We start from the raw sequence: 288,358 nt of genomic DNA on the forward strand, positions 1-288,358 counted from the left end.
ACCATAACCTATAACTCACTGTGTTCAATCATATCTGAAGCATAGTAAACAGTGTTCACTTTACTTTGTGAATGAACAGGAGCCTCTGAACCTTCTGTTCATTCACTATCCAGTGCAGCTGAGGCTATAGAGAAAGGGGCTAATGCAGGCAATACATGGGTTGAATACCAAACAATTTGTTTTGTAATCCAATGGTGCCACCATTGATTTTGAAGTTTGACCAACAAAGCCTTCAATTTCATCTCATGTTGTTATGGAAAAGAAAATGAATGACCAGGAATCTTCTTTTCTTTCCAGGTTACAGGTCATGCGCATTTCTTTTTCGATTATTCTTGCGATTCTCCCATTATTGAATAAATATTTGTTTTTCAAAAAATTTCCAACATGCCCAATCACTGAAATTTGATGGTTGTATGAACATCAGCCATTGCTGTGGTTCCACTAATAGTACCCTGTTTCCCCGAAAATAAGACAGTGTCTTATATTAATTTTTGCTCCCAAAAGATGCGCTAGGTCTTATTTTCAGGGGATGTCTTATTTTTCCATGAAGAAGAATACGGCACACATTTATTACCTGTATATGGTACGGTAGTAGTTGCCATCACAAACCAGCAAATTACATCCTTCTGTGTCATTTTGATCCCCCCCTCCCCCTTCTGATCCTCCTGTGTCATTTTAAGTGATCCCACTGCCCCCACCCCTGTGCCAGTGGACACCTTCACCAGACATCCACCCCACCCCTTTATCATACATTTGCCCCCTACCTCAGTCACCCCTGTGTGTCCACACAATGTGCCCGACTCCTGCCCCGCGCAACTTACTGTCTAATTGTGAGTCAGCCAGACTCTGTCAGGGCAGAGCGAGCAGCAGGCGGCAGCCTGTCCTGGTGGCGGCGCTGGCTCTCTGATTAAAAGAGACCTCGAACTTCCTGTCTGCTCCGGCTGCGCTCCAGCCAACAGTAAGCTGTGTGGCGGCGCCCACCGATACAGTCCAGAGTTACGGTAGCTTCTGGGGGCCTTATTATTGGGGCGACCCTATGTTCGGGGGAGGCCTTATTATTGGGGAGGTCTTATTTTCGGGGGGATGCCTTATATTTCAGCGAGAGGCAAAACTGTAAGTAGGTCTTATTTTTGGGGAATGTCTTACTTTCGGGGAAACGGTAGAAAACGATTATTCAAAGGTGCGCATTTTGAACAAAAAATAGTTTGGGATTCGACACATATAGGACCGGCATTATGAATATACGTTGTAAAAGTGAGATATCAGAGATCTGTTTAGACCCCTGATATTTCACCAAAGCCCCCATCCTCAACAGCATTGTGAAAAAAGTAATAAAAGAATTGTAAAAAAATATTTACAAATGAAGGGCTTTTTCACACAGGTTCTCTGGCCCATACAGTGTGATTGAGCATTCTATGTGGCTGGAGCCACCTGTTACTCTAAGGGCACTAGAAATTCTGGATGGACCCTCCGCACACTGTGATACACCCTTTCCAGAAAACTGCGAATAAAAAGCTCTGTTTGAAAAAAAATGATAAAAATTTCAATTGGGTACAGTGTTGCATGATTGTGCAATTTACTTTCAAAATGCAACAGCGCTGAAAGCTGAGAATTGGCATGGGCAGGAAGGGGGTTTAAGTGCCCAGTAGGCAAGTGGTTAATTACACAGGTTCTGAGGCTAATATAATGCACATAAGGCACTAAGGGTCCTTTTACACGGGGCGGACCGTTCTTTGATCCGCTCCGGCACTTTATTTTTTTTACGGACACGGATGACACTTGTGTCATCCGGTCCGTATGTCCGTTTATCATCCCATCTGTTTGCGGATGATAAACGGAGATAATGCATGTCAATGGGATTGCGGATGTCAGCGGATGACACCGCTGACATCCGTTTTTGCGTCCGTTCTGTTTTTTTAAACGGAAGAAAAACGGAATTTTTGTAAAATCTTACCTGTAAAATTCCTTTCTCTGAGTCCTCCGACAGTCGCCGCCTCTTCATATTCGTCACATATGGGGTATTAGACTTTGCTCCGAAGGAGTAGCTAGGCAACAGAATATGTTAACAATAAAGCTTTAACATATCCCACCCTCAAGGGGTGGTCCCCTCAGTCAATACCCTCCTACTTCCTGCAACCATATCTCAGTTTTAGTGGAATAGCAGTAGAGTATACATTCAAACCCCAAAAGAGGGGCGGGGGCGGCGACTGTCGGAGGACTCAGAGAAAGGAATTTTACAGGTAAGATTTTACAAAAATTCAGTTTTCTCTTACGTCCTCCGACAGTCGCCGCCTCTTCATATTCGTCACATATGGGGACGTCCCAAAGCAGTGCAAACATGAGGGGTGGGAAACGCATCCGCGCCGAAAGGCAACGCAGTCTCCACATCAAAGAAAGGAACCTTACCAAAGGAAGGAAACCAGCTGGGCAACAGCAAAAATAAGTGCTCAACAGGAGCAACAACCCAGGAAAAGACAAAAAAACCAGGGGATACAAAAAACTATCCCAACAGCCAGGAGTCCCCAACAAGGGACCCTAGGGAACAGCCGCACTAAGAACCTTGCGGCCAAAGGAAGCATCCGCCGATGCCTGAACATCTACTTTGTAGAATTTCGTGAAAGTGTGCACGGTCGACCAAGTCGCCGCCTTACACACCTGGGCTACAGAAGCCCCATGACGGCAGGCCCAAGACGTACTCAGAGATCTAGTAGAGTGCGCCTTCACAGGCACAGGGGGAACCTTCCCCTGCAAGGCATAGGCCTGTTCAATGGTCTGCCTGATCCATTTGGCGATGGTAGAGGCCGAAGCCGCCATGCCCTTCCGAGGACCCTCTGGAAGAACAAACAAGGAGTCCGTCTTACGAAAAGACTCAGTCGATTTAAGGTAAACCCTTATCGCCCGAACAACATCCAGAGAGTGCAATCTCATATCCTTTGGATGTTTAGGCTTCGTGCACAACGAAGGCAAAACAATATCCTCGTTAAGATGGAATTCCGAAACACGTTTCGGCAGAAAAGAAGGATTAGGTCGCAAGACCACCTTATCCAAATGAACAACCAGGTACGGAGACTTGCAGGACAAAGCCGCCAGTTCCGACACTCTGCGAGCCGAAGTGATCGCCACCAAAAAGGCGACCTTTTTGGACAACATAGACAACGAGATCTCCCTGATCTGTTCAAAAGGAGCACGTTGTAACACAGATAGAACGAGATTCAAGTCCCAAGGGGGCAAAGGATCCCTCCTAGGAGGAACCAGATGCCGCACACCCTGAATAAAGGTGCCAACCAAGGAGTTGGAAGCCACGGGAAGTTGAAACAGAACGGCCAGCGCAGACACCTGACCCTTTATCGTAGCCAGCGCCAAACGCTGATCGACACCCGAAAGACAGCACACGGGAAACCGAGTACGTGCGGGGTGAAAACCCCCTGGACTCACACCAGGCAAAATAGGCCTTCCAAGTACGGTAATAAACCTTCCCCGAGGAAGACTTCCTCGCGTTGATCAAAGTATGAACGACCTCTGGAGAGAGACCCTTCTCCTTCAGGACCTCGGTCTCAACAGCCAGGCCGTCAAAGCCAGCGACTGTAAAGCAGGATGGTAAATCGGTCCTTGAGACAGTAGATCGTCTCGAAGAGGCAGACGCCAAGGGGCGTCGACCGCCAGATTCACGAGGTCTGCGTACCAGGACCGGCGAGGCCAGTCCGGTGCCACAAGAATCACCGTGCTGCGTTCCGAGTGTAACCTGCGAAGGAACCTGGACAGCAACTGAATCGGTGGAAACGCGTACATCAGCCTGTACTGATGCCACGGGGCCACTAACGCGTCCGACGCGTCTGCCCGAGGGTCGCGCGTCCTTGCCACGAACCTCTTCACCTTGTAGTTGAGGCGAGACGCGAACAGGTCCACATCTGGAAGACCCCACTTCGCGCACAACATCTGGAAGACAGCCGGGTGGAGAGACCATTCCCCCTGATCCAGGGTCTGGCGACTCAGATAGTCCGCCTGCCAGTTCTCCACTCCCGGAATGTGAACCGCCGTTATCGCCTCGGCCCAAGACAGAATGTCGGCCACTTCTCGAGCCGCTCGGGCACTCCTGGTGCCCCCTTGGTGGTTGATGTAGGCCACCGCCGTGGCATTGTCCGTCTGCACCCGAACCGGGCAGCCCTGCAGCCGGTCCGTCCAGCGATGAAGACAGAGCCTTATCGCACGCAATTCCAGAATGTTGATCGGGAGGGAAGACTCCCCCTCCGACCAGGTCCCCTGGGCGGACAGAACGCCCAGAACACCACCCCAGCCCGACAGGCTGGCAATCGTGGTGATTACCGTCCACGAGATCGGACGAAACGACTTGCCCCCGGACACCAACGGGGACTGGAGCCACCACAGAAGGTTTTCCCTGGTGCGATGACTCAACGAGATCTGAAGATCCAGAGATTGAGGTCGCCCGTCCCACCTGGACAGGATCTCCGCTTGGAGACCCCGCGTGTGAAACTGCGCGAAAGGAATCGCCTCGAAGGCCGAGACCATCAATCCCAGACATCTCATAAACGTCCGCAGAGACGAGTGCGGAACGTCCCTGAGGGACCTGACTTCCTCCTGAAGAGTCCTGAGTTTGTCTTCCGGCAGGAAGACCTTCGCCTGCACCGAGTCCAGTATCATTCCCAGATAGGGGAGACGAACCGACGGACTCAGTGTCGACTTTGGAACATTTATCGTCCAACCAAACTCCTGCAGAGTTTGCATTGTGACAGACAGGTCCTCCTCCAGACCCTGTCTGGTCGCAGACCGAACCAGAATGTCGTCCAGATACCCCAGGACCGAAATGCCCTGGGCCCTCAACAATGCCAGAACCGGTGCAAGCACCTTGGTGAAGACCCGCGGAGCCGAGGCGAGACCAAAGGGCAACGCCACGAACTGGTAGTGATCCTCCGCAATGGCAAATCGAAGGTATCTCTGATGACCCTCGAATATGGGGATGTGAAGGTACGCATCCTTCAAATCGATGGAGGCCATGAATTCCCCCGGAACCAGGGCAGCCACCACCGAACGCAGGGATTCCATGCGGAACTTGCGAACCCGCACAGAGCGGTTCAGAGCCTTCAAGTCCAGAATCGGACGAACCTTGCCCTCCTTCCTGGGCACGGTGAACAGATTGGAATAAAACCCCCGAAATCTGTCCCGATGAGGCCGGAACCACCACTCCCTGAGCCCTCAGGTCCCGCACCGCCAGGTGCAGATCCCGCAGGCGCTCTGGAGACAGTTGAAGATTTGAGGGAAAAAATCTGCTCTCCGGCCGAGAGAGAAACTCGATCTTGTAACCAGATCGAACGATTTCCAGAACCCATCTGTCCCGCACACGGGCCAACCAGGGCTGAAGAAAACCGAGCAAGCGTCCCCCCACCCCAAAACTGGGTGAGGGCGCCCCTTCAGGCCGAACTGTTATGGGCTGCAGGTCCGGATTGGCCGGACTTCTGTTTCCCAGACCAGGGCTTCTTCTGAGAGCCTTGGCCTTTGAACGGTTTGCCCTTGTAGTGCGGCCGAAAGGCCCGAAAGGACCCCTGAGGGGGCCGAAAATTAGCATGCTTCTTCCCAGAAGCCCCCTTAGCCTTGGGGAAATGGGGCAAGAGAGTGCTCTTACCCCCGGTGATCCCCTTAATCAACACATCCAGGGACTCCCCAAAAAGGCGAGACCCATCATAAGGCAGATTGGCTAAGGTCTTACGTGAAGATTGGTCCACCGACCAACATTTCAACCAAACCAGGCGGCGAGACAACACCGCCACGCTGTGCACACGTGCAGCCAACGGAATCAGGTCCAGGTCCGCATCACACAGATACATGACGCCCTGGTGGATCTGATCCACCATATCCAGGGTCGCCGCCGAGGCCGAATCGGCCACTAGGACGCGCCTAAGCATCTGCGTCCAACTTGCGATCGCCTGGGCCGCCATGAGAGAAGCAAACAGAGCCTTAAGCATAGAACCCGTAACAGAATAAGTATGACGGGCAAGAGACTCCAGTCTCCCATCCGTGGCATCACGGAAAACAGGGGAACCCTCTGCAGGAATCGCAGTGGCTTTGTTCAAAACCGCAATCGCATGATCCACTGGCGGAGGCACACACCACCGTTCATCAGTGGCAGGCGAGAAAGGATAACGCAGCTTGAATTTACTTGGCACCGCAAAAGGCTTGCGCAGATCGCGCCATTGATCCTTAACAGCGCGCTGAAAATCAGCATTGCAGGGAAAAACCTGCGGCGTCCTGCGTTTCCTCTGCGTCCCATAAGCCGCCAAGGCAGCGGGGGGACACACTTCGTCCTGCAAACGTAGCGTCTGCTTAATGGAAGCAATCAACTCATCCATGATTGCAAGCTCTTCAGGCGAGCCAGGAGGAGAATTATCAACCCCCTCAACTTCAGCCTCTACCTCAGACCCCACTAGATCAAGAGAGGAGCGGGACCCCGATAAGGAGGTCCCTGCCAGAACAGCCCCATCACCTTCACCCTCAGAATCAGAGGACAGAGCAACTCTGGGCCGTTTTGTAGATTGAGCAGCCACCAGCATTTGCACCTGGGCAGCAAGGCCAGCCACAATAGTGGCTAAATCCCCCCCTGGGGGGGAAACAGCGGTCCCCTGGCTTTCCACCAATACTGTAGGAAACTTGCCCTCCTGAGAATCCATTGCCCCTGTAATGCCAGACAACCAAGGGTTAACTGCCCCCTTTTAGCAAGCGCGGCAAGCGCAGCCCACCGCACCACACTCAGGCACAATGAGACCCCCACAGGGAATATACAAACTGAATACAGGCAATGGATAGCAAGAATCAGAAGGATAAAACCTGAGGAGACCCCGCTGCTGCTGCTGCCTCGATCGGTGTTCCTGGAAAGAGGAAGTGATGCTGCCAGGGCGCTCTATGTAAGCCTATGGAGGCTACAAGAAAATGGCCGCCGTGCATGTAAACCATGCGGCCGGAGCGGGCGCCGGCAAAATGGCGTCGTTTGGCGCCGAAAACGCCGCTCCACAGTGCATAAAAACACACACATTACATCCCAATATAAGGATACATGTTAGATCGCCGCAGCGATCGCTGTATATGCCCAAACATGCCAAGAAAAAACATGCCCCACAGCACACAGCTTCTCACACTGTCCAGCCTGACACACACAGTGTCATACAGCTCCCCCCCCCCTTGCAGCCCACAGCATGCAGCCGAGAGATAGGGAGACAAGCAGTGTGATTAAAGGCAGGTTACACAGTCCCAGACTGAGACCCCCCCAGACAGACAGGTCCCCACATAAATACACTTACCTCACATGGCGTGGGGAACCCGCACAGGCGAACAAGCCGCTGCACATGAGGCAGGGAGAGTCGCAATTCAAGACGCACACAATGGAGGTTAAGAAACCGCACCGCGTCCGGTGAGGTAGCCACCTCACCAATCATCCCTGCACCGAACAGGGATGGGTCGTTCACTGTGCCAGGAGCGTTACCTGGCTGAACGCTCGATGGCAGACTGGGAAGCCACTGACCCACGACCTGCGACCAGGGGGATCAGCCCGAGACCCAGTCCGCACGATCCTCTTCGTCCGAAGAACTAACTAATGCTGACAAAAATAACAGCTAAGTAAAGGTAGAGAGAAAACAAAATATTAAAAAGAAGAAAGAGTCTGGGACAGAAAGTCCCAGCACAGAGAGAGCCAGCCACTCCTGACAAGCTAGACATTAAAACTGAGATATGGTTGCAGGAAGTAGGAGGGTATTGACTGAGGGGACCACCCCTTGAGGGTGGGATATGTTAAAGCTTTATTGTTAACATATTCTGTTGCCTAGCTACTCCTTCGGAGCAAAGTCTAATACCCCATATGTGACGAATATGAAGAGGCGGCGACTGTCGGAGGACGTAAGAGAAAATAGGGTTCTCTTCCGTTCCAAAAAACGGAACTGATCGGAAAAGACGCAAATCGGATGTCAGCGGATGACCATCCGCTGACATCCACAATCCCATTGACATGCATTATGTCCATTTTTCATCCGCAAAAAAATGGGATGAAAAACGGACATACGGACCGCCCATGTGAAAGGACCCTAAGTGAGTTTATTTACCACCTTAATCAGCCACAGAACCTGTGAAATTAACCACTTCTATACAGGCCACTTTCACCCCCTTCCTGCCCAGGCCAATTTTCAGCTTTCAGCTCTGTCACACTTTGAATGACAATTGCGCAGTCATGCTACACTGTACCCAAATGAAATTTTTATACATTTTTTCACACAAATAGAACTTTCTTTTGGTGGTATTTAATCACAATTACAAAAAAAATAAATACAATTTTGAAGGAAAAAAAAAGTTTTTCCTAATTTCTGTCAGTAGATTTTGTAAAAAATTATTTTTCTCCTTCACTGATGGGCACTGATAGGCTGCACTGATGGGCACTGAAGGGGAGGCACTAATATGCCGCACTGATGGGAGGCACTGATGGACACTGACGGGTGGCACTGATGGGCAGCACAGATGAGCAGTCACTGATGGGCACTGACTGGCAGCACCATGTGAACTGATTGAGGTCACTGTGGGCACTGATTGGCTTCACTGATGGGAATTGGTTGGTGTGTCTGATGGGTGACTTATGGGCACTGTATCTACATTACTGTAATCAGGGCACTGATGATCAATGCCTGATTACCTGTCCTAGACTCCCCTTTGAGGAGGATCTGCTGATCGGCTCTCCTCGCCACACACTCAGTGTGAGGAGAGGAGTGCCGATAAATGTCACTTCCTCATTTACATATGACTAGCTGTGATTGGACACAGCCGATCACATGGGTAAAGAGCCATGTCATTGTCTCTTTACCAAGATCGGGGTTGCGCTGTGTCCTAGGAACACGGCGTGGCAAATCTGGGGGGCCGTCATATGACAGTGGGCGGGTGGCAAGTGGTTAAGCTGACCAACTGCGCCAAAGTAATCCCTCATATGGCTAGTCCTACACTGCTTTGCCACTTAAAATGCTATGGTGGACATCATGCCAACCTGTGGCATAGAGAAACAAGGTGGGGGGAACTACTAGGTTCAGGTCTGGTCACTGACCTGCGTTACAACAGAGAAAAGATATACTTGTGCCCAGGGCCGTCTTTAATATTGTTTGGACCCTGGGCAAGCATTTTCTTGGGCCCCCCTCCCCATGCAATTTCGCTGTTTACCCCAAAAAACAACCACATACTCTGTACCCACCTGTCCACAGCCCCCTCTGTACTCCCCTGTCCACAGCCACCTCTGTACTCCCCTGTCCACAGCCACCTCTGTACTCCCCTGTCCACAGCCAGCTCTGTACTCCCCTGTCCACAGCCACCTCTGTATCCCTCCCCTGTCCACGGACACCTCTGTACCCCCCTTGTTCACAGCCACCTCTGTACCCTCCTTGTTCACAGCCACCACTGTATCCCCCCCCCATCCACAGCCACCTCTGTACCCCCCCATCCACAACCACCTCTGTACCCCCCCATTCACAGCCACCCCTCCTGTTCACAACCACCACTGCCACCCCCCTTTCCACAGCCACCACTGCCACCCCCTCTTTCCACAGCCACCACTGCCTCTATCCTGTCCACAGCCACCTCTGTACCCCCCTTGTTCACAGCCACCTCTGTATCCCCCCCATCCACAGCCACCTCTGTACTCCCCCCATCCACAGCCACCTCTGTACCCCCCCATCCACAGCCACCTCTGTACCCCCTCATCCACTGCCACCCCCCTTTCCACAGCCACCACCTCTGTACCCCACTGTCCACAGCCACCTCTGTTCACCCCCTCCCCTTTCCACAGCCTCCACTGTACCCCCCCTGTCTACAGCCACCTCTGTTCACCCACCTGTCCACAGCCACCTCTGTATCCCTCCCCTGTCCACAGCCACCTCTGTATCCCTCCCCTGTCCACCTCTGTATCCCTCCCCTGTCCACGGACACCTCTGTACCCCCCTTGTTCACATCCACCTCTGTACCCTCCTTGTTCACAGCCACCACTGTATCCCCCCCCATCCACAGCCACCTCTGTACCCCCCCATCCACAACCACCTCTGTACCCCCCCATTCACAGCCACCCCTCCTGTTCACAACCACCACTGCCACCCCCCTTTCCACAGCCACCACTGCCACCCCCTCTTTCCACAGCCACCACTGCCTCTATCCTGTCCACAGCCACCTCTGTACCCCCCTTGTTCACAGCCACCTCTGTATCCCCCCATCCACAGCCACCTCTGTACTCCCCCCATCCACAGCCACCTCTGTACTCCCCCCATCCACAGCCACCTCTGTACCTCCCCATCCACAGCCACCTCTGCACCCCCTCATCCACAGCCACCCCTCCTGTCCACTGCCACCCCCCTTTCCACAGCCACCACCTCTGTACCCCACTGTCCACAGCCACCTCTGTTCACCCCCTCACCTTTCCACAGCCTCCACTGTACCCCCCCTGTCTACAGCCACCTCTGTTCACCCACCTGTCCACAGCCACCTCTGTATCCCTCCCCTGTCCACAGCCACCTCTGTATCCCTCCCCTGTCCACCTCTGTATCCCTCCCCTGTCCACGGACACCTCTGTACTCCCCCCTTGTTCACAGCCACCTCTGTACCCCCCTTGTTCACAGCGAGTGACTGTTTTTTTTTTTTTAAATTGATACACACATTACTGTGCATGTGCATCTGTCACACAGCAGATCTGGATCTTTCACCCAGGCCATCAGTGACCGTTCACACAGGCCATCAGTACCGCCATCAGTAACCTGTCACACAGGCCATCAGTGACCTCTCACACAAGCCATCAGTACCGCCATCAGTGACCTGTCACACAAGCCATCAGTACCGCTATCAGTGACCTGTCACTCAGGCCATCAGTACCGCCATCAGTGATTTGTCGCACAGGCCATCAATACCAACCGCCATATCTAAAATATTTTTTACATCTGAGGAGGCTTTTACAATCCTTACTATGTTGGATCATGAGAGCAGCGGGTAGCTCTCATTATCTGATTCAGGTTCGGAATTCAAGTCAGTAGAGAGAAGTGGATGGGGGACCAAATCAGAGGAGGAAACAGTCCCTCCTAAAAGAGTAAGAACAAGATCAGAAGACCTGCCTACCACCAGCCGTGCCATACCCCCCAATGGCACCAACACGAACGGAGCTAGACCCCAGGAAGAGGAGCCAAGTACCAGCACTGGAATAACACACCAAACCAGAAGAGTCCGGACCCAAACCTACCTTCCCAATTCCCTAGCAAACTCCTTATGGTTGCAGCTCAGGGTCAACTATAATTTCCCTTTCACCACAAAGCCAGGTGTGCAGCCCAACACTACAAATTTTTCACAATTAGATTATTTTTATTTGTTTTTCCCACAAGATTTGCTTCAGTATATGGTGGACCAAACAAAACTCTTTGCAAAGCAATTTATTGCCTCCAACCCCAATTCGTCCTATGTTTCATTGGCGACCTCTTACACTAGACAAATTCATATTGTTTTTGGACCTTACATTTAATATGGGACTTACAAAGAAAAACGAAGTGCATGCCTACTGGTCCACCCACCCCATCCACCACATTCTGTTTTATTCTGCTGTCATGTCTAGGACTTCCTACATTTTAATGACAACGCACAGTGCCCTCCCCGAGATCATCCCAACCTCGATAAATTGTATAAAATATGGCCCCTAATAAATTATCTTTCCAAATGATTTTCTGAAGTGTATGTCCCAGACCAAAATATTTGTGTGTATGAATCCCTAATCCACTTTACTGGCCGGCTGCACTTCAAACAGTATTTCTCTTGCATCCTCTGACAGATGCAGCTCTCCATAGTTTCTTCACCAATGGGTAATGTGCCATCTACAGAAGTCTAACGCCTGAGGGGAGGTGTAAAGATGTTACCTTGTCCTGGGGCGGGGTCCCCTGAGGTGGATTCCCGCGGTGGCCTCATTCCCTGGGCTCCTGAATGCTTGGTACCATTTTCGGCAACCATTTTGGGTGTGAGCATCAGGCTGCATGAGTTTGAGGGCAGCAGCCATTTTCCTTGCCTTGCTGAGTATTTGGCGCAGTTTTCGGGCACCATCTAAGTGTGGGCAGGCCGTGCTGTATGGGTGGCGGCCATTTTCCCTGTGCTTTCCTATACTTTTCTATGGCACCATGTTATTGTAGTTATGGGGGTTTAGCCTCTAGTGATGTGCAGTCACTTCCTCCCAGAGTTTCACTTGCTGAAGAAAGCTTGCAGAGCGGTGGCTGCTCCAGATTCTGGCACAGTAAGGGGGTTTTTAGTCCTTGGGCATTCCTCAGACACACTTAGCTCCTATCAGGATACCTGTTAGCTTAAGGGGGACTTCAGCTGTAGCAGGGTGTAGCGGTGCAGACCGCAATCGCATTTAAAGGGCCAGTGTACTCTTTTTTTTTCTGCATTGCTAAAAATGGAGTCCCAAGGTGAAAATTCCCCCTCTGATCTTATTTGTGCATCTGGACCGTCCGGATCAGCTTCTTTAGTGTCTCTGTCTGCAGCCATAGAAACTCTGGCGTCCAAAGTAGATCTTGTAATAAAACAGGTTGCTATCCAAAAACTGCCGATGCCCTCTCTGTCCTCTGATTCAGACAAGAAATAGAACAAGTGGCGCAAGCTGTTAGCACTACATAAAAACGATAGTCCATATAATAGCACATCAAGGCTATGATAAAGTCTTAAGGTGAGATGAGGAAATAGTCTGGATGCTCAGGGCCAGCCTGTTGGGGAGCAGAAGCGATCTCCAAACATGCAACAAACAAAAGAGAAAACAGGCACCTCTGAGTTAAGACTGCGATTTAATATGGCAAACAAGTAATAAAAACTTACATCAAGGTAAGTATAAGCAAACAAGATGGGTCCTTCCGGTGTCCATGTGGAGGCTGGGGCTTGGAGTCATCACTGTGGGTCTGTAATCATCTCCTCTCTTCCTGTCCAGCAGGAAGTGGGGGGTGTCACGGCAGTGAGACGGAGGCTTGCACAGCAGGGTGAAACCGTAGTGAGATGGAGGCTTGGGCCGCATGGTGTTGCCGTGATGCTCGTCCGCGGGATCTTCCGGCGTAATGACTGACGCGTTTCCGAGCATGCGCACTGTGGTGGGAAACCAGTGCACGCTCCTTTTTCAAAGTCGGATGTAAAAGAGAAGGACCAATTTGTGTGTTCCGGGACAATGCCCTCTGGTGGTGAAGTTATAAAATTACTATCAAAGTAAACATGACTCTACGTTATGGCTGTATGAGGAACAATGCCCTCTGGTGGTGAAGTTATTAAATTACTATCAAAGTAAACATGACTCTACGTTATGACTGTATGAGGAACAATGCCCTCTGGTGGTGAAGTTATAAAATTACTATCAAAGTAAACATGACTCTACGTTATGGCTGTATGAGGAACAAGGGTCTCTCTAGAGGTCAAAGCAGTATAAAATAAAAATAAAACATAATATAAATGTGATACGATGCATGAAGAGAATAATGCCATAGACAATGAGAGGAAAATTAGAAAAAAAAAACCCATGGGATGAAATGAGAAAGAAATGATAAATGTGGAAATAAAATTAAATACGAATTAAAATAAAAATAAAAAATAAATTAAATTAGAAATAAAAAATGGGAAATAAAAAATTAAAAAAAAAAAAAAAAATTCAGAGTCTGCTGTGGTTGCCATGGACAATGCCCTCCCTGAGAGATCCCTGTCCTCTCAGTCAGATGACGAAGAGGATGTGTCCTCCTCAGCTGCAGCGCGGGAACGCGCTTTGGTGGAAGCACTGGTTCACTCAGTCAGGGAGACTTTGCATATTGATGATGTGCCCACAAAGTCAGGTTGTCTTCGGGCCCCGCAAAGCACAGAAGTCGGATCAGGTTTTTCTTTGCCCGGAGGATTTTCACGATATGGTGAATGAGCAATGGTGGCGCATTAAGCACACGCTGGTGGTACCCAAGCGCTTTAAACACCGTTACCTGTTGCAGACTCCGTTTCCAATCGCTGGACAGTGTCAACTAAGGTGGACCACGCTGTGTTACGGTTGAATAAGTCAATGGTGGTACCCGTGGATGACTCCCTGGTGTTTAAGGACCCGGTGGACAGGTGCATGGAAGCACTTTTCCTCCACCTGCACTTGGTGGCAGGCTCGCTCCTCAAACCTGTGATTGCCTCCTTCCTGGTTTCTCAGACGGTTAGAGAATGGATCAAGGTGCTTCGGAGTGACTTGCAAGCTGGATCAGTTCCTCCAACTCTAATTGAACTCACGGGTCAAATGGCACAGGCCATTGTGTACCTGTGCGATGCGGCCTTGGACGAGGCTCCTCTGGCTGCCATAGTGTCTGCTGTTGGGATCGCCTTACGCCGCATGGTGTGGCTGAACAGCTGGTCGGCGGACCAGGCTTCTAAGAAGGCCGTGACTGATCTCCCCTTTTTAGGGGACTGTCTGTTTGGTGACTCCTTGGATGAGTTTATCAAGGGTCTAATGGGGGGTAAGAGTACTCTTCTCCCCCAATCCGCAAAGGGTAAGGCACCTCGCAGCAAGCAGGGGCCTTCCTTCAAGGCTCGTAGGGGGCTTTTTCATGCCTCAGGGGCACTGGGAAAAGGTGAACTGTTCAGAGCCTCCGAAGGGAATGAGGTGGCTTGGTCGGGTAAGTCCAAGACTACCCAGTCCGGTTCGGCTGACAAATCCTCTGCATTGCTTTCCAGGACCCTGACCATCTCGGCGAATGTGTTCACAACCTGATTCGTACAGGGTACAAGACAATTTCGATCTCGCCCAGCAGACAGATTCCTTCCACCCTGTCTCTGTCTATCTCCAAATCAATTGAAGGATCCCAGGGAGGCGGTGCAGGATCTCCTTGCACAGGGAGTGATTGTGCAAGACAGAAACCCAGGGTCTTCACCAAGGTTTTGGCCCCATTGCTGGCTTTGCTACGCAAAAAGGGTATTGCGATCCTCGGATATCTGGACGATCTCCTGTTAAGAGCGAGCTCTCATGTCGCCCCTTTCCAGCGACCTGGCATTCACGGTCCAGGCGATTCAGGAGTTTGGTTGGACCATCGACTTCCAGAAGTCTACGCTGACTCCGTCAGTGCGTCTGCACTACCTGGGCTTGATCCTGGACTCCTCTCAGGCGCAGGTCTTGCTCCCAGAGGAAGTTCCTCTGATCTTGTGTCCTCTGCTGTCTCGAGGACCGATCTTTCATCCGGCTTTACGGTCGCTGGCTTTATTGGCGTGGCTGTTGAAGGCCAGGTGTTGAGAGTCAGGGGTCTCTCTGATTCTGTGCTTCCTACCTTGTTGAGGGCTAGGAAAGCAACTTACAGGAAGGCTATCATCGTACTTGGATGATGTATATTGCCTGGTGTGAGTTGCATGGATTGCATCCTCGCTCCTTCTCGGTGGCAAGGGTCCTAGCCTTCTTGCAGATGGAGTGGAGCAACGTTTGGCTCTAGGCACGATTTACAGGTCAGGTTTCTGCCTTGGCCATTTCCAACATTCCTTGGTGACTAATGCCTTGATTCGCACCTTTATTCAAGGGGTGCGTCTTTTGGCTCTGCCCAGAAGATCCCCTTTGCCACTGTGGGATCTGAATTTGGTTTTGTACATTCCTCAAAGACCTCCCTTTGAAATTGTTAGGGCATTTTCTCTGCCTTTGATTGTCTCAGAAGGTTGCCTTTTTGGTGGCCATCGCCTCTGCTCGCAGGGTGTCTGAGTTGGCGGCTCTGTCTTGCTGTTCACCTTATCTGGTCGTTCATAGGGATAAGGTTGTTATGCGACCTAACCAATCTGGTGTCGGCTTTCCACCTCAATGAAGACATTGTTTTGCCTTTGCTCTGTGTGAAGCCCAAGCATCCCAGAGAATTTGCCTTGCATTCGCTGGATATGGTTCGGGCTATCAGCGTTCACCTGTTGGCCACGGAATCCTTTTGGACATCTGATTCCCTGTTTGTGTTTCCTGAGGGATCTTGTAAGGGTTTGGTTGCGTCTGCTGCAACCATATCAAAGTGAATCAGACAGACTATTGTTCAGGCCTATTCATTGAAGGGTCAGGTTCCTCCTTTCCCTGTGAGGACGCATTCTACTAGAGGCTGGGCTTTTTGCCATCAGGCTTCGGTGGCTCAGGTGTGTAAGGCGGTGACCTGGTTGTCCATGCACACTTTTACAAAACTCTACAAGATTGATTTGATGGCATCCTCTGGCCGCAAGGTTTTGCAGGCTGCTGTTTGCTGAAGAGATTTACTGATCTCTTTCAGGGGTGAATTTTTGTTTTGGGGTAAGCAACTGTTTGGGTTGAGCTTCTGTTACCCTGTTGTTGTTTTCTCTAGCCTTGCTGGAATGTTAATACTTGTTGGTTGCGTTCTTCCCACCCCTCATGCCTACACTGCTATGGGACGTCCCATTGGTGAAGAAACTATGTAGAGCTGCATCTGTCAGAGGACGTAAGAGAAAATAGAATTTTTGTAAGAACCTCTGACAGACGCAGCTCTCGCCCCTCTCTTTTGGTGTTGGTTGTGTTTCCTTCATTGCTTGCTACGAAACTGATTAGTGAGGATGGTGTGTCTGAGGTAATGTCATGAGGGACAGCCCTTATAGGCGTGTCAGGTGAAAAGTTTCTAAAAAGTTTCACTGCCTAGTCAACTCCTGTAGATGGCGCATTACCCATTGGTGAAGAAACTATGGTGAGCTGCGTCTGTCAGAGGACTCAGAGAAAATAATTTTACGGTAAGTTCTTACAAAAATTATATTATTCCCAGTAAGAGAGCCAGGTTAAAACCAAACAAACTTTGCGATAGAGCCACCGGATATGTGCACGCCTTCCGCATCTGGAGTATGCTGTCCAGTTCTGGGCACCGGTCCTCAGGAAGGATGTGCTGGAACTGGAGAGGAAAGACTACAAGCACTGAACTTATTCTCTCTGGAGAAGAGACGATTGAGGGGGGATATGATATCAATGTACAAAAACTGTACTGGCGACCCTAGCATAAGGAACAAACTTTTCAGGGAAAGGGAATACAATAAGACATGTGGTCACTCACTAAAACTTGAGGAAAAATGGTTTAACCTTAAAATACGTAAGGGGTTCTTCACTGTCAAAGCAGTAAGGATGTGGAATTCTCTTCCACAAGCAGTCGTATCAGCAGGGAGCATCGATAGTTTCAAAAAACACCTTAAAGACCACAACATACAGGGGTATACAATGTACAGTTAACAGCAAACACACACACACATCATAGGTTGAACTGGATGGACTGGTGTCTTTTTTCGACCTCACAAACTACAGTGCCTTGGGAAAGTATTCGGACCCCTTGAACTTTTCGACCTTTTGCCACATTTCAGGCTTCAAACATAAAGATATAAAACTTTATTTTTTGTGAAGACTCAACAAGTGGGACACAATCATGAAGTGGAACGAAATTTATTGGATATTTCAAACTTTTTTAACAAATAAAAAAACTGAAAAATTGGGCGTGCAAAATTATTCAGCCCCTTTACTTTCAGTGCAGCAAACTCTCCAGAAGTTCAGTGAGGATCTCTGAATGATCCAATGTTGACCTAAATGACTAAAGCGTAGAGAGCATCATGAAGAACAAGTAACACACCAGGCAGGTCCGAGATACTGTTGTGGAGAAGTTTAAAGCCGGATTTGGATACAAAAATATTTCTCAAGCTTTAAACATCCCACGGAGCACTGTGCAAGCGATAATATTGAAATGGAAGGAGTATCAGACCACTTCAAATCTATGAAGACCTGGCGGTCCCTCTAAACTTTCAGCTCATAAAAGGAGAAGACTGATCAGAGATGCAGCCAAGAGGCCCATGATCACTCTGGATGAACTGCAGAGATCTACAGCTGAGGTGGGAGACTCTGTCCATAGGACAACAATCAGTCGTATACTGCACAAATCTGGCCTTTATGGAAGAGTGGCAAGAAGAAAGCCATTTCTTAAAAATATCCATAAAAAGTGTTGTTTAAAGTTTGCCACAAGCCACCTGGGAGACACACCAAACATGCGGAAGAAGGTGCTCTGGTCAGATGAAACCAAAATCAAACTTTTTGGCAACAATGCAAAACGTTATGTTTGGCGTAAAAGCAACACAGCTCATCACCCTGAACATACCATCCTCACTGTCAAACATGGTGGTGGCAGCATCATGGTTTGGGCCTGCTTTTCTTCAGCAGGGACAGGGAAGATGGTTAAAATTGATGGGAAGATGGATGGAGCCAAATACAGGACCATTCTGGAAGAAAACCTGATGGAGTCTGCAAAAGACCTGAGACTGGGATGGAGATTTGTCTTCCAACAAGACAATGATCCAAAACATAAAGCAAAATCTACAATGGAATGGTTCACAAATAAACATATCCAGGTGTTAGAATGGCCAAGTCAAAGTCCAGACCTGAATCCAATTGAGAATCTGTGGAAAGAACTGAAAACTGCTGTTCACAAACTTTCTCCATCCAACCTCACTGAGCTGTTTTGCAAGGAGGAATGGGCAAAAATATCTGTCTCTCGATGTGCAAAACTAATAGAGACAAACCCCAAGCGACTTACAGCTGTAATCGCAGCAAAAGGTGGCGCTACAAAGTATTAACTTAAGGGGCCTGAATAATTTTGCACGCCCAATTTTTCAGTTTTTTATTTGTTAAAAAAAGTTTGAAATATCCAATAAATTTCGTTCCACTTCATGATTGTGTCCCACTTGTTGTTGATTCTTCACAAAAAATTACAGTTTTATATGTTTATGTTTGAAGCCTGAAATCTGGCAAAAGGTCGCAAAGTTCAAGGGGCCGAATACTTTTGCAAGGCACTGTATGTAACTATATCCAGTGGAGAAGCAAAAGACTCCCAGCTCCAGCCCCCTGAGTGCCCAACATATATCGGAACCAGTGGCAAAATTGTCTGGGACCTGACCTGGCATTCCCCCTGTTCAAAAAAATATATCATATTTATGTGGACAACTATTACACCAGCTTGCCCCTTTTTCGTCACCTGAACCGTGAAAAAATCCTGGCCTGTGGTACCTCCAGAAAAAACAGAAAGGCAGGGTTCATGAAAGTCCTGGAAAAGTCATGGGATTTTGACATGACACTTTCCAGGTCTGGGAAAGTTTTGGAAAATGACTGAACCCCACAAAGTTTTGGAAAAGTCATGGAATTGAGAAAGGCGCCACTGTGGAGCAGATGCTTAATTATTAATCGTAAAAAAATTGCGATCTCGATTCAACCCTCCTTATCTTAACATGACATTTGCTTGATTCTTTACATAGCTGTGAGGGAGCAGAGAACAGCTGTCAAAGAAAAAAAAAAGAGCCTCCTGCAAATGCCTATCAACATTAGTCTCCCAGTTAAGTATAAACACAATGAATACAATGTATCTTTTCCGTCTGCCGGAGGAGGGAAATTTAACCTCTAAGGCTCCATGTACACGGGACGTTGTAAATGGCCGTTTAGAAGCAATTGGGCGTTTTTTTCAGAAGCCCCTGAACCCATCTACATTTTATCTTATCTGTCCATGTACACAGGGTCGTTTACAGTCATTTGCAGGCAGTTGAGTTCAGGGACGTTTTTTGGAACGCAATTATTTGCGTTCAAACGCGTGTTTCCCGGCGTTTCAAACTAAACTAAACGTGACCGAACGTGATGAACCTACGTTCAGCCACGTTATAAGTTTTTTTTTCTTCCATTCAAAATCAATGGTTCTCTATGGGAGCCTATTGATTTTAATGGAAGTCGCACCGACTTGCGGCGAGACTTACACTGTGAGAATCTTGAGGGGGAACTCCACGCCAAAAATGGAAAAAAAACTGCGTGGGTGTCCCCCCCAGGTTCCAAACCAGGCCCTTCGGGTCTGGTATGGAATTTGAGGGTAGCCCCACGCTGAAAAAACGGCTTGGGGTCCCCTCCAAAATCCATACCAGACCCTTATCCGAGCATGCAGCCCGGTAGGGCAGGAAGGGGGAGGGGACGAGCGAGCGGCCCCACCCCCCCTGGACCATACCAGGCCACATGCCCTCAACATGGGGGGTGTTGGTGCTTTGGGGCAGGGGGAGCTCTGCACCCCCCCCACCTCAAAGCACCTTGCCCCCATGTTGGTGGGGACAAGGGCCTCATCCCCACAACCCTGGCCGGTGGTTGTGAGGGTCTGCGGGCAGGGGGCTCATTGGAATCTGGAAGCCCCCTTTAACAAGGGGGCAAGGTGCTTTGAGGTGGGGGGGTGCAGAGCTCCCCCTGCCCCAAAGCACCAACAACCCCCATGTTGAGGGCATGTGGCCTGGTATGGTCCGGGGGGGGCACTCTCGTCCCCTTTCCTGCCCTACCGGGCTGCATGCTCGGATAACGGTCTGGTATGGATTTTGGGGGAGACCCCACGCCGTTTTTTCGGCATGGGGCTACCCTCAAATTCCATACCAGACCCGAAGGGCCTGGTTTAGAACCTGGGGGGGACCCCCACGCAGTTTTTTTCCCATTTTTGGCGTGGAGTTCCCCCTCAAGATTCTCACAGTGCAAGTCACGCCGCAAGTCGGATCATCCTGATCCGACTTGCGGTGCGACTTCCATTCAAATCAATAGGCTCCCATAGGGAACCATTGATTTTGAATGGAGGCAGAAAAAACGCTTGCTAAAAGCAACGTGGCCAAACGTGCAATAACGCAAATGGACAAAGCTACTGAAAGCACGTTTCACAGCTGCTTTTTCCCGGCGTCAGAACTAGCTTTGCAGGACGTTTTTTTCTAACGTCCCGTGTACATGGAGCCTTAGAGACTAAACCATTTTCTGACACTTGTTGCTTGCAAGTTAAAATCATTTTTTTTGCTAGAAAAGTACTTAGAACCCCCAAACATTTATATATATTTTTTTTTTTAGCAGAGACCCTACAGAATAAAATGGCGATTGTTGTAATATTTTATGTCACACTGTATTTGCGCAGCAGTCTTTCAAATGCAATTAATGCACTTTGATGAATAAAAAAACAAAACAGTAAAGTTATCCCAATTTTTTTTTTTATAATTTAAAAGACGATGTCACGCAGAGAATCGTGATCTTTATTCCAAGCAAAAAAATTGTGATTCTCTACAGTGACATGACATTTTACATGGTATAAGCGTCTATCTGCAAAGGAGCAGGGCCCCCGCTACCTATAGGTAGGCGTATATCAGTCAGGGGCGGTGCCAGGGCTGCTGAACTGCCCCTTCAGTGCCGTGCCCAGTCCCTATCAGCCCAGCGGGGAGGCGGGCAGAATAAGGTTTTGCCTAGGGTGTCAAATATCCTTGCACCAGCCCTGCATAGGAGGTAGGCGTCCTTCCGGGTCCGCTCCGCGGTTTTTCCCTGAGACTGGCCAGCAGCAGCCGAGAGATGACACTAGAGAACCAATCAGGGGGCTCACTTCTGATCGAGGCAGCAGTGAAGCGCACAGTCACTGGAGGGCCGCATGAACGTGATGATGCAGGGGGGCGGTAACCGGTTTCAGAGCATGCGTGCGTTATTTAACATGTATACATAGACATTTCATGAAACATTAGGTCATAAATATTTACGTGAAGTCATGGAATTTTATTGGTAAAAATGTGTATGAACCCTGAGAAAGGGCTTCCCACAAAATTGAGTCACAAAGAAGCTGCAAAGGGGGAATCAGCATTTCTGAGAAATGAGAAAGTGTTAGCTGTGAAGTGGAGGGACAAGAAAGAGGTTTATGTCATATCAACTAACCTCAATGACACCTTGGTGGAGATTCACAGAAGACGCATTGTAAAGCCTCAATGTGTCCACGATTATAATCAGTTCATGAGGGATGGATTTAAATGACCAGATGCTACAACCATATTTATCAACCTGAAAGTCCCGTTACTGGTATAAAAAAGTTGCATTTCATCTCTTTCATATGGCCATGTATAATTCTTATGTCTGCTATCAGAATTCAACAGAAAGCCAACCCATCACCAGTGTTAATTTTGTCAATGAAAACGTTTTCGTCACCATTTTCGCCAACGGCATTTTTGCTGTGACAAAAAAAAACCTCAAAGTATAGCACATTTTCGTCAACTGACGGAAACTATGATGAAAATCAAATCCGTTTTCGTTAACAAACGAAAACAAAACAAGAATGTGAGGCAGGGACGTTTACCCTACTTCCGGTTTTCACGGAGCTCCGCCTGCTTCCGCTCCCAGCAAGTGACTGTCTGGCGTGGCGTACCCCGTGATGACAGCAAGAAGAGAGTCGAGACCAGAGCACTGCAGCACTACAGCCAGGCCTCCGGAGTCCCAACTCACACAAGACGACCACCCAGGCACCCACAGCACCCACTGGCACTGAGTGAGTGTGTGTTACAACAGCAGGCCAGCCATTACTGCCTCCTCTCAGACCACTGGCATCCACCATCCAGGGCACTGTGCATAATACAGGCCTCTGAGGCTGGCCCATCCTTCAGACCACCATTCAGCACTGTGTGCAGCAGCATCACAACAGGCCTCCTCTGACCACTGCAGGCATCCAGGGCACTTCATAGATGCTGGAGAGAAGGAAAGCCGCTCAGGTGTGATAGTCAAACCCGGTGCTGGTCAGATCCGCCATCCGGAAACATGCAAATAGGAAATGTAGGACCGCACTCAGGGTAGATGAAAGCAATAATGTTCTTTATTCCTCAAAATAGGTGAACAGACAGACAGTGTAAAAGAACAGACGTGTCCAAGGGGTTAACGTGTTTCACGGCGCGAACGGCCGCTTACTCATAACCACGCGGCCGTTCGTGCCGTGAAACGCGTTAACCCCTTGGACAAGTCTGTTCTTTTACACTGTCTGTCTGTTCACCTATTTTGAGGAATAAAGAACATTATTGCTTTCATCTACCCTGAGTGCGGTCCTACATTTCCTATTTGCATCCAGGGCACTTGGCATTAGGCTGTCCCTTAGACCTGAGACCACCATCCAGCACTGTGCTGTGTGCAGGCAGCAGCATTACAGGTCTCCTCTCTGACCTGACCACTGCAGGCATCCAGGGCACTGTGCAATGCATACAGGCCATCCCTTAGACCTGAGACCACCATCCATCCAGCACTGTCCAGCAGCATTACAGGCCTCCTCTGACCACCGCAGGCATCCAGGGCACTCTACATTACAGGCCATCCCTTAGACCTGAGACCACCATCCAGCACTGTGCATTGCAGGCCATCCCTTAGACCTGAGACCACCATCCAGCACTGGGCATTACAGGCCATCCCTTAGACCTGAGACCACCATCCAGCACTGTGCAGCAGCATTACAACAGGCCTCCTCTGACCACCGCAGGCATCCAGGGCACTCTACATTACAGGCCATCCCTTAGACCTGAGACCACCATCCAGCACTGTGCAGCAGCATTACAGGCCTCCTCTGACCACCGCAGGCATCCAGGGAACTGTGCATTATTTACAGGCCATCCCTGAGACCACCATCCAGCACTGTCCAGCAGCATTAGGCCTCCTCTGACCACCGCAGACATCCAGGGCACTGTGTATTTTACAGGCCATCCCTTAGACCTGAGACCACCATCCAGCACTGTCCAGCAGCCTTAGGCCTCCTCTGACCACCGCAGGCATCCAGGGAACTGTGCATTATTTACAGGCCATCCCTGAGACCACCATCCAGCACTGTCCAGCAGCATTAGGCCTCCTCTGACCACCGCAGGCATCCAGGACACTGTGCATTATTTACAGGCCATCCCTTAGACCTGAGACCACCATCCAGCACTGTGCAGCAGCATTACAGGCCTCCTCTGAGTCTGACCTGACCACCGCAGGCATCCAGGGCATTACAGGCCATCCCTTAGACCTTAGACCACCATCCAGCACTGTGCAGCAGCATTACAAGCCTCCTCTGACCACTGGCATCCATCCAGAGTACTGTGCATTACAGGCCATCCAAGTAAGACCTGAGACCACCACCGAGCATTGTCCAGCAGCATTACAGGCCTCCTTTGACCACTGTCATCTAGAGCACTGTCATCCAGAGAAATGTCCGCGTCTGTGACTAGTAGAAAGAGAACAGAAGATCTATGGGTGTATTTTACATTTGATGCAAAAGACAAAACACTCTGCAAACCATGTGGAGTGACACTAACTGGTAAAAATACAACAAACTTGAAGCGTCATTTGCGGACAACTCATCCCGAAATTCATACAAAGGTAAGCAATGCACAGCACTTTACTCCACTTTTGTATATTATAAAGAGACAACTTGGAGCTGAGTGAGAGAGAATTAAAATCAGAATAACTTGAATTTTTTCCCCCTAATTTAACCCTACAGATACAGAAAACCTCAAATGATGGACCAAGTCAAGCCAGTGCACCACAGCAACCTATTTACACTGCTCTTTTAGGTGCTTCAAAATACAAAATTGACTCTAAGGAACAACAGGCCAGGGAGGAGGCCATAGCAAGATGGATTGGGCGCTCCGGATTACCAGTCAGAACGATTGAAGATGAGGACTTTGTTAGCATGATGGAGACAGTAGATAGAAAGCTGACTGTTCCAAAGAAAACTAAAATAAGCAATCTGATTAACAAACAATATGAAGATGAAAAGCAAAAAGAGCCTGACTGCTGCTCAGCTTCATTCCTTGCTATAAGTGCATGCTACTTTTGTGATGAACAACATAAACCTGAACACATATTGTTGGCCCTTGAACAAGTAGCCCACCCCCACACTGCACAGTCAATTAAAACATGTGTGGACAAATGTTTGCAAGAGTGGGATATACCAAAGAGGAAGATCCGCACAGTGATAACAGACAACGGGAGCAATATGGTGGCAGCATTTAAACAAACCGCAGCAGCAGCAGAAGAACCAACCAGCTCTAGTGAGGAACACTCCCCCATGATGGAAAGTGACTCTGAGGCGGAGTCTGAAATTGATGATCTGCGGTGAGCCAATTTTAACCACTTAAGCCCCGGAAGATTTTACCCCCTTCCTGACCAGACCCCTTTTTTCAACTTGGCACTTCGTGAATTTTTTTTTTTTTTAATTCAACCATTTTATTGATTTCAATACATTACATATTATACATTTATATACATCAATTACAATCACATCCCTCACAACCCCCCTCCTCATGATTGTGATCCTTAAACCATGCATCACTTCAAAAACCCAAAAAAAAAAAAAGAACACCAGGCACTTTGTGAATTTAACTGACAATTGCGCGGTCATGCAATGCTGTACCCAAACGAAATTTACGTCCTTTTTTTCCCACAAACAGAGCTTTCTTTTGGTGGTATTTGATCACCTCTGCACTTTCTATTTTTTGCTATATTAATAAAAAAAGAGTGAAAATTTTGCAAAAAAAATGACATTTTCAACTTTGTCTTTTAAAAAATATCCAATATACTCAATTTATGTCATTTTTTTTGGCCAAAATGTATTAAGCTACATGTCTTTGACAAAAAAAATTTCAATGAGCGTATTTTTATTGGTTTGCGCAAAAGTTATAGCGTCTACAAACTATGGTGTAAATAATGAAATGTACGCAGCTTTAATTTCTGACTGCCTATCTCATTTCATGAAGTGCTAAAATGGCAGGACGGTACAAAACCCCCCCAAACTACCACTTTTTGGAAAGTAGACACCCTAAGGAATGTCCTGAGAGGCATGTTGAGCTCATTGAATATTTCATTGGTGAGTCCATGGAATATTTAATATTTTGCCACAAGTTCCGGGAAATATATACAGTGGGTACAGAAAGTATTCAGACCCCCTTAAATTTTTCACTCTTTGTTATATTGCAGCCATTTGCTAAAATCATTTAGGTTCATTTTTCTTCCTCATGAATGTACACATGTATACATTCTGCTGCTTCTCCTGACTACAGGGATACTTTTTTGCAGTCTAGCCGAGTACAGGACCCCGAAAACGAATCCCCACTTTCAGGCTTTCCAAGGGCGTAAATTGTTGATTTCACTCCTGACTACCTATCACAGTTTTGAAGGCCTTGAAATGCCAAAACAGCACAACCCCCCCCCCCCCCCTAAGTGACCCCTTTTCAGAAAGTAGACACCCTAAGCTATGCCTGAGAGGCATGTTAAGGGTTTTGCAGATCTCACTTTTTTTCACAAAGTTTTGGAAATTGAAAAAAGAGGAAATAAAATGCATTTTCCTGTTTTTTATTCATTTTCCAAAAAAATTAGAGCTGCAAAATACCATGCCTCTCAGCAAATAGATTGGAGTGTCTACTTTGCAAAATGGGGTAATTTGGGGGGGGGTTTGTGCCATCTTGGCATTTCATGGACTTCAAAAGTGTGATAGGTAGTAAGGAGTGAGATCAACAATTTACGCCCTTAGAAAGCCAGAAGGTGCGGATTGGATTTCCGGGTCCTGTACGCGGCTAGACTGCCAAAAAGTCTCACACATGGGGTATCCCTGTACTCAGGAGAATCAGCAGAATGTATTTTGGGGTGTCATTTCACATATACCCATGGCATGTGTGAGCATTATATCATTTACTGACAACTTTGTGTAAAAAAACAACAAAAAAAAAATAATAATAATTTTCCCGAAACTTGTGGCAAAATATAAACTATTCCATGGACTCATCATGCTTCTCAGCTAATAGCTTGGAGTGTCTACTTTGCAAAATGGGGTCATTTGGGGGGGGGGGGGGTTTGTGCTATATTGAAATTTCAGGGCCTCGGAAACTGTGACAGGTAGTGCAGTGGTAAAATCAGCAATTTACGTCATTAGAAAACCTGAAGATGGGGATTGGTTTTCGGGGTCGCGTACACAGCTAGGCTCCCAAAAAGTCTCACACATGTGGTATCCCTGTACTCAGGAGAAGCAACAGAATGTATTTTGGGGTGTCATTTCACATATACCCATGGCATGTGTGAGCAATATATCGTTTAGTGACAACTTTGTGTATAAAAACAACAAAAAAAAAGAAATAATAATTTTCCCGAAAATTGTGGCAAAATATAAAATATTCTATGGACTCACCATGCCTCTCAGCAAATAGCTTAGAGTGTCTACTTTGCAAAATGGGTCATTTGGGGGGGGGGGGGGGGGTTTGTGCTATCTTGGAATTTCAGGGCCTCTGAAACTGTGACAGGTAGTGCAGAGGTAAAATAAGCATTTAATGCCATTAGAAAACTTGAAGATGGGGATTGGTTTTCGGGGTCCCGTACACAGCTAGGCTCCCAAAAAGTCTCACACATGTGGTATCCCTGTACTCAGAAGAAGCATCAGAATGTATTTTGGGGTGTCATTTCACATATTCCCATGGCATGCGTGAGCAATATATCATTTAGTGACAACTTTCTGTAAAAAAAAACAAAAATAAAACAAATTGTCACCTTCCCGAAACTTAGGGCAAAATATAAAATACTCCATGGACTCAATATGCCTCTCAGCAAATAGCTTTGGGTGTCTACTTTTCAAAAAGGGGTAATTTGGGGGATGTTTGAACTGTCCCGGCATTTTGTGCTCAATGTTAGCCACACATCACCCACTCTTCTAACCACTTGAAAACCAAGCCTTTTCTGTGACTTTTTGTTTACATGAAAAAAATATATTTTTTTTTACAAGAAAATTACTTTGAACCCCCAAACATTATATATTTCTTTAAAGCAGAGGCCCTATAGAACAAAATGGTGGATGTTGCAAATTTTTTTGTCACACGGTATTTGCGCACAGATTTTCCAAACGCAATTTCTGCGAAAAAAATACATTTTTTTAATATATTGCATAAATACACTATATAATTCCAATTTGTTTGGTAAAATTTAAAGATGATCTGATGCCGAGTACATAGATACCAAACGTGACATGCTTTAAAATTGCGCACGCCTGTGCAGCGGCAACAAACTACGTACATTTTTAAAAGTCTTTACAGGTTACCACTTTAGACTTACAGAGAAGGTCTACTGCAAGAATTACTGCATTCGACCCGGCGCTTGCAGCGATACCTCACATGCATGCTGCAATTGCGGTTTACATATGTCACTAGACTAACGCTTGCGTGCGCCATTGCGCGCAAGCACGGGGGGACAGGGGGGGCTTGATTTTTTTTTTCTTTTTTATGTTATTTTGACACCTTTCCTTTCATTTTTTTTTTTTTTTTAATCATTTTTATTGTTATCACAGTGAATTTAAATATCCCCTATGATAGCAATCTGTAGTGACAGGTACTCTTTTTTTAAAAAATTGGGGTCTTTTAGACTCTAGATCTCTAGACCTTTGACCTTAACGCATCTTACCACACCAAAATTGGTGTGATAAAATACTTTCCCAATTTCCCAATAACCCTGTTTATTTCTGGCGAAACAGAAGTCATGAAATGCTCGTAGCTTCTGGTATCTTAGGCCATAGAGATGATTGGAGCCATTCTCATCTCCAATTAGCTCTATGGTTAGATAATTGAACCACCGGCTGCACTCTCGGGTTAAACGGTGGGACAGGAGAGCCCGAGAAAAACCACGAAAGGCGGCGGTGGGGAGGGAGTCCCCTCCCACTGTGCATGTAAAAGCAGTCTAGCGGCCAATTATCCGCTAGGATTGCTTTTACATGTAAGTTGACCGCTGGCTGTAAAAAACGATACCAAGATGATGCCTAAATCTGCAGGCATCATCCTGGTATAACCACTCAAAGTCCAGCAATGTACCAGTACATTGCTGGTCCTTGTTTGGCATATAGTGTAGGTTTTTTTTTTTTTTCATGCAGCCTGTGGGCTGAACGAAAAAAAGAGAACCTATCAGAAATCAGCACAGGAATATTGTGTAGTATTACTCATCATTAACCGCCCAAACAACCACCCACTGAATTTAATGACAGGTATACATGACAATATTCCACGCATACCTAAATAGTATTTTAACTGCAGTGTTGAAATCAGAAAATCACCGCAGCTGCTGCCAGCAAAGGTATCCATATATGCTGTTCGCAAACACTGTTTGTGTCAGAATATATAAAATCAATGTGGCAGCCGACGAGTACCTGCAAGGGAAACAGGTTCACAAAAGAATGAAAAACAAACAAAGTACAGTAAAAGTACAGTAGGAAGAGTAGAAGATCATAAAAAATGATTGACATGACAACTGTTTTTGGATTTTTTTTTGGAACACTTTTTTTTCTGTGTACTGCGATTTTCCAGCTTGGGTCTCTCAAAATGTCGATAGCCATCGAACATCTTTCGAGACCCTGTGTTTGTGTGCCCTACACTGTGTCGTGCTGTACCTTACACTAATACTCTACTAGTGTATGGTAGCGCTCGAAACATTCCCTGATGCAGAGACCAGGTTGGTCAGGACATCTGGGACAATAATAGCGGGTGTCACGCCTAAATCCGTGCCTGCTACAGACACGACATCTTCTTTGGGGGTAAGTTTGGGTAGGGGTACGCGGGAGGACATGTGGAAAATGTCTCTCATGCAGCCGGCTCACTGCATCTGGAAGGGGAAGTTGGGCAGGCATGCCTCCTGGGTACAGGTAGGCAGGAATGATCTCTTCCTGGAATTCTCGGGAAGGATCCGGTGCATCCTGACGCCCTGTATAGGACAAAGGCGTTCAGCATAGCCAATTGGAATAAATAAACAGACACTTTTTTGTACCAGCGTCTGGCTTTACGGGCAACTAAATACGGCTGGTTGTTAAGGTCCACCCCTCCCATATTAAGGTTATATTCGTGGACACAGAGGGGTTTCTCCATAACGCCAGTTGGCGTAGGAATTTGGATCATCGTGTCTGCGTGAAGGGAGGACAGAACATAAACGCCCCCCGACTAAGACGGGAATCTACAAGCCGTTGGGGGAAGCCCTGGCGATTAGGTCGCACGGTGCCACATGCGCCAATTTGTAATTCAAGCAGGTGACTAAATAGTGGCACGCTTGTGTAAAAGTTGTCCACGTACAAATGGTACCCCTTTCCGGATAAGGGTGACACCAAGTCCCAAACTATCTTGCCGCTGCTCCCTATGTAGTCTGGGCAGTTGGGGGGCTCCACACAGCTATCTTTTCCCTCATAGACCCAGAAACTAACTGTATAACCTGTGACCCTGTCACATAGTTTATAGAGCTTGACCCTGTACTTGGCACGCTTGCTGGGGAGGTACTGTTTCATAGCAAGGCGGCCAGTAAATTTAATCAGGGACTCGTCAACGCAGACAACTTGTTCGGGGGTGAACAAGGCTGAAAACCGCTGATTGAAGTGGTCTATTATGAGGGGCCGAATTTTGTGGAGCTGATCATATGCAGGGTCTCCCCGAGGACGACAGATTTCATTGTCGCTGAATTGCAAAAATCGCAGAATTTGCTCGTATCTCGCCCTGGACATGGAGGCAGAGTACATGCGCATATGGTGAAGTGGGCTAGTGGACCAATATAGCCGCAATTCACTCTGTTTGGTTATTCCCATGTTGAGGGAAAGGCCCAGAAAGATTTTAAAATCGGAAACCGTTATTGATTTCCAGCCGAATGGTCTGGCAAGGGGCGAATTTGGGTTGGCGGCGATGAATTGTTGTGCGTATAAATTTGATTGATCCATAATAGATCTGAAAAGATCTTCTGTGAAGAACAGCTCAAAAAAGTTCAGGGGCGTAAAACCAGCTGTCTTCACGTGGATTCCAGGTTTGGCAGTGAATGGGGGAAGTACTGGCGCTGTAGAATCAGTGGGTTGCCAATTGGGATATGCCAGCGCATCAGGGAGGGCACTATGGGCTCTATGGGCCTGTCTTCGAATACGCGGTGGCTGCGGTCCACTGCTCGTGCTAGCCACTGCACCAGCTTCAACTGCACTTATGGGACTCGCCACGTCACCAAGTGTTACTGCAGTGCTGGTTGTACTAGGTCCAGGGTGTCCTAGGCCGCTGGTTCTTGCCAGGTCACCAGGATGAGCGGCCGTAGTACCGACACTCTGCTCCATACGAGCACACTGCGATTCCTGCATCTCAACAACTCCAGAATGGGGTCGGGTACGCCTGGGTCCCATCTGTCGTCGGAGCTGTCGTCGTCGGGAACCGCTGCCGTCATCAGGTTCGTATACTGACCCTGATTCTGGCAGTGAGGCTTCCCCATCGCTCTCATCTGACATGGCCAGTATACTATAAGCCTCTTCACCATTGTACAAACGTTTGGTCATTTTGGTAATAAAGGCACCTGGTTGTCAAGGACTATTTCAAGCGCTACCAAAAAAAACTGCTAATGCTAGCAGGGATCAGGCCTGACTCTGCTAACACAGCGGTTTTGTGTGTTGTGTTTTTTTGTAAGTGACAGTAATCTATTGATTACTACACTTACCTGGGTGGGGTGGGCTGGGCAGAGGGGTTAAACGCAGGTGCTGGCCGGAATCAGTGCTGATCGTGCAAACACTGCGTTTTGGGAACCCTAAAATATGGGGACGCTAGTATAGTTCTGATCAGATCAGATATTGATCTGTTCAAACACTATACTGTATGTGTGTGTGTGTGTGTAGTAATCAAGGGGTTATTTCTAACTATGCGCCGGGGATCTGCGCTATTTTAGACTGACACTAACACTAGCTAATGTCACCTGTGTCACTAATAGTGATCAGAAAAAAAACTGTACACTATAAAAGTGACACTGTGACAGGGCACGAAAGGGGTTAACTGGGGGTGATCAGGGGGTTAAATCTTTATGGGGGGGAAGGCGGGGACCCTAAACCTCCTTTGAGATAGAAACTAACTCGCTAGCGCAAACTCAAGTCACAATCACACTAATACAAAATACAGTAAAACACTATATTACGTCTGTATTAGGGCCGAATTTATTAAACCTCCAGCTTAAGACTGCTTTGGCTTGTTTATTTCTCGCCGCATTCCAATCAATTAACTCCCTCAGTGGCGAATTGGACAGCGTGACAGCAACAATGAATTCCGCCTTCAGCGGTGTTGAGCTACGCTGAATGGCGATCGCGGCTTCTCAAATTCTCATACTTATGTCTATGTGCACAGAGTAGTCTCACATAGCACTGTGGTCTAGTGGGTTTGTGCACATATCCTCTGATTAATGTATCTCCCTCTGCTGTAGGTTTGAGGCTGATCATCTCCACCTAACTTCTTTTGTGTATAATTTTTGTTTGTTTAAAAACTCTAACGGATTGGATCATTTATATTGCTACAAAATGTACATACACATAACATACACTGTGAAGCGCTTGCAAACTTACATTATGTTCAGCGATTTCATAATCTCATCTGTGTGTCGATTCGAACTCATGCTTGCACGGTGCAGAGCAAAGTATTCTAACCACTACACCACTTCAGGTCCACTTTAAAAAACTCACACTTTTTCTATGGTCTTCTTCCTAGATTCCCTACAATGTTTAGTACTTTAGCTATATGTGCATTTTAGCCGTAACACACGCCTTTCTTTTCACCAAACAGCTCTATTCTGCAGAATAGCTAAGTGCTTTGCAACTTAACTACAGTTAACAACGTCATGCAACGTCATGGTTTCAAATCACTACACTTGGATCTCTTTTCACTATCATTTTTCTTTGCTTTTTGTTTGTATATATTTTTTTTGGGGGGGGGGGGGGTCTACATAAATATACAGAGCACTAATGGAACAAACACAATTTTAACTGTATGAGTGTGATCCTAGTTTTCTGAAGCTGCGATTGTTTACACATTTACCATGGTTGTTGAATTTCAGGAACAACAAACATATGTGTCTGGTATTGGACTCTCTCCATATTTGAACAACACAGACCCTCATAGTCCAACACTACACTTTGCCTCACACCTCAACACAATACTGTCCCATCCCTACCCTACATTCTAACCCCTCACATCACCAGTACAACCAGCATACAAAGTGCAAAGCTCTGGCATTGGCAGCTTAAGTCTGTAGCAACCCACAAAAAAATAAAGACATGTTCCGTTCAAAAGTATTTATTTTTCATGGAATTACAGCATAAGGAGGAATGCAGCAAGGTAATATTGTGTAATGTTCTGGTACCTTTGGGTACCCTAATTACTCTTTCATAAGTGTATGCGCCCCACCATTCTCTTTTGGTAAGGTGCGCATACACCTTTAAGACTGATGCTGTCATCACTGAGCGCCGGACTGGATGGCTATTTAGATCGCCGGCTCTCACTCACATGTGTTCGTTCAAACTGCTTTGTGCCTTGATGCTAACCTGTCTTGAAGCTCTCATGCTTGCAAGCATACCTCGCTGTCGGAACCACGCTGCGCTGATCCCTGTATCCCGCTACCGGATCATCCGCTCTTGCCAAACCTCTCCTCTGCTACATTGCTATTAGTGATAAGTACCCCACAGGGGAAACCTCTATAACCTTCATACTAAAGCTTACACTATCTAGCTCTGCATACTAAGGACTATTACTACATCTGCATTATCTAAGATTGCTAGCTCTTGAGCCTACTACCACCTGTTCTTGCACTGGGTTGATCTCTCTTGTATGTCCACCTGCTACTCTGTCATCTGCTACCATACATGATTGCTAAACCTATCTGCATCCCATCTGCTACTATCTTACTTTCAAGAACATTTCCTTTCAAGTGTCTGTCATCTACCATCTCTACCCAACCTGTCTCATCAGCCTATCATCACTGTGTTACTATATACATAAGTCACTCTAGGAAACATCTTATTGAGTGTGTGTATTTACTTGCTGAATTGAGATCATCCACACATGATGAGTCATTGGGAGTTGGGATTGGTGTCTCAGCGTTTCTCTACATGACTACTGAAGTGGAATATTTCTGCAGCTGAAAATCCACATCATACATAAAACGCAGGAGCGTTACAGATTGAACGAACCACAAATGGATTCAGCAGAAATAACCACTCAGATGACACAATTAAAACAGCAAGTAACTGCGTTAATACACGCACTTGCTGAATTAAAAGAAGACAATCAGGCTCTGTCGCAGCAGGTAATTAGACTGACACAACTTACCACTGCTCAGTCCCCTGAACCCAAAATAAATCCTCCTTTGGTATTTACAGGCGATCGCAAAAAATTTCGCGAATTTAAAAACCCATGTGAGTTACTTTTCTTGCTAAAACCCCGTACCTACCTTACTGATCACATTAAGGTTTGTACTATTATTTCTTACCTAACAGGCGATCCTCGGGCCTGGGCAGACTCTCTTTTTGAGAAAAGCGACCAGCTTCTCAACTCCTATGCCTTGTTCCTAGCAGAACTCACTAGCCTATATGATGATCCCAATAGGCAGAGTACTGCCGATCTTCAATTAAGATCCTTGAAACAAGGTAGGAGACCTGTAGAAGACTTTGTCGCAGAATTCAAGAGATGGACCCTTGATTCCGAATGGAATGATGCATCTCTGAAAACCCAATTTAGGCTTGGCCTATCAGAGGCCGTTAAAGACGAGCTCGCCCGAGCGGATCTGCCAAAAACCCTGGATGCATTGATACAACTCAGTATCACCATAGATAGAAGACTACGAGAAAGAAAGGCTGAGAAAATGGGAATGCCATTATCCAGTTCTTCTCGGATTTCGGCAGTTGACCCCGTTCCTATGGAGGTAGGAACCATACGCCCACCTCTATCAACTATGGAAAGAGCCAAAAGATGATCTGGTAATCTCTGCTTGTACTGTGCATCCCCGGATCACAAGATAAACGTCTGTCCCCTAGTCTACAAAAAGAAGGGTGAGTGTTCACATGTCCTCCTAGGGGGATTGACAACTTCAATCACTAACCCTTACCTTTCTGTTTGCTTAACATTACAGTGGGACCAGAACAGGATTACTACTAAGGCCATGATTGACACAGGATCTTGTGGAAATTATATTGACATACGTTTTGCTGCTTTAAATAAAGTTCCTATTATTTCTAAACTTAAACCTGTCTCAGTGAGTCTTATTAACGGTGTTCCTTTATCCTCTGGTCCGATCACTGATCAGACACAGGCACTCCTAGTCACTACTAACGGGTCTCATATGGAGACCACTACCTTCGATCTAATACCTTCACCCCACTTTCCCATTGTGTTGGGACTTCCCTGGTTGCACACACATCAACCAACCATAGATTGGAAGGAACGGACCCTGGCCTTCCTCTCTTGCTATTGCGAGGGTACGTGTAACCTCCCGTCTTTCGGGAAGATCCTGTCTGTGGTGACAGATGAGATTGCACCACTATGTTATCAGGATCTCTCTGAGGTTTTTCTTGAGAAAAATGCTCAAGCACTACCTCCCCATCGAGACTATGATTGTAGCATTGATCTACTCCCAAATAGCAAATTGCCGTTTGGTCATGTTTATCCTCTTTCACAGGATGAACTTTCCCATCTCAAAGACTATTTGGATGAGAATTTGAAGAAAGGTTTTATTAGACCTTCCACTTCTTCCACAGCAGCTGGACTCTTTTTTGTCCGCAATAAGGACTCAAGTCTCAGGCCTATCATCGACTATAGGCAATTGAATGCTATTACAATAAAAGATCGCTATCCTCTACCGCTTATCCCTGAGCTCATTGAGCAGGTGCGTGGAGCTACCTATTTTTCAAAATTGGACCTGAAAGGAGCATACAATCTCATTCGAATCCGTGATGGACCCGAGTGGAAGACTGCATTCAGAACCAGATACGGATTGTTCGAATATCTTGTAATGCCATTCGGGCTATGCAACGCCCCTGCAGTTTTTCAACGATTTATAAACAATATTTTCAGAGACTTACTAGATGTCTGTGTTGTGGTATATCTGGACGATATACTTATATATTCACGATCCCTGTCTGAACACATAAGACATGTAAGACTAGTATTATCGAGATTGCTTGCACACAACCTTTATGTGAAACTGAAAAAATGCTTGTTCCATAAAGAAGAGGTACTGTTTCTAGGCTACATCATATCCAAAACAGGAATCGAGATGGACATGAGTAAGATATCCTGCATTCAGGATTGGCCTACACCAACCACACGCAAGGCGCTACAGCGATTCCTTGGATTTTCGAATTTCTACAGGAAGTTCATCAGAAACTTCTCTGCCATTGTGAGACCCCTCACACAGCTCACTAGCATTAAAAAACCATTCAAATGGTCAGATGAAGCAAATAAAGCTTTTCACCTGTTAAAGACAAGGTTTACTTCTGCTCCCATACTACGCCATCCAGACCCATCCCTCCAATACATTCTGGAAGTAGATGCGTCAAACATGGCAGTAGGAGCAATACTCTCCCAACGACCAACTCACACTTCACCACTTCATCCAGTCGCCTTTTTTTCTAAATCCCTAAGCAGTCCAGAGATAAATTACCCCGTGGGTGAAAAGGAACTGCTTGCTATAAAATTGGCTCTGGAGAATTGGCGACATCTACTCGAAGGCACCCAATTACCAATACTTATATACACGGACCATAAAAATCTCCAATATCTTCAGACTAACAAAACTCTCTCTCACCGACAGGTACGATGGTCACTATTCTTTCTAAGGTTTAACTTCCTAGTGACCTACACACCTGCAGATAAGAACAAAAAGGCGGATGCACTATCACGACTAACTGAAGAAAACTACTTCGAAATCCCTTCCGTTCCTATAATACCTCACAAACGCATTATTGGAGTTGTCCGTTCCTTGAAGGAAGAGGTTTTGCATGGTATAAGTTTGGATTCACTCCCACCACAACTAAATACTGATGCAGAAGGCTTCCTCTACTACAACGACAAACTTTACATACCACCTACCATACGCACCAAGATCTTGGAATTATCGCATGATGTGCCTATGGCAGGACATATGGGTATGACAAAGACTCTTAATCTGATTACCAGGCAATTCTGGTGGCCTGACATGAAAATATCTATACAAAAATTTGTCTCTTCATGCAATATCTGTGCCAGGTCCAAAATTGACACTACGAGACCATCCGGTCTACTATGCAGTCTACCAATACCCCAAACTCCATGGGAAGTTGTGTCTTTGGACTTTATAGTGGAATTGCCTCCTTCCAAAGGATTTAATACCATCTTAGTGTCAGTGGACCATCTGACAAAAATGGCACATTTCATTGCTATTCGCAGACTACCTTCGTCCAAACAAACGGCAGAACTCCTGATGATACATGTCTTTAAGTTACATGGTATCCCAAAAACTCTTCTGTCTGACCGTGGATCACAATTTATTTCCAAGTTCTGGCAAGAACTATGTCACATACTACGGATCGAGCGGAAGCTCACTTCTCCTTACCATCCGCAGACCAACGGACAGACTGAAAGAGTCAACCAATGCATCGAGCAATATTTACGTTGTTACACTTCTTACCAACAGGATGATTGGGTGGATCTTCTCCCTCTGGCAGAATTTGCCTACAACAACGCAACCCACAGTACGACCAAGCAGAGTCCGTTCTACTTGAACAATGGGTTTCATCCCTCTATTCTTCCACCACGCATCCTTCCTTCAAATAACCCAGTAGCCTCAGACTATCTTACCCAAATAAAGGACTCTCTGGGTTTGCTTAATACTACCATTGCACATGCTCATAGTCAACAAAAGAAGTACTATGATCTTCGCAGAAGACCTTCTCCTCAGTACGCTATCGGGGACCTCGTTTGGCTCTCAACAAAAAATTTAAGACTGAAAATCCCTAGCAAAAAGCTTGGACCTCTGTTCTTGGGACCTTTCCCAATCAAGAAACTTATTGGAAAAGCTGCAGTACAGCTTACCTTGCCAATAGACCTCAAAATACATCCCATTTTCCATGTGTCGCTACTGAAGCCCCATGTTCCTGACCAAGGAATAAGGCCTACTATCCCACCTCCTCCTCCTGTACAAGTTGAAGGTGGAGAGGAATATGAGATAAAAGAGATTCTGGATTCTCGTATCCACAGAGGAAGACTTCAGTACTTGGTTCGATGGAAGAACTATGGGCCCCAAGACGACACCTGGCTAAACATGCCTCTAGATTAATCCGCAATTTTCATGCGAAGTACCCAGACAAACCAGCTCCATACATGCCTCTAGATTAATCCGCAATTTTCATGCGAAGTACCCAGACAAACCAGCTCCAGAGGCCTTCAGGAGCCGGCCTTAAGGGGGGGGGTACTGTAATGTTCTGGTACCTTTGGGTACCCTAATTACTCTTTCATAAGTGTATGCGCCCCACCATTCTCTTTTGGTAAGGTGCGCATACACCTTTAAGACTGATGCTGTCATCACTGAGCGCCGGACTGGATGGCTATTTAGATCGCCGGCTCTCACTCACATGTGTTCGTTCAAACTGCTTTGTGCCTTGATGCTAACCTGTCTTGAAGCTCTCATGCTTGCAAGCATACCTCGCTGTCGGAACCACGCTGCGCTGATCCCTGTATCCCGCTACCGGATCATCCGCTCTTGCCGAACCTCTCCTCTGCTACATTGCTATTAGTGATAAGTACCCCACAGGGGAAACCTCTATAACCTTCATACTAAAGCTTACACTATCTAGCTCTGCATACTAAGGACTATTACTACATCTGCATTATCTAAGATTGCTAGCTCTTGAGCCTACTACCACCTGTTCTTGCACTGGGTTGATCTCTCTTGTATGTCCACCTGCTACTCTGTCATCTGCTACCATACATGATTGCTAAACCTATCTGCATCCCATCTGCTACTATCTTACTTTCAAGAACATTTCCTTTCAAGTGTCTGTCATCTACCATCTCTACCCAACCTGTCTCTTCAGCCTATCATCACTGTGTTACTATATACATAAGTCACTCTAGGAAACATCTTATTGAGTGTGTGTATTTACTTGCTGAATTGAGATCATCCACACATGATGAGTCATTGGGAGTTGGGATTGGTGTCTCAGCGTTTCTCTACATGACTACTGAAGTGGAATATTTCTGCAGCTGAAAATCCACATCATACATAAAACGCAGGAGCGTTACATATTGACAGTCTCCAGTCCGTGGGCCTTTACAGCGCCAGCCCACGATCTTTGCTCCATGGCTACATTAGGCAAAGATACGGGATTCTGATATCTTGAGTAAGTTCATGCAGAGTCAAGAAGCAATTCTGCACCTCTATCAGCTCATAGAGGACAGGCATGGCCAGGTTGCTGTTCAGCTTCCAAGCCACTTCTGAAGTTCCAGGGTGCTCATGTTGGTGATCAAGGCCAGTTCTGGGCTTGTGCCTCACAAAATATCCACTGACCACAAATGAAGATGAGTGGAGTCCATGAAGGTGGGTTTCTACCAGCTACAACCGTAAGCAGTACCACTCCTGGAAAATTAAAGCAAAGGACAAGCCATTTCATCATGAAAATCACATCTTACTGCCGCTTGCTTCATTTTTAACTTCATTTATTTTCTACATCACGAGTGAAATTACACATTTTCACGCAACTTACACAAACCAGAAATCATTAATGCAAACATTTAAATACACACCTGTGACGCCAGACAGCCCATCACCACAGGCTTCTCAGGGTGCGTGCCATGATTCCAATCCAAGATGTCCAGATTCTGAAAAATTATGACACCATAAGATACCAAGCAGCCTTTCATTTTGTCAATAACTACACAGGTGACATAGACATAACTAAACACCTGCCAGCTCTTCTCATCCCTCTCCACTATTTACAATACCAACATGTTTCTGGTTTGAGGTGCGTGTTCTTGCTCAAGTAACACAGGTTAGGAATGTTGACTACACTTTATCTAGAATGGCAAGTGTCATTGGCAGATGATAATTACCATCTGTCTCCCTGTGAGTGTCAACTCTGCAAAGTAGCAAGTTAATACACATGGCGTATCTCGAGCGGTTACAGTACTTACTTGTAAAGTGGCTAGTGACCAGGTCATTCCGGGTGGCCATCCCTGCAGCAGTGCTCTGCCGTATGGGGGCCGCCGGCTGATGGATCTCTGCGCCCTCTCCTCCGTCAGCTCCCAGGATTTATCCGGGGCAACGCACATGTTGTGCAACACGCAGCACGCCAGGATGATCCTGGAAGCCTTTGGAAGAGAGTACAGGAGTTCCCCCCCAGGCCGGGCCAAGCACAGAAACAGGGATTTGAGAAGACCTATGGTCAACTCAATGATGCTCCGGCTTTTCCGCAAGGCCCTGTTGTAGTTATGGTGTGCTCGGCTCTGGGGGTACCTGATTGGAGCCATCAGCCATGTCAGCTGCGGGTAACCAGCATCCCCTGAAAAGAAACAAATATATACATTAGATCTTCATATAATGTGACTTTAGATGACTCATCAAAATGGGAGACAATGATGTATTTTTCGAAACAACCTGCTCATCTGTGTGCAAAAACTCATCTGAAATCTGTCTAATTGCCTAAATCCCTAATCTAACTGGAAAAAAGGAGACCAAAAGTGTTGTCTTTCTATTGAAAGTTCCACCTTTCGCCCTATTTTGTTTACAATTAGATTAGCATAGGCATTACATCTGGAAGATATCTTACACTATATTGAGGAAACCAATATTGACTCACTTATGCAAAGGACTTTCGGGATATGGCAATACCATTGGAATGACTTTTATGTTTTGCTTGTGTGGCGTTAGGACAGAATTTACACATTGGGTAACCACCTTCATTTGACTTGAAGACAACTTTGGAAATTTTTCTGTTGTGAGCTGGTAGGCTGATGATCTGGTTGTGTGCAAACAGCCTGCCAACTCATAACACATACATTTTATGTAGGCTTTGCTTTAATCAGGGTGTACACCGATGTAGCTTATTCATATGTCTATGTAACCTTACAATTTATGTTGTTGTCACAAAATAAGACTTTACCAATAAGCCACCCTTCTGGCATTTCGCCCCTTTCAAACTTCCGGTAGAGAGCACTCTCTTGTAACATTCTGGAATCATGGCACGACCCTGGGCAACCTGTGTTGGCACTCATTATGCGCTGTCTGGCGTCACACACCAATTGGATGTTCAGGGAGTAGTACTGCTTGCGGTTCCGATACTCCATTTCGTGGCTCCTTGGTGGCCTGATGGCTATGTGAGTGCCATCTATTGCCCCTAGGATTTGCGGCATCTGTGCCCGCTGGTAGAAACCCAACTTCACTTCATTCCACTCGTTTTAATTCTGTGGCCATTGGATAAATTGGGGCACAATCAACACAATGGCATCAATGACCAACATGAACACCCTGGAAACTGTGGCCTGGCTAATGCCCATTATACTTCCAGAAGTGGCTTGGAAGCTGCCATGCCCTAATATATACAAAGTCACCAGCAACCTGGCCATCCCGGGCACCGCATGGCCGCGCTGTGTGTCAGATGTAATTTTGTACTCTATCAGCTGGTAGAGGTGTAGAATAGCTTCTCGCTCGAGCCGGAACTTCCTCCTGATATCAGAATCCCGCAGCTTGTCCAAATATAGCCTTGGAGCAAAAATTTGTGGCTGGCGAGGTAAGGGCACACGGACTGGAGGTGCTGCTGCAGCTGCTTCTCCAACAGCTGCTTCCCCACCTTCTGCTGCCTCCTGTGCTATGGCCTCCTCAAACAGGGCACCAATAAATGCAAAGGTATATATACAAACGGCCGCTAATTGCCACACCCGTGAGCCTGCTATAAAAACAGCACATGGCCAATATGGCTGATGGATGTTACAGAGTGAAGTCTGCTATCAAGACCCCGTGAGCCACAACTTTGATTATCTTTAGGTAAGGCAATTGTATCTCTCTCTCTCTCTCATATATATATATATATCTGTCTGTCTGTGTAGGCTTGCTCACCGTTATTGCTTCCTGAAGTATGCACTTTTTACTTATCTTGGGGGTGCTTCAGTTGTCTATGGTGAATCCCCTCCAACCCACAATACCTCGGGAACCCCTCAAGTGTCTTTTAATCATTGTCAGTTGCCCCCATGTTTTCTCATGTTTGTTTAATGTTTGCAGTCTATATTTGGCCTGAAAACCTGCCCCCTTACCTTCCCAGCTTCCAAAGACCCCCTTTTTGCTTTCCTGCTAAGTGTAATTTCCTCTCATGTGCAGGCATTTAGCTAATGCGATTTCTCATGTTTGTTTAATGTTTGCAGTCTATATTTGGCCTGAAAACCTGCCCCCTTACCTTCCCAGCTTCCAAAGACCCCCTTTTTGCTTTCCTGCTAAGTGTAATTTCCTCTCATGTGCAGGCATTTAGCTCATGCGATTTCTCATGTTTGTATTTTCTTTGCAGTCTATATTTGGCTATACTTGCCACCAACACCACCAACACCAGCAAGCAAGCCAGTTTAGTGACCTTTGGTAAGTGTTTTTAGGGCCTCGTGCAGTGTTGTTGCATATGCGATTTCTCATGTTTGTATTTTCTTTGCAGTCTATATTTGGCTATACTTGCCACCAACACCACCAACACCAGCACCAGCAAGAAAGCCAGTTTAGTGACCTTTGGTAATTGTTTTTAGGGCCTCGTGCAGTGTTCTTGCATATGCGATTTCTCATGTTTGTATTTTCTTTGCAGTCTATATTTGGCTATACTTGCCACCAACACCACCAACACCAGCAAGCAAGCAAGCCAGTTTAGTGACCTTTGGTAAGTGTTTTTAGGGCCTCGTGCAGTGTTGTTGCATATGCGATTTCTCATGTTTGTATTTTCTTTGCAGTCTATATTTGGCTATACTTGCCACCAACACCACCAACACCAGCACCAGCAAGCAAGCCAGTTTAGTGACCTTTGGTAATTGTTTTTAGGGCCTCGTGCAGTGTTCTTGCATATGCGATTTCTCATGTTTGTATTTTCTTTGCAGTCTATATTTGGCTATACTTGCCACCAACACCAGCGCAAGCAAGCCAGTTTAGTGGCCTTTGGTAAGTGTTTTTAGGGCCTCGTGCAGTGTTGTTGCATATGCGATTTCTCATGTTTGTATTTTCTTTGCAGTCTATATTTGGCTATACTTGCCACCAAAACCAACGCGGCTTGGAAAGCAATCAGTGGCTAGCTTTGGTAAGTGTGTTCTGTAACTGTTCACTAATTATACTGTATATTTTTGCATTGTGAAACTCATGTTTTTTTCTCTTTCCTTTTTGCTCTTTTTTTTATTGCAGATTGTGGCTTTGAGGCTATTTGCTGCTGCTGGACAGCCAGATTACCTGCCCACCTCGTTCTCCCATGGCCCCACCCACTCGTACAGGGACTAGGAGGAGTAGTAGGGTAGTGGGTAGGGTGGCCAGGGGGGGCAGATCGTCTGTCCCTGGTGTGAGGCAGTGGCGTCACTAGGGTTGGTGTCACCCGGTGCGGTAACTCATGGTGTCACCCCAACCCCTTTTAATAATGTTTTTTTTATGGCACTGATCGCCACTCCAGACCTTTGCCGCTCATCTCGTTTGCCTGCTCCCAGGACCCTAGCAATGTACAGTACACAGGAGGAGCCGAGCCGAGGAGGTAGGGTCAGGTAACACACCCACCATCTGTTCGTGACAAACACTGCTGGAGGAGGCTGCTGGTCTGAATAGATTATAACACACTGCAATTTCGGCGGCCGCGAGACATAGAGGCAGCGGGTGGCGGGGCCACAGACTGGGAGCTTGGGCTCCCGCTTTAGGCACAGTGGTATCACCAGTGTTGCCAACCTACCAGACTGAAATTCACTGGCACGACACTCAAAATTTACTGGCACAGCCAAGTTTTTACTGGCATTTTCCAAAAGTTACAAAATGACAGGTTTATTGCAAATTTCAGTGCATACGCTACAAACAAGTACAATATGCAATTAGCAATGTGGTTTAAGATAGACATTAAAGTAAAATAACATATTTCTTATGTTATTTTTGATATAATAAGGACGGGCTATTATAACCCATCAGATTTTGTCACCTATGTCAAACTGGAGAGATTTCCCCTTAATTTCTGTTCCATAGCCATCACAGAAAGTGAGGGGAAATCCCTGGAAGCCACCAGGATCACCTAAATATTATGTCCCCAATTCTAAGGACCGCCTGTCTCCATCACTCCATCCCTCCATCATCTTCTGACTCCATAACCTCCTGTCTCCATCACTCCATCCCCCCATCACCTCCTGTTTCCATCACTCCATCCCTCCATCACACCATCCCTCCATCACCTCCTGTTTCCATCACAACATCACCTCCTGTCTCCATCCCTCCATCACCCCCCGTCTCCATCCCTCCATCTCCCCCTGTCTCCATCCCTCCATCTCCCCCTGTCTCCATCCCTCCATCTCCCCCTGTCTCCATCCCTCCATCTCCCCCTGTCTCCATCCCTCCATCTCCCCCTATCTCCATCCCTCCATCTCCCCTTGTCTCCATCCCTCCATCTCCCCCTGTCTCCATCCCTCCATCTCCCCTTGTCTCCATCCCTCCATCTCCCCCTGTCTCCATCCCTCCATCTCCCCCTGTCTCCATCCCTCCATCTCCCCCTGTCTCCATCCCTCCATCTCCCCCTGTCTCCATCATCTCCTGTCTCCATCCCTCCATCTCCCCCTGTCTCAATCCCTCCATCTCCCCCTGTCTCCATCCCTCCATCTCCCCCTGTCTCCATCATCCCCTGTCTCCATCCCTCCATCACCCCCTGTCTCCATCTCCCCCTGTTTCCATCCCTCCATCTCCCCCTGTCTCCATCCCTCCATCTCCCCCTGTCTCCATCCCTCCATCTCCCCATCTCCCCCTGTCTCCATCCCTCCATCCTCCCCTGTCTCCATCATCCCCTGTCTCCATCCCTTCATTAAACTGTGCATCCAATCATCCCTCCCACCACTTCACCCTCCATTATTTTCATTTTTCCATAACTCCATTGTTTTATCCGTCCTTTGCTTCATTTGTCTGCCCCTTGCTCCATCTCTCCATCATACTGTCCACCCAAAAATCCTTGTGCTCTATATCCCTCCCCCTTTTCTACCCACCATCACTTTTATCCTTCTATTATTCGGTCTGTCTCTCACTCTATCTTTCCACAACTCCATCCCTCCATCACCCCATCCCTATATCCTTTGCTCCATTGTTCCATTTCTCTGTGTCTCTCACCATCCCTCCATACCTTGCTCCATCCCTTCATCTATCTGTCTCTCTGTCACCCAATCTATACCTCCATCTCTTACTGCTCACTCTTTCCATCTCTCTGTCCATCTCCCTCCCCCATCACTCCACCACTCTGTATTTTAATTATACACTAATAACAATACTCCAGAGTACTTCCACTGCAAATGTGCTCTCTACTTACTCTGATAGGTATATGAATAGTAAACACCTTAAGACCACCAAGCACAATAAATAAATAATGATCATACAGTATACATACACACTATACTCGATGCACATTTCATCTGAAAATCAGCCTGATCTGTCATATTGCTGCTGCCTCCCCTCTCCTGGCATGCTTGGATTTGTAGTGCCACAGACACATGAGGTGGTAATGCAGGAGAAGAGTCTGGGCCTGAACTGGACTGATGAGCAGGTAAGGGATAGGGATTCCAGGGAGGTGTATTAGACATTGGGGGTAGAATTTAGAAAATATCCACCCTTCAGAAGCAGAGTAGTTCTCACAAAAAAACAGACAGCAGCCTGCTAGAGAGAGCACATTCTCTCCCCTTTCCCTCCTCCTCCTTCCCACTAAGACAAGCCACCGACATGGCATGTTGCCGAGTTTAGCCAGCTGCCAGCTTACCTTACTGCTAGGCTAAACAAGTCTGTCCTCCACTGCAGACTGCACTTCTCCCCCCTCCTGGCATCTCTTCTTGTATAGATCAAATAAGGCGCGCTGGAGAAGGGGGAGGGTGCAAGTAGCATCAAAAGTCTGACTCAGAAAGATCATTGGAGACTCATCTCGGCTGGCTCCGGAACTCGAAGCGTCACAGGCTGAGACAGGCTATTTATTTACTGGCAGGCTTTTTACCTTACACTGGGTGTCACCCTCCTTCGATGGACACCCTGGTATGGCCCGCCCCCCCCCGCACCCCCCTTGTGACGCCTCTGACAGCACCCATGTGAATAAATAAATAAATACAGTTCTATCTTTAACCACTTGCCGTCTGCTCACTAGAGCTCTACTGCGGCAAAGTGGTTCGTTATCGTCTGACGACGTAGACCTACGTCGCCAGACAATCCCCTTTCTCGGCTGCGTGCGGAGGCTCGCTCCCGCTGTGTTCAGTCACAGCGGGAGTCGGGCCCGATCGTCGGGGAATTGAGTGTGGAGATCCGCCCGCTTGTGTAAACACAAGCGGGAGGATCTCCTAAGTGACAGGCAGAGTCAGATTGCAGGGTTCAGCATAGCTGAACCTGCGATCTGTCCCTGTGTCACTCAGTCACCTCCCCCCACACACGTTAGTAAGCACCAGGCATACATTAACCCCTCCCTCTCCAATAAAATTAACCCCTTCCCTGCCAGTGTCATTTTTACAGTAACAGTGCATATATATAGCACTGTTTACTGTAGTAATGTCACTGGTACCCCCAAAAGTATCAAAAATGTCAGTCAAGGGTCCGATCTGTCCGCCGCAATGTCGCAGTCCCGCAAAAAAAATCGAAGATCGCCGCCATTACATAAAAAAAACCACCAAAAATGACAGAAATCTTTCCCTTAGTTAGTAAACGCAATAACTTTTGCGCAAACCAATCAAAATACGCTTATTGTGATTTTTTTTACCAAACATAGGAAGCAGAAAACAAATTGGCCAAAAATTAAAAAAAATTTAGATTTTTACATTTTTTTGGGGGGGAATTTCATATAAAAAAAATGTGAAAAATATTGTTATTTTTTTCAAAATTTACGCTCTTTTTTTGTTTATAGCACAAAAAGTAAAAATTGCACAGGTGATCAAATACCACCAAAAGAAAGCCCTGTTTGTGGGAAAAAAAGGACGTAAATTTCGTTTGGGTATGGCGTCGCACGACCGCGCAATTGTCAGTTAAAGTCGCACAGTGCCGAATCGCAAAAAGTGGCCCAGACGTAAGACAGCAAAATCCTCCGCTGGTAAAGTGGTTAAGATTCATCAGGAAGTTATATTGTGTTTGTATCCACTAATAATGATTTAAGTGTATTTTAGTAAGCATATCTTTTTGATATGGGGGGGCGCATTGCACTCTATCAGGTAGGCTAGGCTGTACGAGGCACAGTGATTTCTAATAGCAGCCATGGCTATGCTGCATGGATAGTAGGGTTGCCAACTCATCCCTTTAAACCAGGACACACATTAACCACTTGCCGCCCGCCATATAGCAAAATGACGGCGGCAAAGTGGTTGCACTAACCTGACTGGCCATCATGACGTCCAGCAGGATAGACCGCTGCGATCGGTGGTGCGGTGTGTCACTCTGACTCACCACATCTCCGATCCGGGTAAAGAGCCTAATGACGCAGGCTCTTTACCATGTGTGACCAGCTGTGTCCAATCACCAGGGATGCCAATCAGTGCTTAGGGAGCCTGCCAGTGCCCTCCTCATCAGTGCTGCCCATCATTGCCATCTATCAGTGCCACCCACCAGTGCCCATCATTGCCATCTATCAGTGCCGCCAACCTATGTCTATCAGTGCCTCCTATTAGTGCCTATCAGTGCCCATCAGTGCTGCCTATCAGTGCCCACCAATGCCGCATATCTGTGCTGCCTATCAGTGCCCATCAGTGCTGCATATTAGTGCCTCCTCATCAGTGCCTGTCAGTGCAGCCTCATCACTGCAGGGAAAAATGTATTTATTTACAAAATTTTATAACATAAACGAAAAATTTTTATTTTTTTTTCAAACTTTTCCGTCTTTTTTTATTTGTTTAGCAAAAAAAAAAAAGAAACCTTGCGGTGATCAAATACCACCAAAAGAAATCTCTATTTGTGGGGAAAAAAATACATAAATTTGGTTTAGGTACAGTGTTGCATGACTGCACAATTGTCATAAAAATTGCAACAGCGCTAAAAGCTGAAAATTGGCCTTGGCAGGAAGGGGGTGAAAGTGCCCTGTATTGAAGTGGTTAATTACACAGGTTCTGTGGCTAAAATAAAGGTGGTAAATAAACTCACTTGGTGCCTTATGTGCATTATTCTGGCCTCAGAACCTGTGTAATTAACCACTTGCCTACTGGGCACTTAAACCCCCTTCCTGCCCAGGCCAATTCTCAGCTTTCAGCGCTGTTGCACTTTGAATGTAAATTGCGCAATCATGCAACACTGTACCCAAATAAAATTTTTATAATTTTTTCCAAACAAATAGTGCTTTCTTTTGGTGGTATTTAATTACTACTGGGGTTTTTATTTGTTGCTGAACAAACAAAAAAAGACCGAAAATTTTGAAGAGAAAAAAAAAAAAGTTTTTATAGTTTGTTATAGAATTTTGCAAACAGGTAATTTTTCTCCTTCATTGATGTGCGCTAATGAGGCGGCACTGATGGACCCTGATAGGTTGCACTGATGGGCACTGATAAGGCGGCACCGATGGGCACTGATGGGCGGCACTGAAGGGCAATAATAGGCGGCACTCATGGGCACTGATGGGTGGCACTGATGGGCAATGATAGGCACTGGTAGGTGACACTTATGGGCAGCACTCATGATGGGGGCACTGGTGGGAACCGATAGGTGGCACTGGTATGTGGTGCTGGTGGGCTCAGGTAGATAGCGCTGGTGGGCACTGGTAGGTGGCACTGGTGGGCACAGATGCCCCTCTCTTCTTCGGGACCGATGTCCCTCTGACAGCAGCAGCGATCTGCATTTATTTTCTCCTCACTCTGACAGCGTGAGGAGAAAAAAACAGCTGATCTCCGGCTGCTGTTTACATCACATGATCATCTGTCATTGGCTGAAGCTGATAATGTGGTAGGGGGCCAGGACTGGCCCCTTACTCCGATCTGTGATCAGCCAAGTCTCATGGACTCGCTAATCACAGAGCAGGCCTCCTGGCAATTAAGCCGTCTTTTGGCTATAGCGCGAACAGGAAGAGGTTAATATGTGTCCTGGTTTAAAGGGATGAGGTGGCAACCCTAGGTGATAGGACAATTGTAGGAGATAAAAAGTAGGCTGGGATGGAAAGGGTGTCAGACAGACCAGTATGTGGACTGGCCAGAGCTGTGACAGGAGAGAGCAGGAGAAGGAGTAAAGTGATTGGGGGAGGGGTGAGAGGATTGTGTGAAATGAGCCAGACTAAATGAAAGGCATTTATCAGGAAGGAAGGAGGTAGAGTTGATGGGAGTGAAGATGGCTTGGTAAACAAGGAGAGGGATTCATATATTGCAGAGCTCTACATTGTGATTTGAACATGACACACATAAAATTATTGTTAGCAATGCACCTTGAGAAGGTGCCCCTTTCTTGTCCCAGCCCTGACTGTACACATCAATGAGGACTGTGGACAATCACACTTTTATCTATGTACACTCCTCCATCCATCCCTCCTCCTCCTGCATGTCCCCGCTTATCCCCCCTCTCCCTCCCCCATTCAGCCATGGAGCCCGGGAAGAGGATCAGTGTGGGCTCCAGAGGCCTGTGCCTGTGTCTGACCATTCTCTGCCTGCCATGCAGCGGCCTCCTCTACTCCATCCCCCTGCAGCGTCCAGAGGACTGTACGCCACAACACTACTACGACCCGGGGAAGTTGTCCTGTGTGCAGTGCCCAGACACCCAGCGGCCCAGCCAGAATGGTAGATATATAAATGGGGGGAATGGGGTGCACAGGGGTCCTGTAGCTTGCACATGTATTTGCAAATGTGTGCAAACTAAACCCCTGTTTTTAACGCATACTGATACACACAACTCCTCAATACAAGTCAAAGGGGGTGGGAGGAGCAGCCAATGCTGTGTGAGATCATTGGAGGAAGGGAGACTGTGAAGAGCATAGACTGATAGAAGTAATACAATGACTATGCAGTGCACTGTCTTTTGCCTCGTACACACGATCAGATTACAGTACTAGACAAATTTTCGTCCATTTTTTGTTGCATGCTAGTCTCATATCGAAAGTGAAGAGGTTACTTTCATCCAAAAATTATCATACGACAAAATTCAACTTCAGAAGGGATGTAATGTGTTGAATTGTTTTGTATGTATTCTTTTGTTTACGCCATGTGAAAACTGTACTGATTAAATGAAAATCGGACGTTGTAATCACCAATTTTATAGCCTGCCCATTCAGTTTTTGTCGTCCCAAAATTTGTAATTGGCTGTCAAAAGTGCCATACTAACGATCCGAAAATCGGCAGATCGTTCGTCAGAAGAAATTTTACTTCAGATTTTCTTATCTGGTGTACAGACCTTTATAGCAGGCACGCTGAGATTCGCTTTTTGGAATAACTACACTTTGCATACAGTATTGCAGTCTTGTTAACCACTTAAGCCCCGGAAGATTTTACCCCCTTCCTGACCAGGGCCTATTTTGCGACTCGGCACTGCGTGACTTTAACGGACAATTGCGCGGTCGTGTGATGCTGTACCTAAACGAATTTGACGTCCTTTTTTTCCCACAAACAGAGCTTTCTTTTGGTGGTATTTGATCACCTGTGCGATTTTTTTTGATCATGCGCTATAAACAAAAAGAGCGTCAATTTTGCAAAAATAACAATATTTTTCACATTTTTTATAAGAAATTCCCCCCAAAAAAATGTAAAAATCAAAATTTTTTAACATTTTCAGCCAATTTGTTTTATGCTACATATGTTTGGTAAAAAAAATGGCAAAAAGCGTATTTTGATTGGTTTGCGCAAAAGTTATCGCGTTTACTAACAAAGGGAAAGATTTTTGTCATTTTTGTTGTTTTTTTTTTTAACGCGTAATGGCGGCGATCTGCGATTTTTTTTTTTTTTTTTTGCGGTACTGCGACATTGCGACGGACAGATCGGAACCTTGACTAAAATTTCTACAGTAATCAGTGCTATACATATGCACTGTTACTGTAAAATTACACTGGCAGTGAAGGGGTTAACTTTTTTTGAGAGGGAGGGGTGTTGTGTGTCCCTAGGGGCGTGATTCTAACTGTGATTGGCTGTGGCTTGAGGTGTAGGAACAGTGATCAACGGTCATACATAGTAGAACCGTATGATCACTGTTTCTACACGGGAGAATGACAGGCGGCTTGTTTACATCAGTCGCCTGCCTTTCTCCCTCTGCACCGACGATCGCCGAGTGACCAGCGGACATCAGGTCCGCCGGGCACACGCGCGGGGGCGCGCTCGCTCCCCAGAGCCTCACAGGCTAGTGACGTATATATACGTCACTTTGCCTGTGAGGGGCTGACCGCCGCAGTATATGTACTTGCGGCGGTCGGCAAGTGGTTAAGGCTGAAATCTAGGAATTATTTGTACTGTATTGCATAGTTACATTGGTCCAGCTTGGCACAATATTATGTATCTCATACCTGTTAACTGCTGGGGAAGCTGACAATTGCTGTAGTAGTCTGTGCAACTACCATGACAGCCTCCATTTCCTGGGTTCTTCTCAGGAACCAGATAATGGCAGCTATCGCTGTAGTTGGTGGTACTACAGCAATAGCTGCCATGTTCTGCTGGGGTTCTGTATAGGAAGCTTCCTCTCAGCACATTGACCACAAGTCATTTATTGAAAACAATACAAAGCAGCTGTGTGGAGTGAGCGCCCCCTGTAGTCAGTGTGCAGTGGGGCAGCTGCTTACATAGAATCTGAATAGGACCCAGAAGATGGCGGGTTATAATGATAGTAACATTAACTACTAGACTCCTGCCTGTTAGATGGAAGCAGTCTGGCAGCTGTGCTGCCTCCCGATTGCTTCCACACACCCCCAGCCACGTGTCCCCCGTGCCATGTATTCCGGACTCCACTGCTCATCTGCGAGCCCAGGACTGGCAAAGCGGGTGCCACTGGGTAGGGGGGAGGGAGCTAAGAGAACACCCGTCCACTCTTCTCCCCTTCTTGTTGCTGACGCTGACCCGAAAGCAATGTGTTTTGACGTCACTTCCCGGTCCCCCTGTCATTGCCCCGGGGTATACTATGAATGAAAACATCAATTGAGATATACGTTACATATTGCCACGCATGCCTGAGTGAGAGCAATATTTCTAGGACCAGGCCTTTTCCCTAACACTAAACTGATGACCTATAGGGGTTTTTTTAAGCGGTTGTATCCTCACCGAAAAAAACAAACCCTGCAGGACAAAGGCATAAGCTAGTATACATCGCATACTAGCTAATTATGAAATGCCCTAAAACGAAGCCCAGACACGATCACCCGGACACCGCTGAGGGAGCTGTCATGGTTCAGCGGCTCCGGCGCTGTGAGTGGCCGAAGCCCCGATGACGTCACTCCCACGCATGCACGTGGGAGTCACTTTCCGGGAAGGAGCCGGACCTTCAGAGCTAATGCGCCGCTGGTTTCAGTGGCTGCATGCAGGGCGAATATCTCCTAAACCTTGGAGGCTTAGGAGATATTAATTTTAGCTACAGGTAAGCCTTATTATAGGCTTACCTGTAGTTAAAAGGTAAAAAAGCAATGATACTTCTGCTTTAAGTGTTGCCTATAATAAATATAGAGTACTTAAGTTTGTCGTCATTTCACGGGCAAATGTAAATTTAAAGTTTGACATGTTGAGTATCTATTTTGTAATAAAAAAAAAAGGTTTCTTTTTTAAAGGGTTTTTTATTGCCACATGCAAATAGTCATACAATAGGACATTTGGAAAAATTACATATTTCAAACTATAAGACAAATACACGTTGGATAGGAAAAAATACCAGACTTACAATGTACAACTGCACAGGTAATCATTTTACATCGTATATATATACTTCTCCAAATTTGACCTTCCTAAAAGGTTGCATTATCCACACTGCCACCCCGTAAGGAGTAGCCAATTCATCTCATTCACGTATAGCATTTTAGTATTATTATTTGTAAAAAAAGAGAAAAAAAAAAAACAGAACAAAAAGCAAACGAACCTCCACCCAACCCCAAAAAACATATCAGGGCAGGATAAACAACAAAAAACAACCTTACCAGAGTGAACCACTCCCCACCTTCTAATCCAGAGCAGTATATCACCCCTCATAGACTCAAAACCCTTTCCTTTGCCATATCAATACACGATAGTATCTGATGAGTCTCCAAATGGCAAGAGAATTCTCTGACTCCTTGGCATGCCTGTCTCCAAGCATCAACTAAAGCGTAGTTCCTACAGGAGGAGGTTCCGAAGGGTACCGGTGGCAATCCCACGCAGAACAAGAGACTGCATTGAAATCACCCAGGAGCAGTAAAGTCCCCTCTGCCAACGAGACCACCTCCAAAAACAGATCCTCCAATAGAGAAAAGGTGGAGGAATATACAAACTGACTATGGTTAGACAGGTGTTAAACATTTTAGACTATTATAAAATACCTCCCTCCCGGAGGAGTCTTAATCCGCAAAACATTTACATGTATGGATTTAGCAACGAAAATGGCAACTTCTCTAGAATAAGTGTAGTACTCTGCATGATAAATTTGAGCAATATTAGAGCGTTGTAAGGCAATGACTCTGGAGCCTTGTAAATGTATCTCTTGAAACAAGATAATATGAGGTTTATGCTTTTAAACGCAATCAAATACTAAAGAACGTTTAACCTTTGAATTTAAACCTCGGACATTCCAAGATAATAATTTCACCAATTGTGCCATAGTAACCAAATCGTATGTATCCTATAAGACAACAATCTCCAGAGGCATAGAGGCCCACCAACTCCATCAGTATATATCAATAGTAGCCCATAATATCCATAAAGTTTCAGTACAGCAGAGAATAGGTAAACAGCACGCCCCGGTAAAACATAAAACACTCCCAAACTCCCCCCCTTCCCGCACCCAATCCCAAGATATTGAGTGCTTTATTCCCATAACTCAAAGAAAGGTAAGCGACTTCAGGGGTCAGAGGTCTACACCAACACGTCCAATGTAAAGAGTCAGTCTTTTCTTTTTATAGAACAAAGAGAAAACAGTAAAACTGTTCAATCACCAGGCATCTGCCACAGGACAAAAACAAACAAAACAAAAAAAAAAAGTAGATTAGCAATACCTAAAACACGGAGAGCCCGTCGTGGATACGCTCCTACAATATATCTTTCTGGAACATGACGGATAGTACCACAGTCATACAGTACCCATGGCCAGAGAGTCACAGACTTCAAAGCCGCTCTGGCCATAACAGTAAACCAGGGGTATTTCAGACCCCCCCCTTTGAGTATCTATTTACTCAGTGCGAACCTTGACTTTTATAATTTACAAAAAATTGGGTAACTTATTGTTTGTATGCCCAAAAAATTACTTTAGTGTATTTTCTACAGAAATTTTGCATTTCCTAGACCTTTGTGGTAATCTCGTGTAAAATAGAAAAAATTGGAACTACCACTATTTTGTTCTCTGGTGTCTGGTTTTGAAAAATATGGAATGTTTTGGGGGTTTTATCTATTCTTCAGGCCTAGAATTATTTTATCATTTTAATACTAGGCACTTTCACCCCCTTCCTACCCATGCCAATTTTCAGCTTTCAGAGCTGTTGCATTTTAAATGACTATTGCGTGGCCATGTAACACTGTACCCATATGAAATTGTTATCTTTTTTGAGACCGATAAAGCTTTCTTTTGGTGGTATTTAATCACCACTGGGTTTTTATTTTTTGCTAAACAAATGAGAAAAGGCCAAACAAAGTTTGTGTATATGTGATTTATTAACACAACTGATCATATAGTAAAGGACTGCTGTGATAGTCCCTTTACCCCAATCTGTGATTAGCTGTGTCCAAAGGACACATCCTTTACAGAGCGCCGGATGCATGCCCCAGTGGGCGTGCGGGGGGCATGGTTCTGGCAGGACATGGATACCCTCCCAGAACTGGACGACAGCGATGTAGCCATCTTTCAGCTATAGGGTTGTCAAGAAGTAGTTAAAAATAGATGAAAAAAAAAGAAATAAAAAAAAACGGCTCTGGCAGTGAAACAGGGTTGGTGCAAGAATTTTTGTCTACACAGGTGCATTTTGGTGACCCGACCACCCAACTGTCCACCAGCCACCCCCAGTTCTTCTCCACAGTGCATTCCCCCAGTGTCTATTCCTTCGCATTGCGCCTGTAAAGTCGTCGGCTGACAATACAGTGTCTTTTCTGGACTGAAATAGCCTCAAATATCGTGCAGCATAAAGATTTCTAATTAATTGAAGCCCAAAATGTATGTTTTTCCCCACACAAACACTAAAAACTAGTAGTTTTTCATAATAAGTGAATGTAAAAGTTGTCACAGGGAATATTTGAGAGCTACATCCTAAATCAATCGATACACATGTAACTAAACATTTTCTGTTCATTAGGTCTATCCTGTGAATGCCTTCCTGGATACAAACTTGGTTCCAAGAATGATCCTGATATCACTTGCCACAAATGCCCCGACAGAATGGTAAAGATTTATTTATTTTTGCAAGCAAATTCTGACCCACACCATTCTATTAGGTATAAGTTATGTTGGCAGATTTTAGACTGTCATTGATTTAGTCCCCTTGCACATTGACTCTTGTTTGGAGACTTTGGCAGTAAGGAATAATAATTGCTAGGTATTGTAAAATGCAGACATTTATTCTCAGCACTGGACTGGTCTGGTTCACACGAACACAGGGCTGCAGTGAAAAACAGGCATTTGGGTTATGATAGTGATGTCTACGTCGGAGCCAATTCATAGTATTGCATTGACCTGCTTTTTAGCGCACCGCTAAAATTCATGTCAATACATCTACACATAGAAAACCATTTTTCTCTTACGTCCTCTGACAGTCACCGCCCACTCATACAATCTGCACGTCTGGGTATTGGCCTTCTCCATAGGAGTAAGCTAGACAGAAGATTTTGTTAGAATATTCACAAAAACTTAGTATAGACACACCTACAGGGGGCTGTCCCTCTGGTCCAATACCCCCAGCTAGCCTCATTCCCAATTCAGTTTGCTGCTGCCTAGCTTAGGAGCAGGCTGGCTTTTACCTGGCTGGGGCTGCGGTCTCAGCCTTTTTCTTCTTTTTAATTTTTCTCTCTTGAAAAGTGTTTTTTTCTTTTAAAAAGATAGCTTTTTATTTGTTACTGCGCTTAGTTAGTCGGACTTCAGATGACTACAGCGTTTGTGGAGCTGGGAATCGCATTGGTTATTCTAGAGCCTTATGGAATCCCAGCCTGCCATTGAGCGTTAGCAGGTTATGTGTATGCCCAGGCCTCGCAAAGGACTATGTCCCTGACCTCAGGGTCGAGCCTGCGGTCTGCTATCTTCGCTGGGATGTCTCAACTGCGGTACGACGCGTGTTGCTAGTGTCCCCTTCGGCTGACGGCACCAGAGTGGGAGGCTTCCTGTCACAGAGCGGTACCCACGTTTTCACTGGACCGGTGAGTACCATGCTACCCCTCTGTCTCTGACATTGTCTGTCGGGGTGTGTATGTAGGCCCTCTGTTTTATGGGGATGGCAGTTCGGTATGGGTTCTGTAATGTCTCCCTCATGTCTGTAGGTGCGGTCCCTGTGTGTCCCTTCCCGGTCCCTGCGGGGGCGCTGTAGCGGTTCCGCCGCTGTAGGGGGGGTGCGGGGGTCTACTATGTCCCTGAGGTGCTTGTGCACCTATTTGGGGTACAGTACATGGTGTGTGGGGGCCACAATCGGCGCGAAACAGCGCGGCCGCCATTTTAGGTGTGGGCAGGCTGTCTGGCTTCATTGTGAGGGTAGTTGCCATTTTCTGCAGTGCTGTTGGCGCCATTCGGGCGCCATCTTTAGTGTGGGCACATTGTCTTTATGTGGACAGCGGCCATTTTCCCATAGACTTGCATTGGCAACCATTTTTTTGTGGCTCAGGGCTGTGTCTGCCTCTAGAGGCGTGAGGTCACTTCCTCTTTCTTTCAGATCGATTCAGCAGCGTGGGGCAAGTATAGCTCGCTGTGGGGGGCTTTTATTGTGTTTCCTGGCCTGCATTCCTGCTAGCATTCATTTTTTTGCAGTTTACTGGACTTGCTCTTCATTGCGGTGGGGACCGCGGAAATCGCAGATTTTAAAGGGCCAGCTTCATTTAAAATTGATATTGCTATTATGGAGTCCCAGGATAGCAAATTCCCCCCAGATCTGGTGGAAGGTTCAGGTACTCCTGAATCCTCTGCTATAGTCTCATTTACTGCTGCACTTGCGACTTTAGCGTCAAAAGTGGATTTGTTGATGTCTGACCGGGCTTCTAAGAAAAGGCATATACCCTCTCAGTCTTCTGATTCAGAGCCATATTTGGTTGCCACGGACAGCGTACCCCCTGAAGGGTCTCAGTCCTCTTAGTCGGATGTGGAGGAGGAGGATTCCCCCTCCGGATCAGCACGGGAACGCGCTGCGGTGTCTGCGCTTATTAGCTCTGTTAAGGACACTTTAAATTTAGATGATGAGCCCCACCTGTCGGGTAAGCGGTCTTCCTTTTGGGACCCGCAAAGCCCAAAAATCGGGTCAGGTTTTTCCTTGTCCCGCAGAGTTTCACGATACCGTGAATGAACAATGGCATCATTTAAAACGTAATTGTGGTGCCCAAGAGGTTTCAGTATCATTATCCCTTTGCGGATCCGGTGGATTCTCACTGGACTGCGGCTCCTAAGGTGGACCACACTGTGTCCAGGTTAAATAAAGCCTCTTTAATGCCCGCGGAGGATTCTCCACTGTTTAAAGACCCGGTGGATAGGCAGGTGGAAACTGTTACTCTTACATCTACCTAGTAGCGGGTTCCTTGCTGAAACCAGTGTTCGCTTCGGTGATGGTCTCTCAGGCTGTTGTCGAGTGGGCCAAGGCGCTTAAGCACACTCTGATTGCTGACTCCGCCTCCCCTGCTGCGCTGGAGATGGTGGATCAAATAGGTCAGGCTGTTTTATACCTGTGTGACGTGGCCTTGGATGAGGCCCCTTTAGTCGAACGACTTTCTGCAGTCGCAGTTACGATTCGTCGCATCGTTTAATTGAAAAGCTAGTCGGCTGACTAGTCCTCCAAGAAGACGGTGTCTGACATCCCTTATGCGGGGAGTCGTCTTTTTGGGGACTCTCTGGATGAACTGGTCAAGGGGATCACTGGGGTCAAGAGCACTCTGTTGCCCCAGGTGTCCAGGGGAAAAGGATTTCCGAAGCATAGTGTCTCTAGACACTATGATTTATTTCACAATAGGGATCCTAGTGGCATGTTGTTCCTTGGGATCGACCGATTTACGGGCAGCTGGAGAGGGAGTAACATGACTAGAGGTGTGTCCAGGTTGGAGACAACCTGGATATATAAAATAAATTCGTATGCCCCGTTTGAACTCAACATCGAATGGGACATAAACGCCTTTATTAGCAACTCTTAAATGCCATGTTCCCTTCCAGCATGCGATTTACTTTTGGTACCAGAGGTAGAATTTTGCCCAGTATTTACATTTCTGGTTCAGAAAAGTTTCTTTTCTTTCCTCTGACCTGGGTACTGCGTTGCCTTTTTGACGGTTACGATTTCCCACCCCTCACATCTACACTGCTTTGGGACGTCCCAGACCTGCAGATTGAATGAGTGGGCGGCGACTGTCAGAGGACGTAAGAGAAAATGGAATTTTTGTAAGAACTTACTGTAAAATTCTTTTCTCTGAGTCCTCTGACAGTCGCCGCCCCCTGCCCCTCTTTTGGAGTTTGTGGATCTCTATACTGCTTGCTACCAAACTGAATTGGGAATGAGGCTAGCTGGGGGTATTGGACCAGAGGGACAGCCCCCTGTAGGTGTGTCTATACTATGTTTTTGTGAATATTCTAACAAAATCTTCCACCTAGCTTACTCCTATGGAGAAGGCCAATACCCAGATGTGCAGATTGTATGAGTGGGTGGCGACTGTCAGAGGACTCGGAGAAAATAATTTTACGGTAAGTTCTTACAAAAATAAAATTTTTTTTTTTTCTTTTAAATGTCTTGCTCACACTTTAACACTGCTTTGATGCATGTTAAAATGCAACATTTATGCTTTTTAACACAACGCTGGTGAAAAAAAAAAAGCCTTTTTCTCTTTTGTTCATTGAAGGACACAGCTTCATATCTTCATTAGACGGATGGGTTATGCTGCTCTTCCTAGGAGTAGGACACTAGGCGGAAAAGGGTTAACAAAGCTTAACTACGCCTATGGGGCAGTCCCAGGTGGTATAATCCCACTTCCTGCTCTAGGATCTCAGTTTTTTTCTGCCTAGTCAGGAGTAAGGACCTAGCTCCTTGCTGGGATCTCTGGTCCTGGCACTTTTTTCCTTTTTTAAACTGAACTTTTTTTCTTTTATTGTGTTTTTCCTCTACAATCAAGTTGTTCACATGTACAATCAACTGCCAGACTGGGTGATGTACTGGATATCCTAGATCCTTACAGTCGTCCCAGTCTGGCCAGCGAGCGTGCGCAGGCCTCAGCTCTGCTCTAAGGCCGCGTCATGGTCCCCTGAGATGGGGAGGTGATCTGTTTGGAGTGAACCCTGCCTGGCTCCTATGGTATGGTGAGCGACCAGATGCCTATTTGAGGTGTTGGGCAAGCTCTCCGGCTGGTAACTGCGTGCCACGCCACCATTTTCTTGTGGAGCACATGTGCGGCCGTTTGGCCGACATGTTTCTGGAGTCAGCAGCCATGTTTTCGGTGCCTTAATAGACAGGAGCTGTGGCCATTTTCTTGTAGCACGCGGCATGTGAGAGGCCGCCTCTAGTGTCGGCATGGCCATTTCCTGCTTCCTGGGATCGGGGTGCTGCAGATTGGTGCTCATTTCTCTTCTCTCCCTGTTCCCACGGGTGTCAGCACTGCGGGTGTTGTTGTTAATTCCACAGCCTACTGGTGTATAGTGTTTTTATATAGATAGATAGATAGATAGATATAGATAGATAATTTTTATTTTATATATATATATATATATGTGATTTTTTTCCCTGTATCAGTGCGAGAATCTCACTGTGGCACCAGGGTATCAGGGAGCCTGCGAAACACATCCCACCACCGGACCCACTCTTAGAGGGGGGGGGGAATCCTCGGGGTCCCACTCATCTATGGTGGCCATGAAGGCGGTCCTACAGTCTTTAGTGTCTAAAGTGGACCTGTTTTTTCAGAAAAAACTGTCAGAAAGCGCCCTCCGCCTTCACCTGTTTCATCTGTCTCCTCAGACTCTGAGGCTAAATTTGCCGCATCGGACGCAGGTCACCCCACGGGGTGTCCGTCCATGCACTTCGAGTGCTCTGATAGTGAGGATGAGCTGCTGGTTTTATAGCATGCTTGTCAGACAGAAGCCGGCCGGGCCAGCATATACACAGGCCGAATGTCGGCTGGCATTTAGCCCATGTGTACAGGGCTTTAGACTGTCACATTTGGCAGAGATCACATCTTCCAGATGTGCCTGTTAAACTCAATAGGACTGTAACTAAACAGCGGTTGCCACACAGCTCCATTGACTTTAGTGGATTTAGCTTGGTAATGCAATGTAAAATCTTCCTTGGGATTGAAAAAAGAGGCATTCTAGGGGTGCCAGTATCGCCCTCTGAATACCTGTATCCTAGGTCTAAACCACAATCTGAAAAGCTATCCACCTCCGATTGATTTTAAGGTCTGTGGGAAAGAAGCCTTAAGGCTTGTTCACATGTGTGGCTGGGGTTAGTAAACCTAGGCAGTTGAGATGCAGTTTTACTGCCCATCTGAACACTAAAACAGAGTCATGACAAAACATAGACAGCATGTCACTTCTGAAGGGCAGTGCTGCAGCCAAATGCAACAAATGCAGTTCTATGGGGCCACCATGCAACAACCCCGCAATCACGTGCAATGCATTTCACCCTATTTGGGGTCAAACACCTCTGAAAAGCGATCTGAGCATGGAAAGCTTTTTAGAGAAGCAGCAGTCTCAGGACAACATTTGTCAGTCTAATTGTTAGCCAGCCATTTTATCTTTAGAGCAGTAGATATTAGGAAGGCTTGATAAGCAAGGGTACCCAGCCTATTTAATAGTGTATAGCTATCCAGATTCTGACAGGCTATATTCTCTGATCTAACCTGACGAGAGCTTATGAGAGAGAGATTCCTTATAAGCAGATCTGAACAGCTCTTCTAGACTTCAGATTCAGACCAGGCAGGTAATATTTGCTGCTTCAAATGTCAGACAGCCATTTAGCTTTGTGATCAGTGGACATACAGATACTAGCTCCAGTGGATAGCTTTGCCATAAGAGAAGATATTTAGGCTAGATATGGGCCAGAGTGATAGAGCCTTTTAGATTGACTTGATAAGTAGGTGGAGCTAGCATAATTAGTAGTGTGCAGCTACCTAGATCCTTATTTATAGACCTTCTTGTCTAGACAGGCACAATTCAAAACTCCATAGGAGAGAGTAATTGTTTCACTTCTCTTTTTCTTATCATCCATCTTCTCTTTCCGCTTGATTATTCATTTGTGTGCACTCATTCATTAGTACACTATTGGCCCACCAATAAACCACCCTCCCTTTTTGTACATATATACAGTCCAGGCAACGCTTTATAGGAATAATTAAGGCCACGTTCACACTGGGGCGACGCTACTTGTCGGGGCGACCTCATAGGTCGCGGCGCGCTGCTCGCACCGCGACCTCGGAGCGGCCGGCACGTACTTCATAACATTGAAGTCTATGCAGGTCGCTCAGGGTCGCCCCAAAGAAGCTCCGGACCCTTTTTCTAAGTCGAAGCGACTTGTGTCGCTCCTATTAGAACGGGTCCGCAGCTTCTCTATGGAAGGCGACCTACGGCGACCTGTCAGGCAACCAGGTCGTCTGACAGGTCGCCCCAGTGTGAACGGGGACTAAAAGTTATTTCAAATACCTATGGTTTTTTGTGTGTAAGGGAACACACCCTTTGTTTAGTGTAGCTTCAGGTTGTTGCCAGTCTGGTATTTTTTGTTAAACTTCAGGTATTAGTCTGTGTTGATTAAGCAGCAGTCTCTGCTGCACTTGTGCATGACCCCTACATGTACAGTTCTAAAGCACCCTTCTGAAATGCTGGAATTTGAGGAAAAGAAGCAGGGCTAGGGCTCTTTCACACGGACGTTCCGTATGTCCTTATATCACCCCATCCATTTGCGGGTGATATACGGACATAATGCTTGTCAATGGGATTGCGGATGTCATCCGCTAACATCCGATTTGTGTCCTTTCAGTTCTGTTCCGTTTTTTGGAACGGAACAGAACCCTGTTTTTCCTCCGTTAAAAAAACGGAACTGATGCAAAATCGGATGTCAGTGGTGTCCTCCGCTGACATCCACAATCCCCATAGACTAACATTATGTAGTATATCGTATATCATCCACAAACGGAGGGGATGATATGCGGACATACGGACCAGATGACACAAGTGTCATCCGGGTCTGTAAAAAAAAAAAAAAAGTGCCGCGGCGGACAAAAAAAACGGAGCGGCCGTGTGAAAGAGCCCCAAGGAGCCAATCAGTCTCCTGGTCAGTGTGCTTCAGATCCTAAATGGGAATATCTCTATATCCTTGACTCTAAAGGGAGTGAAGGATATTCCACCATCCTTCACCAAAAAGTAAAAAAAAAAAAACAAAAAAAAAAAAAAAACGAATGCTTTATCAGAAAATGAGGTAATGAAGATGATGTTAATGTTAAGTATTTAAGATAACCCACATGTATAATAAATCTACATATTATTTTAGGGTGTAACCACTGATGGCTGGGATTGCATTAAATGCCCTGGTGCATTAACTGTAAGCGGCACGTGCCAGTGTTCTCCAGGAAGTATACTGGGTGAGCATAATCTGTAATATTTTATGAGCTAACGTAAACACTTGTAAACATTTGCCTAATTTTCATGCAACAGCATAGCCAACACAATGTTGTAGCAGTGCCGTATCCAAGGTTTTCATGCATATATTTTGGAACTTTTTTTTCACCTTTCCCGCTGAATTACAGAACAACAAATGAAGGAGTAGACCTGGGAAGGTTTACATTATGTAATGAATATATAATAGAAAACCTAGAACAATATAAATTGAGTAAACCTAAATTTTAGTGCAGTGCAATGTTTTGGAACAGCATTAGTGGCTATTTGCTTTATTTTGAATTTTGATTTTTAATCTTGTTCCATTTAGTTGAAAGGTATGTGAATGGCACACCACTTCATGAAGCTGAATGCATTGACTGTGATGGGTCTGAGGCGTCATTGACAGCTCCTGACAAGCTAGGACTACGGTATCTGAATTCTGCACATTTTCATTTTAATCTTTCAGGGTCGATGCAAATATATTTATTTAAGACTCTTCCTTATCATGTTTTAGATGTGAACGATGTCATCAAACAATTATTAGTCGGACCAACTCATGCAGCTGCTACCAGCCAAACACCATGGTAAGGACACAGAACATATCTCAAATTTACATGTTTATGCTTTTTCCTTAAGGCCTCTTTCACATGGGCACACTACAGGGTACATAAAAAGTGGTTTGTTAGGAGTATTAAATGGAATCTATGAACACGTCCCAAGGTAATGTGTATAGGTAGCCGATTAAACCGAGACTAGCATATAGAAAAGGTATTCTGCATAGACTGTAGAATAATAGTAGGTTGAACTGTCAGCTGTAAATAAATAGGGGCACGTGTAATAGTGTAATCATAGATGTTTATTGAAAAAATGCTGTGTGTATCAATATACAACTGTGCAATGATGTAATAGTATTAACCAGTGGAGACAACATGAAACATACATAACATGTGAACAAATAATTACAACAGAACCGGCCGATGCATAAATGGTAATAATATCAAGAGAAATGACATATATATTCCACTATATATGATGGAGTGGAGATTCTTAATAAACTCCTGGGGCGGTGTGGATCCGTTATTGATGGTATTGATGGTGAACACTACAGACATTTATGAACATCCTGAACACGAACGACAGAAACATACATCTTACCTATACGTTCGATAAGAACAAAATCTCCTTCCTTGACCTATGGATCAGAATGGAGAATAACCAGCTAACCACTAAGACTTACCGTAAAACCACAGCGGCCAACACCCTACTTGAGGCAGACAGCCACCACCCCCAATGGCTGAAGATAGGCATCCCAACGGGCCAATTTTTTACGGATTAAACGAAACTGCTCCAAGAAAGAAGATTTTCATCAAGAAAGCAGGGAATTATACGAAAGATTCCGTGAAAGAGGTTATTCGCACAAACAACTCCGGAAATCAAAACAAAAAGCTAGTACAAGAACAAGAGAAGAACTATTCTGCCGCAACCCCACCATCAAGAAAGACGCAATCGGAACCACAAGGATAATCACCCAATATGGGGCCCAATGGGAACCCGTGCGTCAAGTTCTTAAGAAACACTGGGATATCCTCAGCAACACACCTACCTTAAAAGACATAGTTGGCACAAACCCAATTATGGTAGCCAGACGCGCCAAAAATCTCAGCGATATATTAACAAGATCGGAATTTATAAAGAACCCTGACAGGACATGACTTTCTGAAACACCCAGAAGCAAGGGCATGTTCCCATGCGGACGATGCCAGATCTGTCCGTACGTGGACAGAACAGACAGGTTCCACAACGCCACAGGCGAAAGAGAATTTAAGATACGCAACCTCATAAACTGCTCATCCACAAAGATCATTTATATGATAACCTGTCCTTGCAACAAAAACTATATTGGGAAAACAAAACGCCAACTGAAAATCCGAATTGGGGAACACATGCGAGAAATAAGGGAAAAATACCCTGACAAACCCCTAGCCAGACACTTCACACAATATCATGGCGGAAACATAAAAGGCACAAAAATTAAAAGGCATTTATGAACTAAAACTTTCCCCCAGACGGGGCGATTTTTAACTGCATCCTACTACAGAAAGAAAAATGGTGGATCTTCAACCTCAACAGCCTCATCCCCACAGGCCTCAACACGGAGATGAACTTTCAGGTCTTTCTGGAACAGTAGCAAAAAAACAGTGTAGAAAATACTCTTCATAATAAGAAGCCATACCAACCTTCCAAACACCATAAGCTCCATTCCCAACACATAGTCTTCCACACTACACAAAATGCATCATAAAGACAGGTGAATGAAAACCACACTATCACACCTTACGAATATCTGTTACTCTTAGACAACATAAGTAACATCATACATATCTATATATATATATATATATATATATATATAGATATATCTATATATATATATAATAAACATTCAAACGTAAATTTAACCAGTACGTTTGTCTTTGTCACCTGTCGTCAACCCTCTAAGTGTCCTCATCGTAACAGATACCTGTACTCCTCTCGGGTGAGTCCCAAGTGGACATATATCCCTGATGCATATCTACCTATCTCACTTTAACCTGTGGTCACTTTGACATTACTGTATAAATAACGTATACATTGACAATATATAAATATAATCATATCTAAATATACATATGTCATTACCATATTCCATATGTTCAATTTGCCGGTAACAGCATAGCATACTATATGCCACTGTTATACCTATATTTATATTCACAATAGCCATGATCTCCATGTAAAATGATGACAATTAACCTCTGTTCACAACCATACAAGGCCAATCTCAATCGGCTGCAAAAAATATCTCTTTAAAGCTCTTCCTAAGTCCATCCCGGACCTGCCCCCATAACAGACTCATCGTTGATGTAATTTACTAATAGAAACTCCCTCCTTCACCAATCAACTCCAAGCCCGAACAGCTGAGAAGAACGATACATAAGGGATCAGCTAACGGGCTACCTACGTCCAGACGAAGCTACGCAATCCTAAGCGGCGCACTCTGCATACCTCCCTCCAAGCGGCGGATCCATCGGAGAAGCACTAGCCGACCACAGCGGCACTACAGGGAGTGCAGAATTATTAGGCAAATGAGTATTTTGACCACATCATCCTCTTTATGCATGTTGTCTTACTCCAAGCTGTATAGGCTCGAAAGCCTACTACCAATTAAGCATATTAGGTGATGTGCATCTCTGTAATGAGAAGGGGTGTGGTCTAATGACATCAACACTCTATATCAGGTGTGCATAATTATTAGGCAACTTCCTTTCCTTGGGCAAAATGGGTCAAAAGAAGGACTTGACAGGCTCAGAAAAGTCAAAAATAGTGAGATATCTTGCAGAGGGATGCAGCACTCTTAAAATTGCAAAGCTTCTGAAGCGTGATCATCGAACAATCAAGCATTTCATTCAAAATAGTCAACAGGGTCGCAAGAAGCGTGTGGAAAAACCAAGGCGCAAAATAACAGCCCATGAACTGAGAAAAGTCAAGCGTGCAGCTGCCAAGATGCCACTTGCCACCAGTTTGGCCATATTTCAGAGCTGCAACATCACTGGAGTGCCCAAAAGCACAAGGTGTGCAATACTCAGAGACATGGCCAAGGTAAGAAAGGCTGAAAGACGACCACCACTGAACAAGACACACAAGCTGAAACGTCAAGACTGGGCCAAGAAATATCTCAAGACTGATTTTTCAAAGGTTTTATGGACTGATGAAATGAGAGTGAGTCTTGATGGGCCAGATGGATGGGCCCGTGGCTGGATTGGTAAAGGGCAGAGAGCTCCAGTCCGACTCAGACGCCAGCAAGGTGGAGGTGGAGTACTGGTTTGGGCTGGTATCATCAAAGATGAGCTTGTGGGGCCTTTTCGGGTTGAGGATGGAGTCAAGCTCAACTCCCAGTCCTACTGCCAGTTTCTGGAAGACACCTTCTTCAAGCAGTGGTACAGGAAGAAGTCTGCATCCTTCAAGAAAAACATGATTTTCATGCAGGACAATGCTCCATCACACGCGTCCAAGTACTCCACAGCGTGGCTGGCAAGAAAGGGTATAAAAGAAGAAAAGCTAATGACATGGCCTCCTTGTTCACCTGATCTGAACCCCATTGAGAACCTGTGGTCCATCATCAAATGTGAGATTTACAAGAAGGGAAAACAGTACACCTGTCTGAACAGTGTCTGGGAGGCTGTGGTTGCTGCTGCACACAATGTTGACGGTGAACAGATCAAAACACTGACAGAATCCATGGATGGCAGGCTTTTTAGTGTCCTTGCAAAGAAAGGTGGCTATATTGGTCACTGATTTGTTTTGTTTTTGAATGTCAGAAATGTATATTTGTGAATGTTGAGATGTTATATTGGTTTCACTGGTAAAAATAAATAATTGAAATGGGTATACTGTATATTTGATTTTTGTTAAGTTGCCTAATAATTATGCACAGTAATAGTCACCTGCACACACAGATATCCCCCTAAAATAGCTAAAACTAAAAACAAACTAAAAACTACTTCCAAAAATAGTCAGCTTTGATATTAATGAGTTTTTTGGGTTCATTGAGAACATGGTTGTTGTTCAATAATAAAATTAATCCTCAAAAATACTAATTTGCCTAATAATTCTGCACTCCCTGTACGGATGATCGTAAGCAACAGCCACAAAGACGCCACACAGGAACACCGGATAAACCAGCGAGGTATCTACAATAAGGTACTAATACAAAAATATGTGCAGCGCTAGAAGAAAAAGATTCCCAACAAAATAAATTGTCCAATCGCAGGAAGCATTCCACAAGTAACATAAACAATGGATGGTGAGAAAAAGTCCAATATATAATGGTGCAAATCATATATAAGTGCAGCAAATCCCGTCACCAGTGAAGGTAGAAATATATTGCGCTCACCAGATGGATGGGACCCCAAAACACCTTATAGTGTAGGAGTCAAACAGGCTTAAGAATGATGGAGTGTCCCCACAGATTTTTCACCGATTCCAACGGCAACCATGCAAATCTCCGGTAGATGAAATAATTCAGAGATTCCCCTTCCACATGGTGGGTGGTAAAACCGAAAAAAATGGAGGGACATATAGCGTAATATTGCTAAAATCAATTTAATATCAATAAAGCTGATACACTTACAGACATCCGTGAAAGACAGGCATATAAGATGTAAAACAGCTGGGCTGACCAAGTCCTCTTTACATGTTTCGGCATAAATGCCTTTTTCAAAAGATAAAGTCAGCAGGTAGCCAGTGTTCATATATATATAGAGGTAGAATTAATTGGGTACACCTGTAGGAAGTAGGCAGTGGACTGCATGGAAACCGGAAGTAAAACCGGCGTGCGTTCCAAGCCTCACTATGGTATAGCGCCAAAAATGAAGCCTATTAAATCATAAGGGGAAAATAAGTATTTAACAGGAAGTGATGAAATGCCTGGAGGGGATGGCATTAGCCATCGTACACTCCAAGCCTCTTTCTGGATTGTAAGACAGGATATGCTGACATCACATCCGGGACTGGGCGGAAGTGATGTCAGCGTCAAAACATCGAGGGGGGACGGCATTTAACCATCATCAACCCCAAGCCTCCATCTGAAATGTAAAACCGGATATGCCGACATCACATCCGGGATTGGGCGGAAGTGATGTCAGCAAGGCAAGGCGGACCGCTTTACCGGAAGTTAGGGCATATCAATGCACCAGGTCAACAAACCAGAAATGGAGACAACTCAGATTGGCCGATTCAGCAAATAGTGAATAACGCCAATAAGAGAACAAAAAAAGAGGAAAATAAAAATAAAATGATGACGTTATAGTTAAACAGCGTCAACAAAAGAGTAGAAAAGGAGGGGAAAAAATCGGTTTAGTTATCTAAAACCATAGTATATCATCATAGTGGGCTCATTTAAAAAATGAGAAACCAATATTTGGAAAAAACAAAAATGTCAATTGTCCACAGTTGAAGGGACATAATAACAAATTTTGTCTATATACAGTCCATAGTCTATCTCCATATTAGGTGACCCTTAATACAGGATATCTGTAACAAAAAATAATATTTTTATTAAATAACTACATGATGTATACAGCCAAAAGACAAATGTAATAAAAATATTTTAAAAAAATATCGTGAATAAAAATGATAAAATCACATAAAAGAACGAATAAGGATAAAGGGAACGTAAAAGGCAAATGATAGCCAGAAAGGCAGGTGGGAGTGGGATATTTAATACGCTAAGCTGTGTTTATAAAGGCGTTTATATCCCACTCTATATTCAACCCAAAAGGATGGTAGGACTTCAAAGTATAGATCCAGTATGTCTCTCTCCTAGAGACACCACGAATTTTTGAGCCACCCCTCCAGGGAGGTGCATACTGGTCTATGACCTGAAATAAAGTGCCAGTGGGATCTTTATGGTGATAAAGAAGGTAATGTTTACCTACAGTATGCTTATCCTTGCCTGTGAGAATGCTCGTAATATGTTCATTAACACGCACATTAAAGGACCTTATAGTGCGTCCCACGTACTGCTTTTTACAGGGGCACGTTAACAAATAAACAATATGAGTAGTTATGCAAGTGGCGAAAAACTTGATATGGTAAAGACTCCCTGTGACAGAAGATTGAAAAGATGTGAATTTCCTTCTTTTATCACAATTATATTCGCACACTCTGCACTTCCGGCAGGGATAAAAACCAATAAGATCAGCAAAAAAATTTTTTGGTTTAATTGGTTCATCCGGTACATTGGGAGCTAATTGTCCTCTTAATGCAGGGGCACCTCTGAAAGTGACCGAGGGTCGTACAGGTAAGACGGTACCCAAAATGGGATCATTTCTAAGTACATCCCAATGTTTAGAGATAATTCTCTTGATGGAATTATGTTGAATAGAAAAATTGGTAAAAAAGGACCATTTAGCAAAGTCAGACTGGTTTTTTGTTTTATTTTTATTTTTAGACCCAGAAAGTAATTGTGTTCTATCAATCTGGGTTACTTCCATTATAGTGGACTCAAGAACATCAGAATTATAACCCTTAACTAAGAACCTATCCTTTAGCAGCTGGGCTTGTTGGAGGAATTCATGTTCATGAGTACAATTCCTCCTAAGTCTGATGAATTGACTCTTAGGTATTCCACCCAACCAAGCCTTGTGATGACAGCTGTCAACAGGCAGGTACGAGTTACGGTCTGTGTCCTTGAAAAAAGTACTGGTGACAAACTGATTGTCCACTATGGAAATATTGAGCCACAGGAGGAGGATGTCGTCTATATAACGCACCCAGAGAACCAGCTCGGGTGCGTCATAAGGAAAGACGACATCCTCCTCCCATTTGGCCATAAAGAGGTTGGCCAAACTAGGGGCGAACTTCGCCCCCATGGCCACACCCCTTTGTTGTAAAAAGTATTGGTGATTAAACCAAAAATAATTCCTCCCGGTAGCAAATATCAACAGATCTAGAATGAAATCTCGATGTGAAGGAGAGATAGATTTATCTGTCTTTAAGAAGTGGTCAACAGCGTTTAAACCCTGATCATGAGGGATACAAGTATAGAGCGAGGTGACATCTGCTGTCACCATCAGATGTTCACCTTCTAACTTGATATTTTTCAGCCTGTTGATAACATCACAGGTATCCTTAATGAAGGAAGGAGTTTCAATAACCAGCGGTTGTAGATAGAAATCAATGTATTTTCCAATACGTGATGTAATAGAATTAATGCCGCTAATAATAGGGCGACCAGGAGGATTTACCGGGTTTTTATGTACTTTCGGTAAATAGTACATGACTGGGATGCGAGGGGCTGTAGGAACCAAAAAAGATCTTTCTTTCTTGTTTATTAAGTTCCTTTCATAGCCTTTCTCCACCAGTCTCACCAATTCCTTCTTGAAAGAAGTAGTAGGGTTATTTTGTATTTTGATATAGGTGTCCTGATCGCCTAGGATTCTACCCATTTCATCATAGTAGTCCTGTTTATCAAGGACGACGATACCGCCGCCCTTGTCTGCAGGGCGCACTATGAGGTCTTTCTGTTCACACAGAGATTTTAGACCCTTTTTCAGTTGAGGCTGTATATAGGGTTTCTTAACAGCTAACTCAGCCAGATCTTTAAACACCAAATCTTTAAACACCGCCACTGATGGAGCAACCGGACCAGGGGGGTTAAATAAAGATGGATTTGATAATCCGGAATGTTTAATAGAAGAGGTATATTCACGTGGTACTTCAGTTCTGGGTTTTGACAGAATGTACCTTTGTACATTTATTTTGCGCACATATTTGTGGACATCGATAAATGTACTAAATTTGTTAATGGGTTTGGGTGGAGCGAACTTCAAACCTCTATCCAAGGTGTATAGCTCATCAGGACTGAGTTCCACCTTGCTAAGGTTGAAGATACCGGATTCAATCAAGTTTTTATTCTTTTTTCTTTGGATCCGCCACCCCCCTCTGGTACCTCGCTTGGATCCGCACCCCTTTTTCCCTTGTTGTGTTGCCGGGGAAAATCCCATTCATGACTGGGTCCTGGGCGTGGCTGGTTATAATTAAAGGGTGAACTATTTTGATGGTCATACTCCTCATCGTATGAACGAGACTGATCATCATGTCGAGGTTGTTGCCTCAAAGGAGAAAACCTATTATGTGTGTTCACGTTATATGGTTTAGCATATGTTTGTTGAGGGTAAGGTCTAAATGGAGGGGGAGAGAAATGTCTTTGATAATTCTCATTGTGAGACCACTGTCCCCTAGGGGAATCCACTGGATGAGGAGGGTACCAGTTATTCTTAACAGGGCCTCTTCCATGTGGTGTTTGTGGTGGATGGTTGCCCTTCCAATTCTGATTTTTTGGATTTTTTCCTTTTTTATGGGGGGGACCCTTGTTTTTTGACTTCTTTTGTGTTTTGGGTGGAAGAGAAGTTTGAACAAAGGTAGCCCCAGGAGCATTAGAAATCGCATGGTCCGTCTGATTGCCATCATTAGGATCACTATTCAGTAGATTCCTTTGCCATTGAAAGACAGTACGGTTATCATAATCGGACATGTCTCTCATAAACTTTTTTTGTTTCTTAGTTTTTTGTTCCCTTTCCTCTTTCTCTAAATACTTTTGAAGATTTTCAGAGAGAGTTTTGTACTCAGCTGTGGTGTTAAAAGGGGTAACCTTTTCTTTTAACTCTTTAATCTCCTTATCTAGGGAGGTTAATTTGGTACGTTTAATATCAACAAGATGCCGCAATAACTGTAAACCAGCATTATTGAAATAATCGGAATAAGCCTCTAAGGCTGTATCGTCTGATTGGGGGGATACCTCCCATCTCAGGCTTCTCGGAACCATTGATTTAGAGATATAATATTCTAAAAACGCAATGTCCCATTCAGAATGTAATTCTGACACCATAAGATTTTTAAGTCTTAAAAACAAACCGCCAACCTCAGTATCGGATTTGGTGGAGATAAAAACTCCATCAGTAATTACAGTTCTATTAGCTCTGTATTCAAAGACATCCATTGCTGGCATGTTCAAATCAAGAGCGATAAAAAACTATATGTAAGTGACACAAAGAAAAAACTATGTGTACATAAGTGAATTAACACATATGTGAAAGAAAGCAGCAATAACAGAGGTCAAAAATGTGTACAAACAGAATAAAATAGAGATTATTGCGCTAACTTAAAAAATGTAAGCAGCTGACATCAATCACTGAACTAAGGAGAGTGATAAATCAATACAAATACAAAAATATGTGCAGCGCTAGAAGAAAAAGATTCCCAACAAAATAAATTGTCCAATCGCAGGAAGCATTCCACAAGTAACATAAACAATGGATGGTGAGAAAAAGTCCAATATATAATGGTGCAAATCATATATAAGTGCAGCAAATCCCGTCACCAGTGAAGGTAGAAATATATTGCGCTCACCAGATGGATGGGACCCCAAAACACCTTATAGTGTAGGAGTCAAACAGGCTTAAGAATGATGGAGTGTCCCCACAGATTTTTCACCTATTCCAACGGCAACCATGCAAATCTCCGGTAGATGAAATAATTCAGAGATTCCCCTTCCACATGGTGGGTGGTAAAACCGAAAAAAATGGAGGGACATATAGCGTAATATTGCTAAAATCAATTTAATATCAATAAAGCTGATACACTTACAGACATCCGTGAAAGACAGGCATATAAGATGTAAAACAGCTGGGCTGACCAAGTCCTCTTTACATGTTTCGGCATAAATGCCTTTTTCAAAAGATAAAGTCAGCAGGTAGCCAGTGTTCATATATATATAGAGGTAGAATTAATTGGGTACACCTGTAGGAAGTAGGCAGTGGACTGCATGGAAACCGGAAGTAAAACCGGCGTGCGTTCCAAGCCTCACTATGGTATAGCGCCAAAAATGAAGCCTATTAAATCATAAGGGGAAAATAAGTATTTAACAGGAAGTGATGAAATGCCTGGAGGGGATGGCATTAGCCATCGTACACTCCAAGCCTCTTTCTGGATTGTAAGACAGGATATGCTGACATCACATCCGGGACTGGGCGGAAGTGATGTCAGCGTCAAAACATCGAGGGGGGACGGCATTTAACCATCATCAACCCCAAGCCTCCATCTGAAATGTAAAACCGGATATGCCGACATCACATCCGGATTGGGCGGAAGTGATGTCAGCAAGGCAAGGCGGACCGCTTTACCGGAAGTTAGGGCATATCAATGCACCAGGTCAACAAACCAGAAATGGAGACAACTCAGATTGGCCGATTCAGCAAATAGTGAATAACGCCAATAAGAGAACAAAAAAAGAGGAAAATAAAAATAAAATGATGACGTTATAGTTAAACAGCGTCAACAAAAGAGTAGAAAAGGAGGGGAAAAATCGGCGGATCCAAAGAAAAAAGAATAAAAACTTGATTGGATCCGGTATCTTCAACCTTAGCAAGGTGGAACTCAGTCCTGATGAGCTATACACCTTGGATAGAGGTTTGAAGTTCGCTCCACCCAAACCCATTAACAAATTTAGTACATTTATCGATGTCCACAAATATGTGCGCAAAATAAATGTACAAAGGTACATTCTGTCAAAACCCAGAACTGAAGTACCACGTGAATATACCTCTTCTATTAAACATTCCGGATTATCAAATCCATCTTTATTTAACCCCCCTGGTCCGGTTGCTCCATCAGTGGCGGTGTTTAAAGATTTGGTGTTTAAAGATCTGGCTGAGTTAGCTGTTAAGAAACCCTATATACAGCCTCAACTGAAAAAGGGTCTAAAATCTCTGTGTGAACAGAAAGACCTCATAGGGCGCCCTGCAGACAAGGGCGGCGGTATCGTCGTCCTTGATAAACAGGACTACTATGATGAAATGGGTAGAATCCTAGGCGATCAGGACACCTATATCAAAATACAAAATAACCCTACTACTTCTTTCAAGAAGGAATTGGTGAGACTGGTGGAGAAAGGCTATGAAAGGAACTTAATAAACAAGAAAGAAAGATCTTTTTTGGTTCCTACAGCCCCTCGCATCCCAGTCATGTACTATTTACCGAAAGTACATAAAAACCCGGTAAATCCTCCTGGTCGCCCTATTATTAGCGGCATTAATTCTATTACATCACGTATTGGAAAATACATTGATTTCTATTTACAACCGCTGGTTATTGAAACTCCTTCCTTCATTAAGGATACCTGTGATGTTATCAACAGGCTGAAAAATATCAAGTTAGAAGGTGAACATCTGATGGTGACAGCAGATGTCACCTCGCTCTATACTTGTATCCCTCATGATCAGGGTTTAAACGCTGTTGACCACTTCTTAAAGACAGATAAATCTATCTCTCCTTCACATCGAGATTTCATTCTAGATCTGTTGATATTTGCTACCGGGAGGAATTATTTTTGGTTTAATCACCAATACTTTTTACAACAAAGGGGTGTGGCCATGGGGGCGAAGTTCGCCCCTAGTTTGGCCAACCTCTTTATGGCCAAATGGGAGGAGGATGTCGTCTTTCCTTATGACGCACCCGAGCTGGTTCTCTGGGTGCGTTATATAGACGACATCCTCCTCCTGTGGAAGGGGGACACCTCATCTCTCGAGACATTCATGTCATTCTTGAATGATAATACGAGAGGTATCCATTTATCTTTTGAATATAGTTCCACTAATATTCATTTCTTAGACCTCAATATTTCCATAGTGGACAATCAGTTTGTCACCAGTACTTTTTTCAAGGACACAGACCGTAACTCGTACCTGCCTGTTGACAGCTGTCATCACAAGGCTTGGTTGGGTGGAATACCTAAGAGTCAATTCATCAGACTTAGGAGGAATTGTACTCATGAACATGAATTCCTCCAACAAGCCCAGCTGCTAAAGGATAGGTTCTTAGTTAAGGGTTATAATTCTGATGTTCTTGAGTCCACTATAATGGAAGTAACCCAGATTGATAGAACACAATTACTTTCTGGGTCTAAAAATAAAAATAAAACAAAAAACCAGTCTGACTTTGCTAAATGGTCCTTTTTTACCAATTTTTCTATTCAACATAATTCCATCAAGAGAATTATCTCTAAACATTGGGATGTACTTAGAAATGATCCCATTTTGGGTACCGTCTTACCTGTACGACCCTCGGTCACTTTCAGAGGTGCCCCTGCATTAAGAGGACAATTAGCTCCCAATGTACCGGATGAACCAATTAAACCAAAAAATTTTTTTGCTGATCTTATTGGTTTTTATCCCTGCCGGAAGTGCAGAGTGTGCGAATATAATTGTGATAAAAGAAGGAAATTCACATCTTTTCAATCTTCTGTCACAGGGAGTCTTTACCATATCAAGTTTTTCGCCACTTGCATAACTACTCATATTGTTTATTTGTTAACGTGCCCCTGTAAAAAGCAGTACGTGGGACGCACTATAAGGTCCTTTAATGTGCGTGTTAATGAACATATTACGAGCATTCTCACAGGCAAGGATAAGCATACTGTAGGTAAACATTACCTTCTTTATCACCATAAAGATCCCACTGGCACTTTATTTCAGGTCATAGACCAGTATGCACCTCCCTGGAGGGGTGGCTCAAAAATTCGTGGTGTCTCTAGGAGAGAGACATACTGGATCTATACTTTGAAGTCCTACCATCCTTTTGGGTTGAATATAGAGTGGGATATAAACGCCTTTATAAACACAGCTTAGCGTATTAAATATCCCACTCCCACCTGCCTTTCTGGCTATCATTTGCCTTTTACGTTCCCTTTATCCTTATTCGTTCTTTTATGTGATTTTATCATTTTTATTCACGATATTTTTTTAAAATATTTTTATTACATTTGTCTTTTGGCTGTATACATCATGTAGTTATTTAATAAAAATATTATTTTTTGTTATAGATATCCTGTATTAAGGGTCACCTAATATGGAGATAGACTATGGACTGTATATAGACAAAATTTGTTATTATGTCCCTTCAACTGTGGACAATTGACATTTTTGTTTTTTCCAAATATTGGTTTCTCATTTTTTAAATGAGCCCACTATGATGATATACTATGGTTTTAGATAACTAAACCGATTTTTTCCCCTCCTTTTCTACTCTTTTGTTGACGCTGTTTAACTATAACGTCATCATTTTATTTTTATTTTCCTCTTTTTTTGTTCTCTTATTGGCGTTATTCACTATTTGCTGAATCGGCCAATCTGAGTTGTCTCCATTTCTGGTTTGTTGACCTGGTGCATTGATATGCCCTAACTTCCGGTAAAGCGGTCCGCCTTGCCTTGCTGACATCACTTCCGCCCAATCCCGGATGTGATGTCGGCATATCCGGTTTTACATTTCAGATGGAGGCTTGGGGTTGATGATGGTTAAATGCCGTCCCCCCTCGATGTTTTGACGCTGACATCACTTCCGCCCAGTCCCGGATGTGATGTCAGCATATCCTGTCTTACAATCCAGAAAGAGGCTTGGAGTGTACGATGGCTAATGCCATCCCCTCCAGGCATTTCATCACTTCCTGTTAAATACTTATTTTCCCCTTATGATTTAATAGGCTTCATTTTTGGCGCTATACCATAGTGAGGCTTGGAACGCACGCCGGTTTTACTTCCGGTTTCCATGCAGTCCACTGCCTACTTCCTACAGGTGTACCCAATTAATTCTACCTCTATATATATATGAACACTGGCTACCTGCTGACTTTATCTTTTGAAAAAGGCATTTATGCCGAAACATGTAAAGAGGACTTGGTCAGCCCAGCTGTTTTACATCTTATATGCCTGTCTTTCACGGATGTCTGTAAGTGTATCAGCTTTATTGATATTAAATTGATTTTAGCAATATTACGCTATATGTCCCTCCATTTTTTTCGGTTTTACCACCCACCATGTGGAAGGGGAATCTCTGAATTATTTCATCTACCGGAGATTTGCATGGTTGCCGTTGGAATCGGTGAAAAATCTGTGGGGACACTCCATCATTCTTAAGCCTGTTTGACTCCTACACTATAAGGTGTTTTGGGGTCCCATCCATCTGGTGAGCGCAATATATTTCTACCTTCACTGGTGACGGGATTTGCTGCACTTATATATGATTTGCACCATTTTATATATTGGACTTTTTCTCACCATCCATTGTTTATGTTACTTGTGGAATGCTTCCTGCGATTGGACAATTTATTTTGTTGGGAATCTTTTTCTTCTAGCGCTGCACATATTTTTGTATTTGCATTGATTTATCACTCTCCTTAGTTCAGTGATTGATGTCAGCTGCTTACATTTTTTAAGTTAGCGCAATAATCTCTATTTTATTCTGTTTGTACAATAAGGTACTATCTTAACCTTAGGGGTGAAGAAATAGCCATGCAGCTATCAGAGCAGCTAAAAGACACACGCAACCGGCCCTACATCTACAATCACCCTATATGCAATCCAGGCCACAGTAGTTGCCATACCAGTCTTCCCAGGCTCTGCACAAGTCCCCAACCAAAAGAAAGATACCACAGAGTAGGCATCCACCCATCCATCCCGCGGCAACAGGAGAGACATTCCAGCATCCCATGGGGTGAAGACATGGTGTCCCCGCTGTCAGAGAAACAGGCATCCCTGTTACATCTCTGTCCTAAATCCCCAACACCCCATTGATGCACACTACACGATCGGTCTACAAGACCATTCAGCAGTCACATACTGCTAATAACTTCTACCCACTGCTACTTCTCTCTCCGCTGCAGCCATCATCCTTCTGTGGCCACCCTTTTTGCTTACCTCCTCCCTTCTCCCCCCCCCCTTATGCATGACTGAGAACAATATCCATTTTTTGGATCGACCCCACGGCACACTCGTGCACCTACTCAGACATCAATAACGGATCCACACCGCCCCAGGAGTTTATCAAGAATCTCCACTCCATCCTATATAGTGGAATATATATGTCATTTCTCTTGATATTATTAACATTTATGCACCGGCCGGTTCTGTTGTAATTATTTGTTCACATGTTATGTATGTCTTGTTTCATGTTGTCTCCACTAGTTAATACTATTACATCATTGCACGGTTGTATATTGATACACACAGCATTTTTTCAATAAACATCTATGATTACACTACAGGGTACACCCGCACAAGGGCCGTGCTTGCTGCCTGCAGGGTACACTTGCACGAGGAAGTGAATCTTCTATTGTGCACACCTCCACCCACTGAAAGATGGCTGCTCACCTCACGTTCTGACCCCTGTGTTACCAGTGGGTCAGAATAAGCAGTCCCCTGAAAGGGATATAATCCTATGGATGATGATCAGCAGGTTTTCAAATGATTAACGATCCTCCAATCCTATTTGAACTCAGATGTATCACATGCATATATGAGAAGAAAGGGACAAATCTAGTGCTCTATGTGTATCGATTTTATGAAACAATGTGTAAACAAGAACACTCACATCAGCCAGCACATCCAGCCTTGCAAGCCTTAACAGACAGCCCGCTCTCTAACGCTACACAAAGCGAAATGGCATCCGCCAAGCTAGGACTACGGTATCTGAATTCTGCACATTTTCATTTATCAGTTGTTAACTTGGACACCTTTGGCATGTATTAGAGCGGAGACTGCGAGCCAGGCCTTCTCGTCCACATCAGTGCCTGACCTCACAAATGCGCTTCTGGAAGTATGCTCAAACATTCCCATAGACACGTTCCTTAACCTTGTGGACGGCCATCCCAGAAGAGTTGAAGCTGTTATAGCTGCAAAGGGTGGGCCAACTCAACCTTGAACCCTATGGGCTAAGACTTGGATGCCAATAAATTTTATGTGCGTGTAAAGGCAGTTGTCCCAATACTTTTGGTAATATAGTGTCTGTGGCATAAGATATGAGGTTGGTCCTAAAGTCATTCTTACAAAATGCACACTACAAAATTATACCCTTAGTTCTTTTTTCTCTTCTGCCACATTGACGAGATCTGTGGTGGATCGCTTTTCAGAGGATGGTAAAGTAGCAACTTTCAGGTGTTCAGGAGGCGATTCTGCCACCTTCTGAATGTCTTTTCTATTGCCTGCTGAAGGGGAGTTTTGCATTTAAAATACCTCTCTGCAACTACAAGTCAAGTATTTGCACTACAACCACAAGCTAGTTTTACTGACTTTAATGAGCAAGTCTGACACGCTAAGTTACATTTGCCATCGAACCCTCCAGCTACCATGGTTTAGGTTTTTGGTGGGTCGTTGGAGGCAATAAAAATGTGATTTAACCTCCTGTTTTTACCACCTCTTTAAGGAGGCCTTATAGGACATGGAATGCATTAGCCAAAGCACCAAAAAAATTACAACTGGAAACTAACCTTTGCTAGCAATATTGTGATACGATTTTATAATTGAAATTGTGATGAAAGTTAGAATCTTTTCAACATTCAACGAATTGATTTTGCATGCTAAAAAAATGTAAGGGGCGTATTTATAGAGCAGTGAATGTGACATTCAATTCAAATTGCAATCTTTCTGGTGAATGTGTTTTTTAACATACAGTAAGTGATTAATTACCAGTGAATGTTGGGTGATGTAATATTCACAGATTTAGAAAGAGACCCTTAAATAAAAAAATAAAAAATCTATCTATACCACACATGCTATAAACCAGTAATAGTTTCTCTTGTTGTTCATTGTTATACAAAATATGACATGACTGATGGGGTATATGTCCCTACAGGAGGTTGAAAACTCTGTTCTGTTAAGATATGTAAAAGCGACAGTACTTAAAGTAAAACTTTACACAAAAGGAGAAATTGACCGGTGGGACTTTAAATGAGGAGGACTCAATAAGTCATTATAATACAATGCGTCTGGTTTATTAATAAAACCGTCTTGTAAAAATTGAAGCAGTATAAATAGATTCATATCTGAGCAGTATACAAGTACATAAATGTAATTATGCAAATATCAAATAAAACATGACATGGCAGTAACAGTATGCACATAAATACATCTTAAGTGTTGAACTCGACGCGTTTCATGGGTCGCATTGCCCACTCATCAGGAGTATGTGTATAAAAGCATATTTGAAAATAGAATAAAGGTTGTTAGTCGACATGCAGAATGGATGACTGGTGGGGTATGGATACTCTGTGAACGTAAAACCCAAGTGGGGAGACACCATACTCTCATATAAAACCACGTCCTCTTGTTTATTTTTCCTGCCCTGTCTACATTCCCTCACCTTTTTTTATTGTTTTCATTTTATGATCTATATCCATGTCTCTAAATGCTGACAATATATTAAGGATGATACAACCGCATACTTACTTATATTTATACACATAGAAATGTGTGTGTATATATAATATATTTCAGAGACTGGTTATTTTGAAATATTTAGACATTCTCTACACACCAAGGTACATCCTCATCCTTTGACTGGTGTAGCAATATTTCGGGTCCTTGCTCCTACAGCTCCCTTTTTGGACACATTGCCTGCCGCCATGTGGTAGCGCTGTTTTCAAACAAGATGACGTGGTTTTCAAACAAGAGTCTAGTGCAAGGGTCTTCAAACTATGGCCCTCCAGCTGTTCAGGAACTACAATTCCCATCATGCCTAGTCATGTCTGTGAATGTCAGAGTTTTACAATGCCTCATGGGATGTGTAGTTCCACAACAGCTGGAGGTCCGTAGTTTGAGGATCCCTGGTCTAGTGGATATCCCGGGTATGATAAAGTTTGACACACGGAATCCTAAATTATATAATAATTAAATAAATTAATAAATTAATTTTATTCAGTCATGTAATCAAGCCAAAAACACTGAAATTTGTCCAAACAAGGGTGCAATATTACTTATCACTGTAATACTAGACACTGCATATTGGTTTAGTATACATCCCGGGTATGAAAAATTTTTAACATGGGACTGCACAAAGTCTGACGTCACAATCAGGACAATAGAACCTGGTTTCCTTTCGCATTATCCTTCCACTGTCATCTCTCATTCTGGGTTAACAGAACGACGTCCAGCTCTATTCACAGCCATTGATGGTGTTTGGTGGTTCACAAAGATACATTCGGCAACTTTCCAGTTGAAGTCAGAATGAATCTCAGGCTTGTCCCTTTTTTTTTTTTTTTTTTTTTTGAGCATAGAAATCATTTGGCTGCAAAATTTGGCTGGTCTGCTTGTTACTGATTTCCGTATCTCTTAAGACACTAAGCCCGTAGCGTCTATCATTGCAGTGACAACTGTGGGCAGTGCTTCTGGAGCTCGTAGAGCTCAGAGTGTCTATCATCATCGTTTACAATTGTGGGCAGTGCTTCCTCTAGCACCCAACCTCTTATATTGGGTTGCTTCCTTCTCCCTCACATCCGCTGACAAAGTCCCGCCTTTGGGGACGTAACACGTATGGGGGGAAGTGGAGTCTGACGACACCCACAGCCATCCATCTCAGAGGTTCTACACATTTTATATATGTTTTGATACCACACACTGGTGTATAGTGCCGTTACCGGTAATTTTTTATCTGTTTTCAATAAATTGCTCCTTTTAGTATGTTACACATTATGTGCTGCATTTTATTTTCATACATCCTACACTGATGAATCGGGTTGTATGACTGAGGAATCCAGGTCTCTTTATGAGAATGTCCGAACATCCCTGCATCCCGTTCCCAGGATAAGCTTGTTTGACCCCTCTGTTAACCCAGGGGTCATATCTGGAGGTGAGGAGCTAGTGTGGTGGTGGAGGATTCGCACTGTGGAGCACATATTGTTTATTTCGATGTCCGCATGAACACCCTTATAACCTTGGGACTCTTACTTCTGCTTGCAATTTTATTTTATTTATTCATTCATCTGTTTTGTTAGAATGTTTTAAGCACTGCACTGTGATTTTATTATTCCACAAGCATTGCTCAAGAAGATGAATGAAGATCTTCTTGGAGTACTTCTTTTGCTGTTTCCTCATTGCTGGGTAGAATGACATTGCCTGGTCGGCTCTGTCGATCCCTTCCATTGTAGTCTATCACTACTTGTGGCTTCACAATTTCTTTCCCATCTTCCGTGCGTATCATAACAGTGGAGGTTTTATCAACTGTACTCATTAGGTACACCTCTTGTCACGCCATCGCAGTGCCATTTTTTTTGCCTTTCTGCCAGGCAACCATTTCTCCAGTCTTCAGCTTCGTATTGTCAAACGTTGGCGGCATGTCACGCCGATTAGCCCTAACAGGTCTATAGGCATCTGTTTTGTTTTGCAGAAGAAACCCATAAAGTTCAGGAGACGTATAAAAGTTGTCGGTTGTTACACAATAGCCCTAATTTAGCAATGGCACAATGAGTGAATAAACAGAATATGTTGCCATTCCTTAGTTGCTGTATTTCAGATTGAATTTTGTTCCTTTTCCAGTATATATGACTGAATTCCAAATGTAGCCAGTTGACGATTCGCATAGCATGTAGGATTTTACGCCAAATTGTGCCCTCTTTGATGCAATGTATTTTACCCAGTTGAGCCTTCCTTTGTAGTCCATTAGACTTTCTTCTATGCTCATATCTCTTTCTGGCACATGGCTCCATTGGAAATTCTTTAGAATCATTTGAGATACTTGCCAAATTTTCTTTAGTTTTGGTGCAGGATGAGTAAAAATTCTTCCTTGTTTTCAAAGTGTAAATATTTAATGATCAGGCAAAATCTGTACTCTGACATGACTGTGCCAAAGAAGGGAGTGGCAAGTAATGTATTAGTTGTCCAATACCACTTCTGCAGGGGTTTCCCCACCACTCCCTGAAGTATTATTAGGCCCAGAAATTTCCAAATGTCATCTTTGGTCACTGGTTCCCATTTCCTGCTTCTTGAAAACTTCCGATGCAGAGTAGCTAATTGTTGCTCTTTTGTACCGGTTTGTCTCAGTAACTATTTTTTTCAATAACCTCATCGGTCAGAAATAATTGTAAGTATGCCAAGGGGTTGTCATGTTCAACGTCTACTTTAATACCAGGTGCTCCAGTAAAAGGTAATCTTGGGGGCGCTGCTTGATCCGTACCGCAGCTCAGTCGCAGAATCATCGCTGTCCCTTTCAGTGATGATGAATTTCCCCACGAATCACTATTGCTCAAATCTTTAAGTAATTCCAATTCACTATGGCTGTTTTCAAGCTGGTCTAAAACCGCTTTTGACCTAAAGGAACGCTTTTTGGACGCCATGGACGTTCTCAAGTTTCGAGGCAGAAAGAAAACTAAAAGTGCAGGCAGGGCACTGGACAAATCATTAGGGAAAAAACTGAGGTGAAATGGTTTCACACAGTAATGTAATCATGACAGATTACAAAGTATTACAATGTGTAATGTATGTGGTTGTTTTGTTTTATTTTTTTGAAATTCCCGCCAGGTTCCGCCCCCCTGCGTCACGGTGTTTGCAGGGAAGGGAACATGGAAGATAAATGCCGGCATCGGCCGGAGGACAGAGAGGGAGGACATTGAGGAATCGCAGGGACAAGGTAAGTAATCGCTACAGGGTAATCCCGAGTATGGTTCGGGGTTACTGCTTTTGTTACTAAAAAATTCCCCGAGCCACACTCAGGATTACCGCCAGGGACGTTAAAACAGAAACCCTCCTATCCTTTACAGCCAAAGACACTGCTTCTGTTTAAACTGCAATTGCCATGGTGCTGCACATGTGATCAGTTATGACACCAGCCATTTGATGCTTTGACAGTTTGGTTGAGGACACAAGCAAATGGGGCAGCTGCATTCCTGGAATGCCGGGATTGCTAACTGTTTTTTGAAACTGTTAAATCAATGAGTTTAGTTCCACTTTATGATTTATTGCTATTTGGGGGCTCTGGGCTTCAGCAAAATGGCAGCCTCCAGCAAGAAGCAAGTTACTATGGGTAAAGTTCTGCTTTTTCCAAAAAGCCTTGCTAGCGATTAGTTTGGGAATTCCCACTGTCCTCTTGGTTTCTAAGTGAGGAGTTATGGCAAGCTAAAGTGTAACGATAGGCAAATCGATACACAGTTGAAATACTGTATGTGTTTACTGTTTTACATGTTTTGTAATTTTAGCCATTCAATCTAATGATACCCTCACCTCTACTAGTCAGTTAAGCCGGCTATACACCCATAGATAGAACAAAAGATATCCTAAAGATTTCTCCATCCACGCTAAACAGCGAAGCGAACAACTGCTGTGGCTATTGTATTCTGACAGCCAGTGCCGTCAGCTGTTAGAATACCCAAACAGTGCCTGTATCTGATTGGATGCAGCAATTGTTCAGTTGACAGCCTGGGGATCGGTGAGAATGCTGATTTACAGAGGAGGAGCAAGAAAGATAACAAAGGAAGCTAGACTGCTGAACCAGGAAGCTGAATTGTTTGGTTAGGAACTACGGGTATCGCCTGTCTATCTGTACAGTAATGTTTGTAAATAACATGATTGGCTGCACAGAATTACAAAATACTTAGCTTGTAGAACAACAAAACATGCAACATATGTATTTACGTACCTTTTTAAAAAAAGGTGATTCATGGTGTATAATGTAGGTAGTATTTAACCTCCTCCCACCCGGCCACTGCACATATATATGTATATATATATATATATATATATATATATATATACGGCTGGGTGGGCGCTTCCTCTGAGTGGACATTCCTGAACGTCCTTCAGAAGGAGGGAGATCGCTCGGCTGTGTGCCTGTGCAGCTGCGCCAACCCCGTGTGCCTGTGTCCCCCAGACACAGCGCAACACCGCTCGGCAGGAGGGGGTCTGTGATTGGCCCTCCTGATCACATGATGGCTGTGTCCAATCAGCTGTCATTCAGTGTAAACACAGCCTTTGTAACGGCAATCGGCTCTGCTACTCACACAGAGCCTGTCATTGAGGAGGAGAGCAATCTGTGCGGCCAGCCAGGGATCAGTGAGTTTACAGCACTTTTACTGTTTTTTACTGACTGATCACCCAGCTAGTGTCCTCAAAACAGTGTCCACAACACCTGTCACACATCTGTCCCAGTAAAATAATTTGTCCCAGCAAACATCTGTCACATCTGTCCGTGATCATCTGGCACACATCATCTGCCACCTCTGCCTGCGATCATCTGCCACATCTGCCACATCTGCCTGCGATCATCTGGCACACATCATCTGCTACATCTGTCTGTAATTTGCCACATCTGTCCCAGTGAACATCTGCCACATCCCAGTGATTAACATCTGTCACAGGAATCATCTGAGCACATCTGTCTACATGGCTAAAAAATTATCCAGGTCCTTCAAAAATGTAATAGGTACTCCAGGAAACAAAATGTGTAATATATGCTCCTAGAATGCCTGACGGTGATACTTGGATGTTGGGCCTTTGTATGTGGCCAGGCTGTGGAAAAGTCTCAGACGTGGTATCGCCATACTCGGGAGGAGTAGCAGAACATATTTTGAGTGCAATTGCAAGTTTATCTATGCCATGTGTAAGAAATAACTCGTTAGAATGACAATTTTGTGGGGAAAAAAAAAATCTTCATTACCCAAACTGTTGTGGGCAAAAAATTGCAACTTCAAAAAACTCACTATGCCTTTTACTAAAAACCTTGTACTGTCCTCTTTAAAAAAAGGGGTCATTTGGAGGATATTTGTACTGTCCTGACATTTTAGGGCCTCAAGAAATTGGATAGGTTGTCAGGATTGATAAATTTTCAATGATACGTAGCCTAGCTTGTACATAGTTACATAGTAGGTGAGGTTGAATAAAGACAATAGTCCATCCAGTTCAACCTGTGTAGGTGTGTGTGGCTGTAATCCTCTCACATACCCTTGAATGTTCTGATCCTTGAGATGCACGTCTAATAGTCTTTTGAAAGCCACCATACTACCCGCAGAAACCACCTCTTGTGGTAGAGAATTCCACAATCTTGTAGCCCTAACAGTAAAGAACCCCCCACGCTGCCTGAGATTAAAACGCTTCTCCTCTAATCGCATTGTATGCCCCCGAGTCCTCATGCAATCCCTTCGACTGAACAGCTTTTTTTTCTAAGCTGAGATGCCCATTGAGATATTTAAAAATTGCTATCAATTTTGTAGGCTCTATAACTTTCACACAAACCTATTATCATACACTTATCAGGTTTTTTTTTTTTTTTTTTTTCACCAGACATGTAGCAGAATACATTCTGGCCTAAATTTATTACAAAATTTGATTTTTTTTTTTTTAATAGATTTTATTTTATTGGATTTCTTTTAAAACTGAAAGTAGACAATATTGTTTTTTTTAAATTTTCACTCTTTTTCCGCTTATATCGCAAATAATAAAAACCTAGTGGTGAATAAATACCACCAAAAGAAAGCTCTATTTGTGTGAACAAAATGATTGGAATTTCATTTGAATGCAGTGTAGCATGACTGAGTATTTGTCATTCAAAGTGTGAAAGCACTGAAAGCTGAAAATTGGTCTGGGAAGGAAGGGGGTGAAAGTGACCAGTATTAAGGTGGTTAAAATACATTTAAAGTGATGTTTATTGAATGAAGTCATGTGTGATATAATGTTTTTTTTTTATAGTCAGTTGGTGACCGAATTTAAAGAACTCACTTGTAATTTTCTTCTGTGTTTCTAGGCCGGAGGTATTTGTTTCAATACAGCAGGAGGCCATATCCTGTCCAGAGTTATTTCGACTATCCGCTATGCACAACTGGTAAGCCTGTTATTCTCCGCAGAACAGATAATAAAACAAAGCAAAAAAAGGATTTCTCATTGTTTCCTATGTATTTTTGTTCCAGGGAGCTTTGCTAAGATCAGAATGGCTTTCCATTCACTTGCAAGCAGCAGCTGCAGCTTGTTTGGTATGTTAATCTACTGCTTTTATATTAATTAGATGATATTGTATGTTTAAAAAAACATTTATGGCTAATGTTAGAGAAAAAATAGGGGTCAAATAAAAAAAAAACCAAATCACTTAAAATTAATTGTTTAGCAATGGGTAGATGGCATTACCACGATGTGCCGGATCAGTACATAACTTTACTGTCTGCTCATCATTTTAGCTCCTATTAAACAGCTGTCAGTATGACAAGAGCACTATTTGGGCTCATGCACATGGGCACAAAATATGCCATATCAGATCTGTAATGCATACATTTTTTATTCAAATCTGAATTAAGCTGTATAGTATGCTTTGACCTCATGCACACAGCTTCCCAAAGCTCTGTAATTTGGAGCTGCCTAAAACTAAAGAAAAATCTGCACTCCCTGTCTTGCATATGAACTGAATTTAACCACTTAAGCCCCGGAAGATTTTACCCCCTTCCTGACCAGACCCCTTTTTTTCAACTTGGCACTTTGTGACTTTAACTGACAATTGCGCGGTCATGCAATGCTGTACCCAAACTAAATTTACGTCCTTTTTTTCCCACAAACAGAGCTTTCTTTTTATCTTTGTATTTGATCACCTCTGCACATTTTATTTTTTGCGAAATTAATACAAAAAGAACGAAGATTTTGCGAAAAAAATTACATTTTCAACTTTTGTCTTTTAAAAAATATCCAATATACTCAATTTATGTCATTTTTTTTTTTTTTGGCCAAAATATATTTAGCTACATGTCTTTGACAAACAAAATTTCAATGAGCGTATTTTTATTGGTTTGCGCAAAAGTTATAGCGTCTACAAACTATGGTGTAAATACTGAAATTTACGCAGCTTTAATTTCTGACTGCCTATCTCATTTCATGAAGTGCTAAAATGGCAGGGCAGTACAAAACCCCCCAAAACTACCACTTTTTGGAAAGTAGACATCCTAAGGAATGTTCTGAGAGGCATATTGAGCTCATTGAATATTTCATTTTTTTGTCACAGGTGTTTGAAAAATGAAAAATTTACACAAAGTTGTCATTGAAATGATATATTGCTCACACATGCCATGGGTATATGTGTAATTACACCCCAAAATATATTCTGCTGCTTCTCCTGAGTACAGGGATACCACATATATGAGACTTTTTGGGAGCCTAGCAGTGTACGGGAGCCCGAAAACAAATCACCACCATCAACATTTCAAAGGGCGTACATTTTTCATTGCATTTTCTCACTACCTATAACGGTTTAGGAGGCCCTGAAATGTCAAGATACCACAAAACCCCCCCCAAATTACCCCATTTTGGAAAGTAGACACCCCAAGCTGTTTTCTGAGAGGCATGGTGAGTCCATGGAATATTTTATATTTTGCCACAAGTTTTGGGAAAATTAAAAACATTTTTTTTTTTTTTTTTTTTCTCTTACGTCCTCCGACAGTCGCCGCCACTTCATAATCTTCACTAATGGGGTATTGACCTTTGCTCCGTAGGAGTAGCTAGGCAACAAGATTTGTTAATATAAAAGCTTTTTGCATATCACACCCCTAGGGGGCGGTCCCCTCAGTCAATACCTCCCTGCTTCCTGCATTCTCAACTCAGTTTCTAATGCCTAGCTTAGGAGTAGCTAGCTGATACTGTGCTGGGGCTCTTATTCTCAGCTTTCTATCCTCTTTTTTGATTTTATTTGAGTATTTTTTCTCTTTATTTTACTAGCTGTTATTTTTCTCAGCATTAGTTTAATTTCTTCGGAAGAAGATGATCTTGCGGAGCTGGGTCTCGGACTGGCCACCCTGGTTCCCAGGGCTCAGGGCCAGGGGTTCCCCAGCCTGCCATCGAGCGTTCAGTCAGGTTTCCCTGGCATATTGAACGACCCATCCCTGTTCGCTGCAGGGATGCTGCCTGTGAGGTGGCTACCTCACTGGACGCCATTTGCGGTTTCGCACCGCAGTTCCACTGCGTCCTGGCTGCGACACTCCCTGTCCTCAGTACAGCGGTTTGGTCGCTGGAGAAGGCTCCCCACGCCATCCGGACTGGTAAGTACATTTCTATGTGGGGACCTGTCTGTTTGGGTGTCAGTCTGTGACTGTGTGACCCTGCATGTCTGTATATGTGCTGAGCTCCCTGTCAGATTCCTGTGTGGAATAGCTGCCTTTTCTGTGGGCTGCGGGGGGGGGGGGGAGGGCTCTCCCGCTCTATGTGTGCTGTGTGGGCAGACTGGGGTTAGACATGCTGTGAGGCGACCGCTATTGCGGTCCGCCATTTTTTTGAGGCAAACTTGTGGTGTCCGGCCCTAAGTGAGTAGGGCGCGGTGTTTTGGCGCCAAACGCCGCCATTTTGATGGCGATCGACGTACAACCACATGTCGGCGCCATTTTGTCATTGCCCATAAAATGCCTCAGCCGAGCGGCCATGTTTGTGTAGCCTACATAGGCTTTATAGGGCGGTCAGTCATTACATCACTTCCTTTTGCTCTGGGACAGCGATCGGTTGCAGCAGCCTGTGTGGCCTCTCCAGGTTTTTACTTCTCCTTATCCTGTATTTCCCTGCTCAGTGTTCTTATCCCTGTGGGGGTCGATCCTTGCAGTAGTGTGCGGTGGGCTACGCTCGCCGCGGTCTTAAAGGGACAGTACTCCTTTTTCCAATTATTGCTGGGGCATGGATTCTCAGGATTGCAAGTTTCCTCCCACCTTGGTGGGGGGCCAAGGGGCTGCTGCATCCCCCGAGGGGGCTGATCTGGCTGCTATTGTGGCGAACCTGGCTTCTCAGGTGCAAATGCTAATGGCTGATCGATCCGCAAAACGGCACAGATTGTCTATTTCCTCTGATTCAGAGGGCGATAGGGCTGCTATGGCTGGAGTGCCCTTCTCAGGGTCTCGATCATCTCTGGACCTTGGGGGGTCTGAGGGGGAGGCTGAGGTAGAAGGGGTTGATAATTCTCCCCCTGGCTCGCCTGAAGAGCTTGCACTCATGGATGAGTTGGTTGCTTCTATCAAAGAAACACTGCATTTGCAGGATGAACCCTGTCCTCCTGCTTTGCTGTCCTCTTATGGGACACAAAGGGAGCGCAAAACAGCGCAGGTTTTTCCCTGCCCTGCGGAATTTATCGTTATCCATTTACGCCCACCACTGATGATCGTTGGTGTGTGCCGCCTCAGGTGGATCATGCGGTGGCGATTTTGAATAAATCTACTGCGATTCCTGCTGAGGATACCCCGGTGTTCCGGGACCCTACGGACAGGAGATTGGAGTCTCTTGCCCGTCATGCTTATACGGTTGCAGGTTCTATGCTGAAGCCTATTTTTGCTTCTATTTTGGCAGCCCAAGCTATTGCAGATGCAGGTGCTCAGGCGCACCCTGGTGGCTGACTCTGCTCCGCCGACAACATTGGCTATGGTGGATCAGATTCATCAGGGTGTCATGTATTTGTGTGATGCGGACTTGGATTTAGTCCCTTTGGCTGCACGCCTCTCTAGTGTGGCGGTATTGCACCGTCGCCTAATCTGGCTGAAATGCTGGTCGGTTGACCAATCATCTCGCAAGACTTTAGCTAATTTGCCCTATGAGGGATCTCGCCTTTTTGGCGAGTCTTTGGATACGCTGATAAAGGGGATCTCCGGGGGTAAGAGCTCTCTCTTACCCCAATCTCACAAGAATAAGTTTGTTCGCGGTAAGAAGAATACCTCGTTTAGGCCCTCTCAGGGGTCCTTTCGTGCCTTTCGGTCGCAATACAAGGGCAAGCCCTTCAAGGGCCAAGGCTCCCAGAAGAAGCCGTGGGCAGGTAAGCAGAAGTCCGGCCAGTCCGGGTCCGCTGCCCATGCCAATTCGGCCTGAAGGGGCGCCCTCACCCGGCTCTGGGGTGGGGGGACGTTTGCTCGGTTTTCTTCAACCCTGGCTGACCCGCGTTCGGGACAGGTGGGTTCAGGAAATCGTTCGATCTGGATACAAGATCGAGTTTCTCTCTCGGCCGACGAGCAGATTTTTTCCCTCAAATCTTCAGCTGTCTCCGGAGCGTTTGCAGGATCTGCACCTGGCGGTGCGGGACCTGCGGGCCCAGGGAGTGGTGGTTCCGGTGCCTCATCGGGACAGATTTCGGGGGTTCTACTCCAATCTGTTCACTGTGCCCAGAAAGGAGGGCAAGGTACGTCCGATTCTGGACTTGAAAGCTCTGAACCGCTTTGTGCGGGTTCGCAAGTTCCGCATGGAATCCCTGCGCTCGGTGGTGGCTGCCCTGGTTCCGGGGGAATTCATGGCCTCCATCGACTTGAAGGATGCGTACCTTCACATCCCCATTTTCGAGGGTCACCAGAGGTACCTTCGATTCGCCATTGCGGAGGATCACTACCAATTCGTGGCGTTACCCTTCAGTCTCGCTTCGGCTCCGCGGGTTTTCACCAAGGTGCTTGCGCCGGTCCTGGCTTTGTTGAGAGCCCAAGGCATCTCTGTCTTGAGGTATCTGGACGATATCTTGATTCGGTCTGCGACCAGTCAGGGCCTGGTGAACGACCTGTCCGTCACGATGCAGACGATGCAGGTTGGACGGTAAATTTTCCAAAGTCGACGTTGTGTCCATCGGTTCGTCTTCCCTACCTGGGGATGATCCTGGACTCTGTTCAAGCGAAGGTCTTCCTACCGGAAGACAAGCTCCGGACACTTCAGGACGAAGTCAGGTCCCTCAGGGACACTCAGTGCTCGTCCCTTCGGACATGTATGAGGTGTCTGGGATTGATGGTCTCGGCTTTCGAGACGATTCCCTTCGCCCAGTTTCACACACGGGATCTTCAGGCGGAGATCCTGGCCAAGTGGGACGGGCATCCGCAATCTCTGGATCTGCAGATTTCATTGAGCCGCCTCACCCGAAGGGGTCTTTTGTGGTGGCTCCAGTCCCCGGCGGTGTCGGGGGGGCAAGTATTTTCGTCCTTTGTCATGGACGGTGATCACCACGGATGCCAGCCTGTCGGGCTGGGGTGGTGTTCTGGGCGTTCTGTCCGCCCAGGGAACTTGGTCGGAGGAGGAATCCTCCCTTCCGATGAACATTCTGGAATTGCGAGCAATAAATCTCTGCCTTTTGCGTTGGACGGACAGGCTTCCGGGCCGTACGGTTCGGGTGCAGACGGACAATGCCACAGCGGTGGCCTACATCAACCACCAAGGGGGCACCAGGAGTGCCCGAGCGGCTCGGGAAGTAGCCGACATTCTGTCTTGGGCCGAGACGCACGTCCCTGCGATATCTGCAGTTCACATTCCGGGGGTGGAGAACTGGCAGGCGGACTATCTGAGTCGCCAGACCCTGGACCAGGGAGAATGGTCCCTTCACCCGGATGTCTTTCAGATGCTGTGCGTGAAGTGGGGTTCCCCAGATGTGGACCTGTTCGCGTCTCGTCTAAACAACAAGGTGGAAAGGTTTGTAGCAAGGACGCGCGATCCTCGGGCAGACGCCTCAGACGCGTTAGTGGCGCCCTGGCATCAGTATCGTCTGATGTATGCCTTTCCACCTATTCAGCTGCTGTCCAGGCTCCTTCGCAGGTTGGCCTCGGAACCGCACACGGTGATTCTAGTGGCGCCAGACTGGCCTCGCCGGTCTTGGTACGCAGACCTCGTGAATCTGGCGGTCGACGCTCCGGGGCGTCTACCTCTTCGAGAAGATCTCCTATCTCAAGGACCGATATTCCATCCTGCTTTACAGTCGCTGGCTTTAACGGCCTGGCTGTTGAAAGCCAGGTCCTGAAGGATAGGGGTCTCTCCCCTGAGGTCATTCCCACTTTGATCAAGGCTAGGAAGGCCTCTTCGGGGAAGATTTACTACCGTACTTGGAAGGCGTATTTTGCCTGGTGTGAGTCCAGGGGGTATTCCCCTCGCTCATACTCGGTATCGAGAGTGTTGGCTTTCCTTCAAACGGGCGTGGACCAGCGTTTGGCGTTGGCCACGATTAAGGGTCAGATTTCTGCGCTGGCCGTTCTCTTTCAACGCCCTGTGGCGTATAATTCTTTGGTTAGCACCTTTGTTCAAGGGGTGCGACACTTGGCCCCTCCTCGGAGGGATCCTTTACCTCCATGGGACTTGAACCTTGTTCTGTCCGTGTTACAGCATGCTCCCTTTGAGAAGATCAGGGAGATCTCGTTGTCTCTGTTGTCCAAGAAGGTTGCCTTTTTGGTAGCGATCACTTTGGCTCGCAGGGTGTCGGAGCTGGCGGCCTTGTCCTGCAGCTCTCCCTACTTGGTGATTCACTTGGATAAGGTGGTCTTACGACCTAACCCTTCTTTTCTTCTGAAGAGGATCTCGGAATTTCATCTCAATTAGGACATTGTCTTGCCTTCGCTTTGCGCGAAGCCTAAGCATCCAAAGGAGGTGGCTTTGCATTCTTTGGATGTTGTTCGGGCGATCAGGGTTTACCTGTCATCGACGAAATCCTTTCGCAAGACGGATTCTCTATTTGTCCTTCCAGAGGGTCCTCGGAAGGTCATGGCAGCGTCGGCTGCGACCATCGCCAAATGGATCAGACAGACCATTGTGCAAGCCTATGCTTTGAAGGGGAAGGTTCCTCCTTTCCCTGTGAAGGCGCACTCTACCAGGTCTCTGAGTACGTCTTGGGCCTATCGTCATCAGCCCTCTGTGGCCCAGGTGTGTAAGGCGGCGACTTGGTCGTCCGTTCACACCTTCTCCAAATTTTACAAGGTGGATGTTCAGGCATCGGCGGATGCTTCCTTTGGCCGTAAAGTTCTTAGTGCGGCAGTGCCTTAGGGTCCCTTGTTTTGGGTCCTTGGCTGTTGGGGTATTTCTACCCCTAGGTTACTTGTTCTTTCCTGGGTTGTTGCTCCTGTTGAGCACGTTTTCCTGTTGCCCAGTTGGTTCTCTTACTTTGGTAAGGTTCCTTTCTCTGATGTGGGTACTGCGTTGCTTTAGGCGCGGCTGCGTTTTTCCCACCCCTCATGTCTACACTGCTCTGGGACGTCCCCATTAGTGAAGATTATGAAGTGGCGGCGACTGTCGGAGGATGTAAGAGAAAACTGAATTTTTGTAAAATCTTACCGTAAAATTCCTTTCTCTGAGTCCTCCGACAGTCGCCGCCCCCGCCCCTCTTTTGGGGTTTGTATATGTACTCTACTGCTATGCTACTGAAACTGAGTTGAGAATGCAGGAAGCAGGGAGGTATTGACTGAGGGGACCGCCCCCTAGGGGTGTGATATGCAAAAAGCTTTTATATTAACAAATCTTGTTGCCTAGCTACTCCTACGGAGCAAAGGTCAATACCCCATTAGTGAAGATTATGAAGTGGCGGCGACTGTCGGAGGACTCAGAGAAAGGAATTTTACGGTAAGATTTTACAAAAATTCCGTTTTTTTTACACAACGTTGTCACTAAAATATAAATTTCTCACACATGACATGGGTATATGTGGAATGACACCCCAAAATACATTCTGCCACTTCTCCTGAGTTTGGGGATGCCCCATGTGTGAGACTTTTTGGGAGCCTAGCTGTGTACGGGACCCCGAAATTCAATCACCATCTTCAGGTTTTCTAATGGCGTAAATTTTTGATTTTACTCCTCACTACTCATCACAGTTTCGGAGGCCCTGAAATTTCAAGATAGCATAAAACCCCCCAAATGACCCCATTTTGGAAAGTAGACACCCCAAGCTATTTTCTGAGAGGCATGGTAAGTCCATGGAATATTTTATATTTTGCCACAAGTTCCGGGGAAAAAAAAAAAAAAATATATATATATATATATATATATATATATAATTTTGTTTTTTTTTTTTACACAAAGTTGTCAGTAAATGATATATATTGCTCACACATGCCATAGGTATATGTGAAATGACACCCCAAAATACATTCTGCTGCTTCTGAGTACAGGGATACCCCACGTGTGAGACTTTTTTGCAGTCTAGCCGAGTACAGGACCCCGAAAACCAATCCCCACTTTCAGGCTTTCCAAGGGCATAAATTGTTGATTTCACTCCTGACTACCTATCACAGTTTCGGAGGCCATGAAATGCCAAGACAGCACAACCCCCCCCCCCCAAAAATTACCCCTTTTCAGAAAGTAGACACCCTAAGCTATGCCTGAGAGGCATGTTAAGGGTTTTGCAGATCTCACTTTTTGTCACAAAGTTTTGGAAATTGAAAAAAGAGGAAATAAAATGCATTTTCCTGTTTTTTCTTCATTTTCCAAAAAAAATGAGAGCTGCAAAATACTCACCATGCCTCTCAGCAAATAGATTGGAGTGTCTACTTTGCAAAATGGGGTCATTTGGGGGGGTTTTGTGCCATTTTTGCATTTCATGGACTTCAAAAGTGTGATAGGTGGTAAGGAGTGAGATGAGATCAACAATGTACGCCCTTAGAAAGCCAGAAGGTGAGGATTGGTTTTCCGGGTCCTGTACGCGGCTAGACTGCCAAAAAGTCTCACACATGGAGTATCCCTGTACTCAGGAGAAGCAGCAGAATGTATTTTGGGGTGTCATTTCACATATACCCATGGCATGTGTGAGCATTATATCATTTACTGACAATTTTGTGTAAAAAAAACTAAAAAAAATAAAATAATAATTTTCCCGAAACTTGTGGCAAAATATAAACTATTTCATGGACTCACCATGCCTCTCAGCTAATCGCTTGGAGTGTCTACTTTGCAAAATGGGGTCATTTGGGGGGGTTTTGTGCTATCTTGAAATTTCAGGGCCCCTGAAACTGTGACAGGTAGCGCAGTGGTAAAATCAGCAATTTACGCCATTAGAAAACCTGAAGATGGGGATTGGTTTTCGGGGTCGCGTACACAGCTAGGCTCCCAAAAAGTCTCACACATGTGGTATCCCTGTACTCAAGAGAAGCAGCAGAATGTATTTTGGGGTGTCATTTCACATATACCCATAGCTTGCGTGAGCAATATATCATTTAGTGACAACTTTGTGTAAAAAAAAAAAAAAAAGAAATAATAATTTTCCCGACACTTGTGGCTAAATCTAAAATATTCCATGGACTCACCATGCCTCTCAGCAAATAGCTTGGAGTGTTTACTTTGCAAAATGGGGTCATTTGGGGGGGTTTTGTGCTATCTTGAAGTTTCAGGGCCTCTGAAACTGTGACAGGTAGTGCAGTGGTAAAATCAGCAATTTACGCCATTAGAAAACCTGAAGATGGGGATTGGTTTTCGGGGTCGCGTACACAGCTAGGGTCCCAAAAAGTCTCACACATGTGGTATGCCTGTACTCAGGAGAAGCAACAGAATGTATTTTGGGGTGTCATTTCACATATTCCCATGGCATGCGTGAGCAATATATCATTTAGTGACAACTTTCGAAAAAAACAAAAAAAAAAAAAACAAACAAATTGTCACCTTCCCGAAACTTAGGGCAAAACATAAAATATGCCTCTTAGCAAATAGCTTTGGGTGTCTACTTTTCAAAAAGGGGTCATTTGGGGGGTGTTTGAACTGTCCCGGCATTTTATGCTCAATCTTATCCACACATCACCAACTCTTCTAACCACTTGAAAACCAAGCCTTTTCTGTGACTTTTTGTTTACATGAAAAATATATTTTTTTTACTAGAAAATTACTTTGAACCCCCAAACATATATTTCTTTAAAGCAGAGGCCCTATAGAATAAAATGGTGAATGTTTTGTCACACGGTATTTGCGCACAGATTTTCCAAACGCAATTTCTGCAAAAAAATACATTTTTTTTTAATTGATTGCACAAATACACTATATAATTCCAATTTGTTTGGTAAAATTTAAAAGATGATCTTATGCCGAGTACATAGATACCAAACATGACATGCTTTAAAAATTGCGCACGCCTGTGCAGCGGCAACAAAGTACATACATTTTTAAAAGCCTTTAAAAGTCTTAACCGGTTACCACTTTAGACTTACAGAGGAGGTCTACTGCAAGAATTACTGCACTCGACCTGGCGTTCGCGGCGATACCTCACATGCATGCTGCAATTGCGGTTTACAGATGACACTAGACCAACGCTTGCGTGCGCCATTGCGCGCAAGCACGGGGGGACAGGGGGGGCTTGATTTTTTATTTTTTTTATTTTGCTTTTTTATGTTATTTTGACACCTTTCCTTTCATTTTTTTTTTTTAAATCATTTTTATTGTTATCACAGTGAATTTAAATATCCCCTATGATAGCAATCTGTAGTGACAGGTACTCTTTTTAAAAAAAATTGGGGTCTTTTAGACTCTAGATCTCTCCTCTGACCTTAACGCATCTGACCACACCAAAATTGGTGTGATAAAATACTTTCCCAATTTCCCAATGGCCCTGTTTATATCTGGCGAAACAGAAGTCATGAAATGCTCGTAGCTTCCGGTATCTTAGGCCATAGAGATGATTGGAGCCATTCTCATCTCCAATTAGCTCTATGGTTAGATAATTGAACCACCGGCTGCACTCTCGGGTTAACTGGTGGGACAGGAGAGCCCGAGAAAAACCACAGAAGGCGGTGGAAGGCGGCGGTGGGGGGGGGGGGGGAGTCCTCCCCCCCCCCACTGCATGTAAAAGCAGTCTAGCGGCCAATTATCTGCTAGGATTGCTTTTACATGTAAGCCGACCGCTGGCTGTAAAAAAACTATACCAAGATGATGCCTAAATCTGCAGGCATCATCCTGGTATAACCACTCAAAGTCCAGCAACGTACCAGTACATTGCTGGTCCTTGTTTGGCATATAGTGTAGGTTTTTTTTTTTTTTTTTTTTCATGCAGCCTGTGGGTTGAACGAAAAAAAAAGAGAACCTATCAGAAATCACAGGAATAATGTGTAGTATTACCCACCATTAACCGCCCAAACATCCACCCACTTAATTTAATGATGGGTATACACGACACTATTCCACGTATACCAAAATAGGATTTTAACTGCAGTGCTAAAATCAGAAAATCACCACAGCTGCTGCCAGCAAAGGTATCCATATATGCTGAGCGCAAACACTGTTTGTGTCAGAATATATAAAATCAATGTGGCAGCTGACGAGTACCTGCAAGAGAAACGGGTCACAAAAGAATGAAAAACAGTACAGTAAAAGTACAGTAGGAAGAGTAGAAGAACATAAAAAATGACTGACACAACAACTGTTTTTGGATTCTTTTATTTTTCTAACTGTTTTCTCGATTTGCGAATGCGATTTTCCAGCTTGGGTCTCTCAAAATGTTGATGGACATTCAACATCTTTCGAGACCCTGTGTTTGTGTGCCCTACACTGTGTCGTGCTGTACCCTACACTAATACTCCACTAGTGTATGGTAGCGCTCGAAACATTCCCCGATGCAGAGACCAGGTTGGTCAGGACATTTGGGACAATAAAAGCGGGTGTCACGCCTAAATCCGCGCCTGCTACAGACACGACATCTTCTTTGGGGGTGTCTTTGGGTAGGGGTACTCGGGAGGACATGTGAAAAATGCCTCTCATGCAGCCGGCAGGACTAAATAGTGGCACGCTTGTGTAAAAGTTGTCCACGTACAAATGGTACCCCTTTCCGGATAAGGGTGACACCAAGTCCCAAACTATCTTGCTGGTGCTCCCTATGTAGTCTGGGCAGTTTGGGGGCTCCACAGTGCTATCTTTTCCCTCATAGACCCGGAAACTAACTGTATAACCTGTGGCCCTGTCACACAGTTTATACAGCTTGACCCCGTACTTGGCACGCTTGCTGGGGAGGTACTGTTTCATAGCAAGGCGGCCAGTAAATTTTAATCAGGGACTCGTCAACGCAGACAACTTGTTCGGGGTAAACAAGGCTTCAAACCACTGATTGAAGTGGTCTATGAGGGGCCGAATTTTGTGGAGCCGATCATATTCAGGGTCTTCCCGAGGACGACAGATTTCATTGTCGATGAAATGCATAAATCGCAGAATTTGCTCGTATCGCGCCCTAGACATGGAGGCAGAGTACATGTGCATATGGTGAAGTGTGCTAGTGGACCAATATAGCCACAATTCACTCTGTTTAGTTATGCCCATGTGGAGGGAAAGGCCCAGAAAGATTTTACAATCTAAAACCGTTATAGGTTTCCAGCCGAATTGTCTGGCAAGGGGTGAATTTGGGTTGGCGGCGAAAAATTGTTGTGCGTATAAATTTGATTGATCCACAATAGATCTGAAAAGATCTTCTGTGAAGAACAGCTCAAAAAAGTTCAGGGGCATAAAACCAGCTGTCTCCACATGGATTCAAGGTTGGGCAGTGAATGGGGGGGAAGTACTGGCGCTGTAGAATCAGTGGGTTGCCAATTGGGATATGCCAGCGCATCAGGGAGGGCACTATGGGCTCTACGGGCCTGTCTTCGAATACGCGGTGGCTGCGGGCCACTACTCGTGCTAGCCACCGCACCAGCTTCAACTGCACTTATGGGACTCGCCACGTCACCAAGTGTTACTGCAGTGCTGGTTGTACTAGGTCCAGAGTGTACTAGGCCGCTGGCGCTTGCCAGGTCACCAGAAGGATGAGCGGCACTAGTAACCACACTCTGCTCCATACGAGAACCCTGCGATTCCTGCATCTCAACAACTCCAGAATGGGGTCGGGTACACCTGGGTCTAACAGGGACCCATCCGTCGTCTGAGCTATCTGTCAGGGAGCCACTGCTGTCATCAGGTTCGTATACTGACACTAATTCTGCCAGTGTAGCTTCCCCATCGCTATCATCTGACACGGCAAGTATACTATAAGCCTCTTCACCACTGTACCAACGTTTGGTCATTTTGGTAACTAAATTTACAGGTACAGTAGTGTTGACTCACAGGTAATAAAAGCACCTGGTTGTCAAGGACTATTTCAAGCGCTACCAAAAAAAACTGCTAATGCTAGCAGGGATCAGGCCTGACTCTGCTAACACAGTGGTTTTGTGTGTTGTGTTTTTTTGTAAGTGACAGTAATCTATTGATTACTACACTTGCCTGGGTGGGGTGGGCTGAGCAGAGGGGTTAAACGCAGGCGCTGGCAGGAATCAGTACTGACTGTGCAAACACCGCATTTTGGGAACCCTAAACAATGGGGATGCTAGTATAGTTCTGATCAGATCAGATATTGATCTGTTCAAACACTATACTAGTAATGGAAGTGTATGTGCGTGTGTGTGTGTGTGTGGTAATCAAGGGGTTATTTCTAACTATGCGCCGGGGATCTGCGCTTTTTTAGACTGACACGAACACTAGCTAATGTCACTAATAATAGTGATCAGAAAAAAAAACTGTACACTATAAAAGTGACACTGTGACGGGACAATAAAGGGGTTAACTGGGGCGATCAGGGGGTTAAATCTTTCTTGGGGGGGGGTGGCAGGGACCATAAACCTCCTTTTGGATAGAAACTAACTCGCTATCGCAACCTCAAATCACAATCACACTAATACAAAATACAGTAAAAACACTATATTACGTGTGTATTAGTGTGCAATGTGATGGGGGAAGGGGTTAACTGGATGTGATCAGGGGGGGATCAGGGGATTAAATCTTTATTGGGAGGGGGTGGCGGGTATCCTAAGGATAAAAGGAATGACCGCAAGCACTAGACCTGGTCACAAGTTACACTTATACGGGTATATAAAAAATGCTATATACTGTATACAGTGTGTGTTGTGACAGGGGGTGTAGGGGTGATCAGGGGGGGATCAGGGGGTTAAATCTTTATTGGGGGGGTGGCGGGGACCCTAAACCTCCTTGGGACAGAAACTAAGTCGCTAGCGCTAATTCAAGTCACAAACACGCTTAAACAAAATACAGAAAAACAGTATATTACGTTTGTATTAGTGTGCAATGTGACAGGGGGGAAGGGGTTACCAGGGGGGATCAGGGGGTTAAATCTTTATTAGGGGGGTGGCGGGTATTTTAAGTGAAAAAGGGAAGGCTGCAAGTGCTACACCTGGTCACAAATCACACTTATACGGGTATATAGGAAAATGCTATATACTGTATACAGTGTGTGTTGTGACAGGGGGTGTAGGGGTGATCAGGGGGGATCAGGGGGTTAAATCTTTATGGGGGGGGGTGGCAGGGACCCTAAACCTCCTTTGGGATAGAAACGAACTCGCTAGCGCAACCTCAAGTCACAATCACACTAATACAATATACAGTAAAAACACGATATTACGTGTGTATTAGTGTGCAATGTGACAGGGGGGAAGGGGTTAACTGGATGTGATCGGGGGGATGGGGATCAGGGGGTTAAATCTTTATTGGGAGGGGGTGGCGGGTATCCTAAGGATAAAAGGAAGGACCGCAAGCGCTAGACCTGGTCACAAGTCACACTTATACGGGTATATAGAAAATGCTATATACTGTACACAGTGTGTGTTGTGACAGGGGGTGTAGGGGTGATCAGGGGGGGATCAGGGGGTTAAATCTTTATTGGGGGGGTGGCGGGGACCCTAAACCTCCTTGGGACAGAAACTAAGTCGCTAGCTTTAATTCAAGTCACAAACACACTAATACAAAATACAGAAAAACAGTATATTACGTTTGTATTAGTATGCAATGTGACAGGGGGGAAGGGGTTACCAGGGGGGGGGGGGGATCAGGGGGTTAAATCTTTATTGGGGGGTGGCGGGTATTTTAAGTGAAAAAGGGAAGGCTGCAAGCGCTACACCTGGTCACAAATCACACTTATACGGGTATATAGGAAAATGCTATATACTGTATACACTGTGTGTTGTGACAGGGGGTGTAGGGGTGATCGGGGGTTAAATCTTTATTGGGGAGGTGGCAGGGACCCTAAACCTCCTTTTGGACAGAAACTAAGTCGCTAGCGCTAAGTCAAGTCACAATCGCACTAATACAAAATACAAAAACACAGTATATTACGTTTGTATTAGTGTTCAATGTGACAGGGGGGAAGGGGTTAACTGGGGGTGATCAGGGGGTTAAATCTTTATGGGGGGGGTGGCGGGTATTTTAAGTGAAAAAGGGGGGGTCGCAAGCGATACACCTGGTCACAAATCACACTTATACAGGTATATAGGAAAATGCTATATGCTGTATACAGTGTGTGTTGTGACAGGGGGTGTAGGGGTTAACTGGGGGGGGCAATCTGGGGTTAAATGTGCCTATCTAAGTGTACAAGTGTGTGCTTGTGCAGTTACTTACAGTTAGATGTGCTCTCCTCTCGAGATGAATCCAAAAAGGATCATGGGAGAGGAGGGCACATCTTTTCTGAGCCTGTGTTTACATTTCACAGGCTCAGCATGGATTCTGATTGGGCAGGACCGATCTACAGGTCCAGGCCAAAAATCATTGGCCTGGACCTGATGACTGATCGGTTCTGAACCCAATCAAGCCATCGGTGTCGGGGGGGCGCACAGGAGCGCGCACAGGACCGGCGGGAGGTAGCGACGTAGTACTACGTCACTTTGCCTGGCCGGGGCTGACCACCGCAGTAAATAGTCGTGCGGCGATCGGCAAGTGGTTAATGCTGTATGCATGGAAACGTCTGTGCTAACATTTACATGCGTTTAGCAAAAATGTATGCTATTGGCCTTGAATATCAAGGATGCTTTGTGGCAGAAGCTGTATGAACTGCCTGCATCCTAGCAACCAAGAACTCTAATACAAAAATCAATCAGCGCAGACAGATGATGTAAAATTAAAATATTGCAGCTGAACACAAGATAAATCACTACTATCTCGTAAAATATTCCATAAAAATAAAGTGCAGGGCAAGATAAAAAGATAGTCCATAGACAGCAAGATCCCAATCCAATTCGGGTTGTGCAGGAAATAAGCTTGAGGTCATTGTAGCCGTATTAGTGCACTTGCGACATAGACAATTGAGTACTGTCCGTGATACTTTTTTTATTTGCACTAACATACAATTTTTCAGGACAAGCTTTCGGGGTATGTCCCCTTCATCAAGATCCAAGCAGTACTGATTCACAAAATGTTAGCAGAATGGTAAAAAAAAAAACACAAAATCTCTAAGCCAAAGGAAAAAAAAAAAAAAAAAAGAGAAAACCAAACAAACATAAATTGAACTGGCATGGTAATAAAACTAGCATATTAAGTAAGATAAGACAGAGGGAGAGCTGAAGACGGGGGAAGGTGGGAGGGAAAGTCGCAGAGGGGGTCGTAAAACTGTAGGATAATGAGCAAGGAAACCCATATCTAAGTTTAAGCCGTTCTGTTTAGTGTCAAAAAGAAGTATCATTCTTAATTCAAAAGTTTTCCTTTCCTGGATGGTTCTAAAATTCCCTTTAAGAACTAAAACATTGAGGTCTTCTATAGTGTGGTCCGGTTGTGAAAAATGATGTCCCACAGGTGTGCAGAAACTATCTTCTTTATGTTCTTTGATGGTATGTCTGTGCAAATTCATCCTCACCTGCAACTTCTGTCCTGTTTCGCCTACATAAGATCCTTTGTTACATCTTTTGCATTGGATGAGGTATAGAACATTATTGGAGGTGCAGTTGTATGATCCTGTTACATTAAAGGTCCCATGTGTGTGTGTGTGTGACACTTTTAGACAGGTTGATCTGGTTGCACAGTTTGCAGCGTTTTTTGTGGCAGGGTTTGCTCCCATTATTTGTGACTTCATAATCAGAATGAAGTTTTCTGCTGATTAGTTTATGTCTGAGGTTGGGTGGTTGTCTGAAAGCCAGTATTGGAGGTTGTTGGAATATTCCTTTCAGAGTTTCATCTTCTGTTATGATGGGTTGTAAATCTTTGATTATCTTTCTTATCCCTTCTAGTCCTGGATTGTATGTGGTGACTAGAGGTACACGGTTATTTGTTTTTTTCTCTTTGTATTGGAGAAGATTTTCTCTTTGGGTTTTCAAGGCTGTGTTTATGCTGGTGTTGATGGTTTTGCTTTTGTAACCTTTCTTATGGAAGGAGTTTGCTAGTGTTCTGAGATGTTTATCTCTGTCTTCTGGGTCTGAACATATTCGGTGGTATCTGATGGCCTGGCTGTGTATGATGGCCCGTTTAGTGTGTTGGGGGTGAAAACTGGAACTGTGGAGATAGCTGCATCGGTCAGTCGGTTTCCTGTATATGGAAGTATGAAGCTTGTCATCCCTGATGTATACTGTGGTGTCTAGGAAGTTGACATGCCTGTTAGAATAATCCATTTTAAGTTTGATAGATGGGTGAAATGTATTGATCAATGAAAAAAATAGTTTGAGATTTTCCTCACCTTCTGTCCATATGATGAAAATATCATCAATATAGCGATAATATCTGTATGGCTTATGTTGTATGCTGTTCAGGAATTTGTCCTCCAAATCAGCCATAAATAAGTTTGCATACTGGGGTGCCATTTTACTTCCCATAGCAGTACCCATACACTGGAGATAGATGTCGTTATTGAAAGTGAAGTAGTTGTGTGTAAGAATGAATTCGATGAGCTGTGTAACATCCTCAGCACTGTATTTGTGGTTTGGTGAGGATGATAGGAATCTGTGACATGCAGGCAATCCATCCTTGTGAGGGATGTTACTATACAGCGATTCTACATCCATAGTGACTAGAAGTGTATTTGGTGGTAATTGCTGTATATTGTTAAGCTTGTTAAGAAACTCAGTTGTGTCTTGAAGGAAACTCACAGTATTCATGACTAATGGTTTTAAAATATTTTCTACAAGGCCTGAGATATGTGACATATCTCAGGCCTTGTAGAAAATATTTTAAAACCATTAGTCATGAATACTGTGAGTTTCCTTTAAGACACAACTGACTTTCTTAACAAGCTTAACAATATACAGCAATTACCACCAAATACACTTCTAGTCACTATGGATGTAGAATCGCTGTATAGTAACATCCCTCACAAGGATGGATTGGCTGCATGTCACAGATTCCTATCATCCTCACCAAACCACAAATACAGTGCTGAGGATGTTACACAGCTCATCGAATTCATTCTTACACACAACTACTTCACTTTCAATAACGACATCTATCTCCAGTGTATGGGTACTGCTATGGGAAGTAAAATGGCACCCCAGTATGCAAACTTATTTATGGCTGATTTGGAGGACAAATTCCTGAACAGCATACAACATAAGCCATACAGATATTATCGCTATATTGATGATATTTTCATCATATGGACAGAAGGTGAGGAAAATCTCAAACTATTTTTTTCATTGATCAACACATTTCACCCATCTATCAAACTTAAAATGGATTATTCTAACAGGCATGTCAACTTCCTAGACACCACAGTATACATCAGGGATGACAAGCTTCATACTTCCATATACAGGAAACCGACTGACCGATGCAGCTATCTCCACAGTTCCAGTTTTCACCCCCAACACACTAAACGGGCCATCAGATACCACCGAATATGTTCAGACCCAGAAGACAGAGATAAACATCTCAGAACACTAGCAAACTCCTTCCATAAGAAAGGTTACAAAAGCAAAACCATCAACACCAGCATAAACACAGCCTTGAAAACCCAAAGAGAAAATCTTCTCCAATACAAAGAGAAAAAAACAAATAACCGTGTACCTCTAGTCACCACATACAATCCAGGACTAGAAGGGATAAGAAAGATAATCAAAGATTTACAACCCATCATAACAGAAGATGAAACTCTGAAAGGAATATTCCAACAACCTCCAATACTGGCTTTCAGACAACCACCCAACCTCAGACATAAACTAATCAGCAGAAAACTTCATTCTGATTATGAAGTCACAAATAATGGGAGCAAACCCTGCCACAAAAAACGCTGCAAACTGTGCAACCAGATCAACCTGTCTAAAAGTGTCACACACACACACATGGGACCTTTAATGTAACAGGATCATACAACTGCACCTCCAATAATGTTCTATACCTCATCCAATGCAAAAGATGTAACAAAGGATCTTATGTAGGCGAAACAGGACAGAAGTTGCAGGTGAGGATGAATTTGCACAGACATACCATCAAAGAACATAAAGAAGATAGTTTCTGCACACCTGTGGGACATCATTTTTCACAACCGGACCACACTATAGAAGACCTCAATGTTTTAGTTCTTAAAGGGAATTTTAGAACCATCCAGGAAAGGAAAACTTTTGAATTAAGAATGATACTTCTTTTTGACACTAAACAGAACGGCTTAAACTTAGATATGAGTTTCCTTGCTCATTATCCTACAGTTTTACGACCCCCTCTGTGACTTTCCCTCCCACCTTCCCCCGTCTTCAGCTCTCCCTCTGTCTTATCTTACTTAATATGCTAGTTTTATTACCATGCCAGTTCAATTTATGTTTGTTTGGTTTTCTCTTTTTTTTTTTTTTTTTTTTCCTTTGGCTTAGAGATTTTGTGTTTTTTTTTTTTTTTACCATTCTGCTAACATTTTGTGAATCAGTACTGCTTGGATCTTGATGAAGGGGACATACCCCGAAAGCTTGTCCTAAAAAATTGTATGTTAGTGCAAATAAAAAAAGTATCACGGACAGTACTCAATTGTCTATGCAGGAAATAAGGAAACAACTCAGTCCCCTTCACCAGTGAATACACCACGCTCACCTGAAAATGAAATAGCGCTTTCCCCAAGGGGTTAATCACCAGGAACACTCCTCAGTAACCACTGCTCAGGCAAGGGATTCTATAAGCTGCTCAAATCCGGACTCATCAATGTGCATTCCAGCTTCCAACAAAATATTCCTAGCTCACTTGCCAGCTGGGGAGATTACAAATGTAACAGCTTTGTTACATTTGATTGCAATCTCTTGAGTTTGTCGCATGTGACATATACACTCACCAGCCGCTTTTTTAGGTACACCTGTTCAATTGCTTGGTAACAAAAATTGCTAATTAGCCAATCACATGACAGCAACCATAGCAATTAGGCATCTAGACGACGTGGTGAAGACGACTTGCTGATGTTCAAACCGTGAATCAGAATGGTGACGAAAGGGGATTAAAGTGACTTTGAATGTGCCATGATTGTTGGTGCAAAATAGGCTGGCCTGAGTATTTCAAAAAACTGCTGATCTACTGGGATTTTCACGCACAACCATCTCTAGTGTTTGCAGAGAATTTTCCAAAAAAGAGTAAATATACAGGGAGTGGCACTTGTGTAGAGGAAAATGCCTTGTCGATGTCAGAGGAGAATGGGCAGAGTGGTTCAAGATGATAGAAACAGTAACTCAAATAACCACTTGTTACAATCAAGGTACACAAAATACCATCTCTGAACGCACAACACAACGAACCTTTGAAACAGGCTACAGCAGCAGAAGACCACACCAAAGACCATCCTGCATTGTATCAACAGTTCAGGCTGGGGGTGGTAGTGTAATGGTGTGGGGGTTGTTTTCTTTGCAAACTTTGGGCCCCTTAGTACCAATTGAGCCTACCTGAGTGAGTATTGTTGCTGACCATGTCCATCCCTTTATGACTACAGTGTACCCATCTTCTGATGGCTCCTTCCAGCATTATAACGCACCATGTCACAAAGCTCAAATCATCTCACCACTGGTTCCTTGAACATGACAATGAGGTCACTGTACTCCAATGGCCTCCACAGTCACCAGATCTCAATCCAATAGAGCACCTTTGGGATGTGGTGGAAAGAGATTTGCATCATGGATGTGTAGCCGACAAATCTGCAACAACTGCATGATGCTAGCATATCAGTATGGACCAAAACCTTGTTGACTCTATGCCATGAACAAACAAGGCAGTTCTGAAGGCAAAAGGGGGTCCAACCCGGTACTAGCAAGGTGTAACTAATAAAGCGGCAGGTGAGTGTAAATATACTGTATGACTCCTTAAAGGGTTGAAATGAAAAAAAAAAATACTGTTATTCCCATGTTTGCTGTATTTCCTAGCTGTGTGATTTTTCTTTTTGTTTTTTTTTTCTTTTTGTTTTACAGCTGTACTCCAACCATACAGCATGCCAGGCTTTGGGAAACATGTGTGTCATGAACATGAACTCTGTGAGTCTGCAGAGTGCTGATGCCTGTGGTCTGTTCCGGTACATATTCACTAACACAGCCGCACGTGGAGTGGTTCATTCCATTTCTTACTGGTAAACGATGTATTACTCCTATAATGCATGCAACCCCTTTAAAATATGTTGAGGCAGTGGCGGAACTACCAGGGTTGCAGCAGTCGCACTTGCAACTGGGCCCTGGAGTTCCGCCACTGTGGGGGGGCCCGCCAGCTGCTGCCGCTGCTTCTAGGCAATGATCGGGTCAATATGTCCCGGACATAGTTGTACACTGTGGGTGCCACCCGCCGCCGCTAATTGCAGGCATCATGTCAGTCGGGACATTATACAATCACTGTGCCTGAGTGAGCACTAACTGCTACTGGCACAGAGCTCCGCCCATTCCTCCAAGTAGATCCATGTCAGGTGGAGGAGAATATCAGCTGATGGGCCAGTAGAGTGAAGCAGGAGACCTCCCTTGCGTGAGCCAATGTGAAGACAGAGTCCCCATGTCGGGAGAGCTGCTACTGTGTCACCATCCCACCCCCCTCACCATCCCCCTGCCACTGATCCCATATACCCCACCATCCCTTTGCCCCTGATCCCATTCCACCCCCCCCCCACCATCCCTCTGCCACGGATCCCATCCCTACCAGCCTGCAATAATAAATGCGACTGTCACCCTAGCACATATTTTTAGTGAAAGAGGGAAACACATTGCACTCTACGATTCACAGGAACAGTCGCTCACTCCTCCATCAGCGATCCATCCCGAACAGTAGAACTGTGCTACAATATAATTAATACAAAATCACCATATTAAATAATCATATGATATCCGATGCTTCAAACACCCGGCTACCAATTCCACAATCAATGTCCATATTGCATACTAAACTATGATAATTTAAAATTGTATAGAATATACGTATAAAAACAAACATATACTAAAAGTCACAAAACAAATATTTGACCCTTTGATTAAGATAAAGAACACAGTATCCAAGAAAAGTGAACAAGTAGTAAATCGCCTTACGTAAACTCTTGATCACTTGGATATGTAAATAATTTTCTAGAATTTTTTCATCAACCTGGGCATAAACCATTAAAAAAGATTAAAATATATGCCAATGGCTAATTACCCTTAATTACCATAACTGCCATATTAACCACTGAAAATCTCACAAATAGTGAATCTCCCTTCATACCCTATTGGTCATTTATAAAACAGTTAAGGTCCAGTTCGATATTCAAAACTTTGGGTTCAAGGGCCTGGGTCAGGTAGATCCATTTAGTTTCACATTTGGATAACTCCCTGACCCAATTTGCACCCCTCCAAGAGGGGATAACCCTTTCAATACCCCAAAAGTGAAGACCTCGTGGAACGCGTTGTGAAACCTCCTGAAGTGATCTGAGACGCTGTGGTCCCTGCATCCCTTCAGGATGTTCGAGATGTGCTCCCCCACACGTATCTTGATTGGTCCGACCAATATAAATAAGGTTGCAGGGGCACATCAAAGCGTATACTTGTCCCTGTGGAACTCCAACCTGATGATATTAAGATTGGAGTTCAAATGGGACATAAAGAGCTTGAGATCCTCCTCTGTACCTTCCCAGATAAACAGAATATCATCAATGAATCTTCTGTAATATCTCAATTCCTGTTTCCTTTGGTTGAACACAAACTTATCCTCCCATTCTACCATGAATCCATCATGAATGCTGCCGTCAGGCTCATCCACCTCACCAATCGCTCAGTGTCCGCTGCTCCTCTCTGTCAAGCCCTCCACTGGCTTCCGCTCACTCAACAAATTAAATTCAAAATACTAACACCATCTTACAAAGCCATCCACAACTTAGCCCCCAGCTACATTACTAGCTTAGTCTCAAAACACCAACCAAATCGCTCTCTTTGTTCCTCTCAAAACCTCCTGCTCTCTAGCTCCCTCATCACCTCCTCCCATGCTCACCTCCAGGACTTTACCAGAGCCTCACCAATCCTATGGAACTCCTTACCCTTATCTGTCTGATTATTTCCTACTCTATTAGCTTCTAGACGATCTCTGAAAACCCTCCTCTTCAGAGAAGCCTATCCTACCCACACCTGACAACTGTACCTCCATTTTCTCCATCAGCTCATCCCCCACAGCTACTGCCTTTTGTTTCACTTGACAGCCTTCTAGATTGTAAGCTCTAACGAGCAGGGCCCTCTAAATCCTCCTGTATTGAATTGTATTGTAACTGTATTGTCTTCCCTCATATTGTAAAGCGCTGCGCAAACTGTCGGCGCTATATAAATCCTGTATAGTAATAATAATAATGAAGATGTTAGCAAGGCTAGGGGCAAACTTAGCGCCCATAGCCACACCCATCCTCTGGCTATAGAACTTGTTCTGAAACCAGAAATAATTATGAGATAAACAGAAGTCCAAACCCCCGTATAAACCGTTTCTGGGCGAAGGGGATATCATCTCTTTGACTAAGAGCCCAATTTAGGGCTAGAAGGGCATCATCATGTTGGATGATGGTTTAGAGAGAGGACACGTTGGCTGTCGCTAAGAAGGCCAATGAGTCCTTATCTTCATGGTTTCTTGCAACGGGGCCCCTAAGGTTGTAATTACGCCTCTGTGTTGAGGTCTTTATAATGTCAAAGTTAAACGTTAGAGCATTGTTCTGCTTGTCTTCATTGAAATAACTGTTTGTTCCAGTCTTTATATCTGTCCCAGTGAGAAACCTACTAAAAGTCATTACACAAAATCATTCCTGGAAGGAAACCTGTAATGAGCAAAAATGTAGGCTGCCAATGCTGACTTTACCTTCTGAAAATGCTATATACATGGTTTTCATAGAGGTCCTGTGGATTCAGTGCTTTCTGGTCGCTTACCTGGAACAAGTATGTAAATCAGGCGTTTTGACCCCACGACTTTCTCATTGTTCCAGGTCCCTGACTGAGAAAGCACTGAAGCCAAAAACAGGCATTCTAGAAGGGGATCAGTAATTGCAATCTCTGTAATTCTCCCACTTCGTGTTTCTTTTAAATTGGAACAACTACTGGAGACTTCCCTTCACTTCACTTCCTGTCCTGTTCCAAAACAGGGAATGAAAAGGAATCCCTCCAAACTGTGGGGGGGGAAGCTGGTTGTGACCAGGGTTTAAAGAACTGTCAGCCACATTGGAATATTTCTCCTGTAATGATGTTCTGGGGACATCCTAAAATTTAGGATTTTCTTTTACTTTCAATGATAATGGAACAATTAGAGAGGGTGGCTCTTCAAAGCGGGGGCACAGACAGCAATAAAAACTGACCGGTGTTCTAATTCTTATCCATGCTATCCAAAACAAAAAGATTTTTGCCTTTAGTAAGCCAAGCAGAAAGCAATGGCATTTAAGAGATAAAAAAAGCTTGCTAGATATTTTTCAAAAGCCCTAATAAGTATGATGTATAAGTATGTATGTACGCCTAGTCTATAATTAATTCTCATGGTTTAAAACATTTTTTTAATATTTCGGTATTAAATGCCAGTGTTTTCGATAATCCAAAATCGAAGCATGGCACAGTAGATTAAAACAAAAACTTTTTCTACCAATGTCGAGTAATCCGATGTGAAAAAAACTGTATTGTGCACATCTTTTGTTCATACCTTGTACCCACGATAAGAAAATTGTAATTAAAATTTGGTCCAACAAACGATCTGCTGATTTTTGGATCATTAGTATAGTGCTTTCGACAGCCAATTATGAATATTGTACAATAAAAATTTGAGGTACAGGCTATAATATTTTTATCGTTCCATGAACACCACGTCCGATTTTTGTATAATTAGTACGGTTTTCGTCTGAAAAAATCGTAAGAGCAAAACTATGCATGCCCTGAAACGAAAGAATACATACAAAACAATTCAACACATTACATCCCTTCTAAGGTTGAATTCTGTCATAGGGGAATTTTCGTATGAAAGTAAGCTCTTCACTTTCGATATAAGACTAGCAAGCAAAAAAAAAAAAGAAAGAAAATTCGTCTGATAATCTGATCATGTTTATGAGGCTTGAGACTATAGCCGGGGGTGCTACATTTTAACACTTCGCTGTGCCAGCGGTTGAAAAAAGCTGGCCTAGACACTGCAGATAGGTATTCAAAACATCTGCCTCCAGGGTGGACTTTGTGTTACATGGTAACATTAAACTGGATACAATGGGATCTTACTTTCTAATCCAGAAATTGCTGCATATTAAAGCACACTTTTGCCTGCTTTGTACAGACAGACATGCATCTGGCATGACCCCTTTTCAAAGGGGCCGATTTTCTATACCTGGAGAGTGCAAAGTCTGATGCAGCTCTGCATAGAAACCAATCAGCTTCCGGGTTTCTTTGACAAAGCTTAAAGAGGTTGTAAACGTCCGTTTTTTTTTTTTTTTTTTAAAACGAACACCTGAAAGACAAACACATAATGAGCTAGTATGCATCGCATACTAGCTCATTATGAAATACTTACCTAAGAACGAAGCCCCTGCAATGCCGACCGCTTACCTGTCCATGGGCGACATGTTCAGTCACCCTTCTTCCGGGTTTGCGGCATCCGGCCATCTGATTGGCTGGAGCTGCGATGACGTCGCATGCGCGCGGGAGCCGACGGGAACAGCACAGGGCTCTGAAGGAACGGCACGAGCGGCCGTTCCTTCTGAGCGCATGCGCCAGTGATGTCACTGGCTGCATGCAAAGTAAATATCTCCTAAACGGTACATGTTTAGGAGATATTTACAGTACCTATAGGTAAGCCTTAATATAGGCTTACCTATAGGTACAAGTTGTAGAGGAGGGTTTACTTCCTCTTTAATTGAACAAGCTGAAGTTAGAAGCTGATTGGCTACCATGCACTGCTGCACCAGATTTTGCACTCAGTTATAATAAATCAACCCCATAGTGTCTGTTCAGGCATTACCATGAAGTCAAACTTGTGTGCTTTTTGGCAATAGTTAGGGAGAAAATGTAGACACATAAAAAGTAGATCAATATTTGGTTTCCAACTTGCAGTATATAAATTACAGCTACAATCTGCTATGGACGAGGCTCCAACATATTGAACCTTTTTATCATACATTTGTTAATGTACTACAACTGTCCAATGAATGGTTTGTCTCACAGGAGGACCAATGTTCCATGGCTGTATTATGATGACCAGCCAGGATTAGCAGTCCGAGTACTTACAGCTTCTCCATTTCCAGAAAACTTCAGTTTGAAATGGGGTGAACAGGTGAGCCAAAATTACTGTATGCTGGAGGTATTTAGAATTGAACTAAGTTAGTAATTCAATAATAGGATTTTTTCTCTATCGTTCATCGACGGACACAGTTCTCTGATCCATATCAGTAGGGTTATACTGCCCCCTACAGGAGTAGGACACTAGGCAGAAAAAAATTCTGGCTACGCCTATGGGCAGTCCCGGAGGGTACACCCTCTCACTTCTTGCATAGGATGTCAGTTTTAATCTGCCTAGTCAGGAGAAAGGACCTAGTTCCTTGCTGGTATCTTTGGTCCTGGCATAAAAGTATTTTTTTATGTAGATTTTGTTTTTAGCTAGCTTTTTTCTCCGGAATTTTTTCCTGTGAGATCTTCAAGCAACAAAGCCGGGCTTGGCGCTGGGCTGGATCTCTATATCCAGTGGTCACCCCAGTCTGGCCAGCGAGTGCATGCAGTCCTTAGCTCCGTGCTGGGTCAGCCGCGACATAGTCCCACTGGACGGGGACTGGCCCCGCGAGTTAAACGTCTCGCCAAGGCACACATGACAGGGTCTAGGCTTATGTCGCAGCGTTCCTAGTTGGCTAACAGCCTGCCCACTTCGGTGGTGTGGGGTCCTGTCAGGAGATGGCGCCTGCCTGTGTTCCCGGTATGGTGCGTAAACGTTCCCCCCCCCCCTCCCTGGCGGATTTCGGGGTGGATGCGGGCCCCTCCCAGGGATGGTCGGACCCTTTACACTCCTGGGTTTTCCTCTATCCTGTTGTGTTCCCTTCTCCCCCCCCCTCCCTCCACTTGAGGGACTGTTTGGGCCTACCTGGGGCTGAGACCTCTTTTGCAGGCCGCATTGGGAGGCCGGGGTGTGCGCCGTCCGCGGTGCTTGACCGAATGTGCAGGTGGGGGGGGGGGTTTGGTGAGTGCTCACGTCTAGGCCAAGGTCAGTATCAGCTGCTGTCTGCCTTTCCTCCTCTCAAGTTGCTGCCAAGAATTCTACGCAGGATCGAGGCGGAAGGTATTCCAGTCTTTCTCGTGGCTCCGGACTGGCCTCGCCGAGCTTGGTACGCCGACCTGGTCAGGCTAGCCGCAGACGCTCCTTGGAGAATTCCTCTCAGGGAGGAGTTATTGTCTCTGGGGCCAATCTCCCATCAGGCTTTGCCGTCGCTGGCTTTGCCGGCTTGGCTGTTAAAAGCCAGGTGCTGAAGGACGGGGGATTGTCTGCTTCAGTGATTCCCACCCTGCTTAAAGCGTTGGAAGCAAATTCTAGGATGATTTTTCTTCATACGAGAAAGTCGTATATTGCGTGGTGTGAGTCTCCTTGGGCTCCCCCTCGCTCTTACTCTGTGGCCCATGTCTTGGCTTCCTTCAATGGGGAGTTGATCAAAAGTTGGCCTTGAGTACTGTCAAGGGTCAGGTTTTCGCTTTGGCAATTTTCGTCCAAAGGCCATTGGCCACCTGTTTCCTAGTGCGTAACTTCCTCCAGGGGGTGCAACACTTGGTACTTCCAGTGCGACCTCCGTCACCAACTGGGGACCATGATTTGGTGCAGTCGGTTCTTCAAGAACCTCGGTTTGCGAGTATTCGTGGGTATCCCCTGCCTACCTTATTATAGAAGGTGGCTGTCTTTGTTGCTGTCACTCTGTGCGCAGGATGTTGGCACTGGCGACTTGTCCTGTCGTTCTCCCTATGTGTTGGTTCATGGGGCCAAGTGGTATTTCGTCCGGATCCGTCCTTCCCTCCGAAGGTGGTTTCTGGCGTGCACTTGCACGAGGACATTGTATTACCATCTTGTGTCCTAAATCTTCACATCCTAAAGAATGTGTGTTGCATACTCTGGATAGAGTTCGGGCACTCAAGGTGTACTTGGCGACTACTGAGTCTTTTCATGAGTCAGGTTCGCTCTCTGTACTCGTGGATGGCCCAAGAACAGGGCTGCCTGTGCCGGCTGCGACTTTTTCCAGATGGATTGGACAGTCGGTGGTGCAGGCTTATTCAATTAGGGGCCAGATCCTACCTTTCCCTGTTTGGGGGCATTCTATTCGGGCGCCTGGTGCTTCCTGGGCATTTCACCATACAGGCATCTGTGCTTCAGGCAAGACGGTTACCTGGGCCTACGGCCACACCACCCTAAATGCGCCCGCTCTCGTCTGATCTCGGCAGCTGAGCAGGGTCGGGCCTGGTTAGTACCTCATCTGTTCACACTTTTACCAACTTTTATGAGGTATATGTGCTGGCATCTGCAGATGCCTCTTTTGGCCGCAAGTTTTTGCTGGCTGCTGTCTGGAGGGCTTTTGGCCTTCCTTGAGGGTGTTTACTCTTTGTTTCAGGTGGGCCTCATCTTTTGTTCTGATGAGTCTTATGTTGCCTGATCGGCTATGTTTAGCCTTGGGGACTTGTTCTTTTCTGCTGTTCCCACCTCTTTTTATGGCACTGCTTTGGGACGTCCCTACTGATATGGATCAGAGAACTGCGTCCGTCAATGAACGATGGAGAAAACTGGATTTTTGACTTACTGTAAAATCCTTTTCTCTTAAGTTCATTGACGGACGCTGTACCCGTCCCTATATTTGAGTTGGGTTGGTGTTACTTTCTGACACTGCTTTAATACAAAACTGACATCCTATGCAGGAAGTGAGAGAGTGTACCCTCTGGGACTGCCCATAGGCGTAGCCAGAACTTTTTTTCTGCCTAGTGTACTTCTCCTGTAGGGGGCAGTATAACCCTACTGATATGGATCAGAGAACTGCGTCCGTCAATTATCCAGTTTTTTTTCACATTTTATTTACTAAAAGAGTGTGGTTTTTTTTTCTCTCTTTTATTTATGTGCCTTTAGCATATTCCATAGAACCTGACAAATCGTTCATATCAATTGTTGACACACATAAAATTAGGATTACTACACATAGATCATTTTACTTTATTTTACAAAGCAGAAATGTGACTGAAACAAAATGCAGACTATACCACTACCACTATACCAAAGCAAGTGAAATTCATTTCTTCTCTATTCACATCGTTTTCAATCTCTGATGAGGGTGTCTTTGGGCATCTTTGGACCCCTGAAACTCATTAGATACTTTTTGGATTGCCCCCCCCTGACTTTTAGCAAGGAAGCAGGTTCTTTATTGCAGAGACAACATGCAATATTTCTTCTGCAATAAAAGAAATCTACCTATCTGCCTGCCAGAGTTAATTCCATTGACGAAAATATTTTCATCATAATTTTCATCAGAAGCCTATTTCCAGTGATGAAAACAAAACTCAAATTACCCCACGTTTTTGCCAATTGACAAAAACAATGACGAAAATCAATTACATTTTCATCAACAAATGAAATGAAAATGTGAGGGAGGGCCATTAACCCACATGATCTTCTGGTGTCCTTGGAGCTCCACCTGTAAAGCCCTTAAAGTGCTTCCCCTCCCAGTAAGAAAGATAGGGACCGTAGCATTGTGCAGTATTACAGGCCTCCTCAGACCACTGTCCAGAGCACTGTGTGCATTACAGGCCTCCTCAGAGCACTGTGTGCATTACAGGCATCCTCAGACAGATGACTGTCCAGAGCACTGTGCATTACAGGACTCCTCACACCACTGTCCAGAGCACTGTGCAATACAGGTTTCCTCAGACCACCATCCAGAGTGTATGTGTAGTTTGTTCAAATCTTAATACCATAAATAATAACATAGTAGATTATTTATTTTTTTTTACTCCAGGAGTAAATAATCTAGAAAATTCTAGAGAAAAGCTTAAAGAAGAACTCTAGTTTTCCCCTCTCCAAAACAACAGATGCAATGTGCAAGTAAATGAATCACAACTCCGCTGTCATTTTGTGTGTAACTTACCTCCTTTAGCTGTATATAGCAGGTTTCTGTGTCTGTGATGTCCCTCCTCCTCCTGGCTGAATTTTAAAGGTCTCTGACTTCCTGTTCCAGTCCTTATAATATGTCTCCCATGATCCTTTGAGCCTCTGTAACTTTAAGGCGGGCTATGGGAGTCACTTGTACCAGTTCTGGGAGTTAATGTGGGTGGGTCCAAAGGTTACTGTGGGTGTTTCTGGGCCTTCATGTGGGTGGTGAAAGGTGTATATGTGTAATACCTCCTGTGTCATTCCAGTCTTGCAGCTTGCCAAAGAATAATGGCCTACTGCTAGACTACAGAGGAAGAGCTATGGGGGGTTATAATGACGGTGTTTCATTTATATGTAAATTATTTACGTCACAAAGAGCAAGGCTCTGAGAGAGTGGGATCTGGGAAGTGAAACTGTCCCTGTTCATACTGGTCGGCATATTTAACTGGGCAGGATTGAATTTTTAATTGGGATTAATTCAATTCCGCCCAGCAGCAGCACAGCTCGCTTTTAGAACAGGCTGTGTATGAAGAAGTTTCCTTCTTGATTAATGCTGTGATCTGTGAGGTGGGACTCAGGAGGTTTGGACTCTTCTTGTAGGTGTGACTGGGCGGAATTGAATGCTAATTAGGATGTATTCAATCCCACCCTCCATCAGAGGTGTGAAGGATCTCACATCATTTGCAGAATCTGAAAGACTACACTGGGGGGTGTTAAAGACTCTAGCTGATGCAGGAAGTGGCTGTGGAAGGGATAGAGTCTATCAGTGGGATATACAGAGTGTCACATGATACAAAGCCACAACTAAACTCAGAAAACCAGGAGATCTGCAGACAACAGAGCAACATGTTAGAGGTTTGATCTAGGCTGGGATCATTTTATTCTGTTCTAGTGAAAAGAAAGTTGGAATTCAGCTTTAAATAATGCATTACAATTTAATCAACCCATTATACTAGAGTCAACTAAAATGTACTGGAGACTAAAACAATTGCAGATGACTAAAATATGACTAAAACTAAAATGGCATTTTAGTCAAAAGACTGTAACTATAGAAATGTGATGCCAAAATTAACACTGCTGCCTGCTCAGTCTTCTTTAGATTGTACTTTCCAAAACAGTGCCTGTGTGCCAGGATGACTGCACACCTGCGCATTCGCAGGAATGACTTCATCCTGTGCCAGCTACCCGGAAGATACCAGGTATAAGATGCCATTGCCAGCAGGGGGATGTCAGACTGTTGAGAGTAAGTAAGTATTGTGGAGTTTAGCTCCACCTATCTCCATTTTAATATTAGCTAAAAGCCCCCACACAATGGGCTCCATTTACAAACCTCTAAAACCGTATAAGAATATTAGCCATTCGACTGTAATTTTCCAAAGTAAGTAAGTGTTCTTATCCTGTTGTCAGCTTTGTGACTTAAAACAATTTTAGGTTATGTTGCTATAGTATGTTAAATGTAGATATTTGTTTTGCCCTCCAAAAGACTAGTAATTTTGTTTGGTTTACACACATCTGCCAGTGCAAATTTCCATGCAGGTGACACCCTTACCTCCTGGTAAATTATCATCAAGATCCCTGTACAATGAGCTAGGATGTGAACCACTAAGCTGAAAAAGTGAAGAAGGTAGTAGAAGAGTGTTCTGTGCACTGTGTAGATGTGTGTAATGGGATAACATGGATTAACAAAATTACACTACTGGTGTGCATGCTTTTAAACTCTTGAATAAATATATAATTTTGTTAATGAAATGTGTTGTTATTGCATTCCAGGCACAGAACACAAAACTGGCATTTTTAGCAGCTGTGTATGATGTGAGAGGGAAGTTCATTGCGTGGAGGTCACTTCATGGAGGCTTACTGCAGGTAATTGGAAGTACTGTATTTTCCCTAACCAGTTGAGGACCCAAGGCATATGGCAAATGCCCTGAAAACCTTAACTTAGACCTCCAGGAATATTTTCACATGACAGACTTACTGTGGTTCTGCTAGGTAACTGATTCCACAGATGCCATAACTGCATTGCCGCAGTCCTTTTTAGTAGCATTTTCTACGTATATTAGGCAATACGCTCTATCAGAGTAAGAGGGATTGTCCTTTGCTGCCAGAGAAAAAGAGTGGCACTGACTCCTGTTCCCCCAAAACTAAGGAACCACCTTGTATTTATGTCAATAAATAATAGACAGGCTCTGATTGGCTAATGTGAAGATCGTGACATCATCCTCCCTTTCTCTCGACTTTGACCAATCTGAGCTTGATTGACAAAATTACAAGGTAGCACTTAAGAGATGAAGGGACAGGAGTGCCCAAGGTCTTTTTTGTTCCCAGCAGCAGAGGGAAGTTGGTCTTCCCCCTCTGAAAGTGGACACTGCTTACTGTATCTATCAAATAGCACTAAAGTGGATTGTGGTGTCCCCAGCAGCCTTACAGTTATGGAATGTGTAGGACTGGTTTTAACAAAGTTGGCCCACAGTAAGTATGTCGTTTGAAATTATTCCTGGAGTTCTTGTTGCTTGTGAGGCGCTATTACAAACAATAGTAATCAACAAGTGCAATATATACAGTGTTAAACAAAATCAAATAAGTTAATGTCCATAATCTCCTGTGTTTCTTCCAATCACCCCATGGTTAAAGTGCTTAAAATTCTTAGTGCAAACATAAAGTGCTCATATTTAGTACTCCGCCACGTGGATGTGAATGAGCGACTCACCAAATGATTTCAGGCCACGAAGACCCAAACCGCTTAAATTAACTTTCCTTATTCCCCCAAGGGCTGGGTATTTTCCAACATGGATTAGCTACAGACCATCAAGCCAGTCCCGGGCTGGGCATCAGGTGGTTTGAATCTCACATCCACAACAATATGTTTGCTCGCCACAGATTTCCCAAAATATAAAATGTGAAGCCAGATAATCGTGCAATACAATTTTATTAATAAAAAAAATAAAAAAATAAAATCTTATAAAACTCATTTAATTGTGCCTCAAAGTGGCACCCACTCAATGAGCCTAGATCAATAGGAACGTCGCTTGACCCATGCGTGTGTTTCACTGGGGCGGACATGACAAACTGGAAGTGATGTTGCTGTGATAGACCTCCATGCATTGCAATATTGCGTTATCAGGAAGTCCTACAGCGACCATTTTATCCTTCTCCCTTTGGTCCGATACATTCTTATATCACTGATTAAACATCAAATCCACAATAACAATGAACTAATAGGATTATTAAAAAAATTAACAATTGGCAATCCCAACCTTTGATCTTTTTTGATAGGTTAGTTGTATTAGAAGCAATTTGTGGACATATATATTTGCTGACTCTTACTTGGATGAATATTTAAAGAGGAAGTAAACCCTCCTCTGTGTAACGCTCCTGCGTTTTATGTATGATGTGGATTTTCAGCTGCAGAAATATTCCACTTCAGTAGTCATGTAGAGAAACGCTGAGACACCAATCCCAACTCCCAATGACTCATCATGTGTGGATGATCTCAATTCAGCAAGTAAATACACACACTCAATAAGATGTTTCCTAGAGTGACTTATGTATATAGTAACACAGTGATGATAGGCTGAAGAGAAAAATTGGGTAGAGATGGTAGATGACAGACACTTGAAAGGAAATGTTCTTGAAAGTAAGATAGTAGCAGATGGGATGCAGATAGGTTTAGCAATCATGTATGGTAGCAGATGACAGAGTAGCAGGTGGACATACAGGAGAGATCAACCCAGTGCAAGAACAGGTGGTAGTAGGCTCAAGAGCTAGCAATCTTGGATAATGCAGATGTAGTAATAGTCCTTAGTATGCAGAGCTAGATAGTGTAAGCTTTAGTATGAAGGTTATAGAGGTTTCCCCTGTGGGGTACTTATCACTAATAGCAATGTAGCAGAGGAGAGGTTCGGCAAGAGCGGATGATCCGGTAGCGGGATACAGGGATCAGCGCAGCGTGGTTCCGACAGCGAGGTATGCTTGCAAGCACGAGAGCTTCAAGACAGGTTAGCATCAAGGTACAAAGCAGTTTGAACGAACACATGTGAGTGAGAGCCGGCGATCTAAATAGCCATCCAGTCCGGCGCTCAGTGATGACAGCATCAGTCTTAAAGGTGTATGCGCACCTTACCAAAAGAGAATGGTGGGGCGCATACACTTATGAAAGAGTAATTAGGGTACCCAAAGGTACCAGAACATTACAGTACCCCCCCCCTTAAGGCCGGCTCCTGAAGGCCTCTGGAGCTGGTTTGTCTGGGTACTTCGCATGAAAATTGCGGATTAATCTAGAGGCATGTATGTCAGAGGTGTTTAGCCAGGTGTCGTCTTGGGGCCCATAGTTCTTTCATCGAACCAAGTACTGAAGTCTTCCTCTGTGGATACGAGAATCCAGAATCTCTTTTATCTCATATTCTTCTCCACCTTCAACTTGTACAGGAGGAGGAGGTGGGATAGTAGGCCTTATTCCTTGGTCAGGAACATGGGGCTTCAGTAGCGACACATGGAAAATGGGATGTATTTTGAGGTCTATTGGCAATGTAAGCTGTACTGCCGCTTTTCCAATAAGTTTCTTGATTGGGAAAGGTCCCAAGAACAGAGGTCCAAGCTTTTTGCTAGGGATTTTCAGTCTTAAATTTTTTGTTGAGAGCCAAACGAGGTCCCCGATAGCGTACTGAGGAGAAGGTCTTCTGCGAAGATCATAGTACTTCTTTTGTTGACTATGAGCGTGTGCAATGGTAGTATTAAGCAAACCCAGAGAGTCCTATATTTGGGTAAGATAGTCTGAGGCTACTGGGTTATTTGAAGGAAGGATGCGTGGTGGAAGAATAGAGGGATGAAACCCATAGTTCAAGTAGAACGGACTCTGCTTGGTCGTACTGTGGGTTGCGTTAATGTAGGCAAATTCTGCCAGAGGGAGAAGATCCACCCAATCATCCTGTTGGTAAGAAGTGTAACAACGTAAATATTGCTCGATGCATTGGTTGACTTTTTCAGTCTGTCCGTTGGTCTGCGGATGGTAAGGAGAAGTGAGCTTCCGCTCTATCCGTAGTATGTGACATAGTTCTTGCCAGAACTTGGAAATAAATTGTGATCCACGGTCAGACAGAAGAGTTTTTGGGATACCATGTAACTTAAAGACATGTTTCATCAGGAGTTCTGCCGTTTGTTTGGACGAAGGTAGTCTGCGAATAGCAATGAAATGTGCCATTTTTGTCAGATGGTCCACTGACACCAAGATGGTATTAAATCCTTTGGAAGGAGGCAATTCCACTATAAAGTCCAAGGACACAACTTCCCATGGAGTTTGGGGTATTGGTAGACTGCATAGTAGACCGGATGGTCTCGTAGTGTCAATTTTGGACCTGGCACAGACATTGCATGAAGAGACAAATTTTTGTATAGATGTTTTCATGTCAGGCCACCAGAATTGCCTGGTAATCAGATTAAGAGTCTTTGTCATACCCATATGTCCTGCCATAGGCACATCATGCGATAATTCCAAGATCTTGGTGCGTATGGTAGGTGGTATGTAAAGTTTGTCGTTGTAGTAGAGGAAGCCTTCTGCATCAGTATTTAGTTGTGGTGGGGGTGAATCCAAACTTATACCATGCAAAACCTCTTCCTTCAAGGAACGGACAACTCCAATAATGCGTTTGTGAGGTATTATAGGAACGGAAGGGATTTCGAAGTAGTTTTCTTCAGTTAGTCGTGATAGTGCATCCGCCTTTTTGTTCTTATCTGCAGGTGTGTAGGTCACTAGGAAGTTAAACCTTAGAAAGAATAGTGACCATCGTACCTGTCGGTGAGAGAGAGTTTTGTTAGTCTGAAGATATTGGAGATTTTTATGGTCCGTGTATATAAGTATTGGTAATTGGGTGCCTTCGAGTAGATGTCGCCAATTCTCCAGAGCCAATTTTATAGCAAGCAGTTCCTTTTCACCCACTGGGTAATTTATCTCTGGACTGCTTAGGGATTTAGAAAAAAAGGCGACTGGATGAAGTGGTGAAGTGTGAGTTGGTCGTTGGGAGAGTATTGCTCCTACTGCCATGTTTGACGCATCTACTTCCAGAATGTATTGGAGGGATGGGTCTGGATGGCGTAGTATGGGAGCAGAAGTAAACCTTGTCTTTAACAGGTGAAAAGCTTTATTTGCTTCATCTGACCATTTGAATGTTTTTTTAATGCTAGTGAGCTGTGTAAGGGGTCTCACAATGGCAGAGAAGTTTCTGATGAACTTCCTGTAGAAATTCGAAAATCCAAGGAATCGCTGTAGCGCCTTGCGTGTGGTTGGTGTAGGCCAATCCTGAATGCAGGATATCTTACTCATGTCCATCTCGATTCCTGTTTTGGATATGATGTAGGCTAGAAACAGTACCTCTTCTTTATGAAACAAGCATTTTTTCAGTTTCACATAAAGGTTGTGTGCAAGCAATCTCGATAATACTAGTCTTACATGTCTTATGTGTTCAGACAGGGATCGTGAATATATAAGTATATCGTCCAGATATACCACAACACAGACATCTAGTAAGTCTCTGAAAATATCGTTTATAAATCGTTGAAAAACTGCAGGGGCGTTGTATATCCCGAATGGCATTACAAGATATTCGAACAATCCGTATCTGGTTCTGAATGCAGTCTTCCACTCGTGTCCATCACGGATTCGAATGAGATTGTATGCTCCTTTCAGGTCCAATTTTGAAAAATAGGTAGCTCCACGCACCTGCTCAATGAGCTCAGGGATAAGCGGTAGAGGATAGCGATCTTTTATTGTAATAGCATTCAATTGCCTATAGTCGATGATAGGCCTGAGACTTGAGTCCTTATTGCGGACAAAAAAGAGTCCTGCTGCTGTGGAAGAAGTGAAAGGTCTAATAAAACCTTTCTTCAAATTCTCATCCAAATAGTCTTTGAGATGGGAAAGTTCATCCTGTGAAAGAGGATAAACATGACCGAACGGCAATTTGCTATTTGGGAGTAGATCAATGCTACAATCATAGTCTCGATGGGGAGGTAGTGCTTGAGCATTTTTCTCAAGAAAAACCTCAGAGAGATCCTGATAACATAGTGGTGCAATCTCATCTGTCACCACAGACAGGATCTTCCCGAAAGACGGGAGGTTACACGTACCCTCGCAATAGCAAGAGAGGAAGGCCAGGGTCCGTTCCTTCCAATCTATGGTTGGTTGATGTGTGTGCAACCAGGGAAGTCCCAACACAATGGGAAAGTGGGGTGAAGGTATTAGATCGAAGGTAGTGGTCTCCATATGAGACCCGTTAGTAGTGACTAGGAGTGCCTGTGTCTGATCAGTGATCGGACCAGAGGATAAAGGAACACCGTTAATAAGACTCACTGAGACAGGTTTAAGTTTAGAAATAATAGGAACTTTATTTAAAGCAGCAAAACGTATGTCAATATAATTTCCACAAGATCCTGTGTCAATCATGGCCTTAGTAGTAATCCTGTTCTGGTCCCACTGTAATGTTAAGCAAACAGAAAGGTAAGGGTTAGTGATTGAAGTTGTCAATCCCCCTAGGAGGACATGTGAACACTCACCCTTCTTTTTGTTGACTAGGGGACAGACGTTTATCTTGTGATCCGGGGATGCACAGTACAAGCAGAGATTACCAGATCGTCTTTTGGCTCTTTCCATAGTTGATAGAGGTGGGCGTATGGTTCCTACCTCCATAGGAACGGGGTCAACGGCCGAAATCCGAGAAGAACTGGATAATGGCATTCCCATTTTCTCAGCCTTTCTTTCTCGTAGTCTTCTATCTATGGTGATACTGAGTTGTATCAATGCATCCAGGGTTTTTGGCAGATCCGCTCGGGCGAGCTCGTCTTTAACGGCCTCTGATAGGCCAAGCCTAAATTGGGTTTTCAGAGATGCATCATTCCATTCTGAATCAAGGGTCCATCTCTTGAATTCTGCGACAAAGTCTTCTACAGGTCTCCCACCTTGTTTCAAGGATCTTAATTGAAGATCGGCAGTACTCTGCCTATTGAGATCATCATATAGGCTAGTGAGTTCTGCTAGGAACAAGGCATAGGAGTTGAGAAGCTGGTCGCTTTTCTCAAAAAGAGAGTCTGCCCAGGCCCGAGGATCGCCTGTTAGGTAAGAAATAATAGTACAAACCTTAATGTGATCAGTAAGGTAGGTACGGGGTTTTAGCAAGAAAAGTAACTCACATGCGTTTTTAAATTGCGATCGCCTGTAAATACCAAAGGTGGATTTATTTTGGGTTCAGGGGACTGAGCAGTGGTAAGTTGTGTCAGTCTAATTACCTGCTGTGACAGAGCCTGATTGTCTTCTTTTAATTCAGCAAGTGCGTGTATTAACGCAGTTACTTGCTGTTTTAATTGTGTCATCTGAGTGGTTATTTCTGCTGAATCCATTTGTGGTTCGTTCAATCTGTAACGCTCCTGCGTTTTATGTATGATGTGGATTTTCAGCTGCAGAAATATTCCACTTCAGTAGTCATGTAGAGAAACGCTGAGACACCAATCCCAACTCCCAATGACTCATCATGTGTGGATGATCTCAATTCAGCAAGTAAATACACACACTCAATAAGATGTTTCCTAGAGTGACTTATGTATATAGTAACACAGTGATGATAGGCTGAAGAGACAGGTTGGGTAGAGATGGTAGATGACAGACACTTGAAAGGAAATGTTCTTGAAAGTAAGATAGTAGCAGATGGGATGCAGATAGGTTTAGCAATCATGTATGGTAGCAGATGACAGAGTAGCAGGTGGACATACAGGAGAGATCAACCCAGTGCAAGAACAGGTGGTAGTAGGCCCAAGAGCTAGCAATCTTAGATAATGCAGATGTAGTAATAGTCCTTAGTATGCAGAGCTAGATAGTGTAAGCTGTAGTATGAAGGTTATAGAGGTTTCCCCTGTGGGGTACTTATCACTAATAGCAATGTAGCAGAGGAGAGGTTCGGCAAGAGCGGATGATCCGGTAGCGGGATACAGGGATCAGCGCAGCGTGGTTCCGACAGCGAGGTATGCTTGCAAGCATGAGAGCTTCAAGACAGGTTAGCATCAAGGTACAAAGCAGTTTGAACGAACACATGCGAGTGAGAGCCGGCGATCTAAATAGCCATCCAGTCCGGCGCTCAGTGATGACAGCATCAGTCTTAAAGGTGTATGCGCACCTTACCAAAAGAGAATGGTGGGGCGCATACACTTATGAAAGAGTAATTAGGGTACCCAAAGGTACCAGAACATTACACTCTGCAACTTGTACCTATAGGTAAGCCTATGATAAGACTTACCTATAGGTACTGTAAATATCTCTTAAACATGTACAGTTTAGGAGATATTTAGTTTGCATGCAGCCAGTGACAGCCCCGTGCTGTGAACGTCGGCTCCCGCGCGCATATGTGGGAGTGACGTCATCGCGGCTCCAGCCAATCAGATGGCCGGATGCCGCAAACCCGGAAGAAGGGTGACCAAACATGTCACCCATGAGACAGGTGAGCGGGCGGCACTGCGAGGCTTCGTTCTAAGGTAAGTATTTCATAATGAGCTAGTATTTTAATTCTGAGGTTTACAACCTCTTTAGATAAAATCTGTCCATCTTGAGGACTCTTAGGGGTACTGCAAGTGAATAGAAATGTTAAATTAATATAAATCGCATTCCTGGAATTCCCATTAATAAATTGGTTCTTAAAATCTAAATTTAGGAGTTCCTTTCTATAATTATTTTTTTTTTTTAAATTGGAAATCCATTATTTGTCTATGAGCCACGGGCCTCAGTTATTTGCCCCCCTACCACACAGTCAATAACCGGAATATGGCTTTTTGCTATGAATAAAAATGAAACAGATGACAAGGCCAACATATATTAATACCAGATTGTGATTGATAAGTATCCAGACTAGGAATTTTGGAGAGCTGTTCTTAAAGTAAATTTATAATATTTATTTTTATCTATCTCAAAAGTTATTTATGAAACAATTTAGGGCTATATCTATATTCAGGCCCATGGGGCTAAGAGTATTAAGCTGGTATATCCACTGAGTTTCATTTTTAGATATTTTATTGCACATATCACTTCCTCTCCAATGGGATTGCATTCTATCTATCCCATAGAACTTCAATTTAGATGGATCTCTATTATGTACATTTCTAAAGTGTTTGGAGACACTATGATTTTTGTATCCTCTTTAGATGTTATAGACATGTTCGTTTATTCTTTTATATAAACATCTTGCAGTTCTTCCCACATATCCTAAACCACATGGACATAATAATAGATATGTGACATATTGTGTATTACACGTTATGAATTATTTTATCCCGCATTCCCTTCCATCTGTGGCTGAGAATGTCTCAACTTTTATTTTCTTATCTGAAGTTATTCTACAACTTTCACATTTCCAACATCTAAAAAATCCTTCTCATTGTCAAAAGGCGATTCCCTTTTTTGGGGGTTAATAACATTTTTTGCTATAAGATTTTCATAAGATTTCATAGACCGGGGCACATTTGTATATGAAAATGGGCTTGATGGGTAGTAAACCCCTTAAATGTGTCCCTCAATAGTATGGGCCAGAATTTGTTGATAATTTTTTCCACACTTTTGTATTGTACATTGAAACCTGTTATAAATGCCATGTCTTTTTTATTTAAATAATTTAGATTTATCCCTAAGTGAATCCTCTGTTTAATTAACTAGATCCCTAATTTTAGTTGGTTCTTTCTTATGATATCCCTTCTCTATAAAGCTATCAATCAACATATCTGTCTGTAGAATATAGTCTTTTTCTTTATTGCAATTTATTTTAATACGAGTGAACTGTCCTTTTAGATATTGCTCTAACCCATGCTGGCAACTTCGAGTAGATATGTAACCGTTTCTGTCCACAATTTTGAAATATGTTTTAGTTTCCAAATTACTACTATCTTTATATATTTCTAAGTCTAACTGTAACTGTAAATCAAAACAGATTTTCCCCACTAAGGGAACAATCCCCAGGATATCACCTACGGAGTAACCCTAGAGGAAATTCAGGATCATTTAGGGTGAATCGATCCTACTATTATCCACCCCCTCCCCCTAATGGACAATAAATATATTTATTTATATATATATATATATATATATATATATATATATATATATATATATATGTGTATATATATATATATATATATATATATATATATATATATAGAACATCCACCTACCCAGTATTTTACATATAGGGGAAGAGGTAGAGGCAATTATAGGGGTAAATTCACACCCAGAGGATATTATCAGCAAAACGTACAACGGGAATATAGAAACTGCCCACAGCAACAGGGGGAATGGAGGGAATAGAAAGAGCCATACAGATCACAACATCCAGGGGGAAACAGAAACAAAAGATTAGAAAGAGAGGATGTTGAGGAGGCAGGACACAAAAGAAAAGGGAAGGATAATTACTGGAATTTTGAATTTTGCAGATGCACAGTTTTCAGATAAAGAATTAGAATTACTACAGGAAGGACTTAAATATGCACCAGCCAAGGTTTTAGACTAATTTGAGATATTTGTGGACATAGAAAAGTTTGCTAGAAAGCTTAATATAAAAAAACACTTTGCGGAGAAACCAAATAGTATTACTATACCCGCACCAACAGGATAAACATAGCGGGTTAAAAAATAAATATTCAACCCCAAAACAACTCGTTACCAATATGTAGTGGTGTTTAAAAATATGGTACAACAAGAAATAAAGGGGATTAAGGTAGACAAAAAGAGAACCACTAATAAAGTATGGGACGCAATTAAAGAAATAGAAAAGAATTGAGGAATATGAAAAAGAAATGCAAAGAATCCTTGATGATAACACTGCATATCAAAAGCTAAAGGGGAACCCAACCAAGAAACTAAAGAAAAAATTGGCAGAATGGATTGAGAAGGGTACCAGACTGGGAATATTGGATAAGAAGGAAGCAAGGTATTTCAATACAAAAGCACCTAAAATTTCAGTAATATACCAGGTACCCAAAATGCATAAAAATAGTGAACAACCACTGGGCAGACCCATAATAAGTGGCATAAATTCTCTTTTCTCTATCGTTTGACAGACGCAGCTCCATCTAGTCAGAGACTATAGGGTTATGCTCCTCCTATCAGGAATAGGCACTGTGCAGGAAAAAAGCTTAACCACACCTAGTGGGGCTGTCCCTGCAGGCATAACCCCACACACCCTGCTATCATCAAACAGTTTGTTTCTGCCTAGTTGAAAATGGAAATAATCTCAACGTCTCCCTCGCACAATGAAGTTTAAAAGTCCATATTGACATGCTTGTACAAAGAAGTAGGCAGCAATTGTTAGGTTGTATTGCAGAGCCACTTCTTAAGAATACATCTTTTTAGTACAGAATGTTATGTTCATTCAGATGCTTGATGTGGATTTCATATACAGACCGCGGTCAAGAGGAGACATTCTATTATGTGAAAGTTTTTTGTTCCTAATCTATTAATCTGAAAGGTAACATGTCTCCCTAGCACAGGATGATCAGAAAATCCACACTGGCTTGTAATCAGTGGTGTATTTTGGTTTTGTGCTGCCCTAGGCAAGACTAAAATTGGGCACCCCCCAATCCCACTCCTATTTAAATTTGCCCCACCCCTTCCTGTTTAATGTATGTGACTCCCTCCAAATTTGAAGGACTACAAGTCCCAGCAAGAACCCCTGAGATATCACAAGGGGGGGGAGAGAGAGAGGGGGTGGGTAAGGGATAGTGAGGGGGGATCGGAGAAAAGGAAAGGGGGTGGGAGAGAGAGAGGGTGGTGGTGGGAGAGAGAGGGGGGGGATGAAAGAGAGAGAGCGGGGATATGAGGGAGAGAGGGGGGAGGAGGGGGGGGGTGGGTGAGAGAGGGGGGAATGGAGATAAAGCGAGGGGGTGGGTGGGGGAAACGGAGGGAGACCCCTTAGCCCGGCCTGCAGTCCCTCCTGTGCCCCGCTGTCTTTGGGTAGGTGTGTGTGTGATGCACCTACCTCCCACCTGTCCCTGTCCTCTGCGCCCTCGGTCAGCCTGTCTTCCTGTTGATGTCCCAGCTGGGAGTGGGGAGGAGGTTTGAGAAGGAGTGCAGGCTGTGGGAGGCGCCAGGTATGCTGCGCCCACTACTGCTCAGGACAGGGTGGCACCGTGGCAGTGGAGGTCTTCTCCCTCCCTGGGGTTTGGGTTCTAGCCAGCTTCCAGGGCCAGCCGGTTGCCCGCTCGCAGTGTGAAGACACTGCAGCTCAGCAGCAGCGGATGCTGTCGGGGGCAGATTGGTGGATTTTGCTTCATTGCCCTCACCCTGCTTTCACCAGACTGGCGGGACTCTTTGGGCCCCATGAGCACTACGCGCGAAGGAGCAGGAACTTAAATCCTCCTCCACTTTGAATTATGGGCAGGGCCAGGGAGTCACGGTCGTGACATCCCTGGTTGCTGGATGCCAGGCAGCTCTAGCAATCAGTGGCCAATAGAGTGTCAGGTGGAAGTGGGGGCAGCTTTTGCCGCCCCCCTGCAAAGGGCTGCCCTAGGCCTGGGCCTTGTTGGCCTAGGCCAAAATACAGCTCTGCTTGTAATTATCGTGCAGAGCACGGATGAGCAACCCAAATCAACCTTCCTGCCTGTGTCTTCAACAACAGCACACTAGCTTGTGAATGATGAACCATATCAAGCTGAACAATGATATGATATAGATACAACCTGTTCATAATAAGTAGCCATCTCTGCTTGAATGATGAAACAAACGTAATCCCAAGCTAGCTGTAAAGAGTACTTTTCAGTTTCACTGTTCATTTCATGGTATAAATTGAGACACAAAGTTGAGTTCACTGTATATTTTATGATGTAACTAGAAAGCATGGCGAGTTCAGTTCCTTATTGCCACTACTTGCACAAGATACATCTTGAATAGAAAGAAACTGTTGTGAGCAGTTGTGATTCATCATTTAAGTTGTAGAGAGGCTGGTTTCTCCAGTTCAAATGCTTGCTTTAATATTTCACCTGCTGTACATCCACTGTGTATCCAAAGGTTCCTGGGATGCCAAAAAAAGGGGGGGGGGGTGGTGATGAGCCAACCACACAGACTAATGTCTGACCCAGCTGCTTCAGAGGCTTATAATAACCAGGGATTGTGAGCCTGCACTTATAGTGGGACAGTGTATTTGGCGGGCTTAAAGAGACACTGCCCAATTATTTTAAAAAGTGTAACATGGAGTCCCAGGATAATATTTCACCTGCAGACCCCCTGGAGCGATCGCGGGACCTTCTGGTTCTCCGTCTCAGTCAGAGATTGCAAATTTTTTGCAAAATTTGATATCTAAGGTAGATTTTGTGTACCCTACCCCTAGCAGGTTTTTACCTTGGGGGGTGGTAATAATGCGGCCATTGTGGCGCTTATTTGAGGGGGGTGAGTTATCCTGTGTGGGCCCCTGGGCAGGGACTTTCTGATGCCTATTGTTCTGAGTCACCTTTTGGGGGCACTGGAGACCGCATAGCGTACCGTGGTGGGGGCTGCCATTTTACTGTGGATCATGATTTTTATATTCCCATTAGTTTATATGGGCAGCCATTTTCTACAATTCCCCATTGAGAATGCATGAGCAGCCATTTTCGTGAGGTCCATAGGCTGAACGGGCATGCAGCATGGTTTTTTAAAATATAGAGGCTGAGTTTTCTCTTCCTCTTCCTGTACAGTCTGTGTCAGTTTCGTTTTTGCATAGATCTTGCTGGAAGTCTCCTCTGTGGTCTGGTAACGTTTTCCTGGGGTTCCCTGTGGGTTTTTCTTCATTCACTCTGCTATTATCTTTTAATAACCAGGGATTGTGAGCCCGTACTTATAGCGGTGGGACCGCGTTTTTGGCGGTCTTAAAGAGACACTGCCCTATTATTTAAAAAAGTGTAACATCGAGTCCCAGGATAATATTTCACCTGCAGACCCCCTGGGAGTGATAGCGGGACCTTCTGGTTCTCAGTCTCAGCCAGAGATTGCAGTTTTTTGCAAAATTTGATGTCGAAGGTAGATTTTGTCATTGCTAGTGCTGCCAGCTGCAAATGCCCTCCGCCCTCCCCTCCATCTGCAGGGTCTTCGGACTCTGATATAGACATGGCCGCCGCAGATGCAGACCACTCTGAGGGGTTGGTGTTGTCACATTCTGACGGTGAATAGGATCTGTCCTCAGCCGCCGCGCAGGAACGCGCTTTGGAAGCTCTGAAATTTTATTTCGGGAAACTATAAAATTGGCTTATGAACCCACAGCGCCGGGTACGCAGGTGTCTTGGCTCTCGCAAATCCCGTAAATCAGGCAAGGTGTTCTTTGTCCAGAATTGTTTCATACTATTGTGGATGAACAATGGCGGCGAATTAAGTACATGTTAGTGGTGCCTAAGCATTTTGCACGCGGTTACCCCTTTGTGGAGGCAATGTCCACTAGGTGGACTGTACCACCAAAGTGGTTCCCCCGGTGTCCAGGTTGAATAAAGCGACTCCGGTGGAAGAGTCTCAAACTTTTGCGGACCCAGTGGATAGACTGGAGGAGGATTCCTTGTCCCGCCATTTACACGTGGTAGCAGGTCACATATTAAAGACTACCTTTGTGAATGTTTTGGTAGTGCAGACTGCTATGGAATGGGTGAAGTTACTTAAAAGTAACTTGGAAGCGGAACGACTCCCTCCTGCAGTGTTGGAACTACTGGACCAGTTGGCTGAAGCCCTGGTGTTCATGTGTGATACGTCCCTGGATTCAGCCCCGTTGGTGGCCAGGGCATCAGCAGTGGGGATTGCGCATGGTGTGGCTAAAAAAAGTGGACCAGGCTTCTAAAAAGGCCTTGACTGATCTTCCCTTCTTTGGGGAGAGGCTGTTTGGATCCTCTCTAAATGAGTTGATCAAAGGTATCAGAGCACTCATCTTCCCCAATCCTCTAAGGGCAAGGTGACACGTCCTAGGCGGGGGCCTTCCTTTAATGCTCATAAACGTCCTTTTCGAGCCTCCGGGTCGCAAGAGAAAGGTAAATCATTCAGATCTTCTGGTGGTTCCAAGAAGCCGTGGTCGGGAAAAGCAAAGACCAGCCAATCTGCACCTGCAGACAAGTCCTTATCTGCATGAAGGGGCACCCTCACCTGATTCTGGAGTGGGGGGACGTCTTTGTTTCTTTTTGGAACCCTGGACCTCCTTGATTCAGGTCAAATGGGTTCACGAACTGATCCAATCTGGGTACAAGATCGAATTCCGGTCTCGCCCATCGGACAGGTTCTTCCCGTCCAATCTTCGACTATCCCCAGTCCGGTTAAGGGACTTGCAAGGGGCAGTACACGATTTGCTGTCGCAAGGAGTGATTGCTCGGTTCCTTTTCAGGAACGTTTTCAAGGGTTTATTCAAACCTCTTCACCGTGCCCAGGAAGGAAGGCAAGGTGCGTCCCATCCTGGATCTGATGGCCCTGAACTGCTTTGTGCGGGTACAGAAGTTTCGGATGGAATCAATCCGCACAGTAGTGGGATCACTACACTAGGGAGATTTCTTAGCCTCCGTAGATATCAAGGATGCATATCTACACATCCCTATTTACGGACACCAGCGGTTTCTTCACTTTGTGGTCGCAGAGGAGCAAATGTCAATTTGTGGCATTACCCTTTGGTCTCGCCTCCGCTCCCAGAGTGTTTACCAAGGTCTTAGCACCAGTATTGGCATTGCTGCGCCAGCGGGGGATTGCGGTACTGAGTAATCTAGATCTCCTGTTGAGAGCGGACTCTCCTTCAGTCTTGTTGGGGGATCTGACAGTCACTGTCAGAACTCTGCAGGATTTCGGTTGGAACATAATTTTCAAGAAATCCGCACTGACACCTGCCTTTTTTTTTCACAATAAAGTGCTTTATTGAGATAAAGAGGTTACACGGACCAAATTTATACAGAACGTTGTACAATACTGACACCTGTCTTGAGACTGGACTGGGCTTGACTCTGGATTCAGCCTTGGCCAAGGTGTTTCTTCCCCTAGACAAGCTGCAAAAGTTGCAGAAGGCAATTCGATTGTTGTTGGCAAACAATCTTTCCTCTATTCGAGTTTGCATGCAGGCTATGGGTCTGATGGTATCAACCTTCAAGGCGGTTCCGTTTGCTCAGTTTCATACCAGACCTTTGCAAAGGGAGATTCTTGTTAAATGGAACAAGGATCCAAAGTCCTTGGACTTTTTGATTTGGTTAAGCCACAACACAACATCTGCTCTGTTGTGGATTAAGTCTCCAGCACTAAGCCAGGGCAAGTCCTTCCTCCCATTGTTTTGGACGGTGGTAACCACGGATGCCAGCCTATTGGGCGGGGTGCTGGGGAAGCTCTGTGCCCAGGGTACCTGGACGATGGAAGAGTCGAAACTACCGATAAATATCTTGGAGCTCAGAGCAATAAAGCTTTGTCTGAGCCATTGGAGGACTCGTCTGCAAGATTGTCCGGTTCGGATTCAATCAGACAACGCCAGGGCTGTGGCTTACATCAATCACCAGGGGGGCACCAAGAGTGTCTTGACAGCCAAGGAAGTGGTTGAGATTCTGGCCTGGGTGGAAACATGTATTCCAGCAATCTCTGCTGTACACATTCCAGGTGTGAAAAACTGGCAAGCGGCTTACCTGAGTCGTCAGGTGTAGGATCAAGGGGAGTGGTCCCTGCACCCGGAGGTGTGGGGTGGGGGACTCCCGAGGTCAATCTGTTTGCTTCTCGCCTCAACAATAAGGTTCAGAGTTTTGTACGCAGGTCTCGATGCTCTGGCCGACACCACAGACGCTCTGGGGGCTCCTTGGGGTCAGTATCGGCTAATTTATGCCTTTCCTCCCTTGAAACTCCTGCCGAGGCTTCTGCGCAGGATAGAGGTGGATGGAATTCCGGTCATTCTGGTGGCTCTGGACTGACCTCGCCAGTGTTGGCACACAGATCTAGTAAGGTTGGTTACCGATTCTCCTTGGAGACGTCCTCTCAGGGAAGATCTGCTGTCTCAAGGTCCAATCTTCCATCCTGCTTTACAGTCACTAGCTTTAACGGCATGGCTGTTGAAAGCCAGGTGTTGAGAGATAGAGGTCTTTCTGACTCTGTGATTTCTACGCTATTGAAGGCTAGGAAGTCAACTTCTAGGAAGTTATATCCTCGTACATGGAAATCGTATATTTCATGGTGTGAATCACTGAAGGCACACCCTCGATTGTTTTTTTGGCCTTTCTGCAGAAAGGAGTTGATCAGTGGTTGGCTTTGGGCACTATCAAAGGTCAGCTTTGGCTATAGATTTCCAACGCCCGTTAGCTACGCATGCTTTGATTTGTACTTTTATACAGGGAGTGCGCTCATATGGCTTCTCCGAAAAGGTCCCTGCTACTTCCGTGGGACCTCAATCTGGTATTATCTGTTCTTCAAAAGCCTCCTTTTGAGAACATTCAAGAGATTTCTTTGCTTTCATTGTCCCAGAAGGTTGCCTTTTTACTGGCTATTACTTCTGTCCGCAGAGTATCTGAACTGGTGGCGTTGTCCTGCTGTTCACCTTCCCTGGTGATACACAGAGATAAAGTGGTACTTCAACCTAATCAGTCGTTTCTTCCTAAGGTTGTTTCTGATTTTCATCTGAATGAGAACATTGTGTTGCCTTCACTCTGCCCTAAGCCCAAACATTGTAAGGAATTTGCGTTGCACTCTTTGGATGTGGTTCGGATGATCAGGGTCTATCTGGAGACCACTGAGTCTTTTAGAAAATCTGCGTTGATCATATTCAGATGGATCAGACAGACGGAAGTTCAGGCTTATTCACTGAAGGGTCAGGTTCCTCCTTTCCTGGTGAAGGCGCATTCTACGAGAGCGCTGAGTGCCTCTTGGGCTTTTCCCCATCAGGCGTCGGTGCTGCAAGTTTGCAAGCTGGCAACTTGGTCGTCTGTGCATACGTTTACAAAATTCTACAAAGTAGATGTGTTGGCATCTTCGGATGCTTCCTTTGGCCGCAAGGTTTTGCAGGCTGCTGTTTTAAGTGAACAGTTTTTTTTTTCTGTTGTTTCTCTTTGAGGGTGTATTGTGTTTTCAGGGTGAGCTCCAGTTGTTCCTGGTTGAGCTTCATGTTACCTGGTTGGCTAAGTTTAGCCTTTGGGGAGTTATGTTTCTGTTTGCATTGTCTTCCCACCACTTTATGGATATACTGCTTTGGGACATCTCTATAGTCTCTGACTAGATGAAGCTGCGTCTGTCGATGAATGATGAAGAAAACTGGATTATTGTAAGGACTTACCGTAAAATCCTTTTCTCTGAAGTTCATCGACAGATGCAGCACCCGCCCCACTACTTCTAAATGAATGTTTTTTTTTTTTCTATTCTAAACACTGCTTGCAACTAAACTGTTTGATGATAGCAGAGGCTATGCCTGGGGTTATGTCTGCAGGGACAGCCCCCATAGGTGTGGTTAAGCTTTTTTCCTGCCCAATGCCTATTCCTGATAGGAGGAGCATAACCCTATATTCTCTGACTAGATGGAGCTGCGTCTGTCGATGAACTTCAGAGAAAAAAGATTTTACAGCAAGTTCTTACAAAAATCCAGTTTTCTCTTTCGTTTCACTGACAGACACTGCTTAAATTCTTCAGACCAGTGGGTGATATGCTGTCTCTCTTCAGGAGTAGGACTAGGTGGAAACCTTTTTGGTTACACCCCTGGAGCAGTCGCAGAGGGTATATCATCACTTCCTGCTGTATGACTCCAGTTTTTTCTGCCTAGTCAGGAGTTAGGACCTGGCTCTCTGCTGGGATCTGCAGTCTTGGCATTTTTTTCTATTTAAATAAAATTTTAAATTTTTCTTTATTTTTCTTCCTGTATGAACTACAATTAACTGTTCCTATGTGAACTACGATCAACTGTCGGACTGGGCGACGCACTCGATATTCTAGATCCTTACGGTCTTCCCAGTCTGGCCTGCGAGCGTGACCCAACTATTAACTACGTGCTAGGTTGGCTACGACATAGACTGGCGAATTAAACACCTTGCAAGGTCGCATAGTCCTGGTCACGTCAACAGTCACGACCAGAGTCGCAGCATACTTCAGGCCACAGCACCCCCATTCCAAGATGGTGTGGTGGACTGCTGGGAGTGGTGCCCGCCTGGTTACCGTGGTATGGTGTACAGTGTCCCCCCCTCCTTTCCTGTGGAATTGCTGGAGTGGTCGCGGGCCCTCCCCCCGGGGATGGCAGGTCCCTCCTGTGTCCTTCCTTCCCCTTGTGTTTCCCTCTTCTCCTTTGCGGGGTACCCCCCTAAGTTGGTGACCTCATCTTTCCCTTATCTCCCCCCAGCCCCTTTTGGGGGCATGGGTGAATTTGGTAGGGGGGCTACATGATGCTGGGCTGAAGGAGCGGTGGGTGATGCCGCTGTCGGCCCCCTGTAGGCCATGTTTGTGTAGTCCAGCGGCCATGGTTTTTGGTTTCCCCATAGAGTTTCAATGGTGGCCATTTTCCTGTACTCTTATGCAGTGCTGAGGCTGAGGGGGCCTCTAGTGTCAGGTCAGAGTTTCCTCTTCCTCTTTCCAGCATCGTGTCAGACTGTTTTTGTGCTATCCAGCACGGGCGGTGAGTCTGGGGGGGGTATTTATCCTTCCTCTGCTGTATGCAGTGCCATGAGTGCGCTGATTCTTGTAGTGCCCCAGTGGTGCACAGGGGAGGGGCCTCCCCTTTGGTTTTTTTAAGTAATATTTTTTTTTTCTTTGCTGAGCAGCGCGGTTCCGTTTTAACCCTTTCATGGTCATGGAGGCTATGGAGCTTTAACCACACGATCCACTCCTGGAAGCTGCGGGACCTTCGGGTTTCAGTCTGCCCCGGTGGCCATGACGGCAGCCCTGCAGTCGTGAGTAGCCAAAGTAGATATGGACCTGCCCCCCCGCCTTCACCTGTATCCTCTGCTTCCTCAGATTCTGAGGTGGATTTGGCCGCAGTGGACGAGAGTCAGCCCACCGGGTCTGCGTCCACGCACCCTGAGTGCACCAATAGTGAGGATGAGTCCTTCACCTCTGCAGCCATGCATGAAAAAGCGCTGGTGGAGGTCCTGATTGTGTCAGTGCGGAAAACTTTAAAGTTGGAGGACTCAGCTGCTGCTGAGTCGGCGACGCCGGTGCAATTTGGCACCCGCAAATCTTCCGAGGTGACTAAGGTGTTTCCCTTTCCTGCCTATTTTGACAAGATTGTCACTACTCAGTGGGATTCCCTGAAACGCATGGTTGGAATACCTAAGCGTTTTGCTAGGAGATATCCCTTTTGAGAAGTCTCTTCTGAAGAAACTGACGGTTCCACCGTCGGTGGACTCTCCGGTTTCCAGGCTAAATAAGGCCACACTTTTACTGGTGGAGGATTCCCCGTCTTTTCGGGACCCCGTGGACAAAAGCGCTGAAGCTCTGGTCTGGTACCTTGTCACCCTGGCTGGTTCAATTTAAGATCGGTGTTTGCTATCACCATGGTATCCCAGACCTTAATGGAATGGGCTAAGATTTTGCACCAGGATCTGGATGGGAGTCGACACCCTTCTGAGCTGCTGGACCTGGCGGATCAATTAATCCAAGGGTTACAGTATATTTGTGATGCATCCCTGGACGCGGCCCCCTTGGCCGGCAGGGTTTCTGCGACGGCAGTGATCCTTCGCCGCATGATCTGGTTGAAGTACTGGTCAGCTGACCAGGCTTCTAAAAAGGTGCTGACTGATCTTTCTTTTGTAGGTAACCAACTGTTCGGTGCCTCTATGGAAGAGATTGTTAAGGGCCTTACAGGAGGCAAGAGTACATTGCTTCTGCAGGTCTTCGCTTCTTTCCGGATCTGTGGTACCTTGCTTATTCAGGACAAATGGGTCCGGGAACTAATTCGGTTCGGTTAAAAGATCAAGTTTCGGTCCTTGGCTCTGGCAAGGTTCTTTCCTTCCAACTTATGCCTGTCTCCAGAGCGGCTACAGGGCCTCTATGGAGCAGTGCAGGACCTGTTAGCACAAGGAGTTATTGTGCCGGTTCCAGAGTCAGAATGTTTCCAAGGTTTTCACTCAAATCGGTTTACAGTTCCCAGGAAGGAAGGCAAGGTTCATCCGATCTTGGATCTCAAGGCTCTGAACCACTGTGTGCGGGTTCAGAAATTTCGGCTGGAGTTCATCCACACAGTAGTAGCTTTCCTTCATCAAGGAGAACTGCTGGCTTCTATCGATCTCTAGGACGCCTATCTTCATATTCCAATATATGTCCGGCATCAGCGGTTTCTTCGTTTTGCCATGGCATGGAGCACTTTCAATTCGTGGCATTACCCTTTGGTCTCGCCTCAGCTCCTTGGGTATTCACAAAGGTTTTGGCCCCAGTGTTGGCTTTGTTACGGCAGAATGGGATTGTGTTACTAGGATACCTGGACGATCGACTTCTGCATGCAGACTCTCCCTCGGCTCTAGAAGCTGACTAGGACGCTACTGTGCGAACTCTGCAGGAGTTCGGGTAGACACTACATTTTCAGAAATCGGCACTGTCTCCGTCCACAAAGCTGGATTACTTGGGACTGATGCTGGATTCAGCGTCAGCCTGGTGTTTCTTCCTCAGGCAAAACTTCTGAAGCTATAGGATACTGTTCAACTCCTGTTGTCCAACCATCGATCATCACTCAGGACTTGCATGCAAGTGCTGGATCTGATGGTCTCCACCTTCGAAGGTGGTTCCGTTTGCGCAGTTCCACACCAGACCTTTGCAATGGGAAATTCTGATCAAATCAAACAAGGATCCGCTGTCATTGGACAATCTGATCCTGTTGAGCCGAGGTTCGAAGGAGTCTCTCCTATGGTGGCTCCGTTCCCTGGTTACGTCTGGCAAAATCTTTTTTTTCCCTGTATTGGACTGTAATCACCACAGATGCCAATCTGTCTGGATGGGGATGTGTCTTGGGAGTGTGTTCGGCCCAAGATGTCTGGACTCGGGAAGAGTCCAGGTTGCCAATAAACAATCTGGAAATTCGGACGATCAGACTTTGTCTCAATTGACGGGTCATCTGCAGGGATGCCCATATGTCGATCATCAAGGCGGCTCAGGAAGTGGTTGGCATCTTGAGGTGGGCAGACAGATATGTTCTGGCCCTATCTGCACATTCTGGTGATAGTTATGGCAAGTGGACTATCTCAGTCAGCAGATGTTGGATCCAGGAGAATGGTCTCTTCACCCGGAGGTATTTCATCAAGGTCTCAAGGTCTCTGGATCCTCTGGCCGACGCCGCAGATGCCTTGGTGGCCCCTTGGGGTTAGTATCGTCGGACTTACACCTTTCCTCCAATACAACTTCTGTTGAGATTGCTACGCAGAATCAAGGTAGAAGCGGGAGTCCAATCATTTTCATGGCACCAGACTGGCCTCTCCGGTCTTGGTACGCAGGCCTGGTAAGGCTGGTAGCAGACTTCTCTTGGAAACTTCCTCTCGGGGAAGATTTTCTGTCTCAGGGACTAGTCTTCCAGCCTGCTTTAGAGTCGCTGGATTTAACGTCCTGGCTATTAAAAGCCAGATGCTGAAGGACAGAGGGCTGTCAGAGTTGGTGATTCCTACACTGTTGAAAGTTAGGAAATCTACTTCCAGGAAGGTTTTTAATGGAGTTTGGAATGCGTACATTAAATGGTGTGAGTCGCGGGGGGTTTTTCTCTGCTCCTTTTCTGTGTCTCACCTGTTGGAGTATCTACAATTGGGTGTAGATCAACATTTGGCTCTTGGCACCATCAATGGCCAGATTTCCTCCTTGGCAATTCTTTTCCAAAGGCCGTTGGTGGCGAAGTCTTTGGTTCACACTTTTGTGCAGGGAGTTCGCCATCTGGCTCCTCCGGTGCGATCCCTGGTTCCTCCGTGGGATCTCAGTTTGGTTCTGTTGGTGCTTCAAAAGTCTCTCTTTGAAAATATTTGAGAAATTTCTCTGCTCCCTTTGTCGCAGAAGGTGGCTTTCTTAGTAGCTATTCCGCACGTCGCATGTTGGAGTTGGCTGCGTTGTCCTGTCGGTCACCTTACTTGGTGATTCATAGGGACAAATTGGTGTTGCGACCCTGCCAGGCGTTCCTTCCTAAGTTTGTCCCGGGGTTTCATTTGAATGAAGACATTGTGCTACCGTCCCTATGTCCTAAGCCTACACATCCTAAGGAAAATGCCTTACATTCTTTAGATGTGGTAAGGGCGATTCGGATTTATCTGGCGGTGGCTGAACCAATTAGAAAATTAATTTCTTTGTTTGTTCTTACAGACGGACCCGGTAAGGGACAGGCCGCATCTGCTGCGACCGTTTCCAAATGGATCAGGCAGACAATGTTGCAGGCCTACTCCATTAAGGGTCAGGTTCCTCCTTTCCCTTTAAAAGCACATTCTAGGTGGGTGCTTAGTGCCTCCTGGGCCTTCCGTGATCAGGCGTCAGTGGTTCAGGTGTGCAAGATGGCTACCTGGTTGTCTGTACACACATTCACAAACTTTTATAAGGTGGATGTACTTGCATCTTCGGATGCAGCGTTTTGCCGCAAAGTTTTACAGGCTGCGGTTGCAGAAGCTTCCGCTTCTTGTGGGTGAAGATTTTTTTCCTGGTGGTGAGCTCCAGTTGTTCCTAGTTGAGCTCCTTTTACCTGGTTGGCTTTGTTTAGCCTTGTTGGGAATTCTGTGTTTGCTGTGTTTTTTCCCACCCCTCATGTTGACACTGCTTTGGGACATCCCACTGGTCTGAAGAATTGAAGCTGTGTCTGTCAGTGAACGAAAGAGAAAACTGGATTTTTGTCTTACCATAAATTCCTTTTCTCTGAGGTTCACTGACAGACACAGCACCTGCCCCTCTGTTGGGGTTAAGTTATTTGTTCTTCTGACACTGCTTGTTACAAACTGGAGTCCTAAAGCAGGAAGTGATGGTATACCCTCTGGGACTGCCCCAGGGGCATAACCAAAAAGGTTTCCGCCTAGTCCTACTCCTGAAGAGAGACCGCATAATACCCACTGGTCTGAAGAATTGAAGCTGTGTCTGTCAGTGAGCCTCAGAGAAAAGGATTTTACGGTAAGACAGAAATCCAGTTTTTACATGGTTCCAGTCCAGATGGTTACTTGGTGCTTGCATTTAACATCTGGCTGGTATTGGTAACCGATGACTGGGTTGATTTAATAAATGAGTTGTTTGAATATTCACTTTTGTTATTGAGTCATCTCTCATCTGTAAATAAAATAAACCGATAATAGCTTTTTACATGTTTGCATAATTGAAGTGAATATTCACACAATTCTGTAAAGATTCTAAACTCCTTTAGTAAATCAGCATTCATATGTCTGGTTACCTTTAAGTGAAACCGAGAGATCTGAAATTTGCAGTATATTGCACATCCTGGTCTTACTGATTAAATGATGTATTCAAAAGGTGTGATACTCTCTATTCATTGGCTGGTTTCCTTTCTTTACAGCTGTGTCCTGACACTTCCAAGCGGTTGGATGCTGCATATGAATTCGGAACAACATATGACCAAAATGTAAGAACTGGGTGACACAAACTTTTACTGCTATAAAAAAATGTACTTTCACCCTAGTTTTGCAGATGTTTAAAAATAATCTTGAGTTCAACCATCCTAAAGGAGGAACGCTAGTGACTGTATTACAGTTTCAGATGTTGTACATGACCCAGTTCACTCACTCTTATTTAAAAAAAAACCTTTATTTTTGGGTTGAACTGGGTTTTATTTTATTTTCTGGTGCATGTGCATATCTGGGTGGGCCATGCACAAATGCCTCTCATGCGGTTAATAAAGCTATGAATGAATAAATCCTTTATCCTGGAAGGACCTGCATCTACACATTAACATGCAGTCCCAGTGGGAGCGCTCTTATGGTGATCATTATTATTTTTTACAGGTATTTGTATAGCGCTGGTAATTTACGTTATGTAACCAGAAAGCTCTATGGGCTGCTGTGTGAAAGTACTTCTACTGCACGATAAAGAACCCAAGGATCTTATGTGCAAGTTTCAAATTTAATAAAAGTTGAGTATGACTATTACCACAGTGGCTCAGTGGTAACAACACTTCCACCTAGCAGCACTAGGGTCGTTGGTTTGAATCCCCACTACGGCACTACCTGCCTGAAGTTGGCATGTTTTCCCTGTGTCTGCGCGGGTTTCCCCCGGGTACTCCCGTTTACTCCCACACTCCAAAGATATGCTGGGAGGTTAATTGACTCCTGTCTAAATTGTCCCTAGTATGTGTATGTATGAATGTGTGTTAGGGACCTTAGGTTGTAAGCTCCTTAAGGGCAAGGACTGATGTGAATGTACAGTACAGTATATGTGTAAAGCGCTATGTAAATTGACTGCACTATATATAGCAGGGAAAAAAAGTTTTGAACATGTGGACATTTTTCCAAGTAAATCTATTTCTAAAGGTGCTATTGACATGGAATTTTCACCATGTCAGTAACAACCCAAAAAATCCATACTTACAAGAAACCAAAACAAATACGTTTAGAAATTAAGTTATGTGTAATAAAATAGAATGACACAGGGAAAAAATATTGAACATGCTAACTAAAATGTAATTAATACTTGGTACAAAATCCTTTGTTGGTAATGACAGCTTTAAGACGCCTGTATGGATAAACTAGTCGCATGCATTGCTCCGGTTTGGTTTTGGCCCATTCCTTCACACAAATCTTGAAGGTTCCATGGGCCTCTTGTATAAACTCTGATCTTTAGTTCTTTCCATAGATTTTCTATTGGTTTCAAGTTAGGTGCTTGGCTGGGACCATTCTAGCAGCTTATTTTCTTTCTTTAAAACCAATTAAGAGTTTCCTTAGCTTTGTGTTTGGGTTCATTGTCTTGCTGAAATGTTCACCCTTGTTTTATCTTCATCATCCTGGTAGATGGCAGCAGATTTTTATCAAAAATGTCTTTTTATTTTAATTTTTCCATTCCGGTAAATTTTTTTTTTTCCGGTTAATTTTTCCATTCATCCTTCCTTCCATTAGATGAAGTTTGCCAGTACCGTATGCTGAAAAACAGTCCCACATCATGATGTTCCCACTGCCAAACTTCACTGTTGGTATTGGGGTGTTTTTGGCGTGATGTGCTGTGCCATTTGACCGCCAAACACGGTGTGTAATATGGCATCCAAAGAGTTAAATTTTGGTCTCATCTGACCAGACTATATTCTCCCAGTATTTCACAGGCTTGTCTAAATGTCGTGCAGCAAACTTTAAACGAGCTTCAACATGGTTTTTCTTCAGCAATGGAGTCTTGCATGGTGAGCGTGCATACAGACCATGGCAGTTGAGTGCAATACTTATTGTTTTCTTTGACACAATTGTACCTGCCAATTCCAGGTCTTTCTGAAGCTCCCCACAAGTGGTCCTTGGCTCTTGGACAACTCTTCTGATAATTCTTTTCACTCTTCTGTCCAAAATCTTGCAAGGAGTACCTGGTCATCGCCGGTTTATAGTGAAATTATGTTCTTTCCACTTCTGGATTATAGCCCCAAAAGTACTCACTGGAGCATTCAGAAGTTTAGAAATCCTTCTTTAACTAATGCCATCAGTAGGGTTTTCAACAATAAGGTGGCGAAGGTCTTTAGAAAGCGCTTTGCTTTTACCCATTATGATAAGTTTCTTGTGAGACACCTTTTTATAGGTCTTCAGTTGAGACTGAACTAGCTAATATTAATTTGCTCTGACAAGGGGCAGGATTGTTTTCTAATTACCAACAGATTTCAGCTGTTGTCTTGGCTTTCCATGCCTTTTTTGCACCTCCCTTTCTTCGTGTTTAATACTTTTTTTCCTGTGTCATTCCATTTTATTACACATAACTTCATTTCTAAACGTTTTTGTTTTGGATTCTTTGTGTGTATGGATTGCGTTGGTTGTTACAGACGTGTTGAAAATTTCATGTCAATAGCACCATTAGAAATATATTTACCTAGAAAAATGGTGACGTGTTTAATATTTATTTGTACCCGCTGTAAGTACCTGTAATAAAATACCCCATTATACATTGCAGTACAATTTATATGCCTCACCACTGATCACTGAGAAAACTGGCATTACATTGTGGTAAGTGGTATCGCATGCAGACCCAGAATAAGAGTATTCACAACAGAACACAACACAACACAGGGCACAACAGAGGTACTTTAAAGATATTATAACACAGCCCGCAGATACTCGATGGTCTGTTGTGTGTCTGTTGGTTTTTTCTGTTACAGTTTTGCTGTTAATTTCTGATGTTCATTACTTTGGTTTGCCTTGCATAGTGTGAACTCTCTGTGTACAAGATCCTCCATGGCTTTCCAGAACCTGTGTTTTATGATGTGTATCTCTCCTACCGTGGAAGTGACAGTCAGCAGAACATATGGCCTGTGCCTGTCTTAAACCTTAACCTTCAGTACAATGACCAGTTTATCAATTTAGGTAAGTCTGTAAAACTCTGCCTGTTCATACCTAGCCTCACTTATTTATCTTGAGTACCATTTTTGTGTCCCCCACCAGCCACCAATCATTCAGACTTTCGTTCCAAAGTTGTTTCTATGGAAGTTTTGGTATGCTTATTGGCCCTGTTCTGTATCACAAGATCATAACAAAGGTGTCTCTTTCCTGGAGAAGCATTATTCCACATTTTAATTGATAGAAAATCCATTGGAGGAATGTGGCTTTGTTATACGAAAGGACCTGGTTTTCATTCCACCTGTTCTTGGTGCCTCCAGCAGACCATCATTCACGCTTATGCTTTCAGCAATCGTGTTTCCCCTTCCAGTTAAGGCTCACTTTACCAGGGCTGTGAGTGCTTCTGGGAAATGTTAGCATCAAGCTTCTGTTTTCCAGGTTTGAAAGGCTTCCATCTGGTCTTCTGTTTATGCATTCCCTATGTTTTAACCAGGTGAACATTTCTGCCTCATCTGATGCTAGCTTAAGGTCTTTGAGGCAGCTCTTTTGATCTGCAGGCAGTCTCTTGTTCTTGACAAGTCTGTAAGCAGTTTTTTGGTTGTGTTGCCCACTCCTTTGTTTAGAAAAAAACTCTGTAAGTAAATTACATAACTTGCAAAGATTACAGCAATATTCAGAATTCTACCTGCATCTGATGAAACTGGCAAATGGATTCCAATCACCTCCTACATCTGGAGTGCTCAGTGGAAGGGTCTGCATATTACTAACACTTGTGCATTTCTAGATTGTTAAGAGAACAACTACTAGGAAAAGAAGTGGCAAGCATCTTTTAGCTTTCTTTTGAGAAATAGTGTACAGGATGCTCCCAAGGTTGACTTGGTCACAAGAGAACAATATTTACATTTTATGCTGTAGATTGAAATGGAAAGGTAATTTTTAGCAAGAATAATTACAAAGTGACTTGTGTAGTAATATATCATTTTTTTTTTTTTTTTGTAATAATAGAATTTTTGTAAAATCTTACCGTAAAATTATTTTCACTGAGTCCTCTGACAGTCGCCGCCTATTCATACAGTCTTCACGATTGGGTATTGACCTTCTCCGCAGAAGCAAGCTAGGCAGTAATTTTGTTAATACAAAAAACATTAACATATAGACACACCTACAGGGGGCCGTCCCTCTGGCCTATATCCTCCAGCCAGTACCACTCTAATCCAGTTATTTAGCAAGCAGTCCATGAAAAACCGTCAACCCCAAAGAGAGGAGCGGGGGCTGCGACTGTCAGAGGACTCAGAGAAAAGAATTTTATGGTAAGATTCTATTTTCTCTTACGTCCTCTGACAGTCGCCGCCCATTCATACAGTCTTCACGATTGGGACGTCCCAAAGCAGTGTAGATGTGAGGGGTGGGAAGACGCAACCTTAAAATGGGCAATGCAGCACCCAGGTCAGAGAAAAAACTGAACTGAACCAGTGGGGTAAGTAAAGCTCAACAGGAGCTAACCCAGGAAAAAAATGAAATAAACCCCATCACTAAGAGACATTAAAATAAAAAATAGCATGTCTCTTTAAACCACTGCCGCACTCAAAACCTTGCGGCCAAGAGAAGCATCCGAGGATGCCAACACATCAAGTTTGTAAAACTTAGAAAAGGTGTGTACAGAAGACCAGGTCGCCGATTTGCACTCCTGAGCCACCGACGCCTGGTGGCGAAAAGCCCAAGAAGCACTAATCGCTCTAGGGGAGTGCGCTTTAACAGGGAAGGGAGGAACCCGACCCTTAATCGAATAGGCCTGCACAATCGTCTGTCTGATCCATTTTGAAATGGTTGCCGCAGACACCGCTGTACCCTTCCGAGGTCCTTCAGGAAGGACAAACAGACAATCTGACTTCTGGAAAGAGTTTGTGGCGGAAAGGTAAACCTTGATCGCCCGGGCTACGTCCAAGGAATGCAAGGCAAATTCCTTCGGATGCTTAGGCTTCGCACAAAGTGAAGGCAACACATTATCCTCATTGAGGTGGAAGGCTGAAACCACCTTAGGAAGAAAAGACTGATTTGGTCGCAGGACCACTTTATCCCTATAAAAAACCAGAAAGGGGGAGCGGCAAGACAGAGCCGCCAACTCAGACACTCTGCGAGCAGATGTGATCGCTACTAGAAAGGCAACTTTCTGTGACAACACAGGCAAAGAGGGATCTCTCTGATGTTCTCAAAGGGAGGTCGTAAAACGGACAGAACCAGATTCAGGTCCCAGGGAGGTAAGGGAGCCTTCCTCGGGGGAGCCAGATGATGCACCCCCTGAATAAAGGTGCAAATTAAGGAATTAGACGCCAAAGGTCACTGAAAAAGAATGGCCAAGGTCGACAATTGGCCTTTAGTCTGTAGGAAGGCCAAAACCCTCGCCACTGAAAAGGAGCGGGGGTGAAGACCTTGTGACTCACACCAGGCAAAATATGCCCTCCAGGTGTGATGATAAATCTTCCCAGAGGAAGCTTTTCTAGCTTTTAGCAAGGTAGGAATGGCAGCCGACGTACCCCGGTCTCTCAAGACTTGGCTGTACTTGGCTTTCAACAGCTATCGCAAACTGCACTACAGGTGGAGACTCTTCTCTTAACTAAATCTAAACTGACAAAAGTGTGCTAGCATAAATATAGCCAGAGAAAACCAGTAAAATCCCCCCCCAGTGTCCCTATACTTGCTACGCTGCTTTTGAGAAAGCTGATTATAAAGAGGAAGTGACCTTACGCCCCTAGAGGCAAAAGCCAGCCCCGAGCCACAAAAAAATGGTGCCTGATGGAGTCAAATGGAGGAAAAGCACTTAGAAAATGGCCACTGCCCAGACAGGACATCCGCCCACACTAAAGATGGCGCCCGATCTGCGCTGGCAATGATGATGGAAAATGGCCACTGCCCTCACTCTGAGGCCAAACAGCCAGCCCTTCTAAATGCCGCAGAAAACGCCCGCACTTGCCCCCACCGGGATCTGCACAGAGCACCCCTGAGGAGAAGGAAGCCCCTACACCCCCCCCTGTATGGCGGTCTGCACCGCAGGAGCACCTCCGCAGGGACAGAGAAGGTAAAACACAGGGGGCCATCTCACGGCCATGAGGGGGATATTACAGCAAACTTTACATGTACCGCCATCCCCAGAGTGGGCCCACTCAATACCCCCTCAAAAACCCGTTCCCAGGGACAGAGGGGTAGTAGTACTAACCATACCGCAAACGTGGGCACCGCTCAGACACGGGAGACCTCCCACCTGGGTGGGGGTGCTGTCAGCCAGGAAGGATGCTAGCAACCCCGGGAATCCCAGCGAAGATAGAAAAACTTTGCAGGCTCGTCCCCGCTTCTAGGGGGACTGTCGTTGCGAGGCCTGGGCGTACCAAAAGAGTGCGACGCTCGATGGCAGACTGGGACTCCATAAGGTTCTATATTAACCAGTACGAGGCCCAGTTCTACTGATGCTTGTAGCCCTTTCAAATTCTGACTAACTAGCGAAGGTGAGAAAAAAATAAAAAGCTATTCTTAAAAGAAAAAACACTTTTCAGAAATAAAACAAGAAAAAAACTGAGACACTAGGTCCCAGCAGGGAAAACCTAGCCTACTCCTGATGCTAGGCAGCAAAGAACTGGATTAGAGTGGTACTGGCTGGAGGATATAGGCCAGAGGGACGGCCCCCTGTGGGTGTGTCTATATGTTAATGTTGTATTAACAAAATTACTGCCTAGCTTGCTCCTGCAAGGAAAGCCAATACGGAATCGTGAAGACTGTATGAATGGGGGGCGACTGTAAGAGGACGTAAGAGAAAATTATTTTTATTGTTGTATAAAATTATCAAATAGTTACAAAACAGAACCCTTGGGCATTCCCAAGCTCGGGAAAAACAACACAGCATGCGTTCAAAACTGATTTCACTCGACTTAACTATATACAATACAATTAACAATTGCTCAGTACAACAAAATAAAAGGTCAACAGGAGATAATCTTAGCTACAGCTCCATACAAAATATTCTCGTTCCCACCATGAGCAGTAATGGGCATGATCAGAACATGTGTAGGAAGTCAGTTTGGTCACTCTGAGCATTGAGAGGGGACCTCAGGGTAAATTTTATGTAAGCGTTGTGTCAGATTCTATAAGAAATTTTAAAGTGGATTAACCGGTCTCTCAGTGTGATCAGCTGAAAAAAAGAATACTCTCAAATGTCCTCCCAATCCTCACTGTCCAGGCCCGACACTTCTGCACGCCACCAAGTCTGTAGTCACTCCAACCCATTGTAAAGTGACCCTTGTATAAGACCCTGGATAAGATGTAGCTGGGAGGTGCCAAATTGAGACGGATAGGTGTGGAATTCTGCAGATACCTGAAGAAAAAGGAATTGGAAAGATCAAACTTCTGTTTCATCCTGTTGAAGGTCATCAGGGTTCCCCCAGTTCAAATGTGGTTGAGGGTCTTGATCCCCTCCCCTCCCCCCCTCTTTTTTTCCCTCCCTCCTTTTTTTTTTTTCTTTCAACAAAAAGTTGAATATTTTTAGTTGGGTATAAGGCAAGGGGAGTTGGAAACTTTAGAGTTTTTTACTATGTAAAATGGAAGGATGTCCTGTACCTATAATAATGAATTTGTTTTCACTTGCTTTGCTCCTGAATTTTGTTTTTCTGTTAAACATTTTTACAAGGAAACAATGTTAACAACTGGTTGCTGACTCGTCGAATATTTTTGGTTGACACTCTAAGTGGACGAGAAAATACTCTAAGCACCTCACCGCGTGTGATTCGAATTGCCTCTAAAATCACAATCAGGTACATTGGTACTTTTACAGATAATCACCCTTAGAACTAATGTTATAGACTTTGCACATGTGTGACACCCAACCTGTGCTCGAAATCGCTGGGTTGAAAAGGTTGTAAAAAAGGGGCTTCGTAAATATGGCGGTGTTCATTGGCATGGCGTTTCATGGCTTTGTAACTAGAATGTCACAAATGGCATTTGAGCAGTGTTAACCATTGAAGTGTTCTTCTTCTGGAGCCCCTCTCCAGGAATGCAGGAATCCCTAAACACTGGAGCTGGATGAAAAAGTACCTGCTATTAAAATGTAGGCCTTACTAAGGAGTTAGCATAATAAGCTTTCCAAAAATATATATTTTTTTAAATCTGTATTTATTGAAATATTTTCACTGTACAAAGAGTACACCTCAAACACAAAGCATAAGTTTTCAAAGTTTCCAATGCTAAAAGTATTGAGTAGTACAACAAACAATATATTAACACAAAGCAGTTAAATATATCTTGAGAGAAAGGAGGAAGAGGAAAAAAGAAAAAAAAAAAGGGGGGGGGGGGTGGGTGTTAGGAAAACAGTGGAAGAACAGCGTGTTACCAGTAAACCACCACTTGGAGTCACACATGATTTATTTTTTGTTCTCTCTTACAGCATCAGCCTGGTTCCTGGTACCCACAAAGGAACAGTTTACCCCCCACTCATGACTGTGGAATACACAGATATACAAATACAAAATCCAGAAAGCCAGACTGTGAAGGTATTTTTTTATTAAATAAAATTGTGAAAAGCAGTTCTTTAAGGCTGGTCATACAATTTTCCTTTTAGATTGAGCAAAACCAGTCAAACATAAACTCTTTCAATTTGTATGTGATCAGGCAGGCCTCTGAACAACATAGTTGAATGCAAATCTAAAGGAAATTAAGAAAATTGTATAATGTATGGCCAGCTTAAAGTACAACTAAGGGCCAAACTTTTTTTTTTATCTTGGATAGAGTAAGGGAGAGAGAAAACTCCTGTCAGATTTTTTTTTTTCCGCCATCTGTGTCCCATTTTGGAGATTTCCCTTCATTTTGTGCCGCAATAGGCACTTTTAAATGTGAGTAAGACAATTGTGTGTATTTTTAACTCTATAAATAAATGGTATTGCGCAATCACCTATTCTGTCTTCTTGGGGGATGTTTTTACATCATCTCATTGTGGGACAAACGCTGTTACCTCCACTGTGAGCCCAGGGGGCTATCTAGGGAGTTCATCCCATCCCCAAGGAGGAGATCCCATTTGGAATAACAAGCGAGTTTAGTCCTAGAAGCCCTAAGCAATCTGGTGAGTGACCCTTATATCAGTGGATGAAGGATTATCAAGCACCAGCACCTTATAACAAGAAAATCTTTTTGAGCACTTTGGCACAACCTTGGTGGAATTGCTGTTCAGGAAATTTTATTGGACTCTTATATTTATTTTAACCAAACACTTTAATAATTTTAGAAGTCTATTATTTATTAACACATCCATTTTGTATTTACATGTATTAGATTGTCATTTACTTTATTTCTTTTCATCACATAGGTATATTAACTGCCTATTTATTGCACTTAGCACTTTGAGATACGGCGCCTCAAATCTATCTGATTTTTACAGCTTTGGTTTTACCAAAAATTGATGGAAAGAATGTGTTCTGGCTCTCTCAGGTAGTGCTTGTCACTGAAGTAGCTGTAAATATGGGTGAGTGGTGGAATCACTCAATAGGGGACACCAACTCAAGGGAACTGGATACGGCTAAGCACAAGGTGGGGGGGGGGGGAATAAAAAATTAGGGAGCTCGTGTGCAAGTTCCAAGTTTATGAGTGGTGGTTAACTCTCTTTAAATCCCAGGGGAAGGGAAAGAGAAAGAGGTGTCCACGGTAGTCTCTGGGAATGGATGCCCAGGAGGGGGAAAAAGGACGGGAAGGAAATATTCCGGTAGTCTCTGGGATGGATAGTTAATAAAAGGGAATAACACTCAGGGCAGCTGACCGGGAGAGTGAAGCAGCTCTATATCAAGAAAAATGGAAAAGGAGGAAAGCGCCTCTAGAGTGTAATGAATAGTTTAATGGCATAAAATAATATAATGCGGTGACTCACATCAAGGCATTAGTTATCGTGTCTGCTCCAGGGGCTTGGACGTCTGCTCTGTTCAGATCGGTCTAGGCTTCCGGGAGGCGTCTGGAGGCTGGCTCTGGCATCTTCCGGGTAGACCTGGTGTAGGAGCGTGCGGTGGCCGGCAGCGTCTGGCACAGAAAAGGGCAGTGAGGGCAAGATCAGGCTTTGCTGCTATGTTCCTGCAGGTCTTAGGCTTCCGGGAGGCGTCTGGAGGCTGGCTCTGACATCTTCCGGGTAGACGTTGCAAAGGGAACTCGAAGGTACTCGTGCAGCGGCCGGCGACGTCTGACGTCACTTCACCCAGGAAGGGCAGTAAGGGCAAGGTCTGGCTTCACAACGCGTTTCGGAGCATGCGTCGATGTCGGAGTCGGACATGCGCACTCCTTTCTCAAGTGTCACTTGAGAAAGGAGTGCGCATGTCCGAATCCGACATCGACACATGCTCCGAAACGCGTTGTGAAGCCAGACCTTGCCCTTACTGCCCTTCATGGGCGAAGTGACGTCAGACGCCGCCGGCCGCTGCACGAGTACCTTCGAGTTCCCTTTGCAACGTCTACCCGGAAGATGTCAGAGCCAGCCTCCAGACGCCTCCCGGAAGCCTAAGACCTGCAGGAACATAGCAGCAAAGCCTGATCTTGCCCTCACTGCCCTTTTCTGTGCCAGACGCTGCCGGCCACCGCACGCTCCTACACCAGGTCTACCCGGAAGATGCCAGAGCCAGCCTCCAGACGCCTCCCGGAAGCCTAGACCGATCTGAACAGAGCAGACGTCCAAGCCCCTGGAGCAGACACGATAACTAATGCCTTGATGTGAGTCACCACATTATATTATTTTATGCCATTAAACTATTCATTACACTCTAGAGGCGCTTTCCTCCTTTTCCATTTACCAAAAATTGATGGCTGCTGTATGTATCAACATATGTAGAAATTCATTATTAGGTGGTGCCATTTCTTTATATTTCGTGATTAGGTATACTTTGACTGAACATCAAGTCTACACAGGCTGTAAATGCAACAAATTGTGCAGGTTATTGACCATAGTCTGAGTAATGTCTCCTAGAGTTTAAACTCTACAGTTGCAACCGAACATAAACCAAAATCTGCTTCTGTTAGTAAATGACTAAATCTAGAAAAGAAAATGATCAAATACTTTGTACAAAATTGTGGTAATCTTGTTATTTAAGGAGAAATCCGATACTAATTAGATTCAATAATGTCTTCTTTACTATGGCAATTTTCTGTATTTATTAAAAGCTCATTCACACATTCAGTGCCCTCTGAAAGCGATATATGTTGAATCATTCCTCCAGAAGACCTTCAACAAGCAGTGAGGAAACGTTATATTGCCTCCTACCTTCCTGATTTATCCTGTAAATGGCACACTACCACATTCATTGCATGTGGTTGCAGTGCGGCCCCATAGATCTAAATTGGTTGGGTTTGGCTGCTGTAATCCCCATCAAATGCAACATGCTGTTCAATTTTCACCATGCCATGTGCCTTGAAATCAGTTTCCAAAAATAGTTTGGAAGCTGTTTTTCGGGAATTGCTCCCAAAAGAGTTCAGTAGTGTTGAAGTCAGGGCTGTGTGCAGGACATTTATGTTCCTCCACACCAAATTGATCAAAGTGTCTTTTTTTATGGTCCTGATTTTGTACACAGGGGCACAGTCATGCTGACACAGCAAAGGGCTTTTCCCAACCTGTTGGCAAATGGTTAGACGTGCACAATTGTCTAAAACGTATGCTGAGGCGTTAACAGTATCCTACAATGGAAACACTTAAACTCTATTTGGAGAGGTATTCTCATACTTTTGGGTGATGGTCCGCTGTCCCCAAACTTTGACTGTGTCTTTTGAAGAGACAAATTCTGTTTTTAAAGTGATACTAAAGTCTTGTTTTTTTTTGTTGTTGTATGGAGATAACAAACATGTTCTACTTACCTGCTCTGTGCAGTGGATTTGTACAGAGCAGCCCCGGTCCTCCTCTACTCGGGTGCCTCCTCGGCGCTCCTGCCCCCTCCCTCCTGCTGAGTGCCCCCACAGCAAGCAGCTTTCTATGGGGACACCCAAGCTGAGTGGCAGCTCATAGTGTCTATTCAGACACAGAGTTGCAACTCAGCATCGCCCCCTCTCTCTCCTTATTGGCTCACTGGCTTTGAGAGCTGTTGAAGCCAATGGTGCCTGCTGCTGTCTCTCAGCCAATAATGAGGGAGAATCCTGGACAGCCAAGTCTCTCGTACAACATCGCTGGATCGAGATGAGCTCAGGTAAGTGTTAGGGGTGCTGCTGCACACAGTAGGCTTTTTATCTTAATGCATAGAATGCATTAAGATACAAAAATATTCTGCTTTTACAACCACTTTAAGTTAGATGCTTGAGGGAGAAGGTGAATGGCACTGGAACCTTGTAACATTTTTTTTCGTCATAACCCAATATTTTGGGGATGCTTTGCACACCAAATGGCTTTAATGGTCACCTTGGACTGTGAATGAAAAAAAAAAAATCTAGAAATGAAATGCTTCACAGTCCAGATACAAGTTTAATCCATTGTCAAATCAGACAAAGCCAACGCGTTTTAGGGGCTTCTCCTTGGCCCTTTATCAGAAAGTGACTGTGAAAGCATTAATACATTAGGGTAAAAAACCTTTTTACCTTTAGAACTTCTTTAACCACTTTACCACCGGAAGATTTTCCTGCTTAACGTCCAGGCCACTTTTTGCAACTTGGCACTGAGCGACTTTAACTGACAATTGCGCGGTCATGCAACCCTGTACCCAAACGAAATTTACGTTTTTTTTTTCCCCACAAACAGAGCTTTCTTTTGGTGGTATTTGATCACCTCTGCGCTTTTCATTTTTTTGCGATATTAATAAAAAAAGAGCGAAAATTTTGAAAAAAAATTGAAATTTTCTACTTTGACAGTTAAAAAATATCCAATATATTCAATTTTTGTCATATTTTTATGCCAAAATTTATTTAGCTACATGTCTTTGACAAAAAAAATTCTCAATGAGCGTATTTTTAACCGCTTTAAGACCGGAAGATTTTACCCCATTCCTGACCAGGCTATATTTTGCGATTCGGCACTGCGTTACTTTAACGGATAATTGCGCGGTCGTGCAACACTTTACCCAAATTCAATTTGTGTCCTTTTGTTCCCCACAAATAGAGCTTTCTTTTGGTGGGATTTGATCACCTGTGCGATTTTAAATTTTTGAAAAAAGAGCGACAATTTTGAAAAAAAAAACAATATTTTTTAAATTCTGATATATAACATTCCCAAAAAAAATGTATAAATCAAAATTTTTTAACATTTTAGGCCAATTTGTTTTCTGCTACATATTGGTAAAAAAAATCACAATAAGCGTATTTTTATTGGTTTGCGCAAAAGTTATTGCGTTTACTAACTACGGGAAAGATTTGTCATTTTTATTGTTTATTTTTTTTTACTAGTAATGGCGACAATCTGCGATTTTTTATTTTTTTGCGGTACTGCGACATTGCGGCGGATAGATCGGATCCCTAACTGACATTTTTGACACTTTTGGGGGCACCAGTGACATTACTACAGTAATCTGTGTTATAAATATGCACTGTTACTGTAATAATGACACTGGCAGGGAAGGGGTAAACTTTATTGGTGATCAAGGGGTTAAATGTATGCCTCATGCTTACTGACGTGTGTGGGGGGAGGGGGTTGTGTGACAGAGACACAGATCGCAGGTTCAGCTATGCTGAATCCTGTAATCTGTCACTGCCTTTCACATAGGAGATCCGCCCGCTTTGTTTACACAAGCGGGCGGATTTCCTCACTCGATCCCCGACGATCGGGGAAGAGCGGCGGTGATCACCGCCTCTCCGGCCCTGGCCCGACTCCCGCTGTGTCTGAATACAGCGGGAGCGAGCCTCCGGCGGCGCGCGCGCGCTGCCAAGGGAGGGAAAAGTCTGGTGACGTAGGTCTACGTCGCCAGACCTTAACGAGCCACTTTGCTGCAGTAGCAGCACAGTGAGCAGTGGTCAAGCGGTTAAATGAATAAAAAAAGATACTCCACCATATTCACCTTAATGTGCAATTTACCGTCCCATATGACCAATCGAAAGCAGGTACAGTGCAAATGGCACCCTTGCAAATGTAGTTATTTAAACAAAATACAGTGCCTTGCGAAAGTATTCAGCCCCCTTGAACTTTTCGACCTTTTGCCACATTTCAGGCTTCAAATATAAAGATATAAAACTGTAATTTTTTGTGAAGAATCAACAAAAAGTGGGACACAATCATGAAGTGGAACGAAATTTATTGGATATTTCAAACTTTAACAAATAAAAAACTGAAAAATTTGGCGTACAAAATTATTCAGCCCCCTTAAGTTAATACTTTGTAGCGCCACCTTTTGCTGCGATTACAGCTGTAAGTCGTTTGGGTATGTCTCTATCAGTTTTGCACATCGAGAGACTGAAATTTTTGCCCATTCCTCCTTGCAAAACAGCTCGAGCTCAGTGAGGTTGGATGGAGAGCGTTTGTGAACAGCAGTTTTCAGTTCTTTCCACAGTTTCTCGATTGGATTCAGGTCTGGACTTTGACTTGGCCATTCTAACACCTGGATATGTTTATTTGTAAACCATTCCATTGTAGATTTTGCTTTATGTTTTGGATCATTGTCTTATTGGAAGACAAATCTCCGTCCCAGTCTCAGGTCTTTTGCAGACTCCATCAGGTTTTCTTCCAGAATGGTCCTGTATTTGGCTCCATCCATCTTCCCATCAATTTTAACCATCTTCCCTGTCCTTGCTGAAGAAAAGCAGGCCCAAACCATGATGCTGCCACCACCATGTTTGACAGTGGGGATGGTGTGTTCAGGGTGATGAGCTGTGTTGCTTTTACGCCAAACATAACGTTTTGCATTGTTGCCAAAAAGTTCCATTTTGGTTTCATCTGACCAGAGCACCTTCTTGCACATGTTTGGTGTGTCTCCCAGGTGGCTTGTGGCAAGCTTTAAACAACACTTTTTATGGATATCTTTAAGAAATGGCTTTCTTCTTGCCACTCTTCCATAAAGGCCAGATTTGTGCAGTATACGACCGATTGTTGTCCTATGGACAGAGTCTCCCACCTCAGCTGTAGATCTCTGCAGTTCATCCAGAGTGATCATGGGCCTCTTAGCTGCATCTCTGATCAGTCTTCTCCTTGTATGAACTGAAAGTTTAGAGGGACGGCCAGGTCTTCGTAGATTTGCAGTGGTCTGATACTCCTTCCATTTCAATATTATCGCATGCACAGTGCTCCTTGGGATGTTTAAAGCTTGGGAAATCTTTTTGTATCCAAATCCGGCTTTAAACTTCTCCACAACAGTATCTCGGACCTGCCTGGTGTGTTCCTTGTTCTTCATGATGCTCTCTGCACTTTAAACGCACCTCTGAGACTATCACAGTGCAGGTGCATTTATACGGAGACTTGATTACACACAGGTAGATTCTATTTATTATCATTAGTCATTTAGGTCAACATTGGATCATTCAGAGATCCTCACTGAACTTCTGGAGAGAGTTTGCTGCACTGAAAGTAAAGGGGCTGAATAATTTTGCACGCCCAATTTTTCAGTGTTTTATTTGTTAAAGTTTGAAATATCCAATAAATTTAATTCCACTTCATGATTGTGTCCCACTTGTTGATTCTTCACAAAAAAATTACAGTTTTATCTCTTTATGTTTGAAGCCTGAAATGTGTCAAAAGGTCAAAGTTCAAGGGGGCCGAATACTTTCACAAGGCACTGTACATTGTATAGGAAAAAGAACACTTTGTGCCTACACTCACAAGGATACTTTTTGTTTCAAAAAATGTGTTCACACTTACGGTAATAATTACCAAAAACACCCTACAGAGTATTTAATGATACAACACTATCTCCTCGCAACTTCACAATTCTTAAAATCAAACATCTGTCTTGGAGCCTTGTATTATTGTCCAACTTCAAGAAAACAAAAAATCCTCCCTTGCAGTAGGACTGCGCCCAGACCACAAGGCTTAACTGCCTGTTTCTGTTTAGGGGACGGGTAAAGCACTTACTTACCTGAGACTCTACTCCCCTGTAAGTTGGCATTTTCCTCCATCCTCCAGAGGACTGTTGCTGGGTCTCCTCACGTCCAAAGCAGAAAAATGGGCCCTAGATAGATCTTGATGTCAGAGATTCATCATAGACTGCTGGATTGCAAGGGAGAAGAGGCTGCATGAGCTGGTTTAGCAGCATGGAGGAGCCTGAGGGAGCAGAGGATCAGTTAAAGAGGAGTTGTTCCGCCTGGGGAAAAGAAAATTAAGAGTCAGCAGCTACAAATACTGTAGCTGCTGACTTTTAATATGTAGACACTTGCCTGTCCAGGGAGCCCACAATGTCAGCACCCCAGCTGATTTTCGGATCGGCTGCCAGGTGCTACAGCCGCCATTCTTTCTGAAGGAAACCAGCAATGATGCCTTTCGGCTTTACAGCCGATTCCGGCAGGGGAAGGAGAAGGACGACGGAACTTCCAGTGGATGGCGCCGCATCGCTGTCTCCTGGAAGTTGGGGCGGGTACCTGTCAAAAACTCTGGTCCTTGCAATTTTTCTTTTTAAATTAAATGTTTTCCTCCTTTTATTACTTTGTTCCTGTGAGAATCTAAAAAGGCCTTGTCCGATCTTCCATTCATGGGGGATGGCCTGTTTGGAGCTTTCTTATTCGGGCACACAACGAGTGGATTCTGCTAAAACTGCGGACAAACATTCTTCCGCATGAAGGGGTGCCCTCACACGTATCTGGGGTGTGGGGCACATCTTCGCTGTTTTCCTGGATCCGTGGACATCCCTGATCCAGGATGAGTGAGTCCACAAAGTAATTCGCTCCGGCTACAAGATCGAGTTTCGATCATATCCTCCGGAAAGGTTCTTCCCTTACAACCTGCACCTGTCCCCAGATCGCTTAAAGGATCTCTATGGCGTGGTGCAAGACTTGTTACTTCAAGGGGTGTTTGTTCCGGTTCCAAAGTCGGAATGTTTTCAAGGTTTTTACTCGAACCTGTTTACAGTCCCCAGAAAGGAGGGCAAGGTGCGTCCAATACTGGACCTCAAGGTGCTAAACTCTCTTGTGCGGGTGCAGAAGTTCAGAATAGAGTCCATTCGCATGGCGGTGGCGTCCTTACATCAGGGGGACTTTCTCACTTCAATCGACATCAAGGATTCCTACTTTAACATCCCAATATGTGCCGCCCATCAGCTCTTCCTCTGCTTTGCCGTGGGCGAGGAACATTATCAATTTGTGGCGTTACACATTGGTCTTTCCTCTGCTCCTTGGGTCTTCATGAAAGTGTTAACCCCGGTTCTAGCATTACTGCTTCAGTGGGGGATCGCGGTACTGGGGTACCTGGACGATCTGCTCTTACAAGCGGGGTCTTCGACTGCTTTGTTGGACAACTTGGAAATTACTCTGCATATGCTGACGGAGTTCAGTTGGATTCTGAGGCTTCAGAAGTCTGCTCTGGCTCTGTCCACAAGCCAGGACTACCTGGGAACGACTTTGGATTCGTCATCAACCGAGTGTTTCTTCCTCTGGAGAAACTTCAAAAGTTGCAGGAGGCAATTCGGTTTCTGCTATCCAGCAGATGGTCGACTCTTCGGACTTTGCATGCGGGTGCTGGGCCTGATGGTGTCTACCTTCGAGGCGGTTCCGTTTGCACAGTTCCACATAAGATCTCTGCAAAAGGAGATTCTGGTACAATGGAACAAAGATCCTCAGTCTCTGGACAATCTGATCCTGTTGAGCCGGAGTACGAGAGGGTCCCTGGTATGGTGGCTTCATTCTCTGACATTTCGTCAGGGAAAATAATTTCTTCCCCTGTACTGGACGATTGTTACCACAGATGCCAGCCTATCCGAGTGGGAATGCGTCCTCGGCCTCGCCATGGTCGACCAAAGAAGTTTAGTGCACATGCTCAGCATCATATCCAGAGGTTGTCTTTGGGAAATAGACGTATGAGTGCTGCCAGTATTGCTGCAGAAGTTGAAGGGGTGGGGGGGTCAGCCTGTCAGTGCTTAGATCATACACCGCACACTGCATCAAATTAGTCTGCATGGCTGTCATCCCAGATGGCAGCCTCTTTTAAAGATGCACAAGAAGGCCCGCAAACAGTTTCCGGAAGACGAGCAGACTAAGGACATGGATTACTGGAACCATGTCCTGTGGTCTGATGAGACCAAGATAAACGTATGTGGTTCAGATGGTGTCAAGTGTGTGTGGAGGTGAGGAGTACAAAGACTAGTGTGTCTTGCCTGCAGTCAAGCATGGTGGTGGGAGTGTCATGGCCTGGGGCTGCATGAGTGCTGCCAGCACTTGGGAGCTACAGTTCATTGAGTGAACCATGAATGCCAACATGTACTGTGACATACTGAAGCAGAGCATGATCCCCTTCCCTTCGGAGACTGGGCTGAAGGGCAGTATTCCAACATGGATAAAGACCCCAAACACACCTCCAAGATGACCACTGTCTTGCTAAAGAAGCTGAGGATAAAGGTGGTGGACTGGTTTAAGCACGTTTCCAGACCTAAACCCTATTGAGCATCTGTGGGGCATACTCAAACGGAAGATGGAGAGCGCAAGGTCTCTAACATCTACCAGCTCCGTGACGTCATCAGGGAGGAGTGGAAGAGGACTCCAGTGGCAACCCGTGGAGCTCTGGTGAACTCCATGCCCAAGAGGGTTAAGGCAGTGCTGGAAAATAATGGTGGCCACACAAAATATTGACACTTTGAGCCCAATTTGGACATTTTCACTTAGGGGTGTACTCACTTTTGTTGCCAGTGGTTTAAACATTAATGGCTGTGTTGAGCTATTTTGAGGGGACAGCAAATTTACACTGCTATACAAGCTGTATACACACTACTTTACATTGTAGCAAAGTGTAATTTCTTCAGTGTTTTCACATTAAAAGATACAATAAAATATTGTAAAAAATGTAGAGGGTGTACTCACTTTTGTGAGATACTGTGTGTGTATATGTATATGTGTGTGTATGTATGTATGTATGTGTGTATATATATATATATATATATATATATATATATACCCCCACACATATATAATGTTTGGGGGTTCTAAGTCATTTTCTAGCAAAAATTGCTGATTTAAACTTGTAAACAAAGAGACGGAAAAGGCTTGGTCTTCAAGTGAATAACCTCTAAATTTATAGAAATGAACATTAAGTTTCTCCTCATTTTTTGATTATGCAAATTTTGTGTATCCGCGTTTAATCAAAAATGTACTATTTGAATATTTTGTTTTCTGTTTCAGGTTTTTTTCTCTGTTCAGTATGAAATGAATCAGGCTGATTCTGTCACTCAGACAAATGTAGGTTACCATAGATTTCACTATGTGTTTAATGTTCTGTGCCCAGCATTTTTATGACCCTTGTCATGGTATCACAGGTGGCGTTAGGTGTGCTCGGTGGGCTGGCCATACTGTGGTCCCTTCTCAAAACTGCTGCTTGGAAAAGACGGATTGGTAGCCAGGTCATTGACTTGCAGGTGAGATGCATGCTGCTTAAAATACAGGGAACAACATAGTGTTATATCATTAATACCACAGGCTTTATTTAATACCACAGTGGAAAATAAATGTGATTGTAGCTGTTATTTAAAGACCATCTTCCTTTATTTCTAGACAGTTATCCAGTTCTTGGGTATATATGCTGGAGTTCTGGCCAATGTGTTTTTCGCTGTGACTGTGGGGACTGGGGTTTACTGGCTTCTTTTGTTCAAAGTAAGTAAGAATTTTTGTTCTCTTTCTTTTGTTATTTAGACCCCACATTTATCACTGCAGTGATAGTTTTTCTCCTGTCATTTTTGTTTTACCATCCAGAATTAATCAGGCAAAGTACTTTTAAAATAATTCTCCTGGTCGAATTATTAAAAAAAAAAAAAATGTAGAGAAGAGGCATTGAGTGTGTGAACATAAATAAAATTCACCAACGTGCTTTACCCTAGCGGTGGGAGATTGATCTACCTGTTACTTTGAATGGTTCAATCAGGCTGGTTGTAATATTGATGCCTGACAACCAGCTTCACATCAGCCTGCCTCCCTGAGTGACATCACAGGCACCTGAGCAAGATAAGTTGTCAATGCCTCCTGTTCAATTTATTTTTATTTTTTTTATATCCACAAACAATATGGCAGCCTCCAAAATAGAATGAGTTGCCATGAATACATGGATTGGCCTAGATGCCGTTTATGTCATTCAGGCAAATAATCTCATTGCTGTTCATTAGGCATTGGGTTTCTTGTTGACAATCCTGAATTTTGACCCCACTATTCACAGAAACTGGTGCAATGGCCCGGGGTTAGTTGTACTGGGGCTGCTTATTGTGTTGAGGCATTCACTAACTCTTTGTGAGAGAAGCACTAGGACTTGAGTGGAAGGGGTTTGCATTTCTTCCAGATTACTCTTATACATATGGCTGCTGAAAATCCAGGGAAAACTAGTTCAGAGTTTGCCTATTAACTGTTAAAAAAATAACAGGTTTTCTTGAAAATGGAGTTTGATTTAATTTCAGTGTCCTCTTTGTTTTATAGGGTCAGCAATATGTCTCTGTGCTACTGCCTCTACCCAGTAATGAAAAAGACTTTATAACTTATGTATCGTGTGCATTTGTTTTGAAGGTATGGCACTATCTTTATACAACGCTTTGACCACTAGTCCACATTAGTCCAGTATATGCCATGTTTTATTTTCTTTCATGCCCACTGAACAGAATTTTTTAGTAGCTGCGCTAACCAATCTGTGAATAATTCACAGTCAACATCAACAAAAAATCCACAAATAAAAATGATACAATGTACGTGTTCCAACACCGTTATCCAACAAATTGTGATGAAATAAAAATATTTGTGTATATTAAACTGAAAATTAAAAAATAAAATGTCCATTAATCGATTCCGTGCCAAATGTATAAAGCTGCTCATACGGTGATACAGAAGGAATTCACTAAAAAAGTGGTGTTAAATGAAAGGAACCACACGTCCCAGCATGCAGATGTAATCCAGACTCCTCATATAATAAAAAGCAGGAAGAGATCACCCATGGGATAAAGGCACACCAATTAGCAGCTTACCAGATCTCAATGGCCACCCAAACTAATGGAGAGGCCAAAAATGCTTACCACGGGGTTAACCAAAAAACACCAGGTGTCAATCCTCAAAGGGTCATGATATAGAGATGCATTCATGAGAAGGTGCATGGGAACTGTATGGGTAAAAGAGATAATAAAAGCCCATAGCGTGATACTGTATTAAAATCACAATCTAGTTTATTAAAAAGGTGCACTCACATGCCATTAGAACAGTCAGGCATATCCATATAGTAACGCTGGTAATGGTAGAAGCAGCGGCAAACCTGCACTCAAGGAAGCAAAAACAGCCGACTAAGGTGGCGTGGCCCCATTAGGGCCTTGAGACAGCCATGTGAGCTGTAGACAGTCCCCAATTAATGTTACTTTAAACATATTGGACTAGGTGGGACTTTAGATGAGACCCAAGCTGGTGTTGCCCGGCGTCTCCATCCCTATAACGAGAAACAAAACGAGGTTGAAGGATTGTAAGAGGTGCATGAAAGTCAGCCAGCCCCCAGTCTGATGTACTCACCCTCCAGTCTGTCACCAACCAAATAAAACCTGTCTCTTGGTACAAAGAACAGGGGTTTAGTTGATACACATTTGCAAACGCATGTGAAAGCTGCAGAGCCACTTCACGGCACCCTGTTTAAATCTGCAGTCCTACACTCTTAATTTTGTGTCCTCACACTGGAGGCACATGGCCGCTAATGGGTGGATGGGGAACAGGTGAGAGGGAGACAGCCCAACCTCCCCCAACCCATCCCAATGCACGACTGGCTGTTGTCTCAAAAGCTCAAATAATTAGGTTATAATATAACCATGGTGCAAACTGGAAAAGACCAGCTGAAAAGCATTACACCTCCATCCCCTTGGTGGATGCAGTATATGGATAGGAAGGGATTTTATGTATGGGGCATGGCCTGTAAAGCACACTGCCTTTGAAATCCCTAAATTCCTTTGGGACTTTATATGAGACAAGCAGGTCATGCTATTGGTCTCCATCCCTGTATACGGAAAACACTAGGGTCAAATCAAAACTGCATCCACCAAAAACGCACGAAAATCGCACGGTGGGACTTTAGATGAGGCACCAAGCTGTAAGCAAGGCGTCTCCATCCCTGGTTGCTTTAAACATAGTGGACTAGGTGGGACTTTAGATGAGACCCAAGCTGGTGTTGCCCGGCGTCTCCATCCCTATAACGAGAAACAAAACGAGGTTGAAGGATTGTAAGAGGTGCATGAAAGTCAGCCAGCCCCCAGTCTGATGTACTCACCCTCCAGTCTGTCACCAACCAAATAAAACCTGTCTCTTGGTACAAAGAACAGGGGTTTAGTTGACACACATTTGCAAACGCATGTGAAAGCTGCAGAGCCACTTCACGGCACCCTGTTTAAATCTGCAGTCCTACACTCTTAATTTAGTGTCCTCACACTGGAGGCACATGGCCGCTAATGGGTGGATGGGGAACAGGTGAGAGGGAGACAGCCCAACCTCCCCCAACCCATCCCAATGCACGACTGGCTGTTGTCTCAAAAGCTCAAATAATTAGGTTATAATATAACCATGGTGCAAACTGGAAAAGACCAGCTGAAAAGCATTACACCTCCATCCCCTTGGTGGATGCAGTATATGGATAGGAAGGGATTTTATGTATGGGGCATGGCCTGTAAAACACACTGCCTTTGAAATCCCTAATTTCCTTTGGGACTTTATATGAGACAAGCAGGTCATGCTATTGGTCTCCATCCCTGTATACGGAAAACACTAGGGTCAAATCAAAACTGCATCCACCAAAAACGCACGAAAATCGCACGGTGGGACTTTAGATGAGGCACCAAGCTGTAAGCAAGGCGTCTCCATCCCTGGTTGCTTTAAACATATTGGACTAGGTGGGACTTTAGATGAGACCCAAGCTGGTGTTGCCCGGCGTCTCCATCCCTATAACGAGAAACAAAACGAGGTTGAAGGATTGTAAGAGGTGCATGAAAGTCAGCCAGCCCCCAGTCTGATGTACTCACCCTCCAGTCTGTCACCAACCAAATAAAACCTGTCTCTTGGTACAAAGAACAGGGTTTAGTTGACACACATTTGCAAACGCATGTGAAAGCTGCAGAGCCACTTTACATTGGGTTTGTTAGTGGTTGTTTTCTGTTTTCTTCACCTCCCAACTTGCTTTTGGATATCCTGAAAGTTTAAGACTTCCCATGTTTTTTAATGGACAAGAAAGAAGATAGGATTTTTGTACCCACTGTAAAATTCCTTTTCTATTTTGTTTGCTGATAGACACAGCTCCATGTCTTCTTAGATCCTTGGGCTTATGCTGCTCTCTCTTCAGGAGTAGGACTAGGCGGAAACAATTTTTGCTATGCCCCTGAGGCAGGCCCATGGGGTATGCCATTACTTCCTGCTATAGTACTTAAGTTTTTTTCTGCCTAGTCGGGAGTAAGGACCTGGCTCCCTGCTGGGATCTGTGGTCCTGGCATTTTTTCCTTTTTGAAATGGAATTTTTTATTTTTTCCTTGTTTTTTCTGTTCCTGTGTGAACTACAATCAACAGCTGGACTGGGCGACATACTGGATATCCTAGATCTTTATGGCCTTCCCAGTCTGGCCTGCGAGCGCGACCCAACTAGGTTGGTCATGCTAGGTTGGCCGCAACATAGCCCCACTGGACAAGGGCTGGCCAGCGAGTGAAACACCTTGTGAGGTCGCATAGCCCTGGTCACGGCAACAGTCCCGATCAGAGTCACAGCGTACCTCTGGCCGCAGCACCCCCATTCCAAGATGGTGCGGTGGACTGCCGGGAGCGGTGCCCTCTTAATGCCAAGGTGTGGTGAGTAGTGTCCCCCCCTCCTTTCTCTGGGAATTGCTGGGGTGGTCGCGGGCTCTTCCTGGGGATAGTAGGCCCCCCTGTGTCCTTCCTCCTCTCATGGTTTCCCCCCTCTCCCTAGCCGGGTTCTCCCTGCATTGGTCGCCCTCACCTGCCCCCAGCCCTTTCCCCTAGTCCCCTTTGGGGTGCATGGGTGTTTCTGGGTGGGGGTGTTACATTGGTGCTGGGCCGGAGGGCGTGGGAGTGTGCCGCTGACGACTCCCTGGTAGGGGTGCCTGCATTTATTGCTCTTCAGGTGGGGTCCCTGGGGGGCTCCTCTCTGATGGACTAATACTTCCGCGGGGTCCCGTGTGAGGCCGCCATTTTGCCCTGGATGGTTGTTTTCAGCCCCAGCGGCCATGTTTTGGGTTTCCCATTGCAGTCCTATGCGGCGGCCATTTTCTTGAAGTCTAGTGCCATGACGTGCAGAGGGGGCCTCTAGGGACAGTGTCAGCGCTTCCACTTCCTCTTTGAGTGCTTGGTGGTGAGTCTTTGTAGGTATACAGTCCTTCCTCTGCTATATACAGCGCCGCGGGAGCGCTGATCCTTCTGGTGCTCCGAGCAGTGTGCAGGGTTTTTTTTTTCTAACCAAAAAAAAAATTAAAAATGTTTTTTTTTTTTTTGAGCACAGTGCAGCTTTGATTTAACCATGGAGCACCTGGAACGTGTATCCCCACCTGACCCTCTCCTTGAAGCTGCGGGGACCCTCTGGGTCTCAGTCTGCCCTGGAGGCCATGACGGTGGCCCTGCAGTGTCAAAGGTTGATATGGCCCTACAAAGGGGACTTAGCAAGAAGCGCCCCCCCCCCCCCCCCGCCTTCACCTGTATCCTCTGCCCTATCAGAGTCTGAGGTAGATTTGGCCACCGCAGACGCGAGTCAGCCCACTGGGGGGTGCGTCCATGCACCGTGAGTGCTCGAACAGTAAGGATGAATCCTCTTCCTCTGAAGCGACGCATTAAAAGGCGCTGTTGGAGGCATTGATTATGTCAGTGCGGGAGCTTAAAAGTTGGAGGACTCAGCTGCTGCTGAGTCGGCGACGCCGGTGCAGTTTGGCACCCGCAGATCTTCTTAGTTGACTAAGGTGTTCCCCTTTCCTGCCTATTTTGACGAGATTGTCGCTAGTCAGTGGGGATCCCCGAAACGCATGGTTGGAATACCTAAGCGTTTCTCTAGGAGATATCCCTTTTGAGGAGTCTCTCCTGAAGAAACTGACGGTTCCACCATCGGTGGACTCTCAGGTTTTCAGGCTAAATAGGGCCACACTTTTGCCGGTGGAGGATTCTCCATTCTTTACGGATCCTGTGGACAAGAGAGCTGAGGCTCTGGTTCATTACCTTTTTACCGTGGCAGGTTTGATGTTGAGGCCAACATCCCCGTTGGCACGTTAAGGTCTTGGTATCCCAGACTTTAACGGGCAAAAATTTTACGCCAGGATCTGGACGGGAATCAACATCCTCCTGAACTGGTGGATCAGTTGATTCAGGGGCTACAGTACATTTGTGATGCATCTTTGAATGCGGCCCCTTTGGCTGGCAGAGTTTCTGTGACGGCGGTGATCCTTTGCTGCATGATTTGGTTGAAGTACTGCTCGGCTGACCAGGCTTCTAAAAAGGTGCTGACTGATCTATCTTTTGTAGGTGACCCTTTTTTCGGTGCCTCTATGGAGGAAATTATTAAGGGCCTTATAGGAAGTAAGAGTACCCCACTTCTGCAGGTTGCTAGGGGCAAGGAACCTTGTCGTAAAGGGTGTTCCTTTTTTCTCGGCTCACAAGCGGTCCTTTCGTCCGACTGGATTGCAGTAAAAGGGTTCGAGATCCACCTGTAACTTTGTGAGTGGCTCCAAGAGACCTTCGAATGGTAAGTCAAAAGTGGGCACTACTGGTTCTACGGACAAGCCTTCCCCAGCCTGAAGGGACGCCCTCACCTGTATCTGGAGTGGGGGGTCGTCTTTGCTTCTTTCCGGACCCGTGAATCTTGCTCATTCAGGACAAATGAGTCCGAGAGTTGATTCCGTTTGGCTACAAAATCAAATTTCGATCCTTGCCTCCGGCAAGATTCTTTCCTTCCAATTTACGTCTGTGTCACGATCAGCTGCAGGGCCTTTACGGGGCAGTGCAGGACCTGTTAGCACAAGAAGTCATTGTGCTGGTGTAACGTTAGAAAACCATACCCCATGAGAAATCCATACCCACGTCACTTCCTGTTAGGAACAGCTGAGCAGCGTAGCAGTGCGCATGCTCACAGCCCCGGATACGTCATTGAACAGCTGAGGGCCTGACAAGTGCGCATGCTCGGAGGGTATGGTTTTATCACGGTACTGTGTGTAACGTTACACTTGCGCCAGTTACATTAAAACAGCTTGGCTGCAACATGAGTCATCTCCGCTCCTATCCCTGGCACTTCCCTGATCTCGGCTAGTAAATGTAAAAGTGGCGGCGGGTGTATGAAATCTAAATGACCGAAATCTCGTCTCCGTGATCCGCTTTTATATTTATTAGCCGGGATCAGGGAAGTGACAGGGGAAGGAGCGAAGATGACTCATGTTGCATACCCTCCGAGCATGCGCACTTGTCAGGCCCTCAGCTGTTCAATGAGTTAGGTGCTTACGTAGGTGCACCGGAACTGATGAGGGTATGCATTTCTCACGGGTATGGTTTTTTCACGGAACACCGGTTCCAGAGTCAGAACATTTTCAAGGTTTTTATTCAAATCTGTTTACTGTTCCCAGGAAGGAAGGCAAGGTCCACCCGAACTTGGACCTCAAAGCTCTGAAACACTTTGTGTGGGTTCAGAAATTTCGAATGGAGTCCATTCTTTTGGCTTCTATCAATCTCAAGCACACTTACCTTCATATTCCAATATAAGTCGGGCACCAGCGTTTTCTTTGTTGTGCCGTGGGCGAGGAGCACTATCAATTCGTGGCATTACCTTTTGGTCTCGCTTCAGCTCCTCTGGTGTTCAAAAAAGTTTTGGCCCCAGTGTTGGCCTTGCTTCGGCAGAAGGGGATCGCGGTACTAGGTTACCTGGACAATCTGTTCTTCTGTGTGCAGAGACATCTTTGGCTCTAGAAGTCGACTTGGACATTACTGTGTAAAGTCTTCAGAAGTTCGGGTGGACACTGAATTTTCAAAAATCGGTTTTGACTCGGTCACCAAGCTGGACTACTTGGGTCTGACGCTGGATTCAGCATCACGGGCATCAGCATCACGGGCGCTTTTTCCACAAGCAAAACTACTGAAGTTGCAGGGGGCGATTCGGCTCTTGTTGTCCAACTGTCGGTCAGCGCTCAGAACTTGCATGCAAGTGCTGGGTCTGATGGTCTCCGCCTTCGAGGCAGGTCCGTTTGCTCAGTTCCATACCAGACCTCTGCAAAAAGACTCTTTCCAAATGGGACAAGGATCCGAAGTTGCCAGATGGTTCTGATCCTTTTTATTTGCAGTACGAGAGGGTCTCTGATAAGGTGGCTCCGGTTTCCGACCTGGGAAAGTCTTTTCTTCCCATGTATTGGACAGGGATTTCCACGGATGCCAGCCTGTCCGGGTGGGGAGGTGTCTTGGGAGTATACTTGGCTCAAGGTGTTTTTGTACTTGAGAGGAGTCCTGTCTGCCGATCAAAATCCTAGAGATTCGGGCAATCAGGCTTTGTCTGTCTCAGTGGACTGATCGTTTTCAGGGGTACCCGGTGAGGATACAATCGGACAATGCTACGGCCGTGGCATATGTCAATGATCAAGGGGGCACAAGGAGTGCCCTGGCAGCCCGGGAAGTATCCGGCTTCCTGAAATGAGCAGAACTATATCTTCTGGCCGTCTCTGCTGTGCACAAATTTGGGGGGTAGAGAATTGGCGAGCGGACTATCTCAGTCAGCAGACCTTGGATCAGGGAGAATGGTCTCTTCACCCGGAGGTGTTGGCCTCCCATCTCAACAGGAAGGTGCAGAGATTCGTGTTAAGGTCTCGGGATCCTCTGGCCGATGCAGCAGACTCCCTGGTGGCCCCTTGGGGTCAGTATCGTCTTGATTTACGCTTTTCCTCCAATACAACTTTTGTGAAGACTACGCAGAATCAAGGTAGAAGGGATTCCAGTTATTCTGGTGGCACCAGACTGACCTCGCCGGTCTTGGTATGCAGGCCTGTAAGGACTGGTAATATATATCCCTTGGAAACTTCCTCTCAGGGAGTATCTTCTGTCTCAGGGACCAATCTTCCATTCTGCTTTACAGTCGCTGGCTTCAACGGCCTGCCTATTGAAAGCCAGGTACTAATGGACAGAGGGCTGTCAGAGTTGGTGATTCCTACGCTGTTGAAAGCTACGAAATCTACTTTCCAGGAAGGTTTATCATCGAGTTTGGAACGCGTACATTACTTGGTGGGAGTCTCGGGGGGGGGGGGATTGTTCTGGGGGTTCTTCCCGTTCCTTTTCTGTGTCTCGCCTGTTCCTGTTGGAGTTTATACAACTAGGTGTAGATCAATTTTTGGCTCTGGGCACCATCAACGCCAGATTTACGCTTTGATCATATTTTTCTAAAGGCCATTGGCGGCGAAGGCCTTGGTTCACACTTTTGTGCAGGGAATTCACCATCTGGCTCCTCCGGTGCGATCCCTGGTACCTCCGTGGGATATCAATTTGGTACTGTCAGTACTTCAAAAGTCTCCTTACTTTTGTGAACTTCCTTTGCTCACTCTGTCGCATACGGTGGCCTTTTTGGTCGCTATTACTTCTGTGCGTAGGGTTTTAGAGTTGGCTGGGTAGTCCTCTTAGTCACCTTACCTGGTAGTTCACCGGGACAACGTGGTGTTACGACTCTGTCAGGCGTTCCTTCCTAAGGTTGTCTCGGGGTTTCTTTTGAATGAAGATGTTGTGTTGCCGTCCTTCTGTCCTAAGCCAAAACATCCTAAAGAAATTTCTCTACATTCCCTGAATGTAGTCCGGGTAATTCGGGATTACCTGGTGGTGACTGAGTTGAATCGGAAATCCGATTCTTTGGTTGTTCTTACGGATGGACCTCATAAGGGTTAGGCTTCATTTGCTGCGACCATTTCCAGATGGATCAGGCAGACAGTTGTGCAGGCCTAGTCTATTAAGGGACAGGTTCCTCCTTTCCCTGTCGAGGCGCATTTTACGAGGGCACTCAGTGCTTCCTGGGCCTTTTGTCATCAGGCGTCAGTGGTTCGGGTGTGCAAGGCGGATACATGATTCTCTGTACACACATTTACAAAGTTTTATAAGGTGGATGTACTGGCATCTTTGGATGCTGCGTTCAGCCGCAATGTTTTGCAGGCTGTGGGTTGCAGAGGCTCCCGCCTCTTGAGGGTCCATTTTTTCCTGGTGGTGAGTGCCAGTTGTTCCTGGTTGAGCTCCTGTTTTAACTGGTTGGCTATGTTTAGCCCTTGCTGAGAATTATATGTATTGCTGTGTTTTTCCCACCCCTCATGTTGATACTGCTTTGTGACATCCCAAGGGTCTAAGAAGACATGGAGCTGTGTCCATCAGTGAAAAAAAAGAGAACTGGATTTTTGTCTTACAGTAAAATCCTTTTCTTTGAGGTTCACTGACTAACACAGCACCCGCTCTTCTGTTAGGTTGAGTTATGTATTCTTCTGACACTGCTTGTTACAAACTAAAGTCCTATAGCAGGAAGTGATGGTATACCCCCTGGGACTGCCTCAGGGGCGTAGCCAAAATCTTTTCTGCCTAGTCCTACACCTGAAGAGAGAGCAGCATAAGCCTAAGGGTCTAAGAAGACCTGGAGCTATGTCCATCAGTGAACCTCAGAGAAAAGGATTTTACGGTAAGACAAAACTCCAGTTTTATTGGAGTTCATTGAGAGACACAAGTCCCACCTGTGCACATGCAATTTGCTGTTGATCTTGAAGTCTCAGAACAAACATTATAGGTGGAATGGGCTGTTCTAAAAATCCTTACAACAGTTCAGATATCGTACCCGTTATACCTATTGGAACAGAACAATTTACATACCATCTATGTGCAAAGTCAATCATCAATAATAATGTCATTACCAACAATGGTGAAAAGGCGCATATGTTTTTATGGGAGGGGTACAAAAAGGATTTATTTAGGGGTATTATTTAAAATCTGTTTATTTCTCCATAAGCAATAAAGATGAACTGTGAAATTTGCCATTTGAAGCAGCTTTAATAGCATTTTCTTCTAATAATATTTTCCTCATGTTAGACCCTTTTCTTTGACTGGCTTCAATTTCTCTTTGAAACTGCCAAGCCACAAAGTAGCTGGCACTGGTCTATGGAAGGGATGTGATAGGACATAATCACCATGCTACAATTCATGTTTTATTTGTTATAACCATTATCCACATGATTGTTCATACCTTAATTTGTAAAAATAAAGGTCATTATGACAATTGACGATGATTTTTAAATGTAATGGTGGCTGCACTATTCAAACTCACATGGGTCTTTTGCAAACAGTGGATGCAGATGTGGGCTGCCGATAGAGGAATTCTAATACCAAGCCTTGAAATTCACATGTAAATATATTTCACATCATAATTGGTCCTGTCATCTGTGACTCTGCAGTTGCACACCTAGCAGGATTGTGGGAAGTTTAGCATTTACTAGGTACCTGGTATTTTCCTGGGTTGTTTTTAGCTACGACATTTTATTATAGTGATTCTACAGATTTTTTTTATTCGGTGTCTAAAGGTATTTGTAAAAATTCTGTTTTAGGCTCTTCAGTTTTTGCACATTCTTATTTCTCAGCTGACCATTGATATTTTCTTCATTGACTGGGAAAGGCCCAAAAACAGAACCTTAAAATCTGAAGGTGAGATTATACTTTTATATGTAATGTTCTATATCACTGCATTTCTAGTTCAAGAACAAGAATATAGGTATTGTAAGGCTAAGACTTGTCAAACAGACTTGAGTGTTTAAACCTGTGTCCCAGGTGTTGCAGGAAATGGCTATATGGGTTCCATTAGGCTATTGTTGTAGGCATTCTAGAGAGTGTCTGGATTAATAGCTAGGCTCCGACTGCAGCCGATGACATTATCAAAGAGCTGTACATAATGTTTAGTATATGTAATTTGAGAGAAGATTGTCAGACTGCAGGAACCCTAGAAAATGCTTGAGAATGATGATCAGACAGTGGACACGCTATATCTTCAATGGGAGACTGGTGACATTCTGCAGAATGAGAGACTAGAAACATGTTACATGAGGCTAGTAGAGATCACTGTTTTTAGCCTGTTGCAATATTGATACCCATTCCCTAAAGCCCTTCCTCTTCAGTTGTGTTGCTTCCCTTCTTGCCTGCATCCTTACGTACAGTGAAGGACCAGCAGCCACAGCTGTTCCTGCGTTGTATGTGATGATGTAGACTACCAGCATTCTGAGCCAGGATCGAAGAAGTCCAGAAGCCTACAGGACTTCAGTAAGTTTTCCTCTTTAATCTACTCCCACCCCTATTTTAATCCTATTCTATCTACCCTGTAAAAGCAAAGATGACTACACTTACCTTTTCTGAAGTCACTCCAGTCTAGTCACATAATCTCTCCAGCAGTGTAGAGCAGAGAAAAGTGACAGCGGCTGCAGAGCCTGAGCGCTGACATTACCCATAGGCTTACTATGGGGCAGTCATCACTTGCTGTCCCTCCTCTACACTGAAGTCAGCGCTGGGACCCAATTCTGTGACCGGACCGGACCGGAGCGACTTTAAAAAAGTATTTAACTCCACTTCTACAGGGTAGACTTACCTATTTCAGGAATAAAAAAAAACATGCAGTGTTATAAGGGAGCTAGCTAATTATAAATAGCCCTATGGACCTTGATGAGAGGTGAACACACACTCTACAAAAGGCTGGATGGCTATTGGTTAACTCGTGCCTTCACATCCAACCAAAGATTTATGGTGCACTTTATATTATGAAGTTTTCTTTATTTTACTTCTTTTGCAAATGCAAAATTATGCTGGTTCTGTTCAGGGGGATGGGGAGGGAGGAAGGGGGAGGAATTTCTTTCATAGTGAGATGGTTTATGTCTAGCTTAGACAATGTGTTCCAACTTTAGGGGCTTCGCCCCTTAGGCAGTGTTTCTTTTTACATACACTGCCTTATCGTTTTGTTTTGTATTATCTTTTATATGTATTATGTGAAATAATAATAAATAGATAAGTATAGGCCTTTTTCATTTTAAAGGGTAGATAGAATAAACGTAGAATGGTGTGGGAGCAGGTTTAGGCTTAGTTAGGTTTTGAATGGAATTCCACTTTAAAGGCTGGTACACACGGGCCGAATATCGGCCAGTTCAACAGAAACTGGCTCAAATTCGGCCAGTGTGTACAGCAGCCTATCCGACAGAAGCCAGCCAAATGTCTAGCTTATGTCGAAAGGGCATGCTGGAAAAACAGAAACCAATCGGCACGTGTAGCCAATAGCTGTGAGGTGTGTGTGTGTGGAGTAGGCAGTCCCCCATCCCCCTGTCAGAACACAATAGCTTCCCTGTGTGATCGCTGTTCTAACATTACATAGCTAGTAAAGCAAGCTCCTCAGTACCTGTGTGTACCAGGTATAAGGCCCCATTTACACTTGCTAATGGGGTTGTTACCGATTAGATGTGGAAGACCAGTCGGGGGTTCCTGACGATTAGCTGTGGACAGAAGCCCCCTTGAAAGCAATGGGAGGCTGACAGCTCCCACAGCTAATTACGGCCGCTCCCATATCATTGATTTATGAAGTGTTTACCTGGTAAATAATTGTCCCTGGACACTGTCTACAACAGCAATGTGTTCATTGTCCAATAATAATAATTAAACATTTTTTTTAAAGGTGGTGTAAAGAGTGGCCCGGCACCTGTCAGTATCTGGAGGTCTTACTTCATTGCAAATGAGTGGAATGAAATCCAGACAGTGCGCAAGATCAACCCCCTCTTTCAAGTTTTCCTTATACTCTTCTTTCTAAAGGTTATATTTTGTTAGATTTTTTTTTCCTTTGACTTCTGACAGCACAGTTTGTTGATGAGTAAAGCATTTCAGCCAAAATCGGCCCACAATATAAGTTCTCATCCAGGAGGCAAAATTCTATCTCCAAAGGTCAGCAATGTTGTATTTCTGCAGCATCAAGATTCTCCATTGGAGTGCCCTGAGAGACAGAAGAAGCTGCATCCTCATTCGGCTAAAATAAGCCGTTTTGCGTAGCTTTTATGAACCTATCAGCTGTTGTATTGATGACTAAAATATCTTAGCGTTTAAACCAGAACATTTTAAAGTTTCCCAAAGGACTTCAATATCTGTCCAGCCAATTTTGTTGTTCTTACACCTGCCTAGCTGCACAGCCAGGGTGACACTGTTTTCTCTGCTGGAGTTAGGAAATACATTGGTCTCACTCTGCCCACAGCTTGCTGATTGGACAATATAGGATCAACCGCCCACTGATGAGACTTCAGCTCTTCTCTCCCCTACTGGCTGTATTTTTCCTGTAGGCACATGTGCATGCAGTAGAACCTGATTGGCTTCAAGTGATGTGCCTCCCTTGCTCAGTGTTAATTTTGTTGCTAGTGGAAGGCAGAAGGCTGATACCAAGGCAGATTTCGGTACTTAGGCAAAATGTAAAATATATTTAAAGCTGAACTGGTTGGTTGGGGTCAGGCAAGAGCAAGCAAGATTCCTGGTCCTGCATTGGAAATGATGACATCAGATAGTGACCGACTGATGGAGCACCGAAGAGAAGCGTCCATTGGGTTATACTGCCCCCTACAGGAGTAGGACAGGATTTTTTTTTCTGCCTAGTCAGAAATAAGAACCTAGTTCCTTGCTAAGATCTTTGGTCCAGGCAAAATTTTTCAGATGGAACATTTTTTCCTCCTGGATTTTTCCTGTGAGATCTACAATCAACTGCCGGACTGGGCGATGGGCTGGATAATCTAGATCTAGTGGTCACCCAAGTCTGGCTAGCGAGCGCTCGCAGAATTTCAGCTCTGCGCTAGGTCGGCCACGGGGCTGGCCCTGCAAATTAAACGTCTCGTGAGGTTGCATAGGACATAGACTCGGCCTGAGTCACAGCGTTCCTCCCGGCCGACAGCCCCCCTATTTCGATGGAGAGGAGGATGTGTCTGGAGCGGTGCCCACCTGGTATGGTATGGTGAGCAGCAGTCCCCCATCTGCCCCTGGAGGTTTTTGGGGTGGACATGGGCCCCTCCTTGAGACGGTCGGACCCCCGGGTTCCCCTCTTTCCTGCAGACACCCCCCCCCCTGTTTTTGCCGAGTCCCTCAGCCTGCCCTCCCCCCTTTACTCATACACTTGGGCTGTTTGGGTGGTCTGGTCGATGGCCTGGTATGGGCAGGGTGCTAACTGGTGATTGGGGCCGGGGAGTGTGCAGGGGTAGGGTTTTACCTGGTAGGGGCTTCTATCATGGCCCCCGTCCTGCCTGGATCTGTCCTTGAGGCCTAGTATCCCAATTCTGTCTCCCTGTATGCCTCATGGTGCTGCTATGTTGTTGTAGCCTGTGTAGTCCTATACACGGCGGCCATGTTTTTGTACTCTGGTGGCCATTTTCTTGTGTTTTGCCATTGCTATAGCGGGGGGCATGACAGTGGAGCCCTGTGGGCAGCGATTTCCCCTCCTGGTGCCTGGTGGTCCCTGGTGTTGACTCTTGGATCATTTAGCTTCCTGATCGCCGAATGTGTAGTGCAGATTTTCCTGGTGATTAAAGGGGCATGGGTCGGCGGGTGGTGATTCTGGTGGGATCCCCTTCCTCTCTGCTGAGGATCGCTCTGTGCCTTGTGCTTGGTGACCGGGTGGTTCTGCCAGCGCGGTGGGGGTTGTCCTTTAGCAGTGTGTTACACTTTTTCTGGGGACCCCTTGGTGACTCATGGAGTCTTTGGAGCACATTTCCCCACCTGATCCCCTCTCTGAGGCTACAGGGCTCTCCGGGTCCCAACTAACCATCCATGCACTGACGGCGGTCCTGGAGTCCCCTGTGTCCTGGGTGGAGGTGGCTTGCGAGCGACGGGCTAGCAAAAAGCGCCCCCCGCCTTTCCCTGTCTCATCAGATCCTCAATCTGATTCAGCCGCCATGGATGTGGGTTACCGTGCGGGGTCTGCGACCACGTGCCTGGAATCCTCTAATAGTGAGGATGATTCTTCCACGTCTGCCACCGCGCATGAAAAGGCACTGGTGGGTGCACTGATTGCATCTGTGAGACCATGAAGATGGAGGACGCGGCTGAAGCTGCGACAGAGGCACAGATACCCTTTGGCACTCACAAGCCATCCAGAGTGGCAAAGGTGTTTCCTTTCCCTGTCTATTTTGACAGAATTCTCGCCAAAAGTGTGGGGACAACCAAAGCGTCCCTGTGGGGGGTTCCTAAGCGCTTTACTAGGCATTACCCCTACAAAGTGTACCTCCTTAAGAAGTGGACTGTGCCACCAGTTGTGGACCCCCGGTTTCCAGATTAAACAAGGTAACCATGATTCTGGTTGAAAAGTCCCTGGCCTTTAAGAACCCGGCTGACTGGAAGGCGGAGGCTGCGGCCCGCACTATGTACACCTTAGCTGGTTCGGCAATTAGGCCGGTATTTCTCATTGCCCTAGTGTCGCAAACTCTGACTGAGTGGGCTAAGCTCCTACGCCGTGACCTAGAGGGAGAACAGCTCCCCTCTGCCTTTGCTGAGCTGGCAGACCAGCCGGACCAGGGGCTGCAGTTTATCTGTGATGCCTCTTTGGATGCGGCTCCTCTGATGGCTCGCCTCTCTGTTTTGGCCGTAGTCCTTCGGCGTGTTTTTTGCTCAAATGCTGGTCTGCGGACCAGACTTCTCAAAAGGCCTTGACTGATCTTCCCTTTCAAGGAGATCGCCTGTTTGGAGCTACCCTGGATGGCTTCAATAAAGGTCTCACAGGGGGGAAGAGTACCTTTCTTCCGCAGGCACCTAAGGGCAAGGAACCTCGTAGTAGACGTGGACTTTCCTTCTCGGCTCATAAGAAGTTCACAAGGGCTCGTAGCCTTTCTGGGCTTTCTCTGGCGGTTCCAAACGAACCTGGTCTGGCAAGCCAAGATCAGGCTTCTCCAGACCCATGGACAAGGCTTCTTCTGCATGAAGGTGCGCCCTCACCCTTATCGGGGGGTGGGGGGCGTCTTCGCTGGTTTCCGGACCCATGGACTTCCCTTGTACAAGACAAGTGGGTCCTTCGCTCTTGTCCCCCGGCAAGGTTTTATCCTTCCCACCTGTGCCTGTCCCCAGAACGGTTACAGGGTCTGTTTTGTGCAGTTCAAGACCTGTTCCTTCAAGGGGTGATTGTTCAGGTTCCGACTTCAGAACGTTTTCATGGTTTTTACTCAAAACTGTTCAGTCCCCAGGAAGGAAGGCAAAGCGCGTCCAATCCTGGGCCTCAAGGCGCTAAACTGATTTGTGCAGGTTCAGAAAGGAGTCCATTTGAATGGTGGAATCCCTGCATCAGGGGGATTTCCTCACCTCTGTAGATATCATGGATGCCTATCTTCACATTCCAATATGTGCCAGTCACCAGTGTTTTCTCCGCTTTGCTGTGGGAGAGGAGCATTATCAGTTTGTGGCGTTACCCTTTGGTCTTGCCTCCGCTCCTTGGGTCTTCACAAAAGTCTTGGCTCCGGTGCTAGCCTTGCTACGCCAACGAGGGATCGCTGTACTGGGCTACTTGGACGATCTCCTTCTGCGAGGGGATTCTCCCTCTTCCCTGGTAGAGAACCTGGAGATCACAATACGAACTCTGCAGGAGTTTGGCTGGTTCCTGAATTTTCAGGAGTCTGCCCTGGTTCCGTTCACAAAGTTGGACTATTTGGGCCGGACTCTGGACTCTGGACTCGGCCATAGCCAGAGTGCTCCTTCCTCTGGGCAAACTCCAGAAATTGCAGACTGCAATTCGCCTCCTGCTGTCCAACAAATGGTCATCTCTCCGGACTAGCATGCAGGTGCTGGGCTTGATGGTATCTACCTTTGAGGCTGTTCCGTTTGCACAGGGTCCCTGCAAAGGGAGATTCTGACCAAGGTTCCGAGGTCCCTGCAAAGGGAGAGTCTGACCAAGTGGGACAAGACTCCGCAGTCTCCGTATAATCAGATCCAGCTGAGTCCAGGAACAAAGGAGTCCCTGATATGGTGGCTTCGCTCTCTGGCGCTTCAGCTGGGAAAACCCTTCCTCCCCTTGTATTAGACAGTGGTCACCACGGATGGTAGCCTGTCTGGCAGGGGAGGACTCCTCGGCAAGCATTCTGCTCAGGGGATCTGGACGCTGGAAGAGTCCAAACTCCCGATCAATGTTTTGGAACTCCGAGCGATCAGACTGTGTCTGTATCATTGGATGGATCGTCTTCAGGGTTGTCCAGTGTGCATTTAATCGGACAATGACATGGCCATGGCTTATGTCAATCACCAAGGGGGCCCAAGAAGTGTCCGGGCAGCTCTGGAGGTAGCCGGCATTCTAAGGTGGGCAGAACGGTTCAGTCCAGCCCGCTCCGCCAAATACATTCCCGGGGTGTAAAATTGGCAGGCGGATTAACTTAGTCGGCAGGGGTTGGACCAAGGGGAGTGGTCTCTTCATCCGAAGGTGTTTCATCAGTTGTGTCTCCAGTGCGGCATTCTAGAGGTGGAACTGTTGGCGTCTCGGCTCAACAGAAAGGTGCAGAGGGATCCAGTGGTGGATGCTACAGACACGCTGGTGTCTCTGTGGGGTCAGTATCGTCTTCCCTTCTCTCAAGCTTCTGCCCAGACTTCTATGAAGGATCGAGGCAGAAGGGATTACGGCCATCTTAGTGGCCCCGGACTGGCCTCGCCGGGCTTGGTACGCCGATCTGGTGCGGCTGGTCGCAGGCGTTCCTTGGAAGCTTCCCCTTAGGGAGGACCTGCTGTCCCAAGGACCGATCTTCCATCCTGCTTTACAGTCACTGGCTTTGACGGCTTGATTGTTGTACGCCAGGTGCTAAAGGATAGAGGGTTGAGTCAGTGATCCCTACATTGTTAAATGCTAGGAAATCTACTTATAGGAAGATCTACCATCATACGTGGAAGATGTACATTGCGTGATGTGAGTCTTTTGGGGTTCATCCTCGCTCCTTCTCAGTGGCTCGGATCTTAACCTACCTTCAATGGGGGGTTAAACAGAAATTGGTCTTGAGTACCATCAAGGGCCAGTTATCTGCCTTAGCTGTCTTTTTCCAACAACCTTTGGCCACACACTCCCTGGTGCATACTTTTCTTCAGGGTGTCCGACATTTGGTTCCTCCAGTATGGGCTCCGTTGCCGCCTTGGGATCTTAATTTGGTGCTTTCAGCTCTACAGAAGCCTCCCTTTGAAAATATTCGGGAGATTCTCCTGCTTATGCTGTCCCAGAAGGTGGCCTTTTTGGTGACTCACCTCTGCGTGCAGGGTGTCAGAAATGGCGGCGTTCTTCTGTCGTTCACCTTATCTGGTGATTCACAAGGATAAGGTGGTGCTTCGCCCCTGTCCGTCATTCCTTCCTAAGGTGGTCTCTGACTTTCATTTGAATGAAGACATTGTGATGCCTTCCCTGTGTCCCAGGCCTAAACATCCGAAGGAAATTGCCTTGTATTTGTTGGCATCTGCAGATGCTTCCTTTGGCTGAAAGGCTTTGCAGGCTGCTGTTTAAGAGGACCTGATCCTCGCTGAGGGTGTATTGTTTTTCTTTATCGTACATCACGGGACGCAGAGCAGGTAATAATGACTATCTGGGTTATATGCTACCTTTTAGGTGATTTGACACTGGCAACCAATAGCCATGAAGCTCCTCCCATATAACCTCTCCCATACAGGAAGAACCTCAGTTTTTTGGAGGTTTTGCCTCCAGTGTGACCCATCTGGGCGCTGGACCCTGATGACCCTGATAAATGGAACCCTGGTTATTTATTAAGCCAATGAGTTTGCCAGCAGGGTGCTCTACAGGTCCAAGGGTGTGGACCCCATTTAAAAGGGAGACCCGGTCCTTGAAGGTCCAATGACTAACAAAGCCTGCAGTGATGGGTGAAGTTTGGGTCCTCTAAGGATCCTGCGGCAGGACTGGTAAGTTTTTCCCCTCTCTTTTAAGAAAATAAAAAAAAGGAGATCTGTCATTCTGGTCTTTCTCCCAGTGGCCACTGGGGGCAGTGTACTGTTCATGCCCTGTGTACTTCTCAGGAGTATTGGACTGCAGTGTCTCCTCCAGTCACAAGAGGGCACAAGTTCACTCAGTATGGCCTAATCCTGTATAGACAGGAAGTAGAAGGACTGTCATTTTTGGTGGACCATGTGGGCTGAAGGATCAGCAAGGCATCTGAGACATAACTTCACCCATAGTTACATTTCTATAGGAGAGTTAGGTGACCAGTCAAGGCATACAGGTATATTTGTATACTTCTTAGGGCTTGTACAACTGTCTGTCGATACACCCCTGTATGGGTTTCAGTGCACTTTAACGAGTTATGTCTCCAGAATAGTGTGCATTTGGTCTACAGGAACCTATTTTTAGGCTGTTTTAAATAAGCATTAAGGCTGTATTGGAGCCTATATGCTTGGCGTATCCTGAAAAATCAGTTGGGGCCAAGTGCAGTTGAGTTGGTGCAGCATAGTAAACATATTCCATGCCTGCATACTTGCATAAAACACATGCCTGCATATTTGCATAGGCACGTGTTTGCATGGGCACATGCTTGCATGAACTCATGCTTACTTACATACATGTTTGCATAACCTCATATTGCATAAATGCATGGACACTTGTTTGCATACGCGCATGGTTGCATAAACGCATGGTTGCAGAGACGCTTGTTGCATAAACGAAAGCTTGCTAATTGCGCGGATGCATGTTTGCATAGGTGCACATGTTTGCAGGAACACCTGTTTGCATAATTGCATATTTGCATAAAACGCATGCTTACATGCTTACATAAATGCATGCTTCCATAAACGCATATTGCATAAAAGCATATATGCTTAATTGCCCTGAACTGCATGCATATATGCTTAATTGCCTTAATCCTTAGGGATCCAGCAGATAAAAAGTTGGAATCCTTACTTAAAGCTTCCTTTGCCATCGCTGGCTCTGCTGTTCAACCAGCTATAGCAGCTATAGGTGTTTGCCAACCCTTAAAGGATTGCTTTCAAAGGGTGACTAGAAGTCTGCCTATTCAGGGGATATCTTCTGAAAATTTGGCGGAGTTTCCTCGCGCCTTGTGTTTTGCGGTAGATGCCCTTAAGGATTATATCCAAAAGATTTCCAGAGTTCTTCTTCTCTCTGTTCATATGTGCAGAGTACTATGGCTTAAGAATTGGTCAGCAGAATTACCCTGTAAGAAACTACTGACAGCTTTTCCTTTCCATGGGGAACGCCTTTTTGGTAAGGATCTGGATAAATATATCCAGAAAATTTTAGGTGGAAAAAGCGCATTTTTGCTGGTAAAAGAAGGATTAAACATCCATCTTTTAAAGTTCCAAGTGTTACGGTACCTCCTAACACGTCAGCTTCCAGACAGTTCCACTAGCCTCAGCCGTCAGAGGTTAGAAGACCTCAAAATCAAGGTCAGAAAAACACTGGGTCCAAAGGCCTGTTAAATCAGGTTCCAAATCTGCCTTATGAGGGGGCCCACTTAAAATGAGTGGGGGGAAGGCTCCTACAATTCTCGAAAAGTTGAGGAGGAGTGGTGCAGGACAGGTGGTTTTTGTCCACAGTGGCACGGGGCTACATGATAGTTCAGAGAGTTTCCTCCCTCAGTTTCTGGGTTCAAATGTACCTGTTTGCCCAGTAAAAAGGAAGTCCTTGTTCCAGGCCCTGGAACATTTGTGGGTACAGGGCGTGATTGTGGAGGTTCCAACTAGCGAAAGGTTCACCGGTTTTTACTCAAATCTCTCTACAGTGCTAAAACCAAATGGCGAGTTAAGACCCATTTTAGATCTCAAAGCTCTGAACCAGTATCTGACCTTTCAGTCTTTTTACATGGAATCAGTCCACTCTGTGGTAACCTCTCTAGGAAGAGAAGATTTTCTGGCTTCCATAGATATCAAGGATGCACACCCTTGTACCAATTTTTCAGGCTCCCTCAGAGGTTCTGTGGTTTGCAGTAGGACAGTGCCATTTCCAGTTTGTAGCTCTACCGTTCGGTCTGGCTACAACTCCCCGGGTGTTTACAAAAATCTTGGCCCTGGTGTTAGCCTTTCTAAGGCCCCAAAGGGTTTCTGTCATTAGTTACTGTCAAAGAATTGTTCAAGCTTAGGGCTAACACAAGACGTGTTCCCCACGATCCAGTGCCTAGAGGATTTGGGTTGTATTATCAATCTAGAGACATTAAAGCCTGTTCCAGTCTTGGAATATCTGGGTCTGGTTCTCGACACGGTTCAGTCAAAAGTTTTTTTGCCGTCAAAAAAGGTTGTAGCCCTAAGAAGTCTGGTTCGGATCGTAGGGAGGAAAAAGTTTCCCTCCATACGACTATGCATGATACTATTGGGCAAAATGGTGGCCTCTTTCGAGGCAGTCCCTTATGCTTAATTCCACTCCAGACTATTTCAGAACAGTATTCTCTCTGCTTGGAACAAGAAGGTCCAGAGAGGTATGTTCCATGTTTGCAGCAGTATTCATCCCGGGTGTGGACAATTGGTAGGCAGACTTTCTAAGTTGACATCAATTGTGTCCAGGGGAATGGTCCTTCCATCCCGAGGTGTTTCAGCTGATCTGTCAACATTGGGGTACCCCCAGCGTAGATCTATTGGCATCCAGGTTCAACAACAAGCTGCACAATTTTGTGTCCAGAACTATAGATCCGATCACTATCGGAACAGATGCCTTAGTGACCCCTTGGTCACAATTCAGCCTGATGTATGCATTTCCTTCGATTCAACTTCTGCCATGGTTGTTGAGCAGAATTTAGGTGGAAGGGAAGCCGATGATCCTGATGGCTCCTGCTTGGCACAGAAGGCCTTGGTTCGCAGAGGTTGTGGGGTTAGTCGTTGGTGAACCATGGTTCCTTCCATGTCGTCCAGATCTGCATTCCAAAGGTCCCATATTCAATCCTGCTTTATGGTCGCTGAATTTGAAGGCCTGGCTATTGAAACCAGAATCTTGAAGGATTGGGGGATCTCGAGCTTGGTTTTGTCTACATTGATGCCAGAAAACCCATCTTTAGGAGAATCTATTATAGAGTTTGGAAATCCTATAACTCTTGGTGTGAATCCAAGAAATGGCATCCTCGTAAGGATGTCATTAGTAGAAATCTTGCTTTTCTTCAGGTAGGGGGTGCTCTTAAAATTGGCATTAGGGACCATAAAAGGTCAAGTCTCAGCCTTGTCGTTTTTTTTCCAGAGACCTTTAGCGACACACTCCTTGGTGCAGACATTTTTGCAAGGTGTGATTTGCATGGCTCCGCCAATTAAGCCACCCCTTTATCCTTGTATCTGAATCTTGTATTCTCATTCTTAGCCCTTTGGACCTATCAGGCAGATTCCCTTAGTATTATTGGTAAGGAAGTTGGTCTTTCTGGTTGCTCTAACCTCGGCCAGGAAGGTTTCATAGTTAGCGGCTCTTTCCTGTAGAGAGACATTTTTGATCTTTCATCAGGATAAAGTGGTCTTTCTGCCTTCTCCATCCTTTTTGCCTAAAGTAGTGTCAGGTTTTCACCTAAACCAGGATATAGTTCTGCCTTCCTTTTTTCCAAATTCTCAGACTCCAGAAGAAAGATTGTTGCATTCACTAGATGTGGTTTGGGCAGTTAGTCTATTTGAAGCCTTCTGCACTAATCCGTAGTATCTATGCCTTTTTTTGTATTGCCGGAAAGGCCAAGCGGCAACTACTTCCACTATCTCTAGGTGGATTTGTCAAGTCATTGTTCAAGCTTATGGCTTAAAAGGTAAGATTCCGCCTTTTAAGTTAAAAGCACATTCTACCAGGAGGGTGAGTGCTTCTTGGGCAGTCCGTCATCAAGTATCTATGGCTCAGATTTGCAAAGCTGCTACTTGGTCTTCAGTTCATACATTCACAAGGTTTTATCAAGTGGATGTTAGAGCCTGAGAAGGGGCTCAGTTTGGTATTAGGGTGTTGCAAGCAGCATTAAAAGTTCCTATTGTTCTTTGCCCAGGGACAGTTATGGGATTCAGTGTCCCCTCCCCTCAAGGGCATTGCTTTAGGACATCCCAGATAGTCATTATTACCTGCTCTGTGTCCCGTGATGTAGGAAAAAGAAAATAGGATTTTCTCTGTCGCTCATTGACAGACGCAGTCCTCTTGATTAATATCAATTGGGTTCTACTGCCCTCTACAGGAGTAGGACACTAGGCAGAAGAAAACGTTCTGGCCACATCTTAGGGGCAGTCCCAGAGGGTATATCCTCTCTCTCCGTGCTACAGGATGTTAGTTTTTTTCTGTCTAGTCAGGAGTAAGGACCTAAGTTCCTTGCTGGGATCTTTGGTCCTGGCAAGATTTTTTAGATAAATCCTTTTTAGTTAGCTTTTTTCTCCAGTTGTTCCTGTGAGATCTTCAAGCAATTATGCCGGATCTGGGCGACGGGCTGGATGTTGAGGTCCAGTGGTCACCCCAGCCGGCCTACAAGCGCGTGCAGGCTCCAGCTCCGCGCTGGGTCGGCCGCGACACATTCAAGCAATTATGCTGGAGCTGGGCGACGGGCTGGATGTTGAGGTCCGGTGGTCACCCCAGCCGGCCTACAAGCGCGTGCAGGCTCCAGCTCCGCGCTGGGTCGGCCGCGACACATTCAAGCAATTATGCTGGAGCTGGGCGACGGGCTGGATGTTGAGATCCAGTGGTCACCCCAGCCGGCGTGTGAACGCGTGCAGGCCCTAGCTCCGCACTGGGTCGGCCGCGACATAGTCCCACTGGTCGGGGACTGGCCCTGAGAGTTAAACGTCTCGCCAGGATGCCTACGACCAATCTGAATTGGAGTCGCGGCATCTGTGTTGGCCGACAGCCCCCCCCCACCACAGTGGAGAGGGGTTCTGTCAGGAGTTGGTGCCCGCCTGTTCCGGTATGGTGAGTAGAATGTTCCCCCTCTCCCTCTGTCGGGTGGACGCGGGCCCCCTCCGTGGGATAAATCGGACCCTCATAATCCCGGGGTCCCCTCTATCCGGTAACATACTCCTCCTATCTTCCCCACCTATTAGGGGTTGGTAAGTAAGACCTGTCCTGTAAAGACTCCAGGAGGCTTGGTTAGAGACTTACTATCCTGTAAAGTCACGACAAAGGATCCATGACTAGGGTTTGTAAAGGATGGAGTATGGTGCCGCATTACTAGTAAATCGGTCATTCAGTTTGTCAGACACTTACCGTTTAATCGCTAAGGTTTGTCAGGGCGCACGGAACACCATCCTTTCGAGGTTTGTCAGGGATGGAGATGGCGCCGCAGGCATTTTCACTAAGACAATTATGCAGATTGTCAGATACCTACCGGTTGTTCGGTCGGTTGCAGCACGGAACACCAGCCTTTTGAGCGATCGGTCGGCTGCAGCATGGAAGCCATGACAAAAATGGTCAGGTATGGGGCCGCGGGCGTTACCAGTGTAACTCGGTCGGCTGGAAACGCGCGGAGCGCCATTCTATCGTGGGCCACGCGGGGCCGCCATTTTGGCGTAGCCTAGATGTCCCCGCTATGGCGGCGGCCATCTTGGATCCACCCAGCCTCGTGGAGCAGCGGTGGGAGTGCCGGAAGGGGCGGGCCGCTTCCTTTACCCGGGTAAATCAATCCACAAGACTTCCTGTCCTGTAAAGACAGCGCTGAGAGCAGTCCGGTAGGAACTTCTGTGCATCAGGTGGTAAGCCTTGGGGGTGTCTCTTCTCTCTCTGTGGGGGCTCCAAAGCAAGTGGTCACTGAGGGGCGCTATTGCGCTGAGGGATTACTTTAAAGAGAAAACGTTTTTTTCTTTAGTTTCAAATTTTGTCATTTGTTTGCTGAGAGGTTCCTGGCTTTGCCATGGACCCTGCGACACATGTATCCCCACCTGATCCCCTCGAGGTGACCACGGGACCCTCCAACTCTCCACTTACTATAGATGCATTATCAGCGGTCCTGGAGTCTTTTGTATCCCGGGTGGAGGTGGCCTGTCAGGGACGGGGGGCGAAGAAACGACCCCCGCCTACCCCTATTTCATCTGACATATCAGATACAGATTCTGAGCCTGTCGCTGCGGCTGCAGGTCCCTCTTCTGGGGCTTGTGTCTCGGGTACCGTCTCCTCAGATAGTGAGGAGGACGTTTCTGCCTCCGCCATAGCACAAGAAGAAGCGTTGGTGGATGCACTAATTGTGTCTGTCCGGGAAACCTTAAGACTTGAGGTTACACCGGATACTGAAATTCCTTTTGGTACTCTCAAACCTACTAAGATGGCGAAGGTGTTTCTCTTGCCCAAATGTTTTGGTAATATAATTAAAGAGGAATGGGGTCGTCAAAAACGAACCCCTGGTATTTCCAAACGGATTGCTAGGCGCTATCCGTTTGAGGAATCCCTCCTTAAAAAATGGACGGTACCACCATCGGTGGATTCACCGATTTCCAGACTAAATAAAGCTACTGTTATCCCGTTGGAGGACGCTCCGTCTTTTAGGGATCCGGTGGATCGTAAGGCGGAAGCTTTATCCCGCTCCATTTTTTCCCTGATAGGGTCAGCCTTTAGGCCAGTGGTTGCCATTGGTCTGGTTTCACAAACATTGACAGAATGGACCAAGTTGTTACGCCGTGACCTAGAGGGGAGAAGTATCCCCCCGGCAGTATCGGACTTGCTGGAGCAGATGATACAAGGGCTACAGTTTTGTCTGTGACGCCGCTCTGGATGCCACTCCATTTTTGGGGCGTGTATCGATTTCAGCAGTGGTCCTCAGGCGTATGTTGTGGCTAAAGTGCTGGTCGGCGGATCAAGGTTCCAAAAAAGCTTTAGCTAATCTCCCCTTTCAAGGGAATCGCCTGTTTGGGGCCACCTTGGATGAGATTATCAAGGATCTCACTGGGGGCAAGAGCACTTTTTTGCCACAGAATACTAAGGGTAAAGGACCTCGTCATAGACGGGGGCCTTCCTTTTCCGCTCATAAAAAGTTTTTTCGCCCCGCTGGGGCGGGCGATAAGGCAAAGCCCTCCAAAGCCCCTCCAGGGGGTTTCAAGGGGCGCTGGTCGGGTAAACAAAAGTCCGGCTCTTCCAGAGCTGAAGATAAGACCACTAAAGCCTGAAGGTGCGCCCCCACCCATATCTGGGGTGGGGGGACGTCTTCACCGGTTTCCGGATCCATGGCTTTCCAGAATCCCGGACAAATGGGTTCGCGAAGTCATACGGTCGGGATACAAGATCGAGTTTCAATCACTTCCACCGGTGCGATTCTTCCCTTCCAATATTCGACTATCCCCGGATCGCTTAAAAGCTTTGCGGGGGGCAGTAACAGATTTAATGCAACAAGGAGTGGTGGTCCACGTTCCTTGGACAGAACGTTTTCAGGGGTTCTATTCGAACCTATTCACAATACCCAGAAAAGAGGGCAAGGTGCGTCCAATTCTGGACTTAAGAGCACTCAATCATTTTGTCCGGGTACAAAAATTCAAGATGGAGTCCATTCGCACAGTAGTGGCCTCCCTGCATCAGGGGGATTTTCTGGCGTCCATAGACATCAAGGATGCCTATATTCACATTCCCATTTACGCAGGACATCAGCGTTTCCTTCGTTTTTCCGTAGGAGAGAACCATTATCAGTTTGCGGCGTTACCCTTTGGTCTCGCCTCTGCTCCCCGGGTTTTCACAAAGGTGTTGGCCCCAGTTTTGGCGCTGTTGCGACAGCGGGGCATATCGATTCTAGGTTACCTAGACGATCCTCTTCTCCGTGCGGAGTCTCCGCAGGCTCTGTTGCTGAACTTGGAGATCACTATGATCTCTTTGCAAGAGTTCGGGTGGCTGGTGAACCTGCAGAAGTCATCTCTGGTTCTCACCAGGAGGCTAGAATATCTGGGCCTAATTTTAGACACATCCCTGGCAAAAGTGTTTCTCCCTGCGGAGAAACTCCAGAAGATTCAGTCAAAGATTCAGTTGTTGCTGTCCATCAACTGGCCTTCCCTTCGGACTTGCATGAGGGTCCTGGGACTGATGGTGGCTTCCTTCGAGGCAGTACCGTTTGCCCAGTCCCATACCCGAATCCTTCAAAAGGAGATTCTTCTCAAATGGAACCGAAATCCCGATTCCCTGGACAATCGGATCCAGCTGAGCGAGCGGACCAGGGAGTCTCTGGTCTGGTGGCTTCGGTTTCCGATGCTCAGCCAGGGGAAGTCATTTCTTCCGATATACTGGACGATTGTCACCACGGATGCCAGTCTATCCGGATGGGGAGGAATTCTCGGCAGATTATCTGCTCAGGGGCTTTGGTTCCTGGAAGAATCCAGGTTACCGATAAATGTATTGGAACTGAGAGCGATCAGACTTTGTCTGATTCACTGGACCGAGCAGCTCCGGGGCAGCCCGGTTCGGATCCAGTCGGACAATGCCACGGCCGTGGCTTACGTCAATCACCAAGCGGGCACCAAGAGTGTTCTGGCGGCCATAGAAGTGGCCAGCATTCTTCGTTGGGCAGAACGATTTGTTCCAGCTCTCTCCGCGGTATTCATTCCGGGGGTGGAGGATTGGCAGGCAGATTTTCTCAGCCGTCAGATTCTGGATCAAGGGGAATGGTCTCTTCATCCAGAGGTATTTCACCAACTGTGCCTTCGTTGGGGCACCCCGGATGTGGATCTGTTGGCATCTTGGCTCAACAGGAAGGTGCGGAGGGTTGTAGCTCGCTCCCGCGATCCTCTAGCAGACGCCGCAGACGCGCTGGTCGCCCCGTGGGGGCAGTATCAGCTACTGTATGCCTTCCCTCCTCTCAGGTTGCTGCCGAAACTTCTTCGCAGGATAGAGGTGGAGGGAATTCCAGTTATCCTGGTAGCTCCGGACTGGCCTCATCGGGCCTGGTACGCCAACCTGGTCAGGCTGATCGCAGACGTTCCTTGGCGACTTCCTCTCAGGGAGGATCTGCTGTCTCAGGGACCGATCTTCCATCCTGCTTTACGATCGCTGGCTTTAACGGCCTGGGTATTGAGACCCAGGTGCTGAAGGACAAAGGGTTGTCAGCTTCAGTTATTCCTACTCTAATTAAAGCAAGGAAAGCGACTTGCGAAAGTCGAAAAGCACAAGGAAAGCGAAAAGTCTATCATCGCACATGGAAGTCTTATATCGCGTGGTGTGAATCCCTTGGGTTTCCTCCACGTTCTTACTCGGTGGCCCGAATATTGGCTTTTCTGCAAAAGGGGGTTGAGCAGAAACTGTCCTTGAGCACTATCAAGGGTCAGGTTTCAGCGTTAGCAATCTTCTTTCAGAGGCCTCTGGCTACTCATTCTTTGATGCGGAGTTTCATCCAGGGGGTGCGGCACCTGGCTCCGCCGGTGCGCACGCCCTTACCGCCCTGGGATCTTAATTTGGTGTTGTCGGTTCTTCAGAAACCTCCCTTTGAAAATATTAGGGAGATTCCCTTGCTTACTTTATCCCAGAAGGTGACCTTTTTGGTGGCTATCACTTCTGCACGCAGGGTGTCAGAACTGGCCGCATTGTCCTGTCGTTCCCCATATCTGGTGGTTCATAGGGATAAGGTGGTTCTTCGTCCGAATCCATCCTTCCTTCCTAAGGTGGTTTCAGATTTCCATCTAAATGAAGATATTTTGTTACCTTCCCTGTGTCCGAAGCCCAGTCATCCTCGGGAGTTTGCGTTACATTCCTTGGATGTGGTTTGGGCGATCAGGGTATACTTGAATACTACGGACTCGTTTCGTAAGATGGATTCACTTTTTGTGATCACAGATGGCCCTAAAAAGGGGTTGCCTGCATCTGCCGCGACTATCTCCAGATGGATCAGACAGACGGTGGTACAGGCTTATTCTATTAAGGGTCGGGTTCCTCCGTTCCCTGTTAAGGCGCACTCCACTCGGGCGCTTAGTGCTTCCTGGGCCTTCCGCCATCAGGCGTCAGTGCTTCAGGTTTGCAAGGCGGCTACATGGTCGTCGGTTCATACCTTTGCAAAATTTTATAAAGTTGATGTGATGGCATCGGCGGATGCCTCTTTTGGCCGCAAGGTTCTGCAGGCCGCCGTTTGAGGAGACCGTTGGTCTACCTCGAGGGTTTTTTTCTGTTGGGTTTTCAGTTGAGTCTCATCCTTTGTCTGATGAGCCTTTAAGACTTCTAGTTGGCACCGGTTGGGCCTTCTGGATTGGATTTTGATTTCCGTTATCCCACCCCTCATTTGTGGCACTGCTTTGGGACGTCCCAATTGATATTAATCAAGAGGACTGCGTCTGTCAATGAGCGACAGAGAAACTTACCGTAAAATCCTTTTCTCTTAAGCTCATTGACAGATGCAGTACCCGCCCCTCTGTTTATGAGTTGGGTTGGGTTAAATTCTCTGACACTGCTTTGTGACATAACTAACATCCTGTAGCAGGGAGAGAGAGGATATACCCTCTGGGACTGCCCCTAAGGTGTGGCCAGAACGTTTTCTTCTGCCTAGTGTCCTACTCCTGTAGAGGGCAGTATAACCTAATTGATATTAATCAAGAGGACTGCGTCTGTCAATGAGCTTAAGAGAAAAGGATTTTACGGTAAGTTCTTACAAAAATCCAATTTTTCCTACAGCTTACCTGTAAAATCCTTTTCTTGGAGTACATCACGGGACACAGAGGTCTCTCCCCTCTTTTTCTGGGATCTACATTGCTTGCTTCAAAAACTGAGGTTCTTCCTGTATGGGAGGGGTTATATGGGAGGAACTTCCTGTCTATTGGTTGCCAGTGTCCAATCACCTAAAGGTAGCGTATAACCCAGATAGTCATGATTACCTGCTCTGTGTCCCGTGATGTACTCCAAGAAAAGGATTTTACAGGTAAGCTGTAGGAAAAATCCTATTTTTTCAGGTGGGCTTCAGTTGTTTTGGTCAAGCCCCTGTTGCCTGGTTGGCTAATGTTTAGCCTTGGGAATTTTTTGCTATTTTCCACCCTTCATGTTTAACACTGCTTTGGGACGTCTCAATGGTCAAGAATGATGGGAGCTGTGTTAGTCAATGAACGAAAGAGAAAATGGGATATTTGGCTTACCGTAAAATCCATTTCTATGATGTTCATTGACAGACACAGCACCCACCCCTCTGTGGAGTTGCAATTCTCCTGACACTGCTTGTAACAAAACTGAGTGACTATAGCAGGGTGAGACGTATACCCCCTGGGACTACTAGCCAGAAGTTTTCACTGCCCAGAGTCCTACTCCTGTAAGAGGCAGTATAACCCAATGGTCAAGAATGACAGGAGCTGTGTCCGTCAATGAACATCAGAGAAATGGATTTTACGGTAAGTCAAAAATCCAATTTTTTCATGGTCCCCTAGGCAAACTTGACCATTTAACCCTTGCACCCCACTGTAATGATTGTTCAGCTTCAATTTTAAAGTAACACACAACTGCATTGAATGCTTTTTTTATTTTATATTTACCTGAAGTTCAGCTTGAAGTGTTTTTGAAACTTCTATTTATTTAGGTATCAAGTCAAAGGTAACCCATCACATCCAAGCCTTCAGCTATTAGGTTGTAGTAATTTACATCCTTTAACCCCTTGCCAATGAGGGTATGCACATATGCAGCCAAGCTGAATTTGCTTGTCTTCTGTGGGGTCGCATATGTGCGTACCTGTGTTTGTGTGTATGGAGACAGACCTATCATCGACTGTCATCAATTGGTTCTTAATTACATGAACTCTGTGCTAGCCTGTGATCACTGTGATAGATCAGTTACTGTACAATCTGACCCTGTAGTCTGTAAAAAAAAAAAAAAAAATGAAACAAAGCTAAATAGAATAAAAAGATCAGGGTTTTATCTGGGTCAGTGTCAAGGTCAAGGTCCGTGTCAAATATTGGTTCTAATCATACGATATATAATATGATTCACAGTATAAAAATGGGGGAAAAAGGATAAGTGGGACCTCAAACTCCCCAAATGTAGAGGCTCTCACTGGGATTAGGGGAATGGAAGATGGAAAATGTTCTGGATTTTAGGGTACCAATACCTATAGATTTACATAGAGGAAATATTTTTTATAAAAAATAACTTTATTGAATAGGTATAAAATTGACAAATATAATACATTGCAACAATGTGACAGAAATGACAAACAAATGGCACAGCCAGTGCCTGACTAAAAGTTCTAAATTCAAGATGTGGAGGAAGAACAAAATATCTCCACAGTTTCTCTACAGGTTTCGCGGACTAGGCCGCTTCTTCAGGAGAATATAATGAGTTTTTATACACAGATCTAAAAAAATGAAACAAGGGTAAATCAAAAGATATCATATATCACCATAATATGGGAAATTTTGCAATTTGTATGGGGAGAGGCAAAGACCTTACCTATGGTCACGGTAAAGCAGGAAAGCCCAGGAAGGGAACAAAACCATCAACATTCTCACCGGCGAGTATGGGAGACCTTAACTATAATGTACTGTATACTGGTATATGAGTTGAAAAAATTAATTTTGTAAAATGGATTGTCAAAGTGTATGAAAGTGAAAACACTTTGACAATCCATTTAAAAAATTTTATTTTTTCAACTCATATACCAGTATACATTATAATTAAGGTCTCCCATACTCACCAGTGAGAGTGTTGATGGTTCTGTTCCCTTCCTGGGCTTTCCTGCTTTACCGTGACCATAGGTAAGGTCTTTGCCTCTCCCCCTACATATTGCAAAATTTCCCATATTATGGTGATATATGATATCTTTTGATTTACCCTTGTTTCATTTTTTAGATCTGTGTATAAAAACTCATTATATTCTCCTGAAGAAGCGGCCTAGTCTGCGAAACATGTAGAGAAACTGTGGAGATATTTTGTTCTTCCTCCACATCTTGAATTTAGAACTTTTAGTCAGGCACTGGCTGTGCCATTTGTTTGTCATTTCTGTCACATTGTTGCAATGTATTATATTTGTCAATTTTATACCTATTCAATAAAGTTATTTTTTATAAAAAATATTTCCTCTATGTAAATCTATAGGTATTGGTACCCTAAAATTCAGAACATTTCCCATCTTCCATTCCCCTAATGCCAGTGAGAGCCTCTACATTTGGGGAGTTTGAGGTCCCACTTATCCTTTTCCCCCCATTTTTATACTCCTATTCCTCTGGAAGTTGGTACCTACATTATTTTTTGTATACCTTATCAGGCATCAATTATCGTAATATGATTCACCACCAAATCAAGGCCCAAGTAATTCTGAAAGAAAAAAAAATTGTATAATTCACCTGGATACAATAAAAAGTCAATGCAATAAAAGTTCAGGTGTTAGGATATGTTCACACCTTCATCCTAAAAGGGTTAAACAGAAGGGTTTATTTGTAATAATTAGGGTGCATCACCCCTGCTGTGCTTTGGTCGCAGCGTGGGTGCAGTGTACCTGGGGTTTTGGTGTAGGTTAGCTGCGCTTTTCCATAGACTTCTATTATGTCTCGTGGTTTTGGTGTGCTTTCTGAAAATGCACCAAAAATCCTGCATACAGGACTTCAGTGTAGTTTCAGAAAACTCACCAAAATCGCAGGACATAATAGAAGTCCATGGGAAAGCTCAGCTAACCCACACCAAAACCGTGGGTAGACTGCACTGCAGCCAAAGTGCAGCAGATCAGTGTGAAGCCACCCTTATTGACTTCTCTGTTAATGTGCTTGTGTGTGTTCATTATAAGAGATTAGTTCTGATGTTTTTTATAATGGTTATATGCTTCTCAGATTGTTGGATTTGAAAACCTGGCATTACGGGATGCATCCTCCAGTCTCTCCAGAGATCCTCAAGATTACAGAGCACGGTGGAGTTGTATTTTGCGCTATGGCGTGACCTCTGCATTGTGGCTTGGATTTGGTTCTTTACAGGTAATGGTGAGGATGGGAAGGACTTTCTACCAATTTCTTTTTTTTTTTACAAAATTCACATATAAACACTATTTTTTTTTTTGCTTTATATTTTCAGATTCTATTTTTTTCTGGAATTTATGAAAGATTTGTGGAAGACAAGATCCGACAGTTTGTTGATTTATGTTCAATGAGTAATGTAAGTTATCCTTATAATGATTTGTTTTAAAATTTTTGACAAGGTATCTGTAAACCTGGATTTGGACAGTGATCGTTGGGTCTGTGAGTAAAAGCAGACGCCACATTGATCTTTCTTGCAGGTATAATCAGGGGCCAGTTTATATCTTTTCAGCAGATTACAGTGTGTGTGTAAAAACATGACACCAGTGTCAATGGATGTGCAGCAGTATTTTCTATATAAAAATTTGTTTTAAAGATTCCCTTGTATATCTGGGAGGATTTTCAATTTATCTTAACTGATGAAAACATTTATAAATGTTATTTAGCTAGTTGTAGCCATATTGAGGTTGAACCCCAGACATACAGTATATATATAAAAGTCACAATCAATGCAAATCTGCAATCCTAAATACATTATTAAATAGATTTTCTCCTTTCATTCATTGACGGACACAGCACTTCATGTTCTTGACCGTAGGTTATACTGCCACCTACAGGAGTAGGACACTAGGCAGAGAAAAAAGCTTGAGCACACCTATGGGGCAGTCCCTGGGGGTATACGCCCACTTCCTGCTTCAGTTTTTTTCTGCCTAGTCAGGAGTAAGGACCTACTTCCTTGCTGTGATCTCTGGTCCTGGCGATTTTTTTCTTTTTAAATTGAACTTTTTCCTCTTTTTATTATTTTGTTCCTGTGAGAATCTACAATCAAGTGCCAGACTGGGCGACACACTGGATAATCTAGATCCTAGTCCCCCTAGTCCGGCCAGCGATCGCGTGCAGTTCACAGCTCCGCTGAGACATATCCCCACTGGATGGGGACTGTGAGTTAAACGTCTAGCGAGGATGCATACAAACTAGCTTCGGCCTGAGTCGCAGCGTTTTTTCCTGGCTGACAGCACCCACATTACAATGGAGAGGTGTCCTGTCCGAAGCAGTGCCCATTCTGTTCCTGGTGTGGTAAATAGCTGTCCCCCCTCTACCCCTGGTGGGTTTAGGGGTGGACATGGGCCCCTCCCCTGGGATGGTCGGACCCCCAGGCTCCCCTCCCTCCCAGTTCGCATTCCCCCCGTCTCGGTGGTTACATGGGGTGCAGCACGGGGGGTGGGGGGCAACATGCCACCGGCGACCAAATGATCAATCTTCAGGAGGGGGGTGGGCCAGGGCCCCCCTTCCTGTTGGGGTAGTTTTTTGTGCTCCCGGTGCGGGGCCGCCATTTTCTTGTAGCCTTACGTGCTACAGATAGGCAGCCGTGTTTGTGTAGCCTCGGCCTGTGGCCTATGGTTTCCCACTGCAAATAGTGGCAGACATATTTTTGGAGTCAGATGGGCGGTGATTCAGCGGTCAGCCTCTAGTGTTGATATGGCGATATTACTCTTCCTCATTGCCGCATGGTGTGTAGATAGTTTAGGCAGTGAGTACCTGACAGGTGGTGGTGAGTGCCTTTGTGGGGCTTTCTCTCCCTCTTCCTGCTATTGTAGCGGTAGTTCTCTGTGCTGGACCTTGTAGTGCCGAAGCGCAGTGGGGTGTCCCTTTTGCAGTGTTTTACACTTCTTTTTGTGGGCTCCCCTCTTCATTCATGGAGTCCGTGGAGCATGTTTCACCATCTGACCCCTTCTCAGATGCTGTGGGGCCCTCCGGGGCCCAACAACTGTCTGCACTGACTGAGGTCCTGGAGTCCTTGGTGTCCAAAGTAGATTTGGTCCTGGGCAAATGGGCTAGCATAAAGCGCCCCCCGCCTTCACCTGCTTCTTCTGTCTCCTCAAATCTAGAGTCTGATTCGGCCGCTGCGGACCCAAGTTTCCCTTTGGGGTCTGCGTCCACGCACCCTGTGTACACAGATAGTGAGGATGATTCCTCTGGTCCTTTAGCCGCACATGAAAAGGCGCTAGTGGATGCACTGATTATATCAGTGTGGGAAACTTTGCATATGGAAGATGCGACTAACGCAGCATCAGAGGCGCGGTTTACCTTTGGCACCCACAGGTCCTTAAAAGCGGCGAGGGCATTCCCCTTTCCTGCCTTCTTTGACAATATTCTCTCAAAACAGTGCGGGTGCCCAAAACGCACCCTTGCAATCCCCAAGAGTTTTGCAATGCGGTACCCTTACGAGGGGTCCCTCCTTACAAAATGGACGGTACCTCCTGTTGTGGACTCCCCAGTTTCCAGGTTAAATAAAGCCACTGTAATTCCGGTTGAAGAGTCCCTGGTCATCTCAGACCAGGCTGATGGGCGGTCAGAGGCCTTGACCCGCCATATGTTCACTGTGGCTGGGTCAGCACTTAGGTCGATATTTACTATTGACCTAGTGTGAAAAGCTATGACTTAATGGGCTAAAATGCTACGGCGGGACCTGGAGGAGAAATAGCTCCCACCTTTGTGGAGCTGGTGGTTCAGTTGGTCTGTCTCAGCAGTGGTCCTGCCGCTTCCAAGGATAAGGGACCTTTCTTTTAGGCTCACAAGGGGCCTTTTTGTCCCTCAGGATCTCAAGACAAGGGATCCACACCCTTTCGGGCCTCTGCTGGGGGTTCCAAGAAGACTTGTTTGGGCAAACCACGAGCAGGTTCTGCCAGTCCTGCGGAAATCATTCCTCCGTATGAAGGGCACCCCCTCCCGTATCAGGGGTGGGGGGATGTCTTCGCTGCTTTCTCGATCCATGGACCTCCCTGATCCAGGACAAGTGGGTCCACAAAGTCATTCGCTCTGGCTACAAGATCGAGTTTTGTTCATATCCTTCAGAATAGTTCTTCCCTTCCAACCTGCGCCTGTCCCCGGATTGCTTAAAGGATCTATACTTCAAGGGGTGATTGTTCCGTTTCCAAAATCGGAACCTTGTTAAGGTTTTTACTCAAACCTGTTTACAGTCCCCTGGAAGGAGGGCAAGGTGTGTCCAACACTGGACCTCAAGGCACTAAACCGCTTTGTGCGGCCGAATGGCATCCTTACATCAGGGGGGTTTTCTCCACTCCATCGATATCAAGGATGCCTACCTTAACATCCCAATGTGTCGCCCATAAGCGCTTCCTCCACTTTGCCGTGGGCGAGGAGCATTATCCATTTGGGTCGTTACCCTTTGGTCTCGCCTCCGCTTCTCGGGTCTTCACGAAAGTGTTGGCCCCGGTTCCAGCATTACTGCGTCAGCGGGGGATTGCGGTACTGGGGTACCTGGACGATCTGCTCTTACGAGCAGAGTCTTTGACTGCCTTGTTGGACAACTTGGAGATTACTCTGCAATCGCTGAGGGAGTTGGGTTGGTTTCTGAATCTTCAGATGTCCACTTTGGTTTTGTCCACAAGCCTGGACTATCTGGGCCTGACTCTGGATTCATCCTCAGCCAAAGTGTTTCTTTCTCTGGAGAAACTTCAAAAGTTGCAGGAGACAATTTGGCTTCTGTTATCCAGCAGATGGTCGTCTCTTCGGAATTGCATGCGGGTGCTGGGCATGATGTTCCAAATCAGATCTCTGAAAAAGGAGATTCTGGTAAAATGGAACAAGTCTCTGGACAATCTGATCCTGTTGAGCCCAAGGGACAATTTTGTCGGCTGAAGCGCAATTGCACCAGGCACTATGACTAGGTAGCTGAAAGTCGGCTTCTAAAAGCCAAATTATTGGACAAAGGTTATCCACTCCCCCTGGTAGATCAAGCATATCATCTGTACCTCACAGATCCCCCTCCTGCCAAAACCCAAGACACATTTGATCAATCCATTTGTTTTCACCACCAAATTCCATTACAAACACAAGACCATGGAACAGATTCTTCTAAAACACTGGCCTATACTCCTGGAGGACACCCATCTCAAATTAGTCCTCCCAAGTACTCCCAGAGTCACATACAGGAAAGCACCCAACCTTAAAAACAAAATTGCACCCAGCAAACGTAAAACCATTAAAGACGCCACCCCTAGGGTGTGCCTGATTCCTTTAACAGGCATGTATAGGTGCAATAAGTATCTGTGCAAAACATGTGCATATGTAAAACATGGTAAAAAATAATTTCATACACATAACAAAACATACAACCTCATTGATTTTTACAATTGTTCATCTGATTTTGTAATTTATTGCCTCAGTTGTCCTTGCAACCTCCTCTATGTAGGACGCACGATCCGTCCCCTTCGACAAAGATTTGGGGAACACAGGAGTAAAATAGAGGAAGGAAAAGAAAAACATAGCGTCCCCCGCCACTTTCTCAGACACCATGACAAATCTACCTCAAATCTTGAGGTATGGATCATTGAGCAAATATCAAAAGACCTTCCTGTAGCCGAAAGATTTCACAAACTGTGCGAACGTGAAACGTTTTGGATCTATTTCCTCAATACACTTTCGCTCAACGGGATGAACGAAGAATTGGATGTATCCACCATTCTTTAATTAGTCCCCTCTAGGGTTCACTTTAGGTAATCCATACAGTGTCAATCTTGGCCAAAAGTTTTTTTCCCCACCTCCCTTCCCACCCCTCCTGCCGCCAACAATTCCTCATCCACTTACTGTCTAGCATTTATCCCTTGTCTCCACCGAATGGTTATACATTCCACATTCCTACCTCTTTCAGGTTGATATTCATCATTGTTCCCATTCCATCCATCTCATTGCATTAGTATCCATTTCCTGATTTTATACATACATGTATCAATATATACTATAAGAATTTCACATTATTACGTACAAATATAATTTTTTATTGTATATTGAGTCTCAGTTAATGATATGCATACATCATATGCAATTCTTTATTTATTTTGTTTACATTTATTTTTATTTTTAATTTTTAATTTCCCATTTTTGATTTTTATTTCTATTTTAATTTAATTTTTATTTTATTTATTTTTTATTTTTATTTTTATTCATATTTAATTTTATTTCCACATTTATCATTTTTCTCATTTCATCCCATGGTTTTTTATTTTTATTTTTTCTAATTTTCCTCTAATTGTCTATGGCATTATTATCTTCATGCATCGTATCACATGTATATTATCTATTTTTATTTTATACTGGTTTGACCTCTAGAGGGACCCTTGTTCCTCATACAGCCATAACGTAGAGTCATGCTTACTTTGATAGTAATTTTATAACTTCACCACCAGTGGGCATTGTTCCTCATACAGCCATAACGTAGAGTCATGTTTACTTTGATAGTAATTTTATAATTTCACCACCAGAGGGCATTGTCCCGGAATACATAAATTGGTCCTTCTCTTTCCCTTTTACATCCGACTTTGAAAAAGGAGCGCGCACTGGTTTCCCACCACAGTGCGCATGCTCGGAAACGCGTCAGTCATTACGCCGGAAGATCCTGTGGACGAGCATCACGGCCACCGTGCGGCCCAAGCCTCCATCTCACTGTGGTTTCATTCTGCTGTCCAAGCCTCCATCTCACTGCCGTGACACCCTCCACTTCCTGCTGGACAGGAAGAGCAAGAGAGGAGATGATTACAGACCCACAGTGATGACTCCAAGCCCCAGCCTCCACACGGACACCGGAAGGACCCATCTCGTCTGCTTATACTTACCTCAATGTCATTTTTAATTACTTGTTTGCCATATTAAATGGCAGTCTTAACTCGGAGGCGCCTGTTTTCTCTTTTGTTTGTTGCATGTTTGGAGATCGCTTCTGCTCCCCAACAGGCTGGCCCTGAGCATTCAGACTATTTCCTCATCTCACCTTAAGACTTTATCATAGCCTTGATGTGCTATTATATGGACTACCGTTTTTATGTAGTGCTAACAGCTTGCGCCACTTGTTCCATTTCTTAGGAGTAAGGATTTAGCTCCTTGCAGGGATCTCTGGTCCTGGCATTTTTCCTTTTGTTGTTTCTTCTTCTACAGTCAAGTCTGTTTCTGTGAGAACTTCAATCAACTCCTGGACTGGGTGATGCATTGGATATCCTAGATCCTTACGATCTCCCCAGTCTGGCCAGTGAGCTCGTGCAGACCGCAGCTCCACGTTAGGTCGGTCGTGATATAGCCCCACTGGACGGGGGCTGGCTTGTGAGTGAAACGCCTCACAAGGACGCACACGACCTGGTCGCAGCTTTCCTCTGGCCCGCAGCACCCCCCTCTTCCAAAATGGGGAGGTGACCTACCCGGAGTGGTGACCGCCTGGTTCCAAAGGTGTGATGACTAGTGCCCCCCTCTTCCCTGGGAAAATTTGGGGTGAATGTGGGCTTCTCCCAGGGTCAGTAGGTCCTCTAGCTACCCTTCCTACCCATGTGCACCCCCCCCCTCACTAGTGGGATCCTGCCTCCCCTAGCCCCCCTCCCCTATTCCTGTTGGGAAGCCTGAGCGGAGTTACTGTTTTTTACCCCTTTTAAATGGGTTTAAACTGTAATTCTTCTGTGAAGTGAGAGGTGAGCTGTGGCTGCGGTATAGTCTTGACGGTGGTCCCTATGTAAGCCCCCCCTTGCCGGTTACAGTACCTCATGGCCCTCTGAAGGGTCCTTGGAATCGTGCAGCCCGCCATTTTCCTGTAGCCACATGTATGGAAGCTTGGCGGCCATTTTCCTGTAGTTTGGTGGCCATGTTTCCGTGGCTTCCTATTAAGTTAGTGCGGCGGCCATTTTCTTAACCACTTTACCATCGGAGGATTTTCCTGCTAAAAGACCAGGGGGTTTTTTGCGATTTTTTACTGCGTGACTTTAACGGACAATTGCGCGGTCGTGAGATGCTGTACCTAAATGAATTTCACGTCCTTTTTTTCCCACAAACAGAGCTTTCTTTTGGTGGTATTTGATCACCTGTGCGATTTTTTGATCACGCGCTATAAACAAAAAAAGAGCGTAATTTTTGCAAAAATAACAATATTTTTCACTTTTTTTTATATGAAATTCCCCCCCAAAAAAATGTAAAAATCAAAATTTTTTAACATTTTCGGCCAATTTGTTTTACGCTACCTATGTTTGGTAAAAAAAAATCGCAAAAAGCGTATTTTGATTGGTTTGCGCAAAAGTTATCGCGTTTACTAACAAAGGGAAAGATTTTTGTCATTTTTGGTGTTTTTTTTTTTTTAACGAGTAATGGCGGCGATCTGCGATTTTTTTTTTTTTTTGCGGTACTGCGACATTGCGGCGGACAGATCGGACCCTTGACTGACATTTTTGACACTTTTGGGGGTACCAGTGACATTACTGCAGTAATCAGTGCTATATATATGCACTGTTACTGCAAAAATGACACTGGCAGGGAAGGGGTTAACTGTATTGGACAGGGAGGGGTTAAGTGTGTCCTAGGGGCCTGCTTCCAACTGTAGTGGGACATTGCTATTGGTGTAAAAACAAAGATCAACGGTTCTACATAGTAGAACCATCTGATCTTCATTTTTACACAGGGAGAACTGACAGGCGGCTTGTTTACATAAGCCGCTCTGTCTTTCTCCCGCTGTACCGGCGATCGTAGTGTGACCGGCGGACATCGGGTCCGCCAGTCACACTCCCGCACTCCTCCGTGAACGAGCCTCGGCGGGCGCGCGCTCGCCCGCTATTGGCTCTAGAAGGAGTGACAGGCGAGCGACGTAGACCTACGTCACTCTGCCTGGCCGGGGCCGACTGCCGCAGTAAATATACTGTGAGCAGTCGGCAAGTGGTTAAAGCCGCATGGAGTAGTGCTCGGCGGGGGGCCTCTAGTGACAGCACTGCTGTTTCCTCTTCCTTTCTGATCGGCTTGCTGCAGTCTGTTGGCGCTCTTCTCCCTCTCTCTCCCTGCTGTGGTTTGGTGGTGAGTCCTGGGGGGTATATCTCCCTGCCTTTCTGCTGTTACAGCGCTGCTGGGACCTGTAGTGCCCCTGTAGACAGCATGCCTAATTTTTACATTTTTTTTGCTGGCGGCCCCCAAGATGCCATGGAGCCCCTAGAACACTTGTCACCACCCGACCCACTCTGAGGGTGTGGGACCCTCTGTGTCTTAGTCTGCCATGGCTGCCATGACGGCGGTCCTGCAATCATTGATGTCTAAAGTGGACATGGTTTTCCAAAAGAGACTTGGTAAAAAGCACCCTCTGTCCTCACAGGTTTCCTCTGCCTCCTCAGATTCTGAGGCTGATTTGGCCTCCGTGGACACAAGTCACCCCACGGGGTCAGCGTCCACTTTGAGTGCTCTGACAGTGAGGATAATTCCTCTTCCACTACATCTGCGCAAGAAAAGGTGCTTGTGGAGGTACTGATTGTATCCGTGCAGGAAACGTTAAAAATGGAGGACACAGCTAATGCCTCGTTGGCTGCGCCAGTGCAATTTGGCACCCGCAGACCATCCAAGGGACTAAGGTGTTCCCCTTTCCTGCCTATATCAACGAGATTGTCGCTAGGCAGTGGGGGTCCCCGAAACGCATGGTCGGGATACCAAAGTGTTTCTCTAGGAGGTATCCTTTTGAGGGGTCCCTCTTTAAGAAACTGACAGTACCACCAGTGGTGGGTTCTCAGATTTCTAGGTTAAATAAAGTCACGTTACTGCTGGTGGAGGACGCCCTGTCCTTTAAAAGCCCTGCAGATAGGAAGGCTGAATCTCTGGTTTACTGTGGCAAGTTCAATCTTGAGGCCAGTGTTTGCCATAACCTTGGTCTCCCATACCTTGATGGAATGGGCAAAGCTTTTACGCAAGAATTTGAAAGGGGGTCAGCATCCCCATTAGCTGGCGGACCAGTTGATACAGGGGTTACAGTATATTTGTGATGCCTCCCTGGATGCGGCCCCTTTAGTCTGCAGGGTGTCAGTGACAGCGGTGACCTTGCGCCGCATGATCTGGTTGAAATGCTGGTCTGCGGACCAGGCCTCCAAAAAGATGCTGACGGATCTCCCCTTTGAGGGGGACTGCTTGTTCAGAGCTTAAATGGAAGAGATCATAAAAGGTCTCACGGGGGGCAAGAGCACCCTGCTTTCGCAGGTTACAAAAAACAGAGAGCCTCGCCGCAAATGTGGTCCTGTCTTTTCGGCTCACAAGCAGCCCTTTTGTCCTGCAGGGTCGCAGGACAAGGGTTCTAAAGCCTCCCGTTCATTTCCAGGGGGTTCCAAGAGACCCTGGGTTGGTAAGTCTAAGGTGGGCTCCGCTGGTCTTACAGACGTGCCCTCCTCTGCCTGAAGGGACACCTTCATCCGTACTAGGGGTGAAGGGACATCTTTGCTTCTTTCCGGACCCGTGGACCTCTTTCGTTCAAGACAAATGGGTCACTGAGTTGATCCAGTCTGGTTATAAGATCGAGTTTTGATCCTTGCCCCTGGCAAGGTTCTTCCTGTCCCACCTGCGCCTGTCCCTGGATCGGCTTCAGGGCCTTCTTGGAGCGGTGCAGGATTTACTGTCACAAGGAGTCATTGTACCAGTTCCAAAGTCCGAACGTTTTCAGGGGTTTTATTCAAACCTATTTACGGTTCCTATGAAGGAGGGCAAGGTTCATCTAATCTTGGACCTCAAGGCCCTCAACCACTTTGTGCAGGTTAAGGAAATTCAGAATGGAGTCCATTCGCACAGTAGTGGCTTCCCTTCATCAAGGGAACTATCTGGCCTCCATCTATATCAAGGACACTTGCCTTCATATTCCAATTTATGTTGGGCATCAGGGTTTTCTTCACTTTGCCGTAGGCGAGGAGCACTATTAATTTGTGGCATTACCTTTTAGTCTTGCCTCAGCTCCTCGGGTGTTCACAAAACTGTTGGCCCCTGTGCTAGCCTTACTCAGGCAGCAGAGGATCTCAGTACTGGGGTACCTGGATGAGGTTCTTCTGAGAGCAGAGTTGTCTGTTCTGAAGAAAGATCTGGACATCGTGGTGCGAACTCTGCAGACTCTCCAAAAGTCAGCCTTGACCTCATCCAACAAGCTGGACTACCTGGGTCTGACTCTGGATTCAGCCTCAGTCCAGGTGTTTCTTCCGGAAACAAAACTGTTGAAATTGTAGCATGCGATTTGGCTCTTGTTGTCCAATCGCCGGTCGTCTCTCAGTACTTGCATTCAGGTGCTGGGCCTGATAGTCTCTACCTTCGAGGCTGTTCCATTTGCTCAGTTCCATACCAGACCTCTGCAAAAAGAGGTTCTAGCCAAATGGGACAAGAATCCACAGTCTCTGGACAATCTGATCCTGTTGATTCGGGGTACGAGAGGGTCTCTGATAAGGTGGCTCCGCTCCCCAGCGCTTAGACAAGGGAAGTCCTTTCTCCCCCTGTACTGGACAGTGGTTACCACCAATGCCAGCCTGTCCTGGTGGGGAGGTGTTTTGGGCATGGAATCAGCCCAAGGATTCTAGTCTCGGGAGGAGTCCAGTCTGCCGATCAACATCCTGGAAATTTGGGCGATCAGGCTTTGCCTGTCCCAGTGGACGGATCGTCTACAGGGGTGTCCGGTAAGGATTAAATCGGACAATGCCACGGCTTTGGCATATGTCAATCACCAAGGGGGCACCAAAGGCTTCCTAGCGGCCAAAGAAGTGGCTGGCATTCTAAGTGGGCAGAATGCTTTGTTCCAGCCCTCACTGCTGTGCACATTTAAAGGGTGGAAAATAGGCGACTCCAGACTTAACGTCCACACACCCCCTTACGGAGCCGGCCTCCTTTTACTGCTGTAAATGCTGTTTGGATACATGCGGGACGCCGCGATTGAACCCTTCAGCTTCTACTTTATGTGCCTGCATTTGTCTTCTATATTGTGAGTAGTGCTTTTAAATAAATATATTTTATGTGGTTTATGGGATTTCACTATGGTCCTTTGTCTTCATTTCTCTCCATATGTTTATCTGACCAAACGGAGTGATTAAGAGAGTGATCAAGAGGTATCACCCACCTTCTTGGATTCACTGATGTATGGTTGTTTATCTACATGCTAGGAGGGGCTTTCTCATTTATTTGAGTAGCCATGGCGCTCTGGTAAGCTGCTTTGATCATTTGTGCACTGTGGTGTCCCCATCCTACACTTTCCCTGGGTGTCACTGGAAGGAACATCTTTCACAGTATATTGCACTTGGATTTATTTGGACTTGTATTTTTTTCTGGGATCTTATTCACCATAATTCATCCTGGACACTATCTGTATAATACTGTTTGTGGATCAATTTTTTTTCACTAGTTATTCATATGTTTAGCGCTACACTGTATTATTATTGTTTCTATGAATCACTGTTGGTTGATTTTGTGTTAGCTGCTTTTCACATTTTTCATAAATTCATTTATCAGTTTCTTGAGCGCAGAAACACCCCCCTTTATAATTTAAGGGTGGAAAATTGGCAGGTGGACAACTTCAGTAGACAGGCACTGTGTCCGGGGCAAATTGTTCCTTTCACCTGGAAGTGTTTCATAAACTGTGTCTCGAGTGGGGAACCCCAGATGTGGACCTGTTGGCCTCTTGGCTCAACCAGAAGGTTCTGAGGTTTGTGGCAAGGTCTTGAGACCCTCTGGCAGACGCTGCAGACGCTCCCCTCGGGGCCAGTATCTTCTAATTTAAGCCTTTCCCCCACTACAGCTCCTGCTGAGACTTTTGCGTAGAATCGAGGCAGAAGGGATTGCAGTAACTCTGGTGGCCCCAGACTGGCCTCGTCGGGCCTGGTAAGACTGGTAGCCGATGCCCCTTGGCGGCTTCCTCTCAGAGAAGAGAAGGGACCAATCTTCCATCCTGCTTTACGGTTACTGGCTTTAACTGCCTGGGTATTGAAGGATAAGGGGATTTTGGATTCGGTACTTCCTACTCTGTTAACCCCTTTACGACCGCTCGCCACAGATTTACTGCGGCATGCAGCCGCTCCTGGGCGAACCGACGTAGCTCTACGTCGCTCGCTCTCAGAAGGCTAGGGGGCGAGCGAGCACCACCTGCGGCGCTCCCGCCCCCGCTAGCGGGGAAGCATTGCGCGTGTCATGTGGCTCTGATTGCCTCCTGACATCGGCGATCTCTCACGTCAGATAGAAAAGGACAATCGGCTGATGTAAACACAGCCGTCCGTCCTTCTCCCTAAAGTGATCACAGAGCCCATGTGATCCTGCTATGTAGGATAGCATGTCTCTATGGTCACTTCTCAAGTCCAACCCCCCCCCCCCCCCCCAGTTAGAATCACTCCCCTAGGCTTACATTTAACCCCTTGATCACCTATACTGTTAGCCCCTTTCTTGCCAGTGTTATTATTACAGTAACAGTGTATATGTATAGCACTGATTACTGTATTAATGTCACTGGTACCCCCGAAAGTGTCAAAAATGTCAGTTAGGGGTCCGATCTGTCCGCTGCAATGTCCCAGTCCCGCAAAAAATCGCAGACCGCCGCCACTACTAATAAAAAAAAAAAACAATAAAAATAAATCTTTCCCATAGTTAGTAGACGCAATAACTTTTGCGCAAACCAATCAAAATACGCTTATTGCAATGTTTTTTACCAAAAATATGTAGCAGAAAACAAATTGGCCTAAAATGCTAAAAAAAAAAATGTTTTAATTTTTTTTTTGGGAATGTCATATAGCAGAATGTGAAAAATATTGTTTTTCTCTTCCATCCTCTGACAGTCGCAGCCCATCCATATTAGCCTTCACTAGTGGGTAATGGCGCCCTCTGCAGGAGTAAGCTAGGCAGTTAGAAATGTTAATAAAAAACTTTTCTATACTTAGACACACCTCTAGGGGGCCGACCCCAGCCATTATCCTGATTCAGGTACCACTGGTCCTCATTTTTATGCTGCCTAGCGTTAGGAGTAGGCTAGCTCTTCCTGGCTGGGACCTAGCGTCTCGGTTTTTCTTTGTTTTTTTTCCCACAATGTGTGTTCTTTCTTCTGAAAATAGGTTTTTATTTCTCTCTCTAGCGCTAGTTAGTCAGGGACTTTTTCCTGCAGGACTACAAGTGACTGCAGAGCTGGGTTTTGCACTGGGTAATATAGATCCTTATGGAGTCCTAGCATGCCAACGAGCGTCACAGGTTACTGGTGCGCCCAGGCCTCGCAACTACAGTGTCCCTTGGAATGGGGACGAGCCTGCGGAGCTGCGTTCTATTCGCCGAGGGTGTCTCAACTCCGGAATGCCTGCGTGTTGCTAGCATCCCTCCTTGGCTGACGGCACCCCCACTTAGGGTGGGAGGTCTCCCGTATCAGATCTGTGCCCGTTTTCCTGGAATGGTGAGTACTGATACCCCCTTGTCCCTGGGACTAGGTAATTTAGTGGGGTTTGTGGGCCCACTCTTAGGGGATGGCAGGGCTCGTGGTCTCTTTGGGATCCCCCTTCTGGCTTGCTTGGTGTATTTTCCCTTCCTCCCTGGCCCTGCTGAGGGCGCTGTGCGGGTACTTGTGGTAGCTGGGGGGTGTGGGGGGGCTCTATAACTGTGAGGGGGGTCTCCCTGAGGGCCCCTGTGGTGGCCAGGCCGCATGTATATGCTTAATTTTGGTGTGGCCGCCATTTTGGATGTGAGCAGGTGGCTGAGCTCTGTGTGTGGGCAGCAGCCATTTTAAGACCTTGTCCTGGTGCTGATCGGGGCGCAATCTTGGCTAAGGGCACATGCCTATTAAGGGCAAGCGGCCATCTTGCCGGTGACTTTTTACATTTTTTTCCATTATGCACCATTTTATTGTGGCTCAGGGGCTAGGCCTCTAGGGGCGTGAGGTCCGTTCCTCCTTTCCTTCTATTTTCTCACTGAGCAGCGTGTGACAGTTTCTGACACTGTGGGGGGATTTTAACTAATGCCAAGGGCATTTTTCTGCCAAAACTGTTGTTTCTTGTGGATTTTGCATTATCTGAAGGGGCTCTTTCAAATAACCGGGAACCGCCAATTTAAAGGGCCAGCGTCCCATTAATTTTATATTGGCATTCTGGACTGCCAGGCTGAGAATTTTCCCGCAGGCCTGGTGGGGGCTTCGGGTATTCCTGAAACCTCTTCCATGGCCTAATTTTCTGCTGCTCTTGCGCTTTTTTTGCGTCAAAAGTGGGTCTGCTGCTGTCGGAACGCTCCTCCAAGCCAACGACCTATGCCCTCCCAGTCCTCTGACTCAGAGCCTGAATTAGGTTGCCACGGACGACATCCCCCCGGAGGGGTCCCTGTCTTCAGCTACTGAGGGGGTGGAGGAGGAATCTTCCTCGGTGGCACGGTACGCGCTGCGATGGAGGCCCTCATTAGCGCCATTAAGGAGACTCACAATCTTGACGATGAGCATCTCAGTCAAGTAAGGAGGCTGCTTTCAAGTTCCGAAGGGCCCAGGAATCGGGTCAGGTTTTTTCCTGCCCTGAGGAGTTTCACACAATTGTGAACGACCAGTGGCATCGCATAACACATATGCTGGTAGTGCCTAAGCGTTTTCACCACCGCTATCCCTTTTTGGAGGCTAGGGCTAAATGTTGGACGGTGTCCCCCGAAGGGGACCCCCCTGTCTCTAGGCTGAATATATCACCTTGATGCCAGTGAAGAACTCCCCGGTGTTCACGCATCCAGCTGATACGCGTGTGGAGGCGTTTTCTCGCCACTTTCATTGGGGGCGGGCTCCCTGCTAAAGCCTGTGTTTGCCTCAGTGATGGTCTCTCAGGCTCTCACTGCGTGGTTCAAGGTGCTTTGGAGCACCCAGGTGGCGGAGTCGGCCTCTCCGACTGCCCTTGACATGATGGATCAGATTACCCAGACTGGTATATACCTGTGTGATGCTGCCTTGGACGAGGCTCCGTTAGTCGCTCGGTTGTCTGCGGTCGGAGTCGCGATCCGCCGCATTATTTGGCTAAAAAGCTGGTCGGCTGACACGCTTCCAAACAGACGGTGTCTGATGTTCCTTATGGGTAGTCATATTTTTGGGGACACTCTGGATGAGTTGAATAAGTGGCTTACGGGGGGTAAGAGCACTCTGTTGCCCCAGGTCACTAAGGGTAAGTCCTCCCGCGCTAGGCGGGGGCCTGCCTTCCACGCTCAGCGTGGGTCCTTTCGTGCCTTCGGGGCGCAGGACAAGGGCAAATCATTCAAGCCCTCTGGTGGTCACAAGAAGCTGTGGTCGGGTGAGCCAAGGGCCAGTCGGTCTGGGTCGTCCGCCTCTTCCTGAAGGTGTCGCCCTCACCTGTCAAGGGTGGGGGTGGGGGGGACATCTGCATTGCTTTCAGGAATCCTGGTTGTCCAGCACTCAGGACAGGGGGATTCACAAGCTGATTCGGCCAGGGTTCAAGATCGTGGTTCGATCTCGCCCTGCAGGCGAGTTCTCCCCATAAACTCTCCAGCTGACTCCCAATCGTTTCAGAGATCTCATGGGGGCGGTGCAAGATCCCAAGGAGTCATTGTGCACGGGATGGTTTTCGCGGTTTTTATTCCAACCTGTTCACGGTGCCCGGAAAGGAGGGCAAAGTGCATCTGGTTCTGGACTTGAAGTCTCTGGAACGCTTTGTGCGGGTGCAGAAGTTCCGGATGGAATCCATCAGGTCGGTAGTGGCGTCGCTGAGTCCAGGGGACTTCCTGGCCTCCATGGACTTGAAGGATGCGTATCTGCACATCCTTATCCTTACCACGTGGGTCCTCAGAGATATCTCCGCTTCGTGGTGGCAGGGGAGCATTACCAGTTTGTGGCATTACCCTTCGGTCTCGCTTCAGCTCCTGGGGTTTTCACCACGGTTTTGGCTCCTGTGCTGGCTTTACTGCCTTTAAAGGGGATTGCGGTCCTCGGTTATCTGGACGACTGACGAGCGATCTGGCCATGACTGTTCAGACACTCCAGGAGTTCGGGTGGACCATCAATTTTCAGGAGTCGGCACTGACTCCTTCAGTTCGTCTTTAGTACCTGGGGATGGTCCTGGACTTGGCTCAGGCACAAGTTTTTCTTTCCGGAGGACAACCTCCGGATCCTGCGGGACAAGATCAGGTCCCTCAGGGACAACAATCTCTCCTCCTTGCTGACCTATATGCGGTCTCTGGGTCCGATGGTTTCTGCTTTCGAAGCCATCCCGTTTGCTCAATTTCACACAAGGACTCTGCAAGCGGAGATCCTGTCCAGGTGGGACAGAATGCCTCAGTCTTTAGACAGGAGGATTTCTCTGAGCCACACGAGGGTGGTCAGATTTTTTTGTGGTGGCTGCGGTCGCCGACCTTGACACAGGGCCAGTCCTTTCCGGTTCCTTGTCGATAAACGTTTTGGAGCTCCGAGCAATCAAGCTTTGTCTGTTCCGTGGGTTATCTTGACTTCTGGGGTGTCTGGTTCGGGTACAGATGGTCAACGCCACGGCTGTGGCTTATATCACTCACGAAGGGGGTGCCAAGAGTGCCCGGGTGGCCAAGGAAGTGGCCGGGATCCTGTCTTGGGCCAATTCGCACGTTCTGGCGATTTCGGCGGTTCGCATTCCGGGTGTGGAGAACTGGCAGGCGAACTATCTGAGACAGACCTTGGACCAGGGAGAATGGTCCCTGCATCCGGAGGTTTTTCTCCTCCTGTGTGCCCAGTGGGGGACTCCAGATGTGAATCTGTTCATGTCCCGTCTCAACAAAAAGGTGGTAAGGTTCGTGGCAAGTACTCGTGATCCTCTGGCGGACGCCACGGATGCGTTAGTGGTGCCTGGGCACCGGTATCGGCTGATGTATGCCTTCCCTCCGATTCAACTGTTGTCCAGGTTCCTCCGCAAGGTTGGCATCGGAACGGATACAGGTAATTCTGGTGGACCCAGACTGGCCACGTCGGTCCTGGTATGCTGACATCGTTCAGATGTTCGTCGAGCCTCCCTGGCGGCTTCCGCTGAGAGACGATCTTCTGTCTCAAGGGCCGATCTTCCATCCTGCTTTACGGTCTCTGGCTTTAACGACGTGGCTGTTGAAAGCCAGGTCTTGAGAGATAGGGGTCTTCTGCATGCGGTCATCCCTACCTTGTTGAAGGCTCATAAAGCTACTTCTAGAAAGATTTATCATCGCACCTGGGAAGCGTGTATTGCCTGGTGCAAGTCGCATGGTTTCCATCCTTGCTCCTTCTCGGTGGCGAAGGTTTTGGCCTTCCTGCAGGAAGGGGTGGATCAGCGTTTGGCGCTGACCATGATAAAGGGTCAGTTGTCGGCCTTGGCCGTCTTTTTCCAGCATCCATTGGCGACTAATTCTTTGATTCGCACTTTTATCCAAGGGGTGCGGCATCTGGCTCCCCCGGGGAAGGCTCCCTTGCCTCCCTGGGACCTGAATTTGGTGTTGTCTGTGTTACAACGACCTCCCTTTAAGGACATAAGAGAGATTCCTCTGCCTGTGTTGTCCTAGAAAGTTGCTTTTCTGGTGGCTATCACGTCTGCTTGCAGAGTGTCTGAACTGGCGGCTTTGTCTTGCCCTTCTCCTTATCTGGTGATTCATGGGGATAAAGTGGTTCTGCAACTAAATCAGTCTTTTGTTCCCAAAGTGGTCTCTTCATTCCACCTCAACGTGGATATCGCGTTGCCTTCGCTTTGTGCGCAGCCCAAGCATCCCATGGAGGTAGCTTTGCATTCCTTGGATGTGGTCCAGGCGGTCAGGGTTTACCTGTCTGCCACGGAATCGGTTTGGAAGTCTGATTCTCGGTTTGTTCTTCCTGAGGGACCTTGGAAGGGCACGGCTGTGTCCGTGGCAACCATTTATAAGTGGATCAGACAGACGATTGTTCAGGCCTATTCCATCACGGGTCAGGTTCCTCCTTTCCCTGTAAAGGCCCATTCTGCTAGAGTCGTCAGCGCCTCTTGGGCTTTTCGCCATCAGGTTTCTGTGGCTCAGGTGTGCAAAGCGGCGACCTGCTGGTCTGTGTACACTTTCACAATATTCTACAGAATTGATGTATTGGCATCCTCGGATGCTTCCTTTGGCCGCAACGTTTTGAGTGCGGCGGTTGTTTGAGGAGACATCTTTTTTTCTGTCTCTTCATTGGGGTGTTGTTTTTTGTTGTTTTTATTTACCCTAAAATTATTTTCTCTGAGTCCTCTGACAATCACACCTCCGCACCCCCTCTGTTTTTTTGGATCTGGGGGTTATTGCCTTCCGGTACTGCTTGCTACAAACTGAGGACCAGTGGTAACTGGATCAGGATAATGGCTGGGGTTGGCCCTCTAGAGGTGTGTCTAAGTATAGAAAAGTTTTTTATTAACATTTCTAACTGCCTAGCTTACTCCTGCAAAGGGTGCCTTTACCCACTAGTGAAGGCTAATATGGATGGGTGGCGACTGTCGGAGAGAAAATAATTTTACGGTAAGTTCTTGCAAAAATTCTATTTTTTGTTTTCAAAATTGTCGCTTTTTTCGTTTAAACCACAAAAAATAAAAATCGCAGAGGTGATCAAATACCACCAAAAGAAAGCTCCATTTGTGGGGAAAAAAAGGATGTCAAATCTTATTTGGGTAAAGCTTCGCACGACCGCGCAATTGTCCGTTAAATTCACGCAGTGCCAAATCGCAAAATGGGGCCTGGTCATTAAGCAGGAAAATCTTCCGGTCCAGAAGAGGTTAAAAGCTTAGAAATCTACTTCTCAGAAGATTTACCATTGAGTTTGGAAGTTGTATATTACTTTGTGGAATCTCTGGGATTTCCCCCCCGTTCCTTTTCGGTATTACGTCTCCTGGAGTTTCTACAAAGAGGTGTAGATCAGCGTTTGACCCTGGGCACCATTAAGGGCCAGATTTCAGCTTTGGCAGTTATCTTCCAAAGGCTGTTGGCCACAAATTCCTTGGTTCACATCTTCGTGCAGGGAGTTTGCCACTTGGCTCCTCCTGTACGGTCCCTGGTGCCCCCGTATGATCTTAATCTGGTACTCTCGGTTCTTCAAAAACCGCCCTTTAAGAATATTTTTGAAATTCCTCTGCTTACCTTGTCACAGAAAGTGGCTTTCTCTGTAGCTATGACTTCTGCATGCAGGGTTTCTGAGCTGGCTGCGTTGTCTTGAGAAGTTGCCTTGCATTCTTTGGATGTGGTTCGGGCCATCAGGGTGTACTTGATGGCGACTTCAATTCGCAAATCGGATTCCTTGTTTCTCCTTTATGGATAGTCCTCTTAAGGGGCAGGCTGCATCTGCTGCGACCATTTCCAGATGGATCAGGCAGCTTGTGGTGCAGGCTTTATTCAATTAAGAGTCAGGTTCCTCCTTTCCCTGTAAAGGCGCATTCTTCGAGGGCGCTTAGTGCCTCCTGGGCCTTCCGGCATCAGGTGTCAGTTGTTCAGGTTTGCAAAGCGGCCACCTGGTCGTCTGTACACGCATTCACCAAGTTCTACAAGGATATTTTCGCATCTGCAGATGCTGCATTTGGCTGCAAAGTTTTGCAGGCTGCTGTGGCAAAAACTTCTGCCTCCAGAGGGTGTTTTTTTTCTAGCAGGTGAGCTCCAGTTGTTCCTGGTTGAGCTCCTGGTTTGCCTGGTTGTCTAAGTTTAGCCCTTTTGGGGAAATATGTTTATTGCTGTGTTTTTTTCCCACCCCGCCCTCATGCTGACACTGCTTTGGGACTTCCCATCTGTCAAAGAAGATATGAAGCTGTGTCCGTCAATGAACGAAAGAGAAAACTGTTTTTTGCCTTACCTTATCCTTTTCTCTGATGTTCATTAACGCACACAGCACCCACCCCTGTGGATTTGGGTTATGTATTCTTTTGACACTGCTTGTTACAATACTGAAGTCCTGGAGCAGGAAGTGGGTGTATACCCCCTAGGCCCTATAGGCATATTCAAGCTTTGTTGACCCTTTTCCGCCTAGTGTCCTACTTCTAAGGAGAGCAGCATAACCCATCTGTCAAAGAAGATATGAAGCTGTGTCCGTCAATGAACATCAGAGAAAAGGATTTTACGGTAAGACAAAAAAACAGTTTTTATTTTATCTTTTAATGAGCTATTCATTTTATTTCATTGTTTTTGGCTGAAGTCCTGCTTTCAACAAATTGTCTTCCAATACAGTTCATTCCTATTACATTATTAACTTGTTTTTCTTAATTTTTGTTTCTACTGGCAGAATTCAGTGTTCATTTTGTCCCACAAACGTTATGGATACTATATTCATGGCCGCTCGGTCCATGGGCATTCTGATACCAACATGGAGGAGATGAACATGAATTTAAAGAGGGAAGCCGTAAGTGGATGATGACATCTTCTGTTGAATGTGTAGAACAATAAAATTGGAATTGTCGTTCAGCACTTTAAAATAACAACCAGAACTGAGCTCCTTTGTAGCTATAAATTGTATATCCAGTTCACCAGAAATGAAATATACCGACTTGTTTTCCCATTTATGGGCAACTGCCATACCCATTAGATGCCTAAATGATGGTATCACCTTCCACAACAGACTCTTCTTAATGTAAAAGAAATAGATACTTGGATATGCTAGATGATCATGAGCGACTTCTTTAGTATGTATTTAAGTCGCCTCCCACAGTTTAAGGCTTCATGTACACTAGCTGCTCCTAAACTTGATTTTAGGACCTTTTGGCTTTTTTTTACCAAAACTTCTTAACTCAACTCCATAAAATGTCAATGTACACATAGGCTTTTAACAGAGTGTAGGAGCTGCGATTAAGGGATCTTCAGCCTCCCTCAACTGCCATCTCCTGAATGCAGAAGAATTGCGTTTAGGATAGAAACAGTTTGACCACTGGCCAAGGGAAAATGCAAACTGTGATTTTGCCATGTTTTGCATTTTCCTGCGGCCACTGTAAATTTAGGCAGGGTGTACAAGTCTTAATCTACTGCAGGAAGATCTCTCCAATGCAGTCCTTGAGAGAGAAAAGCAATGTACAATTACAGGTACAAATTATGGGTGGAGTTGGCCTTAATTTGACACTGTCCTTTTTAAACTTTGAATATAATTAAAATATTAATATTTAATTGTTACATTTTTAAATATGTAATTCAGCCAAACTAGCCTTCAATCCACAATAATATTTCTTAATATCATCGTGACCAGAAAATTGGATTGTCCAGCAAAGTGATGGAAACATTTATATATCATACAGTATTATACATATATAAATGTATAGTACTGTATATTGCACATATACACATTATACGGGTAAAAGTAGGTAAGAGTAAAAACTTGGCTTTAAAATGTATGACAAGATAAAACTTTTTTTTAGTTCTACATAGATTGGGGAAGGGTTATACCCAGGGCCATCTTAATGGCATCATAGGCTCCTGGGAAAAGTAAAACACTTGGTTCCCTACCAGGCAGATGGCAACCAGCACATTGTGCGTGCTACGACAAAAAGTGGGTGTGCCAAATTATAGTAAATATTAGGCATTGCTTTTTAGTCCTATTAGAAACCACAAATAAACACAATCAGGGTATTATGCCACATTAAATTCATCCCCTGTACACACTGTCCCGCTCTACACACCGCCCCCTTGTATACACTGACCCTCTTTCTCTATCGTTCATCGACAGACGCAGCTCCATCTACTCAGAGACTATAGGGTTATGCTCCTCCTATCAGGAATAGGCACTAGGCAGGAAAAAAAATCTTAACCACACCTATGGGGGCTGTCCCTGCAGGCATAACCCCACACACCCTGCTATCATCAAACAGTTTGTTTCTGCCTAGTTTAAGGAATAGGACCTAGCTTCCTGCTGAGACTTCGGTCTTAGCTATTATAGGAAAGTTTATTAGTTTGTGATTTTTTTATTTTTACTAGTTAGTTCCTGAGGACCAAGATCCAGAGGAACTACAACAGCCAGCTGAGGTTTTGCACTGGGTAATCTAGATCCTTAAGGTCTCCCAGCCTGGCCAGCGAGCTTTAGCAGGTTATAGTCTAGAACTAGGCCTCGCCATGACAGTGCCCCAACGGATGGGGAGGAGCCTGCGAGTGGACCGTCTCACTGGGACCACACACGACCTGGAACGTCCCGAGTCGCAGCTTTCCCTTGGCTGACAGCACCCCCATCCCGGGTGGGAGGTTATCTGTTTCAGAATGGCGCCCACCTGGTCCCGTGGTATGGTGAGTAAATTGTCACCCCAAAAATCCCTGGTGGTCTCGGGGTGGACGTGGGCCTTTCCCTGGAATAGTTAGACGTTAGGGGTTCCCTCGGTTCCCCTGGCGCCTCGAAGGACTAGTCCTGTGTACCCTACCCCTAGCAGGTTTTTACCTTGGGGGGCGGTAATAATGAGGCCATTGTGGCGCTTATTTGAGGGGGGTGAGGTATCCTGTGTGGGCCCCTGGGCAGGGACCTTCCGATGCCTATTGTTCTGAGCCCCCTTTTGGGGGCCCTGGAGACCGCATGGCGTGCTGTGGGGGCTGCCATTTTGCTGTGGATCATGATTTTTATATTCCCATTAGTTTATATGGGCAGCCATTTTCTACAATTCCCCATTGAGAATGCATGAGCAGCCATTTTCCTGAGGTCCATAGGCTGTACGGGCATGCAGCATGGTTTTTTAAAATATAGAGGCTGGGTTTTCTCTTCCTCTTCCTGTACAGTCTGTCTCAGTTTCATTTTTGCACAGATCTTGCTGGAAGTCTCCTCTGTGGTCTGGTAATGTTTTCCTGGGGTTCCCTGTGGGTATTTCTTCATTCACTCTGCTATTATCTTTTAATAACCAGGGATTGTGAGCCCGTACTTATAGTGGTGGGACCGCGTTTTTGGCGGTCTTAAAGAGACACTGCCCAATTATTTTAAAAAGTGTAACATGGAGTCCCAGGATAATATTTCACCTGCAGACCCCCTGGGAGTGATTGCGGGACCTTCTGGTTCTCAGTCTCAGCCAGAGATTGTAGCTTTTAGCAAAATTCGATGTCGAAGGTAGATTTTGTCATTGCTAGTGCTGCCAGTCGCAAACGCCCTCCGCCCTCACCTCCATCTGCAGGGTCTTCGGACTCTGAGATAGACATGGCCACCTCGGACACAGACCACCTTGAGGGGGTCGGTGTTGTTGCATTCTGACGGTAAAGAGGACCTGTCCTCATCAGCCGCAGTGCAGGAACGCGCTTTGGTGGAAGCTCTGATAGTTTCAGTGCGGGACACTTTACAATTGGCTGATGAACCCACAGCGCTGGGTACACAGGTGTCTTTTGGCTCCTGCAAATCTCGTAAATCAGACAAGGTGTTCCCTTGCCTGGATTTGTATTATACTATTGTGGATGTACAATGGCAGTGCATTAAGCACATGCTAGTGGTGCCTAAGCGTTTTGCATGCCGTTACCCCTTTGCGGAGGCAGTGTCCACTAGGTGGACTATACCACCAAAAGTGGATCCCCCGGTATCCAGGTTGAATAAAGCGACCCTGGTACCGGTGGAAGAGTCTCCAACTTTTGCCGACCCCATGGATAAATGGGTGGAATCCTTGTCCCGCCATTTACATGTGGTAGCAGGTCACATATTAAAAACTACCTTTGTGAATGTTTTGGTAGCGAAGACTGCTAGGGAATGGGTGAAGTTACTTTAAAGTAACTTGGAAGCTGAACGGCTCCACCCTGCGGTGTTGGAACTACTGGACCAGTTGGCTCATGCCCTGGTGTTCATGTGTGATATGTCCCTAGATTCAGCTCCTTTAGTGGCCAGGGTGTCTGCAGTGGGGATTGCTATTAGGCGCATTGGTGTGGCTGAAAAGCTGGTCAGCGGACCAGGCTTCTAAAAAGGCCTTGACTGATTTTCCCTTCTTAGGGGAGAGGCTGTTTGGATCTTCTCTGGACAAATTGAGAAAAGGTATCAGGGGGGTAAGAGCACTCATCTTCCCCAATCCTCTAAGGGCAAGGCGCCACGTCCTAAGCGGGGCCTTCCTTTAATGCTCATGTCTTTTTCGTGCCTCCGGGTCGCAAGAAAAAGGTAAATCATTCAGGTCTTCTGGGGGGTCCAAAAAGCTGTGCTCTGGGAATGCGAAGACTGGCCAATCTGGACCTGCAGACAAGTCCTTGTCTGCATTAAGGGGCACCCTCACCCGATTCTGGGGTGGGGGGACGTCTGTTTCCTTCTGAAACCCTGGATCTCCTTGATTCAGGACAGATGGGCTCACAAAGTGATCTGATCAGGGTACAAGATCGATTCCGGGTCTCACCCATCGGACAGGTTCTTCCTGTCCAATCTTCGACTATTCCCAGTCCGGTTAAGGGACTTGCGAGTGGCAGTACACGATTTGCTGTCGCAAGGAGTGATTGTACAGGTTCCTTTTCAGGAATGTTTTCAAGGGTTTTATTCAAACCGCTTCACCATGCCCAGGAAGGAAGGCAAGGTGCGCCCCATCCTGGATCTCAAGGCCCTAAACCACTTTGTGCGGGTACAGAAGTTTTGGATGGAATCCATCCACGCGGTGGTGGTGTCACTGCACCACAGAGACTTCTTAGCCTCCATAGATATCAAGGACGCATATCTACACATCCCTAATTATGCTGGACACCAGCGGTTTCTTCACTTTGCGGTCACATAGGAGCATTATCAATTTGTGGCCTTACCCTTTGGTCTCGCCTCAGCTCCCAGAGTGTTTACCAAGGTCTTAGCACCGGTATTGGCATTGCTGCGCCAGCGGGGGTTTGCGGTACTGTGGTATCTAGATGATCTCCTGTTGAGAGCGGACTCTCCTTCAGTCTTGTTGGGGGATCTGATGGTCACTGTCAGTACTCTGCAGGATTTTGGTTGGAACATCAATTTCAAGAAATCCACACTGACACCTGTCTTGAGACTGGATTATCTGGGCTTAACTCTGGATTCAGCCTTGGCCAAGGTGATTCTTGCCCCGGACAAGCTGTAAAAGTTGCAGGAGGCGATTCGGCTGTTGTTGGCGAACAATCTGTTCTCTTTTGAGTTTGCATGCGGGCCTTGGGTCTGATGGTATCAACCTTCAAGGCAGTTTCGTTTGCTCAGTTCCATACCAGACCTATGCAAAGGGAGATTCTTGTCAAATGGAACAAGGATCCAAAGTCCTTGGACTCTTTGATTCGGTTGAGCCACAACACATGGTCTGCTCTGTTGTGCTGATTCATTCTCCAGCACTATGCCAGGGCAAGTCCTTTCTTCCGTTGTTTTGGACTGTGGTGACCACGGACGCCAGCCTATCGGGCTGGGGCAGGGTGCTGGGGAAGCTCTGTGCCCAGGGTACCTGGACGATGGAAGAGTCAAAACTACAGATGAAATGTTTTGGAGCTCACAGCAATAAAGCTTTGTCTGAGCCACTGGACGACTCGTCTGCAAGATTGTCTGGTTTGGATTGAATCAGACAATGCCAAGGCTGTGGCTTACATCAATCACCAGGGGGGCACCAAGAGTGTCTTGGCAGTCAAAGAGGTGGCCGAGATTCTGGCCTAGGTGGAAAAATGTATTCCAGCCCTCTCTGCTTTACACATTCCAGGTGTGGAGCACTGGCAAGCAGATTACCTGAGTCGACAGGTGTTGGATCAAAGGGAGTGGTTCCTGCAACCGGAGGTGTTTTATCTCCTGTGCATTCCGTGGGAGACTCCCGAGGTAGATCTGTTTGCTTCTCTTCTCAACAAGAAGGTTCAGAGATTCGTATACAGGTCTTGAGATCCTCTGGCCGGCGCCACAGATGCTCTGGTGGCTCCTTGGGGTCAGTATCGGCTAATTCATGCTAGTAAGGTTGGTCGCCGATGCTCCTTGGAGACTTCCTCTCAGGCAAGATCTGTTGTCTCAAGATCCAATCTTCCATCTTGCTTTTCAGTCGCTGGGTTTAACGGCATGGCTGTTAAAAGCCAGGTGTTGAGAGATAGAGGTTTTTCTGACTCTGTGATTCCTACACTGTTGAAGGCTAGGAAGTCGACTTCTAGGAAGATATATCACTATACGTAGAAATCGTATATTTCATGGTGTGAATCACTGAAGGTGCACCCTCGCTTGTTTTCGATAGCTAGGGTCTTGGCCTTTCTGCAGAAAGGAGTTGAACAGCAGTTGGCTTTGGGCACTATCAAAGGCCAAGTGTTGGCTTTGGCTATATATTTCCAACACCCATTAGCTACGCATGCTTTGGTTCGTACCTTTACACTGAGAGTGTGCCATATGGCTCCTCCGAGAAGGTCCCCACTAACTCCTTGGGACCGCAATCTGGTATTATCTGTTCTTCAAAAGCCTCCTTTTGAGAACATTCGGGAGATTTCTCTGATTTCGTTGTACCAGAAGGTGTCGATGAACTTCAGAGAAAAGGATTTTACGGTAAGTTCTTACAAAAATCCAGTTTTTCCCCTGTACACACTGCTCCCACTCTTTTTTTACACTATCCCTCCCCCTGTCATAAATGCTTTTCCCAGCCAGTAAGCGGTTTGTATTTATGTACAATATGTCTCTATGTTACTGTTAGGCCTTGTTACATGGGCATGCTTAAACATACATCCGTGATGGAGCCATATTTGATGGCACGAGTGTTAGGATGCACAGGTGTTCAGTGGATCCTCATGCAGGCAGTCCCATTCATGTCAGTTAGGATACAGTGGCTACACAGACATAGCCGCTGCTTCCAATCTTACATCCGTGTGGGTACAGGGCCCCCCAATCCATACTGTCAGTGTTTGGGGACCCGCACCCACATGGATGTCAAATTGACAAAAGTGGCTTTGTCCGTGAAGCTGCTGTGCCCAAAATAACATGAATGGGACTGCATGCATGGGGATGCATGCAGCATCTCATGCCTGTGCGGGCAAACACCATCCTCACATGGGTTTATGCCTAAGTATGCCTGTGTGGACAATATGTATGCACACGCATACATAGTCTCACGTACATACATACATGAAAAAAATCGAATAGCAGTCCCAAATATGGGAAGCACCACGTCCCAAATATTGCATAGAAAAAGGGGGTTTGGAAAGGGCGTCTGTTTGGGGACTTTTTTATTTGGGTGCCATAATAAGACAATAAATGTTTAGAAACATATAATAAAAGAATCTAGTTTTTATTGAAAAACACACAGTTAAAATTATATCCACTGTATTTCAACAAAGGAATCAGTGTCACAACAAAGCTTGGTTTAGAAGCTACATATGTTAAGATTAAGATTGCACAGTTATAATATGTTGCATTCTACACAGGGGTCGTTTTTCCAGAGGAATTGTGGACCCTTTTACCAGCCAGAGGGTTATCCTGGTTAGCGTCTGTGTAGAGATGACTGTTGCCCAGAACTATAGCCCGACATGTTTCGCGGCATGGGCCGCTTCCTCAGGGGTAGTTGAGGGTTTTACAAGGACATCATACAATAACTAAGAGAGAAAAAAACACACACAATATATGAATAACATATAAGTTGCAATCATATACATGTCATATTATAAAGCAGTATATTATAGATTCATTGGTCATGAACAGAAAGGTCTGGATATACCACACCTGAAACAGAGGCAATCATCCACACAGCAAGCCTGGAAGTAGGACCGCAAGGTAGGTATGTCCCCCCCGGGGGCGAGCACGGGAGCCAGCCAAGGAAAACAGCGGTCAATTAGGTGAGTCTAAGTTAGGAGGAAGTATGGATAGTATTAGCAAGCTAGTATGGCTGCCAATATTGGATCATGGGTAGATTAGCCATTGTACAGTGTTGTAAATAAGAGCAGAAAGTCTTACACAAGCCGCAAAAAGTAATATCTTGAGGGCAGGGAACGGGGTGATGAAGACCAAGTTCCTCAACAAGGAAACACTGAGCGGTCCACAATGAGGCCAATGAGAGAGGTGCTAATATGGCATCCTCCGTAGCTATAAATCAATAAAAGTAATACTCATAGTAAAGACTGGCAACTCATTTACAAAACATACATACATGCTCACATACATACATATTCTTTTGAAAAACCAAAGCTTACTGTACATGGCTGACCAGTGTACTGCAAGGAAGGGAGGCAGGGCACACAGATTTTCACATGTACAGCTCTGCCTATTACTGCTCACTCCAGCCCTGCAGTTCATTTGTTAAAGACAGTTATCTGTTGAGGCTGTACTAGAGTACTACAAAAATTAGCAGATGACTTCCCTGTCTGGTCGCACTTTTCAAGACTAGGCAGTGCTGCTGTGCTTCTCCTCCTCCCTGCTGACAGGAGTAGTGAATAATTCTGCTGTCACATCCCTTCTCAGCCTATAGTGACAGGGCCTATTGCAAGATTATCATGGGGCCCTCCAAGCAACCTGAGCCCCTGGGCATTGCATTAATGCATTACGATGGCACTGGTTATACCCCTTTCTAAGTTGTTATGGCTGTGTGTATATCCCTGGTGAGATTTACTCCTCTCTTTTGTCTCTGGTGATCATAGTCACTGGGACAGAGAGTAAGTGGGAATCCTAAATTTCATAGTTTTAATGAGAGCAAAAGCTAAGAAGGTGGTAATTCTCCTCACTTTAGGGAGATTTCCACTTACTTCCTTTTGCAACTCCACAATAGGAAGTTGAAAAAAAACCATGGTAAGGTTCTAACCCTACCCTTATCTCTTTTGCCCATACATACACTCTGAAAACACATAAGGGAAAGTTATTACTATCAAAAGCAATAGCTAGGTGTAAGATTTAAATTACATCCGTTTGTACTAGAAGGTTAAAAGCATAGCTCTAAATGCAAAGATACCTAGATGTGTGCTGTAATTTCTGATTGAAGAGAACGGAACTAGCCATGAGGCTGTAGAATTCAAACAACAGTACATGTACCCCAGGGAGTCCTTCAGATATGTTCAGAGGTAACTCTGCCTCTTGTAAGCAGCTTCTACACTACATAAAAATTATTCAGCAGTTCAGTTCCACATGATGGCAGCTGCTCCTCAAGGAAGAGAGGAATGTAAAAACATTGAGACAGTCCGAAGAACTGGTAGCTTTGTAATCATGATTTCTTTGTTTCCTTAGCTTCTTGTATATATTGGTATAAATGCAAATTTTAGCGCTGCTTCCTTTTTTTTTTTTTAGGAGAACATGTGTAGTCAGAGAGGGCTACAACCAAACTCAGATATTCAGACTTTTCAGATCTCTATTTCTGGCAGAGTCCGAACCCAGTTTGACCGGATACACAGCAATTTAACAAAGGTAGAAATGATCCAAGATATTGATGTTTTGCAGATGTCCCACTACGGTGTACACATAGCCTGAAAGATTCTCTGACTTATTTTCAGAATCATGGACCTTCACGCTTTTTACAGAACTCGCCAACCGCATCTGAACAGAGCACAAAGGCTTATCACACCATGAATAAATTCCTCAGTGCCTTCATTGACCATGTATGTATCCTGTCTTGTAGATGATTATTTTTAAAACCATTTTTTCCAGATTTATGTGCTATGAGTGCATGTGCTCATTATGCATGTCAGTGCAGTTTGTGTGTAGCACCCTCCTAGCTAGAATTATACCAATAGCACCTGCGCTACATGCCTTCTCTGCATGCCTACAACTGCTGTGCAAAAACACAATGGGTGTTCTATTACCGATTTAGATCTTAGTACACAGCGCCTAATCGTCTTATTTTCTGTAATTATTATCACATATTGTAGTGCAAAATGAACCCTTATATTCGTGCAACATAGGTGCTATTCATAAACATATATATATATATAAAAATTAAAGTAACATTTTGAAAACACATCAGATGGGGAAAAATATCATATTGGATGTCTATAGTGATATAGACTGGGTAATGTGATGGGAACGAAAGATGCCACAACGTTTGATGGAAATTAAATTTATAAACCTACAGAAGGCTGCATTCAGACACCCCGAAAATCAAAGTGAAAAGATGATGCAGCAGGCTAGTCCATTTAGCTGAAATTTCTTTACAAAGCTCAAAATGGTACTCAGTTGTTTGTATGTCCCCAACGTGCTTGTATGCATGCCTGGCAATGTCAGAGCATGCTCCTAATCAGACGACGGATGGTGTCCTGGGGTATCCCCCCCCCCAGATATGGACCAGGACATCACTGAGCTCCTGAACAGACTGAGGTGCAACCTGGCGGCGTTGGATGGACATTAGATATAGGTCAGGTGAGTGTGGGGGCTATTCAATGGTATCAATTCCTTCATCCTCCAGGAACTGGCTGCATACTCTCGCCACATGAGGCCGGGCATTGTTGTGCACCAGGAGGAGACCAGGAGCCACTGCACTAGCGTAGGGTATGACAATGGGTCCAAGGATTTCATCCCGATACCTAATGGCTGTCAGGATGCCATTTTCTAGCCTGTAGAGGTCTGTGCATCCCTCCATGGATACGCCTCCCCAGACAATTACCGACTTACCACCAAACCGGTCATGCTGAACGATGTTAAAGGCAGCATAATGTTCTATAAATAATATAAAAATATTCAGCGCTAAACCTCTTAAATAAAAATGATGGCGGATTAGCGGCTGAACACTCAAGGGCAATCTCAAAAACCTTCTGAAACAAATATATAGACAAAGTGCAGTGCAATCTTATTCAATATATACAAAATATGCTGGAAGAGAGTCCCAAAACAGGTGCAGAGTGATATTTGTGTGAGGAATTAAAGTCCTTCTAGATTAGAAAATCCCAGAGCAAACAATATCCGATCCACAATGTGAATGCTCCTCATATCCCACCACCTGTCATTCTCAGCCTCTCACATTCTATCTGAGACCCTACAGGGTCAAGCAGCATGGATAACAAAGCCAATCAGCAAAACACCTCCACTCCGCTTCTTCCCAATTAACAGCACTCAGAGTCAGCTGTTAATATCCAGACCTCAGATCACAATATTAAACAGGAGTCCTTCACTCAGATGGAATATTGCCTCCAGGGGGCGTCTCTGTAATATATGCAAAGATAATGAAGGCAGAATCTAGTGCTCTCTGTATTGCTTAATATAATTTTATCATTATAAGAATAACACTCACGTTTGAAAAGTTAGTAAATTACAGATTTGCGTACAAAATGTGCGTGCATGTCTGTATGCCTTCCTGTTGGAATACTCAAGATGGCCGCGGGTCACATGACGTTCCCCCGTGCATAATGTTCTCCACTGCTTTTCCAGACCTTTTCATGTCTGCCACATGTGCTCAGGGTGAACCTGCTTTCATCTGTGGAAAGCCAGTGGCGGATCTGCCAATTCTGTTGTTCAATGGTAAATAACCATCGAGCCCCACGGTGCCGGGCAGTGAGCACAGGGCCTACTAGAGGACATCGGGCCCTCAGGTTACCCTCATGAAGTCGGTTTCTGATTGTTTGGTCAGAGACATTCCTACCAGTTGCCTGCTGGAGGTTATTTTATAGGGCTCTGGCAGTGCTCATCCTGTTCCTCCTTGCACAAAGGAGCAGATGCCGGTCCTGCTGAAGGGTTAGGACCTTCTACGGCCGTGTCTAGCTCTCCTAGAGTAACTCGGATCTCCTTCATGCTTTTAAGATGTATTGATGTGCCATCCTGTAGGAGTTGGACTGCCTATGCAACCTCTATAGGGTCCAGGTATTGCCTCATGCTACGAGTAGGGACACTGACCCTAGCCAATTGCAAAACTAGTGAAAAACCATCATAAAAGGTGTAGGAAATTTAGTAGGAAATAAATGTCTGTGGCCTCCATCTTTAAAACCATTCCTGTTTTGGAGGTTGTCCCATTGTTGCGCATCTAGTGCACCTGTTGTCAATTTCATTAACACCAAAGCAGTTAAAATTGATTAACAACCCCCTCTGCTACTTAACTGACCAGATAAATATCACAGGAGTTTAATTGACTTGATGCTATACTCTGATTAAAAAGTGTTCCTTTAATTTTTGGAGCAGTGTATATTCCAATCTCTGTTTAAAGTGCTAATGTGCATTAAACTATTTAAATACTCAAATGATCAAAAATCCACTTTCTCTTTCGTTCATTGACTGACACAGCTCCTTATCTTCTTGACCATTGGGTTATACTGCCCCCTACTGCCTAGTCAGGAGTAAGGACCTCACCCCCCTGAGGTTATGAGCTGGCTTTTGCCACAGGCTCCTAAGGGGGGGCTTATTGGAGTTGCTGCTGGCCAGGTTTTTACTAGTGCGCAGCGGGTGATTGAGCAGGGTTCCTCCCCGCCCTGGGGTTGGTGACTAGGGCAGGGATGTCCTCTGGGCTTCTTGCTGCAGTTTTTGGGCTGGGGGAGTGGTGGTTTAGGATCCGCGGGCCTCGCGTGGCCGTATCTGGCCAAAAATTTAAATTTAGGCCGCGGCTTTGCGGCCTACTGGTCGGGAGTTATGTGGGGGGGGGGGGCGGCCCCCACTGAAGCCACTACCCTCCGTTTGGGAATCCGCCCTCCCCTCTGCTGCCCCTAAGTTTGTGGCCTACTTGGCCATGCGGTCGAGTCCGGCGCCTCCGTTGGGGGGCGGCCTCACTGAGGTTAGCTGAAGCCCCCACTTTATTTTGGGCATCTGCCTGGCTGGGATACATGCACTTGTGGCTGGGCCTCCACAAAAATTCAGGCTGCCACTACCCTCCGTTTGGGCATCCGCCCTCCCCTCTGCTGCCCCTAAGTTTGCGGCCTACTAGGCCATGTGGCCAGCTTGGCACCTTCCTTAGACGGGGTGGCGCTGTGGGGACAGTTAATTTTTTGATCGCAGCCATGCTACCATTATTGTGTAGGGCACCTGCCCCTTTTTAGTGCTGCGGGGCCATCAGGGTACCCTGCCTGCTCGTCTGCGTCACAACGGGCAGCCCTCTTTTAAGGGGGCTATTTCCTATTATGCGGGCCTTTATAGAGGGGCTCGGAGGGCGACCCCATTGTTATTTTGCGGGGGGCCAGTATACGTGGTCCATTCCTGGGCCCTTGGTCGGCGTCCCCTTTGTGGGATCGCAGTCGGTGGCCCTCCCCTGATTTTTATGTTTTTCAGATGAGCTTAGTATATAGGGCCTCCGCTGCCTCATCTATCTCATCAGATCCTGAATCTGTTTTGGCCCCTGCGGACGCGAGTCACCCTACTGGGTCTGCGTCCGCGCACCCTGAGTGCTCCGATAGCGAGAATGATTCTTCTGCTCCTCTAGCGCGCATAAAAAGGCCCTGGTACATGCACTAATTCTGTCAGTGCGTGAACCTTTAAAAATGAAGGATGCGGCAGATGCTGCGTCAGAGGCCCTGGTCCCTTTTGGCACCCACAGGCCCTCCAAAGCAGCGAGGGTGTTCCCCTTTTCCGCTTACTTTGACAACATTGTCAAAAAACAGTGGGGTTTTCCAAAACGCCCTTTTGTGGTCCCTAAGCGTTTTGCTATGCGTTACCTTATGAGGATTCCCTGCTTAAAAAGTGGATGGTTCCACCTGTAGTGGACTCGCTGGTTTCCAGGTTAAATAAAGCTACCTTTATTCTGGTTGATGAGTTTCTGGCCTTTAAAGATCCGGCTGATAGGAGGGCAGAGGCTCTGGCCTGCCATATGTTCACTTTGGCTGGTTCGGCACTAAGGCCGGTATTTACTATTACCCTGGTGTCGCAAATTCTGGACTAAACGTTTACGCCGGGACCTGGAGGGGAAACCTCTTCCCCCTGCCTTTGTGGATCAGTTGGTCCAGGAGCTACAGTTTATCTGTGATGCTTTTTTGGATGCGGCTCCTTTTGATTCTAGGCTGTCTGGATCAGCAGTGATCCTTCTGCGTATTATCTGGCTTAAATGCTGGTCTGCGGACCAGACTTCTAAGAAGGCCTTATTTTATCTCCCCCTTGTAGGGGATCGCCTGTTTGGAGCTTCCTTGGATGACACCATTAAGTGTGTCACAGAGGGGAATAATACTCTTCTTCCGCAGGCTACCAAGGGCAAGGAGCTCCGTCGTAGACGTGGGCCATTCTTCTCGGCTCATAAGAGGCCTTTTTGTCCCTCAGGGTCTCAAGACAAGGGATCAAAGCCCTTCAGGGCTTCCACCGGAGGTTCCAAAAGGACCTGGTCTGGAAAGCCATGAGCGGGCTCTTCCAGACCGATGGACAAGGCTTCCTCTGGATGAAGGGGTGCCCTCGCCCATATCTGGGGTAGGGGGACGTCTTCGCTGGTTTCTGGATCTGTGGACCTCCCTGGTACAGGACAAGTGGGTCCACAAAGTCTTTCAAGACTACAATAACAAGTTTTGATCTTATCCTTTGTAAAGGTTCTTCCCTTCCGACCTGCACTTGTCCCCAGATCACTTATGGGGTCTCTTTGGGGCAGTGCAAGACTTGTCACTTCGACAGGGAAAATCCTTTCTCCCCCTGTATTGGACGGTTATCACCATGGATGCCAGTCTGTCCGGGTAGGGAGGTGTCCTTGACACAGATTGTGCTCAGGGGTTGTCCAGACTGCCAATTAATGTACTGAAACTCTGAGCAATCAGACTTTGTCTGGATCATTTAAAAATTCATTTTCAGGGGTGTGCGGTACGAATTCAATCGGACAATGCTACGGCCGTGGTCTGTCAATCGCCAAGGGTGTTCTGGCGGCTCGTGAAGTACCCGGTGTTCTAAGGGGGGCAGACCAATTCGTTCTAGCCCTCTCTGCTGTACACATTTCAAGGAAGGTACAGAGGTTTTTGGCACGGTCTCTGGATCCTCTGGCCGACGCCACAGACGCATTCTATCGGCTCCAGACTGTCCTCGCCAATCTGGTACAGCTGGTCGCCAATGCTCCTTGGAGACTTTCTCTCAGGGAAGGTCTGCTGTCCCAATGGCCGATCTTCCATCCTGCTTTTACAGTCGCTGGCTTTAATGGCTTGGCTGTTGAAAGCCATGTGCTGCAGAATAGGGGTTTGTCTGACTCGATGATTCCCGCGCTATTGAAGGCAAGAAAATCTACCTCTAGAAAGATTTACCATTGCGTCTGGAAGTGGTATAATGCGTGGAGTGAGTCTCTGGAGGTTTCTCCCCATTCTATTTCAGTGGCTCGAATTTTGGCATTCCTCCAAAGAGGTGTGGAACAGCGCCTGGCCTTGGCTACCATCAAGGGCCAGGTTTCTGTCTTGGCGATTTTCTTTCAACGCATTCCTTGGTTTGCCCTTTTTGTTCAGGGGGTTTGCCACTTTGCTTTGCCTGTGTGGTCTCTGGGACCTCAATTTGGTGCTGTCTGTTCTTCAGAAACCGCCTTTTGAAAATATTCGCAAGACTCCTCTGCTTACATTGGCCCAGAAGGTAGCCTTCTTGGTGGCAATAACTTCCGCACGCAGGGTGTCCAAGCTGGCAGCTTTGTCTTATCGTTCACCTTATTTGGTGGTTCACAGAGATAAAGTGGGGCTTTGCCCTTGTCAGTCATTCCATCCTAAGTTTTGTCTCTGGTTTTCATCTGAATGAAGACATTGTGTTGCCTTCCCTGTGTCCTAAGCCAAAGCATCCTAAGGAGACTGCCTTGCATTCTCTGTATGTGGTTCAGGCGATCAGGGTGTACCTGGTGGCAACTGAGTCGTTTAGGAAATCATTTCCAGATGGATCAGACAGACGGTAGTGCAGGCCTATTCAATCAAGGGTCAGGTTTCTCCTTACACTGTTAAGGCGCATTCTACGCAGGCGCTTAGTGCCTTCTGGGCCTTCAGCCATCAGGTGTATGTGATTCAGGTTTGTAAGGCGGCCACTTGGTTGTGTGTGCACACTTTCACAAAATTTTACAAAAGTAGATTTGCTGGCATCTGCGGATGCTGCTGTTGGCCGCAAAGTTTTGCAGGCCACTGTTTGAGAGGATCTGGTCTTCTTTGAGTGTGTATTGTTTTCAGGTGAGCTCCAGTTGAGCTTGATGTTACCTGGTTGGTTAGGTTTAGCCTTTGGGAATTTTTTCTGCTGTGTTTTATCCCACCCCTCATGTTTGACACTGCTTTGGGACGTCTCAATGGTCAAGAAGATTCTGAAGCTGTGTCTGTCAATGAACGAAAGAGAAAATTGGATTTTTGTCTTACTGTAAAATTATTTTCTCTGATGTTTATTGAGGGACACAGCACCCACCCCTCTATTGAGTTGGGTTATTTTTTCTTCTGACACTGCTTGCAACTAAACTAAATGCCTATAGCAGGAAGTGGGAGTATACCCCCTGGGACTGCCCTATAGGTGTTGTAAAGCTTTTTTACTTCCTAGTTTCCTACTCCTGTAGGTGGCAGCATAACCCAATTGTCAAAGAAGATATGGAGCTGTGTCTGTCAATGAACATCAGAGAAAATGATTTTACGGTGAGACAAAAATCCCGTTTCTCTTACGTCCTCCGACAGTCGCCGCCTCCTCTAAGTCATCACTGTTGGGTATTGACTTCCGCTCCGCAGGAATAGCTAGGCATAAAGACTTAGTCAAAAGAACAAAGGCATTTGCATATACACACCCATGGGGGCTGTCCCATCTGGTCAATACCCCCCTGCAGTGACCACTCCCAACTCAGTTTTAATCTGCCTAGCGTCAGGAGTAGTTAGGCTTCCCTGTGCTGGGGCTACAGTCTCAGCCTATCTAATCTTTTTTTATTTGATTTTCTTTTGAAAATGTCAGTTTTCTCTTACTTTACTAGCTGTTTATTTTGTCAGCTTTAGTTTTAGTCGTTTCTTCGGATGAAGATGGATCATGCGGTGCTGGGATTCGGACTGACCTCCCTGGTTCTCCAGGGCAGAGGGTCAGATGGACCCCCAGCCCGCCATCGAGCGTTCAGCTATGGTTCGCCCTGGCACTATGAACGACCCATCCCTGTTCGCAGCAGGGATGCAGCTGTGAGGTGGCTACCTCACAGGACACATCTGGTACAGGTAAGTACTTCTGTGTGGGGCCTCTGTCTGGGGTGGCAGTCCTGTGTTGCTGTGTGTCCCCCATGTCTGTGCCTGTGTGACTCCCTGATGCGGTCCCTGCGGGGATCGCTTGTGCATACGCTGCGGTGCTGTATGTTTTTGGGGGTCCCCTTCCCTGTGTCACTTCGGTGCTTGTTGGGGGTACAGACTGTGTGTGTGGCGGCCGCAGCAGGGTGAATCCGCGCGGTCCGCCATTTTAGGTATGGGCAGGCATGTTTGGCTTCTCTATGGGCAATCTACATGCTGTTTTTGGCACCATCCGCCACCATTTTGCGGTAGCCGAACAATCGTTCCGACTGCATGTCCGGCGGCCATTTTGGTGGAGCCTCCCTTGCAATCCTACGGGGCAGGCATTTTCCCTGGGTCATGCAGCCTATAAGTTCAGCCTACTTTAGCAGCACTTCCTTTTCCTCTGAAGCAGGACACTCGGTGGCAACACTCTGCGGGGGTCTGCAGGTTATTGCTCTCAATATCTTTCTGTATTGTCATTTCTGGCTCAGTTTTGTTCTCTCCTGTTGGGGGGTCTTTGTCACTGTAGCTGAAAGCGGTGGGCTGCGCACTCCGCGGCACTCTTAAAGGGACAGTACTATCTTATTGCACTGTTGTTTTTTGTCACCTTGAGCAATGGATTCTGAGGACAGCAAACTCCCCCCAGCTCTGGTGGGGGTCCCCAGTTCTCCTGTGGCCCCTCTGAGACCTGATTTGGCCACTGTAGTGGCGACCTTGGTGTCAAACATGGAAATGCTGATGGCTGAACGTGCTGCTAAAAAAGAGGCCCAGATTTGTCTCTCTACTCTGATTCAGATGGTGATATGGCTGCTGCTGCTGCGAGCGTGCCCTTTTCAGGGTCTCGCTCATCCTTGGACCTGCTGGGGTCTGAGGGGGAGGCAGAGGTGGAAGGGGTTGATACCTCTTCCCCGGGGTCGCCTGAAGAGCGGAGACCATGGATGAATTAATTGTTTCGGTTAAGGAAACACTACATTTGGAGGATGAGCCCTGTCCTCCAGGCGTTGTGTCCTCATTTGGGACGCACAGGACCCGCAAGTCGGCGCAGGTTTTTCCCTGCCCCGCTGAGTTTCATTACACTGTTAATGAAATGTGGCGCACGTTAAAACGTCCATTCCTGGTGCCTAGTCGGTTCAAATTGCTTTATCCTTTTGCACCGGCTACGGAATCACGATGGTGTGTGCCTCCACAGGTAGATCACACTGTGGCCGTGTTAAACAAGGCTACCTTGGTTCCTTCTGAGGATACCCCGGTTTTCCGGGATCCCACGGACCGACGGTTGGAGTCTCTAGCCCGCCATTCCTATACGGTGGCGGGCTCGTTGCTCAGACCCGTTTTCGCGTCCGTTTTGGTGGCTCAGGCGGTGGCTGATTGGACTAAGGTGCTTAGGAGCAAGCTCGTGTCTGATGATGTTCCGCCTGCCCGGCTGGAAATGGTGGGTCATATCCACCAGGGAATCATGTGTGATGCGGCCTTGAATGAGGCCCCTTTAGTGGCACGCCTCTCTAGTGTCTCGGTACTTAACCAGCGACTGATATGGCTGAAGAGCTGGTCGGCTGACCAGTCCTCGCGGAAAACAGTTGCTGATTTTCCCTATGCTGGCTTTCGCCTTTTTGGCGAGGCATTGGATACCCTGGTAAAAGGCGTCACGGGGGGCAAGAGCACCATGCTGCCCCAGAACCCAAAGAACAAGTCCTTTCGAGGCAAGCGGGGTTCTGCGCCTAGATCCACTCAGGGGTCCTTTCGTGCCTTTCGGAACCAATCCAAGGGCAAGCCCTTCAAGGCCCAGGGCAGTCAGAAGAAGCCCTGGGCGGGAAAGCAGAAGTCCGGCAATGCCGGCTCGGCGGGTCATTCCGCCTCTGCCTGAAGGGGCGCCCTCACCCATTTCAGGGGTGGGGGGACGTTTGCGTGGTTTTCTCCAACCTTGGCTGCTCCGGATATCGGACAGGTGGGTTCTGGAAATCGTTCGATCGGGATACAAGATAGAATTCCTTTCCCGGCCGGCGGACAGATTCTTTCCCTCAAATCTTCAGTTGCCTCCAGGGCGTCTGCAGGACCTGCATCAAGCGGTGCAGGACCTTCTCGCTCAGGGGGTGATTGTCCCGGTGCCTCATCGGGACAGGTTTCGGGGGTTTTATTCAAATCTGTTCACTGTGTCCAGAAAGGAGGGCAAAGTGCGTCCTATTCTGGACCTGAAAGCGCTGAACCGCTTCGTGCGTGTTCAGAAGTTCCGTATGGAGTCTCTCCGTTCGGTGGTGGCCTCCTTGAGTCCAGGGGAATTCCTGGCCTCGATAGATCTGAAAGATGCGTACCTGCACATCCCCATTTTCGAGGGTCGTCAGCGGTACCTTCGTTTTGCTATCGTAGAGGACCACTACCAGTTTGTGGCGTTACCTTTCGGTCTCGCTTCGGCACCAAGGGTTTTTACCAAAGTGCTGGCGCCGGTTCTGGGCCTTCTGAGGGCTCAGGGCATTGCGGTCTTGGGTTACCTGGACGATCTACTACTGAGATCGCATGCCAGCCAGGACCTAGTGCGCGATCTGTCCACCACGGTGCAGACGCTACAGGAGTTCGGATGGACCATCAACGTTCAGAAATCGTCGTTGTCTCCATCGGTTCGTCTTCCCTATCTGGGAATGATTCTGGACTCTGCTCAGGCAAAGGTGTTCTTGCCGGAGGAAAAACTCTGGACTTTGCGGGACGAGATCAGGTCCCTCCGGGACAGCCTGTCCTCGTCACTCAGGGCCTGTATGCGGGGCCTGGGGTTGATGGTTTCGGCCTTCGAGGCGATACCCTTTGCTCAGTTTCACACGCGGGCTCTCCAAGCGGAGATCCTGGACAGGTGGGACAGACTGCCTCAGTCCCTGGATCTGTGTGTCTCCTTGAGTCGTCAGACCAGATTGGCTCTTCTGTGGTGGCTCCAGTCCCCGTCGGTGGCGGAAGGCAAGTCCTTCCGTCCGTTGGTGTGGACAGTGATTACCACGGATGCCAGCCTGTTGGGCTGGGGTGGAGTCCTGGGCAACCTGTCTGCCCATGGCACTTGGTCGGAGGAGGAGTCCTCCCTCCTGATAAATGTGCTGGAATTGCGAGCAATAAAACTTCCAGTGGTCGGATCGTCTTCGGGGCCGTCCTGTCCGGGTACAGACGGACAATGCTACCGCGGTGGCTTACATCAACCACCAAGGGGGCACCAGGAGTGCTCGGGCGGCCCGGGAGGTGAGCGACATTCTGTCTTGGGCCGAGACTCATGTCCCGGCGATCTCGGCCGTTCACATTCCGGGTGTGGAGAATTGGCGGGCCGACTATCTGAGCCGCCAGACCCTGGACCAGGGGGAATAGTCCCTGCACCCGGAGATCTTCCAAATGCTGTGTGCGAGGTGGGGATCCCCGGACGTGGATCTGTTCGCATCCTGGCTAAATCTAAAGGTGGAAAGGTTTGTGGCAAGAACGCGCGATCCGCTGGCGGACGCCTCGGATGAGTTGGTAGCCCCTTGGCATCAGTATCGTCTGATGTATGCCTTTCCCCCGATTCAGTTGCTATCCAGGTTCCTCCGCAGGTTAACCTCGGAACCGCACCTGGTGGTTCTGGTGGCTCCGGACTGGCTGCGCTGGTCCTGGTACGCCGACATTGTTCACCTGGCAGTGGCGCCTCCGTGGCGTCTGCCTCTGCGGGAAGATCTCCTGTCTCAGGGTCCGATCTTCCATCCTGCTTTACAGTCGCTGGCTTTAACGGCCTGGCTGTTGAGACCCAGGTCCTGAAGGACAGGGGTCTCTCCTCTGAGGTCATCCCTACCCTTGTCAAGGCTAGGAAAACCTCCTCTGGTAAAATCTATTACCGTACCTGGAAGGCTTATTTCGCCTGGTGTGAGTCCAAGGGGTTCTCCCCTCGCTCATACTCGGTGTCGAGAGTGTTGGCCTTCCTCCAGTCTGGTGTGGACCAGCGCCTGGCGCTGGCCGCGATCAAGGGCCTCCTTTGGCTGCAAGGTTCTTAGTGCGGAAGTGCCATGAAGGACCCTTGTTTTCTGGGTCCCTGGCTGTTGGTATTTGCTTTCCTGGGCTGTTGCTCCTGTTGAGCGTTGTTTTTCTGTTGCCCAGAGGTTCTCTTACTGTGCATGTAAGGTTCCTTTTCTCTGATGTGGGTACTGCGTTGCCTTTTCTACGGTTGCGTCTCCCACCCCTCATGTCTATACTGCTTTGGGACATCCCAACAGTGATGACTTAGATGAGGCGGCGACTGTCGGAGGACGTAAGAGAAAACGGAATTTTTGTAAAATCTTACCTGTAAAATTCCTTTCTCTGAGTCCTCTGACAGTCGCCGCCCCCGCCCCTCTTTTGGGGTTCTTATTACCTACTGCTATGCTACCAAACTGAGTTGGGAGTGGTCACTGCAGGGGGGTATTGACCAGATGGGACAGCCCCCATGGGTGTGTATATGCAAATGCCTTTGTTCTTTTGACTAAGTCTTTATGCCTAGCTACTCCTGCGGAGCGGAAGTTAATACCCAACAGTGATGACTTAGAGGAGGCGGCGACTGTCGGAGGACTCAGGGAAAGGAATTTTACAGGTAAGATTTTACAAAAATTCAGTTTTTTTGGCTCCCTTGCAGCAGAGAAGCAGTGTTCAATTGCCCCTGAATTCTAGTGGTTTCCAGAATTCAGTGGATATAGGAGGCAGACCCCTTCATCTCTATATATTCATACAGCCTCAGCCAATCCCTGGCAGGAAGAGTGGCCAGCAGGGGGCTGAGGTGTGCATAAATAGTCTGGAGCCTTGAAAAGCAGGGTCCTTGTTTCTATGGGAGAGGACCCAGCCTGAGGGCCCAGGCCCTTTGGGCTGGTAGCTGCAAAATAGAATAAATCCATCTGGGTCCCAGCTCCAGCTAGTGCTCAAGGATACACATCCCGAGTCCCTGAAGCAGTACAGGAGGTCTACAGAGAGGATCTGACTTGGAGGCATCCAGTACAGAGGCTGGCTGGTACTACAAGAAAGCAGTACAAGAAAGCATTACAGTACCTAGGTCACAGTGAGTACTAGTCTTAAGGGTCCTAGAGACTGTCCTTGTTACCTTTGGGGCAGTACGCTATAGTTGTTTACTCAGGTTATATCTTTGCAAAGGGGTCCCCTGAGATGTATTTCACCAAATACTGAATTCAAGAGCGTGGCTTCGACCTCAAAACGCAATAAAATCATTCCAAAGTAGTGCAGGGACTACTTTAAACTCATTGTGACTTGAAGTGGTACAGATATGAACTACACTCATTGGAAATCATAGAGTACGACTTGTCATGCGACTTTGCAGTCCCAAATCGCAGGACAAGTCTCACAAGTGTGAAAGGGACCTAAATGAAACTCCAATAAAAAATAAAAATTCTATAAATTGCTTTAGAAATTGTAGTACTATATGCCATGGCTTATCGATAAGTAAAAAAAATTGAGTTTTTTCTTTAACCCAGGACTCCCTTCTATTTTGCCCAGATTACTTCCCCTAGTTATAAGCACCTAATACAGTACACATAAATTCTAGCTAGGCACACATTTACCCTTTGATAGCCCCTGATGTTTAACCCCTTCCCTGCCAGTGTCATTAGTACAGAGACTGCATATTTTTAGCACTGGTCACTGTATTAGTGTCACTGGTTCCCAAAAAGTGTCAGAATGTCTGCCGCAATATTGCAGTTCCGCTATAGGTCGCTGATCGCTACCATTACTAGTAAAAAATGGAAAAAAAACAAATATCCCATAGTTTGTAAACGCTATAACTTTTGTGCACACCAATCAATATACGCTGCTTGGGATTTTGTGTGGCAGAATACATATTGACCTAAATTTATGAAAAAAAAAAACGATTTTTATTGGATATGTTTTAAAGCAGAAAGTAAAAAAATCTTTTTTTTTTTTTTTTTGTTTCTTTTAAATTGTCCCTATTTTTGTTTTATAGCGCAAAAAATAAAAAATGCAGAAGTGATCAAAAAGCTCTATTTGTGGGGAAAAAAAGGACATACGTTTTATTTGGGTAAAGTGTCGCACGGCAGTGCAATTGTCAGTTAAATTAACGCAGTGCTGTATCACAAAAAATGGCCTGGTTATAAAAGGGGGTAAATCTTCCAGAGGTCAAGTGGTTACACTGTAGTATCTAGTGAAAACCAGAGATCCCTGAAAATAAATACTGTATTAATTTGGCTATCCAGATCATGACCACTGGGTTCTCCCCACTTAATATTTGGCACAAGCTATTAAAACATCAAGACAGAGTATGGTCAGACAGGAAAGGCAGAATAGCAGTTTTTCGGTACCAGAGGACAAATTAAACAGAAAACATTAATCAAAATCAAATTTCCATAATGAATCTGAGATGAAGTACAAGGGGACACGGCTTAAGACTTGAAGGAGAAAAGTTGAAGGGTAACATTATAACGTATTATATTACTGAAAGAGTAGTGAATGCTTACAACAGAATTCCAGGTAGTTAATCAGTCCAACAGTAAGTGAATTTTAACATGCTTGACATGTCTATCCTCTGATGCTAAAAAAAAGCAGACTCGATGGACCGCTTTAACTTTCTGCGGTCAGTCTTCTATGGTACTAGAGCCATTCAAGAAACACAGGCTAAGCCATGTATACAGAGTTAGTACTGGAAGAGTGCTAAAACCAAGCTAGGGCCACCTATGACAGGAAAACACCATTGGCATGACAACTGAAATCATTTTTCATAATAAAGTTGCTCAGGGGCAGTCTTTGATCACACACGAGCAGCTAAAGAAGTTTTACCCTGGAATTTGGTTCGATGACACATAACAATGGAATTGAAAATGGAAAAAAAAAAGTTCTTTACCCTTTGCTTTAAACTGAGACGATAGCTAATAAATAAAAAGGAGGGAGTAGCCATACTTTTGCCCTCTAAACAAATTAACTTAGAAGCTGCTGTCCTACCCTCATCCAATTTAGTTACCCTACAATGTCATGATGGAACCTGAAGAAGTTTTGTTTATTTGTTCTTGTTGTAGGCCTTTAAAGACATGGATTACTTTGTGAAAGACAAACTGCTTCTGGAGCGAGTGCTCAGCATGGAGTTCATGGAGCCAATGGAGAGAAGTATTTTCTATAATGGTATTGTTCTTTTATTTACACAGCTCTTATTCAACATCCCTTAGGAAACCGATTTGTCCAAGTTTTTGACAATTCATAATGTAGCACTACTCCCAAGGGAGCTGCTGGCTAGGGGTTCCCCTGGGTTACTATTCGCAACAACAGAACATTCTGACATTTTCCCAAGTGTTTTACCTCAGACAAGAATCAGTCCAGTATCTTTGGTTTTTATGTTTTATTTTGAACTTGGATAGGAGAAGGGATGAGTAGGATACTCCAGCTGACTAGAACTATGCACAAAAGGCAGGGACAACTTGAATAAATGCTGGTTAACGCTGAGTAATGCTGAGTAACGCTGAAATTGAGCTAGTCACGGCTAGGCCGCTGCTTCACTTTGCCCTTGGCTGTGAAAGGTTTTGCTTAAGCTTCCTGAAGTAAATTCTATCCTGAGGCAAGCTGTACTCTGAGGTAGACTGTGCTGCTGAACAACTTCAGGGCCCTTCCTGGTGCCCTCTTTATCCCTATCTTCAGAGTTTAACTACTTGGCACCCCCTTTACTGTAACACTCTGAGTGAGCTGGCTCCTTGATCCCCTGACTTCTCTGAAGTGATCCCCTCTCTTAGGCAGACCCTTAGACAGGTCTCTCAGTACTCACGATACTGTTTTTCCGAAAGTCCTCTGCCCAACAGCTCCACTGGTCAGCACACTGGATCCTCTGCAGCCCAGCTCCACTCCTGGTCCCTAGGCCGACCGCCTGGGCCAGCTTACTCACTCTTCAGGAGGAGAGACAGCCGTCCACCTCCTCCTGGGACTTTGCTCCCGCCAAAAGACACCCTGTCACATGCTCTTTCCGGCACCAGCTCCCTGGATGTCACACAGTTTTTTGGCATAGAGAAGAATGTCCCTAGAGCTGTCTTTGGGCCACGGGAGGTGCGCTGCGGTGTTCCCGAGCCAGCGCCATCTTGGCTGGCAGGGACAGTCACACTATATTCTTTTAACTTGCTCCCGCGGGTCATGGCGGCACCCGATCGTGACATGCAGGGTGTCGCTGTGATCAGGGGGTCTGCAGGAAGCAGAATCTGGCACTCAATCTAAGGTAGCCGGCCGGGGGAAAGGTTGAGTTTACCGGATCCGCGGTGGGAGCTCCGTGAGTAGTGTCTGCTCACTTGCCCATGCGGCCACGCCCCCTGGATTTATAGCCAATCCCAGGATGCATTGCAGCAATGCCCACCCACTGAGACGGCCATAAAACCTGGTGTGCTACTGGTTATGTTTCCTCCACTGTTCAACAAGTTTCCCTATTGGATACAGTAGGGAGACTCCCTTAGACCCAATAAATCACACCTGGAAACATGTGACAGGCTAAACTAATAGATCTGTCTCTCCTGATAAGCAGAACAGAGCCACCAAATGTGTTTTCATAGCACCTACCTAGGAGGGTGCTACAATAACACAAGAATAGTGCAGGGTAATAGGTAGGGTGATGCTTTTCTCCTTTACCCCATAGGGGTGTTCACCCCCTTCTCTTGTTGAAGCTATTTAGAAGTATTATTCACCTGCAATAAAACAGAGCTTTGATAACTACATTCTTCATTTAGTGATGAAGCTTATGTAGTACCATACCCCCTCCCACAGAGGACTTGATTCATACTACCTGTGAGTGCATCCCATGTATTTAGCTGTGTTTGATTGTTTGCATTTCCCTTTGCCATACTCAAGCACTGCTGTCAGTGCTTCAGCCAATCATCCCCCTTCCAAGACTGGACACTAGCCGGGGATCTCTTTCCCAACTATCCTCTTCCAAAAAGATTAAATCTTTTGAATACGTTGCTGGTTCATTTCAGCCAGTAAGTCCACTAGCATACAAACACCGGTCTTCCACCCCTTCCCTAACTGGACCTTGAATCAGAATGTGATCAGCCATTGTATTTTAAACAGATAAACACTATTTCTATGGATCCAGAAGGCCAAGTATTCTCTTTGGGCTCTAATAAGGAAGAGGGAAAATGGAACACGCAGGTCATATTTATTAAATAAAACAATTATCATACTTGAATATTGCAATTTTGTTTTACCCTACCTTTTACTTTTTGTAGTCAAAGTAATTGAGTAATTTTAAATAAAGGCGGAGTTTAGTGGAGTTCCTCTTACGTAGCATAAACCTGTTTCTGTGTTGTAAATACCTTTTCTTTCTCTAACTGAAAATAATTTGTCTCCTGTCTCCACAGATGAAAATCATTCCTTCAGTGATGTTCTCTTCTACGGTCATGAATCAACGCTGCTCATTTTTGATACTCTGTTTTTCTGCATTGTTGATATCATGTCACAAAACTTTGTTCTGGCTGCAGTTCTCACTTACCTGCAGCAAGAGGTAAGTCATTCTGTATGCGGGTATACAGTTTATTTTTTTGTATTTTCACGGATAGAGTAAGCACAGCCTGTCCTTGTAAGATTGTATATTTGTGTACTTCCACTAACAGAAATACTATTTTAAGCACTTCTTGTCTCTAAATTGATCACAGAACATAATCTACAGTAAATGGAATTTCAGAAAAACAGGTTCTGGTTATTCTAACCATTATGAACAGCCAAGTTAAAGAAATTAGAAAAAATTCACCATATGGCCAAAAGTCTTACCATCCCAAAACCATGGACATCAATATGGAGCTGGAACCCTTTTCGTGGCTATAACCATACATTAAACCATACATTTTGTTTGGCTCAAATCGCAATGCATCTGCAACAAAATGGTGCAAGACCTTTTTTTTCCCTGCACCTGAAGTGCATTGCATGGTGTTTTCTGGCACCATGTTTTACACCCTTCACTCTTCTGGGAAGGCTTTATACAACCTTTTGCAGTGCATCTGTGGGACTTTGTGCTCATTTAGCCACAAGATGCTGGATGAGAAGACCTGGCTCACAATCAACCTTCCAATTCATCCCAAAAGTGTTTGGTAGAATTGGTGTCAGGACTGTGTACAGGCCACTTGAGTTCCTCCAGAACAAACTCATCAAACCATGGGTCTGATTTACTAAAACTGGAGAGTGCAAAATCTGGTGCAGCTCTGTATAGAAACCAATCGGCTTCCATTTTTTTTGTCAAAGCTCAATTGAACAATCTGAAGGTAGAAGTAGATTGGCTACCATGCACAGTTGTACCAGATTTTGCACTCTTCAGTTTTTGAAAATAAACCCCCCATGTCTTTATAGAGCTGGCTTTGTGCACAGGAAGGGCAGGAACAGAAAAGGCCATTGCTACAAGCTTGACATTGTCTAAAATGTCTTTACATGTAACTTTAACTGTACCCTAATTGGGAACACCCAAACTCTGTAATTTTGAAGGCGTGTCAACATATTTGTGGCCACTTAGGTAGGTTTGATAGTCACGTTTCCACAAACGTGGTTTGACCATATAGTGTAGGTCCTCTGTGTTTGTGCCTCTTGCTCATCATGTAGTGGCTACAAATACAGGATGATGATTCCTGAGCCCCTGTCTGGGAACAGGGTACACATTATCTCGAGTGCCTGATTTAGGAGAGCTAATTTGCAGGTTAGTCATCCTCCTAAATTCAAAAACTGGGATGCATATCTTCACAGGTTATATTTTATAGATTTATAGAACTCTATTATATGAAATTACTTGGCCTTTCTATTGACCATGAGAATTTTGTGTTTTTTAGTGTTTTCGGCACATCCGTGGAGTTGCAGGACAGAAGAACCTGGCGTCCAAAACTCTAATAGATGAAAGATTCCTGATTTGAGAATGCAGTTATGTACCATCTGTTGATGTTTTGACCATTTTGTAAATGTTATGTTTTTTATTGTGGGAGATATATTTTTCTATCATTTGTATTTCCAGTGTTTTGTTCAGCCTAGATTCACACTTGTGCGTTGCACACTCCTGTGCACATCACATGCGATGTCTGTGCTCTGCGATTTAAACCATACATTTTGTTTGGCTCAAATCGCAATGCATCTGCACCAAAATGGTTCAAGACCTTTTTTTTTCTGCACCTGAAGCATGGTGTTTTCTGGCAACCGCACCGCGTTTTGTGAGCTGTTTTGAGATGTTATTAATCTAACATTGACATCTGCATTAAATTACATGGATGCCGTGCGATTGCAATGTGATGCTGGAAACGCACAGAATTGGCTTTGTTTCCCGCATTGCATCAGTGTGAAGCAGGGCTAAAGCTGAATTCTGTAAAACACTGTTTGCATGTAAACTACTACATAAAATAGAGAAACAACCTTATATATATATATATATATATATATATATATATATATATATATATATATAAAAAACTTTCTAGGACCACCTTTGCCTCTAAATGAGAGATATGTAACCTTTTACTCAGTGTGGTCGTGTAAAGCTTGTAGTCCTGCTCAAAGCCCGTGTGGAGAATATGGGAGCAAGCACTGATCCTGAAGTGTAGATATACCAAATTAAGACGTCACTCAAACCAACCCGGTGCTCTAGGAATGTATGTAACAATGTGTGGCCTCAGTCAGCGCTGCTCTGGCCATGCCTCTGCCACACCCCACCCACCGGTCTTTTGTCTCCAGGGGGGCAGGGCAAAATGCGTCAGTGTTGTGGCCAGAGCAGCGCTGACTGTGGTCACACATTGTTACAAACATTCCTAGAGCACCGGGTTGGTTTGAACAATGTATTACTTTGGTATATCTACATTTCCTCAGTGTGTTAGTGGTGAAGGTGGAAACAGACACATTAAAGCTCCTAATGACACCCAGTGACCTCACACACCCTTCCGCTTCTTTTTTTTCAAGACAGTGACAGTGTTTCCTGATAGCCCACCTAACGATTTGATCGTTGCTGCCTACTAGGGTGACCACTTTTCCAAACTGCCATTCAGGGACACCCCCCCCCCCTCCCCCCGACAACACCCCAGCCCCAAAAAAAAAAGATGATTTTTCTATACTTTTTTTTTTTTTTTTACATACATACATTTCAGGCCCCTGTCCCCTCCATATACATCAAATGCAGCCCCTACTCCTCAAAGGTATAAACAATGCAGCCCCCTGCTACCACTTCCCACTCACACACAAGGTAGCCCATCTTCCTCACATATACATAAAATGCAGCCCCCTACTCCCCCCAGCACATACATACAAGGCAGCCCTTCTGTCTCCTCACACATGCATACAATGCAGCTTCCTGTTCCCACTTTCCCCTATGAATACACACAGTGCAGTCTCTCTGCCCCCCCCCCCCCCTTCCCACATACACACAATGCAGCCCACCCCCCTTTCACACATACATGGAATGCAGCCTCCTGCCACTCACAAATACATAAAATGCAGCCCCCTGTTCAGGCCGCCACTGCTGTGTATTTAAGCGCCCTGCGGACAATACATGCCAGGACTGGTGTCAGACATTTTATTGAGAATTGGGTGTGTGGCACTGGCAGCAGACATCCATTGAAAAATTTAACTTACATTTTTTGTCCTGTTAAATGCTGATAACCCGCCACCGCCGGCCGTTGGAGACAGTTACAGGAGCAGGCTGAGTTGAGCTGAGGCGGCGCCGCACAGTAGATGATCCCGGGCCGGCTCCGGCTGACGTCACCGTCCACCTCTGCTGCTCTCGTATTGGCTCGAATTGCAGGCAGCCCGCCCTCTAATGGTACACACAGCCCAGCCCAGCCATGACGAGCCATCCTCCCTCATCCAGCCGCGGACTGTCGGACATGATACACAGACAGTCCAGACTGAGACTCACGGTCGGCAGACATTACGGGACACTGCATTGTCCCGTAATGAGGGTGACCGGGACCCGGGACAGACTCCCCAAAAACGGGACTGTCCCGGGCGATCCGGGACACGTGGTCACCCTACTGCCTACCTGTTTTGTTGCTATATTCTAAGGGGACTTCCGGAGAAAATGGAATAACCTCCCAAATGTGACAGTTTTCGAGTCCGAGAAGTTAGTCGCAAGGCCTCAACACTGTCACATGGGGGTGCATTGACACTGTTCACTTAAGTAAGCTCCATCACTAAGGCTGGGTTTACACATGCTGCGGCCATGGCGCACAGCAGGGGGTCCGGTGCGTTCCCATTCACCGTTTCAGGTGTGAATCATGTCCGAATTTGCACCTGAAACCCTTCTGCAATTCGGACCGCAGCCACCCCGGAGGAGTGAACCCAGCCTAAAGCTTAGCCAGGATGTACTTGGAATCTGACAAAGGAGCATGGATCAGTGGGCATGCCTTGCTGTGTGGATGAGCTATCCAGAGACAGTGCCACTTTGCATGAACGTATTAAGTGGCTGTGTTTCTATAATGCAAGGTGAGAAAAAAAAACCAAATTGTTCTGGATATCTGGTGTAGCAGATGATGCCAGATTTATATTACCAGCCTTCATAATTTCAGAAATTTACACAGGTTTTCTACAATCACATTCACAGATCTAAATAGCTCTGCCATGAATATAGATTTTTTTTTTTTTTTTTGTTCTGGAGTTTTGGTTTTTTTTTTTCAAAAGAAAAACTTTTACCTTTCAGTATTATAAAACTTCAGTATCCAAACAAAACTGATTTTTGAAGCATTACTTTTGAAATTGGATCATATCTTCATGATGAGATTTAATTTAAAGTAAATCTGACACAAACATGTGCAATTGAGATTGTAGATATATTTAAAAAATGCACAGGTAAAGGTTACTTTCAGTGGAAACTGCATATTGAGATGATTGGAAATATCAGAAGATAAGGATATATGCAAATCTCTATTTCTCTTTCGTTCATTGACAAACACAGCTCCTGATCTTCTTAACTATTGGGTTATACTGCCGCCTACAGGAGTAGAACACTAGGCAGAAAAAAAAGTCTGGCTACGCCTATGGGAAGTCTCGGGGTATACTCCCTCTGTCTGCTATAAGTACTCCGTTTTTTTCTCTCTAGTTAGGAGTAAGGACCTAGTTCCTTGCTGGGATCTCTTGTCCTGGCAATTTTTTATTTTTAGATTCAATTTTTTTCTCTGTTTTATTCCTGTGAGATCTACAATCAACTGCCGGACTAGGCGATGGGCAGGATAATCTAGATCCAGTGATTACCCCAGCCTGGCCAGCGAGGGCGCCCAGACCTCAGCTCCGCGCTAGGCTGGCCTGCGAGTTAAATGCCTCGCAAAGGTCGCATACGACTGGGTCTCGGCCCAAGTCACAGCGCTCCTCCTGGCCGACAGCCCCCCAATTTAGATGGCGAGAGGTTCTGTCTGGAGCTGTGCGTGCCTGGTTCCTGGTATGGTGAATAGGTGTCCCCCTCCCCCTGGAGCGTTTTGGGGTGGACGTGGGCCCCTCCATAGGACAGTGTGACCCCCGGGTTTCCCTTCTTTCCCTCAGGCACCCCCCTTCATCTGTAATCCCCCTCCACTTATGCTGGGGCTGTGTGGGTGGTCTGGTCAACCTCCTGGGGTGGGGGCAGGGCGCTCAATGGGGTAGGGGGGGTGCCCTGCCGGCGACTGGGGGGGGCTGTACCTAGTGGGGGGCTCCTGCCAGGGCCCCCTGTCCTTGAGGCCTAGGGATCCTTCCTGGGTGCCTGGGAGCCTCTTTCTTGTAGCCTGTGTGCTCAATGCACAGCGGCCATGATTGTGTAGTCTGGTGGCCATTTTGCGGTGGTGTGCAATTGAAAATAGCAGCGGCCATGACAGTGGAGCCCTCTGGGTGGCGATTTAGGTGATGGGAGCACCTCCTTATCCCCTGGTGCTGACTCCTTGATCCTTTCGTTTCCTGATCGCCACTCGTGCACTGCAGCTTCTCCTGGTGGCTGTGGTGCCAGGTTTCTGCGGGCTGGTGAATCTGATGGGGTCCTCTCCCTGCTGAGGATCGATTGGTGCTCTGTCACTGGCAACCGGATGGTGCTGCCAGAGCGGTGGGGGTTGTCCCTTAGCAGTGTTTTACACTTTTTTGTGGGGGCCCCCTGTTGACGCATGGAGTCTTGGCGCACATCTCCCCACCTGATCCCCTATCTGGGGCTGCGGAGCCCCCTGGGTCCCATCCATCCATCGATGCACTGACAGCGGCCCTTGAGTCCCTTTGTGTCCTTTGTGGAAGTGGCTTTTGGGCGACTGATTGGCATAAAGCACCCCCCGCCCTCCCCTGCCTCATCTGTCTCCTCATATCCTGAATCTAATTCGTCAGCCGCGGACGTGGGTCACCCTGCTTGGTCTGCGAGCACGCGCCCTGAATCCTCAGATGGTGAGGATAATTCCTCCTCTTCTGCAACCGTGCATGAAAAGGCGCTGGTGGATGCACTGATTGTATTTGTGCTTGAGACTTAAAGTTGGAGGATGCGGCTGGGATGGAGGCGCAGGTTCCCTTTGGCACTCACAAGCCATCCAGAGAGGCAAAGGTGTTCCCTTTCCCCTCCTATTCCATAGGCTACTAAGGGCACGGACCCTTGTTGTAGATGTGGGCCCTCTTTCTCAGCTTAAAGGAAGTTTTTTCGTCCCTCGGGGTCGACTGACAATGGATTGAAGCCCCTCGGGGCCTCTTCTGTAGGATCCAAGCGAACTTGGTCTGGCAAGTCAAAAGTGGGCTTCTCCAGACCTGCGGACAAGGCCCCTTTAGCAAAAAGGTGCGCCCTCACCTGTATATGGGGTGGGGGGACGTCTTCGCTGGTTCCCGGACCAGTGGACTTCCCTGGTACAAGACAAGTGGATCCACGAGGTCATACGGTCCAGCTACAAGATCGAGTTTCATTCTTACCCTCTGGTAAGGTTCTTCCTTCCAACGTACGACTGTGCCCGTTCCGTTTACAGTCTCTTTTTGGGGCTGTGCAAGACATTTTATTTCAAAGGGTGTTTGTTCCGGTTCTGACTTCGGAACGTTTTCACTCAAACCTGTTTACAGTCCCCAGGAAGGAAGTCAAGGTGCGTCCAATTCTGGACCTCAAGACGCTGAACTGCTTTGTGCGGGTGCAGAAGTTAAGAATGGAGTCCATTCACATGGTGGTGGCTTCCCTGCATCAGGGGGATTTTCTTGCCTCCCATCTACATCAAGGACGCTTACTTTCACATTCCAATATGTGTTGGTCACCAGCGCTTCCTCCGCTTTACCGTGGGAGAGGAGCAATATCAGTTTGTGGCGTTTCCCTTTGGTCTCGCCTCCACTCCTCGGGTTTTCATGAAAGTGTTGGCCCTGATGCTAGCATTGTTACGCCAATGGGGGGATCGTGGTACTGGGCTACTTGGATGACCTGGGAGCGGACTCTCCTACTGCTTTTTTGGAAAACCTGAAAATCACCATACGACCTTTGAGGGAGTTTGGCTGAATTCTGACTTTTCAGAAGTCTGCTCTGGTTCCGTCCACAAAGCTGGACTATCTGGATCTGACTCTGGACTCGGCCTTAGCTAGAGTGCTCCTTCCTCTGGACAAACTCCAGAAACTGCAGGCTGCAATTTGTCTCCTGCTGTCTGGCAGATGGTCATCCCTCTGGACTTGCATGCGGGTGCTGGGCCTGATGGTGTCTACCTTTTGAGGCGGTTTTGTTTGCACAGTTCTATACAAGGTCACTGCAAGGGAGATTCTGGCCAAATGGGACAAGAATCTGCAGTCCCTGGACAATCAGACCTGGCTGAGCCGGGGAACAAAAGAATCCCTGATATGGTGGCTTTGTTCTCTGGCGCTTTGACTGGGAAAATCCTTCCTCCCCTTGTATTGGACAGTGGTCACCACTAATGCCAGTCTATCCGTCTGGGGAGGCGTCCTTGGCAGAAATTCTGCTTAGGGGATCTGGACACTGGATCAATGTCTTGGAACTCTGAGCGATCAGACTGTGTCTGGAATATTGGACGTCTTCAGGGATGTCCTGTGCGCATTCAATCGGACAATGCCACGGCCATGGCTTATGTCAATCACCAGGGGGGCACAAGAAATGTCCTGGTGGCTCTGGAGGTAGCCGGCATTCTAAGGTGGGCAGAACAGTTTGTTCCAGCCCTCTCCGCCATACACATTCCAGGGGTGGAAAACTGGCAGGCGGATTACCTCAGTTGGCAGGCGCTGGACCAAGGGGAGTGGTCCCTTCATCCGGAGGTGTTTCATCGGTTGTGTCTCCGGTAGGGCATCCCCGAGGTGAATTTGTTGGCGTCTCGGCTCAACAGAAAGGTGCAGAGCTTTGTGGCTCAGTCATGGGATCCTCTAGCAGACATCACAGATGCGCTGGTGGCCCTGTGTAGTCAGTGTCCTCTGATTTTCGTCGTCCCTCCTCTCAAGCTTCTGCCAAGACTTCTACGCAGGATCGAGGCAGAAGGGATTCCGGTCCTCTTAGTGGCCCCAGACTGGCCTCGCGGGGCTTGGTACGCTGATCTAGTGTGGCTGGTCACCGACGTTCCTTGGAAGCTTCCTCTCAGGGAGGATCTGCTCTCCCAAGGGCCTATATTCCATCCTGCTTTACAGTTGCTGGCTTTGACGGCTTGAATGCCAGGTGCTTATGGATAGAGGTTTTGTCGGTGCTTCCAACAATGTTAAAAGCTAGGAAATCTACTTCTAGGAAGAGCTATCATCGTACATGGAAGACGTACATTGCGTGGTGTGAGTCTCTTGGGGTTTTTCCTCGCTCTTTTTCGGTGGCCTGGATCTTGACCTTCCTTTAAGGGAGGGGGTTGAGCAGAAACTGGCCTTGAGTACTATCAAGGGTCAGGTGTTGACCTTAGCGGTTGTCTTTCAACAGCCCTTCGCTACATACTCCCTGGTACATACTTTTCTTCAAGGAGTTAGGCACTTGACCCCAACAGCGCGGCCTCTGTTGCCGCCTTGGGACCTCAATTTGGTGCTCTCACTCTTCCAGAAGCCTCCTTTTGAGAATCTTTGGGAGATTCCCCTGCTTACGCTGTCCCAGAAGGTGCCCTTTTTGGTGGCTATCACCTCTGCGTGCAGGGTGTCGGAATTGGCGGCGTTATCCTGTCGTTCACCTTACTTGGTGGTTCACAGAGATCAGGTGGTTTTTTCGCCTCTGTCCGTCGTTCGTTCCTCAGGTTGTCTCTGGGTTTAATTTGAATGAAGACATTGTGTTGCCTTCCCTGTTTCCCAGGCCAAAACATGCAAGGGAAATTGCTTTGCATGCCTTGGATGTAGTCTGGGCAATTAGGGTGTACCTGGCAGCTATAGAGTCTTTTAGGAAGTCAGACTCACTATTTGTGCACACGGATGGACCTGGGGAAAAAGTTGTCTGCTTCTTCTGTGATGATTTCCAGATGGATCAGACAGACACTGGTTCTGGTCTATTCCATCAAGGGTCAGATTCCTCCTTTTCCTGTTAAGGCGCATTTTACTCGGGCACTCAGTGCCTCCTGGACCTTCCGTCATCCGGTGTCAGTGACGCAGATTTACAAGGCGGCATCCTTGGTCATACACACTTTCACTAAGTTCTATAAAGTGGTGGTGTTGGCATCTGAGGATGTATTTTTTTTCAGGTGAGCTCCAGTTGTTTGGTTGAGCTCCTGTTTACCTGGTTGGCTATAGTTAGCCTTGGGAGTTTCTTTTTCGCTGTTCCCACCCCTCATATTTAACACTGCTTTGAGACGTCTCAATAGTTAAGAAGATCAGGAGCTGTGTCCATCAATGAACGAAAGAGAAAATGGGATTTTTGGCTTACTGTAAAATCCATTTCTGTGATGTTCATTGACAGACACAGCACTGTGGAGTTGTAATTCTTCTGACACTGCTTGTAACAAAACTGAGTACCTATAGCAGAGAGAGGGAGTATATACCCCCTGGGACTGCTCATAGGCATAGCCAGACTATTTTTTTTGCCTACTGGGGGGGGGGGGGGCAGTATAACCCAGTTGTTAAGAAGATCAGGAGCTGTGTCTGTCAATAAACATCAGAGAAATGGGTTTTACGGTAAGCCAAAAATCCCATTTCTTTCCTGTAAAAGTTGGGCTTGGCCCTGTTTCTTCATTCTTCTGAGTCCTTCTTTTGGTCAGCGAGGCTACCTGTCACAATAAAAGGGCTCATAGGAAAGAGTGTAAGTGGAAATCAGTTTAAATTTGATAAATAAAAATATTTAATAAGAAAAAGTTAAAAATAGAACATATACCAGCAGCTGCCTATACCTCTGGATTTGTTGTTTGTTTTAATATGCGGTTTTCACTCAAGGTAATCTTTAAGCCTAGTACACACTATTTTCTTTCGTGGGCTGAACGGAAAAAAACTGACAGCTCGGGAGGAGCCACTGTACTAACTATACAATGTTAGTACAGCTATTTCCCCTGCTTGGCTATTGTGTTCTGACAGGGGAGACGCCCCCCCCCCAAAACACATCGGTCAACATTCTCAGCCAGCTGCCGTTCACACGGGCTGAGTATCGGCTGGATTCTATTGAACCAGCCAATGCTGTCCGATATTCGGCCCGTGTGTACAGCCCTTTAAATATAACTTTTTGGTCTTCAACAATGACAGATCGGCTTTGTAGTTTTGTCTATAAGAGCACAACTTTCAATGAAGGAAAATGAAATGTTAATACTGTCCAGGGAATATTGGAGCTAAGCTTAAGTGTGGAAATTAACTCGGATTAACGAAATATGAGTTTTCTTTATAACTCTTGTTTCTGGATTTGACAACAGGCTCTTGTCATTTATGCCTAGTACACACTATCGTTTTTTTTTTTTTTTTCTTCATTCAACCCAGTGGGCTGAATGAAAATATACTGAAAAACTCGGGAGGAGCCACTGTACTAATGATCCAATGTTAGTACATCGATCTACCCGCTGAGCTATTGTGTTCTGATAGTGGGACTGCTCCCCCCCCTCCCCCAGAACACACTGGTCAGCACTCGCAGCCATTGGCTGCCAGCGCTGATCGGATGCTGGTTTCCCAGCATGCCTGTTCGACAGATCAGCCGCCTTCTGTCAGGTAGGCTGGTGTACACACGGGCCAATTGTCGGCTGGTTTCTGTTGAACTGGCCAATTTTCAGCCTGTGTATACCAGGTTTTAGTCTCTCTTATGCTCTAATGTGTAGGTGAGGCTTTAGTGTATTTAGTAGGAAAGACTGTGCCTGGGAACACTGAAAGTGGTTGTAAAGGAGTTTTTTTTTTAAATAACAAACATGACTATACTTGCCTGTTCTGTGTAAAAGAATTGCACAAAGTGGCCCTGATCCTCTTCTTCTTGGGTCCCCTGCTGGTTTTCCTGGCTCCTCCTCTCTTGCTGGTGCCCCTGATAGGAAGCCGATTCTCATGGGGGCTTGCGTGCGAGCTCGCTCTAAAAGACCCGCTGCTGCATCTGTTGAGACAGATAGCAGATTGCGGCCCCGCTCCCTCGTCACTGGTGTTGAGTTGATTGACAGCAGCGGGAGACAATGGGACAAAGCCATGAGAGCCGCAGCTCTCGTGCACAGCGCTGGTTCGCGATGGAGCTCAGGTTAAGTATAAGTCTGTGACACAGAAGGTTTTTAAACTTAATGCATAGAAACCTTGAGGCTTTAGAACCACTTTAACCTGCAATTTCTCATAATCTGATTCAGATCCACTTTTGTTCCATATTTTCTGTTCTTTTTTTTAGAAGACCCCAAAAATATACCAGTTATCAAATGCTACTTTAGCCTTTTGTCGTTTTGTTTTAGTACTGTAAATATTTGTATTTGCAAGTATTTTAATTATGCGTTTTTCTAACTTATTTTTTTTAATTGAAAGATTTTCCAATAAAAAAGACAAAAACAAATTGTATACTTGGCTTTTTCTTCATTTAGACCAAGTTAAAGGGACAAAGAAGAAACTGAGGATTGTTTTTTGGTACACTATATTCAATGCGCGTTTGTGTTACCTTCAGCAAACAGAATAAACGTTGTTGTATATTTATCCAAGTGTTCTGTCAAAAGCCCTGATGTCCAACCTGAGGCCTTCAGGGCCCCTGCAAATAGTAGCCTGTGTTTTCCTTACCTAGGTACTTGCTCAAACCAGTGAAAAAAAAACATATTCTTTAAACAGGATTCTAGTAGTTAAAAAGTTTGGTTTATTTATTTCATACTTAGTGTGTCAGCTTCAGTAGTGTTCCTGCATTGTTGCTTTGTCATGCTGGCTTTTGATGGCGAATACATGTAGCAGTTTTGTACGCTATACAGGCATGATCCACTGTTGTCAGAATAGGGAACCCCTTTCTGAGAAATGCCATGCAACTATCGCTGGGGAGCTTGTGGGCACAAAGGGTGTAAAGAGGCTGCAGAACATCAACAGCACCGAGATGCAACAAAGGGTGAAAAAAAAAACATTTTTTTTTTTATTTAAAGATAAACACCAGCCTTACATTTTTTCCCACACTTGCAGCAAATCCCCTCCTGTGTTGAAACTCATTACCCTCAATTTCTGAAAACTTGCATCTTCACAACATAACCCATTGAGGCTGCAGCAGCTATCTTTAGCCTGCCTTCATTTCCTACCTAACTGAGGTTGGTCATTCATCAAGCCCTTTTCCCTGTAATCCATACTGCTGCTAGCCTGCTTCTCAGTTATTTGCTTTCTCTTCTATCAGTCGCTTTGTTCCCAAGCATTATATGAAAGAACACATACCAGGCATCCCTTTAGCTGTGCAGGATCAAGCAATCTATCAGTAGATTGCACAGCTGAGCTCTTCAGCACCCAGTGTCCAGCAGGGAGGAGCATGCGTGTTTAAGAGATGTCGGGGATGTGTTCTCTAATTTTATGCTTTTGAAAAGGATCTGAGCCTGCCAGGCCTTTCCCACTAACCTCGGAGCAAAGACCAGTACAAACACTCAGTGATGACATTACTAGATCACAGAAGAGGTATTTCTGGAAAACAAAATGGTTTAAATAAAAAATTGTAATTGCATGTTGAAACTACAGAAAAAGGGATTGGGGTAGTCTGCTGCAATACAGCAAGGTGTGGGTGATAAGCTGCCCTACTCAGTGGGTAAGCAGTTCTCCCTGTATGCATTTCTAGGTTAATTTTTTTTCTAACCAGTTTATTGAATAAAAAGAGGAAAACAGTACAATTGAAGCTAGTGAAATATACACAGGATGTACATTGAAGGAAGGTATTCTAAAAGTACAGTGTGTTGGGTCGGCGCGACCAGTGCCGCAGCATGGATACACATAAACAGCAATGGAGAAGGCCCAAATTCAGTCAATACATTGTCAGTAACCAACAGTAGTACAGGGGAGGAAAAACTAACCAAGATGCAATAGAAGCTAAAAGATCTAATGGAGACAAACTAACAACCAGATGGATCTTAAATCGGGTACCCCAGAAGTCTGTCGAGCCCGACCAAATTTTATCGAATTTCCTGAGGTTTTTGCAGCTTTCATCAGGAAGTCTCTATAAAGATAGCCCTGCATCAATGGCTGCACGCCAGGAAGTTCCGTTAGGGGGTAATGATGATTTACATTTAAGGAAGATTTCCCTCTGGGCATAGAAAGAGGAGAAAAACACAAATAACTTGACAGAACGACCTCGCACTGCACCGTCTAGCACCCCCAATAACAACACCCTGGGATCCAGACCAAGAGACAGATCGCGCTTATGATTAATTAATTTCACTATAGAGACCCAAAACTCATGGATTTTAGGGCAAGTCCACACCTTATGGAAGAAGGTACCTGCAATCGACTGACACCTGTTGCATAGGGGACTAACAATGGGGTATATGCTAGCCAGAGGAGCAGGAGTGTTGTAAGCTCTATGTAAGAATTTGACTTGGGCAAACCTGTCCTTAGCGGAAACCGTAGTGGTAACCTAGTGGCTCACACAGTCATCCTAGTCCTCTTCAGTAAGGTCCGGCAAATCCACTCGCCATTTATGAAGTAGCCTATCCAGTTTAACATGATAAGCAACGAAGAGTCGGAGATAAATTTAGGACAGAGGTTTCCCCCAGCTCCCTGGAGGTCAAGAGGCGCTCAAAAGGGTCAGATTCAAGGGTAATAGGGATAGAGAATTGTGGAAGCACTGCACGCCTAAGCTGCAGATACCTGAATAGCATCACTGTGCAATTGAAATTCAGTTTCTCTTTCGTTTATTGACAGACGCAGCACATATCTTCTTTGATCCATGGGTTATGCTGCTCTTCCTAGTAGTAGGACACTAGGCGGAAAAAGGGTTAACAAAGCTTAACTATGCCTATGGGGCAGTCCCAGGAGGTATACTCCCACTTCCTGCTCTAGGATCTCAGTTTTTTCTGCCTAGTCAGGAGCAGAGTTGTATAAAGTACTCGAAACCCATACTTAAGTAAAAGTACAAGTGCTCAATCAAAAAGTGACTTGAGTAGAAGTGGAAGTGCTCGATAAAAAAGTGACTTGAGTAGAAGTACTAAAGTATTCAACATTTTTTGTACTTAAGTATTGCAAGTAGTTTTTTTTTTTAAATTTTGCTACTCAAGTACTGAAAGTAAAAGTACCAGTAGTTTTGAAAAAAAAAATTGCTACTCAAGTACTGAAAGTAAAAGTACTGTGTTATGTAGTTATTAAAGAAAGAAGTCAAAAGTTTGAACATCATATTGGTTTTTATTATTTCAAATGCAGCTTTTATTTATACATACAGTAGCATTTATTTTCGTATGCGCTGATAATACACATGTTTTGAGCTTCATGAAACCTGCCATCTACTGTTCTGGCAGTGGTAATTTTTATAATTGTAACTAGTAACTATGCAGCACAAAAAAAAAATATCGGAGTAGAAGTATTGAAATCATTGAAAAAATGTGAAGTAAAAGTGGAAGTAGGAGAAAAAAATTCTACTCTAGGAAAGTACAGATACCGCCTTTCGGTACTTACATCTCTGGTCAGGAGTAAGGACCTAGCTCCTTGCTGGGATCTCTGGCCCAGGCATTTTTTCCTTTTAAACTGAATTTTTTTCTTCTTTCGATATTTTCTGTTCCTGTGAGAACTACAGTCAATTTGGTTCCTGTGAGAATTACAATCAACTGGATATTCTAGATCTTTACGGTCTTCCCAGTCTGGCCAGCAAGTGCACGCAGGCCTCAGCTCCCCGCTATGTCAGCCGCGACATAGTCCCACTGGACAGGGACTGGCCTGCGAGTGAAACGCCTCACAAAGACGCACATGATCTAGTCGCGGCCTGAGTCGCAGCGTACCTCTAGCCCGCAACACCTCCCATTCCAAGATAGGAAGGTGGTCTGCCCAGAGTGGTGCCCACCCTGTTCCATGGTGTGGTAAGTAGTGTCCCCCCTTCTCCCTTTGTGGTCCCTCTGGGTGGATGTGGGCCCTTCTTTGAGACGGTCGGACCCCCAGGTTCCCTTCCATTCCCTCCAGCCCTCCTAACAGTCACGGTGGTCTTTTGGCCCTAACATACCCCCCCCAGGTGAGGTAGAAGCTGGCTTTGCCACTTGCTCCTCTGGGGGGGGGGGGGGGGTAGATGTGGTTGTTGTTGACCGGGCTATCCAGATCGCACATGGGGTCTTTGAGCAAGATCTCGGCCCCCTGGGGGTTGGTGACTGGGGCAGGGATGTCCTTTGGGCTCCCTGTAGTGGTTATAGGCTTGGGGGAGAGCGGATGGTTCTTCATCCACACGTCTGCGCCTCACGTGTCTGGGTTGGGCCAAAAATTTAGTCCACGGCTTTTCGGCCTACTTGTGGCTTCCTGAGTGCCTGACTAGGCTGTCCGAGAGCCTTTCCAGGTGCCTGACCAGGCTGTCCGGGTGCATGACCGACATGGATGCGCACCTCACGAGACCGGATAGGGCCAAAAAAATGATGCTGCAGCTTTTCGGCCTACTCGTGGCTGTCCGGGGTGCCTGGCCAGGCTGTCCGAGCTGCTGATATGGCGTACGGTGCTACCGAAGGATGCACGCCTCACGTGGCCGGGTCGGACCGAAAGTTAGGGCCACGGCTTTACGGTCTACTCACGGCTGATAAAGCTGACTGTCCAGGCGACTGACCAAGCTGTCCCAGCTCCTAACCGAGCTGCTGATCAAGCTAACAGAGCTGCCGACGGACTCACGACTCACGCGGCCTACTCGTGGCTGGCTGTCCGAGCTGATGATCAGGCTGTTTGGGCTTCTGACCGGGTTGATAGAGCAGGCGGTGGGTGCCCGCCTTCCCCTTCCCTCAGGGGGGTGGACAGGTGGTCTGCTTGGTGCCCCCCTTGAACTGGGGGGCGCTGCATTTTTTTTTAGCGAAGTGAGCAGCCATTATTGTGTGAGGGTACTCTGCCTGCATGTCTGCGTCACGGCGGGCCCCCTCTTCCCCTTTTTAGGGGGCTATGTCCTATTATGTCCTCTATGGAGGGCGACCCTTAGTTCTAATAGGTGGTCCTTTTGTGGACCTTTAGCCGGCATCTATTTGCGGGACTGTGGTCGGCGACCTGCCCTGCTTGTTATGTTCTAAGGGTGAGCTTAGCATATAGTGACTACACTGGATCTGCCTCCTTGCACTTTGGGTGCTCTGACTGTGAGGATGATTCCTCTTCTCCTGCACATGCGCATGCAAGGGCGCTGGTGGATGCACTGATTGTATCGGTGCAGGAAAACTTTAAACATGGGGGATGCTGCTGCGTCAGAGGCGCCCGTTCCCTTGGGGCCTGAAGATCCCCTAGAGCAGCAAATGTATTTCCCTTTTCCCGCCTAATGTGGCAAAATAGTCAGTGGAGTTGTTCTAAACGCAATATGGCGGTGCATAAGTGTTTCGATAGACGGTATCCCTTGAAGAGTCTCTGTTGAGTACGTGGACAGTCTCACCTGTGGCTCAGGTATCCAGGCTGAATAATTCTGCCCTATTTCCGGTGGAGGAGTCTCCAGTTTTTAAAGGTTTTTAAAGATCCTTTTGACTGGAGAGCTGAGACTTTGGTCCGTCACATATTTTCTGTGGCCCGTTCGGTCCTTAGGCCAGTGTTCACCATAGCATGGTGTCCCTGACTTTCCTGAGTGGGCAAAGCTTTTGAGCCAGAATCCAGAGGGGGAACAGATTCCTCCTGCTTTTACAGAGCTGGTAGACTAGTTGGTCCAGGGGTTGCAGTTAGTCTATAATGCCTCTCTGGATGCGGCTCCCTTAGTCTCTGGGCTGTCCGTGACAGCAATTATCCTTCGGCGCATGATATGGCTAAAATGCTGGTCTGCGAACCAGATGTTCCAAATGGCCTTCTGTGATCTTCCCTTTGTGAGGAATCGTCTTTTCGGAGCCTCCCTGGAAAGACGACCTCCGGAGGTTCCATGAGGACCTGGTCTGGTATGCCGAGAGCGGGTCCTCCCAGACTTGCAGACAAACACCCCTTCTGCCTGAAGCGGTGCTCTTACCCTTATCCAGAGTGGGGGAGGATGTCTTTGTTTCTTTCCGGACCTGTGGATCTCCCTGATTCAAGACAAGTGGGTCCACGAGCTGATTCGGTCCGGCTGCAAGATCAATTTTTCGGTCTTCTCCTCCAGAGAGGTTCCTTCCTTCCAACCTGCGTTTATTCCCAAACCGCCTGCGAGGTCTCTTCGGGTGGTGCAAGACTTGCCAGTACAAGGGGTGATTGTTTCGGTCTCAGAATGTTTGTTTCATGTTGACAGGTCCTAGGAAGGAAGGCGAGGTTGGTCCAGTTTTGGACCTCAAGCTCTGAACCGCTTTGTGTAGGTACAGATGTTTCGAATGGAGTCCATTTGTACGGTAGTGGCATCCCTACATCAGGGGGATCTTCTGGCCTCTATCGATAGTAAGGACGCTTACCTTCATATGCTGATACTGTATATGTTGGTCATCCGCGCTTCCTCCACTTGCTGTGGGCAAGGAGCATTATCAAGAGGTCTCACCTCAACTCCTCTGGTTTTTTCGCAAGTGTTGGCCCCAGTGTTGCCATTGTTGTGCCAGCGGGCTATTGCGATACTGGAGTACCTGGATGATCTTCTTCTGCGAGCAGAGTCTCTGACTGCTCTGAAGGACAACCTGGAGATTACTGTGCAGGAGTTTGGGTGAAAATTAAATTTACAGGTATTGGCTCTGGTTCCGTCCACCAAGTTGGACTATCTGGATCTGTTCTGGCCTCGGCCTCAGGCAGGGTGTTCCTCCCATGGGACGAGATTCAAAAATCTGTCCACACGGGACCTCTGCAAAGGAGATTCTTGCCATGTGGGGCAAGAATCCACAATCTCTATACAACCTGATCCTGTTGAGCCGGGGTACGAGAGGGTCCCTGATTTGGTGGCTTCGCTCTCCGGAGCTTCGGGAGGGGAAATCTTTCTTTCCCTGTACTGGATGGTGGCCACCACGAATGCCAGCCTGTCTGAGTGGGATGGCATTTTTGTTGGCACGGAATGTGCTCAGGGGGTCTGGACTCTGGAAGAATCCAGACTACCGATCGATATACTGGAAATTTCCTCCGGTGGTGTATCATCAGTTGTCTCCGGTGGGGAACTACCGAGGAGATCCTGTTGGCCTCTCGTCTCAACAGGAAGGTGCACTGGTGGCTCCTTTAGGTCCAGTATCGTCTGATATACGTCTTTCCTCTTCTAGAACTTCTGCCAAGACTCCTGCGTAGGCTCGAGGCAGAAGAGATTACGGCCATCCTAGTGGCTCCAGACTGGTCTCGCTGGTCTTGGTACACAGATCTGATACTGTTGTGGGGATTCGCCACTTGGCTCCCCCAGTGCGGTCTCCATTGCCCTCGTGGGATCTCCACTTGGTGCTGTCGGTTCTTCAGTAACCGCTATTGGAAAATATTCACGAGATTCCTCTGCTTACATGTCCCAGAATATACATAACATAAAAGCCTAAGCACCCTAAAGAGCTTGCCTTACATTCTTTGGAGGTGGCTCGGGCAATCAGGGTGTACATGGCGACGATTGAGTCGTTCTGAAACTCAGATTTCCTATTTGTCCTTACGGATGGACCCTGTTAGGGGCTGGCCGCATCTGCTGCTACCATTTCCAGATGGATAGGCAAGGCGGTGGTGCAGGCCTATTCCATTAAGGGTCAGTATCCTCTTTTCCCTGTTATGGCGCATTTTGCATGGGCGCTTAGTGCCTCTTGGGACTTCCGTCATCAGGCGTTAGTGGTGCAGGTTTGCAAGGTGGCCACCTGGTAGTCCGCGCACATTTTTACTAAATTTTATAAGGTGGATGTGTTGGCATCTGCGAATGCCTCCTTTTGGCTGCAAAGGTTTGCAGGCCGCTGTTAGTCCTCTTTGAGGATGTACTTTTTTTTTTCAGGTGAGCTCCAGTTGTTCCTGGTTGAGCCCCTGTTTTACCTGGTTGGCTATGTTTAGCCTTTTAGCCTTTGGGAAGTATATTTATTGCTGTGTTCTTCCCACCCCTCATGTTGACACTCCTTTGGGACATCCCACTGGTCAAAGAAGATATGGAGCTGTGTCTGTCAATGAACGAAAGAGAAAATTGGATTTTTGTCTTACCGTAAAATCCTTTTTTGACGGACGCTATTCCTGATACATATCAGTAGGTTATACTGCCCCCTACAGGGCAGTATAACCAACAGTGGGCAGTCCCAGACGGTACACCTTCTCTCTTCCTGCATAGGATGTCAGTTTTAATCTGTCTAGTCAGGAGTAAGGACCTAGTTTCCTACTGGGATCTCTGGTCCTGGCAAAGTTTTTTTTTCTAGTTAATTTTTTTTTAGTTAGCTTTTCTCTGGATTTTTTCCTGTGAGATCTACAAGCAACTATGCCGGATCTGGGCGACGGGCTGGATGTATAGATCCAGTGGCCACCCCAGCCGGCCAACGAGCCTGCGCAGGCCTTGGCTCCACGCTGGGTCGGCCACGACATAGTCCTACTGGACAAGGACTGGCCCTGCGAGTTAAACGTCTTGTCAGGTTGCATACGGCCAGGTCTAGGCCCGAGTTGCAGCGGTCCTATTTGGCCGACAGCCCCCCCCCCCACTTCGGCAGAGAGGGGTCCTGTCAGGAGATAACGCCCGCCTGTGTTCCTGGTATGGTGAGTAAATATTCCTCCCTCTTCCCTTGGCGGATTTTAGGGTGGACAGGGGTGGGAGGGTCCTCGTTTGCTCTGCAGGCCGTGTGGGGCCGCCATTGTCTTGTAGACACATGTGCTGAGGAGATCGGCAGCCATCTTGGTACACCTGGCATGGCAGATTCTTCTGCTAGGAATCTGTATGGGAGTTCCTGGAGGCATTGTTCTGTGGGTGGAGCCCCTCCGTATACCCTGGGCAGTTTCTCCACTCATTTCCTTTTGGATGGAGCTTGCTACTGCCACGTGCAGATGTTCTGGGGTAACATTGAATCCAAGAGATGAAGTGGAGTCCAAATCCAAACCTCTCCAAGACAGCCCAGAGGTAGCTCCACTTGACAGAATCAAAGGCCCTTTCAGTGTCAAGGTAGGCCACTAACCCTGTGCTGTCCAGAGAAGCCAGGGCGAAATGCATAAATCTATGAATATAAATATCAGTGCCCTTTCCCCGGGATGAATCTATACTGATCGCCATTCACCAGGGCTGAGATAACAGTTCAAGCAATTGGCAAGAACTTTGGCCAAGTTTTTTTTTTTTTTTTTCCATGGTGTCCCCAATCAGTAAGGAAATCAGACGATATGAGGAACATAGGTCTAGATACCGCCTGGGCTTGAGCAGGACCACCACAGCCTCAGACATTGAAGGTAGGAGAGCCCCAGAGCGTAAGGACTGGCACAACATTTCATGTATTCGTGGCAATAACTCCCCAGCATAACTCCTAAAAAAAACTCTGCAGGTAGGCCATCCATCCCAGGAGTCTTACCAACCTGAAGTGACAACAGAGCCGTTTGCAACTCCATGACAGTAACGGGGCTGTCAGGTTTAGTGCTATAGGTAGGAGTCAACCGGGGGAGGTCTATAGCATCCAAGAAGGCGGTCAAGTCAGCATCAGCATAGGTTACCTTAGAACTATATAGTGATTTGATAATAGGAAACAAAGCACTCATTGATAGAGACTGGGACTGTCAGAAGATTACCAAAAGGAGACGGAAGCCTAGAAATGGTGTCAGGACCAGTTTGTGCCTTATCCAGCCATGCCAACAATTTACCATTCTTCTCACCTTGTTCAAATATTCTCTGGGACTAGTGCAGTATCATATTTTTAGTAGCAGTCATACATAGCAGCATTACCTCTCTAAGTGCTTCCTGCCAAGAGCGATAGGCCTGAGCATCCTGAGAGTTGCCATACACCTCAAGTTGCGTGACCCTTCGTTCAGCCCTGTCCCAGTCAACCCTGGAGGCTAAGCGCGTCTGCTTAATAAGGCTTTGGTAAGTACCCCTAATGAACACTTTAAAAGCGTCCCAAGTAGTGATGGGTGGGCAGAGCCAGCATTCTGGGTCCACTATGTCAACAAGTGGGAGCGATAGGCCTGGCCTATCCTGGTACAAAAATTCAGCCCAGCGCTCACTCCGAATGGGAAGACTGGCTTGCTGCTCTCCTCAGGCAGGGAACTCCCTGAGGGGAGGAGGGAGGGAGGGGGATCGAACTGATGCAATTAAAGCTGTCTCGTATATATTTGTGATCTGCATGTGGTAAGAACAGCTCTGAGGAAGGGGGCCTGACCCCCGAAACGCGTTAGCGGTCCTGACTGAAGGACGTGTCCCAGTTCACACATGGTGGATTCTTGTAACATGTTTTTATCTCTACGTCTGTGAGTATGCATTTGGCATTTTTTATTAAACAATTTGCAAATTGACCACGGGTAATGCACTAGGTGTTTGCACCTCCTCTTTCTTTCTTTTTTATACTGGCCTATCCTGGTACCTGAGACCCAGAAATGAAATAGGCACCAGAGCCACTCAGTAGGGGCCACGGTACTGGTAAGCGGAAATAGGAGGGAAGTTCCATCGCAAGACATCCGTGAGGTTGTACGAGTCAATCCAAGCCTGGAGCTCCATAGAGGTTGTACCATCCTAGTGCAGTCTGTCCAGCCCCGGGTCCAATACCATGCTAAAATCACTCAGCACAATTAGAGTCGGCCTGGTATTTGGCCAGTTTACTCACTATGGAGGAGAGGAGTTGTACGGAATCTGGAGTGGGTATATATAAACCTAACACCACGACTTCCAAATTATAAAGCAGAGCATGTACAATAGCATAGCAACCATCCGGATCTAGCACCAGGTCCAGCAATCGGAAAGGGAAGGTTTTGTGTATCAATATGCTAACACCCTTAGAAAAGGTGGAATAGGTAGAGTGGTAGTAGTGCCCAAGACGAAGGACTTTACTGCCCACCAAATGCGTCTCTTGGAGGATACAAATATGGGGTGGATACTTCTTGAGGAATTGAAAGACAAAGGAGTGCCTAATGGGGGCTTTCAGACCCTGGGTATTCCAAGAGATTATTTTACATACTGCCATGAGCCTGGTAGAAAAGTAAGGCATAGTCTACAGCCATGTCCAGCCAGATCCAGATGGTCACTAAACTAAGGACCAACACTGTACATAGCATAAGTAATGAAAACTTTCCCAGAAATAGAAGACACAATATACACAGCCGCAGTAGAGATAGGACATAACAAACAATTAACAAGATCCCAAAAGGAGAAACCGTCCCACACCCCCCACCCAGAACCATGGGCTATGTGCAATATAGCGCAAAGAGACAAACAAAATACAGTCAGTAGTAATAAACAAAAAATAAAGTCTCAGATGGCCGAAGTATAAGTGGTGCAGATCACCAGGCTAGAAGCCAGGGGTACAAACTTGAACAGTGTAACCAGTGGGACAGCCCATAGAACAGGACCCAACAGCACCGGTGTAGGATGGAAGAAATTAGTCATAAGTAAACATGCAAGTGCAATAAAAGGCATCCTGATAATGTTAATAAGCAGTAGGTGAAGATTCCCAACAAAGTTCAACAGAGTCCCACAGATGCAAGGGAGTGCCAACATGTGCAAAAGAACAGTATATATAACCAGAGATAGGCACACAGTTCTAAGATGGCACACAAAGTAAAAAAAATGATATATATAGGACAGGCTGCCCATAACATGAAAACACGAAGGTAAAAAACATAACGCTCAGGTGTGTGTCCTGTTAAACTGTTGTATGGTCTTGGCCACCATCCTGCAGCTCAGTTTTAGGGTATTGGCAATCCTCTTATAGCCTAGGCCATCTTTATGTAGAGCAACAATTCTTTTTTTCAGATCCTCAGTGAGTTCTTTGCCATGAGATGCCATGTTGAACTTCCAGTGACCAGTATGAGAGAGTGAGAGCGATAACACCACATTTAACACACTCAATCCCCGTTCACACCTGAGCCCTTGTAACACTGATAAGTCACATGACATTGGTGAGGGTAAATGGCTAATTGGGCCCAATTTAGACATTTTCACTTGGGGGTGTACTCACTTTTGTTGCCAGCGGTTTAGACATTAATGGCTGTGTGTTGAGTTATTTTGAGGGGACAGCAAATTTACATTGTTATACAAGCTGTTTACACTCACTACATTGTATAAAAGTGTAATTTCTTCAGTGTTGTCACATGAAAAGATATAATAAAATATTTACAAAAATGTGAGGGGTGTACGCGTTTCGCTCCGCCAATCAGAGCATTATCAAAAGGCTTTTGATAATGCTCTGATTGGCGGAGCGAAACGCGTCAAGCCGTCCGAATACGTGCTACGCAACGTCCGGCCACATCCGACTTCCGGCTTCCGGGTATACGGGTGAAGCGCACGGCCATTTGTTTGGCTGCCGCTAGGATTGTGAAAGGCGTGCTTTTTACTGCAACATTGTAAGTGTATTTGCACTATGCGTAATTAATAAAGTTCTGATATACTGCTAGATACCTCTTTTTTGTAATCCACGAGCATTTCCTGGAAGTTGTGAGCTGCAGAGTGCTGTAAAAGTTTATTTGCTGGCGGTCCCTCGAGGCTATTACCATCAAGGATTATCCTTAAGGCACATATATATTTGGCTTCTGGTGAGTAGGGGACCAAGAGGGGAGCACCTACTCATTAGTTATGAGCACCGGCACTTTGTATGAGCACGTAGCACTTTTATGATTGCCACAAAGACGGTCACTATATCACCATACAATCGATTGAAGACTATATGAACTTTTCTACAAGAATTTATTTGGAAGATATTCCTTTATTTATTTATTTATATATTGTTATTGAGCACTAGCACTTTGATATTTATGTTTGCACATATTTATAATGATGATTGAATAATTGTCTGTACTTAATACAGTTTGGCACTAGCACTTTGGTATAATATTGTTTATTAGGAATAATTTTTGGGTATGTGTACACATTAGGCACATATAGGTGAGATAAGCAGCGCTGACACTTCACCATTTTTATTTGTTTAAAGGCACCCCCTTTTATCACCAGCAGCTTATTATATTTATTAATTTTAGCAGTCAAAATCCTAAGCGCTAGCCCCATACATCATAACTTTAAATGTGGCCCACAAAAAAACATCTTGACCAGCCTATAGCTCTAAAGGAAGTTTTGATAGAGATTAAAGCTTTGAAGCCACATAAATAACAGACCCTGACGGTTTTCCTGCTACATGTTATAAGCAAATTAAAGTTCTCTTGGCACCTCCACTTTTAACAGTCTTTTGAAAGGTAGGATGTTCCATTAGAAAACCCTTACGTACCATTTTTCCTATGCTTCCGAAGCCCAACACTGACAGTACCACTTGGTCGAGTTACTGGTCAATCTCTCTATTGAACCTTGACGCTAAATGACTGGCTAACAGTCTCACGCTGTGCTTAAAGCCCATCATAAGCTTCTTAATACATAGAGACCAAGTTGGATTCATCCCTCTCCATCAAGCAAGCTACAATAAGCGTCGAGCCACTGTTCATATAGAAACCACACGCCTTTGATTCAGTTTCGGGGCCGAACACTACATCTTGGGACGTTTTTGTGGTCTACTGACTCTATCCCAAATTCTGGTATACTGTATGTTTAACAGCTATATATGACTCAATATATGGGGCCAATCACCCTCCCATGCTGACCAAACTTACTTCTTTTATGGCCCAATGGGCATTCTTATGTATTTCTTAGTTGGGCAAAATCACAGCGGCTAAAATTACCCTGCTCCTAAAAAATCATATATCTTTTCTTTGTGTTGCCAGTTCATGTGCCCTTGTATTACCTGCACATTCCTCAACAATGCTTCCTTCCGTTTATTTGGGGACATATATGTCTGGGACTCCCTAGAGCCACCAAATTTTTGCCCAATATTTGCAGAGGCATGGGGCTTCTCCATTTCATAAAGTATTACCATATCACACAGAAGACCCAGTTGACCAAACTACATGCGACAACAAAAACTCATCTGTGGGTGAGCCTGGAAGCAACACAGTGTGAGCCATTAGCAATCGCCAGTCTCCTCTTGCATGGATCATAAATGTATCCCACTCCCTATTACTTTTAACTCCCTTTCTCTTTGGGACTAATTTTAACATAGGGCGGGTCTTCTCCCGCCTTACTTTCCAATATGTTATTTTTCATATAGAACCCCTCATTTCACCCAGCCTATACCTCTTCTGCCTCCTTCTGCATCTTGCCTGCTATCAAACTAATTAGAAGAAATCAGCCTGCACTCCCTGACAGGATTGTTCCCTTTATAAATGCTACGTCAATGCTTTCAATTTCCCCCAACAGAACTTTTTCACTATCTTCAACTTAAACACTTCTTTGTTCATGGATCAACTGACTGCGTTTGAACATATTTGTGAAAAAATCCCCATGGGTCAAATTTCCACCCTGTATCTTGCTATACTTTCCAGTCTTTTCCCTTGGCCTTTATCCTATGGCAGTTGGTGGGAGTCTGAACTTGGTGTCACCGTAGACCCTAAAGGCTGGTCTAATATCTGTCTGGCCACTAAGTCCTGCTCCATGACTGTTGTTGCATTGGAGTCCTTTTACTGTTGGTACCAGGTAATGGCAAGTATCTTAATTTATACTGAGCTATCCTTCAGAATGCTTTAGGGACTGCAAGGCATTGGGAACGCACCTACTGTACATGTATGATAGACGTGCCCTATTGTCCACAAGTTCTGGATGGAAATATTTGACCTTCTTTCCAAAGCGACTGAGAAATACCACTATGACCATTTTAAATGTGTCACCCCCCCCCCCCCCCCCAGACACTACCTCTGCAGAGTAACAGCTTCTGTTATACATTTCAACAGCTGCCAAACAAACAGTGGCACCTGCCTGGAAAACCTTTACTCTTCAGTTTACTTGAAGGTATGATCCTTGATCTTTTATTCATGGAAACATGAATGCTACCATACACGGCTGTATCCCCAAATGTAATAAAATCTGGTTGCCATGAATAGATACTATACGTACCTTCCCACAGATTTTGACAGCACGCCTCTTGATCCATAGTGCCGTGCTCCTACTTTTTATTGCTTGTAGCAGCTCCCCCACCATGACCTAGGCCCCCCTGGAAACATTGCCAACACCCTTCTCCTTCCTGTCTTTTCTCTCGATTGTACGATAATCTGATCCTTCATACACAGCTTTCGAGAGCCAATCACGACAGCTCATCCAACAACACATCCGATGGGACAAGCACAAAATTTTTTCTCGAATGATACCAGATCGTACGATTTTCGTTTAATCAGTACAGTATTTGTCTGAACAAAATCAGAAGATCAAGACCATACATGCTCGAAGACTAAAAAATACAATACAATACAATGCAACACATTACGTCTCTTCCCAAGTTGTATTCTGTCGTACAAGAATTTTTCCAACTTTAGTAACCTCTTCATTTTTGATATGAGACTAGCATGCAACAAGAAACGGACGATCATTCGTCCGATATTCTCATTGTGTGTATTAGGCATTAGTCTACCTGCCTATTTCTTCCCTTCCTCTCTTACTTCCTTACTGTTATGTGATGGATACATGGTATTCTGTACAATATTGATGCTGTAATCATTGACTTTTGATCTGTAGCCATTAGGCATATTATTAAGGCCCAGCTTACAGGGTACAGTCAATACTCTGAATTGTATATCCACTCTGTTATTTGAAAATATGAAATCTTGAAATTTTGAACAGTAAAAAGATTTGAAGGAAAGTCTGTAAAATTGTGGATAACTCCTGCAAATGGTTTTAGGTAATCAGCTGCACACATTACCTCTAGTGCTTTCAGTCAGTTGTGTTATGCCCTCTCTCAACAGCGGGTGGCAGCATAACTCCACTTTAGCTGTTTTCGTTCATTTTGCCCTATAGCTGATGAAAGGTTTTGAAAGCTCAAGTCACAGATACTTTTAAATACTTTTTGAGAAAGAAAAAAAAAATCAATCCTACAGGAAGCTAAATATGCAGATCATGGATTTTGCCGTAAAATACACATTCACACAAAACCAATTCACAGGGCCGGACTGGCCTACCGGGATGCTGGGAAATTTTCTGGTAGGCCAACAAGTCCCCCTACCCTGGGCTGCTTGAAGGGCAGTGGCACCCATAAAAAAAATGGCTGCGGCCAGCCCGACATGTCAACTTTGCAGGCGCCTTACAGATCAGTAGGTAAGACCCCTCCGCAGCCCCTGTATCTCCTGTACCATACCCACAGCCTCTGCATCTCCTGTACCATGCCTGCAGCCTCTGCATCTTCTGTACCATATCTGCAGCCTCTGCTTCTCTTGTACCATGCCTGCATCCTCTGCATTTCTGTACCATGCCCTCAGCCTCTGCATCTCCTGTACCATGTCCACAGCCTCTGACATCTCCTGTACCATGTCCGCAGCCTCTGACATCTCCTGTACCATGCCTGCAGCCTTTGAATCTTCTGCACCATGCCCGCAGCCTCTGCATCTCTTGTACCATGCCGCAGCCTCTGCATCACTTGTACCATGCCCACACAGCCTCTGACATCTCCTGTATTATGCCCGCAGACTCTGACATCTCCTGTACCATATCTGCAGCCCCTGCATCTCCTGTACCATGCCAGCAGCCTCTGCATTCCTGTACCATGCCCGAAGCCTCTGCATCTCCTGCACCATGCCCACACAGCCTCTGACTTCTTCTGTACCATGCCCGCAGCCTCTGCATATCCTGTACCATGTCCACAGTCTCTGACATCTCCTGTACCATGCCCACTGCCTTTGCATCTCCTGTACCATGCCCACTGCCTCTGCATCTCCTTTACCATGCCTGCAGCCTCTGCATCTCCTGTACTATACCCGCAACCTCTGCATCTCCTGTACCATGCCTACACAGCCTGTGACATCTCCTTTACCATGCCAGCAGCCTCTGCATCTCCTGTACCATGCCTGCAGCCTCTGCATCTCCTGTACCATGCCCGCACAGCCTCTGACATCTCCTGTACCATGCCCACACAGCCTCTGCATCTCCTGTATCATGCCCGCAGCCTCTGCATCTCCTGTACCATGCCCGCAGCCTCTGCATCTACTTTACCATGCCCGCATTCTCTGTATCTCCTGTACCATGCCCACACAGCCTCTGCATCTCCTGTAGCATGGCCACACAGCCTTTGCATCTCCTGTAACATGCCTACACAGCCTGTGACATCTCCTTAGCCTCTGCATCTCCTGTACCATGCCCGCAGCCTCTGCATCTCCTGTGCCATGCCCGCACAGCCTCTGCATCTCCTGTACCATGCCCGCAGCCGCTGCATCTCCTGTACCATGCCCGCAGCCTCTGCATCTCCTGTACCATGCCCGAAGCCTCTGCATCTCCTGTACCATGCCCGCAGCCTCTGCATCTCCTGCACCATGTCTGCAGCCCTGCAATCTCCTGTACCATGTCTGCAGCCCCTGCATCTCCTGTACCATGCCCGCAGCCTTTGCATCTCCTGTATCATGTCCACAGCCTCTGACATGTCCTCCTGTACCATGTCCACACAGCCTATGACCCCCTCCTGTACCATGTCTGCACTTTTACCTGGAATTTGCTTATATATATATGTAGCAACCTACAAGGTAGGTGCTAGGTAAAAGCATAATGGGCCTTGGCTGCCTAACAGCAGGGCCATGATTTTCAGCTGGGCTGTCATGTCTCCCAGGTGTGACTGCTGAGAAGGGAATTTCCCCCTACTGGCTCCATGAGAGGATTCTCATTGGGCAGTGGAGGAAACCCAATCAGTGGCTCATTCAGACCTGTATCTACCCCAGAAGGCAGATTCTGCCGCAGAGGATTCTAGGAGTGGGTATAAGTTTGAGGGGAATGCATGACGCAGCGTCTTTGGCAGGAAGCAGAGTCCCAGGAGGGAGGGTATGACTGTCTCTCCTCCTGTCAGAAGGAACGGGTGTCTAGGGTGGTGGCCTGAGAGTCCAGAGAGGGAGCTGAGCTGAGCTACAGAGAGGATCCGGTGTGCCGAGGACCAGTGGAGATAGAGGGGTTCAGTTCCAGGAAAGCATGCCAAGTTCGTGAGTACTGTGAATTGCCCCTGAGGGTCTACCTGAAGTGTAGAGGGGACCACTCCGGTGAAGGTCCCAGGGATCCGGGAGCCAGCTAGTGTCAAGGGGCTGCCTAGTCAGAGGACACTGAAGTGTTAGAGGGGGTGCCCAGTGAGAGGACCCCGAAGTGTTAGAGGGGGTGCCTAGCAAGAGGACCCTGAAGTGTAGAGGGGGGTGCCAGTGGTTGGGCCCTGAAGAGTTAGGTGTACAATGCGAAGTGTACAGTGTTAAGAGTTGCAGCAGCACAAGCAGTTACAAGGAGCTACCTCAGTCGGTGAAGGGCTGAAGGGAGCTGTTTACCAGACTTTTGAGCCAAACAGAGTGTCAGGAGTCAAATGTCTTACAGTCCTGGATCTTCTGAGTTATTCTGGGTATTAAAGTCGAAGTTTCAGCAGAACAGTATCTTCAAGCGCCAGGGAGCGTTGGCCGGCATTCAGCTGGCGTCAAGACAGCGCTAACAGGCATTTTTCTGTACAGTGTCCCAGTTGAACCTAGTTGAGCCAGAGGAGTATCCCACTCATTCCCTTCTCCCATTCCCATTACAAAATAAACAAAACAAACCAAAGATGCCGGAATGGTCATTGTCTCAGTTCTCACACTTGGGTTTTCAACTTAAATGTGTTGGAAGTGTTACCGGTAATGATGGCAGAACCGTATCAGGCCCAATGCCTAGAAATATTGCTATATATATATATAATGTGCTTTAAAATGCATGGTTTTCCCTGTTATGAACAAGAAAATAATGATGTTATGCTGTTGGGCTGCTATGATGATGCTATAGGGCTGGTATGAAATTATTTCCAGGGCCTAATTTTATTCCCAGTCTGGCCCTACCAATTCATCTACAAGTAAAGTGTTCAAGTACACTAGATCAACAGACACACACATGCTTCTTTTCCATCTAAACATTTTATACAAATATAAAGGTATAGTATCTCACAAAAGTGAGTACAACCCTCACATTTTTGTAAATATTTGATTATATTTTTTCATGTGACAACACAAATCAGCATAAGGTACAGAGTAATTTACATTTAGTATTATGTACCCCTTGTGCTGATTCTTCTTTGCTTTAGTAGAAATCTTCTTTCCTAAACCCCTGTGTCTATGGCTGTAATGTTCTGGTATGACACAGAATCTCTGAGAGAGGGACGGGTAGGTAATTGATAGTGCTGTTCCCTTTATTCAGAAATCTTACAGAAGAACCCCCCCCCTAACAGAGAAGGCTTGAAACCGTGTATTAAGGGGAATATTTTGGGCCTTTTGATTAGGAATTGCTGCAAAAATAAGCTAGAGGTGGTGGATGTTATGTTTGTGGGATAGGGAAACTTTGGCTGCAGCACAGCTTTATTGTTAATAGAATGGATATACCCTATGTAATTTTGTAAATGTACAGTATCTCACAAAATTGAGTACACCCCTCACATTTTTTTAAACATTTTATTATATCTTTTAATGTGACAACACTGAAGAAATGGCACTTTGCTACAATGTAAAGTAGTGAGTGTACAGCTTGTATAACAGTGTCCCCTCAAAACAACTCAAAACACAGCCATTAATCTCCAAACCGCTGGCAACTAAAAGTGAGTACACCCCTAAGTAAAAAAATGTCCAAATTGGGCCTAATTAGCCATTTTCCCTCCCCGGTGTCATGTGACTCGTTAGTGTTACAAGGTCTCAGGTGTGAATGGGGATCAGGTGTGTTAAATTGTGTGTTATCGCTCTCACTCTCTCATACTGGTCACTGGAAGGATCTGAAAAAAAGAATTGTTGATCTACATAAAGATGGCTATAAGAAGATTGCCAAGACCCTGAAACTGAGCTGCAGCAGGGTGGCCAAGACCATACAGTGGTTTATCAGGGCAGGTTCCACTCAGAACAGGCCTCGCCATGGTAGACCAAAGAAGTTGAGTGCTCCTGCTCATGCTCAGTGTCATATGCAGAGGTTGACTTTCGGAAATAGACGTATGAATGCTGCCAGCATTTCTGCAGAGGTTGAAGGGGTGTGTGTGTGTGTGTGTGTGTGGGGGGGGGGGGGGGTCAGCTTGTCAGTGCTCAGACCATACCCTGCACACTGCATCAAATTGGGTCACATGGCTGTCATCCCAGAAGGAAGCCTCTTCTAAAGATGATGCACAAGAAAGCCCGCAAACAGTTTGCTGAAGACAAGCAGACTAGGGACATGGATTACTGGAACCATGTCCTGTGGTCTGATGAGACCAAATTAACCTTTTTGGTTCAGGTGAGGAGTACAAAGACAAGTGTGTCTTGTGCCTAAAGTCAAGCATGGTGGTGGGAGTGTCATGGTCTGGGGCTGCATGAGTGCTGCCGACCCCTGGGGAGCTACAGTTCATTGAGGAAACCATAAATGCCACCATGTAGTGTGACATACTGAAGCAGAGCATGATCCCCTCCCTTCAGAGACTGGGCCGCAGGGCAGTATTCCAACATGATAAAGAACCCAAACACACCCCCAAGATGACCACTGCCTTGGTAAAGAAGCCGATGGTAAAGGTGATGGACTGGCCAAGCATGTCTCCAGAACTAAACCCTATTGAGCATCTGTGGGGCATCCTCAAATGGAAGGTGGAGGAGCGCAAGTTCTCTAACATCCACCAGCTCCATAATGTCATCATGGAGGAGTGGAAGAGGACTCCAGTGGCAACCTGTGACGTTCTGGTGAACTCCGTGCCCAAGAGGGTTAAGGCAGTGCTAGAAAACAATGGTGGCCACACAAAATATTAACACTTTGGGCCCAGTTTGGACATTTTCACTTAGGGGTGGTCTCACTTGTGTTGCCAGCAGTTTAGAAATTATTGGCTGTGTGTTGAGTTAATTTGAGGGGACAGCACATTTACACTGTTATACAAGCTGTACACTCACTACTTTACATTGTAGCAAATTTAATTTCTTCAGTGTTGTCACATGAAAAGATATAATAAAATATTTACAAAAATCTGAAGGGTGTACTCACTTTTGTGAGATACTGTACATTTGCAAAATTACATAGGGTATATAACGATGAAAGATCCATTCTATTAACAATAAAACACCCACCCCCTCTAGCTTATTTTTGCAGCAATTCCTAATCTAAAAGTCCCAAATATTCACCTTAATACATGGATTCAAGTCTTCTCTGTTAGGGGTTCTTCTGTAGGATCTCTGAATAGAGGGAGCAGCACTATCAATCACCCAGCCACCCCCCTCTCAGAGATTCTGGGTCATACCGGAACATTACAGCCATAGACACAGGGGTTTATTAAAAAAGAAGATTTCTGCTAAAGCAAGAAGAATCAGCACAAGGGATTCGTAATACTAAATGTAAGTTACTCTGTCCCTTATGCTGATTATTATGTTTGTAATTAAATTACAAGATTCCCATGCAGTAACAATCAGTAGCCAGTAAATAAAAAAATCAGCATAATGGACATAACTTACATTCAGTATGATGTGTCCCTTGTGCTGTTCTTAAAGAGGTTTAAAACATGCAAGCCCTGATTCTCACATCCCCTTAAAGCGGTAGTATCCCGCTTTTTGACACTTTTACCTACAGGTAAGCCTATAATAAGGCTTACCTGTAGGTACAAATAATATCTCCTAAACCGGCACGGTTTAGGAGATATTTACAGTGCATGCAGCCTCTCGCGCGAGCGGCGCATGCGCTCTGAAGGTCCGGGGGACCTTCAATTAAGTTGCCGGGAGCTTGCCGGAAAAATCACTCCCGCGCGCATGCGCGGGAGTGACGTCATCGCGGCTCCGGCCAATCAGCGCGCCGGAGCCGCCGAACCCGGAAGAGACGACGAGGGATCATGGCAGCGCCCACATCGATGTCCGGGGGTCCGTGTCGGGGCTTCGTTTTAAGGTAAGTTACACATAATGGGCTAGTATGCGATGCATACTAGCTCATTATGCCTTTGTCTTGCAGGTTTTTTTTTTTTTTTATTTTTTTTTCTATAGGGTTTACAACCGCTTTAAAGATCACAAAAACTCTATAGTCAGGTAAGTTTTTGGGCCCCGTGCACACGGATACCTGGCGGTCTAGTTTTTTTTTTTCCATCTGGAAGCCATAGCTTCTGTTTCCAGCCAACTAAAGTATCAATCACAGGATGCAGCTGCACACGAGTATATGAGGTGTGTCTAAAAAGTATGATGAATGTTCCAATATCTCAAGAGCAACATGGGTCAGGTGCACGCGCACTCACACGGCTATCCAGAGACATGACGAGAAGACCCACCTAGCGTGGAATATACATGACTATTAGGGTAAACCCACTGTGGGCGGTCAAACATAGTCAGTGTGAGAGGTAGGGCCACAATGCAATGGAGCAACGAGTGAACATCAAGTTCTGCTACAAGTTGGGGAAACCGGCGACAAAGACCCATGAAATGTTGCAAGTGTACGGGATGGAAGCTATAAGCAAAAAATGTGTTTACGACTGGTTTAAACGCTTTAGTGACTGAAAGGAAACGACTGAGGATGAGCCACGTTTGGATTGGCTGTTGACAAGCAGAACCCAGACATGATCGAGCGAGTATGACAAATGCTGGCACGAGATCGTCAACTGATTGCTGGAGGAGGAATTTGGCATTAGCAAGGACACAGTGCGTGCAATCGTCTGCTAAGATTTGGGTAAGCGGAAGATCTGTTCCCGGTTTGTGCTGCATGACAAACGAACAGATAGCAAAACAGATGAAAACCTCTGGAGATTTCATTACCATATGTGACCAAGATCTTTCCTTTCTGCGAACTATTGTCACAGGGGATGAGACCTGGTGCTACCAGTTCGATCCGGAATCAAAGCAGAAATCACCATCTTCCCCGCGACTCAAAGAGTCGCCTGCAAAAGTCCAAGATCAAGTCAGTATTAGCGGCAATCCAAGAATTTGTGATAGCAGTTGTGCAATTTAAACCTTTGAGGCCTTTGCTGACAGTTTCCAGAAGCTTTATGAATGCTGCCAAAAGTGTGTTGTGAAGAATGACAATTAGGCTCCTTTCACACGGCCGCTCCGTGTGTCCGCAAATCATCCAATCCGTTTGCGGATGATTTGCGGACATAATGTAAGTGAATGGCACTGCGGGTGTCAGCGGAATACCACCCACTGACACCCGATTTTCCTCCATTCAGTTCTGTTCCGTTTTTACAAATGGAACAGAACCCATTTTTTCTTCAGTGTAAAACACGGAAAGGAAGGAAAATCGGATGTCAGCGGTGTCATCCGCTGACATCCGCAGTGCCATAGACATACATTATGTCCGCATATCATCCGCAAACGGATGGGATGATATGCGGGCACACGGAGCGGATGACAGAAATGTCATCCGCTCCGTGGAAAAAAAAAAAAAAAAGTCCCGCAGCGGACCTTTCACACGGAGCGGCCGTGTGAAAGGAGCCTAATTTTGAGGGCCAATAAAGATAATTTGTTTGTATCTTCTGTTTTGTTTGTTTTCTGATACCATTCACCAAACTTTTTAGACACACCTCGTATGTTGGTGCCTGCCTAGGCATGCACAGGCATGCAGACTGAACACAGGCAGATTGCTAGCTTGGAAACAATTAGATGTGTGTTTACAATAGAGGCAGGCTACCAGTTTTCTGGTGAAATAAAAAGTAGGTGAACAACTAAGATTGCTGTGCCTGTGTTGTGAATTTTGAAGATAGGTTTCTCCATAATGCCTGTTGCTACAGAGGTGAACGAGGGCTTGTTTTAAAATTCTTTTATTGCTTATTTAGCATTAGTAGATACTTTGGTCTGGATAAAGGTTCACTTGAAGCTACTAGGAATACATGTGTGTCGAATAATATATATAGATCAAGGCAACACTAAAAGAATATATTTAACATCTAGCTTAGTGGAGAAGAGACTCAAAGATAGGGCCAGCTCAATATAATTGTAAGCAAATGAAAGCTATAGTGAAGTCTAACAGACAAAAGAATGAGAAAGTCACTCATTCCAATTTCAGAGCACACAGCAGAGATGCTTTATGGCAGTCTTAATAGCTAACATATGCTCATAAAAGACATGGACATTTCAAATAGCAGCCATTTCATATTGTGTGGGAACTAGTGTGGGTTTCCACTTGACTACCGTAAGATTTGAATAACAAGGACCCAACATAAAACAATTCTGGTTACCAAGGATAAAGATCAATCGCCAGCTCTAATAGAGTAAGTTCTGAAAAAGTGTAATTTTTGATGAGAAGGCAAAATAAAGAAAACTAAACAGAAAAAAGCCTTTAAGCTTCTATGAATATAATGTCCTGGATATCACACTATAAACTACACTATATTACAAAAAGTATTGGGATGCCTGCCTTTACACGCACATGAACTTTAATGTCATCCCAGTCTTATGCCCCGTACACACGTGCAGATTATCTGAAGACTTTTGTCTTCAGATTTACCTTTTCTATGTAGTGCAAGGGCCTGCCGGATTGCATACAAATTGAAAGTGTTTAGGTTTGACCTCATATTATATGGTTTTGGTAAGTCTGCAGACAAAAGTCTTCAGATAATCTGCACGTGTGTACGGGGCATTACTCCGTAGGGTTCAATATTGAGTTGGCCCACCTTTTGCAGCTATTACAGCTTCCACTCTTCTGGAAAGGCTGTCCACAAGGTTTAGGAGTGTCTATGGGAATGTTTGACCATTTTTCCAGAAGCGCATTTGTGAGGTCAGGCACTGATGTGGACAAGAAGGCCTGGCTCACAGTCTCTGCTCTAATTCATCCCAAAGGTGTTCTATCGGATTAAGGTCAGCACTCTGTGCAGGCCAGTCAAGTTCCTCCACCCCAAACCCCCTCATCCATGTCTTTATGGACCTTGCTTTGTGCTCTTGTCTAAATCATTTGGTGGAGGGGGGATTATGGTGTGGGGTAAAATCACTGTAAAGGCCGGTTCACACCAGTGCGATGCCAGACATTGCACATGATTCACACCGCATTGCTGTGGAAATCACATGGGATGTCTGTGCTATGCAAATTCAGCCATACAAACTGGCTGAATTTGCACTGCATTCGGACCTAACTTGTGCAGGATCCTTTTTTTGTCCACAATGGGATCAGATCGCATGGGTATTCACCCATGCAATCCGATTCTGCAAATCATTCTGCGTTAATCATTCTTGCAAACTGATTAAGTCGTTAACTTAACTTACACTCAGCAATCAGTTCGCATGAACAGGTTGCGATTTTGATGTGGTGCGGATTTGCAGCACATTGACTGTAAATTCATACCATATCTATTGTGAACTGGCCCTAATTCCTGAATACAGAATACAAAACCATATTCCTGAAAAAAATCTTCTACCCATTTCTGTGTATGAGCTTGACTTGATACATTTTTTGACAATACTAATCACTAATAGGCCTAAAGGGTGACTCCATTCTTGCGGTAGTAAACTCAGAATTTTTTTATGTTTTTAAAAGGGCCTCCCGCAGTGTTATGCTATAATGTGCTAGTATCCATTATGCACTGCAAACTTGTCGAACGCAGCCTCCAGCATTGCGCTGCAACTGATTCCAGTGCTTCCATCTTCACCTGGTCTTCCTTCCAGGTTTGAACCCTCTGGCCATTTGAATGTTCAGGCCAATATGATGTCACTCCAACGCATGCACATGGAAGTCACTATCGTGGTATGGCGCTCTCTTCTTTCAGGGCACACCTGCAGGTAAGTCTAATAAGCTTAGCTGTAGGTACACGTTTAAAAATCAGAGTTAACGACCCCTTTAACACATTTAAAGAGGAACTACAGGCTCCTTCAGAAAAAATTACAAGAAAGGAGCTACAAATACTGTAGCTGCTTACTTTTAATATTAGGTCACTTCCCCGTCCATGAATCCAGTGTTCTCTTCACCCCAGCCGATTTTTCAATCGGTTCTCTGGTGCTGCTGCTGCCATTTCTTGTAAGGAAAACCGGCAGTGAAGCCTTGCCTTCACTGTCGGCTCCCTACTGCACATGCGCAAAGCCCACTGCACTTTGTGAATGGCCCGGTGTCGGGGGAAGGAGGAGCGAGGCCGAACTACCCGGTGTCTTCGTTGTGATGAGTCAAAAGCAAGGTACCCACTCCCCCTGAAAGGTGCCAAATGTGGCAGTGGAGTGGGGGAGGAAGCAAACAAGTGAAGCTCCATTGCTGCACAAGGGAGGGAAGGGATGACCGCCTTACCCGCCGCACTCCACTGCTTCTACTTCTTGATCGGCGAGCCGGAGAAGGAATCCAACGGTGGCTGAAGTTTACCAGATGGTCCCCGGTCATCTCTGTGACACTCAGAGGCCGGGCGCAACGTTAGTTGTAAACACTGTCATGTGTTTGCCTGGAAAGCCTGAGATAATTTTTTTTTTTTTTAATGATAGACCCCAGATCTCTCCATAAAGAGGACCTGTCATGCCCCTTTCTTATTACAAGGGATGTTTACATTCCTTGTAATGTGAATAAAAGTGTTAAAAAAAAAATAATTTAAATGGAAAGTGTAAAAATAAAAAAATGTAAAAAAAAAAAAAAAAATGAAAGCGCCCCTGTCCTCTCGTGCTCTCACGCAGAAGCGAGGTATTGCCATAAACATTAGGGCGAGAGCAATAATTCTAGCACAAGACCTTTACTGTAACTCTAAACATGTCCGGCCAAGTCAGTTGTAAACACTGCCATGTGTTTGCCTGGAAAGCCTGAGATCATTTTTTTTTTTTTTAATGATAGACCCCAGATCTCTCCATAAAGAGGACCTGTCATGCCCCTTTCCTATTACAAGGGATGTTTACATTCATTGTAATATGAATAAAAGTGTTAAAAAAAATAATAATTTAAATGGAAAGTGTAAAAATAAAAAAATTTAAATAAAAAAAAAAATGAAAGCGCCCCTGTCCTCTCGTGCTCTCACGCAGAAGCGAGGTATTGCCATAAACATTAGGGCGAGAGCAATAATTCTAGTACAAGACTTTTACTGTAACTCTAAGCTAGTAACTTGTAAAACATTTTAAAGTGTAGCCTGGAGATTTTTAAGTACCAAAGTATGGCGCCATTCCACGAGTTTGCGCAATTTTAAAGCATGACATGTTAGGTATCCATTTACTCGGCGTAACATTATCTTTCACATTATACAAAAAGCTAACTTAACTGTTTTTTTGTTTTTTTTTAATTCATGAAAGTGTATTTTTTCCAAACAACAATAGTGTTTGAAAAATTGCTGCGCAAATACCATGTAATGTAAAAAATTGCAATGACCGCCATTTTATTCCCTAGGGTCTCTGCTAAATATATATATAATGTTTTGGGGTTCTGATTAATTTTCTAGCAAAGAATGATTTTTACATGTAGGAGAGGAATGCCGGAATTTGCCCGGCATGGAAGCAGTTAAACCGTTTCCTTGCCTGTTAATGATTGTGAATACTGAGCTACACAGACACAGCTAGCTCAGCATGCATATACAGCACCACTCTGTGCTTTGACAATGTAATTCCTGTGTACATGAGCATTAATGATATCACTGAGTCCCAGCCAACCAAGCAGCTGAAGAGTGGGAACTTGAAAGGAAGATTAGGAGAAGGCGGCAGTGTCCATAAACGATGGGTGCACTGACAGCGCAGCGCTGAGGAGGATCACTAGCCAGGTAAGTCTGCCATAATGTCCTAATATGCTGTGTAAATATATTTTTGAGAAGGTTTAATTCTGCTTGAATCTGTTTTCATTACCAACAGGATGGCATCATCTTTGTTTAGGAATCATCCAGAGTCAGTACCTGTTTACTGGACTGTGATGCTGGTTAAGAGATGGCACAATTTTGTACATCCTAGTGCACAGCAATTCTTGGCTATGTTCACAAATGTGTGGCGCCGATCGGCCCCTACTGCAGCCTCTTACTTTGAGACTTGTTAAAAAATTACAGTGCAGCAGTTTCATCAATGGGGATAGAGACTAAGCAAATGCTTCCTCCTGCCTGCAGCAGCTTGAATAAATCATCTCAGTCTAAGCAAAGTTACTTGACCAGACCCCAATGGCTGCTTTTTTTTTTTTTTTTATACTGCTGCTGTATATTATGAATGCATTCATGCACATATGTTGAAAAAGAAGTTTGGGGTTTAAAAAAAAATATATATATATATACTCACCAAGTGAATGCAGTAATCAAAGAACACAAATCACTTGGTTTTCCCCTCCACTCTGAGCAGAGAGCCCTGACTATAAGTCGATGATAAATCAAATTAGTGGATAGGCGCTATTACAAAAGGTAATAAAATAATAAAAGATATTGCAATCACAGAAAAACATGTAAGAAATAAATGAATGCATTTAAAGGTTCAAGATAAGGTAGAAAGTGACTGACATATGTGTAAATAAGGTGCTAAGTGGAAAAATAATCATGCACTGAGTGTCTACCAATATAAAATTGATGTGCATATACAACAGGATGTTTCGAATAAGTCACGCTTGTGACGCAACGCGTCGGTAGGAGCCGGGTGACGTCACTTCCGGTTTTGGCTGAGACCGGAAGTAGGTGTGCGAGACGATGCTGCGGTCTGCGGACCCCAGCGGTATACTATCCACACTGTTTGCATTCAACTTTTATGTAAGTTGCTACGTTTTTCAATAAATTGCCTTGTCACTTTCATACTACACTATGGGGATGTCCTTCATTATTGTTACATGAGCAGAGGAGTATATTAGTGGAGTGTGTTGAGGACCCAGTCGTGCACTATAAAGGGGACCTTGTGACTGATGACCATCTGAGGGAGATACCCACTGTATCCAAGTGTCTCTTTATACTGCGATATATTAGTATCATTAAGGTGAGCAGCCACTGCTATTAGTGTTACCCACAACTGCACTGGTATGGTGATTTGGGATCCTCACACCATTTGAAGACACCCACTTATCCAATTTTTTGGATCGTGTATTGCACCTTTGGAATTGGACAATTTCTAATACGTTGTCACTGTATATTATTCATCATCCTTGAATGGACACTGCTTGAGGCACAACGGACACTTTTTGTACCTTATGGTTTATTTGCTATAAATGATGTCATGGACTTGCAATAGTGTTTGGCAGCTTACCTGCTCCTTCATGCCTGCATTAGAGGCAAGACTCTACTTCTGGCTCCTTTTTATCATTTCTCCTTCCTGTTCAGCCACACCCCAGGCCATCACACGAAGTCTATATTAACCAGTGCACTGCAGGTCTGCTTTGCTGTTCAACAGTGTTTGTTAGTTGTTTCCTGTCTGCCGTGTGCTTGATCTACCTTTCTGTGTACCGACTTTGGCTTGTCTCTGACTACTCCTGTTTGCCTGTGACCCTGAACTTTGGCCTGTCCCTTGGTTACCCTCGTCTGCTTGTTATCCCGACCTTGCCTTACCCATCACCATTCCGTGTGTCCTGAGTGGCTGCTTCCCCTCTCTCCCTATGGAGAGTGACCCGGGGGACCCCAAGGGCCGCGACCTGGGCCCAGCTGCAGCCAAGTCCATCCTCACCACTAGAGGCTCTGGTGAACACCTGCTGGGTCTTAGACTCCGCGCCCTGGGGAATCTTAGGCTCACGTTCCGGTCCGTCCTCAGCAGTCAGCTATCGGGTTCACTACCTTGCGCTGCACCCCTGCCTCTAACAGGGTGCAGTTGTCACCTGGCCACAGGTGACCTGACATATCATCAGTTTATATTTGTATTAGCACATTTTTTTATTTTAATTTTTTGCTATATATGTGCACCATTTTTTTTATATATATATATGTTGGTATATACTTAATGCATGAATTCCTTGCTTCAGCACGCAGTCACTTTATATATTATTTTTCATTATTGATGGACACTGATTGAGGCACAACAGACACTTTATGTACCTAGGGTTTGCTGAATATATATTTTTTACCGTTTACTTTTCTGTAATATATTTATTTTTTACAAGGACTTATTCGAAACGTCCTGTTGTATATGCACATCAATTTTATATTGGTATACACTCAGTGCATGATTATTTTTCCACTTAGCACCTTATTTACACATATGTGAGTCACTTTCTACCTTATCTTGCACCTTTAAATACATTAATTTATGACTTGCATGTTTTTCTGTGATTGCAATATCTTTTATTATTTTAATACCTTTTGTAATAGCGCCTATCCACTCATTTGATTTATCATCCAGTTAAATATGTGGAGACACATTAAGGATTGGCAGCTGTTTCTTTTTAAAGGTTATCTGCTCAATTCGCATTTTGATTTGCACCCTGTTTTTTTTTTTTTTTACCATATTTGTCTAACTTTAGTGTGGTAGCGCATTGGTCACTTTACATTTTAACCATGACGATAAGTCACTGACTGTTTGCTCTGCCCCTCCAGTGCTAACTGGAGTGTCTGGCTGTGGAGGGGGCGGGAATGGCTGGCTCAGGTTTAGGCTTTCAGTGGCTTTTTGTGGCTCGCTGAGAGACTGAGCCAGCTGCCAGCCCAAGCATTTTCGTGGATCCCAACATTAAAGTCGGGATCTCTTCATAACCTGGACCGGCTGAGTGATGTCAGCCAACAGCGGACTTTAGCCCTCTGTCAGCTGAAATCTGGTCACAGGAGTGCAGAACAAAGTGTGCTCCTGTGATCCATGGGAGAAGTATAGCTAAAATAACTTTGACCTTACTTTCACTGCAAGAATGGCATCTCAAGGTACTCCGGTTTCCTCCCACACTCCAAAGACATGCTGGTAGGTTAATTTGGCTCCTGTCTAAATTGTCCCTAGTATGTAAATGTATGAATGTACACCCCTCACATTTTTGTAAATATTTTATTTTATCTTTTCATCTGACAATACTGAAGAAATTACACTTTGCTACAATGTAAAGCAGTGAGTGTACAGCTTCTATAACAGTGTAAATCTTCTGTCCCTCAAAATAACTCAACACACAGCGAATAATGTCTAAACTGCTGGCAAAAAAAAGTGAGTACACCCCTACGTAAAAATGTCTAAATTGTGCCCAAATTGTCAATATTTTGTGTGGCCACCATTGTTTTCCAGCACTGCCTTAACCCCTTTGGGCATGGAGTTCACCAGATCTTCACAGGTTGCCACTGGAGTCCTCTTCCACTCCTCCAGGATGACATCACGGAGCTGGTGGATGTTAGAGACCTTGCGCTCCTCCACCTTCCGTTTGAGGATGCCCCACAGATGATCAATAGGGTTTGGGTCTGGGGACATGCCTGGCCAGTCCATCACCCTTATCGTCATCTTCTTTAGCAAGGCAGTGGTCATCTTGGAGCTGTGTTTGGGATCGTTATTATGTTGGAATACTGCCCTGTGGCCCAGTCTCTGAAGGGAGGGGATCATGCTCTACTTCAGTATGTCACAGTACATGTTGGCATTCATGGTTCCCTCAATGAAGTGTAGCTTCCCAGTGCCGGCAGCACTCATGCAGCCCCAAACCATGACACTCCCACCACCATGCTTGACTGTAGGCAAGACACACTTGGCTTTGTACTCCTAACCTGGTTGCTGCCACACGCTTGACACCATCTGAACCAAATACATTTATCTTGGTAACATCAGACCACAGGATATGGCTCCAGTAATCCATGTCCTTAGTCTGCTTGTCTTCAGCAAACTGTTTGCAGGCTTTCTTGTGCATCATCTTTAGAAGAGGCTTCCGTCTGGGACAACAGCCATGCAGACCAATTTGATGCAGTGTGCTGCGTATGGTCTGAGCACTGACAGTCTGACCCCCCACCCCTTCAACCTCTGCAGCAATGCTGGCAGCACTCATATGTCTATTTCCCAAAAGACAACCTCTGGATATGACGCTGAGCACGTGCACTCAACTTCTTTGGTTGACCATGGCGAGGCCTGTCCCGGTACCGCTGTATGGTCTTGGCCACCGTGCTGCAGCTAAGTTTCAGGGTCTTGGCAATCTTCTTATAGCGTAGGCCATCTTTATGTAGAGCAGCAATTCTTTTTTCAGATCCTCAGGGAGTTCTTTGCCATGAGGTGCCATGTTGAACTTCCAGTGACCAGTATAAGAGAGTGAGAGCGATAACACCAAATTTAACACACCAGCTCCTCATTCACACCTGAGACCTTGTAACACTAACAAGTCACATGACACCAGGGAGGGAAAATGGCTAATTGGGCCCAATTTGTATGGGTGTTTGTTTGGGTGTACTTACTTTTGTTGTTTAGACATTAATGACTGAGTGTGGATTTATTTTGAGGGGACAGCAAATTTTTATACAAGCTGTGCAAGTATTATTTCTTCAGTGTTGTCAGATGAAAAGATATAATAACATATTTACAAATATGTGAGTGTTGTACTCACTTTTGTGAGATACTGTAAGTTAGTGACCTTAGATTGTAAGATCCCTGAGGGCAAGGACTGATGTGAATGTAAGATATATATGTAAAGCACTGTGCAAATTGACGGTGCTATATAAGTACACCTACCCATATGAAATGGAAAAAAGGGGAAGAGGAGGTGTTCTGTAGTCCCAAACCTATCTTTGGCTTAGTGACAGTGCTACTCCTAAATAGTCCTCTATAGTTATAGTACAGTGAATGACTGTATTACTGGCAAGATCACCAGGTGAAAATAAGCCTGAAAAAAGAACGCTAATGCAGCCACCACATCTAAGAACTGATAAGCTGCAGGTTATTACATTTGTGTTCTTGGTTTTTAGGTACATTATAATATTTGTTTTCAGAGGGACATTTCTGAAAAAGCGGTTAGGAGTAGAGTTGAGCGAACACCTGGATGTCCGGGTTCGGCGGGTTCGACCGAACTTGAAAAAAAAAGTCTGGGTTTGTGTACCCGACTTAACCCGAACTTTACCCCGATCCCGAACCCCATTGAAGTCAATGGAGACCTGAACTTGTGAGCACTAAAATGGCTCTAAAACAAAAATGGAAAGGGCTATAGGGCTGCAAATGGCAGCAAAATCATCTTAAGGGCATAGCAAGTGCTCTGCAAACAAATGTGGATAGGGAAATAACTTAAAATAACATAAAAAACAGAAAAATAAAAAATAATCATCTTGAATGATGTAGGAGGAGGACAAGGCCCATATGGAGTAGGAGGTTGAGGTGGCGGTGGATATGGCGGTGTAGGTGGAAGCGGCGGCGGCAGTGGAGGACTGGTTTTGGTTTTTAATTTAAAAAAAAAATGTAATTCGGGTACACCCCAAAAGAGTAAGAAAGATCAAATCCAACAATGGCTTGGTAAGGCCGGTATACATGTCTATTCTACACAAGGTACGGACAAGTCCTGTGAGATCCATGCCTGGTTCATTTTAATCAACGTGAGCTTGTCCACTTTGGCTCTGGACAGGTGGCTGCGCTTGTCTGTGATAACGCCCCCAGCCGTGCTAAATACACATTCAGATAATACACTGGCTGCAGGGCAGGGCAGGCCAGCACCTCCAAGGCGTAAAGGTCAAGCTCAGGCCATGTGCCCAATTTGGAGACCCAGAAGTTGAAGGGGGCAGACCCATCATTCAGTACGTCTAGGCGTGTGCACACATACTGCTCCACCATGTTATTCCTGGGTCGTTTTGCTGCTGGTGGAGTTCCTGTTGCAAGGAGAGGACGTGGTCGATCTGTGCCAGCTACACGCACAAGTGAAACACCTTTCTCAGCTGCGAGTAGGCGACAGAACTTTACAGCAATATTTGGCAGGGCCTAATGCGCCTCTACAAATCTTGAAGCCAGAACAAGTAGTGGCGATAGTAGATTGGGTTGCTGACAGTGCCTCCAGTTCCTTCACATTGTCTCCCACCCAGTCTTCTGCTGAAAGGTCAGAGTTGGCACCGGCAGCCGATGTCCATCAATCTTTCACCTCACCCCCTTGCAAATCATCCAAGCAGTCTGAGCCCCAAGTCATGCAGCAGTCTCTTCTTCTTTTTGATGACTCTGTTAGCATGGTTTCCCAGGGCCATCCACCTAGCCCTGCCCTAGAAGTGGAAGAGATTGAGTGCACCGATGCCCAACCACTTATGTCTCAAGAGGAGTACATGGGAGGAACATCGCAGCACGTCTCGGATGATGACGAAACACAGGTGCCAACTGCTGCGGAATTCCGAATTGTGGAGACCGACAAGGGTTGAAGGGATGAAGACTGGGTGGAAGATGATGTGGAGGACGATGAGGTCCTCGACTCCACATGGAATGAATGTCATGCAGGTGACCTGAGTAGTTTGGAGGAAGAGGCGGTGGTCGCACAGAGCCACCAGCACAGCAGAAGAGGGAGCAGGGTGCAAAAGCGGAGCGGCCGTGCCCTAGACACTACGCCTGCTACTGCCCAAGGGACCGAGCACACCAAAGCCAGCTCAAAGGAGTTCCCTAGCGTGGCAGTTCTTCTGACAATGTGATGATGACAGGACATGAATGGTTTGCACGCTGTGCAATCAGAGCCTGAAGCAAGGCATAAACTTTCTTAACTTGAGCACAACCTGCAAGACCAGGCATCTAAGTGCAAAGCACGAGTTGCAGTGGAGTAGACACCTCAAAAACAAAGAAAGGTCTCTGGCTCCTCCTGCTTCCTCTTCTGCTGCAGTCTCAGCCTCTTCATCCACCTCTGTAGTTAGATCGGCAACTGCCACCCCGCAAACAGAGGATCTGCCAGTAACACCACCACCTGGGTCACCAACAACCATCTCCACAATGTCCCGTGGAAGCGTTCAGTTTTCTATCTCCCAAACACTGGAGTGAAAGAGTAAGTACCCCCCTACCCACCCACGATTCCTGGCCCTGAATGCCAGCATTTCAAAATTCCTGGCCTTTGAAATGCTGTCATTCTGTCTGGTGGAGACGCAGAGTTTTAAAAGCCTTATGGTGGTGGCTGTCCCACACTACGTTGTGCCCTGCCGCCACTACTTTTCCAGGCAAGACATCTCTTCCTTGCACAACCAAGTGGGTGACAAAATCAGGTGTGCACTACGCAACGCCATCTGTGGCAAGGTCCACCTAACTATGGATACGTGGACCAGTAAGCATGGTCAGGGACGCTATATCTCCCTAACAGCACACTGGGTAAATGCAGTGGCGGCTGGGCCTGAGGCGGATAGCAGTTTGGCGCATGTCCTTCCACCACCGAGGATTGCAGTGCGCTTCAGTTTGCCTCCTGTTCCTAACTCCTCCTACTCCGCTTCCTCATCCTCTACCGCCTCCTCATCCAGTCAGCGTAACACCTTCACCACCAACTTCAGCACAGCCAGGGGTAAACGACAGCAGGCAGTTTTAAAACTTGCCCATGTGGGGGAAAAACCACACACCGCGCAGGAGTTGTGGAGGGGCATTCAACAGCAGACCGATGAGTGGTTGGTGCCAGTGAGCCTCAAGCCCGGCCTGGTGGTGTGCGATAACGGGTGAAATCTCGTAGCAGCTCTGGGCCTAGCCGGTTTGACACACCTCCCTTGCCTGGCGCATGTGCTGATTTTGGTGGTGCAGAGGTTTCTTAGAAATTACCCCGATATGTCACAGCTGCTGCAGAAAGTGCAGGCCGTCTGTGCGCACTTTCGGCGTTCTCACCCTGCTGCTGCTCGTCTGTCAGTGCTGCAGCGTAACTTCGGCCTTCCTGCTCACCGCCTCATATGTGACGTGCCCACAAGGTGGAACTCCACCTTGCACATGCTGGCCAGACTGTGCGAGCAGCAGCAGGCCATAGTGGAGTTTAAGCTGCAACACGCACGCATGAGTCGCTCTGCGGAACAGCACCACTTCACCACCAGTAACTGGGCCTCCATGCGAGACCTGTGTGCCTTGTTGCGCTGTAACATATGCAGAGTAGGCTGCAATTTAATATTTTTTCCTTAAATGGGTGTTTATTGAATAGCGGAAGAGAACAACAGTATCCAAAGGGTGTATCTCACAGTAACATATGCAGACTAGGCCGCAATGTAATATTTTTTCCCTAAATGGGTGTTTATTGAATAGCGGAATAGAACAACAGTATACAACGGTGTATCTCACATGTATAGATATAGACTAGGCCGCAATTTAATATTTTTTCCCTAAATCAGTGTTTACTGAATAGCGGAATAGTACAACAGTATAGAAAGGGAGTATCTCACAGTAAAATATGCAGACTAGGCCGCAATTTATTTTTTTTCCCCTAAATGGGTTTGTATTGCAAAGCGGAATACAACAGTATGCAATGGGTGTATCTCATTGTAACATATGCAGACAGGGCCGCAATTTACTTTTTATCCCCTAAATGGGTTTTTATTGCAAAGCGGAATACAACCACAGTATGCAATGGTTGTATCGCACTGTAACATATGAATGAAAATCCGAAAAATAATTGTCCGAAAAGTAATTGGTGCTTGTTGAATAGCAGATT

At 45.7% G+C, this 288,358-nt stretch overlaps 1 protein-coding gene across 1 annotated transcript; it reads left to right on the forward strand.

Annotated features, from left to right (window-relative positions):
• The first annotated feature begins 49,312 nt into the window (after positions 1 to 49,312).
• On the forward strand, positions 49,313 to 242,624 carry TMEM67 (transmembrane protein 67). The gene is made up of 28 exons (XM_082258322.1): positions 49,313 to 49,515; positions 55,173 to 55,258; positions 62,517 to 62,607; positions 62,952 to 63,051; positions 63,138 to 63,207; positions 86,720 to 86,797; positions 86,883 to 86,945; positions 107,775 to 107,929; positions 112,974 to 113,082; positions 118,681 to 118,773; positions 142,317 to 142,382; positions 145,146 to 145,302; positions 149,951 to 150,074; positions 150,704 to 150,809; positions 161,506 to 161,562; positions 161,640 to 161,738; positions 161,875 to 161,973; positions 162,784 to 162,870; positions 172,899 to 172,995; positions 174,998 to 175,131; positions 194,941 to 195,081; positions 195,179 to 195,259; positions 215,072 to 215,188; positions 223,925 to 224,041; positions 224,128 to 224,232; positions 238,695 to 238,797; positions 241,005 to 241,147; positions 242,457 to 242,624. The coding sequence occupies exons 1-28, from the start codon at positions 49,320 to 49,322 to the stop codon at positions 242,535 to 242,537; spliced, it is 2,955 nt and encodes a 984-aa protein (XP_082114448.1). The 5' UTR covers positions 49,313 to 49,319; the 3' UTR covers positions 242,538 to 242,624.
• Positions 242,625 to 288,358: the final 45,734 nt, after the last annotated feature.

Source organism: Pelophylax lessonae (genome assembly GCF_965119305.1).
Source record: "Pelophylax lessonae genome assembly, chromosome: 5".
Taxonomy (NCBI): domain Eukaryota; kingdom Metazoa; phylum Chordata; class Amphibia; order Anura; family Ranidae; genus Pelophylax; species Pelophylax lessonae.

What these genes read in the sequence shown, in the direction of transcription:
- TMEM67 (XM_082258322.1), top strand. Translation starts at nt 49,320, where the DNA reads ATGGAGCCCGGGAAGAGGATCAGTGTGGGCTCCAGAGGCCTGTGCCTG. An exon ending in GAACAACATATGACCAAAAT is followed by an intron (nt 142,383 to 145,145) that starts GTAAGAACTGGG and finishes TGCCTTGCATAG; the next exon opens with TGTGAACTCTCTGTGTACAA. An exon ending in CAGAACCTTAAAATCTGAAG is followed by an intron (nt 172,996 to 174,997) that starts GTGAGATTATAC and finishes TTTTTTTTAAAG; the next exon opens with GTGGTGTAAAGAGTGGCCCG.